The sequence below is a fragment of the Sorex araneus genome, chromosome 4, assembly GCF_027595985.1.
Source record: "Sorex araneus isolate mSorAra2 chromosome 4, mSorAra2.pri, whole genome shotgun sequence".
Classification (NCBI taxonomy): Eukaryota; Metazoa; Chordata; class Mammalia; order Eulipotyphla; family Soricidae; genus Sorex; species Sorex araneus.
This window is the reverse complement of record NC_073305.1, coordinates 41,727,115-41,993,220: the sequence shown is the minus strand read 5'-3', so window position 1 is coordinate 41,993,220 and position 266,106 is coordinate 41,727,115. Positions and strand designations below refer to the sequence as shown.

The following is a 266,106-nucleotide window of genomic DNA, read 5'->3' as shown; positions in this document are numbered from 1 at the left end:
CATTTTGATTTGACTTGTGTGCATGGTGTTAGAAAGAGGTCTGAGTTCATTGTTTTGCATGTGGCTGACCAGTTTTCCCAACACCATTTGTTGAAGAGAATTTCCTTGCTCCCCCTCATTTTTTTTCTCCTTTACCAAAGATGAAGTAACCATATATGTGAGGGTCTCTTTCTGGGTTTTCTATTCTATTCCATTGGTATGAGGGTCCGTTCTTATTCCAGTACCACACTGTTTTAATGTCTAGCACTTTATAATACTCAGGACTATAAAGTACTCATGTATAAAGGACTATAAAGTACTCACTATATAATACTCACGATTGTGCCTCAGGACTTGATTTCCTGAGGTACAATTGTGAACGGGATTTAAAAAATATTTCTATTCTAATTTATTATTTGCATATAGAAAGATCCATGAACTTTTGCTTATTAATTTTGTAGCCTGCTGCTTCACTGTAAAAAATTTATTGTTTTAGGAACTTGTTCATAGAATATTTAGAATTTTCTAAATATAATATTATGGAATCCTTAAATGGTGAAAGCTTGACCTCTTCCTTTCCTATATGGATTCTCTTGATATTTTTACTGACTAATTGCTATGGCAAGCACTTCCAATACTTTAGTGAATGGAAGTAGTGAGAGTGTACCTGATCTTGTCTTGTGCCTGATCTTAAGGGGAATGATTTTTATTTTTCCTCATTGAGTATAATGTTAGCTGTGGGATTGTGGCAAATGGTGTTCACTATGTTGAGGAAAGTTCTTTCAATTCCCATTTTATTGAGAGGCTCTTCTTTTTAATCATGAATAGTGTTGGATCTTGTCAAATGCTTTTTCTGAAACTGCTGATGTGATCGTATGATTTTTGGTTTTCCTTATATTGATTTGGTGTATTACATTGATTGACTTAAATATGTTAAAAACCACCCTTGCATATTTAGAATGAATCCTATTTGGTCATGGTGTGTGATTTCTTTTATGAGTTGTTGGATTCAATTTACTAGTATTTTGTTGAGGATCTTTGCATCTGTGTTCATCAAGGATATTGCTCTGTGATTTTCCTCTTCTGTGCTGTCTCTGTCTACTTCTGGTATCAGCATAGTGTTTGCTCTGGTGTAACTCAGAGTGTTTCTGTTTCTTCAGTTTCCTGAAGGAACCTGCAAAGGATTGGTAGTAGTTCTTATTTCAAGGTTTGGAAGAACTCACTAGTAAATTCATCTGGGCCTGGGCTTTTGTTTTGGGGACGATTTTGATTACCACTTCAACTTCCTTGATAGTGAGTCCTGTTCAGGTGTTCCAAATTATATTGGTTCAGCCTTGAGAGGCTTTAGGAGTCCAAGAAATTTTGCATTTCTTGTAGTCTTGTCATTTTGTGGTATAAAGATTTTCAAAGTGATCTCTAATAATCCTTTGCATTTCTGTGGTATCTGTTGTAATAACCCCCTTCATTTCTGACTCAATTAAGGTTCTCTCTCTCTCTCTGAGTCTTGCTATTAGTTTTATCAGTCTTGTTTATTTTTTTCAAAGGATCAGCTCTTTTGAATTCTTTTTATTCCAAATAATTAATTTATGCTTTAAGTTTTATTTTGTCCTTTATCCTGCCTGCTTTGGGCTTTTTTTCTTGGTCAATTTCCAGTTCCTCAAGCTGTGCTGTTAGGTTCTTTATGTGGGCCCTTTGTTCCATGCTAATGAAAAGTTCATGGCTATAAACAATTGCTCTTAACACTGATTTTGCTCGATTACATTCTGGTAGCCTGTGTCCTCATTATTGTTTCTTTTAGGAATCTTTTGATTTCCTTTGTGACCCACTGATTGCTCAACAGTGAGCAGTTTAATTTCCAGGTGTTTGATTTCTCAGTTTCTGTTTCTACTCACTTTGGCAGCACATATACTAAAATTGAAACTCAGTTTCTGTTTTGTGGTTAACTTTTATATTCAGAGCATTATAGCTTGAGAAAATAGTTGATATCATTTTTCTTTTTCCTTCCTTCCTTCCTTCCTTCCTTCCTTCCTTCCTTCCTTCCTTCCTTCCTTCCTTCTTTCCTTCCTTCCTTCCTTCCTTCCTCTTTCTTTCCTTCTTTCTCTCTTCTTCCTTCCTTCCTTCCTTCCTTCCTTCCTTCCTTCCTTTCTTTCTTCTTTCTTTCTTCTTTCTTTCTCTCTTTCTCTCTTTCTTTCTTTCTTTCTTTCTTTCTTTCTTTCTTTCTTTCTTTCTTTCTTTCTTTCTTTCTTTCTTTCTTTCTTTCTTTCTTTCTTTCTTTCTTTCTCTCTTTCCTTCTTCCTTTCTTCTTTCTTTCTTTCTTTCTTTCTTTCTTTCTTTCTTTCTTTCTTTCTTTCTTCCTTGGCAATGCTCAGGGGTGATTCCTTGCTCTACACCTAGGAATCACTCCTTTCAGTGCTTACGGGACCATATGGGATGCTGGGAATTAACCCAGGTCAGCCGTGTGCAAGGCAAACACCTGACCCGCTGTACTATTGCCTTGGTCCCAGTTGATATTCCAATGCTCTTGACTTTATGGAGGTATTTTTTGTGGTCTATCATATGATCCATCATGGAGCATGTTCTGTGTATTTTTCTTTTGGTTTTTGGGTCACACTCAGCGATGCTCAGGAGTTACTCCTGGCTTTGCACTCAGTAATTACTCCTGGCGGTTCTTGGGAAACCATATGGGATGCCGGGGATTGAACCCGGGTCGGCCGCGTGCAAAGCAAATGCCCTACCCGTTGTGCTATCGCTCCGGCCCCTGTCCTGTGTATTTAAAAATTTTTTTTTAAATTGAATCACCATGAAAAAAGTTACAAAGCTTTCAGGTTTGAGTCTCAGTCATACAATGATCAAACCCCCCATTCCTTCACCAGTGCATATGTTCCACCACCATGAACCCCAGTGTACCTCCCATCCCACCCCAACCCACCTATGTGGCTAATGATCTTCACTTTACTCTCTATATACTTTGATTACATTCAATATTTCAACAGAAAACTCGCTATTATTATTTGGAATTTACTCCCAACAATCAAACCAGCTGAAAAGGCATCAATTGATAATTTGTTTTCCATTGCTGAGAATGAAGAGCATATGAGTTTTTGGATTTCTGGTATTTTAGTAATTAAGTCCAGAGAAATTTCTGCTAGAAGTTGCATCACTGCAAGCACGTACCTCCGGTTAATGGGTTGTATAAGATGGTGGTTGCATTGCGGCCACCGCCGCCGCCACCGCCACCACCTCAGAAAGGAAAAGCTAAGAGAGAAAAACCTTTCCCTTCCTGGGGCGACATGGGGTCACAGCTCAGTTCATAGTCTAGAGGTATTTCTGTAAGAAGCCGCTGGGTGCCGAAATTAGTTAGTAGGCCTTCGGGATCATGGTCTTTTAGGAGCAGAGGAGCCGTTTGTGTGCGGCCGCTCTGGGTGTTGTCTGGTCCCATGTCTTGTGTATTTTGGAGAAAAATATGTAATCTGCTCTGGGGGCTTTAAAAGCCATCTGTCTAGATCTGTTTATCCACCTAAATATCTATACAAAGTCCCTCTCTTCCATTTCTTTCTTCAAGTCCAGCAGTTCCTTGCTGACTTTTAATGGAGTTGGTCTCTCAAGTGGTGATAGAGTGGTGTCCAAATCTCCAGATACTATTGTACTGCTATCAATGGAAATGATAAAATGGCCCTCTCTCTCATAAATTTTTGAATCCTGAAGTTGAGGCTGCTGAGACCTTCCAGTGCTACTTCGTCTCACCTACCAATTCTTTAGTTCTGTCATTTCTGCTTGTAGTTTTCTCATTTCTGCTCTCCTTCCTTGTGTTTCATTGGCTGCCCATTCTACTGTTTCTCTGAGCTAAGGAGCCTGTCCAGTGGAGCGATCTCAGGTCAAGTTTAAAGGATATTTCTCCCCCACACAAAGCAGCACCATCTCTGCTGATAATTGGCCCTGCTCTAACTAAGTGAAAGTCTGCTACTCTAAGCCAGTCAGGGTCCCCACCCCAATCAGATAATGATCCTCTCCTGCATCATATTAGGGTCCCCTCCCCACCCAGGCCAGGGTCCCCTCCTCACCTAAGCCAGGGTCGCATACCCTGAGGCAGCTGTACCCACTCCATATATCCCACATTTAGACTTCAGCCCCATTGTCATCTTCTGATCGCTGGACTCTAAAGATTGAGGAGACCGTCATTCTTTTTGACTATTTTACTGAGAATTATTTAGGTTCTTTTAATTTTTTTTGAATGAAAAACAACCCGAATTGGATGATTACACTTGAATAGATGTGGCTCACTGCCTGCAGTTTCTATTTTTGTCATCTACGCACCAACTTCCAATTACGATGAAGAAGAAATTGAGAGGTTCTACACGGAACTGGAGATGTTCTATAAAGAAGACCACACCTTCTACAAGATAATTGTTGGTGATTTTAATGCCAAGATAGGTCCGAGAAGGTCGCCTGAAGAACTCCACATTGGGACACATGGCCTAGAATGGAATGATCAGGGTGAGAGACTGTCTGAATTCATCATGTCGACCAAGACCATCCATGGAAACTCACAGTTCCAGAAGGCCAAATCTAAATGCTGGTATGGGAGTCTCCCGGTGGACAGTTCCACAATGAAATTGACCATATCATATTCAATCGAAGGTTTTGTCTGACCAATGTTGCTGTTGTCCCAAAATTCCAAATGGGATCGGACCACCGTCTCCTTCGTGCAAAATTCTTCTTCACAGAGCAGGGAGAAAAGCCTACAAAATTTAAGTCTAAGAAGGCAACTCCCAGAATGACCACCAACTGGGAGCTCTTTGGCACTATTGCAGCAACGTGGGAAGATGCCATCCTTGACAACATTGACGAAGAATACGATAGACTGGTTCAGTACCTGCATGACTGTGCAAAGAATGCCGAAAGTGAGAAAGCCACAAACAGATGCCTGTCTTCGGAAACTCTCGAGCTTATTCATCAATGTGGTTTGGCACAAGCCTCAGGCAACCACAAGCTAATGTCCGAGCTCGCAAAGCTGTGCAGAGATGTGATAAAGGAAGACCTCAAAGAGAGAAGAGCAGCAGTGTTGGCCAGTGCAGCAGAAGCCGGGAAAAGTATTCGCAAAGCTTGTCTGTCCTTCGCCAACTACAAGACCAAGATGACTGCCCTCCGACATCCTGATGGATCCATCACAGCTTCCAGAAAGGCAATGGAGAGGATTATTCATGACTTCTACTTGGATCTCTTTGACAGCCATGTCCACCTGCCCACATACCAAATTCCGCAGGATGGATATGTCGTTCCCAAAGTCCTCCCTTCTGAAATCCAACATGCCATTTCGTTGGTTAAGACAAGTACAGCACCTGGTCCGGACAAGGCCAGACCCGAACACCTGAAGAATCTGCCACCAGTAATCATCAATACACTGGCTCGGCTCTTCACACATTACCTGTCTGAATGCAACGTTCCATCTCAGTGGAAAACCGGTAGGACCGCCCTGTTGTACAAGAAGGGAGACATCCATGACATCGGCAACTATCGCCCAATCTGCCTGCTGTCTGTCGTCTACAAGTTGTTCACTCATGTCATCCTGAATAGAATAGGCAAAACACTAGACGAAGCAAGCCAGGTTCCGAAGGGGATTCAGCACGATAGACCATATCCACACAGTGACCAAACTCGTTGAAGTTTCGAGAGAGTTCAAGATGCCGCTCTGTCTAATGTTCATCGACTTAAAGAAGGCCTTCGATTCTGTTGAGACTGAGGTGGTCACTGAAGCCCTGGCCAAACAGGGTGTTCAAACTCAGTATATCAAAATCCTCCTCGAGCTGTATTGTGGATTCACCACCAGGATCTCACCGTTCTACAAGGAAGTGATCATTGATGTAAAGAGAGGGGTGCGGCAGGGTGATATTATTTCACCGAAACTCTTCAGTGCCACCCTCGAGAACATCATGCGATGACTGGAATGGGAAGGAATGGGAGTGAAGATAGACGGTCGGCAATTACACCACCTCCGCTTCACTGATGACATTGTTCTCATAACACCAAACATTAGCCAAGCGGCACAAATGCTGGCCAACTTCGACCACGAATGTGAAAAGGTTGGATTACAGCTGAATCTCAACAAGACAATGTTCATGAAAAACGAACTGATCCCTGAAGCTCCATTTGCTCTCAATGGAACGAACATCTCTGAATGCAGCAGCTATGTGCACCTGGGTCAAGAAATCAACATGAAGAACGACTTGGCGCCAGAACTGTGCAGGAGGAAGAGGGCATCATGGACCGCCTTCAAGAGCATCGAAGAAGTGGTTAAGAGAACAAAGAACCTCTGACTCCGGGCACATCTTTTCGATTCCACCATTCTTCCTGCACTAACATATGTCTCAGAGACCTGGGCCCTATGCAAACAGGATGAAAACACTATTTGGGTATCCCAAAGAGGACTCGAAAGAGCTATGCTAGGAGTATCACTTTTCACTGAAGTGAGAGAAGGAATCCGGAATTCTGACCTCCGTCGATGGTCAAGAATCAGGGACGCTATCTCGTTTGCCAAGGCATCAAAAATCAGATGGGCTGGTCATGTAATGCTATTCAGAGATGACCGCTGGACTAGAGCTGTTACCGACTGGATTCCACGGGATGTCAGAAGACTGTGTGGCCGCCCACCAACTAGATGGTCAGATTTCTTTGTCAAATCCCTGAATGAATGATTTGAGGCTCTTCCTGTTCCTGGAGCAAGCAGATATCATTGGGCTGCACTAGCACGCGACAGGGACAAATGGAGACATTATTGGCGCCCGCTCAAGCAAATCAAAGATCAACGGGATGACAAGTGATACAAGTGATATTTTTTATTTTATAAAGTAGATCACAGTATTTGATAATATTTGATGATACAAGTGATATTTTTTATTTTATAAAGTAGTTCACAGTATTTGATAATATTTGATTGCATTTAATATTTGAACACCTATCCCCCCACCATTACACCTTCCCACCACCATATTTCGGATGTTTCCATCCTGAACCCCAACCCCTGCCCTAAAGCAGAACAGAGATAATTTATTTTCATTGCTATGAAAAACTGCTGAAAGTGTTACAATAAAGTATCCTTAGAGGAAAGAGTTTGAAGGTTGTTAAGGGACCATTAAATCCTTCTATAGATTCTGGTGAGCAACGCGGCCCAGAAAATGCTCCGGACCCAAATTGGGGCCAACAACACCGGGGAGCCGGAAGGTGGAGGTGCAGCCACAACACCTTCTCCAGATGGAGCCCTGGCGACACTGAGCAGCAACTAACATGGCTCCGGGATTCGGGACTGGGACACATCCGAGCCTTTTCTAAAACCTGAAAACATACAATCTTTTAATGGAAAACTAATTATCAAATGCTTCCTTAGTAGGGCTATCTTGTTTGGGGGTATAACTCTCACAACAATAGTGAGTTTTGTGTTGAAATATGGAACGTAATCAAGGTGAAGAGAAAATGAAGTGAAATTCATCAGTTATACAGTTGGGGTGGGGGGCGGGGGGTATACCGGGGATCTTGGTGGTGGAATATGGTCACTGGTTAAGGGATGGTGTTTGAATACGGTATAACTGAGACACAAACCTGAGAACTTTGTAACTTTCCACATGGTGATAAAATAAATAAAATTAAATTAAATTAAAAAATCCTTCTATAATAGGTTGAGTCTTGTGTGCTTTTATATATCTCTATGCATATATATATCAAAAATTATTTCCCTCTAAGATTGGTTGCCTCCTACTTTACACCCCATCAAATGTGGTGCGGTACTCTTGGAGTATGGATGATGTAAGGTATGAGTTGTTGCATGGCTGTGAATGTGGCCATGTAGTTCACTCATGAGTGAGGCTTGGCCCGAGCATGTGGAGAGTGGCTGTGAACGTGGTGGCGATTAAGTTCTGAAGATTTTCAGCTGCTGGGGCTGAGTCCCCTGGGGTAGGGAGGGGGGGTCTCACCCACCCCCCCCTCCTGGGTGCCCCAAATGATACAGCCTGGCATGGGGTCTGGTGGCATGGTTATCTATCCAGGTTCTTGATTCTCTTCAGGGACCCCCCTGCACCTCGAATGGTGAGAAAGTGTCCAGTGAGGGGGAGTTGGGATGCTCTGCATTTTGGGGCCCATGAAGATTCCTGCAGCTCCTCCCAGGGGAACAGCTGGGGCAGGAGGTTCGTGGTTCTTCCTGATGCCCATGAGCTCTGGCAAAGGCCGCCTCTCTAAGAGCTGAACAAACTCCCTCCTTTCCTTGAGTTCTGCCTCCCAGTAACTCCGACCCCAACCCCCAACACAGCAGACAGAACACTTCTTGAGGATTTAACATTATTTAATGGGGGGAGAGTCTGGGATTAGGGTGGGTGTCAGCCTGTTATCTGTGCCTAGATGGGGACAATGGTGCCCAACAGATCTTCTTTAGCTTGGACATACATGGATCCCAGTGAGGGGCAGGGGTGGGAGCACTTCCATGAAAGAGGGAGTTTTGTCCCCTGAAGGATTCACTCTGAGCACTCTAAGGGGTGTGTTATAGACGCAGGGCAGGCAATACCTCAGGGCTCTATACCAGGGCCTCCTGATCCTGCGCCAGAAGCTCACAGTGCTACTTCTCCGGTTGGAACTGTTTACCCGACAAGCCATTGGTGGGGCACAGCTGTTACTCTGGGCAGAATGGATGTGGGTGCTGGAGCGATAGTACAGTGGGTAGGGCGTTTTCCTTGCACGCGGCCGACCCGGGTTCGATTCCCAGCACCCCATATAGTCCCCTGAGCACCGTCAGGAGTAATTCCTAAGTGTAAAGCCAGGAGTGACCTCTGTGCATTGCCGGGTGTGGCCCAAAAAGCAAAAAAAAAAAAAAAAAAAAAAAAAAGAGGATGGATATGTGATCCTAGGACAGAGGAGTCACCCACCCCATTTAAAGTGATTTTCTACAACTCAAATAATCTTTAATACTTTTTTTTCTGCTTTTTTTTGTGGGGGGTCACACCCGGCGATGCACAGGGGTTACTCCTGGCTCATGCACTCAGGAATTACTCCTGGCAGTGCTCAGGGGACCATATGGGATGCTGGGAATTGAACCCGGGTTGGCTGCATGCAAGGCAAATGCCCTACCCACTGTGCTATTGCTCCAGCCCCCCAAATAGTCTTTAATTCTTAATACATTTTTCTTTTTTCCTTTTTGTCTCTTAGTTTATGGGCCACACCCAGTTTGCTCAGGGCAAATTCCCAGCTCTTCGCTCAGGAATCACTCCTGGCAGGTTCAGAGCATCATATGAGGTGCTGGGGAGTGAACTCAGGTTGGCCATGGGCAAGGCAAATGCCCAACCTGCTAACCTATCGCTCTGACTCTTCTTTAATACATTTCTCTCCAAACATCAAGGATGTGCTTTTGTGAACTATTCCTCCCACCCCCTCGCAGTGAAACTCTATCCATTTATAAATTACTGAATAAAAGCGGATAAGTCATGCACAATTTACTCAGCTGAATTTTGTTAACAGGAACAAAACAAAACAAACAAAAAGCCAGGAGGCCCATGGTCTGGGAATGATCATGGGATGAGTGTGTTGGGGTGGAGATGAGGACGGAAGATGATTTTTCTGGAAGAGCAGGGATCCCTTCACATGTTCCACCCTCTTCCCTAGCTGCCCTCACAGTCCAAACTTATGATGTAGATTGTTAGGGCGCGGATCGAGATCTCCCTTTAAAGAAAGAGACTCCAGAGACTGCAAACAGCAAGCAGGGCTTATTGTAAGACTGGCTAGCCAGGGTAGAGCCGCCTACGCGGACATGCAGGTCCAGCAGGTTGGGCAAGACCCTGAGCTTCTCCAAAGGAGATCTTATATAGGCCTTCACCTGCCATTACAACAAAGCCTGTGCATTTCATAGCCAATAGATTTGTGACCACACATACTTTCCTAACCAATCTGTTTAAAAGTACATCACTCCTTAGCCTATAGTTTAAAGGTCAGCATTTGCGTCAGTGTTTAGGAACGTCCTGGTTTTTAGGGCAGTCATAGGTCTTGTGAGAGGCATCTGGTTATCTTGTCTGACCACCACTTTTCTCAGGGCACCTGTATCCGAGTTCCTTGCTCAGGGGTAGAAAAACAAGTTATTTTGCAGTGCGGGTTCCTGTAAAGAGGATCTGAGAAAAAGAGAGTTAACTCCTGTAAGGTGGTAGGGTCCGATCCTCACAAGATCTTGCTAGGTTCACTGAGGGGGTGAGGGGCTAGGATTCTATTCTTCCCTGTGGGGTGAGACCACCCCCCCGGCACACACACACAGTCGAGGCCCAGAGCTCACACACACACACACACACACACACACAAACAGTCGAGGCCCAGAGCTGGCACACCACAGACACACACGGACACACAGACACACAGACACACACACAGATACACACAGACACACACACAGACACAAACACACACAGACACAGACACAGACACAGACACACACACACACACACACACACACACACACACACACACACACACACACACACACACACACATTCGAGGCCCAGAGCTGGCTTGCAAGGGCTCAGTCCTGAACGCCCAGGGGAAAGCCGAGACGTTGGCCCTCCCGGGTTCCTAGAGAGGCCGCCGAGGCTGGGGCGGTGCCGCGCGTGCGCGATGCGCCCGTCGGAGGTTAAGAGCGGGCGGTGGGCGTGAGGCCGGCGCGGCGGCCGTAGGTCCGAGTGTCCGGTGTCCGCGCGAGTCGGTGAGCGGCGCGGCGGGATGCTGGCGGGGCTGGGGGCAGCGGGGCGGCCCAGGGATGCGGAGGGCGCGGGGGCCGGGAGCGCCGGGGCGGCGGCGGCCCGGCCCGGAGGATGCGCCGGGCGCAAGGGGGCAGAGCCGGGGCTCGGGGGGCGGCGGCTGCGGGCGCCGCTGGGACCTGCGGGGCCGCCCGGGGCACCCAGGTGGGGCCCAGGGAACGCGCAGCCGCCTCTGCCTTATCGCCGTCTTTACGCGAACAAAGAGACTAATTAGGGACGATTAGATAGATAGACGCCCCGGGTGAGTGTGAGAAAAAAGTAAAAGTAACTGCAATCGGTGGAGATTTTTGTGTGCGGGATACCTGGCCTTAAAACATATGCAGGATGATTTAGATTCGAATGCTCATTTGATGCAAACCAGGGTTTTCCTGTTTCTTAAACACACACGCACACGCGCACGCACACGCACGCACACGCACACGCACAAACCCCCCTTTTAGGGGTTGGACAGTCCAGCAGGCAGGGCGTATGCCTTGCTTCCTTCTGAACTGGGTGGCCTGGGTTCAGTTCTCAGCACCCCGTATGGTCCTCTGAGTCCGGGCCCATATGGCCCAAACAAAGCAAAAGCCCAAACCTTTTAAAGTACTGGGTTAAAATTACCTGTTTACTACATGACACAAAGCCTTTCCATTTTAATCACTTAAAGGCATAATTTGGTGGTGTTAAGTATATTTATTATTACCTAATTTAATTAATTAATTAATGTGGGTTTTTTTTTTTTGCCTCTTGGGCCACACCCGTTGGTGCCCAGGGCTTACTCCTGACTCCGTGCTTAGGGTTCTTTCCTGGTGGTGCTCAGAGGGCCCATATGGGATGCTGGAGATCAAACCCAGGTCTGTTGCTTGCAAGGCATGCATCCTAACTGCTTAACCTATCTCTCTGGCCTCCGTATTATTACTTTTTGAAGATTTATTGTTAACTTGTGGAATGCCTCTGTCCTCTGAAATCGTTTAGAATTGTTGGGCCAAGAAGGTATAGCTCAGAGGACTGGAATCATGCTTCGCATTGGGGAACCGTGACTTTTATTCCCCATACAGAATGCTTTTTCCTCCCTGAGTCACACCTCCAGCACCTTTACGTCTGGAGCCAGAGCAAAACAAGCCGGAAAAAAAAATTGATGCTAACATTAGAACACTATGCAAGTATGTACTTGACCCCCCCTTGGCCCCTCCCTCCCTTTTACTGTTTTACTTTCCATAGTGTAGTGGTGTAGGCTACATGAAGCTTTATGTGTGTAATGCGTGGTATTTGTGAAGAGAAGGACAAATCTTGTTTTTTCGAGTGGTTGTTTCTGCTTTCAAAATGAAAAGAGTACAAGGAATGGTCTTTGATCATAGGGTTCAGCTCTAATCTTTGAAGTCAATTCTGCTCTCCTTATATAGACCTGAGAAATCAAGAATATTTTTCCTAATCTGAAAGTGATGGCCAGGAAAGAGCATCATCCTGTTTCCATCTGTCTGTAGTTCAAAACTCAAAACTGAAAACCCACCAGTACTGGCTGGTTATTTTGCGAGGAAATGTCAGCTCGGCTGGCTGTTGAGGAGGTGATGATGAGGCTGCTCCTACGTGTTCTGTTAGCGCTGAAGAAAGGCAGACAAATTTGGTTTACTAAAGCAATCACCCTTCACTGCGAGATGAAAGTAGGGGAATGTTTTGAGGCTAACCTTCAGCATGTACTTAAAAGGAAATCTGTCACCATTAAGTTTTCTGTGGCTCCTGGAGCCTGAGAGCATTGCCATGGAAGCGTTCTGTGATGGCAGGGACTTGGCTGAGAGTGAAATCACATACACCTTAACCTGATTTTGCAGTGTTTGTTGGGGAGGATCAGAGATACTTCATGACGATCCTCAAAGGAAAACAAGCTAAGCTTCATTACACGAAAGATGAAGCTGCAAAGAGAAAAGGGGCACAGCATCCCTGAAAATTCTCAGGAAATTTCTGGAACTTCCCTGCTTAATTAAATCCATTTTCATTCTGGAGGGCATCCAGGGTTAAGTAGGAAGTGCTGGGAAAGAACACCGGCCCTCAGCTCAGACTGCTCCCCCGCCCCAGGGACGCACACTTGCGGTGTACTCTTAGTAAGTTGATTAAGTGAAGCTTTTCTTTTGTCCTCTGTTGATTCGGAGCTGGGAAGAGAGGATGGCGTTATAGGCAGTGGTGGTCAGAGGCTACCCTGCTCCTGTGGGGCTAGGCCAGACTGCCATCATTTTGCTCTGGGTGTTTTTTTCTTCAGGAAAATCTGAATAGCTTGGGAGCTTTTTAGCTTTGGCCTTGTAAAGTTTTGCTTCATTTCTTTCTTTCCTCCCCCCTCCCCCATACCCAGCAGTGCTCAGGTGCTCAGGGCTTATTCCTGGCTCTGTACTTAGGGATCGCTCCTGGCAGTGCTCAGAGGGCCAAACTGGTGCTGGGGACCAAACCAGGTTGAGCATGTGTGAGATAAGCACCTTACCCTGCTCTGTTCTCTCTCTCCAGCCCCTAACTTTTCTTTGATTGGAGGTCTTCAGATCCTCTGCAATATTTACAGACGGATGTTCTTAGTCTTCTGTCTGCTCGTTCTTAACAAATACTGCGCTTATCTCTTGGAACATTCATGCAGACGCAGTTCCAGGGAGATCAGCTCAGAGGCTTATTTTTGGTGGTAATTTCACTGTGGGTTTCAGTTTCCTAAGATAGATCAGATGCCCTTTATGTTATGTTTATTTCTTTCTTCCCAATATTTCTGTGTGGCCTGAGTCTATTTTCTTTAGGTTTGGGCTACACCCAGCTGTGCTTTGGGGTTTTTCCTAGCCCTTTGTTGAGGAGGGAGCCCTAACAGTGCTCGGGAGGCCTTCTGTGGTGCTGGGCATTTGGACCGGGGCCATCGGGATGCAAGGTCTTGACTATCTTGTATTATCTCTGGCCCCAAGGTTCTTTTGTGTAACCGCACTGCCAGGCTGTCCTTCACCCTTGCCATCATTCTAATTCTTATACTTCCACTTTCTGTTTCGTTCTTGGTTTGGGGGACACATTCACAGGTCCTGGGGAGGGTGTGTCTCTTCCGGGCTTGGTGCTTGTTACTTGTGGAGAGCCTTGCATGGTGAGTGGGGCTCATTTCCCAGTGGTGCTAGAGGGGGTTGGAGGCGGACTTGTCAGGGCTAATAGGCCCTTTTGCATGCAAAGTGTTTGCTCCAGCCCGTCTGGCAGTCTATCCCACACTTCATTTCCTTTCACTTTTCCAGTCTGTTCTCTAGTTTTTGTTTCTCGGGCCAGGGCTGGTTTAGAGCTGGAGTCTAGAGCTGGGGTCTTTCCTGGCCGTGCTGGAAATGGAACCCAGGGCCCACTTCGTATGTGCAAAGTGAGGGCCCCCCAGTGAGCCTCTGCTTCCAGCTGCCTCCTGAGCATTTGACTCTGCTGCTCATTTGAATTAGCTGCAAGAACCTGGCAAGGCTGGGCCTGCCCCTGGGACCTGTCCCCGTTGGTGTGAAGGCGCCCTTCTCTCTGGGGCCACGTTGTCTCGCCTCGGTTTTCTCTCATTTTCCTTGGTTTCCGGTTTCGTAGGCTACTTCTCCCCCCCCACCCTCTCTTTTTGAAGACCACACCCAGGACTGCTCAGTGGCTCTTCCTGGCTCTGTGCTCAGGAGGGACCCCCTGGATCTGCTCAGGGACCACCTGGGTACTTGGGGTTGAACTGCTGTCAGCCGAATGCCAGACAAGCACCTTGGCTCCTTTCCTGTCTGTTTCCGGCCCCCTTCTCTCCTCCCCTCCCCTCCCCGTCCCTCCCTCCCCATCCCCCCTTCCCCCAGACTCCAGCAGCTTCTTTTCTCTGCTCGGCCTTGCCCTGGGATCAGGAGCCTACTTTTCTCAAGCTGGGTGACAGGTTGAGCCTGTTTCCTGGACAGCCCGGGGAAACGGGGAGCAGGTATTGATTTCTCAAGACCGTGGGAGGCTGTGAGCTCAGTGTTCACGCTTCCTCTCCCCACCCCCCCTTTTGCCTTCTGGCTGGTTTCTGTGGTGGTGCTGGTCCAGGGATCGAGCATGCCTGGTTGTGCTGCCCCCACTCCCGGCCGTGCTCCCTGGGGTCACTCCCTTCATGGGGGTGCTCGCACTCTTCTCTACAGAGCTTCGTAGTGGCTGCTCATTCCCCACCCTTGGTCGCTGTGCACCAGGGGTTGTGTGGTGGTGGCGCTGAAGGGGTCCCACACCCACGTGGCAGAGCCCAAGACAGCGCACATGGGCACATAGGCCGGTGCTGGGGGTGGATCTCGTAGGCTTTGGCTGGAACAGCAGGCACTTTACCACCAGCCCCCATCTGTTGCTCTGTTTTTATTTTTTACTGGGGAGGTCATCCAAGTGATGCTCAGGAGTTCTCGGGGTCCCACTGGTGATTCTTGGCTAACTGGACTGGTAGTTCAGTGGCCTGAGCATGAGGGTCTGAGGATTTGGTGCTGCTTGGGCCCTGCAGTGCCAGGGATACCCAGACCACCCCTTGTTGGTGCCAGGGTCCTTAGGGCCACACCTGGCAGTACTCAGAGACCTTGTGTTGCTGGGAATTGAACCTGTATTGGGTGCATACCAGTGCTCTGACCACTGTACTATCTCCCTATCCCTTTGTCCCCTTTTTTTAAATTGGGGGGTAGGTTGGGTCCCTTTGTCTCTTTTTTTAAATAGGGGGGCGGGGGGGGCTGGAGCGATAGCACAGCAGTTGGGCTTTCGCCTTTCACGTGGCCAACCCGTGTTCGATTCCTCCACCCCTCTCGGAGAGCCCGGCAAGCTACTGAGAGTATGGAGCCTGCACGGCAGAGCCTGGCAAGCTACCCATGGCGTATTGGATATGCCAAAAACAGTAACAATAAGTCTCTCAACGAGGGACGTTACTGGTGCCTGCTCGAACAAATCGATGAGCAACGGGGGGGGGGGGGGGAGGAGGTTGGGCCACACCTGACTGCTCAGGACCTACTCCTGGCTTTTTGCTCAAGAATCAGCTCCTGAAGGGACTTGTGGGACCGTATAGGATGCTAGGGATTGAACCCTGCCATCTTTGTGCAAGGCAGGTGCCCTTCCCTGTTGTACTCTCTTTCCTGCTCCTACTTCTGTTTTTTTAAACACAGAATTATTGATCATTTTGCTGTAATGTGTTTCAAGGAGTATAGATAAAATGGGAAGGAGGAGCACAAGTAGAGGAGATAATGAGTGAAAATACGTAGGAAGACCTTATGAACTTTGCTTGTATGTGTACATTCTTGCTTTAAAATACAACTCTTAAGGCTGGAGTGATGGCACAGCGGGTAGGGCGTTTGCCTTGCATGCGGCTGACCCAGATTCGATTCCCAGCATCCCATATGGTCCCCTGGGCACCGCCAGGAGTAATTCCTGAGTGCAGAGCCAGGAGTAACCCCTATGCATCGCCGGGTATGACCCAAAAAGCGAAAACAACAAAATCTTTTTCATAGCTATAATTCTGCAAATATGGCTGTTTGGGGGAGGGCACACCCAGCAGTGCTCAGGGGACCATGTGGTGCCAGAAGTTGAACTGGGGTTGACCCCATGCAAGGCAAACACTTTATTACTATTCTCCGGTCCCTAATTTTGAAAACATTTTGTTGTGGGGGCTCACCCAATAGTGCTTGAGGGCTGCTCTGGGCTCTGTGCGCTCGAGCTGCTCCCTTCAATGTCCAGGGGACCATGTCATGCTGGTTTTTGAACAGCATGTTTTTTTGAACAGGTCTGTGACAGTGTATGTTCAGCCTTCTGAATTCTCTCTCCGGCCCTTAAGTTTTTTGTTTGCTTCTTTGGGGGAGGCACATTTGATAGTCCTAGGGAGCCACTCATACTACTGGCTCCATACTTGGCGGGTTACTTCTGACGGTGTTTGGGGACCCATGCAGTGCAGCCAGGTTTCTTTCATTTTTTTGGTTTTTGGGCCACACCCAGTGGTGCTCAAGCCCTACTCCTGGCTCTGTGCTCCCTGATGGGACTTTAGTGGGGCTCCACTAAAGGGGTGGAAGGGGCATATGGAGTGCCGGGAATCAAATTTGCGTTGGCTGTATGCAAGGCAAGTGCCCTGCCCATTGTACTATCTCTTTGTCCCTGCAGCCATAGTTTCTGTTGACCAAATGAAGGCATGCAGAGTTTATGTGCAAAGCCTGAGCTCAGCCCATTGTGTTCCCTCTCTCACCTCAAGCTATGTAAATTTACTCTGGGGAATTTGGAAAAGACAAAAAAGCATAAAGAGGGAAGTAACAGTAATTTAAAAACGTAGGTGTTTTTTTTTGCATATTTGCATTAATCATTTTATACATTTTTGCATATTTGCATTAATCATTTTCTACGTGTACTCTAGGAATAAAAAAGAAATAGTTGTATACGTAGTGTTAAAAAAAAAATCCCAGGCCCTGAAAATGGCTTTGGCTTGTAGGACTGGCCTGTCAAAGCACAAGGCCCAGAATTCAGTTCTCGGTCCCACATCTTGGGGGATCCCAACTAGCCAAGGGGCGGAGGGGAAGAATCAAGTCACGATAGCTCATAAAGTGTCATTCCCGACTCTATGCCCACATCTAGAGTTTCTGTTGTCATCGTTACTGCAGAACTCTAAAATGAACAATTAGTTGGCTCCCAGGGAGTTATAGTTTTGGCACAAAGCCCAGGGCAAAGCCAGAGTGGCCTGTGCAGGAGATTTGTACTGGAGTGTGTATTTACTTTCTTGAGAATGTTAACCTGAATTACATATGTTATTACAGCACATTATGAGTAGTTGAAGGTCAGAGTCTTGACAGTTCGCTGGGATTTGTCATATCTTCCCTGTCCCTGAAGAAATCCTTATTTTCAGAGGGTCTGATTCTAAAATTCAGCAGCTTCAGTTTTCAGTTGTCAGCACAGTAGAAAGAGTTCATTGTCAGCACTTTTATCAGTGCATAGTCAGCAAAAAAATTATAGTCTATATAAGGGATGTTCAGTTCACAAATGGCCTCAACATTGCTAAGTGTTTACATTGTGAATCCTTCCTGGCCATTTTTGGGGGGCGGGGGTGTCAAACTGGTCGTGTTCACATCTTACTCCTGCCTCCGTGCTCAGGGATTACTCCTTGCTGGCTCTGGGAACCATATATGGTGCCAGGGATCGAACCTGGGCTGTCTATATGGAAGGCAAAGTCCTTACCCTTTGTACGGTCGCTCTGGCCCCTCTACGCTGCTTTGAATTCCTTTGCAGATGTTTATGGTATATGTCACACATCCAGATACTTATAAAGACATATGATTATAGTTTTTCTGCATTTATACCTTGGGTTTCTTTTTCTTTCTTTTTTTTACAGTATTGAGCCTATGTCCTTGCCATGCAAGGCAGTCACTCTCCTACTGAGCTGTACCCTTGAACTTTTTCCACCTACAGATCAGAGCAGGGCAGCTTTTCCTGTTTTGCAGGGAGACTTAAGACTAACTTTGAAGCAAAAATGTTTCCTTGCGAAGAGATAAAAAGCGCTCCTGCTGGCCCAGAGAACTACTCCTACGGGAGTCCCAGACTCAGTCTCTGGCACTGCCCGGTCCCCCGAGCACTGCTGGAAGTGATTCCAGGTACTGCTAGGTGTGATCCCATCCTACCCCCACCCTTCCCCCCAGAAAGGGCCCTCACAGCTTGTGCCTTAGGTGGGGGACTAGTTTTCACTCCCTCATGCTTAATCTAACTGCCCGTGATCTGCTTAGATGAAAGTTTTTCTTCCTGCTAGTTTTACTTGTTTTGGGGCTACAAAAGCTGTGCTCAGGGCTTCCTCCTGGCTCTGGGCTCAGGGGACCACCTGGGATATTGGGGATGGAACCTGTATTGGCTCTCTGCAAGGCAAACGTCCTACCTGCTGTACTGTCTCTCCAGCCCCAATCGCAGATCTTGGCTGCCAAGCTCAGAAACTTCCGATCGTGTGTTTCCGACCTTGTAAGTGAGGGGGCAGTGCTTCTTACAGTAGCATTGAGTATGATGCTGTTATCCGCATCTCCTGTATCAGATTGTGAAGTGATCACAAGGGTCACCAGTATGTCCCACTGGCAGTCAGCTTCACCATCTTGTGAACAGGGAAGCAATTATGTTGGTGTGCAGGAGTCTAGTGCAGTCTAACTGTTGTGTGGCACTGCATCCTATATGTGCTCTGCTTTTATTTAGCGTTGCTGTTGTGAGTCGGTTATCTCTAATACTGTGGCGTGGTGAACACTGATGTAAAATGTATGCTTTTAAATCTTGCGTTCCTAGAAGTGAAATTCCTGGCACGTAATAAAACTTATTTGCTGCACATGTTCACTTTGCCGTTCCTGATGACTGTATACATTTACCCTTCTGTCAGTGGTCGACTTTGAGTGTTTTAGATAAGAGAGTTTAAATTACATGGTTCATATGTCACTCCATTCCTTTCTTTTCTTTTTCCCATCCCTCCCTCCTTCCCTCCCTTCTTTCCTTTCTTTCTTTGTTTTTGGGCCACATCTAGCAGTGCTCAGGACTTACTCCTGGCTCTCTATGCAGGGGTCATAGAGAGCCAGGGGTTCTGGTGTACCATATGGGGTACTGGAGCTCGAACCCAGGTCTGCCATGTGCAAGGCAAGCGCTCTCCCTGCTGTGCTATATCCCATGATTTGGGGAGGGGTGTTTCAGTTTGTTTTGGGGCCACACTGGGTGGTGGTCAGGGCCTCCTGGCTTTATGCTAGAGGGTTTGAGGACTGTTCCCAGAAGTGCTCAGGGGGACCGTGTGGTGCTGGGGATTGAAAACCAGACTCTCCCCTTTGAGCTCTCTCTAACAGTGAAGTTAATTCTTTATCTTATCTTTTCTTTTTTTTTATCACATTTTTTCTTATCTGTATCAGAACTTGTACAGAACAGTGAGTTCTGGCTTACAGAAGAGAATTGTTTTTGCGCTTGTCTCAGAGTCTGTTCACACGTCAGACAAACACCCACATAGAGGCTGAGAACTAAAATATTTATTTATTTATTTTAGTTTTTTTTTTATAGAATCTGTGAGATAGTTACAAAGCTTTCATGATTGAGTTTCAGTCATACAAGGATTGAACACCCATCCCTCCACCAGTGCACATTTTCCACCACCAGTGTCCCCAGTATTCCTCCCGCCACCCCACCCCACCTACCCCACCCCCTGCCTCTATGGCAGGCAATTGAGAAGTGAAGTCTTTAATGAGAATTCACTTTGCTTGTGAATTTACTTATATTTGCCTCACCAATTGTTCCTTTATGTCCTTGAATTGTGTTCTTTCTTCACTGCCCTGTAATGCTACTTCTGTTACTCTTTTACTGCTAGAATTAGGCATAAATTTGTTCCTTTTATTTGCTAATTGTATATATTCTTGCAATTTTAATTCTCAGGTCTAATACTAATTTTTTAATAATTATATTTCCCAAGAGAAAAAATATTTCCACCCAAAAATTGGTGCTGGGGGGTCAGAGAGATAGTACAGTGAGCTCTCTGGCCCCCAGCCTTGTACTGGCCAAACTGAAGTGCAATCCCCAGCACCCCATATTATCTCCTGGGTACTGCACAGAGGCAGGAGTAAGCCTTGAGCACAGCCAGATGTTTCCCAAAAAACAAAAACCAAAAAACAAATTGTTCTTTTTCTAAACTGTGGAATATGCTTATCAAGTCTGAAAACAACCTTCATTAGGGCTTTGTCGGAGAAGTGATGTCTTTAAAATATCGATCTTTTTTGAGGGGAAGGGGGACATTCAGGGCTTACTCCTGGCTTTGCACTCAGAGATCACTCCTGTCTGTGCTCAGGTAACCCATATAGGGTGCTGGGGAGCAAACCTGGGTTGGCCACATGCAAGGCAAGTACCTTACCCACTGTACTATCACTCCGGGCCTATACTAGTCTTCTTACACTACGGCACATTCAGATGTATTTTGTCTTTTGGTAGTCTTGTGTTTTCCCCCTGAAGTCTTGTACGTGTTAGGGGGAGAGTCCCCAGTGATGTTTGTCCAGTTGCACCATAGTTCAGTGCTGGGGCCTGGATACGGTGCCCCTCTGGCCCAGGGTGCCCTGCACACATGCCACCTGGTCATGTCCAGGGCCTCCAGGACCACACCTGGTGATGCTGGGGTTGCTGGACTGGGGAGGGCTTATACATTTCATTAGCTTTTTTTCTGGACATTTTGTGGTTTGGTACATTGCTGTTGTGTAGAGTTCCTTTGTAGTGGTTGTTGCTTGTGTATTAGAAAGCTAACAATTATATGTTGATTTGTATGTTCATCCTCCTTAATGATCAATCCTGTTGACGTGATTCTTAGATTTTTTTAGATGTTTATCATTTATGCATAATGTTAGCTTTGACCCTTCAAGTTTTCTAATAATTTGGCCTATTATTTTCTTGTTTATTGACTTTGGGGGGGTGGTGCTTGAACACCCAGCATTGCCCAGGGCTGATGACTTGGCTCTGTGCCAAGGGATTACTCCTGGCCGGGCTCAGGGGACCAAATGGGATGTCGCTAATCAAACCCAAGTGTGCAAGGCAGGTGCCCTATCCACCGTGTTCTCTCTAGCCCTGCGTGTGTTTTGGGTAGAATTCATTGCTCTATCAAGTGTAGTAAAGTATTACCACCTGTGTGTTAACCGTTCTTTCATTTCTTTTGAGTTAATCTTTACATATTGCATCATGTAAAATCCGACCTTCTGTTTTGTAGGCCTACATTCTTCCCAGCACTGTGCGTTGAAAGAACTCCCCCACCCCTCTGTAAGTGGTCTTTGCGCCCTTGTCAACAGTAAATCAGCTGCATGAGTTGATCTTCTGTTTCCCCTCCCCCTTCCCCATGTTGCTGCAGGACGGGCTGCACCTTGGATGCCCGGGGCCTACTCTGAAAGCGTTTGCCAGTCACTGAGCTCTCGGGTTCTGCTCTCAGACACTCTTGTGGTGCCAGGGCTCACAGATGCCTCTTGGCACGTGGGGCAGTGCTGGGGATCACTCTCCTTTTAGTGGTTTTTGGGGCAACACCCTGTTAGTGCACTCAGGAATCACTCCTGGCCGTGTTTGGGGGACCACGTGGGATATCAGGGATTGAACCTGGATGGGCCGCGTACAAGGCAAATACTCCTCCACCCTCTGTACTCAGTTGCTTGTGCCCGGATCACTCTTGGCCAGTGGGGTGCTGGTGGGTGTTGAACTCGCAGCCTCAGGCCTGCAGGGCAGGTGCCCACCGTGGTGCTGTCCCCCAGCCCTGCTTTTCAGTCCACGCAGGAAACCCACTGGGATTGTCCTGCCCTCCGTCTTTGGTTTAAATCTTTAGTCTCTTCTTGGTGTTTCATAGTTTTCAGGGTGCAGGTTTTGCTGTTTTAGGTTCATTCCAAAATATTTTATTCTTTTTCATGTGCTTGTCAATAAAATTGTTTTCTTTTAAAAATATATATGTAAAGGTGCTTTTTTAGCAGATTAACTTTTCCCTTCTCTTTGTTGTTGTTGCGTTGACTGGGGGTGACCACTTAGTTGTGGTGCTCCTGGGAGGGGGGGGGGTCACACTCTGAAATGGCAGTACTCTTTGCTGGGGGGGGGAGTGGGGGTGGTCACACACGTAAATCACAGTACTCACCAGGTGTGGCGCATCGCAGAGGAATCACAGGAAGCATCAGGACTGCCCTCCTCTCCTCAGCTCCCCTCCTCTCGGTGCTCTCCTCTCCCCTTTTCTCTCCTCCTCTCTTTTCCTCTTCTCTCCTCCTCTCCCCTTTCCTCTTCTCTTCCCCCTCTTTCCCTCCCCTCCCCTCTCCACTCCTCCCTTTCTCTCTTCCTCTCCTTCCCTCCCCTCCCTTCTCCGCCCCGTCCCTCCTCTCTCCTTGCCTTCCCTCCTCTGTCCTCTCTCCTCCTTTCCCCTCTCCTTCCCTCCCTCTCATCTCCCTTTCTTCCTTCCCCTCCTCTCCTCTCCCCTCTCTTCTGGGTTGACAGTCCCGGGGGTCATATCCAGCACTGTTCTGGAGCCTCCAGGACCACACCTGGCAGTGCTTAGGAGACCACGTGATACCAGGGGTCAGACCCAGCCCTCCCACATGAGATTATGTGCTTTAGCCCGTTGAGCTATCTCCTCAGTCCCCGTGAATAATTTAGTTTAACAGAATTTTATTACTTTACTTGTCCCCTCCCCCCGCTTCCTTCCCCTCTGTTGATGTGACACTTGTCTGGGGTTGCTTCTCTGGTGTGTGCACCTTGGTTGTGTTCATACACACCTGGCTGGGCTGTAAGAGATCACAGATAGCAGATCTCCTCAAGGAGGAAGCGGCCAGGACTGTACTTGGCACCTGTGGTGGCATGAGGCATTGAACTCACCATGCCACCAGGTGCTTGGACATCCCTGCCTCTCCCTCTCCCCTTGGTTCGTTGATGTCTTATGCCAGCCATGCACTTGGTAGATTCTGGGATGTTGTCTTAGTTCACTCCCACACACAGAGATGTAGCGGGGGTCTGCTTGCCCCTCCGTGGAAATGCTCATGTGCTCTCTTCTTTTTTGCTTTTGTTTGTTTTGGGGCCACACCCAGTGATGCTCAGGGGTCACTCTTGGCTCTGCACTCAAGAATCACTCCTGGTGGGCATGGGGGGACCATGTGGGATGCTGGGGAATTGAACCGAGTTCAGCTGCGTGCAAGGCAAGTGTCCTAACTACTGTACCGCCTCTCCAGGCCACTGCGCTTTCTTCCTGCACAAGTGAAGGTGATTCCAGCTGACAGGGTGCAGTTGCTTCACCTCATTCCCTCTGGCCTTCTGAATAGTAAAACTGGCTATTTCAGTCTCTTGCCAGTGACATCGTGTATTCCAGCGAATGGCATTGTCCGTCGAGGCACTAGCCACAGAGCTTCCAAGGGCCCAGCAGTGACACGGCGGATTCAGGCGTGGTGTGCAGCCTGCTGGGTGGGTCACGAGCTGCCACCATGCCTCCGGGCAGGTGGCACGCCGCCCGCCCGGCCCAGGCCCAGGCTCAGGCTCTGCGGGAGCGGGGCCGACTGCAAGTGGTCAAGAAGGAAGACGACGACGACGGCTTCGCGTCCATGCAGGCTGCCAGGCCACAGACGCTCAATCGGCCCGGCCAGGAGCTGTTCCGCCAGCTCTTCCGGCAGCTTCGCTACCACGAGTCCTCCGGGCCCGTGGAGACTCTGAGCCGGCTCCGGGAGCTCTGCCGCTGGTGGCTGCGGCCCGATGTGCTCTCCAAGGCCCAGATCCTGGAGCTGCTGGTGCTGGAGCAGTTCCTGAGCATCCTGCCCGGGGAGCTGCGCACCTGGGTGCAGCTGCATCACCCCGAGAGCGGCGAGGAGGCCGTGGCCCTGCTGGAGGAGCTGCAGAGGGACCTTGATGGGACCCCACTGAGGGTGAGTGCGAGGGGGTGGGTGGGGCGCCCGCTGAACTCTGCCTGCCAGAGAGCCCGTGGGGAGCAGGAGGGAGTGGGCTTCCCTCCGCTTCAGCATTGCAGCATTTCCTTCCTGTGGCCCCTGAGCGGGACTAACCACAGAGCTTTGACAGGAAGCACTTTGCACCTTTCCAGAGAGGATAAGCTCCAGGAGGAAGGCCAGTGGGAAGCCATACTTAACAGTGGTACTTGGGACGCAGTGACTGTCTGCCCTCGCCGCTCTCCAGCTGGCCTGGATACTCGACCTGGGAGGTGGCAGTGGTGGGACATGGTGGGCGGGGAGTGGGGGGGCGCGTGGTGTTCCAGCCAGGCCTGGGGCTTCTGTGTGCATGGCGGGACTTGGGACAGTGGTCTGCGTGCATCCTCTTCCCCGGGAGGCTTTGAGGGTCGGCTCTGTGCTAGGAGCGGGAGGGGGAGGACGCTGAGTGGGCAGAAGTGGGAAGGTTTCCATCCTCTTAGTTTCATAGCGTTGGTTATTTGTGTATATTTCAGAGTCTGCTCATTGGACCGAGCATAACCGAGGCTATTTAGGGACGAGACTTGTGTTCAGGACGTGTTGGGGCGTCTCTTGCCTGTGCCTGGCCCAGGCCAGGCTGTGGGTAGAGCAGAGAAAGTCAGAGTCAGTGTTGCTGTCCCAGCCCAGGGAGGCTTCTCGGTACTTCCTCTGTCTTTGGAGTTTTTCTGTTTTGAGCCACATTTGACAGTGCTCAGGGCTTCTTCCTGCCTTTGCCTAGGGATCACTCCTGGCAGTGCTCAGGGGACCGAGTGGGATACCAGGGACTGAACCCGGGTTATTCACAAGTCTTACTCACTGTATCATACCTCTGACACTCTTTGGAGGTTTTGGGTGTCTTTTGTTGTTGTTGTTCTGATCCTCAGCACTCCTTATGATCCCTTGAACGTTGCCAGGAGTAATTCCTGAGTGCAGAGCCAGGAGTAACCCCTGAGCACTACTGGGTGTGATCCAAGAACCAAAAAATGATAAGTAAAGCATAAAACACAGGCTGGGAGAAAGCCTCCCCAGTTCCAAAAAATAAACAGGAAGCCTCAAGCTGCCTGTAGCTGGCAGTCACCTGCCGTGTAACCAGATACCAGAAACAGAAAACGAGAGAGTTTGCTAAGACTCCTTTGGCTGTGCTTCTGTGTTGTTTTTCATTCTTTTGGGAGAAGCTGGAGGCAGATAACTATGACTGTCGTCTTTTGTCTATGGCTCTGAATGAGACACATTGCAGCCTGGAGTTGGTCTAATATTAATATATCAGTGTCAAGAGTGTGTTGGCCTCAGGACCAGAACAGCTTGAAGTTTATTGGCTGTGACTTCATCATCATCAGAAGCGAGCCTGCTGAAGAGATCTATCTGAAATCCCAGGGAAAGTGCCATTTCTGTCCAGGGCTCTGCTTGGATGAGCACTAGCATTAGTTTTTGTTGTTGTTGTTTGTTTTTTATTGTTTGGTTGTTTGGGGGCACACCCGACAGTGCTCAGGGTTACTCCTGCCTCTGCACTCAGGAATCCCTCCTGGTGGAGCTTAGGGACCCCTAGGGGATTCTGAGGATTGAACCTGGGTTGGCCACCTACCAGGCAGGCACCCTACCCACTGTACTGTCTGCCCAGCCCCATGTTTTGACTGGAGACATTTTCCCCTCTCTTGGTTCCACAGCTGGTCCTCGGGATTAATGCTGCTACCTTGTTTTCCTTTTCTTTTTGAGTCTGCACCGCACGGATGCTGGTGCTGCCGGGATTACTCCTGGGGGCGTTGGGAATTTAACCTAGATGTAGTCTTCCTATGAGCAACGCATATTTGAGCCGTCTGTGTGTCCCTAGCCTGGCTTCTTTAGTTGGATTTCCTGACCAGGAGTTGTTGTGCTGTTCTGACGTCACTTTGTTAACCTAGGGCAGTGCCTAGTAGCCGTTACTCCACTGCATTTCAGCTAGAAACTAGTACAAGTTCCATGTGTAGGGAGAAATATCTCTTGTTGGCAGTTCCAAGTTCCAGGTCCAGGAGTAGATGGGGTGCGCTTTCTTAGCCCAGGCTGGGATGGCTCTGCCTCTCTCCTTTGGGGCCTACCCTGTAGACCAGGGCGGGTTGAGGGGTGAGGAACTCTCCCCGGGTTTTGTCCCCCTCCTTCCCTTCCCGTCTCTCTGTAGCAAGGACCTGGCTAACTTCTTCCTGGACCTTTTCGCTTACATTTGCGCTCGGATTCCCCCGGGGCTCCTCTCATGACATTTCCTTTTTGGCAGGACCCCGCCCCTGCCCAGAGCCCAGATGTGCGTTGGATGGGGACAGGAGCCCTGCAGGCGGCACAGGTCTGGCCCTCTGCCTCACCTCTCAGGAGCAGCTCCGCTCGGGGGGACCACCAGGAGCCTCTCTCTGAAACGGGGATGCACGACTTCCCGGCTGGACCGTCTGGTACTCGTGGCCTGCCTCTAAGACCCCAGCCTTGTGCCTCATGTCTCAGGAGTGGCCCATAATCTGATTTTTTTCCCACCATTTGTCCTGTCTTGTCCCTTTACTCTGTGTCCTTCCCCTTCTTTAGCCTCTGCCTGGCTAGTTTCCCTTTCGTTGCCCATCCCCATGTCCCCCACTCTTTGACTCCCAGCAGACACTGTGAAATGGGGAGGTTAACGGCCATCCAAATCTGTGTGTGGGCCGCCGGGTCCTTCCTGCAGTGGGGAGAGTGGGTTTCTCGGCGGGTTGCCCTGGCTCATGGTGCTTTATTTTCTTTCAGAGCCTCCTGCTGCTCAGGTGCCTGCCCTGTTCCAGATAGAAGGGAGCCCCGAGGAGCAGGTAACCCTTCAGACTTAGGCCTGGTCCTTAGGTCCCTATCCACGGGCATCCCAGCATTGCTGGCTAATAGAGTCGTTCTGGCTTCCCCTCACCCTGGGTCTCTGTCCTGTGCCTGCCCGTCCGTGGACCCGCACTCGAGAGAGGTCATCGTTCTCTTGAGCCTCTGCTAAGTGCTGCTGTTCTCTTCCACCCTTCCTGCATCTGGCCTCTACTGAGCCTGCCAGCCACAGTCTTGTGCCTACCTGAAGCTGGAGCTGGTCGCCAGCCCTAGGGCATAGGAATGTAGAGTTGGTTTTTGTTTTTCAGGTTTTTGTTTTTCTCTTTTTTCAGGAGGCTCTGACATTTAAGGATGTGGCGGTGACCTTCTCCCAGGATGAGTGGGGGTGGCTGAGCCCGGCCCAGAGGAACCTGTACAAGGATGTGATGCTGGAGAATTACAGGAATGTGACTCCTTTGGGTAAGGAATCAGTGTGCTGTTCCTTCAGCCCTCCTTTAAAGTAATCTGTGCCGGGGCTGGAGAGATGGCACAGTAGGTAAGGTGCATGCTTTGCTACTTGCGTTGCGTACAGCTGACCTAGGTTGCATCCCTGCACCCCAGTGTGGTCCCCCGTACCAGTCAGGAGTGATCCAAGTGCAGATTCATGAGCAAGCCCTGAGCATAGCTGAGTATGCACCACCACCCCCCGCCACAAGAAAAAAAGTTAAAGTAATAGATTCCCCAGATTTCCCCAGAGCTGGTCTAACAGATTTATCTCATGGTTCCACCTCCAGAGAATCCTCCTGATCCTTTGGGGCCTGACTTCACTCAGCCTCTCTCCTCTCTGCTCTGGGCGCTTAGACATGGCCCTCTGGGTCTCTGGCTCTAACTTTCTCCACTTGCCTCCTTCCTACATGGACTTCAGGCCTGAGTAGGTCCTAGAGACAAGTTCTGTATGAGTTCTCTGTCTTCCTGTCCCATCTTCTTCCTTCTTTTCCACAGTGGGACCATGCACCAAGCCTGCTCTCATCTCCTGGTTGGAAGCAAGAGAGCCATGGGGCCTGAAAGCCCAGGTTGCTCAGCCGAAGGACAGTCCAGCTGCTTCCTCTGCAGGTGAGGCCCAGAGGTCCTACCAGGTTCCCTGTAAAGTGTGTCATACCAAGTAAGTCACCAGGACCTGATTTCACTGTTGGCTAGAAGACAGTGTTGAGCAGTGTTGCTGACCAGTTCTGTGCCTCTGGGCTTCTCCCTTCTATCCTAGCCTATTAGAGGTACATTTCTGGCCCAGCCCCTTCCCAACAGCTCCCTTTAGTCACTGACTTTGATCCCTTCTGTGCCTTCAGACTGGTAGCTATCTTCTGACCAGTAATTGAAAACCTGCTCAAAACTGGTTTTTGGCCTTTTCACGGGTTACCCTTGTGACCCAGTACTGGCCTGCGGACTAGTAGTTGAAACCGCTGTGCTAGGTAATAGCTCTCCCCGCTGCTGATTCCAGTATCCCTTCCTTCCCTGTTCACCACTGCTCCTCTTCAGCCCTGTGCCGTGCTCCCACCAGTCCCCCGGGTCTCCTGCTTTGTGCTCTCAGCAGACCTTGTCGCACTCTGCCCTCTTCTTTGCAGGGTCCCCCCTCCCTCCCGTGAGGGGCTTGCTCCACACTCTCACCCAGCTCTCCCGGAGCCCTGCTCTCACTCTCGGGAGCCTGCCTCTCAGGCTCAGTGCCCGACTCCTCTCCCCTCTCGCTACCTCGCATCCCCTCTGCATTCTTTTTATGGCTACTCGAAGGGGTTTCTATGTTTGTCTCACTGCTGGCATGCTCCTGCTTTTCTTCCTGGGAGACTCCTTGTGTTTTGTTTCACTGCCCAGTTTCCTGGCTTTTATTTATTTATTTTTTTAAAGTTCCTGCTTTCAGTTTCATGTATGGGAAAAGAACAGAATCTCTTGTGTTTATTTTGTACCAGGTGAGCTTCAGATCGAAGCCAACAAGTCTGTCTTAAAGCATGCACCCGTGGAAGAAGCAGAAACACCAGGGGTGCCCTCAAGATGTCCTGCAGCAGGAGTTTCTGAGGAGAAAGGACTCACAGTGTCTTTTGACCAGAAAAGGAGATTAAAGGAGCCAGTCGAAAACCCCGTTCAGGTGAGCGTCAAGAAAGAAGATGCCGGTTTCAGCCAGGAGACAGGAAAAGAAGCTGAAGAATTAGGAATAAGCAATAATCTTAATCTAAAATATGTTACATACGTGAGAGTTCCCAGGAGAAAGAGATCCCTCAAGCACGGTTTGAGCGGCAGGCACTTCAGAGGGAGTTCATACCACTACGACCACAAGGAGTTTGGGAAGGGGTTTCGACGCGTGATCAGCACTTTCAGCCTACACCCGAGAATCTTTGCTGGCCTGAAAGGGAGTGCAAAGGATGCATGTGGGAAAAACTTCAGCCTCAGTGCTCATCACCAGCTGGGGCAGACACTGCACAGAATGGGGACGTTGTATAAATGCAGTGACTGTGGCAGGACCTTCAGCTGTAGCTCCTACCTTGCTTGCCACCAGCGACTCCACACTCAGGAGAAGCCCTTCAAATGTCGGGTGTGCGGAAAGGCCTTCAGGTGGAGCTCAAACTGTGTGCGGCACGAGAAAATTCACACTGGAGTCAAACCTTATAAATGCAGTTTCTGCGACAAGGCGTTCCAGCGCTTGTCTGCCTACCGCCTGCACCAGGAAACCCATGCTAAGCAGAAATTTCTAGACTGCAATAAGTATGAGGAAGCTCTCACCTATGGTCCCTTGTTCCTTCATCATTTGAGGGACCAGACTGGGGAGAAACTCTTTGACTGTAACCAATGTAGAAAGTCCTTCCACTGTAAGTCCTATGTACTTGAACATCAAAGGATTCACACCCAGGAAAAGCCCTATAAGTGCTCCAAATGTAGAAAAACCTTCCGGTGGAGGTCAAACTTTACGCGTCACATGAGACTACACCACGAAGAAAAGTTCTATCAAGATCAGGAGCCCCACAGAGAAGAAGAGTTGCATCAGGATCAAGAAGAGTATGGGGAAGACTTCAGGCAGCCCTCCAGCTACAGCCAGCCCCAGAATGCCCCCACGGAGGACAAGGCTTTTCTGTGTCAGCAGTGTGGGAAAACTTTTATTCGAAAGAAGTCTCTTATTAATCATCAGAAAACTCACACAGGTGAGAAATCATACCAGTGCAGTGAATGTACAAAGGAGTTCACTCATAGGTCAGCTTTTGTTTTTCACAAGAAGCAGCATGCCATGGAGAGGAAATCCGAGGACGAACCGTCTTTCAGTCAGGACACATCATTCCAAGCTCCCCAGAGCAGTCACACGGCAGAAGAACCCTACAAATGTGGCCAGTGTGGCAAGGCTTTTCGTAACCACTCGTTCCTTCTCATCCATCAGCGAATCCACACCAGAGAGAAGCCATATAAGTGCAGGGAGTGTGGGAAAACTTTCAGATGGAGCTCTAACCTCTCTCGACATCAGAGGATCCACACTTTGAAAAAACAGTACGAGTACCATGAAAGTGAAAACCTCACCAGCATGCAGCCACAAATCACCCCCGATGGAAAACCCTTCTGGTGCCAAGAGTGTGGCAAATCCTTCACCCGGAAGAGGTCTCTTTTAGACCATAAGGGAATACACAGTGGAGAGAAACGCTACAAGTGTAACTTGTGTGGGAAGTCCTATGACAGAAATTACCGCCTCGTTAACCATCAGAGAATCCACACTAAAGAGAGACCATTTAAATGCCAGTGGTGTGGGAAAGATTTCATTGGGAGACATACCCTCAACATCCATCTGAGAAAGCATACGCGAGTGATGCAGGCTGAATGTGACCTGCTCGGGTTGTCGTCCTCGCAGGACACGGGGTTGAGTTTGCAAGGACTCAAGCCGAGTGGGGAGAAGCCCCTCGAAGCTCGTGAGGAGAGTCGTGAGCAGAGCCCCGTACTCCCTGAAATCCAGGGCATGTCCCCCGGGAAGAAGTGCCACAAGTGTAGCACGTGTGGGAAAACGTTTGAGAAGAGCTCACAGCTCACAAGCCACAAGAGATTCCATACTCGTGAGAGGCCCTTCAAATGCAGGGAGTGTGGGAAGACCTTCAGGTGGTCTTCCAATTTGGCACGGCACATGAAGAACCACGTCAGAGATTAGGCTGGAATGGGACTGGGGTGGGGGTCGGGGCGGGCGCCTCACTGCTGTCCCCAGGGAAGCGTGCTGAAAACTCGTCTGAATGTGGAGGATTGAAGAACTCGGGGTGCTGCCTGGCCTGCCCTTTGGGATGGGAGATTCTGGGGCAGGGTCAGAACAGGTCTCCGAGCCCTCACGGTGCCCCCTCTGGAGCCAGGTCTCCTTCAGGAGCTCTGAAGGCAGGGACCGTCGCCTTTTGTGGCAGGACAAAATGTCTGGCTGCTGGGAGGGGCCTGTGGGATCCTGAGTTTCTTTTTGGATGAGGCCTGTGGTGTGTCCATCAGACCGTTCAAGCAGCAGCACTGACCATTCCCGGGGTACCCAGGTGCCTCCTGGGGAGTCCCAGTGGCATGAAGTCTGTCGCCTGCACTGCCAGCTCTGCCTGCCTGCCGCCGGCAGAGATCTGGGTCAAGCAGTGAGTGGGCGAGGGCAGAGTGCTCGGCTCCGTCACCCAGGAACCTCGGAGCTCGGGCCGGATCAGCCCACAGGTACGGTGGCAGCAGTGGTCTGGCGAGTCCCCACAGAATACCTCCTGTGTGCCGGGCACTGTGGCAACAGTGACCGGAGCAGGAAATTTTATATATGTTGTTTTTGGTGTCTTGTATCTTCAGTTATAAACAGATGGACCAATGAGATGTCGGGTATTTGGGGTGGCCCTGTGTATTCCAGATGAAATAATTCAGAGCAGGGGCCTTTCGGGCCAGATGCTGGAGATAGAATCTGGACTGATCGCCTCCGGGGGTGTCAGGTAAGCCTTGCGCCCAGCATGGAACAGAGCCATCTGTGACAGCAGGGCTCCAGGGACCGTGGATGGTGCCACACGGCATTGGGGTCCTCGGTGGGACCGAGCCACCTCCCTCTGTAGGAGAGCTGGAGCTTTGCAGCAGTTTTGACTTGAGGCAGATACGGTGTGAATCTGAGTCGCATTTTCATGGGTGAATCACAGCCCTCAGAACTCGGGGAAATGGCAGACCTGAAATTCCGTGCAGTTACCCTTCTGCCAATTTCCGTGAATGGGGCAACCTTGCTCTAGCCCGAATTTTCCAAGGCCTCGTGTCGGTTGTCAGCTGGGGCATGTCCATTGGGCAGGCCGTTTTTTGACACCCAGAAATGCCCTTTCTGTTTCCGTCCAGTACTGGTACTCACGTTCGCTCTGATGGCTGTGGGCACTGGAAGGTTGGAGCAGCATGTGACATCCCATGGGGTGGCCAGGAGCAAGGCGCCAGGACGGGCATCTCCTGAGGCTCCTCTGGTGCCCGCTCACCTTTGTTCTTGGGACGGTTCTGTCCCCTGGGGTCTGCTACGCCTTTGCCTACGCTTAGCTGTAGCTGCCCACTATCTGCCGTCAGGCACGCTGCCCCCACTGGCACTACAGGTGACAGGATGTGGAGTAGAGCCCCGTGCCCCGGGAGGGGCCTCAGAGGACTCGGATCTGGGTTCGAGGCTCGATCGTGCCCGTTCTCGGCAGGGAGATCTTGGGGATGCTGCCAGCCCTGTGTGTGTGTCCCCGGTGTGAGACAAGGGTGCCCGGCTGTGCTCTGACTCCCAGGGTTAGCGAGTGCAGGTCTGAGCCGAGGCTCTGGGTGGAGGTTCCCACCCGGCACTAGAGCCCTCACGGGCTGCGGCTGTCACAGCGGGCAGGGCTCGACCAAGGGGGTGACATTTTCCTGTCCTTGTGTTTTACCACTCCTCGTGGTGCCTGGTACCTCATAGAGTTTCTGCCTCAGTAGGGGTTTTTTAACTGCCATTTTTATAAAATGAAATATACTTATTTTTAGACATTCCAATCAAAATTTAAGGTGTATGAAAAGTGAAATGAAATTTTCCTTTATATTGAGGTAAACCGTTAGTATTTTGGATTGCGCTGTGCGGTCTGTTCAGTGACTCGAGCTTTTTAATTGTGTAAATAACACATGATTATAGAAACACAGCAAGTCGAGATTAGCTGAAAGGGGAAGTATGGCTGCTGGGAGTTGACCGCTCGCCCTGGGGACGGGTTAGTGATGGATCTGACCTGGTTGCCTCAGGGTTGCCCCTGGCGCTGTCCCTTGGCTGGGAGGCCAGACCGCAGACCGTGCTGGCATGGGGCCTGCCTTTCTCCTCGCAGCCAGTTTTTTGGGGCCACAGCCCTCCTTGGCCCCTCCCCTGGCCCGCTTCTCACAGTCCTGTATTTGCTCCATTAGGTATTACCTGGGTTCTAGACCCTGTGACCACTGCTGCAATCACTTAGGATGAGCACCCCAGGAGTGCTTATCTGAGGTTCCTGCCGGGGCCCTGGAGGGACGTGTTCCCCGGAAACCATCCCCAAGCACTCCTGCTGATTGGGAGCCCGGCTGCCAGTAGGTGGGGGCTCTCTGGCCCCGTGCCTGCCGGTCTGGAGAACACACAGTGGTCCTCGCTGCCCTGCCTCACCCTAACTTACGTTTTTTCGGAGGAGCAGAGGTCAGGGCTGTGGGGTGCCTGGAGGGCCGTGACACCCCCAAAAGGGGAGTAGGAGTTTGGGTCCACTGGCCTGCCTGTGCCTTCAGCCTTCCTTGCTGAGGCCGTAGGCTCGACGGCTGGGACAGCAAATGATCTGGATCATCTCATTCAAGTTGGCAAAGATTTACCATCCCTAGTTGGGGAAGGGTGTGGAGCAGCGGGAAGGAAAGTCGTGACTGCCGGACCATGCAAAGTCTCCAGCCTAAAGCTGTGTGTCCTCTGCCGCCCAGCACTTCCGCTCCTGCATAGACCCCGGAACAGCTTCATGTGAAGAAGGAAATGTCTGTGTCAGTATTGTTGGCATTATTGTTTAGGTAGCAGGGTGGGGGTGGGGGGAGCCTTAAAATTAAAAAAAAAGTTCATCAGTTGAAGAACAGATAGAAGGATTGTTTGGGGGACTTTGGGACATGAACCGGAGAGCCAGGGCTCTGTCTTCAATGTCAGTAAATGCTGTGCTGAGGAAGTTGCAGAAGGCATATACAGTTAGCCACTTATGTAAAGTCAGAAGTCCTGTTTATGTGGGCACATTGTTCAAACTTTGTAGTGTTTCACTTTTTCTATAAAATGAGATTGTATTATTAACTTCACAGGGCGACTGGGGCCGGGATAATGCATGTAAAGTACTTAGACTAGCTTGCCGGCATCGGGCGTCGCTGGCATACATTAAGCAGTGTTGTTTTGCATAATATATTTTCTGTGGACTCAGATTATATGAAGTAAAAGTATAAAACTGTGTATTGTGGTATGTGATGGTCACGCGCTGCCTTCCCAGGGCAGGAGCTGCCGAGGGGCTCGGGGAGGGCACCTGGAGTCCTCAGCTGTCTTCCTTGTTTTTAAAAGTTGGTGAAGATGGGGCCAGCATGTTGATTTGACGGGATTCTGTGGTGGGTTCTTAACTGTTCGCCTAAGATATTTAAATAAACATATTTTAAAGCATGGATCCTGTCAATGTAGGATTTTGTGGACACCCTGATTCCTCCCCCATTATTCAGTCTCTCTCGGCTTCAGGTTCCTCACCAGCAACAATAGGGGGCAGCTGGTGACCATTTGTGAAGAAACTCAAACTGCCGAGTGAGTCCGGAGTGGCACATGCACGGTGACCAAGGAGTGAGGCTGTGCTGGCGCTGATCCGTGCAGCTTCAGTCCTAGGACATTAGACTGTTCTATTTCCTGTTACGCCTTGCCTGAAAATGACTACGTGAAAGCAGGAATTACAGACTCCAAGGTTTAAGAAAATGGAACTCGGGGCTGCTGGTGCTTGGTCAGCCATTCCACTTTAATAGGTAGCTGAAGGGAAATGAGTAGATGCGCTTTTTTGTCTGATTATTTTTTTGTGTTTTGGGGCCACACCAGTGGTGCTCAGTTTATTGCTGACTCTGCACTCAAGGATCATTCCCAGCAGGCATGGGGCTGTATGGGGTGCCGGGGATTGAATCTGGTTGGCCGCATACAAGACATGCACCCCACCCACTGTTCTATTTCCCTGGGTCCACAAGTGTATTATGCCAGCTACAACACCTTTTCAGTAAGTGCTAACCTCACCAAGAACACCAAACGGGTTTTGTACAGAGAAAGTCTTAGGAACCTGAAGCTATGCCAAGTGTTATTCATATATTAAGACATATTAAGCCCAAGTGGTTCTCAGGAGTTCTGGAGGCCCCTCCCAGATACTTGGCAAACTGGGCCAGTGATTCAGTGCCAGGCTTGAGGATGCAGCGCTGCTCACACTCCATGGTGCTGGGGCTCCACCAGGGCGACCCTGGCAGTGCTCTGGAAACCATGTGATGCTGTGGATTGAACCTGGGTCAGACACAAGGCATGCACACGAACCCCTGTAGGAGGCTCCCAGCCCCATAATATTTTAGTTTTTGGGTCACACTCAACAATGCCGGGAGGTTACTCCTGGTTCTGCACTTAGGGGTCACTCTTGGTGCTCAGGGGACCATATAGCGTGCTGGTGATCGAACCAGGGTTGGTGTCATGCAAGGCAAGCACTCTACCCACTCACTGTACAGTCTCTTGGGTCCCACATATTAATTAATGAGAATAACTATAAAGAATTGTTCACGAGATATCTAAGAGGCAAAAAAAGTTGTGCCTCAAGTTTGGGCCAGAGAGATAGTACAGGAGGTTATGTGCTTTCCTCATCACACAGGTTCGAATCCCCAGTACCACGACACTTTCCCCACACACCACCAGGGGTCACTCCTGAGCCTAGCGCCAGGAATAGTATCCTAAAGGACCACCAAGTGTGCCCCTCCACTCCCATGTCAATTGATCATTAAACTAACTGCAAAAAGCATCTGCCACTCCAGGTACTTGGAACTGTGATAGCATCTGACTCCCATTTTGGGGGGATAGGTAGTGGTGGTGGTAGGAGAGGCATAATCAGTGCTTGGGGCTGCGCAGTGCTTGGGACCATGCACTGCCAGGGGTTGAACCGGGACCTCAGACATCTAAAGCATGCGCTCATCCCATCGAGCGCTCTCTGGCCCCTTGATTCTGGTGGGTTTTGGTTTTTAGATCACAGCCTGCTGTGCCCAGGCCTTTCTCCTGGTTTTGTATTCAGGGAAAACACACCTGACACTACTAGAAAGAATCGCCATTGCTAGAGTGAAGAATCCCTGGGAATTTGGGAGCAAGTCTCCAAAACCCACCGTAGGAAGGAGGGTCTGGGAAGGTACGTTCAGTGGTAGAGCACATGCCTGGGATGTGTGTGGAGGCTGGGCTTGATCCCTGGAACTACAGGCCCCCTAGCACTCTGTTAGAAACAGGTCGCGTTTCCATTTCTCAGAAGCAACTAAGTGTGTGTGTGTGTGTGTGTGTGTGTGTGTGTGTGTGTGTGTGTGTGTGTGTGTGTGTGTGTTGGAAGATTCATTACAGGGGCTGGAGGAACTTGTCTTGCAAGTATCGCCTACACCACATATAGTTCCCTGAGTACTGTCAGGGGTCACTAGTCTGAGCACAGGACCCAGGGTGACCCCTGAGCACTGCAGGAGCTCACCCTTCACTGCTAAAGATCCATGATAAGGAATTGGCTGACATGCTTACGAAGGGCGAGGAGTTCGGAACCAGGCAAAATCAACCTTCTGGTTGGAAAGATGCTTGTAGAATTAAGAGCTGATGTTGTAGATGAAATTCAAGGACAGACCATCCCAGAATTCTTGCCTGAAGGAAACCAGTTTTTTTATCCTCTTCAGCTAATTGAATGAGGTCCATGCACTCCGTGGAGAGTAATACCTACCTTACCGAAAATCCAGTAAGTTAAATTGTATTTGATTGTAGGGGGTGGTTGAGCCACACCCAGCAGTGCTCAGGACTCTTTCTGATTCTGAGCTTAGCTAAGGGTCACTCCTGATGATGCACGGTGATGCTGGAAGTGCTGGTGGTGTATAAGTGGTGCTGGGGATCAAATCAGGGTTAGCCACATGAGAAGCAAGTACCTTAACCTCCTGTTCTCTCTCTCTGACCCCCAGAAATTGTTCTTTTAAAACAACTTTATTATTGAACCACCATGATATACACAGTCACAAAGTTGTTCATGATGGAGTTTCAATCATCGAATGTTCCAACACTCGTCCCTTCACTGTACATTTTCTGCCACCATGGGCCAGTCCTCCTGGCCCTCATTCCTATTGTCTTTGGGTATTATTCTCATACTATGTTTTTTTATATCCTGCAAATGAGTGCAATCATCCTAGATCTGCTTCTCTTCCTCTAACTCATTTCATCAGCATGATACTCTCCATGTCCATCCATGAATAAGCAAATTTCGTGACTTATTTTTCCTCATGTCTGCTCATGGATTGGGAGGGTTCACATCATCAAAAATGGCAATAATCCGCAAACCATTGTGTAGATTCACTACAACTCCTGTAAGGATACCCAAGATATTTCCAAAGAAATAGATCACTCCTGAAATTCATATGGAACAAGAAGCCCTCCACTTCATACCCAGATAGTTGAAGCAATCCTTGGGAAAAAGAGGATGGGTGACATCACTTTCCCCAACTTCAAACTATACCACAAAGTGATAGTAATTAAAACAGCGTGGTACTGGTATAAAGACATCCTCAGATCAATGGAATCGAGTTGAATATCAAAAAAAAAAAAAAGAAGAAGAAGAAGAAGCAGCAAAGAAAGTCTCTTTAACCAGTGTTGTTGGGAAAACTGGTCCTCTACATCCACTCACATCTTTGATGTTGTGAAACATGGCAATTTCTTCAGGAATGATACATTACTTTGATTTACTATTTTTGTTGATAAGGGCAGTTCTAGAAACCGATTTCTTGTCTCTTCTATCACAGTAGCTTCTACTTCGTGGGTTAGGAACCTAATGTGGAGATTCTCCAAATTGCTGATTACATGTTTCAATTATGAATTTCATACTGGGAAAAATAAGCATATTATGGGTTCAGAAACTCAAGAGTTCTGTGAGATGGATCTGAGCCCAGATCCCACTGGTCATGACCTCCAGAGGTTGACGTTGCCATAGAAGCATTTTGAATCTTGTAATTAATGTCAGTTCAGAATCAGTCTCTGGAAATTCCAGAAAAATCTGATGACTGAACACTCTGATGAAGGCCCAGGTGCGGTTGGAGGAAACTAGGATGGAAATAATGAGCTATCAAGTGTAGCAGAACTTGCTTCAAAGGGATCTTCTTACCCTTTATTCAAGCAGATACAGATCTAGCTCACGTCTGCGATGAGTTGCAGGTGGTAACTTTGGATAATTCAGGCCAGTTTTCTGGCCATGTACCTGGTATTTTTCCCACTTTATGGCCAGAGAGCTCGTACAAGAGATAGTGTGCTTCCCAAAAAGGAGAGAGAACAAAAGGGAATGTCCTGCTATACAGGCAGGGTGGGGTGGTGGGGGGTGGGGTGGTGGTGGTGGAAGGGATACTGGGAACATTGGTGGAGGAGAATGGGCACTGGTGGAGGGATGGGTGAATGATCACTGTATGACTGAAATGCAAACACAAAAGTTCATAAGCTTGTAACTGTACCTCACGGTGCACTAATAAAAAATTAAAAAAAAAAAGATAGTGTGCTTGCTTTGTTGCCGACCCAGGTTTGCTCCCAGCATCACATATGGTCCCCTGAGCACTTCCAGGGGTGATCCCTGAGTACAGAGCCAGGAATAAGCCCTGAGCACACTGCCAGCTGTGGCCAAAAATTAAAAAAGAAAAGAGACAAAAAGTGAAACCACCTTAGTAGACTGCTTGCCCATTTCTATTGTAGGAACAGTGATCAGCCAGCACCGAAGGTCTCTAGGGGTCTGATCTCACGTATAATTTTTATTTCATGCCCACTGATGCACTAGCCACACCCCCACCTTGGCTTTGGTGACTTTTACCACTTGAGTCCTGGCTGCTCGGGATTCCATCGTCCCTGTTGTGTTTGAGAATCCCAATTCAAGGGTTGCTATCCCCTAATTTCTGCCCCAGGTAGAATTCCTGGGACATGGATATATTTCTCCTAACGTTGATGAAAGAAGTGCCCTTGTCTAGATCCTTCTCAAGGTTGGGTGAGCAGGTCTTAATGATAAGTATACTCAAGTATTTCTGTCTTCCTAGGTATTTGAAAATCTGGCTATGTAACATAGCAAGGAATGCTGGCACTTAAACTCATTTTATGTGAGTTGTGTTGGGTATATATGTCAACCAACAAAGAAACTATTCATAGCCATTCTTTTTTCTTGGGGGGGGGTCATGCCCAGTGATTCTGCCCTCAAGAATTACTCCTGATGGTGCTCAGGGGACCATATGGGATGCTGGGAATCAAACCCGGGTCAGCCGCATGCAAGGCAAACACCCTACCCGCTGTGCTATCACTCCAGCCCTTTCATAGCCATTCTTAACTTCTCAAAACATTGAACTCCAAATCTCTGCTTAAATAATCTCATATCAGCCTGATCTGACTTTATATTTATTGCTACTATGATCCCACAGCTTTTGGGGGGGTGGGTTGCGGATTGGGCGTATAGCTACAGTGCTCAGGGGTACCCGTGGCTGCACTTGAGGATCACTTCAGGCACTAAGGGAGATTGTGAGATGTCAATCCCTTGGAGCATCTTTCAGTCTCTATTCCATACCCTTAACATCTGTTCCTGTGTACGTTCCCCAGATGTCTGTCAATTGGGACTGGAAGGGACCTGAGTGATATAGTACAGCAGGGAGGGCATTTGCCTTGCATGCGGCTGAGCTGGGCTCAATTCCAGGCATCCCATGTGGTCCCCAAGCACCTCCAGGAGTAACCCCTGAGTGTAGAGTCAGGAGTGACCCCTGAGCGTCACTGGGTGTGACTCCAAAAGAGAAAAAAAATGGCCTGTAAAAATTCTGCACGTTTGGGAGGGTATATATCTTGTTAGTCCTACTTTGGCCCTCCACCCTTTGAGTCCAGTTGTAGGTAGAAAAGCAAATATGGCTGGTGGGAGCAGGTTCTGAGGTGCTGGAGGAAAGGTCTCTGGGGGAGCCATTGCAGGTTATTTTAGACTATTTTGGTAAGAGGAGGCTAACTCTCAGGGATGGAAGAGCATAGTGCACTGTAGGGATGTGAGATTTCCCACTTCTTTGGAATTTATCACTCAATCCTCACCCCCCAGAGTCTCATTTCTTCACAATAGCGGCCACAACTCTAACAAGGATCCTGTTCACTGGAAATCCATGTTTAATTCTGCCACTCTCGGGACTCAACATGGATCTTGGTTTTCAGAAATCTCTAGGAGATGCTAGTAATGTCTTTCTTTAGGTATTCAATTTTTTTTTGGTTTTTAAGTTTAAAAAGGGCTGGAGCAATAGCACAACGGGTAGGGTGTTTGCCTTATATGCGGCCGACCTGGGTTCGATTCCTCCGTCCCTCTCGGAGAGCCCTGCAAGCTACCGAGAGTATCTCGCCGCACGGCAGAGCCTGGCAAGCTACCTGTGTGTACTCGATATGCCAATAACAATAACAAGTCTCACAATGGGGACATTACTGGTGCCCACTCCATGAGCAAATCCATGAGCAATGGGATGACAGTGATACAGAAGTTTAAAAAAAAATGAGGGGGAGGGGTTTGGGCCACATTCAGCAGTGCTCAGAGGCTGTTTTTGTCTCTGCACTGAGGATTGACCCCGATGGTGTGTGGGGTATCATATTCAGTGCTGGGATCAAAATGGGTCCACCACATGCAAGGCAACACCTTCACCCTATACTATTCCTCCTGCCCTGCTCTTTAATATAGAGGGAAGTTAGAAGCCTGTTTCCCCTCCTGATCTTGTGTGGGTCTGTGGGGATCCTTTATGACATTCTCACTGAGGGGTACCATGTTTTTGTCCCCACTCTGTTTGACTTCTTCAGAGGAGTAGTTTTAGGGAGATTCAGAAATTTTGAAATTGTTATATGACCAAATGCCAACTCACGTTTTTTAAAAATTATATTTTCTAATTTCTATTAGATATTAGCTTCTGCATTAACAAAAGTTTATTTTTATACATTGGTCTTATGTCTCTGACCATACTGAAACTGCTTGATGAAAATATATATAGTTGCCCTTGGTTTTTTTGTGTAGGTAGTATTATCAACTGTGATTGTGGCTGGTTAGGTTCTTCCCTATCTTTTTGATTTTGTTTCTGAACCACACTTGGCAGTGTTCAGGATTTACTATTGGCTCTGGACTCAAAAATAACTCCTGGCGGGGCTCGGGGGATCCAGGTTGGCCATGTGCCAGGCAAGTGCCCTACCCACTGTGCTATTGCTCTGGCCCCCCAATTTTTTTTATCTTTTACATTTGCTAAGGAAATGTCTCATTTAGTAACTGCAAAGGCCCTTTCTACTGAGAGTTCTACCCAGAAGGAACCTTTCTTATAGGCCGCTGTTGCAGTCAAGCCTTTGTTTTCCAACCAACCCCATGCCCCAGAGCAATTACTCTAGATTTTCTTGACCCTTTTTCTTGTGCCACAGATCCATCAAAGTGTGGTTTGCCCTCCATATTAAATTGAACTTAGTCTGACCAATTTTTTTAAGCCATACATGGTGATGCTCAGAAATTATCTTGGCTCTACACTCAGGACTTAACTCCTGGCAGTGCCCAGAGGAACATATGGGATGCCAGAGATTGAACTTGGGTTGGCTGTGTGCAAGGCAAACCCCTTACCTGCTGTACTATCGCTCTGGCCCCAAATCTGAAAACTTTACTTGAAGCACAAACCTCCAGTCTTATTGAATAATATCCTACAGACAAGCGTTCTCAAATAGAGGACATTTGGCAGTGTCTGAGGATGGTTTTGAAGCCATGATCTAGAGTGGTAGCAGGGAAAAGGGAGGCAGCAAAGCGGGTAGAGGACCCGGGTCCTGCTAACCTCGCTACACTGCACAGCACTGTTCCCCATGAACTGGAATTTTCTAACCCCGGTTCTGAGTGCTGAGTGCTGAGGTGAAAGAACTCTGCCAGGTCCCCGCACGGTTCCCTTTCCTTTAGTCGGGGTCTGATTGTGGTCGTGTGTTTTATGCCAAAGGTCTTCTACTTCCACTGTTCTAAAATAATCCACCGCACACACATCTGAGTGGACTGCTTCTTACTTCCAGAAATGAATACACTAACTACAGTCACTGTTGCATTACCCTTTGGCCATTTTTCTTTACGTGCTTTGAAGATTTAGCTTCAGGGTTTCATGTCACCAAAAGTGCCTATTTCTGAGGATCCTACCAGGGGCTCAGTGGGATCCCTAACTTCAGCTTTGACGATGCCCCAGCCTCCTCTCTGTGATGCCCACTGGGCTTTCCATTTAGACCCTGCATTTCTCATCGTCTCTTCAAATTCCCTAATGCTTTTTTGTTTGGATTCAAGGAAAACGTTACTTTGGCTCTGTTCAGGTCCACTCAATCCTCCTGCTACCTGTCTTTGGTTGAAACTGTCCATTAAGTTCTTATTCCTATTTTTTTAAAAAAATTATCTTTGGGGCTGAAACAGTACTACATCGGGTAAGGCAATTGCCTTACATGCAGTCAACCTGGGTTTAATTCCCAGAACCCCCCACATGATATACCTGAACACCACTAGGAGTGATCCCTGAGTACAGAGCCAGGAGTAAACCCTGAGCACTGCTGGGTGATCCAAAATAAAAAAATTTTTTTTTGATTTTGTGTGCACAGGCACATGTAGGTGCTCAAATACTGCGTATGCATGCGTGTGTGTGCATGCCCATGTGTGCATGCTTTTATGTGCGTGTGTGCGTGTGTGCGTTCATTTGTGTGTGTGTGCATGCATGTATGTGCGGCTCCTCTACAACTGGTCCCTAATGAGTCCTTTTCATTTCTAAAATGCAAAATATGTAAGAGACTTCAGTATAAGAAATAAAACACTAGATTTTTTTTAAGTTTAAAAGAATTAGATATATTGGAAGTTGAGAAAATAAACATCCGGAAAGCCCGAGATTAGATTTTGAGATATTTTACAAGTCAAACCAGATCGACACTGGAGCTGGGCTGAAAGCCTCCAAGGGCCCGGTGCAGGGTCCTGCGGGTCAAGGAGAGGGCATGGAGGACGACTCTCTGGGGATGGAAGGACATCACCTTCGTGGACAAATCATACAGGTAGGAAAGCCCCTGGACCGGGGCGGTGACATGGCGGGAGGCAAAGAGGGAGTTTAGAGGCTGAGGGGGTGATGGCAGGGGACCTCGTGGAGGGGTCAGACCCCAGAGAGGTGACATGCAGTCTGTGCTCGGGCAGCTCCCGTGCCATGGGGCTGCCTCTGTACCCTGTGTCCATGTGGGGACCAGTGGGGGGCTTGGCCAACTGGAGGAGGCCACACACCCCGTCCTATAGCCAGAAGGGGGCCCACAGTTGTGGCTCCCCAGGGAAGCCGAAGGATCCATCTTGAACGTGGGGTAGGTGGTCTGTGCCGTGATTTCATTGATCCACATAACGGTAGGCAGAGGGCTGTTACTTGGTCCCAACTGATTTCTAGACATCTGGAGGAGAGGAGAGGGGCTGGAGTGACAGTACAGCAGCTAGGGTGCTTGTCTGGCACGTGGCTGACCTGGGTTTGAGCCCCGGTGCTCCATATAGCTCCCTGAGCCCACCAGGAGTGATCCCTGAGTGCAGAGGCACGAGTCAGCCCTGAGCACCACCAAGAATGGTCCCCAAACCAATCAGTCAATAAACGAGAGAGCCTGGATGAGGTCCGTGACCATGGCAGCGGAGGGATTCCCATACACACTCCTACTCGTGTCCAGCTTAAGGTCCAAGTAGCCCCATGGTCCTGGGCTCTCATGAGCTGCCCCATGGCCGCAGAGACCCAGCCTTCTCCAGGAGCAGGAGAGCTGTTGTGAGCAGCCAAGCCCACCCCAGGCTCGATGGGGAGAGATGCAGCCACCACGCTTCCCCCTCCTGCCCTGAAGGCCTGAGCCGGGACATGGGAATGACATGGGAATGGATTCTAGACCAAGTGTTGAGAGCCTGTGTTCATTCCCATGAACATTCAGTCTAGTATTTCAGTCCCAGGTCAGCCAATAATCCCCAAGACAGCAGCCGTTTCCTATGGACCTGCAGGTTCTGTTTCTTCTGTCAAGCAGGACTGATGCCCTTTGAGGTGCTGTGAGGAAGCCCTTACCTTGGGCTAGTTCAGGTTCCCAGGTCTGGGCAGTGGGAAGTCCTTGGGGCCTGGGGCAAGAGTGTTATGAGGGGCCCCCAGCCATGCTCAGTGGGTCTGGACAGGTAGACTCCAAAGGACAGAAGATGGAAAACCTCGCACCCACCCACAGGCCTGTGACCCTGCCTTTGTGACCTCAGGGTCTCCTTCCCTCACCTCACCCATTCTCCCTGTCACAATGGATGCTCCCAGCATTCTGAAGGCCTGTCACAGAAGCACCTTCTCTACCACATGGAACAGGCAACTATTTGTTTTTGACAGCCTGGATGCTGGAGTGAGGGCAGTCTCTTTAGACCGAGGAGCTTTACTTTTAATTTTTTTTTTTTTTGCTTTTTGGGTCACACCCGGCGATGCACAGGGGTTACTCCTGGTTCTACACTCAGGAATTACTCCTAGCGGTGCTCAGGGGACCATATGGGATGCTGGGATTTGAACCCGGGTCGGCCGCGTGCAAGGCAAACGCCCTACCCGCTGTGCTATCGCTCCAGCCCCTACTTTTAATTTTTTTAACTTTATTTTTATAAAGTTGTTCATGATGATTTATCACATTCAATATCCCCAAACCAATCCACCACCATTACATACCTTCCCATCACCACTATTTCTAATTTTCCCAACCACCACCCAATAGCAGCCCTAAATTATTTATTTTTGTATTGCTTGTTATGAATAATTCGCTTAAAATGATCAAAAAATATTTCCTTAGAAAAATGTGTGAAGATTGCATCTCACCCTGGAGTCATTAAGCCCTGGTATAAGAGATTACTAGCATAATCTCAACTAACATGTTGCTAAGTTTAAGCCTTGTGTTAATATTTTCTTAATCTATATTGGTTGCCTTTTACTTTACATCCCATCCAATGTGGTGTGCTACTCCTGGTATATCAGTGGTGTAGAGTATGAGATGTCATGCTCCGGGAATTCTAAAATTTTGAATGGGGTGATAAAGATGGAATTAATTTTTAACTGGATAGTGACTCTATATTCCAAAAACGGTAACAATGACAGTCCTCATTCCCCTGATGCTGAAAGAGCCTCCAATACACCACCGGGCTACACTAGCACACGACAGGGACGAATGGAGATGTTACTGGCACCCGCTCGAGCAAATCAGTGAACAACGGGATGACAGCGATACAGTGATAGTGACTTTGGGGTCTGGAAGCATCTCTGCAGCTTGTTGATCTTTTTTTAAGAGTTAATTATGAGATTTATTCATTTTAAGATTTGTTTATTTATTTATGAGTCTTTAGATCATGGCCAGTTAATGAGCTTATATGGTGCCAGAAGCAGTTCATGGGCATCACCGCCAGGTTCCTGGATGAACAGGGAAAAGAGTGAGGTCGCCCATCCCTGACTCCATAAGAGCCTGGAGATTCTGGTCACAAAACCCACACACCTGATTTCCTTCAACAGATTCATTTCTGGATGAGGCTCGTCCCGAACCTGTGGAGTCTAGTAGTGAGCATGAAGGCGATTGGATTATGGAGGTGTTTTGACTGCTGGGGCTCTGTTTGGTGGGCGGGCCCACCAGCTAGTTCCCCTCCAGGGTGCCTCAGATGAGACTCAGCCTGGAGTCTCACATCTCTGCAGCTTGTTGATCTCTTTCAAGATTTATTCATGAGTCAGTCAGAGGAGCTTTAATTTCTTGAAAATTAAATGTAATTTGGAGGAGTGGCCTATTCTGGAAGGACAAATTGTCTTCCATTTAAAAACACAAAACAAGGGGCTGGAGCAATAGCACAGCAGGTAGGGCATTTGCCTTGCACGCGGCTGACCCGGGTTCAATTCCCAGCATCCCATATGGTCCCCTGAGCACTGCCAGGGGTGGTTCCTGAATGCAGAGCCAGGAGTAACCCCTGTGCATTGCTGGGTGTGACCCAAAAAGCAAAAAAAATAAATAAATAAAAATAAAATTAAAAAATACAAAACAAGACCTTGATATCATTAGGAAATACAAAACAGGACATGAACGAAAAAATCACAGATGGGGACTGGAGTGATGATACAGCGGACAGGGCATTTGTCTTGCACATGGCTGACCTGGCTAGATCCTCGGCATCCCATGTAGTCCCCCGAGTCCTGCCAGGAGAGATTCCTGAGTGCAGAGCCAAGAGTAAGCCCTGAGCACCGCTGCGTGTGGCCCCAAGCCCAACCCAAATCAAACCAGATGCACTGAAGAATGCAGTGTGCGTGGAGGGGGAATGAAGCTGTGGACACAATGAGGGCAGTGGAGGGGCAGTGGAGTGAGGACTTCATCGACACCCCACCCCCGAGGGCAGGAAGGCACCAAGTGTTCCGCCGGCTTCTGTTGAGGCAGTCTTGGATGTGGCCAACAGAATTTGGATCATCTAAACTGAGTCCAGAGATGCGGCATGGCCTCCGCAGCAATGGTGCCCCGGAAGCCCCCGCTTGAGGGCCACTGTGTGCGGCTGCAAGGCAGTGATGGGAGATGCGGGTATGTGGGACAAAATGCAGCAGGACTCATGGAGTGTGTGGAGAGAGAGAGACAGAGACAGAGACAGAGAGAGACCTAGAAAGTGGGTTGGGTACACAACCTCATGCTCTGGACAGTCCCACAGTGGTTAAAAAAAAAATTTAAAAAAATTTATTTTTTGTTTGTTTGGGGGCCACACCCGGCAGTGCTCAGGGCTGACTCCTGGTTCTGTGCTCGGGAATCACTCCTGGTGGGGCTCGGGGTCCATATGGGGGTTGGGGATCGACCTGGGTTAGCCACGTGTAAGGCTGATGCCCTCCCCGCTGTGCTCTGTCACCTGGGCGGTGAGATCTGAGTTGGCACGTGCCCATGGAGCAAGGTGGCCGGTGGCAGGTTGCTGGGTGCAGCAGGGCGGGGAAGATGGCGATAAAGGACCCCTGCTTTAGCTGATGTGTAGCTTGGCCTGCCTTGGGTAGGCACAAAGAGGGGGAAAGCCTTGTTGGATGATCAGGGGCCAGTCCAATGACACCGCTGCTCTGCCTCATGTCAACGTGAAGTCAGTGCTGAGACACAGGGCCCAGCTCAGAGGTGGCCGGTAGGGTTCCAGGTGGGCCTGGACAGGAACCAACCTGAACAGAGAGCCACGGGCGGCCCATGCTTGGAGCTGAAGCAGAAGGGTTTGAGGAGGGATAGGTCTGTGAGGAGTCCTGACCCCAGAAGCCCGGGCCACCGTTACCTCAGAAGTGAAGGAATCCCACCAGAGGAGGACCCCGCACCCTGTCAGGAAGCTTATGCTTTAGAAAAGACTCGAACGCACAGTATGTGAGAGGGCTGACAGAGGTGAGGAGCTGGGGAAGGGGAAAGGTTAGTGCCAGGAGTATCACAATCCTGGGCTCTCAGGCAAGATGACAGAGGGGAGGGAGCTGTGTGAGGGTGAGTGATAGAATGTGATAGTGTGTGTGTGTAAGGATGTGAGTGTGTCTGTGTGTGTTAGTACAAGTGTTTGAATGTGAGCATGTGAGTGAATGTATGTGTGTGAGAGTACGTGAGTGTGTGTGAGTGTGAGTGGGTAAGTATGTATATCTGAATATGTTTGTGTGTGAGGGAAAGAGTGCAGTTGTATGTGTATGTGTGTATGTCTGCAAGTGAACGCTATGTGAGTGTCAATGTGTATGAAAGTGAATATGTGTGAGAATGTGTTTGTGAGCAAGTGTCTCAATGTGTATGTGAGTGTGAGTATATGTATTTGAATGTGTGTGTGAGGGAATGAGTGCACTTGTGTGCATGTGTGTGTGAATGTGTGAGAGTATTTGAGTGTGTGTGCCTGTGTGTGAGTGTGAGTGTGTGAGAGTTTGTATATCTGAATTTGTTTGAGTGTGTGAAGGAATGAGTGGTGTGTGTGTGCAGTATGTGTGTGCATGAGTGAATGTGGTGTATTTTAATTGTGTGAGAATGTGTGTGAGCAAGTGTCTCAGTGTGTGTGAATATGTGTATCTGAATGTGTGTGTGAGGGAATGAGTGTAGTCATGTGCATATGTTTGTGTGTGTGAATGTGTGTATGAGTGTGCCTTAATGTGTGTGTGAGCAAGTGTCTGAGTGTGTATGTGGGAGAGTATGTGTATCTGAATGTGGGCATGTGAGGGAACGAGTGCAGTTATATGCATATGTTTGTGAGTGTGTGAGTGAATGTGTGTATGCTGAGTGTGTCTGAATGCGTCTCAATGTGTTTGTATGAGTGTGTGAGTGTTTGTGTGAATGCAAGTGTGTGAGGCATGTGTATCTGAATGTGTGTGTTTGAGGGAATGAGTGTGTGTGTATGTGTGTGTGTGCGCGTGTGCGAGCCCTACAATGGTCTGAATTCACAGGCAGAATCTGAGCTGTCTCAGGAGGGAAACGCATCACACAAAAGAGGTCTAGTTGCTAGGAGCCCCCATTCTTCTAAGGCCCCTCTTCCTCTCTGAAGCGCCTCAAAAGACTCCTCCACCTCAGCGTCTCTTGGTAGGTCTGTCCGAGTCCCGAGACCATTCATTCTGTCCCAACTATTCAGCCCTCTATGCCCACTGCCGTCCTGACCCCGGGACTCTGCGGGACACCATGGCTTCCTGTGACCTTGTGGATCACTGGGTGGGGAACCCGCGGCCTTGTGGCAAATCAGTTTCCAGAAGCGCAGTGTCAGCCCTCGAGCCTCAGGAGCGCTCACTCCACTTCTGAAGGTGGCAAAGCAAGTAGCCCGCTGGACACAAGCTGGAGTGTCTCCAGGCTGCCTGCCAGGCCTGCACAGACGAGGGGCCCAGGGGCCTCTTTCACTCTGGGCCCAGGAAAGGGTTCACCTGTGCAGGCCTTTTCCTTCACTGATGTGAAAAATGACCACACAAGCGGCCAAGCCATGAGTGTCAGGCTTGCTCGCATGTGGCAAGGTTGCCTTGGTGTTCTGCTAAGGGTCTTATAAAATGATGCTGAGGTTTTGTCCACCCTGGCCTGTTCTCTGGGGGCCCTGGTGGGGGGGGGGGTGGGAATACATGTCCAGGTTCATGCACTCGCCTTTTTGTGGACTGCTGCCTTCAAGTCAGCAACGGCAGTGGCACGCCCCACGCCCCACACTCTCTCTCCTCTCCCGGTTTCCCGAGCAGGCTGCCTGCTTCTCAGAAAATACGGGGAACACCCCTGATTTAAGCTCCACACTTTATTTTTTTTAATTAATTAATTAATTAATTTCTGCTTTTTGGGTCACACCCGGCAATGCACAGGGGTTACTCCTGGCTCTGCTCTCAGGAATTACCCCTGGCGGTGCTCAGGGGATCATATGGGATGCTGGGAATCGAACCTGGGTTGGTGGCATGCAAGGCAAATGCCCTACCCGCTTGCTGTGCTGTCGCTCCAGCCCCAAGCTCCGCATTTCAATTCTATCTGTGAAGTCAGTGTGGTGGATTGTCATTACAGGTTCCAGGGACCAGGGCACAGGCATTTGGGTTGTGTGTGTGTGTAGGGTGGGGGCAAACATTCTTCTGACCATATAGGGTCCATGCAAGAGTGATTTTTGGTTGTCTTTTGTAATCACATTTTTTGGTAACTTCTTTCTTCTGATTTGTTTTTCAAATGATGACTAGTCATTCATCATTTTGGCCTTTTTTTTTCTTTTTGGGTTACACCCGGCAATGCACAGGGGTTATTCCTGGCTCTACACTCAGGAATTACTCCTGGTGGTGCTCAGGGGACCAGATGGGATGCTGGGAATCGAACCCTGGTCGGCTGCATGCAAGGCAAACTCCCTACCCGCTGTGCTATTGCTCCAGCCCCTGGCCTTTTTGGTTACAGACATTGAGCGATTATATTCAAATATATTAGAGCTGAGGCTGGAGTGACAGTACAGCAGGGAGAGCGCTTACACTGCACGCCATAGCACCCCGTATGGTCTCCCAAGCCCCGCCAGGAATGCTCCCTGAGCACAGAGCCAGGAGTAAGCCCTGAGCACATATATGAGTAGAATCACAAAGAAAAGCTAAGCTCAAGGGACCATTGCTCATAACAAAGTCAACCCTGGGAAATTGGTCTCCATCTACACTACACACACACACACACCATTTGGTCTCCATCTACATACACACACACACACACACACACACACACATACACCAGGTCAGGATGTAAAGTACACTTATTTGGTATACTTGCTTAAGAATTACAGATTTGAACATAAAATAGGGGAAAAAATTGACTCTAGAGTTCATCTGGAGCATCCTGTGAGGCCCTGGGAGTGGTGTGGAGGTCCTGGGAGCACTGGTCCCGCCTGTCCTAGGGCAGGCCATCCTCTGCTCCTGATTGGCCCCTCTCCTTAGCACCCTCTGTCCTGAGCGCCCCCTCTCCTGGGTGCTCTTGTTCTGAGAGCCCACTGTCCTGGGCGCCTCCTGTCCTGAGATTCCCTGCCCTGTGCGCCCTCTGGCACCTGTCCTGAGTGCCCGCTGGCCTGGGTACCCCCAGTTCTGAGCATCCTCTGGCCTGGACACCCCCAGTCCTGAGGGTCCCCTGCCCTGGGCGCACCCTGCCCTGTCCTGAGTGCTCCCTGGCCTGGGCACCCACTGTCCTGAACTCCCCGACCCAGAACGCCCTCTGCCCTCGGCACCCCCAGTCCTGAGTGCCCCCTGCCCTGGGCCCCACCTCCAGTCCCGTCCTGAGCACCCCCCTGTCCTGAGCTTCCCGGGTCCTGAGCTCCCGTGCCCTGGGCTCCCCCTGGCCCTGAGTGCCCTCTGGCCTGGGCACCCGCTGTCCAGAGCTCCCCTGTCCTGAGCGCCCTGTCCCGGGCGCCCCCTGCCCAGGGCGCCCCTTTCCCAAGTTGCGCACAGCCGCAAAGCCTCACCCCTGCCGTGTGTCTGCTCTCTCGTAGCCATGTCCAGGTGCCACACCGGACACGGGAAGAAAGTCCTCGACGCGTTTTTCTGGCTGAACGAGATCACGGGCGAGATCACCTACCCGGCGCCGGCGCGCGCGGGCGAGCAGGGGCCTCCCGCGGGGGCGCGCAGGGACGCGGGCCCCGGGGACGCGCGCAGCCCGCCGCCGTCCTGGCCGCTGGGCCCCGCCGCGTGCGGCCCGCGCCGCGCGCTCCCCTGCAGGCTGCGGCACGTCCTCACCGGCGGCCACAGCTTTTCCTTCTGAGTCACCGGGGTCTGCCCCAGCCGGCCCGGCCCCCGAGACCCCCCGTGCAGTCCAGCAGGCCCGGGCTGGCCCCCGGGCACCCTCTGAAACGCACGGGCGCCCGGAGAGCCGCGCCAACACGCATTGAACTTCATTGTTGGACACGTAACGTTTTCTAGAACCTTCTTGAGCTCCCAAGCCTTAGTCCCAGAGCCAGGAGGGGACCCCCGCCCCTGTGGGCGGGCTAGGCTCAAGGCCGCCCGCCTAGGGCAACTTTCCTCCCCCTCCTATGAAAGTCGTCTCTCCTTAGGGGCAGGGATGTGTGGTGGTTCGGGGGCCCGAAGAGGGGCCTGGGAGAGGGGGAGGCCAGCCCTGGGCCGAGGGGACTCTGCGGGCACTGCAGGGCAGGCTGGGGTGGCCTCTCACCCCATCCCGCCAGGCACAGGGGAGGCAAGGAACAACTGGGGTGGGCCCATGCCCAGCACCCGGGGGTCCCCTCCCAGCTGACGTGGACACGCAGTCACGGGTGTTCCGGAGCTGACCTTCCCGTCCGCCCTGTGTGCACAGGGCTGAGCCCCATCCCCACCCTGGCCAGAGTCATGCAGGGAAGTGCCCGCTGCGGGCTGATGCGGGGGCCAGGGCCCGAGTCCCAGACTGGGGCTGGAGCAGCGAGACGTGAGCAGCAGCGGGCGTCGGGCTCCTTCCCCCGCAGAGACGCCTCAGCCTGCAGGCTGCCTCCCAGTCTCCCCTATGAGCCCCTCTGCCCCACCTGTGGCCTCATCTTGGAGGAAAACTGTGTCCTCCTCCGTGTCCCCGGGGTAGGGACCCTCATCTGTATGCTACTCTTTCCCCATGACCCAGGGCCACCCCTTGTTGGGGACAGCTGTCTGTACTGTGGTGCCTGGGCCACAAGTGTCCCTTCGGTAGGGGAGACACCACTTCCTGGGTTCGATTCCAGCTGGGTTGGGCGGGACAAGGAGCTGGCATGAAACGTGGCCCCAAGCCACAGGGACCCTGTCTGGGGGCCACAGAGCAGAGGGCGGGTTAGGCTGCCCCGAGCCCAAGAAGGCAGTTGTGCTCCATTTCTGGCTGGACTCGGAACCGAAACACAAGTAGAGCCTGGGCCCTCCCAAGCCCCACCACCCCTGGGGGTTGTGTCCACAAACATGGTGGGGTCTGCCCGGAGCGTCCTTCCCTGCCAGTGGGGTCCTAGGTCATCCCTGCCACCAGACCGCAGGGAGGGTCGGCCACAGAGACCCTCTGCTTGTGGAAGGCTAGTCAGGGCGCTGTGGGGGAAACGTAGCAGTGGGGTGCAGAGATTTTCAACATCGGTAACAGAAGCTGTAACACTATTGTAGGGGCTTGAAGGCATGTGCAGGGCGTGGGGTGTGGGGTACAGAGGAAGCGACGTGACAAGGAAACAGGAGAAGGTGAAGAAACACGGAAGCTGGGAGGTTTGGGCTGGGGAGAGGGGTCAAAGATCTGGAGCTATAAGTGGATCAACATGGAAAGTATCATGTTGAGTGAAATGAGTCAGAAAGAGACAGACACAGAAAGATTGCACTCATATGTGGAATATAAAGTAGCAGAGAGGCACGAGCTAGCAATGATGCAACCTCTGGCAGAAAGCCCTCTGGACTTAGTCACTAAAATACAGAAATCTAGAACCTCTCGGCCGCTACTGTGGCCACACAACCTCATATCTCCTCATTCTCAGCAATGGAAAACAAATTATCAAATGCTTCCTTTCCAGCAGGTCCAACTCTGGGGGGGGGGGGGGGCGCGGAATTCCAAACAATAATAGTGAGTTTGTTTGTATGTAATCAAAGTAAAGAGAAAGTAAAGTGAAATTTATCAGCTACACAGGTGGGGTGGGGGGCTGGAGGGCGGGGGGTTTACTGTGATTCTTGGTAGTGGAATATGTGCACTTGGTGGTGGGGGTGTTCGAGCATTATGTAACTGAGACTTAAGCCTGAAAGCTTTGTAACTTTCCACATGGTGATTCAATAATAAATAAATAAATAAAAATAAATTAATTAAAAAAATCAATTAAAAGATCTGGAGCACAGGGCCTCCCAGATTTGCTCCTGGTACCCTGGACAAGCACCACTGACCTCTGCCAGGTGGTGCCCTGCCCTCTGCACCAAGGGGGAAAATGAACACGGGAAGTCGAATGCAAAGGTTATTAACCAGGTAAGAGAATGGTGGGAAAGGGATTCTGACTCTCCATGGTGCCTAGTGCGGGCAGTGGGGGGGTGAGGGACCCCCACCCTCCTGTAGGAGTGGCCCAGGCGGGCAGTGTGAAGATAACAGTGCCAGCTCTGTGCTGGTCATGCGACTTGGGAGTCAAATCCTGGCCCACCTTCCCTGCCCCATGGCTTCTTGTGGGAAAGAATCTCAGCAGACAGACAGGGAAGCAAAGACATTCCGTTTAGGAAACATGAGGCGGTGGTGTGGGGAGAAGGATGGGAGGTGGGGGACCCTAGAGGGAAAGAAGTTTTGAGGTACCACACACCCCAAGCTGGGATGCAGGCTCCCAGGAATGGGGGACGCCCTGGAGAGAGACAGGGGATGCCCAGAGGGGACCAGTGTGGGCAGCCCAGGCAGAGGGTGCATGCCTCAGACCCCTTCGTTGCTGGTTACAGGGTTTTTCCCAGGCTTCCTGCCTTGGGGCCCCTGACCCCCTGACGGGTCTTGGATGGGCTTCCTTGGACTTGATGAAATTCACCTGAACTTCACTGGTGAGCCCCTATCCCGGCCAGTGAGTGCCTGCCTTAGCAGGGGGGGTTGCAGCCAGGCCTCCCTGGGAAAGCCTGGGAGGGGCACAGTGGAGGGTGGAGGGTTGAATGAGCAGACAGTCCGGCTCCGGGAGCGAGGGTGGGGGAAGGAGGGCTGACCCCATTGTTCTATCTCTGAGGGCATAAACATGCTGCTGTCCGCAGAGCAATCTCTCAGGGAAGTTAGTGCTGCCACCTGCTGGCCTACTTGTGCGGCCTGTCTCTGCTACGCCAGACCCTTGTCGCCACCAGGGGGCAGTACTGGTCCAAGGGTCTCACGGGTAGGGACTCACCTAGACCCACCTACTCTGGCATTGATAAGTACCTACCTGCTCCCAGAGCTTGGAACATCTGAGTGGCAGGGGCATGGAGGCGAGAATCCCACCTCTCATGCCTGCACCAGGCACAAGGCTCTTGGCCGTCTCCCCCTCCCCCCATATACAACACTCAGCTTGTGGTGGTGATGGGGGAAATCCCTAAAATGCTCCCTAATGGGTAAACCCGCACTGGGAAAGGGTTTGAGCAGACAGTAGAACTGGTTTGTGGTAGCAGAGTCACCGGGTGGGGGAAGAGGGTCTCTCCAGGCTCTTAAAATTGCCCCGTTCTCTAGAGGACATGAGGCGGGCTGTGGGCAAGCAGAAGGGGTCAGCCAGCTGCCAGGCCTCACCCCAGTGACCTGTGCCTCCTACAGCCTGGTTCTGGGGGGTCAGCGCCCTGAAACTTCCAGCTCTGAAGCCTGAGGTGGACATGCTGAGACCACGGAGCCCACACCAGTCTCCCACGTCTGCCTGGCCGGCTCCGGGATCGTTGGGTCTGTGGGGGCAGCCTGGGGGAGAGGCTGTTAGTCTAAAGCAGGGCACTGAGATGCAGGGAAGGTGAGCTGGGATCTGCACAGGCCCGGCGAGTCCAGAGTGGAGCTGCCTCAGAGGCGGCCCGATCCGCCAGCTCTCCTCCTCCTCCCCTTTACTAGCTCCTGGAGGCCACGACTTTGGAGAGATGGGCCACGCCAGGCCCGTGGGCCAGCCACTGAGCTCTGGCTGGTTTTCCCTTGGGGGTTCAGCCTGGTCGGGGAGCTCCAGTCTCTCAGCTTTGTCCGTCATGGGACCTGAGGCTGGTTTTCAGAGATGGAACAAAATTTCCCTTTCTACGTTAGATTAGAAGAGAAATCAAACAGGACTCCTCCATTTTCTTGATTTGTTTTTGCATTTTTGTGCCGTACCTGGCAGTGCTCAGGGCTTACTCCTGGCTCTGCACTCAGGAATCTCTCCTGGTGGGCTTGGGGGGATTATACAGGATGCTGGGGATCGAATCCTGATCAGCCGTGTGCAAGATAAGGACACCCTACCTGCTGTGCTATCACTCTGGCCCCGGACACCAATTTCTCATCACGTACTATTGTACTGTAATGGTTGTAAACTGTTAACCACTAACAAGACAAACAGCAATCTGATTATTATATTATTTATTACATAACAAATAGCTCTGAGACAAAGTTCACTTCAAAAAATACTACTAAGAATTCCACATTAGTAGATACAAGAAATGGCATAATCCAATCTTATTTTCCAAGTATATTTTCTTATATGGCCTTTATGGAATTGCTTAAACCCATCATTTGGCTCTGGAAAAATCTTTATAGACAACACCATTTGCTACATTTAAAAAAATGCTTTCAGTACAGTTGTTAGGTAGACATTAAAAGGGATGAAATTCGTAAAGGAGACTTAGAAATTAATACTTTTGAACACGTTTGGAAATTTTAAAGAATCAGTGTTTTAGATCAACTTAAAACATACTTCAAGAAACGTTTTTAACATCTCTTTTCCCGTCGAACGAGCTGTGGGAAAATCTCCTTTCTCATCTTCTGCAGCGTCAAAAAACAGTGTCTCAACCTGGTATTCTCTTTCCCTCCTGAGAAGGGGCAGACGCGGTTTGGTCCAGTGTAGACTATCACCCGAAGGCTCTGTCTGGGGGAGACAGGCCTGTGTCCGGGGGTCTGTGCTGTGGCCATGGGGGCGCCCACAGCTCTGGAGCAGGGGTCGTGCTGAGGCGCTGGCCAGTCCCTGTGGCAGGACAAGGTCTGAGATGAGCCAGAGATCGCACGAGTGCGGACACGGCCAGGGGGCCCTGTTTGCCAAGACCCTTGGATGAATGAATGACCCCATCAAACGACTTCAAAGTCCTGTTTGGATTTCAGTTCAAAAACTCTCTTGGCTTCCTGCTACCAACAGGCTATCTTTACGAGTGGGAAAACTTCGGGGTGTAAGACTACATTCTCTGTTACTGGAGAGGTTGAACAACTGGACTCGGACTGCCAGTGATAATGTCCAGACCAGATACTCAATCGATCCCTATGTTCCTTAGATAGCCTTTCCTTTAGGCAAAATTTGGTCACCTAAATGTTGCTAGTCACCAGCCATCTGTTAGGAACATTAAATCTGTCCTGCCTGGCTGCAAAATACTCACGTGTCCAGATACACCAGATGCAGTGGGAAAGCTGTGTGTGGCCTTGCATGTCAGCTGTGGAGATGAGTCCCGTGGCCTCTGAGGTATACGGGCTGAGACCTGTTTAGTGGCTGTCACTCACTCTATAAAAATAGACAACTCAGCTCTGGAGAACCTCTCATTCACGCTAACATCTGATTTACCTAGTCTTGCCAATCCAGTGTTCCAATCGGGAGCGCACCCTTTTAAAACCACTTTCATAGCAGAAATTAATTAAAAAAAATTGTTAACATCAAAGCAGCAGTTACAAACTGTTCTTGAAACATGTAAAATAATACTGTTATCGCAAATCCTGGACTTAAATAAGCTTAACCGTTCCTTATCTGGTTAAACAATAATACCGATTTCTGGGTTACTTCATGGCTTCTCCGTTCTTCCAATTCCAGGGGATACAGAGGTCTCCGTCCTGCATCACCGAGTAGAAATGCGACACGCAGAGGTGCATCCCTTGTAGGTAAGGCAGTGACTGTTCTAGAAGTCTCTTGCAACAGTCCACCATTTGTTTGCTAGAGACGCTGGGCTCCTTATAGAACTTTTCCAGAGAAAATTTCTTTGTGGAAGCCTGCATCAATTCCTTTTCCATAATCTTTAACCTGTCACATGCAAAACAAACAGGAAATTGCCACGAGCTATAATCAAATGAAGCAACAAACAATGGAAGTCTATTGTTGACCTATTCGGGGCTAAATGTCCTAATCCCCCCCACTGAACATGGGCTCCACAAAGGCCGGACTGCATGCCTAGACACGCATGTGCATGCCAACTGCCCTGTTGTGCCTAGGAGTCATTGCCACAGGCACCTTCACAAGTCTTTGTCAGATCTGTTTGGCTGTGATGAGGTGCCTGTAATTCACTTTAGGGGCTCCCTGTGGTTTTGTTCTGAGCAAATACCCAGTGTTGCTCAGGAGTCACTCCTGATGAGCTGGGGACCACATGGGGTGCCAAGGATCAAATCCAGGCTGGCTGCGTGCAGGCAAGCATCCTACCTCTGTACTATTGATCAGGCCCCTGGGGCTCCTATGGTTTGGGCCTGGGAGTGATGCTTTCTTAAAGATCCCAAATCCATGGGGCCGGAGTGATAGCACAGCGGGTAGGGCATTTGCCTTGCACTTGGCCGACTCGGGTTCGATCCCCGGCATCCCATATGGTCCCCCAAGCACCGCCAGGAGTAATTCCTGAGTGCAAAGCCAGGAGTAACCCCTGAGCATCGCTGGGTGTGACCCAAAAAGAAAAAAAAAAAAGATCCCAAATCCACAAGTACAAGGGTGGAGGGACAGGGCAGTGGTCAGAGCACTTGTCTTGCAAGTACCCGACCCAGGGTCCATCTTCGGTAGCACAAATGATCTCCAAACCCTGTCGGGAGTGATCCCTGGATGCAGAGCCAAGAGTATAGGTCCTGAGTACTGCCAAGAGTGACCCTCCAAAAACAAAACAAAACAAAACAAAACAAAACAAAACCAAACCCAGCACCACCAAAGCAGTAAGTACAGGCTCCAGCAGGCAGGTTCTGCTCACGTGCAATCTCCTGCTCGCTCTGCTGAGGGCTGCCCTGACTGGTTTCACATCCGCTCTGACAGGGTAGAATGTGGTGTCTTCAGTGCTTTTTGCCCACTGGGAGCAAACTTTTGGGAACAGCTATTCTACTAAACAGATCCAATCCCCCAAATTTTGGGGGTCCAAAAAATTTAGAAATTGTTTTTAAAAAATATTTAATTATTTATTTTTTGGGTCACACCCAGCGATGCACAGGGGTTTCTCCTGGCTCATGCACTCAGAAACTACTCCTGGCGGGGCTCGGGGGACCATATGGGATGCTGGGAATCGAACCTGGGTCGGCCGCGTGCAAGGCAAATGCCCTACCCGCTGTGCTATTGCTCCAGCCCCCGAAATGACTTTTATATTAATAAACCCTGTTTCTGAAACTGGGGCACACGGTGGTCATGGTGATCATACATGGTAGAAAACAGTCCCCTTCAATCCCTAGCAGAATATAGTGGAGCACAAATAATATGAGACAGCCAGAAAGCCAAGCTTCTAACTCTAGTGTGGTTTTACATTTTTTTGTTGTGTTTTTGTTTTTGGGTCACACCCCGAGGTGCTCAGAGCTTACAGGTAGTGGCGGGATCAACCCAGGGGGGCTGCGTGCGAGCCAAGCGTCCTACCCACTGCATTATCCTCTGGCTCCAAATTCTAAGACAGTTTGCATGTCCGGTCTGTGAGTTCTGAGTCCCTGTTACACTGAAACGACAGGGGGCTGACAGCACTCACTCTTCTTTTCTTTTCAAGTTCTCTCTTGCCTGTTTGGCTTTGGTGAGAATAAACCACTGGAGGTTTGCCGGGTCACAGAGGGTTGGGATGTTGAAATGCCCAAGTTCATGCAGGCTGGGAGCATATCTGTCGCTGGAATGAAGGAACACATTCAAGGAAGGAAAAAAAAAATCACGGATCCCTCCTCCTTGCCCCTGCTCCTCCTTGCCACCACTGCAGCTCTGAAGAAGCAGGAGTCTGACGAACCGGAAAGGCTTGTCCCGAGAGCTCCCCGAACCCCTGAGAGCACAGCCAGACACTTCACTGCTACCCCAGAGACCCCTGGCCATGACCGTCACGGCCTTCCCAGCCCGGTGACCTCCCTGTCCTGTAAAATGGGTGTGGCCCAGTCCACGCCAAGGGGTTAATGGAACGGTGCACGACGGGCACCACTTTGGACGCGCAGGTCATGCTCTCCACCCACCTCAGGAAGGGCCCTGAGACTGCGAGAGAGTCACAGAACGTGCCACGGGCACGACCCTCGTCCGCCTCGGCTGGCTGTCTGCGTGCGTGTATGAGCGGACGCAGGGACCCCAGTGACGATACAGAGCCGCTGAATGCACCTGGGCACCCTCGAGCCAGCGCATCGCTCTCGTGCTTCAGACCGTACCTGTTAAGGATCATTTGTAAGCCACGCAGACTTTGGGGATGAGAAGTGACTCGGCTCTTCAAGAGCCGACTACAGAACACGTCCAGGAGAGAGTAATACTCCTCCAGCGTCAACACTGGCTGCAGCTCTTCGATATAAACCACCTGGATGCCGCCCAGAAGGTGACTGATCTGGTCTTCCAGCAGCATCAGCCTCCTCTGAAGGTCAAAGTAAGTTGGCAATCTTTCAAAAAGCTAGAGAGAGGGAGAGACAGAGACAGAGACAGAGACAGAGAGAGGAGAGAGAGAAGCAAAATTTACTTCTATGCTATCATCATAGCTAAAATTTAGAATTCTAATATGTGTACTGAGAAATTTTAACAACAACTTGATTTTCCTTGAATGGAAGTTCAAGTACATGATTTGCCAAAGGGCAAAATGAAACGCTAGAAATATTATCACTCAAAACGGATCCCTGTAGATCTCAGGAATTTTCAGGTGGGGAACTAAAGAGACGGCAGAAATTAAGAAGAAAAAAAAAGAAGGTATGTTCCAAAGGGGAAGTAAGTCTTAAACACTAAGGCTTAAATACTCAGGTAAGAATCCTCAGTTACTTTAGAGAGATTAAATGATATAATCTAGAAAGAAGTGCTCCACACACAAAGTGTCTATATTTCAATGCCCAGACTGTCTCTTCAGAACTTACTTTCATTCAACTAAATTCAACTAAACGGAATCCTGCACTGAAGGCCCTACTGTATACTTGAGCACTGCGCTGGGCACCAGGAGTGGACAGGATTTGTCCCTGATCACTGTGGACTCGGTGCAAGGACACACAGCAGAACCCCGAATCCGGCCTTCGAGGGGCGCCTCTGGGTGAGCCAAGGCAGAGGCTGCTGGAACACGGCCTGCAGACTCAGGGGAGGGCTCGGGAACATAAGTGGGGCTCAGAAAGCACAGCCGGCCCGCGGGGCTCAGGGGTGCCGCTCGGCGCGGCACGTGGTGGGAATGGGCAGGGGTGGACAGCCCGAGGCCGGGGCCTGGCTCAGCTGGAGTGTGCTGAGAGGACCGAAGAGTATAAATGATCAGAGCCCGGGGCCAGGGAGGTCGGGCGGGGGCTGAGGCGCCTGCCTAGCATGGGGCGGACCCTGGTCCAATTCCCAGCACCACTACCCCTGAGCACTGCTGAGTGTGACCCCAACACCCCTCAAGCAAGTCAACACTCCCCCCACCTGCCCACCAAAAAAGAAAAAACATTCAGAGCAATTGAAAGGCTTCAAAAACTCTGCTATATACTAAAGGTATAAAAATCTACAAACTCTTATGTTCTAACGCTGTGTAGAACGACTTTACCACTTAACTCTTTTCATGTTTCACTCATTGACTTATTCAGTGTAAACAGCACCAACCCTTGGAAATCTATTTGTCTTTTTGAGGTTCACGTATTCTCACATCTCTTCCAGTTTCCCTGGAGGTGACATTTTTCTTTTTCTTTAGTTTCCTAGGTCACACCCAGCGATGTTCAGGGGTTACTCCTGGCTCTGCACTCAGGAATTACTCCTGGTGGTGCTTGGGGGACCATATGGGATGCTGGGGATTGAACCCAAGTCGGCCACATGCAAGGCAAACTCCCTACCCGCTATACTATGGCTGCGCCCCCTGGGGTAACATCTTGCTAAACACTGCCCTGGAGCCGGGCCCATACCCGCATGCACCAGCAGGTCCTTCCCTCTCACTGGCTCGCCTACCCCTCTGTGTGTGGCCCCACAGCTAACACCGCACACACCGACCACAGCTAACACCGCACACGCCGACCACAGCTAACCACACACATGCCAACCACAGCTATCCCCGAACACACACTGACCATAGCTAACACTGCACATGCCAACCACAGCTAACACAGCACACGCCGACCACAGCTAACACCGCACACGCCGACCACAGCTAACCACACACATGCCAACCACAGCTATCCCCGAACACACACTGACCATAGCTAACACTGCACATGCCAACCACAGCTAACACAGCACACGCCGACCACAGCTAACACCGCACACGCCGACCACAGCTAACCACACACATGCCAACCACAGCTATCCCCGAACACACAATGACCATAGCTAACACCGCACATGCCGACCACAGCTAACACCGCACATGCCGACCACAGCTAACACCGCACATGCTGACCACAGCTATCCCTGCACACACCGACCACAGCTAACACCGCATACGCCAACCACAGCTAACCACACACATGCTGACCACAGCTAACCACACACATGCCAACTACAGCTAATCACAATCTGACCATAGCTATCCCCACACACGCTGACCACAGCTATCCCAGAACATGCTGACCAACAGGAGGGCTTTTATCACGAGGGGAACAGTGAGAATACATATTCAGATATGTCTTCACTGCCCTCGAGGGATGCCCAGGCTAGCAACGGCTGTGCTGTCTGCGGGGGCCTGGACGGCGCTGGAGGAAACTGATGCCCTCTCTCTTTTCTGTTACTGTTCTGTGTCCACTGGGGATGGGCGAGTGACTTCTCTGCATTTCTGCCAGCAGGTGGGGCATGGGCGGGGGGGGGGGCCGGCTGGGAAATCGGTGATTTTCACTCTAGCCACCATGATGGGCGAACAGTCAGGATTTGCAGTTCTCTGGATGGTCAAGGTCAAATGTCTTTTTCTTGTACTTATCTGTCATCTGTATATACTGTTTAGTGACATGCTTTCAGAGCAATCGATAGATTCTGGACACACAGATTTTGCCAGATAAAGTGGCTTATAAATACTGTCCAGTTGATACGAGCAGACACGGTGCCAAGGAGGAGAGTGGCAAACAGCACACGAGAACATGCTCATTAGAGAAATGCAAATGCAAGGGAGACAGCAGCGCCGCACACCCTCTAGGATGCTTCCCGGTAAAGAGGTGGCACAGCCAGTGTTGGCGGTGTCTAAAAGTCAAATGTGCCATTGTAGGATTCAGTCCCCACCCCATTCCCAGGGATTTACCCAAGAGAAAAGAAACTACGTGTACATATTTTTTCATGGGTGATAAAGCATTGCAAGCCCCCAATACAGCCCCAGGCCTATCATCAGGTGAGTGGACAAGCAGGTGCAGCCATACACTGGGCACTGTCTGGTAACACAATGCAATAAACACTTAACGTGATGGATTTTTTTTTTTGGCGGTGGGCGGGGATGATGGGGGGGGCGAGGGAGGGGGGCACAGTTTGGGCTGTACCTGGCAATGCTCAGAGGTTACTCCTGGCTCTGCATTTAGGAATCACTCCTGGAGAGCTCAGAAGACCGTGTGGGGATTGAAGCCGGGCCAGCTGCGTGCAAAGCCTTAGCCCTCTACACTATCTCTCCAGCCCCAGCGTGTGATGAATTCCAAAGAATCATGCTGAGTGAAGGAAATCAGCCTCCCACCTTCCAAAGAGGCATTGTGTACTATGACAGTTAAGGAAGAGAGAGAGGAACTACAAAGTCATCTCTGACGACAGGAAGCAGACCGTGGGGAGCTGAGGAAGAGGTGGTGGCAGGAGAGGCCTCGGCCATGTTCCTGGGTGGTGGGTGTGTCTGCAGTCCTGACTGCGCTCATGGTTTCCTGGGTGTTCATGGGTGTCAGATCCCATCAAACGATGCACACCAAACGCTGTGGGCAATCAGATCTCAAACAATCTCTTCGAAAGAAAAACATTAGGGTGCAGGACCTCTTGGCTGCCCTTCAGAACATCTCCCAACAGAAACGGAAACTTGGCAATCAGTCCGCTGAGTATTTTTAACTATTTGATGTTGAATTTCTAAGCACAGCTGATGCTAATGACTTAAATTCTTATAGCTCTTTGACATCGATAGCACTGAGACACAAAACTAGGGCAATGACAATTCAAAGCTTTTGGAGGGGGGTTTGCTTTAAGCTGTTTCTTACTTTCGTCCAGTGATGATGGACATCCATTGTTCCCAGCATTACATGGCCCACCGCACTCATGCCGGAACGGTCTGTAAATATTATCGTACATCCTGATGATAAAACACAAACCCTTTGGTCACTGTCCAGAGATGCCTCATTCTTTCAGCACTGTTCAAATAGTTACTTCAACGTAGGGCATATATTCAGGACTCAACTCAGTAGAAGCTTGGGGGCTAAGTTTTTATGTCGTGTTTTATTCCAACAAATCAGACAAATTTAATGGAGAGACTATCACATATGTGAAGACGTTCAGCCGCCTTTCTGAGGGAGATGTGACAAGAAAACGGAAATGGTTTACCTTTGGCATTCCTGAGTGCTTCTGAGTTCTGCTGTGCTAAGCGGCCCAAGCTGTGGAGTTGGCTGCAACGGTGGGCAATGCCCCAGCTCCTCTGCCACCTGGTCCAACAGACACACACACACACACAGGCAAGCCGTCAGCCCTGGCACTCCTCAGGAGGCGCACGCCCTCCCCCAACCGACTGACTCCTGGGGAAAGCCAAGGGGTTTCTTTGTGAGGCTGGCACACAACATCTTTCCAAATGCGTCAGATTTCATGAAAATGCCTGGTCCTTCATTTCTCATGATGCAACCCAAATGGGAAAGAAACTGCTTATCAGAGGATGAGAGTCTCACTACTGTCTTCAGCTACCAGATGAGTTTCAACAGGCAAAAGCACTCTGTTGTCTCTATCTTAAAATAAGAGGGGAAAAAATAAAAAACCCAACCCAAACCAAACCAAACCCAAACCCCACAACTTTTTGTTTTTCACCTCATTCAATGATGATGACTTTGTTTTCAATTTCAGACCTGAGGAGAGATTCCTGTAGATTTACCGAATTTTAAAAGAACATCTTAGGGGCTGGAGCAATAGCACAGCGGGTAGGGCGTTTGCCTTGCATGCGGCCAACCTGGGTTGATTCCCAGCATCCCATATGGTCCCCTGAGCACCGCCAGGGGTAATTCCTGAGTGCAGAGCCAGGAGTAACCCCTGTGCATCGCCAGGTCTGACCCAAAAAGCAAAAAAAAAATTAAAAAATTAAAAAAATAAAAGAACATCTTAGTTTAGACAAAATGACTTTTACTACATAATGGAACTGACTCATTTCATAAATGAAGATAAAATCTCAGCAACACAATGGAAAACGATGGTTTCATCGAGTCCCTGAGGCACGATGTGCACTGCTAGCGTGCTGGGGGCAGCATCCACTTCTGAACGCTAATTCTGCAATTTATTAGCCCCGGGGCTTTGGACAGGGTATTTCTAACCTTCCCGGGAGTTCTCTTTCAGAGACGGAAAGTGAGGGCATTGTCTGCTGCGTAGGGAGAATAAATCAAAGTTCCTAATATGTGTAAAGCGTAAGGTACTCAAAAAGGGCCTCATACACTTAAATGCTGATAAATGTCATTTCTGTTATGATGACATGGACTGTAAGTTCTTTTAACATTCAAATAAGAAAAGTGAAGTATAATTTAAAATTAACATTGTCACAAGGCTAGCAAACGCTGTTTTTATTATATAAGAGGTTTATTCAGTTCATATTTAGGTTTTTGGGCCACCCTCGGTGGTGCTCAGGGATCACTCTTGGTGGTGCTCAGGGGACCATACAGAGCGCTGGGGTGAACCCGGATCTGCCATGTGCAAGGTAAGCACCCCACCTCCTGTACAATCCGTCCAGCTTATCCCCTTTTCATGTTTAGTCTTCATTTTTGTATTTCCAGTCTGCTTTGATAGAGTGTTTAAAATACATCACTGTCACTGTCATCCCGTTGCTCACTGATTTGCTCGAGCGGGCACCAGTAACGTCTCCATTGTGAGACTTGTTGCTACTGTTTTTGGCATATCGAATATGCCATGGGTAGGGTAGCTTGCCAGGCTCTGCCGTGCGGGCGGGATACTCTTGGTAGCTTGCTGGGTTCTCCGAGAGGGGCGGAGAACTCGAACCCGGGTCGGACGCGTGCAAAGCAAACATCCTATCTGCTGTGCTATTGCTCCAGTCCATTTAAAATACATACAAGAAAAAATTATTCTTATACACTTCTTACTTTGTAGACATTTAAAAGAACATAATATTTTACTTTCAGCTGGAAAAAAAAATCTGTCACTGGACTATGGAATTAGAAGAAACTCGTACATATCAAAGCATGGGCTAGAGATGATGTGATGATAAAAGGGTTTTATCACGATTCTCAGCATGAGTCCCAGCATCAGACAGACTTCAACTGAAATGTTCTTCTTTTGAACTTTGAATAGTCTTGGACGGATGAGAAGAGAACATATATGTACTATCTGAGCACAGGAAAGTTGTTAACATGACATGGAAATAGTCTTTTGGTCAAAAAAAAAAAAATTTCTCACTGTGAAGACTGAAAACAGTAAAACAGGCTGCAGCAGAAGGTCATGGAAATGTTTAAGACCAGGTGACAATTTTCTAGGGTTCCTATAATGGGGAATTCCATTTCTTAATCACATAACTCCTTCCTTAGTTTTAGCAGCAGTTAAATCCATTTTTATAATAATAAGCTTCAGTGTATATCTTCATTTAGCTATAATATGTGTGTATGGCAAAATATTTATTTCCCCCAGGCTTTTAGGTCACTCCTGGTGGTGCTCAGCGGTCAAACCAAGATCAGCTGCGTGCAAGGCAAGCCTCTATCCCTTACACTCTCTCACTGCCCATGGAAACGTTTAAAAAGCCATGCTAAATACAGAACCAAGAATACAACCCTCATTTTATTTCTCTCTTCCTCTTTCTTGTTGGTTTTGGGGTCGCACATGGGGGTGCTTGGGACCACCTGGTGCTGGAGTTATATCTGGGGCTTCTGCATGTGCTCCAGCCTTCTGAGATATCTCCCTGGCCCCTCCCTCATGACTGTATTGATTTTGATTTGGGGGCCACACACCCGATGATGCTCAGGGGTTAGTCCTGACTATGTGCTCAGGAATGACTTCTGGTGGTACTGAGGGAACCACATGGGGTCCTGGAGATTGAACCTGGGTCAGCCCTGTGCAAAGCAAGAGCCCTTCCTGCTGTACTATCTTCCCAGTCCTCCCATCACAATTTCAAATAAGAAGCAACAGGTTTTTGTTTTTTTTTTATGTTAGATGAACATTTGGTTCCTTTTTCTGTAGGGGGGGGCTCCTAAATGAAGCTCAGTAAGTCTGGTGGCCACCCGTGATTCTCAGCCAACGGGACTGGTGGTTCAATGCAGGGGCCCTCACAACCGAGAAGCTGCTCTGGGTGAGCTGCTGGTACCCAGGGGCCTCTAGCACTGCATCCTGCGGTGCTTGGGGGTACTGCACCAAAGATGCACCCTAACTGCAACAGCATCCCCCAGCACCCGAACTTTTGATTACTTTCACAAAATGACAGTTAAAGAATACCCAGTAGAGTCATATTGTGTCTGTTTGTATATTTTGCTTTTGTGCCACACCTGGCTGTGCTCAGGGCTTGCTCAGAGATCAGTCCTGGTGGTGCTGGGGAACCACATGAGGTGCCAGAGACCAAACCTGTGTTTGCTGTGTGCAAGACAAGTGTCTCACGCGCGGCACCATCTCTCCAGCCCAACTTCTGCAGCCAACACAGCCGACCATGCTCTCGGGCCTGTGGGGTCCCGTGTATGCTGGAGGCACCCAGCAGCCCCCGTGGGAATGTCCATAGCCCGCTGCTTGTAAGGGCCGCCCCAAGGGACCCTGGAGACAGCCTTTGCAGTGGACACTCCTAGCTGCAACAATCTCAGGCACTAGGCAGGTGTGTCTTTCAGAGTCCTGAGGCACGGTGGCCAGGGCTCACAAGTCATCATGGCCTTTGCTCCAGGCTTCCGGACCAGGGGCACAATGGGACTTAGCTCCACAGTGGCTGAGCTCAAGTTCCCCAGCCACCAGGCGTGCCACATGTCCAGTGGGGCTTTACTGAGTTTAATGCGGATGAGTCTGAAGGCATGGTGGCTGAAAAAGGGGCTCATCCCAGGTGGCTGTGGGGTCAGGTACATCCCCACTCATCTCCCCTCTGGTCCAGATGCCTCCACTCGGGGCCCTGGATTCCCAAGAGCCTTGGAGTTATTCTGCCTGACTCCTTCCTGCTCCCTTTGAGCCCCCCACCCCAACCCCCGCCCCACACACAATAAATCCTGCTTCCTAGCCAAAAAAAAAAAGAGACTACTTATTTTTATCTTTGATGGGAAAAAAAGGATGCAAATACTGAGCTGCCGGAAAGCTTTACAGGTAACACAAGTTTAGTTTAATCCCTAAATTACATTCTTCCCTCTTTATTACCTGATGTCTGTGAGTTGTAACTGGTGAGACAGTTCATCCTTTAAACGGTCTAGTTCTTTTCTAAGTGGCAGACTATTCTTCAGCTTTTTAACGGCACTTTTGCCATTGTTATCTAACCACGACCTAAGAAGAAAACAGATATATATATCATATACATACCCATAGATATATGTATACATACATATGCATCTACTTTCTGATGCTAACACTATGAATTACACTGCAAGCATTTCTACTAATAAATGACATATACATTACCTTAAAGCACAGCCACTATGACGTGGAATCTACAACCAAAACTTAACCCAAGTGAACTCCTCTCTGCTCTCACCTCCCTCTCAACCCTGAGCCTCCAGCCCTTTGAGCATCCTCCCAGCCCACGAAGTATTTTAAATGGTAACCCAGTACACATGCCATTCACGTTAGCATACACACACGTTTGTATAGATATAACAAACAAGGATTTTGAGAAACAATTCTTCCTAAAAATTTTCTAAAAATTTGAGTCACACCCGGCAATGCTCAGGGCTTACACCTGGTTCAGTACTCAGGGTTCAGTCCTGGTGGGGGTTTGAGGAACCTTACGGGATACTAGGGATCGGGCCCAGGTCAGCTGTGTAAGGCAAACACCCGACCCACTGTCCTGCTGCTCCAGCTCTGAAAAACAATTATTAAATATACTGATATTTTTCTATTTTTTTAAAGGACAAAGCAAAACTATGTGAAAACAGATTAAATGGAGTCTTTATGACTTGAAAAATTTTCTATTCTTTTTAAAAAGCCAGCTTGAGCTAGGGAGATAGGACAGGGGTCAGAGGTGACTGCCTGACTGCCTGAGGGGCCGCCGGACCCTGGCAGTGCTGCATTCCCAGGCCCAACACTGAAGGGTACAATCTGGTTGGCCAAGCAAATGTCTCTAGGAGTGGCCCCAGACTCCCCAGGTTCTTCTTGGGAGACCCCCAAACTCAACTGCTTTATCCAAGATTAATATATTTGGTTTTGGGGTCACACCTGGCTCTGCACAGGGATCACTCCTCGTTGTGTTCCAGATACCATGCGTGGTGGCAGGGACCAGGTGGGCCGTCTGCAAGGCTAGGGCCTTAAGTTCTGCACTATCCCTTGGGCCCAATTTCTGTCTTATTTCAAAATGGTTAGAAATATCTATAGCTTGAATGTAGCACTGGGAAGGTGGCTCAGAGAGGGAAAACACTTGCTTTGAATGTGAAGCCCTGGATTCAGTTTTCTGATATTACCAGAAAAATAATTAAATCTATATTAAAAACTGTTATTTTGTATTTAAAAAAATTATTTTTTTCTTTTTCCCCTGGGCCATACCTGACGATACTTCAGGACTTACTTGTGACTCTGTGCTCAGGAATTACTCCTGGTGGTACTAGGGGTGGAGATAAGGTGGGGGGTGCCCAGGTTGAACCCAGATCAGTCATGTGCAAGGCAAACACTTTCTACCCACTATACTATTTCTCCAGCCCAATGTATTATCTTTTTAACTCATATCCTAAGTTTTAGAAATATCTTAACGTGCTTTCATGAATAAATTTTGATTAGTTGAAGGCTACTGGTAAGTTCAAGTAAACACAGTTTGATAAGATGTAGCACTGTCGTCCTGTTGTTCATCGATTTGCTCGAGCGGGCACCAGTAACATCTCCATTGTGAGATTTGTTGTTACTGTTTTTGGCATATTGAATACACCACGGGTAGCTTGCCAGGTTCTGGCCGTGGGGGCGGGATACACTCGGTAGCTTGCCGGGCTCTCCGAGAGAGATGGAGGAATCAAACCGGGTCGGCTGTGAACAAGGAAAACGCCCTACCCGCTGTGCTATTGCTCCAGCCCTTGATAAGATGTACTGAATTAAATTTACTATTTCCATGCTCCCACCAGGTATAATCCTTGAGTGCAGAGCCAGGAGTAACCCGAGCATCGCTGGATGTGACCCAAAAAGTAAATAAAAAACCAAAAACAAACAAAAAGACCAAAACCCAAAAACTATCTACTTTTATTACTATATAGTTATACAGATAGAACCGTTTCTCCTGAAAAAGCAGACTTTAATTGTAAATATGAAATAAAAATATAAATGTTACATTGAGTAATATAAAACCTTTTACATACGTGAGGGTGGTTTCCATTCTTGACACATGCTCGAGGTCTTCATCAGGATCCTTGAATCCAGTGAAAGTGTAGTAAGACTTGTCCCACTTGATGGGCCTGTCAGACACCCGCTTCGCCTCTTTGGGGGCTTGGGAGGGCGAGGTGGTGTTCAAACTCTGGATATGTTCAACAGATAAGCTACAGGAGTTGAGAATATATAATACTGTGCTCAGCAGATCTCTGGTGTGCAAAGTAAATTTGACTGCTCGGAATCCTGGAGAATACAAGTGAAGAGAGATGATTATTTACTTTTAAAAATATTTTAGATGCAGTATTTATAGACACTTTGGCTAATCATCTGTAGATGGAGACCAGGCTCCCTTCCCTGAAACTAGACCCTGTCATCTTAATCTTTATCGCTGTATCACTGTCATCCCATTGATCATCCCGTTGATCATCGATTTGCTCAAGAGGGCCCAAAAACATCTCCATTCATCCTAGCCGTGAGATTTTAGCAGCCTCTCTTTACTCGTCCTTCCCAATGGTGCTGCATTAGAGACTCTTCAGAGTCAGGGGAATGAGACCCATCATTGTTACTATATTTGACATATGAATACACCACGGGGAGCTTGCCAGGCTCTTGCAGGCTTTTCCCTGCTGCCCATCATTTGGCTCTCCTGGTCTCAGAGAGCAAAGGCTCTTCATCATGAACAAGTGCAGCCCAAGATGATCCTTGCACTGAGCAGGAGAAGCGAGAGGGAAAAGGCAGAAGCTAAGAGTCAGGAAATGGAAGACAGACAGATGAACTTCGGACCCGAGAAACTTGTTGCAGGGATGGCCCTGGACTTTGCAATAGGTCCTTTCCCCTGGGCTGCTCCGGACGGGGACAGGTGCCGCCCTCCACCTGCCCTCTAGGAGCCCCGGCGGTCACCATTTTCTAGAAGTCAGCGACTAGCTCCAGGTATGAGTAGTGGCAGAAGCCAGGCCACACGGGACAGGGGAGGAGTGAGCCTTTCTCCTTCCCCCGCCCCGATGGGACCCTGAGGTGACGCCACATCCAGCCACTGTCTACTCAAGCTCCCACACAGCCATGATCCGGAGATACACAAACGAACCTTGGACCCGAGCAAGTTGCTGCAGCAATCTCTTCAGACCCTAATTTTAAAATTTTAGAATTCCTAGAGAGCACGGTTGCAAGAGCGGCTGCACAAACATTACACTGTATCCACAACAAGCAATACAAAGCACATTGTCTAGCACAGCCTTTTCGCCAGGTATGAGTGGCGGTGGGACTGGTCTCGAAATATCGAAGGTAATTAAAGTAGAGAAAGAGAGTATTGTGCAAACTGTCTGCCACACAGGCAGGGGGAGGTGTAGAATGGGGGCGGAGGGATACTGGGGATTTTGGTGGGAAACGTGCACTGGTGAAGGCATGGGTAGTTGATGACTGTATGATTAAAGCTCAAACATGAAAGCTTTGTTACTGTACCTCATGGTGAATCAATAGAAAAAAATAAAATAAAAGAGTCAGGAAATGTTGAAAAAGAACAGAAATAAAAGAACTTAGGCTTCATATTAAAAAAAAATCATATGGGGCCAGAGATATAGTATAGCGAGTAGGTTACCCTGAGCACCACTGGATGTGGCCCCCAAATAGAACAAAACAAAACAAAAAAGGAAGAAGTCATAGCTGGAGAGATACAAGGGTGAGGCACTGTCCTGCATGAGGCCAAACCCAGTCTCCTGAGCACCACCAAGAGCGACCCCTAAGCCAGGAGTAAGCCCTGGGCACCACTGGGTGTGGCCCCCCAATCCCAAAAGTAAAAGGTACTTGCCAGAGTGATAGTATAGAGGGTCGGTTGGTTGTCTTGCATGTGGCTGCTCTGGGTTTAATTCCTGGCACCCCATATGGTCCCCAGAGCCTTCCAGGAGTGATCCCTGAATGCAGAGCCAGGAGTAAGCCCTGAGCACTGCTGGCTGTGGCCCAAAAGCCAAATGAAGGGAGGAACTGTCAGGAAAGAAGCCCAGTTTCCATTTTCATTTATCACTCCACTAGTTCTTTCTTTGTTAAGTGTGTTTGTGTGGGGTAAGTTCAGAGCTCACTGCGGGGCCGTGCTCAAGGACCATTCCTTGCAGGGCTCAGGGACCATATGCCAGGGATCAAAGCAAACCCAGATCGGCTGCATGCAAGGCAAGTGCCCTACCTGCTGTACTCTCTCTCTAGCCCCTAATAATAAATTTGATTTTTCATTTTCACAAACCACTAAAAAAGAAGAGTTCTGAAATGACAGACAGGCCTCTTTCATTCCAGAAACGAGAGTCACTAGTAAATAGTTTACCCTATTATCCTAATTTATAATAATAATTTAAAAAAAGCATTACTAATTTCCAAAATTCTAGAAACACTTAAATTAATTCATTATCATTATTGTTTTTGTTGTTATTATTATTTGGGGGGCCAAACCTAGGGGTGCTCCTCTGGACTCTGTTTCTTCTTTTTTTCCCTTCCCCACTTCCCTCCTCCTCTGGACTATGGACTCAGGGCTTGCTCTGATGGAACTTCAGGAGCCATGAGGTGCCAAAGATCACATCCAAGCTTTCTGCACGCTAAGCATGTGCGCAGCCCATTGAGCTCTCCTGCCCAAGACTTGATTTTAAACAATAAGATAACTGATTAAAAAAATTAAATCTTTTTCAAGGTGCCAACCTGCCATAATGGCAAAAATGATTAGCAACAATAAAGGATATATATATATATATATTTGCTTTTTGGGCATAACCAGTGACACACAGGGGTTACTCCTGGCTCTGCACCCAGGAATTACCCCTGGCGTTGCTCAGGGGACCATATGGGATGCTGGGAATCAAACCCGGGTCAGTCGCGTGCAAGGCAAACACCCTACCCGCTGTGCTATCACTCCAGCCCAAGAATATATTAAGAGAATATGGCCTGTAAATCAGAACACTGAACTAGGAATAATGAAGGAGACATTGATTCTAGTATTAGTCCTGTCTCTCAATTTGCTATTTATAAAAAAAAGAGTACATACTAAAAAAATAAGCTTTCCAAATTTCCTTCTGCATCTTCATACTGGGTTTATTTTTTAAAAATCCATAAATTAACCATTGAATAGAAATTCAGTTGATTGTGGGAGCAACAGTTGAAATTGTAGAAATAAGTTTGACTCTCCTAAATATACAAAATCAGTAACAAAACCTGATGTATAATATTTTTATTTTCAAAGCTGAGGCAATGTGGCTTTACAGGTAGATGTGAGGTAACAACTTTATAAATTCTGTCCTGAAAAGGTCATGAAATCCAAGTGGGCCACTAGACATAAGTATGGTTTTTCAGTTCCTCGTCTGATTCTGAACCTGAGTAACAGGAGCATGTGTGTGTTAAGAGCACTTCAGGCAGGAGCAGGAGAGACTAAGGGTTGGCTAAGTGGCCTGTGCTGCGTGAGGCCAGGGCCCCCCGCAACACATTGTCAGGAGCACTACCAGGCACCCAAAAGCCAGAAATAAATAAGGGTACTTCGGCTTTAACGAACTAGAATCACCTATATTTATGGTTCTTTGGTCTTAAGCTAGCAAAGAATGTATTTGTTAATTTATTTTGACTTTTGGGGCCACACCCGGCGATGCTCTGCACTCAGGAAGCACTCCTGGTGATGGGGGTGCCTGGGATTGAACCCTGGGTTGGGCACGTGCAAGGCAAATGCCCTCCCCGCTGTACGATCTCCCCGGTCCTGTAGCAAAGAATGTACCATAGTTGCTTAGGAGACTCTCATGGTTAAGAGTGACTATGATAGTAATTATTTAGCCTTTAAAATAGTTAAACATAGCAATAATAATTATTAATAGTGCTCCTCTGTGGGCTGGAGCAATAGCATAGTGGGTAGGGCGTCTGCCTTGGGCGTTTGCCTTGCATGTGGCCAACCCGGGTTCAATTCCTCTGTCCCTCTCGGAGAGCCCAGCAAGCTACCGAGAGTATTCCACCTGCACGGCAGAACCTGGCAAGCTACATGTGGTATATTCGATATGCCAAAAACAGTAGCAACAAGTCTCATGATGGAGAAGTTATTGGTGCCCACTCGAGCAAATCGATGCGCAACAGATGACAGTGACAGTGACAGTGATCCTCTGTAGACCTATTCCATCAAACAGGGCTAAGACTTCTCCCCTCCCCCATGCTTTATTTAAACATGGTGGTTTCCAACTTTGCTCATGATGATCTATTACCGGCATTCACTATTCTAACCCCAATCCCACCACCGCTGTCACCTTCTCTCCACCACTATCTCCACTGTACCAATCACCCTTCAAGCCTGTCCCCCTAGCAGGCCCAAAAGAATTTATTTTATATTTGCGTGTTACCACTAAATGGCCAATGGAATGATAAAAATACATTTCGGTGAAAGAAAATTTGTGGACATTGTTGTACTCCACCCTGGGGACATTACGTCTTTGAGAATGCCTTGTTTGTAATAAAGAATAGGGTTTGGTTTTAGTAAACTTTAGTAAACCGGAGACAGATAAGGGAACGGCCAACAAAAGGAATTTGAAATCTTCCATGTTCAGTTCACGGCAAATAAATGAAGAAAACATACTATCAAATGCTATATCCTGCTTCAGTACTTTATTTTAGATAAAAGCTCATTATTCCTCACTTTATTTTAGATAAAGATCCTAGCACCCCATAGGGTGCCCTGAGCCCTACCAGGAGTGATCCTGAGTGCAGGGCCAGAATTAAGTCCTGAGGAGCACCGAAAACAAAAAACCTATTCTTAAAAATAAAAACTTTTTTTTGGATGGGTGGATTTGGGTCACAGCCAACTGTGTGCAGACCAGGCTGATCCCTTGCATCTTCCCAGTGAAGAACGGGCAGGGGGAGGTGGAGGAGGCAAAGCACTCTCCTGCATGTGGCTGACCCTGGTTCAATGATCCCCCGGTGCTGCAGATGGTCTCCTGAGCACTCCCAGAGTCCGCTCCTGGGCAGAGTCAGGAACAGCTTCTGCACAAGATAACTGATTAAAAAAATTAAATCTTTTTCAAGGTGCCAACCTGCCATAATGGCAAAAATGATTAGCAACAATAAAGGATATATATATATATATATATATATATATATATATTTTCTTTTTGGGTATAACCAGTGACGCACAGGGGTTACTCCTGGCTCTGCACCCAGGAATCACCTGGTTGTAAGCCCCCCATCTCTCTCCCAACCCCCCCAAAAAAAAGAATAATAAAGTACCGATATTCTTTACTTTTTTGGAGGGGTGGGGGTTGGGAGACACCCAGGTTATACCCAATTGATTCCTGGCTCTGCACTCAGGGATCACTCAAGGCAATGCATAAGAGATGGCAGGGATCAACCCCGGGTCAGCCATGTGCAAGGCAAACACCCTACTTGCTATACTAACTCTCAGGCCCCAAGAACCCATATATATATATATATATATATATATATATATATATATATATATATATATATATATATATATATATATATATATATATAGGCTCTTTGGGTCACACCCAGTGATGCACAGTTTCATGGGTTACATTGCTCTGCACTCAGGAATTACTCCTGGCAGTGCTTGGGGAAACCATATGGGATGCTGGAGATTGAACCCGAGCTGGCTGCGTGTGAGGCAAACGCCTTACCCGCTGTCCTGTCACTCCAGCCCAAGAACCCATATTCTATTTCCAGGATCCAGGGAAAGTAACTGGCCATGTTACAACTATACAAATATTGCCAGAGTACTTGAAGGACTATTGAAAAGAATATAAGCTGTACTTAAATTCATTACTTTTTGTTTGTTTTGGACCACATGCAGCTGTGCTTACTCCTGGCTTACTCCAGGCTTACTCCTGGCTCTGTGCTCAAGTATCACTCATGGTGGACTGGGGTCAGGGGAGAGAACCCAAATCAATAGCATGCAAGGTAAGTGCCCTACCAGCTGTACTATCACGCCAGCTCTAATTTTTGTTTTTTTACTTTGGTATTTAATAATTAAAACAGCACTAAAATAGGAAAGGAGGGGCTGGAGCAATAGCACAGCGGGTAGGGCGTTTGCCTTGCACGCGGCTGACCCGGGTTCGATTCCCAGCATCTCATATGGTCCCCTGAGCACTGCCGGGGTGATTCCTGAGTGTAGAGCCAGGAGTAACCCCTGTGCATTGCCAGGTGTGACCCAAAAACCAAAAAAAATAAAATAGGAAAGGAAAAAATGGTAATGGTTCAGTTTCATATGGACAAAAACACTGAAACACAATAAAAATAGCTTGTTCAAATATACAAAGTCAGAAATATACTAATTTTAGAAAAACTGTTGGTTAAACATTATTGCTATTCTTAGAGGCTTCAATCCAAATGATGGCAATGTCAGAGCAAATGAACACATTTAACATGGAGTTTGCAAGGGGACACTAGAAGTAAGAAAATGTACCGGAAGCACCAAAGGATTCCTGGCCATCCGATGAATTCTGGTCTGTTTCTCTGACATAAAACATGAGCTGAGTTGGTTTCAGAGACTTGATGCCTGGTTTCTGGATATTTTCTAAGTAGACACTTAATCTCTTAAGAGAATTTTCATTGATTTCCTGGAAAACATATTAAGTGATATTTACATATAGCTAGAAGAAAACAAAAGTAATTACATCCTAGTCTTCTAAATATTAGTGAGTATATTAAAAATGCTGGGATTCAAGGCTCTTAACAGAGAGAAAATAAATCCACACCTAACATCCTGTGGCACAATGAGTAACACAGATGAGATGAAGAAAGCATGAATTACAAAGCCTAATGATGACTGGAGATCCCAAAGCAATTATTGGTAGATAAATCCAATTAGATGCAAAAATTTAAATCTTTCAAAAACCCACACAAGCACAGGATGCAGTCTGGAAACAACCGACTGGAGAACTTACGTAAGTCATTTTGCCGCACAGTGCTAATTTCTTTCTATATAAGTGAATCTGAAAATGCCCATCCAGAAAGGGCTGGACTATGCAATATACATTCATTCGGGGCTCGACCTTCAATGCCACACTACACAACCCACACCCAAAACAGGGACATCTTGGAATTACCAGGGAGTGACTTGTAGGACATATTATTTAATATGGGAATGAAGATAGACAGTTGGCAACTACACCACCTGGAAAATATATTAAGTGATATTTACATATAGCTTAATATATTTTTAATTTACAATTTTAATTTATAATTAAAAATATATTAAGTGATATTTACATATAGCTAGAAGAAAATAGTAATTACATCCTAGTCTTCGCTGATGACATCATAGTGTCCCCTTGCAAACTCCATGTTAAATGTGTTCATTTGCTCTGACATTGCCATCGTTCTCATGACACCAAATATCAGCCAAGTGGCACGAATGCTGGCCGACTTCAACCGTGAGTGTTGGAAAGGTTGGACTGCAGCTGAATCTCACGAAGACAATGTTCATGAGAAACAAATTAGTACCTGATGTTCCATTTGCCCTCAATGGAATGAACATCTCTGAATGCAGCAGTTATGTGTACCTAGGTCAAGAATTCAACAGGACAAATGACCTAGCACCTGAACTGCACAAGAGGAAGAGAGCAGCATGGACCGCCTTCAGGAGCATTGAAGAAGTGGTTAAGAGGACAAAGAACCTCCGGCTCCGGGCACATCTTTTTGACTCCACCGTTCTTCCTGCACTAATATACACCTCAGAGACCTGGGCCCTAAGCAAACAGAATGAGAACGCTATTCGGGTCTCCCAAAGAGGAATTCAAAGAGCTACGCTTGGAGTATCACGTTTCACTCAAGTGAGAGAAGGAATCCGGAGTTCCGACCTCCGATTGAGGCTCTTCATGTTCTTGGAGCGAGCAGATGCCATTGGGCTACACTAGCACTCAACAGGGACGAATGGAGACGTTACTGGCGCCTGCTCGAACAAATCGCCGAACAACAGGATGACAAGTGATACAAGTGAAGTGATTGTTAAATTAAAAAAAAAAATGTGTTCTTTATTTTTATTTTTTTGCTTTTTGGGTCACACCCGGCAATGCACAGGGGTTACTCCTGGCTCTGCACTCAGGAATTACCCCTGGCGGTGCTCAGGGGACCATATGGGATGCTGGGAATTGAACCCGGGTCGGCCGCGTGCAAGGCAAACGCCCTACCCGCTGTGCTATCGCTCCAGCCCCGTAAATGTGTTCTTTATTGAGAAACAACTCTAGAGAAAGGTACAAGTCACCACTATTGATCTCTTTCCAGACACAGGGTATAATATGCAATCAGGTATAGTCCATTTATTCTTGCTTTGTTTATCACGGTATGTTTGTTCTTAGCCATGAAAAACCCCTGAGCAGGTAAGGGAGATTTCTTACTAGTGGCAAAACTAATTATTTGTCATTATTGATTAATGATTTTATAAGTATTTACTAGTGACTCTGGATTTGGGGGCCCCCTCTGGCAGTGTTCAGGGGTCATTCCTGGTGGTGCCAGGAGCAAACCTAACTTTCCTATAAGTCAAACATGTGCTCAGCTTATTAAGCAGTCTCTCAAGGACAGTAATTATTTTTTGATATATGTGTTTATCCTTGGCAGAAATAAATACGTAGAACAACCCAGAAACAAATGGAAAGTCATTTAGAGGAAGTTAACAGGACTAGGATAAAGGAAATAGAGACGTGTCTGAGGCTCTGAGTAAACTTTGAATTTAGTTTTGACAAAGGATATCAATTAATGTTCTGCATCAGGTTTTAAAACTAGATTAAAAGCAAGAGAATAGGGCAGGAGAGATAGTATAGTGGGCAGTGCACTTGCCTTGCGTGAGGCTGACCGGAGTTCAATTCCCGGCACCACCTATGGCCCTCTGAGCACCGCCAGGAGTGATCCCTGAGGGCAGAGCCAGAAGCAAGCTCTGGCCACAGCCAAATGTAGCCCTCAAACAATAAGCAAACAGTTTTCGTTAAAAACAACTATGCTTCTCTTTGAGATCCTGGCCTGATGTCACCAGTAGCTGAGGCATTATGTCTGATCCTTAGAAAAGGGCCAGTGTGTGCTGACAAGAGTAAGCTGCCTTTACATATATTTACAAGGCCACATATATTTCAATGGGAGGGAAAAAAATTATACTACTAAATGTGTGAGTTTGGTTTCTGCAAAAAGAGCAGGTAAAGTATGCTCTTTTTGCAGAACAGGGAACAGGTAACAGGGAAGGAGGACGCTGGGGAGGAAGTGGGTGGCCATTGTCCTTCCCTAGCCTGTATATGTGAGGCCTGGGACTGAACCGAGGGCCTCATGTATGCCAGGCAAGTGTTCTCCTGCTGAGCTATTCCCCCACCCCCCGCTGGCCCCGTGGGTAGCAATTTTATGCGAGGTCATCTAGAGAGCCTCACAGAAAAGATGGTGCAACAGTGAGAAAGTCAAGGACAAGCCATAGCTACGTGACTGACTCCCAGTAAGAAACTCTGGGTACCAAGGCTTGGGGAAAAGTTCTTGGGGAGACCTGGGGGGCAGGACGATCTGTGTGGAGGGGGGCCAGAGCAGGTCTGGCACACAGCAGGTGCTCGAACACAGAGTGAACAACTAAAGGGGAGGCAACATTTACCAAAACAACCATGTCGGGCGGGGGGCTCCCGAGGCTGCTCTCAGGCCCATTTGCTACAAGGATTTACAGACCACGGAGAAGCTGCCTGCTCAGTCTGGTTCACTGCAAGGAAGGATGAGGACAGAAACCAGTCAAGGGAAAAGGGAGGTTGGGTGAAGCCCAGGAGACACCAGGAACCGAGTTCCAGGGCCCCCTCTCCTGTGGAGGTGTTTGCGGAGCTTAATTCCCCAGGCAACAGTGTGAGATGACCCGAAGTGTCGCTGACCCCGGGAAACTCACCCACGCAGCCTTGGTGTCCGGCGTTGTTACTGGGTGTCAGGTCCACAGACAGAGAGTGCCCCTGTGCCTGACCTCAGCTACTCAGCACCCAGTACCCGGACATAAAGCAAGGCCTCAGACACAAAAACAGGCATTCGCCTTAGTGATGTGTCATTAGCAGGAAGTCTCTCCTGGCCTGAGGTGTCATGCAAACAAAACAGGTCATCAAACAGGACAGACGACGGGCTGGGGCTCATCTCAAGGCAGGCAGCGGAGGTCTGGTGTACGCAGGCCTGACTCCCCCTAAGCCTGTTTAAATTTCCATTCTCTACTTTTTCCCTTTGCTTTCTGGGCCACACTTGGGTGGTGTTCAGGATTATTTCCAGCCAGTGCTCAGGGGGACCATGTGGTTCCAAGGGATCAAAGCTTTCTCCTGGAGCCCTGCTAAGTTTACACAGAAGTTTTGAGTTTAAAAAATGGATTGGTAGAGGGCCAGAGCTATGGTACAGGGGGTGGGGTGTTTGGCTTGCATGTGGCTGACCCAAATTCAATTCCCTGGCATCCTATATGGCCTGCCAAGCACCGCCAGGAGTAATTCTTGACGCACAGCCAGGAGTAACCCCTGAGCATTGCGAGGTGTGACCCAAAGAGCCAAAAAAAAAAAAAAAGGATTGGCAGAGGAAAAAAAAACTCACCTACTACTAGGCTTAATTTCTCCATATTTAAATTACATATATATATATGCGCGCGCGTGTTTTATTTGGGGAGCCACACCCAGCTGTGTTTGGGGGCAGGCAGGTTGCTTCTGGCTCTGCACTCAGGGGTCATTCCTGGTGGGGCTCAGGGACCTTCTGGGATGCTGGGGATCCAAACAGGGTCAGCCATGTACCTATCCTACCTGCTGTACTATCTCTTTGGCTGGTAATGGATATTTTTCTATTGATCTGATTTACTGATTAATCAGAAAGGCTCAGCTTTGAATAGTCCACATATGTATTAAATGCCATAATCAGAATTTTTTTCTTAGATCAGAGAAAGAAAACTGACTTTCTGCTGCAAGAGGAAGTGTTCTAATGCCTAAGGGTTTTTAATTTCTTTGTTAAGCTCAGTGTCAATAATAACGAAGATGAAAGAAAAAGAAACCAAAGATAGTTCCAAAGCATTTGGCTCTGTAATAGGTTACTTCATATTATATGCACAGGCTTTCCTAAGTTGGTTTTCTTTTTTTTTCACATCCCTTTATGCTCCTTGAGCACACACATAATTGCAGCTGTGAGACTGCAGAGTGCAGCATGCAACATCAGGGCATTAAAAAAAAATCTTTTTATCTCTTTTATAAAAAGGACCAGTCATGGTACAGGGGCCTCAAAATTTCTGCCACACCTTCAGTTTGATTCTAAAAACTGCTACTGGTGAGATAAGTGCAGGAGTAAAGGTGCTCGCTTTACACACAGCTGACCCTGCTTTGATACCTGGAACTGCCAGGAGTGACCCCTGAACACAAACCTCGGAGAAGACCCGGAGCACTGCCAACTGTGGCAAAATAAAAAACAAACAAACAAATAAGCACACACACACATACAGAGGCTATAGAAAATATGTCATAGTAATGAAGGATTTTTATGGTAGGGTTTACTGCCTTCATAAAAGATGACACCGTTAGGGCTAGAGAGATAGTACAGTGGGTAGGGCACTTGCCGTGCATGAGGCTGACTGGGTTCCATAATAGCAACACATATTGTCCCCTAAGCCCTGCCAGGAGTGATCTCTGAGCAAAGAGCCAGGAGTAACCCCCAAGTATCCCCAGGTGAGGCCCTCAAACAATCAACGCAACAGCAGTAACAAAAAAGATGACACACACTCTTCATAAAACAGAGCCACATTTTCAACAATCAGTGTTAATATCTCAAATTAGTTCAAAGCACTGGTTACATCACCACAAGAGAACAATTAAACTTTAGAAAACTCTGTATTATATGATATCAAAGGTAAACTAGAAGGTAATGTACACTAAAGATTAAAGAAAAGTTTACCCTTTCTTTGGGGTGCTGTCCAAAGAAATCTGGATGTACTGCAAAATAGAATGGTCTCAAAGCATTGACTGCCTCAGCTCCCGATAAAGCTCTTGAGTAGAGAAACCAATTTGGAAAGATCTTCTCGAGACATAACCTTAAAAAAAAAGGATGTGCATTTATTGTTCACAGACGCACTGACAAGACACACAAACCCTCAATGCATGACCTGACAGTAATCTAGAAATTAGGATGTATAGAAAGCAGCTATATTATGCTGTAGCACTGTTGTCCCACTGTTCATCGATTTGCTCGAATGGGCACCAGCAACGTCTCCATTGTGAAACTTGTTACTGTTTTTGGCATATTGAATATGCCATGGCTAGCTTGCCAGGCTCTGCCGTGCGGGCGGGATACTCTCAGTAGCTTGCCGGGCTCTCTGAGAGGAACGGAGGAACTGAACCCGGGTAGGCCACGTGCAAGGCAAACACCCTACCCGCTGTATTAGGATGTATAGAAAATACCATAGAAAGAGAGAAACAAAAAATGCAAAATTCTGTTTTTCTGTCATCCACAAAGTTTAACAAGCTTTATGACATTTACTTTTGAATGACAGAATATCTTTCAAAGAAAAAGGAAGACTGGGTACATTGGTGGAAGAAGTGGATGCTAGTGAAGAGTGTTGAAACATGGTACACTTGAAACTGAATCATGAATAACTTTGTAAGGTTGTAATTCAGTGATTCAATAAAAAAATTCCTATCTTTCCATTCCATAATGGCCTTCAGAGACACTAAGAATTGTGCACATTTTGGTCTCGTGTGTTGGGTATACTGAATTGTTGGGAAGTGTTAATATTTATTAACATATACTATATTATGCTATATATAATACTGGAGCAATAGCACAGCAGGTAGGGCATTTGCCTTGCATGTGGCTGACCTGGGTTCAATTCCTCCGTCCTTCTTGGAGAGCCCAGCAAGCTACCGAGAGTATACCGCCTGCATGGCAGAGCCTGGCAAGCTACCCGTGGCGTATTTTATACGCCAAAAACAGTAACAAGTTTCACAATGGAGATGTTGCTGGTGCCTACTTGAGCAAATCGATAAACAACGGGACGACAGTACTACAGTGATACATTATACTATCAAATATTTATATCTATTATACCCACACATTTATATTTTATATATTATTATATACATTATCTATATTTTGACATGTAAATAATATTTATATTAATATTCACATATTTTAGAGTTACTATCTAAAATGGTAGGCATTCTATAATCCAGGAAATTTTAACAATTTGGCAACCACACATATATTTTCAGATACCAACTATCTTGTCTTTTGCATGTATTTATGTCTTTTATAAAGTCAACATATAGGTTATGCATTAAGAGAGATAATAGGGGTTTGAACTGTTATTAACTGAGCAGGAAGCAATAAAGCAGATACCAAGACCTGGATATGTGGTGGCTGTAGCAGCAACTGTTTATTTATTTCCCATCTGTGCTTCAGTTTTGTTGCCAAACATCTGATAGGCACTTAGCTACTCTGGCATGTTACTTGTCTAAAAAAGGTAGCAAAGGTCATTGTTTTATTTCTAAACCCAACCTGGACAGGGTGAGCACAGAGGCAGGAATACCTTCAATCCAGGTCTGTTCATTTCTGCCATTGTGGTTTCCCCAACGTTGATAAAGCACAAAACCTTGGATGTACCTACCACTGCTCAAATTACTGTCCCCATTTGCAATCTCTCTGGTTTTGTTCTCACTTTATCATGACTCCTGAAATTGCTCCTTCCTTTTTTTTTTTTTCCATTTTCTCTATAACCAATCACCACCTCAGAACCGGTCTGCATAGCTTCCTGAGCAGTCCAGTCTTGGGTCTCTCCTCCCGAACCATATTACAGACAGACTGAATTTCCTAAATTTCCCATCACTGCATTCTCTACTACAATACTTTCGGTGGTGTTTCAACTCTGGCAGAATAAAATCTGCTCATTAGGCTGGTATTTGAGGGGCTCCATAATCATTTCCAATCGATTTTTTCCAACTGACCCCTCCCTTTCTTTCTAGAGACCCTCAGTTCTAGTTCCCTGTCACTGTCCTCGTTCTTCTCTTTCTTCTACCCTGTATCTAAGCCCTGATACCTCCCCTTCGCTACCCCCCACCTAGCAAACTGCAGATTCTCACTAACTGATGGCTGTAGACTTACTATGTGCCCACAGGGAATGGACCCATTTTCCCTAGAACTTCCCCTTCTGTGTCTTCAAGAGAGTAGAGTCTTTCTGTCTTTGGAATGCTAAAAGCAGAGGTCAAGCTAGATCAGATGTGTGGGCAAACTACTAGAAAAGAGGGAGGGTTTTCGGACTGTGATTCAGGGCAGATGCTGTGGCAGGAGAGAGGAGGAAGGAGCACTGGGCAGACAGTCCTGGAGGGTGGCACCCTCTGTCCAGGGGATGCCTCTTGTGTCGAAATCACCTGCCAAGGAGGAACAGATGCACTGGAAGGTGGAGACCTATACTACAACTTTGGCAGTGGGTTCAGTGTGGTGTACACATTTTTCAGAAGATTGTACTTCTGAAAAACTCATATTTGTCTTATAGCTGAAATAGGTATTGGACTACTTGTGTATGTATCAATACATAAATAAAAATGAGCAACAACGAAACCAATGCTATCCATCCAAGAAGTCCTGTGTCTTGGTGGAATGAGCCTGACTTAGGATTCCTACTCTGCTCAGTCAGCGAGCCCAAGGATGTAAAGCCTCGGAGCTACATCTCCACGTCTGGAACCAGTATTATTGTTAATATACATTAAATGAATATAGTCTAGGTATATATGAATGGAAAGTTTTAAATGCAGGAGAACTGAACCCAAACCTAAACATCATGTTGCTTTAAATTAAGCAGATTCAGCACAAGCTGGATTTAGAAGGATACATTAGTAAAGGGTTATAGTTTTTTCTTTAAAACAATTCTTTCATTGGGGCTGGAGTGATAGTAGAGTGGGTAGGGCATTTGCCTTGAACATGGCTGAACTGGGTTTGATTCCCTGAACTCCGAATTGATCCCTAAGCCCTGTCAGAAGTGATCCCTGATGGGGCTGGAGCAATAGCACAGTGGGTAGGGCGTTTGCCTTACAAGCAGCCGACCCGGGCTCGAATCCCAGCATCCCATATGGTTTCCTGAGCATAGCCAGGAGTAATTCCTGAGTGCATGAGCCAGGAGTAACCCCTGTGCATTGCCGGGTGTGACCCAAAAAACAAACAAACAAACAAACAAACAAAAAAAAGAAGTGATCCCTGAGCTCAGAGCCCAAGAGTAAGCTCTGAGCTCCTCTGGGTGAGGCCCAATACCAAACAAAATTCTTTTATTTATTCACTTTTTTGGTGTCAAGATTAAACCTAGGACCTCATATATGCAAAACATATTCTACTACTACGTTACATCCATGGTTGAGTATGAGGTTTCTGACAGAATCAGTAGAACAGGGGCCAACAAACTTTATAAAGGATCTGAGAAATTTCAGGCTTTGGCGATCACGTGTGTTTGTGCTATGTCTATATACCTTTGTGTTCTAGCAGGACAGCTACAGGCCTGGGCTGCATGTTAAAGCATGAGTGGGAGTACAATGGAATTCAACTGTAATGAAATCATTAGCAGCACTTGCTGGGACATAAGGGATTCAGACTGACTTGGAAGGAATAACAGAATGTCACCAAGGTCTAGAGTTTAGTTCTATACATACATAATTTGATTTATAACTATCAGTAAAGTATTTGTATTGTAATTACTCAGAAGTTGTGTTTTTCATCAACCAATATGTCATAAAATCAATTTTTTGAGGCATAACATTAATAAAAAGAAGAGGGGCTGGAAAGATAGAACAAAGGTTAAGATGCTTGTCTTGTACACAGTCAACCCTGGTTTGATTCCTGGCACTGCATATGGTCCCCAAGTGCCACCAGGAGTGATCTCTGAGCACAAAGCCAGAAGTAGCCCCTGAACACTGCCAGGTGTGGCCCAAAAATAAACAAAAAAGACATAAAGCAAAAGTATGTCTAGATACTGTATGTGGCAAGGGTAACTACTGTTAGTGTGTGTGTGTGTGTGTGTGTGTGTGTGTGTGTGTGTGTTTAAGTGAGAAAGTTTTCTATAGGGGCTGGGGCACACAGCCAAACCAGGTTCGATCCTCGGCCAAACCAGGTTCGATCCTCGGCATCCCATGTGGTCCCCTAAGTACTGCCAGGAGTTATTCCTGAATGCTGAGCCAGGACTAACCCCTGAGCATTGCCAGATGTAGGTTCAAAAACTCAAAAACAGAAAAAAAAAAAAAAAAAAAAAAGAGCAAGTTTCTACAACCTGGGCTCAAAGAAGCTGGAGAAGTAGGGTTCAATTGTGTAAAAAGCATCCATTCACTGCCTGTCCATGGCATTGAAAAACTCCACACTGGACTACTGGACTGTCTCCACAACTGCAGAAGGTCCTTAGGGCATTGTCTAATACCTCATAGTCTTTTTGTTTCTGTTTCTATCTCTTTTCTTCTAGCTAAGAACTTTATGTCCTAAATTCAATTTAACAAAAAAGCTTCCCCTTGATAATCTTTGTTATAGATGGAGCTGGTGGAGAAAGTCGAAGTTCCCAAGAAATTCCTTTTCACAGTAACTACAAAAAATAGACCAGTGCTATTTTGTTTTAGAAATTTAATACTTCACACATATAACTTATACATAAGGTCAAATTACATTTTGCTTATATGTTTTGATCCAAATGATTTTTTCTCTTTTTTGTCCTTAAAGTGGAAGGATTTAACTCAGGGCCTTATTGGTGAATTCTCAGCCAAATGAACATTTTATTTTCAATTTTTGTCTTGGCTACCAGGAAGTTAGGACTGAATTTGTTTTCTGAATAATAGGTATGCTCTTTATTATAATGATCCTTTTCTATAGGGCTTCTGATCTCTAACATGACAACTGATTTATATTACTTAATTTCTTAAATTCTTTCTTAAAATAGATAGATTTAGATTATTCATATGTAAACGGCAAGTGTGGTAGTCAGATAAGTTAGGTCCTCACTATAGGGTTCAAATATAAAGTAGTTTACCATCCGGTAGCAATAGGCTTAAGTGTATCATGAGAAGAATTATGCTAAGGATAAATTATTTTCTCTGAACTACTCTGAAAGATGTAGTTTTCTAATCACTTTCTTCTTAGAATAGATTCCTAGAGCACCTGAGAGTATATATAAACTTTTACTTTCCTTTTGTTCATCCCCTTCAACAGAAATTTAGAATTAGAAAGGTACTGATACATTAAGATTAGCCAAACCCAAATTGTTCTGCTTTCCCACTGCCACCCACAATATTAATCACAGATCGGACCACAAAACTTACCTTTTCACAGGTCTCAGGTGGCAAAACATTTCTGAATATTTATGTCTGTCAGCTTCCGGGCATCATTGATTGCTTCAAAAGTTAAACAGATAATAGTAATGAGCAAGTAGAATTTAAAATGAAGAATACACTGTCATTTACATTAACATTTCCCAAAGTGAAACATTTAGAAACAAGTAAAATACATATAAGATCTATAAGGAAAACTATAAAATGCCGGTGAAAGAAATCAAAGGAGGTAAACTGAAGAGTCCTGTTCAAGGGCAAGAAGGCTCAGTATTGCCAAGAAGTCAGTGCTCGCCAATTGGAGCCCTAGATTCAGCACAATCTCAGATCAAATCCCAGCGAGTATTTTGTGGCTGTTGACAAAATGATTATAGAATTTATACGGAGGCAAAAAAACTCACCACTGTCTGAGAACACTAGCTAAGTTCGAGACTCACCATAAAACTACTGTCATGTTAGTTTAGTACTGACATGAAAACTGACAGAAAAGACCCACCGAGAGCCCAGAAGAGACCTTTATAAATACAGTCAACTGGTCTTTGACAAGGGAACAAAGGAAATACCATGGAGCAAATACTCAATTTTCCAGATATAGGAAACATGAATGTCTGCATGCAATAAAATGATCAGAGACCTTAAGCCCTTCACAAAAATTAACTCAAAGTAGACTTTAAGGCAAAGACTAAAAGATAAAATATAATAAAGAAGATAAGTAAAATAAAAGACAAAAGATGTCCTAAAAGATAACAACACAGGGCTGGAGCAATAGCATAGCAGGTAGGGCGTTTGCCTTGCACGCGGCCAACCCGGGTTCTAATCCCAGCATCCCATATGGTCCCCTGAGCACTGCCAGTAGTAATTCCTGAGTGCAAAGCCAGGAGTAACCCCTGTGCATCGCCGGGTGTGACCCAAAAAGCAAAAAAAAAAAAAAGATAACAACACAGAAAGAAGTCTAGGTACTTCTTGAAATACTCAAGTGCATTTCCTGACCAATGATGAAAAACTTGTGCCTAGAGACGGACAAAACAGAAAGAAAGGAAGAGAAAAAGAAAGAAAGAAAGAAAGAAAGAAAGAAAGAAAGAAAGAAAGAAAGAAAGAAAGAAAGAAAGAAAGAAAGAAAGAAAGAAAGAAAGAAAGAAAGAAAGAAAGAAAGAGAGAGAGAAAGAGGAAGGAAGAAGGAAGGAAGGAAGGAAGGAAGGAAGGAAGGAAGGAAGGAAGGAAGGAAGGAAGGAAGGAAGGAAGGAAGGAAGGAAGGAAGGAAGAGCTAGTTGTAAAAAACTAAGGCTCGCCGAGGGGCGCACGCACTCACGGGCTCTCCGGGTAGCTCTGTCTCACTGCCCACGTTCAGTGCCGCTGTGTGTGCTGTCGGTCGAGGGCAGGGGACGGAAGGAAGAAGGCCAAACTGGTTGCTCAGTCAGTTTATTTCATTCTCTCTCTCCGCTTCTCTCCCTGCTCTGGATCTCTCTCTGGATCTGTGGATCTGTGCCCCAACCCACTCTTACAGCCTAGTTAAAACTCCCCAGGATGAGGGGGTTGGTGTGTACACATAGGTGTGGTCACCATCAATAGGGTTGAGGTTCCTTTCCCTTAGGGGATGCTTCTCCTAGGACTTAATTCTCTTTCAGCAGGAGGATCCACCCAAGGGCGGAGTCCCATGAGTGTGTTTCTCTTCTCCTCAGCCAGCAAACATATAAGAATTCATAATATTAATCATTTTGTATGGACACAATAAGAGATGCATTAAAGCTTATAGAATTGCTCTCCTGGGGCCATCTCAATCTCAGACTACAGTGCTCAGGCCAGATCAGTCTCAGGGATAGGAAAGACTGATCTGGCCTGAGCACTGTAGTCTGAGATCAAGATGGCCCTAGGAGAGCAATTCTGTAAGCTTTAATTCATTTCTTATTGTGTCCATACAAAATGATTAAACTCATGGGACTCCGCCCTTGGGTGGATCCTCCTGCTGAAAGAGTCAATCCTAGGAGAAGCATCCCCTGAGGGACAGGAACCTTACCCTATTGATTGTGACCACACCTATGTGTATGCCCCAACCCCCTCATGCTGGGGGGATTTAATTAGGCTGTTAAGAGTGGGTTTGGGGGGCCAGATCCAGAGATCCAGAGAGAGATCCAGTGTCAGGTGAGAAGCAGAGGGAGAGAATGAAATAAACTGACTGAGCAACCAGTTTGGCCTTCTTCCTTCCGTCACCTGCCCTTGACCAACCACCACACACAGAGGTCCCAGAGCACTGAACGTGGGCGGTGAGACAGAGCCGCTCAGAGAGCCACACGTCCGTCAGTGTGCTTTAGTTTTTTTTTTTTTTTTTTTTTTGCTTTTTGGGTCACACCCAGCAATGCTCAGTGGTTACTCCTGGCTTTGCACTCAGGAATTACTCCTGGCGGTGCTTGGGGGACCATATGGGATGTCGGGGATCGAACCCGGGTCGGCCGTGTGCAAGGCAAACGCCCTCCCCGCTGTGCTATCACTCCGGCCCCAATGTGCTTTAGTTTTTTACAGGTTTGATCTTTAGTTACCTCACAGTCCACGAAACAAGGTGTAGCCTGTGTGGCTCTGTGCACTGGGAGTTGCCCCTGCAAAAAAAAAAAAAAAAATTAGTCTTTTCCTCTGCAGAAGTTTGTGTTCTCCATTGAACACATATTTCTCTCTTTCTCTCACCTCACATTTCTCTAAGTAAATTTCTTTCAATAAAACTATCTTGTTTCATTAAAAAATTATTTTTTCAAAGAATCTTTAAAACTCAACAATAAGAAAACAATCCAATTAGAAAGTGGGACAAAGATCTTAACAAACAAGATAATATAGATGGTAATTAAGCCCATGAAAAGATGATCTACACAATGTATCACCAGGGAACTGCAAATTAAAACAATCAGATACCAATACACATCTATTAGGATGGTCCAAAAACCCAATCACTAATCAGTAAGTGCTGGTAGGGGTGTGGAGCAAGAGGACTCTCATTTCACTTCATTCTGGTTGGAATACAGAGTGTTTTCACCACTTTGGAAGACACTTGGCAATTTCTAAACAAACATACTTATACTGGAGAGATAGTACAGTGGGTAGGGTGCTTGCCTTGTACACGGCTGACCCAAGTTAAGAACTTGGCATCCCATATGGTCCCCTAGCACTGCCAGAAGTAATTCCTGATTGCAGAGCCAGGAGTAACCTCTGAGCGCTTCTGGGTGTGGCCCAAAACAAAACAAACTAAACATCTCATATGATCTGGCAATCATATCCTTTGATATTTAACTTGCACTATAGCACTGTCATCCCATTGTTCATCGATTTGCTTGAGCGGGCACCAGTAACGTCTCCATTGTGAGACTTGTTACTGTTTTTGGCATATGGAATATGCCACGGGTAGCTTGCCATGCTCTGGCGTGCGGGCGGGATACTCTCAGTAGCTTGCCAGGCTCTCCGAGAGGGACGGAGGAATCAAACACAGGTTAAAGCTACATAGATATCTGCATATAGGTATTTACAATAGCTTTACTCAGAATTACCAAAACTTTTGGAAGCAGATGAGATGCCCTTGAGTAGGTGAATGGATTAATAAACTGGTTTATTTAGACCAGAAGTTCCCAGACTGACTTGAGCTACTGCCCCCTTTTCAGTGTGTGTGTGTGTGTGTGTGTGTGTGTGTGTGTGTGTGTGTATGTTGGGAGGGGGAGAGGAATCACCCAGTGTAATTCTTGGAAATTACCCTGGAAATTTACCTCCTTCACTGCCCCCTGACAGCAACATTTCCAGCACCCTTTACACACACTCCCAGCTGAGTGACCCAAGGCATGCGGCATGGTTCCCACAGTAACGCTTGTTACTGAGTAGCTAAAGGGTCACACTGCCTTTAGCAGATCCGGGAGGCTCTCTGGTTCAACAAAAGGCATCTACATGTGTCAGGATCTATGCAAGTATAAAAACAATGATGACAATTCCAAGTAAGTTCCTCAAACACTTTGATCATTGTGAGATTGTAACCCAAACATGAAAGCTTTTAACTATCTCACAGTGATTCAATAAAATTTAAAAAAAAAATTCCCCGAAAACTCTAAGAGGAAGGAAGAGAAGAAAAAGACAGACAACACAAGCAGATCATTATTTAAAAAATTACCAAAAAACACAAGATAGTAACTGAAATGGTATGGCTCAGTAGAGTGTTACTATGATACATTCCCAGCACTAACCCAAGAACAGCCAAGAACCCAAGGGTAGAGAAAAGGTGGTGTTTCCTCTGGAAGGGCTTTTTTTTAAATTCAAAAAAGAAAACCTTGGGGCTGGAGCGACAGCACAGCGGGTAGGGCGTTTGCCTTGCACGCAGCCAACCCGGGTTCGATTCCCAGCATCCCATATGGTCCCCCAGCACCGCCAAGAATAATTCCTGAGTGTAGAGCCAGGAGTAACCCCTGAGCATCGCCGGGTGTAATCCGAAAAGCAAAAAAAAAAAAAAAAAGAAGAAAAGAAAAAGAAAACCTTTTCTTTCTTTTTTTTTTTGTGCCCTCTCTGGAGACGGGGAAAGGGTATCAGAGGGAGACGAGCACAATTCGGCGTCAGTAATTTATTTCATAGCAATACTGGCTTCTATTTCATAAAAAGAAAAGTTTTATTTTAAACTTCGTAGAATTTCAAATCACTTTTCGTAGAGACAACTAAACTGGAGGAAGTCACATTACCCATAGTTCAAGGAAAAACTATTTTGCTATGCTTTATTTATTTCTGATAGGTAAATAAGAGCCGTGTTTGTCAAGTACAGAACCTAGGACAGATCTTTGGCCTTTTGGCCCACTTTCTATTTGAAAGTAACTTATTTAACAGTGAATATCCCCAGGCTATTCTCCTTTCAACTACCTTCTATTTCTGTAACTATTTTGCAAGGTTTGTAAAAGCAGTTGCTGGCAAATTTTCAGGTTTTTTAGCCAAAAACTTCTAAGGGAAGGGGAAAAGGTAAAAAGAAAGCAAAAAACCAAATATATATGTATGTATATGTACATTTTAAAAAACTTCTTTCCCTTAAATATTTGGCTGTACGATTTGAATCAGAATAATTCCCTATATTAAGTCAATTCTTCAGGGAAACAAGAGTCGGAAAAACAGCAAAACTTACATCATCTTTGGTTTCTCACGTCAAAAAAAAAAAGTGAAAAAAGAGACGCGCGGTGGGTCGTGAGGCCTTGGCACCGCTTGTGTTCACAACTTGGCACGTCCACCCAAGGTGACAGTAGCGCGCTGCCCACTACGATCCCCCGCCCCGTCCCAGCCCCGAGCAGCCAGAGGGTACCACTGGGGCCCGTCCCCTCCCGCTCCTTACAGTGCTGCCAAGGGTCCGCCGAGGGCTTTCTGCAACCAGCTCGCCTCCCACCGGGCACCGGGAGGGGGGTGGTCGCTCTTCCCGCAGGACGGTGCGGGGGCGCATGCGCGCGGGGGGCCCCCTGCGGCCACCGAGCACGCGCCCAGGCCCGGCCGCCGCCGCCTGCCCCGGCCCCCAGCGGCCGGCCGGCTCGGACAGGCTCCCGCCCCCGAAATCCCGGCGGGGCGCGCACGGCTCCACCCGTCCATCGCGCGGGTCGCTCAAGGTGAAGCCCGGCCCGCACCCCGCGCTCCCATTGGCTGCAGCGCGCGGGGCCTTCCTCCCGGTGACGCCAGCGCGCAGGTGGCCCGCCCGCTGTCCCCAGCGTCCCCGGAGCCCGCGCCCAGCCGCCTCCTTACCGCAGGCCTGGGCGGGGCTCTGCGCGCGGTGCCCAGAGCCCGAGGAGGCGCGGGCGGGCGCGCCGAGGTGCCGAGCGGGCGGAGGGAGCCGCGCCGGGTGGAGGCGGCAGGTGGCCGGGGGCCGGGTCCCGGGCTCGGCGGGCAGGGCAGGGCCGGGTGACCCCGCACGCGCCCAAGGAGAGGTGGGGAGGGGGGAGAAAAAAAAAAAAAAGGGAGGCGCGCGCATGCGCCCGGCCGCCTCTGCCCCACGCCCCACCCCCGGTCCCCACTGCCCGGGCGCTCGGCCCGCAGGGTACGGAGCTTAACTGACGCTTTAGGATCGCTCAGCATTCCTGAAGTCTGATCGCACGAGCGTTGCGTCCTCGGGCTTGCCAAGGACGTCACTGTAATTAAAAATAGACATCTCTTCGAGGGTTTGCATTTTCCTTTGGACTTTGACCGCCGTCAGTCCTCTTGCTGTTTTCATAGTCTTTGTTGCACCTTCTCCAATGCATCCTGTCAACAGCATCTCAAACCAGTCCCATATTTCTAATTTCTTGCGTTTGTTGCTCTCTATAGAAAAGACATTGATAATGTTCTCAAGTTGTTCTCAAGTCAGCTTAAACTGATGGTCATCTCCAGATCGAATTTATAAGTTTGGTACTGAATCACATTCTTGCCACCCATTTTGTTCAAACGAGAGAACTGTAGCCCCCTACTGATGTTATTCCACCTCTCCCCATGTCTGGGGTCACACAGTTCTCCAGGGGACTCATTTCTTCAGCACCGTTGTGGTGCTCAGACTCGCCAGGTGTCTGTCGCACACCAGCTGAGATTGCACGCAGCTGGCAGTGCGCTGCTGCCGAGTTGGGGTCTCAGACAGCAATGCAGCAGGGACAGAGTGGGTGTGTGTTGGCAGCTCACCCTTGTAAAGCAGGACTTTAAAACATTTTTTTTACTAATTCAGCATGAGTTACACTCTTTCATGTCTGAGTTACAATCACACAATGATCAAACACCCATCCCTCCACAGGTGCACATTCCTCATCACCAACATCTCCAGTATACCCCCACCTTTCCCACCCTCCCACTACCTCCATGGCAGGCAATATTCCCCATATTCTCTCTCTACTTTTGGGCATTGTGGTTTGCAATGCAGATACTGAGAGGTTATCATGTTTGGTCCTTTATCTACTTTTGGCACACATCTCCCATCCCGACCTATTCCTCCAACCATCATTTTCTTAGTGATCCCTTCTCTATTCCAGCTGTTCTCTTCCCGCCTGATCATGAGGCGGGCTCCCAACTATGGAGCAATCTTCCTGACCCTTCTATCTACTATCCTTGGGTGTTGGTCTAGTGTTAGGTTATTTTATACTCCACAAATGAGTGTAGTCCTCCTATATCTGCCCCTCTCTTTCTGACTAATTTTGATGTGAGCAGGTAGATAGGGAAAGGCCCTTGACAATGAAACTTAGATTAACAAAGTCCTTGGAAGGAGAATCCTGAGACTGACCCACCCTGTGGATACAGAAAACAGACCTGATAAGACCTTCAGCCGACCCTCAGAAGGTTGGACCCCTCCCCATGAAGTTCCTCGAATTCCCTTGACCTCTCCCTTAATCTGATTAAAATGTGATGCAGCCTAAAGAAGACCATCACCACTCCCAGCCTCCCTGGTAACCTCCTTAGCAAGGGACTTTTACCTGGAAAGAAGCCCCCACGTGGGGGCAGGTTGAAGAGACCCTATAAAAGACACCTTGGGGGGCGGAGCGATAGCACAGCGGGTAGGGCGTTTGCCTTGCACGCGGCCGACCCGGGTTCGATCCCCGGCATCCCATATGGTCCCCCAAGCACCGCCAGGAGTAATTCCTGAGTGCAAAGCCAGGAGTAACCCCTGAGCATAGCTGGGTGTGACCCAAAAAGCAAAAAAAAAAAAAAAAAAAGACACCTTGAACAAAGGAAGTGCGCACATATGCTGCCTGAGCCCATGTGCTGCTTGTGCCCACGTGGCCGAGCACATGTGGTGCCCGAGCACATGTGTCGCCCGCATCTCCCCCCTTGAGATGTGTACTTTCATACTTTTGTGTCCAGTGTAGAGCTTCCTCCACCTTTAGAGAAGCCCGAGTTCTTTCTTGAGCGCGTTACTCCTACTGTTATTTCTTTTCCACTCATCCCTTCCTCCTTCCCTCAGAAACCTCTAAATAAAATCTATTTACTTCACTGCTTGTCTACTCCTGAAATTCTTTTCCTCGAGCAAGACAAGAACCCAGTAACCATGGGTCCCAGGTGGTAGAGGCGGCTGGGGAGAAAGTGACCGTCTTTCTCCTCCCCGCTTCACGAAAGTTACCCGTGGGGCCCACTGACATCAATTTCACGTAGCATGATACTCTCCAAGCTGTGATAGCGCAGCAGGTAGGGCGTTCGCCTTGCACACTGTTGACCTGGGTTCGATTCCTCTGCCCCTCTCGGAGAACCTGGCAAGCTACCGAGAGTATCTCGCCCGTAGGGCAGAGCTACCTGTGGCATATTTGATATGCCAAAAACAGTAACAAGTCTCACACTAGAGACGTTATTGGTGCCCACTTAAGCAAATCGATGAGCAGTGGGATGACAGTGACAGTGATGATACCCTCCATATCTACCCACTTATAAGCAAATTTAATTACTTCATCTCTCTTAACAGCTGCATAGTTTTCCATTGTGTAGATGTACCAAAGTTTCTTTAACCAGTTATCTATTCTTGGGCACTTGGGTTGTTTCCAGATTTTGGCTATTGTGAACAGTGCTGCAATGGACATATAGGTACCGATGTCATTTCTACTGTGCTTTTTTTTGCAGCCTCGGGATATATTCCAGAAGTGGTATTGCGGGGTCATTTGGCAGCTCAATTTCTAGTTTTTGAAGGACTGTCCATATTGTCTTCCAAGAAGGCTGGACCAGTTGGCATTTCCACTAACAGTGAAAGAGCATCCCTTTTCCCCCACATCCATGTCAGCACTGGTTGCTTTTGTTCTTTTGAATGTGTGCCAGTCTCTGTGGTGTGAGATGATATCTCATTGTTGTTTTGATTTGCATCTCCCTGATGATTAGCAATGTGGAGCATTTTTTCATGTGCCTTTTGGCCATTTTATTTCTTTTTTGAGGAAGCTTCTGTTCATTTTTTCTCCCCACTTTTTGATGGGGCTGGAGGTTTTTTCTTATATATTTCTACTAGTGTCTTGTATATCCTGGAAATTAATCCCTTATCAGATGGGTATTGGGTAAATATTCTTTCCCATTCTGTGGGCGCTCTCTGTATTTTGGTCACGGTTTCTTTTTTTTTTTAATTTTTATTGAATCTCCATGTGGAAAGTTATAAAGTTCTCAGGTTTATGTCTCAATTATACAATATTCAAACACTCATCCATTCACCAGTGCCCATATTCCACCACCAAAAACCCCAGTATACCCCCCGCCCCCGCCCTCCCACCCCCAACTGTATAACTGATGAATTCTACTTCATTTTCTCTTTACCTTGATTCCATAGGTCATGGTTTCTTTTGAAGTACAGAAGCTTCTTAGTTTGATGTAGTCCCATTTATTTGTTTGTTTCCACTTGCTTGGTCAGTCAGTGGTGTTTCATCCTTAAAGATGCTTTTAGCTTCAATGTCATGGAGGGTTCTGCCTACATTTTTCTCTATGTACTTTTTGGATTCATGTCTGATATTGAGGTCTTTAATCCACTTTGATCTGACTTTTGTGCCTGGCACTAGACAGAGGTCAGAGTTCATTTTTTGCAGGTAGCTATCCAGTTTACCCAGCACCACTTGTTGAAGAGGCTTTCCTTATTCCACTTCACTTTTCTTGCTTCTTTGTCGAAGATTAAGTGGTCATATATTTGGGAGTTTGTGACAGAATATTCAACTCTGTTCCAATGGTCTGTGGTTCTGTTTCTAGCCTAATACCATGCTGTTTTAATTGCTACTGCTTTGTAGTACAGTTTGAAGTTGGGGAAGGTGATGCCACCCATCTTCTTTTTCTCAAGGATTGCTTTAGTTATTCATGGGGGTTTATTGTTCCATATGAATTTCAGGAGTGTTTTGTCTATTTCTTTGAAAAATGTCATGGATATCCTGATAGGAACTGTATTAAATTTGTATAATGCTTTGGGCAATATTGCCATCTTGATAATGTTAATCCTCCCTATCCATAAACAGGGGATGTGTCTCCATTTCCTAGTGTCCTCTTTCATTTCTTGAAGTACTGGTTTGTAATTTTCCTTGAATAGGTCCTTCACCTTTTTGATTAAGCTGATTCCGAGGTACTTGATTTTCTGCGGTACTATTGTGAACGGGTTTGTTTTTTTTTTACTTTTTGGGTCACACCCGGCGATGTACAAGGGTCATTCCTGGCTCTGCACTCAGGAATTACCCCTGGCGGTGCTCAGGGGACCATATGGGATGCTGGGAATCGAACCTGGGTCGGCCACATGCAAGGCAAACGCCCTACATTGTGCTATCACTTCAGCCCCGGGATTTTTTTTTTTAATGACTCTTTCATTGTTTGTATATTAAAAAAGCCATGGGTGTTGATTTTGTAGCCTGCCACTTTACTATACAGAGCTATTGTTTCTAGGAGCTTTTTTGTAGTCTGTAGGGTTTTTTAAGTATAGGATCATATTGTGATATGTGCAAATAGTGATAGCTTGACCTCTTCCTTTCCTATCTGTATGCCCTTGATATCTTTTCCTTGCTTAACTGCTATGGCCAGTACTTCCAGTATTATATTGAATAGGAGTGGCGAAAGTGGGCAACCTTGTCTTGTGCCTGATCTTAGAGGAAAAGCTTTTTAGTTTTTCCCCATTGAGAATGATACTTGCTTTGGGCTTGTGGTAGATGGCTTTGACTATATTGAGGAAAGTTCCTTCGATGCCCATTTTGCTGAGAGTTTTCATCAGAAACAGGTGCTGGATCTTGTCAAATGCTTTCTCTGTGTCTATTGATATGATCACATAGTTCTTATCTTTTCTTTTGTTGTTATGATGGATTATGTTGGTCGAATGTTAAATCATCCTTGCATTCCAGGGATGAATCCTACCCAGTCATGGTGTATGATCTTTTTGATGAGTAGTTGGATTCTATTTGCTAATATTTTGTCGAGATCTTTGTGTCTGTATTCATTAGGGATATCGGTCTGTAATTTCCTTCCTTTGTGGTATCGCTGTCTGGTAAAGCAGGACTTTTAGTGCTCAGCCAGCTTCTAGGCCTCTGGGAGTCTATTTTTGAAGTCTCCCTCTATCTCACTTCCCATATTTCACAGCACTTATCCCCATTTCATCATAGTAAGTCTTTTTTTTTTTCTTTTTGAGTCACACCTGGCATTGCACAGGGGTTACTCCTGGTTCATGCACTCAGGAATTACTTCTGGCGGTGCTCAGGGGACCATATGGGATGCTGGGAATCGAACCCGGGTAGGCTGTGTGCAAAGCAAATGCCCTACCCGCTATACTATCACTCCAGCCCCCTTCATAGTAAGTCTTAAGTAATTCTGAGTAACAGTTGTAGACACAATTATATAATAAATCACAACTAAAATACAATGTTATTACATAAATAAATTTAAAAAGTTTACTTAGTACTAACTTCAGAAGCACTAGAATTTTGTAGTCGTAAGTTTGTACAGTCATAAATTTGCTCCAATAATACTGTCATTACCATATTTTCCTTGTTTTCTGGGGGGGGGGGCATACACAGCTGTGTGCAGAGCTTGTTCCTGGTTCCGTGCCCAGGACTATGTGGTTTGACCATGTGCAAGGGAAACGCACTATGTGATGCACTATCTCTCCAGCCCCTCATTACAATATTTTGGAATTCCTTTATAAAAACACTCTGTTTTTATATAAAAAAAAGTCAGGATTTATTACCTTACTCAAATTTGAGCAGGGTGGGAGGTTGGCTGTACCCAGCAGTGCTCAGGAGTCCCTCCTGGTGGTAATCTGGCCTGGTTGAACCAGGGTGACAGCACACAAGGAAAGCACCTTAAAACTTTATCGGGGGGGGGGGGCGGAGTGATAGCACAGTGGGTAGGGCATTTGCCTTGCACGCGGCCGACCCGGGTTCGATCCCCAGCATCCCATATGGTCCCCCAAGCACCACCAGGAGTAATTCCTGAGTGCAAAGCCAGGAGTAACCCCTGAGCATCGTTGGGTGTGACGCAAAAAAAAAACAAACCACCTTTATTGGGGGCGGGGATGGTCCTACATGGTGTTGCTCAGAGATTATTCCTGCTACTGTGCTTATGGGTCACTCCTCAAAGTGCTCAGGGGACCATATGGGGCATTGGGGACTGAATCCTGCTTGGACATGTGCAAGACAAAAGCCTTATCTACTGTACTATCACTCTGGCCAAGGCAAGAATCTTACCTCCATACTATCTTCCCCTCTGCCTCAAATTTTCTCTAAATTATTTAAAAAATGATTTAAAAAATCAAATCTAATATACCAGATTAAGTGTTGAAGATGATCCCCTGAATGACTGTTACAGATTTCTTTTTTTGAGGGGGTGGGGGGTGGCTTTGGGGCCACGCCCAAAATGATGGGGAATACTCCTGGTGGTGCTCAGGGGATCCTATGGGGTGCTGGGGATTGAACTCAGGCTGGCTACATGCAAGGCACCCTCCCTACCCACTTTATTCCCTCTCTGGCCCCTGCTACAGATTTTTAATGTTACTTCAGCAGGGCAGGAGAGATAGTACAGGGTGCTTGGTGCCTGGCATGCTGCTGGGTCTTGTATAATCCCCAACACAGGGGCATATGGTTCTCTGAGCACAGAATAAAGAGTGAGCCTTGAGTACCATCAGGGGCGTGGCCCACCTCTCCTCCTCTCACAGTGAAGACTACTTCAGCAAATGTAGTATAAAATAAACAATTCCTTGTTTGAATATTTAAATCTGAAGTATTTGGTTGTGATGTAGGCAGGTAGATAGGGAAAGGCCCTTGGCAATGAAAATTGAGATTTAACAGAGTCTCTGGGAAGGAGACTCTTCAGACTTGCAGATACAAGAAAACAAAAGACCTGGAAGAAACCATCAGCAGACCCTGAGGATAATGGACCCCTCCCCAGGAGGTTCCCCAAAGAATGCCCTCACCACTCCCAACCTCCCTGGTAACCTTAGCAATGAACTTTTACCTGGAAAGAAACTCCACGTGGGGGCAGGTTGAAGAAACCGTATAAAAGACACCTTGAACTAAGAAAGCACACGCATATGCTGCCTGAGCCCATGTGCTGCTTGCGCCCGCGTAGCCAAACACATGTCGCCCGCATCTCCCCTCTTGAGATGTGTACTTTCATGCTTTCATACTTTTGTGTCTAAAGCTCGGTTACGTGTAGGGGCTTCTTCCACCCTTGGAGAAGCCCGAGTTCTCTCTTGAGCACATTATTCTTATTCTCTCTCCCACTTATCCCTTCCTCCTTCCCTCAGAAACCTCTATATAAAATCTATTTTATATAGACAAGCAGAGACACTGCTTGTCTACTCCTGAAATTCTTTTCCGAGAGCGAGACAAGAACCTAGTAACTCTGGGTCCCGGGTGGTAGAGGCGGTTGGGGAGAAAGTGACCGTCTTTCTCCTTCCTACTTCATTCAAGTCACCCGTGGGGCCCACCAACATCAGTTGAAATAGGTTGTTTTCCCCCCTCGCCCCATGCTTGAACCTTTAAACACTGATTTACAGTTGTTCAAATAGTTGTTTCAGGTATTTCAATATTCCAACATCAATCTCACCACCAGTGTGACCTTCCCTCTACCAATGTCCCCAGCTCCTCCTCCACCCTTCCCCCTTAGCAGGCACAAAATAATTGACTTGGGGCTGGAGCGATAGCACAGCGGGTAGGGCGTTTGCCTTGCACGCGGCCGACCCAGGTTCGAATCCCAGCATCCCATATGGTCCCCTGAGCACCGCCAGGGGTGATTCCTGAGTGCATGAGCCAGGAGTGACCCCTGTGCATCGCCGGGTGTGACCCAAAAAGCAAAAAAAAAAAACCAAAAAAAAACCCCACCAAAATAATTGACTTTATATTGTCTGTTAAAACATGTATCTCACAATGGTGTTAATAAAGTCATTGTGTGAGGATTTATTGAACTGTTATGTGCTAGTTGAGCCTTTTGTATTGTTTTCTTTAGGATAACATAGCCTCAGGTAGTTTAGGTTTACTGGGTTACTCCCATCACAGTGCTCCCATTCCTGTGTTTATTTGTAACTTCTTTGTGTTCTGCTGACTTGTAAATATTGTTTTTCTTGGGGCTGGAGGAATAGCACAGCGGGTAGGGCATTTGCCTTGCACATGGCCGACCCAGGTTCGAATCCCAGCATCCCATATGGTCCCCTGAGCACCGCCAGGGGTGATTCCTGAATGCAGAGCCAGGAGTAACCCCTGTGCATCGCTGGGTGTGACCTGAAAAGAAAATATATATATATTGTTTTTCTCTTTTCCTTGAGTCCTTTGCATAGTTTATTCAGAGCCATGTCCTTTTGTATGGGCACAGGAAGACAGTAGCATATGCTATGCTTTTGTAACCTGGGAGTCATTTGACGCTACATGATAGTTTCCTCCTGGGCATCTGTTCTCTAGACCTAAGCCTCAGCTGCCTTTACTTCCTAGCACCCCCAAAAGCAGGGTCCCGATGAGGGACGGGATGGACCCAGTGCAAGTGGTGAGTTATGTGCTACCCTGGCATCAAGATGGGCCTGGCCAAAGCGCCTAATGCTTAACTATAAGTAAAGAGCTTGGTCATGGACAAATGCTGTCATGATCCAAAAAGTAACAACTAGATTCGGACCCTGCTAGGGTTAGGAATGATTAATCTGGCCTGAGTGCTGTAGTCTGAATCTGTGGGAAGATGTTGCCAGGAGAGCTGCCCTACAAGTCTCAATGTACCTTTTGCTATGTCCATACAAAAATAACTAGTATTAAGATGTGAACAAGTTCATGGACTAAGGAAAGGAGAAAAACCTTAAAAGGTATTTTTCCTGCTGGCAGTCATTAAGGGCTTTGGAATGCCCGGTCCTCAGGAAGGGCTTTTTTATGTTGATTTTGCTACCTGACTGTGTGTAGCCTAGAGGGCAAGGTGGGAGAGACAAGTAGGAGGAGAGACTAGTGAAGTATGATAGAGCAGCAGATCCAGAGAGGATGGAGCTAGGAGTGCGGGAGACGAGAAGATGGAAGATTGAATAAACAGTAACTGATCAGCAGCCAGCTTGGTCCTTGTTCTTCCTTCACCTTTCCTTGGCGAACAGCCGTCCTGATTCAGCCCATACATGCACAACGGTTCCAGAGCACCAAACACAGGTGGTGAGACAGAGCCGCTGGAGAGCCTGCGAGTGCACATGCCCTTCGGTGTGCATAGTTTTTTAGTTTTCACTCTTTGAGTTTAGTGAGCTTCTATGTGAGTGAGTTTCCCATCTAATTTGCTGTGCTCCTGCTTGGCTGTTAGTATTATGAAACTAGGGTCCCATGGCTGCCTATGTGGCTGTGTGCTCCAAGAGCTGTGGGACTGGGAGGATTCAGCAAGTAAGTGTGTCTTTGAGAACAGTCACGGAGTTGTGAGGCTGGGCCAGAGGAAGCAGCATGGGCTTATCTCCTTCGAACATATATATCCTTGGGTCCCATCTTTGTAGATTTTTCTGAAAGCTCCAGTTAACTACTTGGATCTTACCCTGTTTTGAGTTTCTCTCATTAAACACCGCATAATTCCTTTTACTCACTGTTCCCATTTCATAGTAAATACTTTTTATGAGAATTAAAGATAGACCAAAAAGTAATTAGAAAAATTAGTGTGGATTAAACCCTTATATATCAAAATTTTTGTGTTTGAAAAGTGGTAACCATAAATGAATAAAGAGTAAAAGCTGAATGTAGTGAAAACCGAATTTTTATTGCTTTTCATTTTCTACAATGATTACTTGAGCTTAAAAAAAAAAAAAGCCTTTATTAACTAACGGTTACTGAAAAGCCAAAACTTTCCAGCCCACTTCATATTCCCTTTCAACCATTTCAAGGCAGAACAATGTTCCATACTATAAACCTGTTCCTTATTAACATTGACAGTCATATGCTTAACGAAAAGCTTTGGATCCGATATACGAGCAGCCATAATTAATCTTTCCACTGCAGCTTGATAATCATCCTTGCTTCGAGTTTTGTTTTCTTCACATCTAAAAGTGAACACCTCATAAATTCAGGAACTAAAAGTAGTTATAGATACTTCCAAAGATTCGTTTACATGTACTGGCATTAAGCTGGGACGGTTTTTATTATATTAACAGTGACCTTCAAAAATATTTTTATCATGACACACAAAAGAGAGTACTTATTTTAAACCTCAACAAAATGACTTATCTCTATAATATACTCTACTTGTTTCCATTTTTTTAACCAAATTTACTATTTCCTAAATTGATTTCACAAAACTGTAATTGGCTGTTTGAAAACAAATCTAGTAACTTCTATGTTTGTACAAAGTTGATAACTGCGTAATTATCATTATACTGCATAACTATTTAATTGAAAGATTTTGAAACTCACAGTTTCAAAATATATATATGTATAGATGTGTATATATATACATATACCCTGGTTCGATTCCTCCGTCCCTCTAGGAGAGCCCGGCAAGCTACCGAGAGTTTCCCGCCCGAACGGCAGAGCCTGGCAAGCTACCCGTGGTGTATTCAATAGGCAAAAAAACGGTAACAAGTCTCAAAATGGAGACATTACTGGTGACCGCTCGAGCAAATCGATGAAAAGGACAACAGTGCTACAGTGCTACATACATATATATGTATATATATAGGGAGGCAAACACCAAATGGTGCTCAGGGATTATCCCTGGCTCTCTGTTCAGGGATCACTCCTGGTGGGGATCAGGTGCCAGTAATCAAGCCTGGGTCAGTGTTGTACAAGATAAGTTCCCTGCCTGTTTTACTCTTTCTCTGCCCACCCTATTGTTAACTATTTTAAATTATAAGCATATATGTATGTAGCTAACATGTGGTAACAAATTACAAGCTAAATGCCTTCAATTAATTTCTGGTTACTGTTTTTAGTTCTAGTAACAAGGTACTAATTTACTAAATGCTAGAATTTACTTTAGTCAGGATATAGTTCTGGTAGAGCATCTGCTTTGTATATGTAAATTTACTTCTCTTGTAACGTTTCCTGAGGTCTCCAATTTTAATAAAGTTCATACCTCATGGCTGTTTTCCTACGAGCTAGTGACTGCAGCTCCTAACTACAATAATCCTGCTAAGATGCTCAAACTCCTGATGCTCAAATGGGATATTATTTGCTGCTTTAATTAAAACTTGAGATAACTTATACATAGTAAAAAAAAAAATTGGTATAATACTTAGTTCTGAGGATTTGGTTTATAGTACCCATAAACCAAAACAAAATTTTTTGTCAAGCTCTAAAACCAGAATCTCAAAAGATCCTTACATCATAAGCTTCCTGGATAAAGCTGACATAAAATTGAGTGACAGAATCCTGAATTCTAGGACTTTGAGCAAAATTATTCAGGAGATGGCTATTCGTGTCCAACAGCTACCTTATAATATGTATGCATGGCTTTATTTTCAATAGGGCTGACTGGACCTAACAGCTTTCACTTACTTCCCTTTTAGATTTGAAAAATCTTTTGTGCTAATCATAATGAAATAATTTTTAGGTTCTCATATATAACCTAACCCTGTACATATATCTAATTTAACCTTATATCTAACTATAGAAGAGAAAGATATCCGCAGAGAACTCATCTTCTTCAAACTTGTTAAAGTTTACTGAATTTTGCCTTGTTTGTTTTTAAGTCGCAAAGAGGTTAAATTATTTCTTAATTTGAATATCACCTAGGTTGCAAACATATATAATATATGAATATATATTTTTACATATACACACACATACGGGTATGTGTGTGTGTGTGTATTTGTGTATATGTATGTCTCCAAACCCAGGGCAGTTGTGGGGAGCTATACTGTTTTCAGTATACTCTAATTAGAAGGAACATCACTAACCTTTTCAAAACTATCTGCAGTGTCTGTGTAGAAGGTCCAGGACTCTGAATACTACTAGCATTAGATACCAGGAAGATTTCAATGGCGAAAAGCATTTCAATCTCAGATAAATAAGATGGAAGCATAAGAAGTTTTCGGTAAAAATTTCCCTCCAAAATTGGATAGCAACCCAATAAAACAGCATCTGAAAATCAAATAACAGGTCAGACTTAACTGAAATTTCAATCGGCAAACACTTAAGGACTTCCAAAATATTTATAATAATCACTTACAGAAAAATAAGCAGATTTAGTATATAAATAGCATGGTATACAAATTATGAGTACATTTACAAACATACAATATACATTTAGTATATAAGTTATAATCATATATGAAATTATTCTATATAAGATACTTTTGAAATATTAACTACAAAGTGAGCAATACAGATAAAAACTGGAAAAAATGATTTAGGCTTCACCATGGCAATTGCTACTCAGTTTTCAGTTATTTGTGTGTGAACACAATATAATTTCAGAATAACTAAAAACCAAAATAGGGGCTGGAGCCATAGCACAGCGGGTAGGGCATTTGCCTTGCATGAGGCTGACCCGGGTTCGAATCCCAGCATCCCATATGGTCCCCTGGGCATTGCCAGTAGTAATTCCTGAGTGAAGAGCCAGGAGTAACCCCTGTGCATCGCCAGGTGTGACCCAAAAAGCAAAATAAATAAATAAATAAATAAATAAAAACCAAAACAGTTACTTGGGTTTAGTTTTAAGGGGATGTAATGGCATATATTTGTCTATTTTGAATTATGAATGCAAATGATGGAAGAAAATAAATTTAAAAATTTAACTACCACAGTTGTATGATTTTTTAAAGTGCAGTACTTAAAAAGTGTTATGCATCATTTATGTAATAAATATTGTTCTTTATGTTTGGCACTGAGCTAAGTACTAATATAAAAAACCAAGAATACATTTTAGTTCTGTAAGTGTTACAGCTTTAGTTCAATGTGTTACAGCTATATTTCCCATCTCATATCCTAGAAATTCCTTTTCAAGAAAAAGAAATTTAACTTTTAAGCTGTTGAGTACTTATTATAAGTGAAATATAGGGACAGCTCAAGGGTGTGGATATCCAAATTGCATATAGGCTATATTACATTCTTCTAATTTCTGAAACCAACTGATCTGATGTGAGAATCATTCAAAATGTTTATAGATATTTATTCAAGAAATATATTGGTTTGTTTTTGTTTTGGGGCTGCACCTGGAGATGCTGGGGTGGGTGCTGGGGGTTGTTCTGAGCAGGACTGAGGGACTGTGCAGTGCTGAGGACTGAAGCTGCGCATCCTGCATGCAAAGCACATACTCCAGACCAATGAGCTACCTCTTCAACTCAAATAACCTTTTTAATGTGGATGATGATAACTAATCTTTGAGGTCAACTATGTGCTAGAAACCTGTGCTAAAAAAAAACAGGCTCTGTATGCATTTAACCTGATAATTCACTACCTTTAAAATAATGTGCAACTCCCAGATTATAGAGGAGGAGCTCTGGTGAACACCCTTTTTTTTTTTTTCTTTTTGGGTCACACCTGGCGATGCTCAGGGGTTACTCCTGGCTCATGCACTCAGGAATTACTCCTGGCGGTGCTCAGGGGACCATATGGGATGTTGGGAATCGAACCCGGGTTGGCCGCGTGCAAGGCAAACACCTACCCGCTGTGCTATGGCTCTAGCCCCCCCACCCATTTTTTTTAACAGATATTAAATTCCCAAACAGCAACCCTAAATGACAGTCAAGACCCACAAACTACTCATGAACTCTTACATACATAATTTATATACATTCCTATTCTACTTTTCTGGTAAAAGTATGAAAAATAGCAAATTGAGTCAACATTTACTAACATTACTTTTTTCCTAGAGGGCAGGAGGAAGGTAATGGAACAACACCACTCTTCCATTCCTGACTGAATATTAGCTCTGAGAAAAAAGTGGTTATTTAGGTCTAGAGAGAAATAAATCAGGAACTTTTAGTACGACAACTACTTTATTGTCCTTAGGCAATTTTCTTCTAATTAGTCTGGGAACAAAATCAGAGTCTAGGAAAAAAAAGTGTAAGACAAAATAGAATGAAAAAAGTTGAAATCCATATATCTGACGTGGGAATTGTGTTCAGGTATGTATCATATACTCACAGTCAGAAGTCACTTGATGATGGGGATATGTTCTGAGAAGAGCATTATTAGGTGATTTTTGTCATGCGACTATATAGTGTAATTACAGAAACCTATAAATTTAGCCTATCCACATCTAGGCTACTGGGTACAGCATACGTGGTTCACTATCATTCATTACTGATGGAAACTTCATGAAGTGACACATGACTATATATGTGGGTATTTGCATATACACACATTCTTATGACTCAAAAGCAAAATTTTATTTTTAGTGGAGAGAGAAAAAAATGGACAAGTAAAAGATGGGGCTTCAGAGATAGTATAGCAGGTAGGGCACTTGCCTTGCATGTGGTTTAATTCCTGACACCCCATAAATTCCCCTGAGTTCTGCCAAGAATGATCCTTGAGAGCAGAGTCAGGAGTAAGTCCTCCATATGGTCCCCAAACCAAAACCAAAAGCCAAAACAAACAAAACAAAGAAATTAAAAGATGATTTTCTCTTTTTAGGGAGAAGAGGGCCACACATGTTGATGCTCGGTGAATTCGATACTGAGGGTTGAACATGGGGGTCCTGCATCCAAAGCATGTACTCTAAGCCCTGTTAGCTATCTTCATAGCTGGTAAATCCTCTTAGGAAAATGGTCTGACAATTCCTCAAAACACTAAACAGATTTACCCTATGAGCCAGCAATTTTGCTCTCAAGAGAAAAATATATCTACAAAGAAATTTGCATATGAATGTTTGTGGCAGTGTTATTTTTAATAGCCAAAATATAGCAACTCAGAAGTTCATCAATTAATGGATAAATTTCACACAATGAATTATTATCCAGCAATAAAAAGGAATGAAGTACCAGTGTATACTAGAACCTTAAAAACATGCTATGCTAAGTGCGACAGGTGAATGGATTATGAAGGTGTGGTATGTATACACAATGGAATACGAGGCAGCTGGAAGGAACAAGGAAATCATGCAATTTGCTGCAAGGTAGACGGAACCGAAAGGTAGCAGAAGTAAGCCAGAAGAACAAAGACAGACACAGGATGACCTTACTTATCTGTGGTATACAGAATGCCTGATGAGGAATTGTATTGTAGTAAAAGGGGGATGCCCAGTTCACCCTTGACCCCAGTGTTTAGAAAGGATAAGGAGAGAGAAGAAAAGAAGTCAAGGGGGAAAAAAAAAAGGGAAGTAATGGGTATGAATAAGCATCAAAGCTTCAATTATACCAGTGAGGAGTGAGTGGTATAGCGATGTATCCAAAACACAGACTCAACAAAACTGAAAGCATGAGATCTAAGCTGCAACCAAGGAAACTCTGTAATGTGCCTATAAAATTGACAAGCAGTTGGGGTGGAGGGAAACTGACACTGGTGGTGGGGTTGGTGTTGAAATATTATATGCCTAAAACTCAACCATCAATAACTTTGTAAATCACAGTTCTTTAATTAAAAAAATGAATGTGAAAAAAATATGCTAAGTGTAAGAAGGCATTTAGAAAAAAACTATACATTGAATGAGACCATTGCCCAGACAGGCAAATTCATAGAAACAGATGGGGCTGGATTGGGTGAGATATCTAGAATATGGAAAAGGAATGCTTGATGTGTTTAAGGTTTCTTTTTTTAGAGGTGTTGAAGATTTTTCTAAAATTGGGTTGTGGTATGGCTGTGTGACTCTATGAATATAATAAAAATGCACTGGATATGTCAAGTGGGTGAATTCTGTGGTAAGTGTAATTTTCAAAATCTGTAAAATAATCAAAATCAAGTCCTGTTAGCTGTGATTGTAAGACTTTGGAAGGCTTCTAGTCACTGTTAAACTATATGAAGAGGAATCGAGCTGCAATGATATTTTAAATGTCAACACTGTCAGAAAACCAGACATTCTCAAGAATAATTAGTGACTATAAATTTACTCTTTTTGTTTTGTAATTCAGGTATTCTCAAAGGACAACAAAACACTCTTTATCCTAAAATCTTATTTCCCTAAGTCCCAGAAGAGTTACTGCATATAAAATTAGACAGAAAAATATTTAAAAGCAAAAAAGTGTTAATAAGAAAGATACTACATTATAGCTAGACACTAATTGCTTATTTTGGCATTAAAGGCAATGCCATTTTTTTTTTTTTTTTGCTTTTTGGGTCACACCCAGTGATGCTCAGGAGTTACTCGTGGCTCTGTACTCAGGAATTACTCCTGGCAGTACTGGGGAGACCATATGGGATGCTGGGGATTGAACCCAGGTAGGCTGCATGCAAGGCAAACACCCTACCTACTGTACTATTGCTCCGGCCTCCCCCAATTTTTTAAAATAAATTATGATTAGGCTGAAAAACATTATCTGTAGTGCTGAAAGAACAGGGAATGATGAGAGACTGACTGATATGGAGCTTCTTTTTTGGTGGGATGAAAATTTTGTTTTGTTTTGGTTGGGTTTGTGGCCACACCCAGCAGCGCTTAGGGCTTTCTCCTAGCCCTACTCTCATGTGTCACTGCTGGAGGGCTTAGGGTACCAGAGACTGAACTCATTAATCACTCCTGGGGCCATATGGGAGGCAGTACCTGCTGTACTACTTACTGCTCTGGCTCTGAAAATGTTCTAAATTGTGGTGATAGTTGCACAACTCTGCAAATACACTGAAACCACTGAATTGTACAGTTTAATGGCAAGCTGTATAGTACTTGAATTACAGTATAATAAATCTAAAAAAAACTAAATTATTGAGTTTAGTTACTCTAATGCAAAATTTTACTTTCATCTTAAAAAATTTCATTGAAACCTTACTCAGTTTAAGTTTATATTTTGTTTCTGTAACATAAAATCACCTTCCTCTACAAGAAGTTATGGTATATATACTCAAAGGAATACTATGCTGCTCTAAGAAAGAACAAAATCATGATGATCTCTCTTATATGTGGGACTTAAAGATACAAAGCAAGGTAGCAACAAAGGGCAAAAGGCAACATAACAGGAAAGCTGATCCACAACTGAGTTAGGGGGTCTTGAAAGGGAAGTGGGCATACTGGTGATTGATATTGTGCTGGAATTATATGCATGAGAAACCATCATCAGGAGTATTATAAGTCACAGAACCTCAATCAATAGGAAGAAGTGAAAAAAAATGAACTGAAAAAAATAGCACCATAGAAATGATCATTCTGAATAAGAACTGAATGTTGAAAGTAGGTAAAGGGATGAGAGAGAGAGAGAGAGAGAGAGAGAGAGACAGAGACAGAGAGACAGAGAGAGACAGAGAGAGAAGGAGAGAGACAGAGACAGAGAGACAGAGAGTCTACAGTGTTCAAGCACAATCTAAATTCTTAATTACCATCAATTTTCTCAGATTAAATTCACATGGAAGTAACTCCTTTCCATTCTTGGGGGAGAAAAAATAATAACAGCAGGGGCCAGAGTGATACTACAGTGAATAGGGTGCTAACCTGGCATGTTATATATTCACCTGGCCAGTGAATAGGTGGCCAACCTGGGTTTGATTCCTGGCATCCCTTATGATCGCCTGAGCACTACCAGGAATGATTTTTGTATGCAGAGCCAGAAGTAACCCCTGAGCACTGCTAGATGTGGTCCCCAAACAAAACAAAACAAAAACCTATAAAATCAATCTAATGAAGTAAAAAGAAGCAAAATTTAAAAATAGCCATACAAAAATTAAAAAATTTAAAGTAGAAAAATGAAAACTAAACCAAAGAATTTTCTTGTAGCATTTTACCCAATCTGGAGAATTCTGAAAAAATACCCATCAACATTTATTTAAAAAACTAAAATAGGGGCCGGAGCGATAGCACAGCGGGTAGGGCGTTTGCCTTGCACGCGGCCGACCCGGGTTCGATCCCCGGCATCCCATATGGTCCCCCAAGCACCGCCAGGAGTAATTCCTGAGTGCAGAGCCAGGAGTAACCCCTGAGCATCGCTGGGTGTGACCCAAAAAGAAAAAAAAAAAAAAACCTAAAATAAAATGATACACAATAGTATTCTGTGTGATTTTTTTTCTTTTCTGGGGAGAGGGTATTAGGCAGAGAAATGTGCCCAAGGGGTGCTCAGGAGACCCAGTAGCCACCACCATTAATCCTCAGCCAGCAGTACATTTTAAGGGCCTGAGGACTCAATGCTGTCAGGCTCTGCAGTGCTGGGGATATGTGGACTATCAGGGTGGTGCTGGGGGCCTCCCAGGCCAGAGCTACAGGTACGTGGGGTAGAATGTGGTGCTGGAAACTGAACCTTGGTTTATGGTTTATCTCTTAACCCCTGCACTAGCTCCTAGCCCCTGTATTTATGATTTCTTGCTATGGAAAAAATATTTTTGTAGAGATGTAAGGTGATGAAACATAATCACAAAATTTGAGTAAGTTATTATGAAAAAAATTCTATTCTTTATGTACATTTAATCATCTGTGAAAATTAAATTTCGCTTTAGAATTTTTTATTGTAACCTATAATAAGAAATACATTTATATAATCACTTAATATAAATACATGTATTTTCTGAAGCAAAATGCTATAAAATAGTACTTAACTTCATACCTGTAATGAATACAAATTGGGGAAAAATAGTTACCATCTGTTCAGCTGATCACAGCTGGCAGTGAGAAAAACATTTCCAAGTTCAGAGTTTCTTGTGCTGGCAGTGGTGGCAGGAATGTGTGAATACCTGGCACAATGGTGATACCAAACAGGAACTCAAGTGTTGTTTTTTCTTTCTTGTATACTATCATTATTATTTTTTTTTGAGGGGGGTGGGATTGAGCAGTACTCAAGAATCAATCCTGGAGGTGCTTGGGGGGGCCATATGCATTGCCAGGGACCAAAACAGGGGTGGCTGCATGAAAGGCAAGCACCTTACTCTCTTACTATTTCACCGGGCATCTTTTGTGGTTTTTGAGGTGGTGCTTGAGGGCTGCTCTGACTCTGTGTTGTGGGTAACACAGGGTGGTGGTCAGGGGACTATGATGTACCAGGGATCAAATCTGTGTATTTTTACAAGGAAAGCATGTGCTCAGCCCAGAGCTACTTTTCTAGCCCACAAATGTTCCTTGTATACATAACAGAAATAGAGACTGAAAAAAAATTACTGAACAAATGGAGACATGAACTGTTTTCAACATCTACAAGGAATAACTTTCTAATTAAAATAGCTGCAACATGGCTTGAACTAGAGAAAACATTAATTTTCCTGACTTACTAATTACACAGAAATAGCAAATAGTTTAAGAAAATTCTATTACTAGAAATTTTGTGAAAATTATTATGTATCATACTGAAATCTAATAACAGCCTCTGTACTTCCTATGCAGCCTGCATCTGGAAACAACTGACTTTTCTAAGAACAGATGACTAGGTAAAGAAACTAGGGTACATATATGCAATGGAGTATTACTCTGCCATAAGAACAGATAAAGTCATGCAGTTTGCTGTAACACGGAGGGATGTGGCGAGTACCGTGCTGAGTGAAGTTAGAGGGAGAGAGACTGACACAGAGTGCTCTCTTTCATGTGTGGAGTGTAAGGAAACATAATGAGGGAAAAAATGAATGCCCAAAGACAACAGAACCAAGAACTTGAGACCTGGTAGTCAGCAGAAAACATGCCACTTGAATGGGTTGGGGAATAGGACAGGAAGGGGGCAATATCCATGGTGGAGGAAAGTGTTCAACCAGGAGGAGGAGGGATGCTGAAAGGTGGTCAAGTGTAATGTATGAAACCCTATCAGCAACAGGATTGTACACCACAGTGCAAAAAAATTATTAAAAAAAAAAAAGTGCCTCTCGTATAAGCAGACTGGTGGGTGGGAAGTAAATGGGGATGGGGGGATTAGAGGAGGGTAGTGGACAACGGTGAAGGGATCGATGTTGAAATGTTGCATGCCTGAAACCCAATCATGAATGACTTCTAATTTCATGATGACTAAATTAAAAAATAATCTAAAAAATATCCTGTCATAAAACATTAGGGATATGGCAGGGATAAATAAAATACTTAGGGATCAAGGAGATACCTTAAGAGATTAAACCTTGAGTTTAACCCCAAGCATTCTAGGGTGACCCCCACCAGCACGGCTGGGTGTAGCCCTGGTGGCTCCAGCACTGCAAAATTGAGCAGCAACACGTCCACCAACTGAGAACCTGCCAGGTTTGCAAAACTCAGCCAAGCATCACTGGACATGGTCTCGAGGCCTTAGAACACTGCTGGGACCTCACCCCACTGTGTGTAAATATTCCTTCCTAAACTTCATTCCACTCAATCTTCTTTCTATGTGAAGAAATACCTATGTGTTTAAGTTCTGTGCTCTCCAGTGGGTATACATATGTTTCTCCTCCCCCCTCACAAAGATAAAACTAATCAGAAACGAGAAAACAGGTTTCAGAAAAGCACAAATATTTTTGTATCACAATCTTTAAATGTGTATCAACTGTTCTAAAAAACATTTATATGCATAGTTGTAAATATGAAGGTTCAGGGTTAGAAAATGAAGATAAAATCATTTTAATTTAAGAATTTTAAATATAACTTACTTCTGTAGTGGGCTCTGGCTTTGAGCCATAAGCTACTCCTTCCTAAAGAAGTAATTAATCTTCTAAGAAAGGAAAAATCAATAGGTATGTTCTTTGAAATCATGAATTCTGCTACAGAGGACGACATACCAAGACTGTTGCTTTCTATACAGGCATCTAGAAGTTTATTAAAGAGAAGGCTATACTGGGAGACCACCACTGTTTCTGAAAAAAAAAAAAATTGAAATAATGAAATTGATCTCTCTTAGTCTCTTAAACTTCTTTCTTACCATTTTCCTTTTCCCCTCTGCGTCTTTTAGTATATTTCTGTCCACCACAGGAGTTACAGTCACTCAAACACAATCATCTTTCATATATTCTCTAAGTAGCTAACAAAAAAACCCATTCAACAAAAGCAAAGCCCTTTATTTACTTTGTAGTGACTCTGAAAGGACACTTGACAAGGATTTCAGAAGCTACAAAAAAACACCTCTATGATCCCTACAGTGACAGCATCTACAATACCTCAAAAGAATGAGGATCTGTCTGCATTATAGCAAAGTCCTTTTCCCATGACTAGAAATAAATAATCATTTCAATTAATAACTCTCAAATAAAAATGCCTTTATTAAGTATTTCAGTTCCTTAATTTTTTCTACTTGGAAAAAAGTAATGTTACTTTGGAAACATTCAACTCTTCTACTTCTTATTATAGAGTCACTTCAGCCTAGGACATAGGTTCTAGGCCTTTATCACATGATATTTTTCAGTGATTAAGGCTTTACCAGAAAATCCATCTGCTAACTATCTTTTCCTAAACATTATCACCAAGGAACTTCCCTAAGTTACCAACTCTGACTGATAAAGTAATTAAGGAAGGTATCATCTTTTGTTGTTGCTGTTTTGTCTGTTTTGGTGCCACACCCTTTGGGTGTTAGGAGCTTACTCCTGGCTCTGTGCTCAAGGGTAGGGTTTGGGGGACCAAATGGGGTATGGGGGACTAAACTTGGGTTGGCCACATACAAGGCAAATGCCCTACCCCATGTACCATCTCTCAGTCTCCGAGGGAAGACCAGGATAAAGTGTTAACTCATCATTTGAACCCATCACTAAACTCAATCTTGCTCAAAGTTTTGACTACCATCCCATAAAATGGATTCCCTCCTTCCTGTAATACTGAGTTTTAATATTCTAAAGTACTGCCAATGTATTACTGCCACATTAAGTGCTCTTTCTTTAAACTTTTCATCTGCTTAATTTGCTCCATATATTCCATGCTTATCTATGTTACAAGGTAATGGAAACTAAGTTCTATATTTTTAAGTGACAAAATAAAAAATATGCCTCATAATTCCAATGGAATGAGTTTTTTTTTAAGATACACAGCTAGCTGGAGGCAAGCATATTGCATATTGCTTGTTGAAGTGATAAAGACAGAGAAAGAAAAATCTTGAAAATGTTCCTGTTAGAAACTGCTGATAACTCAAAGATTTGCTTTTTTTTCAAACAATCAAGAAAACATACAATTTTCAGGGGACACATTTTATAGAAAATAACAATAAAAATATGTACTAGAAATAAAACTCAATCAAAACAGGTGAACAGTTTCTTATTAATAGTTAAACTGCAGATGGGTGAAAAATAATTAAGCTACATTTGAAAAAACATACCTTGAGAATTTTGTAAACCTGGTAGATTTTGCAAAACTTCAAATGTCTGTCTGTAAAGGCTCTTGGCTAAGATTTCATGTGCAATTGTACAGAGCAGATTATGACGATTAAGTACATCCAGTCTATCACAAGGCCACAGCGGTGTATTGATTGTCCATTTTGACTCTTCCAAAAGAAAAATGTACTAACACTTTATGCTACTAAAATCACACTCAACAGTATAGTCAAAACTAATGTTTTATATATCTTTTGAAGAAACTGGCAATACTTACATATGTGTACTCAGAAAAGATAACCATGACTCAAATTTATTAGAAATAATTTACATAGTAATCATCATTATCCCAAGTTACTTTAACAATTCTTCAGTTTTCTGAGTACTAATCAGTTATTAATCTTTATGATAAAAATGTTGAGATTATAATATTTTTGTAGTGAAAGATATTTGTGTGGACAAGTTCAACAATTTACACTAAAGAATACCATAAATAATACAATAAAAAGAATTAAATTATATTTGGTGTTATTTGCTCCTTAGCTTCTACCTACCTTAAAAAGATTATAAAGTATTTCTGCAAATACTTTATATTTATACTAATGTAATCTCTAACATATGCAAATTATAAAAGCATGACAATATTAATTCTAAAGTATCTATCACACATCTTAAAGAAATATGATGTTCCTTACTTTCTGCCCTGATTTTCAGATTGAGTAAAACAAAGAGTCTGACTGCATTTATTTGTGGGATATAAAAAAACACAACAGTGTGACACTAATATTCAATGCCAGGGAAAACGGGCCAGGAGGAATGGTCAAGAATTGGTCAATGGGGGCTGGAGTGATAGCACAGCGGGTAGGGCGTTTGCCTTGCACGCGGCCAACCCGGGTTCGAATCCCAGCATCCCATATGGTCCCCTGAGCACTGCCAGGGGTAATTCCTGAGTGCAGAGCCAGGAGTAACCCCTGTGCATCGCCAGGTGTGACCCAAAAAGCAAAAAAAAAAAAAAAAAAAAGAGTTGGTCAATGGTGTTGGGGATGGATGGTAGTTGAGGAGAATCCATTATGACAATACCAGTTGGAAATGATCACTCTGGACAAGAACTGAGTGTTGAAAGCAGGTAAAAGGATATACATGATAATCTTTCAGCATCTGTATCACAAACTATAAAGCCTAAAATGAGAGAGAGAAAGAGAGAGAGAAGAGAGGTGGAGAGGTGCCTGTCATAGAGGCAGGCTAAGTGGGGGGTGGCTTGAAGGAGTGGGAGGGAAACTGGGAACACTGGTGTTGGAAAATTACACTGGTGGAGGGATGGGTGTTGGAACACTGTATGACTGAAATGCAACCATGAACAATTTTGTAACGCTCTACCTCATGGTGATTCAATGTAAAAAAAAAAACCACAAAGGGTCTGAAACTGTTGTAAAGAACACTGGGATCCTAAAATGCTAGAAGTATCAATATTTTAACATTTATCTAATTCACTTAATCATTATATACATAACAAAATATGCTAAATTACACTCAATATCCATGTTCACTCCAACTAAGTGTAGGACTCATACAATCCTTTTGTGGTCCTTTCATCACAGTGAATAATACAGAAAATGTTAAAGATATGATGATTCAAACACATACTCCATAATGTCTTAAGCATTCAGTATAGAACAATGAAACAGGATTTTATTTTTTAATTATTAGACTCTACTTGGTTGATCTGATTTATAACTGTGCTAAACAATGTTTTATCAATTTAGTATTTTATGAATATTTCTTTTACATATCTACATTAGCTTACTTCTAAATTTGCTTAATTTTAAGAGATGGAGAAATTTAAATAAACAATACCTTAAGGACAGCATAAATCATCTGTTAAATACTTCCCATAAAAGAAAAACTAAAATTACAATACTTTAAAAAAATTTAAATTAAAGTAACAAATATAAGAATATTATTGCTTTATTTTTGGGCCACACTCAGCTGTACTCAGGGCTTTCTCCTGGCTCTGTGCTCAAGGACCACCCCTGGCAGGGCTCGAGGGGCTATATGCAGCGGGGGATCAAACCAGGGCCGGCCAAGTGGAAGGCAAACACCCTATCCACTGTAGTATCACTCTAGCCCGAGTAATAACGTTTATGCTTTTGGAATAGAAAGCCCTTATTAAAGGAATTTTACTTTGATGAAAAATTCCAGTTACCTTTTGTTAATCATATATTGGCAAAGACATCACACTAACAGAAAAGACTATGCAGCTTTCTCTCATTAAACAATAAAAAAACCTGCAATAGGGGCAAGGGTCAAAGTACATCAGTGGGTTAAGGCATTACATAGCTGAATATCCAAATCACAGAGTCAACGACACTGAATCATGAGATCCAAACTTTAATAATCAAACTTAAAAAGGTGTCTGTAAAGATGGTAGAGTGGAGGTGAGGGGTGGGGTAGGATACGGAACCTAGAGGGGTGGGAAGCTGACACTGCTGGCAGGACCCATAATGGAACATTGTATGTTTAAAACCCAACTAAGAGTAGCATTGTAAATCATGGAGCTTTAAGAAAAAAAATGTAGGTAAAAAAGTTAATTTAAGAAAAGAAAAAATAAATCCATAAAAGTAAATTTTTGATGATTAATTGCCATATGATTTTAACTTATGTAAAGAAACCCAAATCATTTAATATGATATAATGCCTACTTTCATTTACATAAAAAGTTTTCAACTCTGGCATCTAAAATACACTGCATTTAATTTTATGTTGTACTTGGATCTTACTGTGTTATTTTATTTATTTTTTATTTATTTTTTGCTTTTTAGGTCACACCCAGCGATGCTCAGGGGTTACTCCTGGCTTTGCACTCAGGAATTACTCCTGGCGGTGCTTGGGGGACCATATGGGATGCCGGGGATCGAACCCGGGTCGGCCGTGTGCAAGGCAAACACCCTACCCGCTGTGCTATCGCTCCGGCCCCTTACTGTGTTATTTATCATGTGTTCTCTGTCATAAATAGAACTTCCAAAAAACCTGCAATGTTCTTTACTACTCTTTATCATCTAGATAGAATTACAGTTGCATCTTTTAAAAGAATGCCTACCTGGGGCTAGGAAGACAGCTCAAAGGGCTACAGTGCGTGCTGTGCTAGCCCCCAGTTCTATCCCTAGTGATGTATGAGCCTCCCCACTCTTGACGGCACTGCCAAGGGTGGCTCTGATGGCCCTCCCACACCTCACACTGAGTACTGCTCTGAGCAGCACTGCACTGCCAGCCTGGGGCTGACTGCACAGCTGGACTGAGTAACGCTGGGAGAGGCCCTGCTGTCCTGAGTAACCCCTGGGAGTCCCATCTCCACTTCCACACAAGAATATATATTTTAGGAGATTCGTTCTGAAAAGTAGTTATATTTAAAAATATCTGAATAGTTGGTTATTTTACATAGAAAGGTTAACAGAAACAACTGGGAAGTTCCTTGGAAACCAATACTTGAAACTAATCCAAGAAGTTCTATTAAACTAAATACCCTGATAAACTTAAAATACCTTAAAAATTACTCATTTATATTTGATTTTTTAGGCCACACTGGGGAGAACTGGGGGACCAAAGTAAGTTGGAGCTCTCCCCATGCTAAGCATGTGTGCCAGACTTGTGCCATCTCCTAGCCTCAAATTACTTTTATAAGAACTCTAATAAGAATTTAATTCTCAAGAATAAAAACCAGCTTACTAGAATACTTAATACTAGTTTCACGATAATGTATGCCTTTATTGGATTAATCCTCATGTTCTGCTTTGCAGTTGAAAATATTTTCTACTATCTGAAAATTTCAGAGTCAAAGGCAACTAAATTCTCTATAATAGCCATTCTTTATTTACTTACCTTCCAATATATGCATATTCAGTCATTACTCGTACAAGCTTTTGAATGTAGGCACTGAGAATATAAAGACTATTAGGACAGTCTGTAGGAGATTAATTTCCAGGCTAGTCAGTGAGACTATCAAATAACTAACCTTTACTATGGCGAACACAACTACTGGAATGTCAAGATATCTGCTCTCCCATTAATGTGTACATTTAATGAAAACTCAAATTCCTACACAACTACTAAAACCTAACTAATAATTCTGAAATTCATGCAAAATAATAAATAATTGAGAATGACAAAAATACTTTGGAAAATAAAAGGAGTGGTGTGATCTTATATACACAATTGCATATATAATATGCATACAACACATTCTAAAGGTGCATAACTAAAGAAATAGAGATCATTGGAAGGAGAAAGTACAGAAACTGAGTCAAGCATATACAATATTCTAATATATAATAAAGTACCATTTCAAATAAAAGAGTGAAGGATAGAAATGAGTTGGGACATTGGAGGAAATGAATAAAATTAGGCCCCACCTCACATCAAAATCAAAATAAAATATGAAAAACATGGGTGAATGGTAATTTGGACATGGCTAAGGACTGCCTAAATCAGAATACACAAATTATTAAAGATTTAAGAAGTTTTAAGTAGAAAACCAGTTGGGCGAAAGAAGACATTTTATAAAGTAAAATGAAAAACTACTAACTGCAAATATCCAAAAGTTAAACGCATACTATCTATTTTTTGGGGAGGGGGGCTAGGTTGCGAGATACCTGGAGGTACTCAAGGGTTACTCCTGGCACTTCACACAGGGGTCACTCCTGAAGCGTTTGAGGGACCGTAAGTGGTACTGGGGATTGAACCAACATTGGCTGTGTGCAAGGCAAGCTCCCTACCTGCTGTACTATCACTCTGGCCTTGCCTATTATCTTTAACATATAAAACCATCGTAAAATAAATGGGTCTTACTTATAACATATGTTAACACCATTGATGTTGCCTGAACTCACCTCAGATGCTATTATTTATGGATTATAAAAAACATTAAAATATGAAGTCCATACTGTGATTTCATATACATTATTGCTTAGGATGAGACTATACTGGGTCACTTTATGGGTTTTTATGTTTTTTTTTTGTTTGTTTCTGGACCACACCCAGTGGAGTTTAAGGCTTACTCCTGGTTCTGTGCTCAGGGGTCACCTGGTGCTTGGGAGACCATATGTGGTGCTGGGATCCAATTCTAGGTCAGCAGCATACACAAGGCTAGCAGTTTAACTGCTGTGTTATTTCTTCAGTCCTACACAGAGTCATTTTGAAAATAATGTTTAAAAAATCTTTTTTTCATATTTAGGTCAGAAATCAAATCCAGGGTTTTACACAGTAAGGCATGTGCACTCCACTGAACCACATTCCTGGCCCCTAAAATTGTTTTTATGTTTATGTTAGTATCATAGTGAGTCACTGGTACTTGAGTTAATTTTCATTTACAAGTGTGAAAGCTAATACTTTACTAAAAACAAAAATAAAAAATACTCCAAACACACTTTCTCTCTCTCTCTCTCTCTCTCTCTCTCTCTCTCTCTCTCTCTCTTTTAAAAACTCCAAGGAATTGTTGAAATTTTCAAAGACAAATTAGATATTGTCAGAGGTGAGGTACTCTAAATTTAATTTTAAAAAGCTTTTTTTTTTTAGAGAAGTAGTTAACAAACTGGGGGAGAAAAGTATTATTTAGAAAGACAAATGATATATGAAAAGCCATCATTTGAGAGTGATCCAGGGAAATGCTTCTTAAACATTTTTACTCATAACCCCGTTTGTCTGAGAACTATTCATTTGTGTGTGTGTGTATGTGTCTGTGTATTTGGGGGGGGGGGCTCCAAAGCAGTGCTCAGGAAATGCTGGGGACCTCCTGCCCAGTAGATGAATGCAAGGCCCTAGGATTTCCAGCACCAGTAGTGTTCATGGGCCATGTCAAATGGGGTTCACTGCAAGGGTGATCAAGTGGTGCTGGGGAGCAAATCTGGGTTGGTTGCAGGCCAAGCATGGTCCTTAAGCCCTGAATTCCTTCCGGTCCCTTGATGAAAAATTTTTACGTGACCCCAGGTGTAAATGAATATAAAATAGGTATAACAAATCAGACATTCACTAAAAATAAATCATAAAGGAATTTATTCTAGCACTGCACTGTAGCACTGTCATGCTGTTCATTGGTTTGCTTGAGTGGGCACCACTAACATCTCCATTGTGAGACTTGTTACAAATTTTAAAGTTACATGACCTCATGTAGGGTTGTAGCCCAAGGTCAAAAAGCTAGTTTTAGAGCTAGAAAAATAACTCGAAAGGTTTCATTGCTTGTGGGAGGCCCAGGTTTGATCCTTGGCACTGCATGGTCTTCTGAGCACTGCCGGGAAAAATCCCAATCACAAATCTTGGAGTTGCCTCTGAGCACTACTGGGTGTACCCCTCACCAAATCAAACCAAACTGAACTGAAAGAGCCTGGGTAATAGGGCTGTAGTCTTTCAAAGTGATGCCTTCAGACTAGCTGCATCTGAGAACTTGTGAGAAATTTTCCAGGCCCACCCAGACTTAGTCAGAAAATCTGGGGCAGGACAACCAATTTGAATTTTAATAAGCCTGAATTGTCTAATAATCAAGTTTGAGAATAACTGTCTGAGATTCATAAAAACAAGATCAGAATTACCATTCTGGTTAGGTGGCTAGTAGGCTTTAGATCCTAGCCTATTGGTATGGTTAGTTCTTCCATTTTAGTTTCAATTTTATAAAGCTATTTTAAACGAAAGGCTAGGGAAATAAAGGAAGTGGTGTAATGTTAAGAGGAGGGACTGCAATCTGACAAAATGGGCTGGAACTCCTGTTGCATACTTATTTGCTGTATAATCTTTAAACCTCAGTGTTTTCATTTTGAGATTGTTACTTACCTCATATAGTTGATATAATAAAAAGAAATAACGTGAGTTATTTCTTAATTAACATGTTATCATTTACTTAGCAAATGCTTGGTAAATAGTGAATATCATATTATCATTACATTAATCATGAAGAGAAGTACTAAAACTCCAAAACAGACCAAAAACACGAACCAGTAATTTACAAAAGAGCATTATAAATTTATAAAAAATTTTAAATTTTCTAATAAGCAATCAAATGTCAAATAAAACATGAGCATCACTTTTTTCCTATCAAAGTAGCAAAGGGATAAGGAAAACAAATATACAGAGCTGTATCTTCACATAATAGTATAAGGAATGTAATCAGTACAATCTTCCGATAGGTATGCTTCTGTATTGTATTCACAGAGATAAGACTTGGAAATGCATGTACTGAACAGCCAATGTGGGTTTGCATAGATGCAATACACCAAGTCTTTTTAATAACAAACCCCCACAATACAGGGCTTAAAATCTTCACTATTTATTTGCACCTGTGATCCCTGAAAGGGCAATGTCTTTAAATATGGAAGAAAAGCTTATGCAAACATTTTCTAGGATATTCTCACAAAGGTATGCTTTCTACTAAACTCCAAATAACACGTACAAATTTGATAAGGGAAAATTTGCCAATATCTACCAAAAAGCTTCAAACTGCCCTCACCTTTAAATTTAGCATTTCCAGAGGAACTTCCAAAATGACATAATAAAAATTTAACAGCTATGTTTAGCAGGATTACTTATCAAAGAAATTTGAAAATAAGGTAGCTCAAGAAAAGAGAATTAATAGATATACTGGGATATAGATAGGCATATATTTATTCATGAGAGAAAGCCATTTACTCATTAGTTATATCCTAGGAGAATATTCTTTTCCATAAAAACTTATCAGTAAAAGAATTCCTGGAAAAGAAGTGCAAAGTATCAAAGAGTCTGTATAGTAGCATGAAAGTGGTTAATAGTTGCTAATGGTAAGAAATTTATTTTGGAGAGCTCCCAAGCAGTGTTGGGGCCCAGTAATGCTGAGGGCCCCCCAAGTCACACCCAGCAGTGCTCAGGGAATCACTGTGCAGAGGATTGGTCTCAGGCCTGCACCCCTACCCATCTCTGCATGCCAAGCTTGTATTCTAGTTCTTTGAGCAAAACTTTTATCATCCAGGGCTGGAGAGACAGTACAGTGGGTAAGGCAATTGTCTTGCATGTTTGTTTAATTAGTATTTTATATACATCTATAATTAATCGGTTATTTATTAAATACAATGCAAATTGGTTTCAAATTAAGGAACAATATCTCAATAAATGTCTGAACTCTTTACAAATTCTGTATAGCAGATAGTCTTCAAACCATGATTATAAAATATAGGTTTAAGGGAGAGGTCATCTGCCAGGATTAGTATTAGTATTAGTGCTGAGAAAGTTTTAAATATCAAGTGAAAAGCTGAAATAAAAACTTCTCACCATAAAGTTAGCTACCCACTAAATAAAACATTCCATGGTTCTTAAAACATGATAAATATGCAACAACCTAATAAAAAGTAGGTTGGATAGGAATGTAGCCCAGTGGTAGATCCTACGCCTTGAATGCACAAGCCCTTATTTCGATCTCCATTACTGAAAAATACATAATTAATTCACATTTTTAGGAGGCCTTCTAAGTGGTATTCAGGAGGTCTGGGGACCTTACTGGCAATTCTCAGAGAACCAGGCTGGTAGTTCAGTGCAAAGGTATGTGGATGTGATACCGTTCAAGCCCTGCAGTGTTAGGGGACTCAGAAGACCATGTGGTGCTGGGAATTTAACCTAACTGCTCACTGTATTATTTCCAAACCCCACTTAGAGCACAGTTAAAAGGAAAATATAAAAAAAGAAGTCTTAGTAATTGTTTTTCAGGAGGTCTTGAGCCACAACCAGCTGAGCTGGTTCTGGCTCAGATCACTCCTGACGGTGCTATGGGGATCTTAAGTGTGCCAGGATCTAACCAGGGTCAGCCCAATGCAAGACAAGTGTCTCTAGACACTATCTCCCTAGGCCCTAGTAATTATCATTCTTGTCCCTCACTCAGTTCTTTTATATTACTATAGCTGGCTTTCTTCTATAAGTAGTTAAGGGAATATATGCAAAAATGTATTCCTTTTATGTGGGGGAGGTAGCGGGTGTTGGGACCACATTCAGCAGTACTTTGGGGTGACTCCTGACTCTGGGCTTGGTGGCCCTTATGCAGGGCTGGGGACTGCAGATGTTCTGCCTGGTGTACTACTGCTTTGGCCCCACCACTGAACTATCTTTATGGCTCATCATTTAAAAAATACAAAAGATAGCACATTGTTTGGACTTTTTTGCACATTCCTTTTTTCACTTGGCAACAGATTTTGGAGATTATCCTGAATTAATATCTGTAGGTCTGCTTTATTCTATTTCATCATATGTCTACAATACAGTTTAACAGATACTCCTGAATAAATATTCAAGTTGTTTGAAATCTTTTGTTGATGGCAAAAAAAAAATCTAGGAATCTTATTGTTGCACACTCACATATACAGATATGTCTTTGCAGGGCAAATTCATAGGTAATGGAGTAAAATATGTCAAAGAATTTAATTCATTATTAAATTTTGACATCAATTTTGGGTTTTGGGACACACCTGGAGATGCTCAGAGGCCACATCTGGCCCTGTGCTCAGGGGCCAAGGCTGGATGTGGCAGGATTCAAAATAGGGTTGTGGTAACAATCGCTTTGCTAGGCAAGTGCCTTAACATTTATACTATTTCTCCAGCTATTTTGACAGATTATTTTGTCAAACCCCCCTGAAAGACAAGATCTGCAAATTTCTCTGTATCTTCAAGAAAGCATATCATCCAACTAATCTTTGCTGTTCTGATGGGTGTTTTACTGCATATAACATCTATGTGTATATGTTATATATACACTTACTATACATATTTATATATATATATATATTTCTTACTACAATGAACATTATCCTCACTGTCAGTTATGGAGTCATTTATATTTTCATTCCTGAGAATCTATTAATTGGAGAAAGCTTTCCCTTGCTCACTCATTTGCAGTGCCAGGGATGGAATGCTGGGACTCTCTCTCAGTGAACCACAGACCCTGCCCTGAAAACACCCTCAAAATGGAAAGATTCTATATTTACAGAACTACCTAGCATACTTTGGTGGGTACTTCTTTTGAACAAATAAAGTTTAACTTAGGAAAATAACTTTTTAGAAAAATAATCATTTCCATTAATGGTCACTGGAAAAGGAAATCCTGTGTTTGCACTGACAGAATTTAAAAAGAGACTATCAAAATGGAAGCATCAAAATTGTAAAAATTTTACCCTTACCATACCTCTTTTCTCACAGAATTTGTGAGCTCTGGCCTGCATTTTACTGATTTCTATTATTATTGTTAATTGTGGGCCACTCCGGGAAGTGCTCAGGGCTTACTCCCGGTTGAGCTCAGCAATTACTTCTGGTGGGCCTAGGAGACCTTATGGGATGCCAGAAACTGCAGCTGTATCGACTGTGTACAAGGCAAGTGCTTTACCTACTGTACTATCCCTATGGACTCACTGATTTTGATTTTTGTAATAGTTATCACTTCCCTTCCTAGGGAACCTCACTATGTTAAGTTGAAGAAAACCTTTCTCTAAAAGCTAACTTTCTCTAAAAGTAAATGATTAAGTCCCTTTACAACCTTGGCATAAACTCTTAGAAACTGAATACAATTGTTTTACACATATAATATACACATATGATATTTATATGTATATATACAGATACATATTATAAGAACATGTGTCTGTGTAAAAATTTGTCTGTTGTTTTTATTTGTTCATATAGTCCATCTTCTAACCTAAACCCTGAGATTCTCATTTCTTCATTATTGTGCAACTTTGTCAAACAAAAATCTGCCTAATAGTCGAAACAGCCATATTTATCATTAGATACCATGCTGTGCTACTACTTTGCTCTCTAAATTTTTATTTACCACATAACAAACTAACCTTATTCTGCTGTCTTAATTTCACTGTAATTTCTGCTAGATGGATTGACTTACTCAGAGAAGTTAGCTTTACTTGTCACGGTTTGAAGTCATGTTTGCCTGTACATGCAAAGATAGAGTTTAGGCAAATTGCAGTCAGGATTTCCTGTTAGATAGCAGAAGATGCCTGGGCTCTGAAACTGGACTGACAGGGTTTAAATCTGGCCTCCATTACCTCCATTACATAATTGTTTTATCACTTTGGTAAGCTGAGTAACATCTCTGACAACACTTTGTTATATGTAAAATGGGGATTGAAATAATTCCAAACTGGCAGGGTTTCTATGAAGATTAACTGAAACACTTCAGGTAAATTATTTAATGTAAGGTCTAAGTCAAAGATTTTAGGGGGTGGGGTGTGGCTTAGGTTGTGGAACACCCTGGCACCAAATGCTTTTCCCCACCAGCATTTCTGGGGATGACCGTAGTGGTCCTTGAGCGCTGAACAGCACTAGGAACAGCCCCACAGAGAAACATGAACAAAAAAGAACTAGGTGTTTGGTTTTTTTTTAAAAAAAAAACAAAACACAAAGATTTATATAACCTCTCTTTTAAAGCTTGGTTAACTTTCTCCTTTCATTTTACACAGTAACTACTTTTCTAACCCATATGATCATAGCTTAAACCAAATTATCACCTAGAATTCAGTAGCAATTCAAAACAGTTAATAAATAGACATGGGTTTATAACAAAAGTTATTTGTATTTACATATATAAGAACTTACCCCTTAATACCCAAAGGGCACCATCTAGGCTTCCACTTTTTAGGAAAATTTCTACTGCAATATTCACAATTTGACATCGTGATGCTAACTTCTCAGGCCCTGTAAGTCCTTTCAAACTTGTAAAATGTATTTTTAATTCATAGAGTTTATCTAAGACCTTCCTTCCCTAGAGAAAAAATAATGAACAGTAACTTACTATCATTTAAAGTATTACGAAGATCATCAGTCTAAGCAGATGGGTGTTAAGTTGCTGAAATAACTTAAATTTTGTTCAAAATTTAAAAAAAAATCACATTTTATAGCAAGTCAAAACAAATGGTTAAGTACCTTGGACCACTGCAACACTTTGTGATGGAAGTACAGAGCACTGATTCCAATTCTGCCCAGTAAAGTCTTATCTACCTCACTGTGTTGTGGATCTTTGCTAACTGAAACACAAAATGAAAGTCACTGAAAATGACAGAAAAGTAAAATTAATATGAAATTGCTGATATGACCACAAAGGACAGCGGTTGGAAAATTACGATCCATAGGTCAAATCTAGCCGGTCCTGTTTCATATAGCCTGAGAGTTAAGAATGATCATTCTATTTTAAAGCACTGTTTGGAAAAAAAATTATTTTGTACAGACTTGTGACCTATGCAAAACCTGAAACAATTTTTATCTGATCCTTTACAGAAAGTGTGTTGGCCCCCTGATAGAGAATATAGCATAGAAGTACTCACGAACAAAAAGTCTCAAAGGTATTTAAATTTTGTTAACTTGTAACAGTGAAGATATTAACAACTTTAAGAACTCAAAGATTCAGATGTTTCCTTATAATTTGCTCGTCAACAGCAATACCAATTTGCATGAAAAGAATATGAAACATCAACAAATACCAAAAACCCATCTTGACCTCTAATCAATAATAAACTTAAAATAGTTTAAAAAGTATAACAAGATTAGAAATTATAACATATAAACTTCTAAAAACTACCATGTTAACTTATTCCCAACATGACAACTATTAAAAACTTTGTATTCCTGTTAAAAACATAATCTCATATCAATGCACAAAATTCAGACTGACAAAATGACATTTTACCTGCTTCAGCAAATTCACAGAATGGAACACCTGGTCTCTCTTCATTACAATCTTTTGTCAGTGTTTCAGTCACACAAATACAAAATCTCTGGAAATCTGCAAAGTTTTCACAGCCCATTTTTACATTAATGTATACATTTCCCAATTTGGTCCAGTCTCCTTTTTCTTTACAAATCTATCAGAATTATTAGAAACAAAACAGAAAAAGAAGGCTGTTATTTAGGTAAACATATTATGTAAGTAGTTATGTAAGTCAGTCTCTCAAAATCTTGTAAATGTACTGTCATTTTTCACATTATCATTAGCACACTACTGTATAATTTATTTTTCTGATAATAGCAACACCTCTATCATGTCAAGATGGCAATGGACATCTGTTTTATCTAGTTCCGAGTGTACCTAGTGATGTTACTCCTAAACCTAAGAAAATGTAGATTTTGTTCAGAACAGATGATTAGCAGTATGGTTTAAGCTCTTTCCAGAGCCATGTATCATTTCATTACTTTGGAGATTTTATTTTACTATTATTTGGCCATTTATGATTTGGGGTTATATGAAATTTATCTTTTTAGCCATTATATTTTTCCCTACAAAGGGAGCTACTAATAATAAACTTGAGTAAACTTTCTAATTTCCTATTGTTTTCCATTATAAGCCAAGTAATGGTTTTCTACACGAATAAAAACACTGTTCCAAGGATATAAATACTGATTACAGACTAGAATTACAATTATTAGATCAGTACAGAATGATCTTAAATTAAAAAGTACAGATGATTTACTTTCCTTTAGATGATTTTCAACAAACTGTCAACAACGATTTTACTTTTCTTTAGATGACTTTCAATAAACTTCAACAAAATGTAACAAACTTACATTCTAAGTTTGGAGAGTGCACAGTAATCTTGGTTGTCCATAGTCATTTTATATACTATAAGCATCAACGGATCAGGAAAAGAAACCTAACTTTCATGTGCACTGAGTGACACTACTGCACACAAGAATTAAATGCTAACTTCAACACACACACACACACACACACACACACGACTAGGGTCAACACACAACAAACAGACGACTAGGGTCAGGGAGGTATCTCAAAGGGTTGAACACGGGCTTTGCATACATGAAACCCAGGCTCAATCCCTAGTATCAGCATCTGAACACTGTCTGAAGAGAACCTGGGTACCAAACCGCAAACAGCCCCCTGAGTTATGCCAGGGTGGCTTAACTCCCCACCCCCTGCCAATTAAAGCACTCTAGATTATTATGGCTTAACAATGAATATGATTTGAATAGTTCACAAATCTTGTTCGCATTTTAAAGTAGGAACTTGGTGACGTTAAAAACTAAAACCCAAATTCTCTCCCTTGAGCATTTCTTATCAACATTCACATTTCTAAAACTTTTCCCAAACTAGGGTTTTTAGTCTAAGTTTTTGCTATGAGTTTCCAACATTTTATTTAAATGCTAAAAGTGTCCTACCTCTATTTCATTCAAGGCTGATTCTAAATCACATTTCCAGGTCTTCTTTAATTGCCTCATCTGTAGCCTTTAACAACATAAAAAAGTTAATCATATTTACCCCACAAAAAGTTATTATTCTCCTAATTAATTTGTTTTACAGTTTACACCTAAAATACTGGAGGTAACAAAAAACTCTGTGTGAGGGGCTGGAGCAATAGCACAGCGGGTAGGGCGTTTGCCTTGCATGCAGCCGACCCGGGTTCGATTCCCAGCATCCCATATGGTCCCCCAAGCACCGCCAGGAGTAATTCCTGAGTGCAGAGCCAGGAGTAACCCCTGAGCATTGTTGGATGTGACCCAAAAAGCAAAAAAAGACATAAAACTCCGTGTGAAATTCCACTTGAAATGCCACTTGAAACTAACTCAAAGGCTGAGAATGACAAAGCTTTAAGATAACTGTGAACATGAACAAACACATTAAACCCTCAGGATCTTGCACTGAACCAATGCCTTGTTGTTAAGAATTGCTGGTGGGGCCCCCAGGACTCCTAAGTGACACTTGGGAACTGCCAACACCCCCCCCACCCCCAACACACACACCTGCTTCAAAGAACTCAAAATTCATTAAACAAAGTAGAAAAATGGGGTAAGGACATGAACAATCTACAGTATGGCCCTCAAATATATGAAAAGGAAGTTTTCATATTAAAGAAATACACCATGGAAGCATTATTTGTTACCTAGTAGGAGAAAATTAAAAAGTATGACAACACATTATGTTCATAAAGTTGTACAAAAATAAAGAAGTTTCATATATTTCTGGTTAGAATACAAATGTTACACTATTCTTGAGTAATATTTGTTTATTTTTCATCTGGACTTTATTGATCTAATATAATTACATTAAGAATTGAAATGAATTATACATTATTGTGCTCATGTTTCCCCCATACAAAGTTCGAGAACCCATCCCTTCACCAGTGCCCATCCTCTACCACCAGTAAACCCAGCATCTCTCCCACCCTCCCCAGTCCCTTCTCCCCCCCACCCCACACTGCCACTATGGCAGGGTATTCCATACAAAGTTCGAGAACCCATCCCTTCACCAGTGCCCATCCTCTACCACCAGTAAACCCAGCATCTCTCCCACCCTCCCCAGTCCCATCTCCCCCGCCACCCCACACTGCCACTATGGCAGGGTATTCCCTTTTGTTCTCTCTCTCTCTGATTAGGTGTTGTGGTTTGCAATAAAGGTGTTGAGTGGCCATCGTGTTCAGTCTCTAGTCTACATTCGGCACGCATCACCCTTCCCCCGCATGACTTCCGACCACATTTTACTTGGTGTTCCCTTCTCTGAGTTGCCCAGAATGAAAGACCAGCCTCCAAGCCATGGAGTCAACCTCCTGGTACTTATTTCTACTATTCTTGGGTGTTAGTCTCCTAGTCTACTATTCTATATTCCACAGATGAGTGCAATCTTTCTATGTCTGTCTCTTGAGTAATATTTGGCAATATAACATTTTTTCTTACAATTTCATTATGAAATAATTTTCGATTTTCAGGTATTTTTAAAAACAATACTGACCTTTTACCCAGCTTCTTTCAATGACGATTGGGTTTAGTACAATATCAATCCCAGAAACATACACTGGTAAGGCAGTTATCTACACTGAAGGTCTTACTTCGTTTTTATCACTATTCACTCACATTGTTTGTGCCTGTATTTATCCTATGTATAGATTACTACCATCACCACACAGAAGATACAGTACAGTTTCATGACTATTAAGGAACTTCTTCATGCAATCCCTTTATACTCATCACCCACCCATTGTTCTGTCAGCCACTAATCAGATATTCACTCCTTTAATGATCTCATCTTGAGAATATTACATAAATGGAACTGTGCAGCAGGTGGCTTTTAGGACTGGCTTCTAAAATTCAGCACAGTTCCCTTGATATCAATTCAACTTGTCTCATGTTTTAATCATCTGCTCATTTTTATATGAACAATATAGTTTTTACTTCACTAAAAAAATCCATTTTTTATAGTTATGGCTAAGTAAATCTCTTTTAAATAGAAACATATATACATAACAGAATTTTGCACAAGCAGAATTTCAAGACAGTTGGTTTGTATACATATTGAAGTAAGTTAGAACAGAATTTGTCTAGAAGTTTCTATTGGAGAAACTGAGCCTCCTTTTAAAAGATCAGGGAGGGGTGAAGACAAGAGCCTGGCCAAGAAACATCCCTCCCAACACTCCCCATTCCCCCAGGTGCTGGGATTTGGAGTCGCTTCCTACTCCACTCTGCCCGGATCCACGGCATATATCTGGGGCTTCAAGTAAATGTCAAGGTTTGCTGAGGTCCACTGCTTATAGCAGGGCAAAAAGGAGGAAATGGGAGCCCCACAGGGCACCCTTTGGTTTACAATACCCAGCCCACTGGGCTGGAAGGAAGAAGGATGTGAAGGAACAGGTTCTTAGACCAGGGAAGAAACAGAGACAAGGGAGTTTTCAGGGAATGCTCCTTTCTGGTCAGCAAGATAATGGCTGGGTAACTGTTAGAGGATCTTTATGATGGGTACTTGAGAGGCCTAGAGATCTGGAGCAACTAGGGTCAGACCCCAGCCCTTCTGTTTTCTGTTAGCATGAGCTTTGCAGAGAAATTAGAGGCAACTGACTTCTGCTCAGAAGACAGGAGTAATATCCCTTGGCATGATTCAAGTTCAACTATTATTTCACCTATTGAAGAACATGCTGTTTTTTCTAGTTCTTGACTACTGTAATTAAAGCTGCTATGAATATCTATGCACTAAGTTTAATGCAAATAAAAACTTCTCTAGGAAAAATGGCCAAAAAGTCAAAAGATGCAGTTGGCATTTACACATTCAGTTTTTACTTATTTTTGGCTTCTGGATTATACCAATGTTGGGAGACCACCACCTGGTGCAAGGGATTCAAACTGGAATTGGTGAGACATTGGCAAGCACCTTAAATCATGGACTACCTCTCTGGCCTCATCAGTTTTTTTTTCCAAATTGAATCACCGTGAGATATGAGTTATGAAGCTGTTCATGGCTGGGTTTCATTCAGAGCTCCAACACCCTTCCCTCCACCAGTGTACGTTTCCCACCACCAATGTCCCCAGTTTCCTTCTTGCCACCCTCCTCTGAGACTGTTTCTATGGCAGACATCCCCCCCCCCCCCTGCCTCGGGCATTATGGTTTGCAATACAGATACTGAGAGGTTATACTGTTTTTTCCTTTACCTATTTTCAGCATGTAGTTTTTACCCGGAGTGATCATTTCCAACTATCTTTGTCATAGTGGCCAATTGCCTTTCCCACTCGCTCTTGAAGCAGACTTTCAACCATAGACCAATTGTCCTGGCCCTTGTTCTTTAAGATACACGGAAGATAATGTGGGCAGAACCCTTCATGATATTGAAGATAAAGGAATCTTTGAGGATGAAACACTGCTAACCAAGCAAGTGGAAGCAAAGCTAAACAAATGGGACTACATTAAAATAAGAAGCTTCTGCACCTCAAAAAGAAATGGTGAACAATATACAAAGATAGCTCACAGACTGAAAAAATTTATGCAATACCCATCTGATAAAAAGTTAATATCCAAGATATATAAGGCACTGCCAGAATTTTATGAGAAAAAATCCATCCAACCCCATCAAAAAATGGGGAGAAGAAATGAACAGAAACTTCCTCAGAGAAGAAATACAAATGGCCAAAAAGCACACACACAAAAATGCTCCACATCGCTAATCATCAGGGAGATGCCAATAACAACAACAATGACATATCATTTCACACTACAAAGACTGGCACACACCAAAAGAACAAGAGCAACCAATGCTGGTGTGGATGCGGGAAGAAAGGGACTCCTCTTCACTGTTAGTGGGAATTTCTTTTTGGAAAACAATATGGCCATTCCTCAAAAGGCTAGAAATTGAGCTTCCATACAACCCAGCAATACCACTCCTGGGAATATGCCCCAGGAACTCAAAAACACAGCAGATATGCTATCTATACTTCTTTGTTCACTGCAACACTATTCACACCAGAATCTGGAAACAACCCAAGTGCCTGAGAACAGTTAAAGAAACTAGGTCACATCTATGCTACAATGAAATACTACGCAGCTGTTAGGAAAAATGATGTTATGAAATTCATTTATAAATGGATGGACATGGAGAGTATCATGCTGAGTGAAATGAGTCTGAAAGAGAGGGATAGACAAAGAATGACTGAATTCTTTTGTGGAACATAAAAAACATAAAATGAGACTAATACCCAAGGACAGTAGAAACAATAGCCTCATCAGTTTTTGTTTTTCATTTTGGGGGCCATAACCATCAGGATAATTCCTGTTGGAGCTCAGGGGACCATTTGTGGTCCCTGGGATTAAACTGGAGTCAGCCATGCTCAATGAAAGTGACTTAACCTCTGTACTATCTTTCTAGACACAGATTTGATTAATTAAAAAATTGAAGTTTAGGTAACATGTAACAGTGGTGTTAACTTTCATGGCTTTGGTGTACATTTTGTACCTTTCAATACCATCAAACACCCAAGATCCTTCACTACTGTCTTTACTGTCTCTAATCTGCCTCGTTCCACACCCCTTCCCTGCAAATTTGCTTTGTCTTCATTCTGTACTGTCTATTCCCGTGTTTTGTTTCTCAGATAAGGACATTATCTGGTATCTTCTCCCTAATTTATTGCACTTAACATGATGCCACGTTACTTCCAAATTGCAGCAAACTGCAAGATTTAAGCTTTTGTCACAGCTACATAATATCCTATTGGGTGATGCGTATATACCACAATTTTTTTTTATTCATATCTGTTGGTGACTAGCTGTCTTTCCAGAATCCGGCGATTGTACTTAGTGCTGCAATGAGAACAGGTGTGCATAGATATTTTAAATTCACTATTTTTGTATTCTGGAAAAGACACCAATAAGTGGAATCACTGGGTCATATGAAAGCACTATTCTTATTTTGAGGAATCTCCATATTATTTTCCAGAGGCAGAATCAGATGACATGACCCTAAGCAGTGAAAGGGGGTTCCTTTTGCACCACATACCTGTTTGCTTGCAATCTTCTTGATATACTGTTATTCTCACTGGCATAATTCATTGTTATTTTGATTTGCACTTTTCTGTTAATGTTATGAACACTTTTTCATATGCTTACTACCAAGCATGTGTTCTAAAGAAGTTCTATTCATCACTTCTCCCTATTCTTTGATGGGGATGTTTTTTGGTGAGGGGTTTGCTATTTTATTGTTGAATTTTGTGAGTGCTTTTAATATCTTTGCTATCAGTTATTTATCATGTGCAAGCATTTTTCTGTTGTTCCTGAGTCATGCCTGCCTGTGCACAGAGCTTACTCCTGGCAGTGTTCTGGTGATGTGGAGCTGTGAATTGAATCAGGACCAGCTACTTGCAAGGCAAGCACCTTATTCCCTGTCTTCCAGGTCCTGGTGTGCAAACATTTTTCCCTATTAGTAGGGTGTTTTAGCTTTAGCCTGAGCTTTTTGCCATGCAAAAACTTTTTAGTTTGTCAGAGTACCATTTGTTAATTTTGTTGTTGTTGTTGTTGTTGTCTTTGTCAGAGAAGTGAGACTGTCTAAGGAAAGAGATCAATGAAGACTCTGAGGGCTAGATCCTGGAGAGTTCTACCTATGATTCCCTTGACATATTTTATGGATTGTGGTACAACCTCTAGGTCTTTAGTCCACTCTAACTTTTATGTAGGATGTGATATATAGATCCCATTTCTTTTTTTTTTTTCTTTTTGGGTCACACCCGGTGATGCACAGGGGTTACTCCTGGCTCTTCACTCAGGAATTACTCCTGGCCGTGCTCAGGGGACCATATGGGATGCTGGTATTGGAACCCGGGTCGGCTATAGATCCCATTTCATTTCCTTTCTTTGCGACTACCCAGTTATTCCAAGATCATTTGTGGAAGAGGCTTTCTTATTCTACTTCATGTACCCAGCTTCATTGTCACAGATTAGCTGTCCATGTATGTGAGTGTTTTGTTTTTGGGTCTCAATTCTATTACATTTGTCTGAATCTGTTTATATTCCAGTAACAAACCATTCCATAGCTCTAAAATACAATGTAGCTTTATGGTGATTTAAAATCAGGGATTTCAATATCTCCCATATCCTTTTTTTTCTCAGATGCATATTTAGTTTTTAGAAACTGCCAAACTGTTTCTATTTTATATTATCAACATATAAATAGTTTCATTACTTTCCTACTGGAATGTAATGTCCATTATAATGGAATGTCCACATATCAGAGGGTTTATATCCCTGACGATAAGACAAATTGTCTATATATCAGAGGGCTTACTTTTGTGTTCTAACTTCTAATCCATTTGTCTGAATGTAAATCTTTAATCATCACAATATAAAACTCTCGATTACTACAGTTTCTTGGTATAAATTAAGGTCAAAGAATGCAATACCTCCAATCTTTGAATTGCTTTGGTTATTCTGGGAATTATATGGTTTCATAAAAAATTGTGTAGTATTTGTTCTACCTATATTTCACCATATAATTGTTGCACCATTTTTATTGCAAAAATTAGCTTTATAACTTTTACTGCATAACCATCACGTTATAAGCACCCTGCCCAATATACTATCTCTCCATTCCACTATGCTTTTCTTTAGTATTGTCCAATCTCTTGGTGTATTTGCTCATAGTTGTCTCTTATGATCCTTTGCACAGAATGTATCTCTTAACAGGAACAGCTTCTGAAAATGGGTTAGTATGTGATTTTGTACTTATGTGAATGTCACAGAAAGCATGTCAGTCTCCAAATATCACTTCGCCCTTTTAATGATATAGCAATTCAGGAGGACATCATGGAAAAGGAGTGAATAACAGATAGTCATTTGAGTTCTATGACATAGCTGCTATAGCCCTAATATGGAGTTTTCAGCATATGGCTCTGAGGAAGTATTTGGAAAAAATTAAAGATGCCCCTTACGTATATGTGGATTATATCCCTGACATTAAGACAAACTGTATTTTTCTTATGTAACTATATTTCTGAGGTAGCCCCATTGTATTAAATAATGTCAGTTTTGCATAAACATAATCAGTAATAAAATTTAAAAATCAAAAATTAAAAAATTAAGTAAAAAAATTTAAAAAATATCTCCAATGCTGGCACTTGAAGCGAAGTTATAACAGAGGTACAATTGCCTGTGTGAAATAGCATACAGAATGCTAGAGAAAATTAACATTTGTGGGCTAGTTTTAATAACCAACAGGCTCCACAGTTATTTTATTTTTTCCTGTCTTTTTTTTTCCTTTTTCTTTTTGGGTCACACCTGGCGATGCACAGGGGTTACTCCTGACTTGCACTCAGGAATTACTCCTGGTCGTGCTCAGGGGACCATATGGGATGCTGGGATTAGAACCCGGGTCGGCCGCATGCAAGGCAAATGCCCTACCTGCTGTGCTATCCCCCTATTTGGTTTTTGAGATACACCTAGAGATGCTCAGAATTACTCCCGACTTTGCACTCAGGAATACACTCGACAATACTTAAGGGACCATATGGGGTGCCAGGGTTTGAGCCTGGGTTGGCTGCATGGGAAGCACATGCCCTACCCCACTATACATCACTCTGCCCTCTCCACAGGTTATTTTAAAATTTTTAAAGTATCATCTGTCAGATATAATTAAACCATTACTATTAACTTTGTTCAACCAATCTATAGAATAGATTTTATTTCAAGTTGATCATCAACTCTCAAGCAAAAAAAAATGTGTTACTTCTTTACTAGAAGACAATGAGAAATGAGGCAAAACTAGCTCTGGAAAACAAGTGAGAAAAGGCTAGAATATATGCCTTGCAGGTATAATGTTATAAGTTTTATCCCTAGCACTGGCCCCTTGAGCACTGCCAGGCATAGCTCTGGTGATCCTTTGAACCACTGAGCCTAAGCAGTACCACATCACCAGGTCCATGCACTGAACCATCAGGCATGCATAGCTAGTATAAGTATCACTAGAAGTAGCTCTCAGGTCTCTCGAGAATTGTTCGAGAGGTTCTTCCACTTAAAAAAGGCAGTTGTTGAAATTGGATATCCTTAAGGACTCTGGAGCCTGAAAATACTTGTACTTATAATTTGCATTCTTTTTTCTATGCACTAAACAAAGAAAGTAAAAATATTACAGATTTCCTTTTTCTCAGTCACTGTATCACTGTTGTCCTATTGCTCACCAATTTGTTTGAGTGGGCGCCAGTAATGTCTCATTCATCCCTGTCTCGTTCAGGGTCAAGGGAATGAGGCCCATTTTGTTTTTGTTTTTGGCATATCGAATATGCCACGGGTAGCTTGCCAGGCTCTGCCATGTGAGATTCTGCCTTTTTCTCAATATAAGTATTAAATGGCACCATAATCACTGTTACAGATTTTATGCCTTTATTTTATTTAAATCCTTAAGAAGTTCAGAAAGCTGAGGCAAAGGAGAGAAAAAATCAGGAGGCATTAAAATAGTTTTAAAATAGTTTTAGCCAATATGACAGAGAGTAAAAGAGAAAAACAAGGCAATTTTTATATACAGAAAAGAGTGCAATATAAAATAGAGGACGAGAGATATCTTTAACACTTAATGTTCCAGGTATGCACATAACACTTAATATTCATATGAAATTAGGTTCTAAGAATGAGATGGCAAGGTTCCTGGAATATCAATCAAAGGAAGCTCAACTAATGTCACGTGACCAGGACAAAGCCAAGAGATGGGATGGTGGATGATTAGATATTTGGACATACAGGCTGTGACAAAGTGTTTTGCCTTTATCATTTATGTGTTCCCATGAAAACACATATATTATAGCCTTAATAGTGAATAGTTTTCTTACCTTGATTTTATATCCAAAACTGCAGTTATTTCTTGTTTGGAAGCCTGCACTTGGTATAAAAGCTTAATAATATAATTAAAGTGTTCTGGTTCAAGCACCATCCCAGCCTCTACAAGCTTAGAAGAGAAAATAAAATTAGCTATTCTTATAAAAATGTGAGGGAGCTGAAAACCAATTTGCATGCAACAACTGAGACTAATGGAAGAAATGAAAACATGGAGACAAGTAGAATTAAAAATTCATTTAAAATATTTGAAACCTATTTCTTCAAATATTTGAGAATGACCTATCTCAAAATATAAAGCAAAAATGGAAATAATTTTGAATTAAAAACATTTGGGCTTACAGAAGATAGCACAAATGGCTGAAGCACATGTCTGGCACATGCTAGGTCCCAAATTAGATCCCTGACACCACATGATTCCCCAAGCATTACCAGGGATGTATCCCCTAGTACTGAGCTATGATTGATAATGGACCCAAGGTCTCGTAAGTACGGTCTGGGAGGCTCTTCGAAAAATAAATAAGGCACTGAATACTGTTCTTCAAGTTATCCCACTCATTTCATGATTTGCAATTCCTGTTTGGTAGTTATTATCACTGGTAGACAGCTTATCACTGTCTTTGAACTTTCTAAGAGAGTCAACAGTTTTCAACAACTACTGAAAATGATAAATACTTTCTAAGTAAAAGAATTTCTAGGCAAAGGGCTGCAGAGATAGATTAAGATGCCACACGGGAATCCAAGATTCAATTTTTCATGTTACCTGGACCCTGGGGCACTTCTGGGAGATCCTGAACACCATGCTGGGAGTAATAACTGAATTAATAGGCCTGGCCCTTCAAACAATTTTCTAGGTAAGTAATTTTGTCAAGTTTGGCAATGTGGAACTAGAACCATTCACCAAAATATCTGTTAAATTGCAACAGTGGTTTCAATACGTTTTCCTAAAAATGATGTGGTCCTATCTACTATAAGATCTACTCTGAAATGAATGTCTGGGTTGAGCCAAATACTAGAAAGCAGAAAAATTTAAAGATATATATTTAATGTAATTTAAATTTAATATATTTATAGCCATAAAATTCTTATTTTTTATTATTTAATGCCAAATATTAAATTTATTTATAGCCACCACATTTCTCTGTTTTGGTCATACTTTTCTTGAGATATTTATTTGCATAAGTATTTTTGTTATAAATGCCTAAAATCGTTTTGGAAAAAAGAATATTCTTAATTATCTTTAGGTAACTGAGATGAGGATAATTAACAAATCAATAGTCTTCTGGGAATGCTGGGAACTATTAATTTAAAGCAAAAGCACGGCAGTCATTAAAGTCAACTGATAAATCCTACTTCAGGAAAAAAAAAGAACATTTTTTGTTGTCATTTTTAGGCCATGTTAGGCTGTGCACAGGGATCATGATGCCTGGCAGAGCTAGGGGCACCATATGGAATACCAGGGATTGAACCTGGGATGGATAAATGCAAGGCAAGTGCCCTACCTATGGTACTATCTCTCCAGCCCACCAGATAACATTTCTGAAAAAAATTCTTTGATAAAAAGTGGAGGTCAAGGATGTAGCTAGGTGGTAGAACGCATTCTTTGTATGTTTGAAACCCTAGGTCTGATCTCTAAGATCATAAAGACAAAATAACAACGAGTATAAGTAGAAATAATTATTTTTAAGATATTCATTATTGGGCTGGAGCCATAGCACAGTGGGTAGGGCATTCGCCTTGCACGCAGCCCACCCAGGTTCAATTCTTTTGCCCCTCTTGGAGAGCCCAGCAAACTACTGAGAGTATTTCGCCCGCACGGCAGAGCCTGGCAAGTTACCCGTGGTGTATTTGATATTCCAAAAACAGTATCAAGTCTCACAATGGAGACGTTACTTGTGCCTGCTCGAGCAAATCGATGAGCAATGGGATGACAGTGACAGTGATTACAGTGATGTTCATTATTAAAACAAAAAAACTGCATACCTTGCGAAGTATATCAATTAAAACAGGTACAGTATTTCTTAATTTCATGACTGCCACATGCTCAAATATTTTTAGTAATATATTCAGAGCAGGCTGGATAAAACAAAAAAATTAAACTCATTTTCACGTCTTATTTCAGTACACTTTAAGATTTTCAAATTTGTTTACGCTGAAAAACACAAGTGTTCTCAACAAGTATTCAACAAACAAGCATTCGACACAGGTATTCAACAAATTTCACGTTAAGTTTTTCACTTTAAGAAGGTTTCACTTCAAATTTTTCAAATTTGTTTATGTTGAAAAATACAAGTGTTCTCAACAAGTATTCAACAAACAGAAGCATTCAACACAGGTATTCAACAAATTTCACATTAAGTTTTTCACTTCAAGAAATTTCACTTCAAATTTTTCAAATTTGTTTATGCTGAAAAACACAAGTGTTCTCAACAAGTATTCAACAAGCAGAAATATTCGACACAAGTATCCAATAAGCAGTAATTTTACATCTAAATAATGAGATCAAGATTTAAAAAATTAAAATATACAAAAATATTTTTGGGTTACTTACCATGATTTTAACCATTATGCTGAGATTCACTACCTGAAATACTTCTTTCAATAAACAATGTTTGAGTAAAGAAATAAGAAGGTCATTTAGCACTTGTAAATCAAAGTGTATACTTGGAGGAAATTTTCTGTAATATTCCATAAACATGTTTGCTGAAAGTGAAAAAATATATTAAAATATATTCATTACTTTTACGATAATCTTTCCTATATTTAAAAACAGTAATAAAAAACTTAAAAAACCGAGTAACAAAATCATTTATAAAATTTAGTATTAGAAATATTTAATGAAAACAAATTACAGCAAAGTTTAATAGCAGTAAATTTTAAAGAAATTCTGTCATATTAAGACACTACAACGGGAGATAACTTGTGCTATCCACAAAAAAATAGGTTCAAACTTCATCAATCATAGCCCCAATATAAACTCATGGGGAACTATACTCCCGAGGCAGTGACCAAGTTCTATACAGGAAACTATGTAATGTGTGGGGTGGGGGCAGACTATTTTGACACATACTTTTTCTTATTGAAACCCACTTGGTGATACTTTTCATTTTAATCCTTTTCATTCTGTCTTAATTATGAACATTCTACTAAAAATTAGAAGATTAATTTCCTTTGAGAAAGTAATGTTATTTTGATTTAATTACTTACTTGATTTTATACTACATATTTTCAATTTTTATTCATTAATTTTACTTATACTAAGTAAACCGTTTGGGTAAACAATTACTATTTTTCTACCCAAAATACTGGATTACTTGGTGTTGCTTGCAGAAGTAGCCAATGATAAAATTCAATAGATAATGGAAAAATTAATGTTAAACTTATGACTTTCAACAAATATATCACAGATATCATTATTCACATTTATTCTCAAGATTCCTTATATACCCAGTTGCTTTAACTGGTACAACTCTGGTTCAGTCAAGAAGTTCTGGAATTTTTCTGTGTAGGATTTTGAGTACTCATGAAATATCCCTAATAGTTATAAGTCTGTTAAGATGTTCTCTTTGTCATTTAGTCTTGGTAGGTTTTGTGTTTTCAGGAATTTGTCCAACTCATCTAAGCTGTCCGATTTGTAATTCTATCTAGGCAGAATACTCCCAATCATTTTTTCATTTCTGTAGAAGCATAATCACCACTTTACTTTTTTTTCCAGCAAAGCAAAGTACTTTTTATGGAATGAAATTTTCTTATAAAAATGTAAGGAAAGACAGAGAATAGTGTTTGAGAACACAGGCTCCTCCAGAATGGAAATAGGCAAGCATAGAAACAAACAAGCAAGTGAGACACATGTTCAAGGGAGAATATGGGCTTGAAAAATAAGTACCCACTTGCATTTTTATTTCAGGAATTTGAATCTTTCTTAGACAATCTAGCTAAAGGTTTAATTTTCTCTCCATATTTTAAATTTCAAAAGAACCATGATTTGGGCTTTATCCTGTGTATGAGTGATACAATGATATCTGCTGGCTCCAGGAACAGGAAAAGCCTCAAATCCATTCATTCAGGGTTTTTTTTTTTTTGCTATTTTGGGGTCACACCCAGCGATGCTCAGGGGTTACTCCTGGCTTTGCACTCAGGAATTACTCCTGGCGTGCTCAGGGGACCATATGGGATGCCGGGGATCGAACCCGGGTCGGCCGTGTGCAAGGCAAACGCCCTACCTGCTGTGCTATCACTCCGGCCCCTCATTCGGTAACAGCTCTAGTAAAGCAGTCGTCTCTGAATCGCATTAGGTGTCCGGCCCATCTGATTTTTGATGCGTTGGCAAATGAGACAGTGTCCCTGATTCTTGATCGTCGACAGAGGTCAGAACTCCAGATTCCTTCACTCACTTGAGTGAAACGTGATACTCCAAGCATAGCTCTTTCAGTTTCTCTCTGGGAGACCAGAATAGCATTCTTATCCTGTTTTTGTAGAGCCCAGGTCTCTGAGGCATATGTTACTGCAGGAAGAATGATGGAGTCGAAAGATGTGCCCCGAGCCAGAGGTTCTTTGTCCTCTTAACAACTTCTTCGATGCTCTTGAAAGGGTTCCATGCCACTCTCTTAATCCTGTGCAACTCAGGTGCCAGGTCATTCGTCACGTTGAGTTCTCGACTAGGTACACATAACTGCTGCATTTGGAGACGTTTGTTCCGTTGAGAGCAAATGGAACATCAGAAACTAATCCATTTCTCATGGACATTGTCATCGTAAGATTCAGCTGCAGTCCAACCTTTCCACACTCATGGTCAAAGCTGGCCAGCATTCATGCCGCTTGACTGGTATTTGGTGTTATGAGAACGATGTCATCAGCAAAGCAGAGGTGGTGTAGTTGCTGACTATCTATCTTCACTCCCATTCTTTCCCATTCCAGTTGTCGCATGATGTTCTCGAGGGTGGCACTAAAGAAATGATATCATTTCACCCTGCCGAACCTCTCACTTTATGTTGATGATCACTTCCTTGTAGAATGGTGAGATCCTGGTGATGAATCTGTAATACAGCTCATGGAGGATCCTGATGTACTGAGTTTGAATGACCTGTTTGGCTAGGGCTTCAATGACTGCTTCAGTCTCAACAGAATCAAAGGCCTTTAAATCGATGAACGTTAGACAGAATGGCATCTTGAACTCTTGCAAAACCTCAATCAGCTTGTTCACCATGTGGATATGGTTGATCATGCTGAATCCTTTTCAGAACCCGGCTTGCTTGCATGGTTGTCCTTCATCTAGTGTTCTGCTAATCCTATTCATGATGACTCGAGTGAATAACTTGTAGACAATGAACAACAGGCAGATCGGGCGATAGTTGCCGATGTTGTGGATGTCTTCCTTCTTGTACAACAGAACGGTCCTGCTGGTTTTCCATTGGGACGGAACCTTGCATTCAGACAGGTAGCATGTGAAGAGCCAAGCCAGTGTATTGACAAGTACTGGTGGCATATTCTTCAGGTGTTCGGGTCTGACCTTGTCTGGATCGGGTGCTGTATGCTTCTTTACCAATGAAATGGCGTGTTGGATTTTGGAATGCTGGGAACGACATATCTATCCTGTGGAATTTGGTACGTGGTTCACCAACTCATCGTGGTGAGGGGATGGCAACGGTGCCAACCAGTGAAGAGTGAACCAACAGATGCTGCCCAGAGATGTAGGCAGGTACAGGGTTGGACTCCTTGCATCAACTGTGTCGATCTGGCCAGTACTTTCTGTACGTGAGCAGCACGTCCATGCTCAAGGTGTGTGGCATGTTTGTCATCATGCAGATCGTTACAACATGCCACCTGCATGGTAGAGCCTGGCAAGCTACCCATGGTATATTCAATATGCCAAAAACAGTAACAAAAATGGGCCTCATTCCCCTGACCCTGGAAAAGCCCCCAATACGGCATCGTAGAGAAGGATGAGCAAGGAGAGGCTGCTAAAATCTAAGGGCCAAACTAGACTGCCAAAATGAAGAAGGACTAAAATGACTTTACAGTCTTTCTAAATGCTAACCTTTTTGGGTCACACCTGGCAATGCACAGGGGTTACTCCTGGATCTGTACTCAGGAATTACTCCTGGTGGTGCTCAGGGGACTATATGGAATGCTGGGGATCGAACCCAGGTCAGCCGTGTGCAAGGCAAATGTCCTACTCATTGTACATAGCTCCAGCCCCTAAACACTAAACTTTTATATGTAACATTGGGCTTATTCTGTGATTGTCTGCTTTACAGATCTCTGTTTCTACTTTCACCTCAGTTTTCAGAGATTCTTACTAATTTCTGTATTTATTATGGGTCTTGACTTTTCCACATTTGTTGTTTTAAAACTATATTCAGAGGACCCTCTGCGCCTAAAGACTTTGATTCCAGAGGCCTAACCCATTTTGGCATCCAGAGCAGCTTCTTACAGCAATACACTGGGACTGCAAGCTGGGCCACAACTTTGTGTTGCCTGGGGATGGATCTTTCCTCTCCACCCTGTTTTTCTGCACAGAAAACGGCGGCGGCAGCAATATCCACGTGGCGCCAGCCACCTTCTAAGACTCCTAACCCAGAGGTATACGGTTTTTACACTTTGGGGCTCCTAGGGAATAATGGGAAGTGGGTGTTACGCCATGCCCTCGGCCCAGATAAATCCGGAGCTGCTGAGAGCGAAATGGACCCTCTGTGCCTAAAGAATTTGATTCCAGAGGCCTAACCCATTTTGGCATCCAGAGCAGCTTCTTACAGCAATGCACTGGGACTGTAAGCTGGGCTATGCAATTTCTGGCAGAATTTTCCCTGGACTTTATACAGAAATCCAAAACCGCGTGGCTGCTCCTGCGGCCGCATAACTTAACATCTCTTAATTGTCAGCAATGTGAAATGGTTCCTTTTTAGCAGGTCTGACTTTGGGTGGAAACTCCAAACAATAACTGAGTTTTTTTTGTTGAAATATTGAAGGTAATCAAAGTAGCAGCTATTTCTCTAGACTGTGAACTAAGCAATAGCCCCACGCCAGCCGAGAAAGAGAAAATATTCCTCTTTCCCGGTTGTTTCCCATTTTCGAGGAGAAACGTGGTGTGGCATCCACTATACTATGAGGCTCAGGAAGGGGGAGGAGGAGGAAAAAAAAAGGAAAAGGGAAAAGGAAAAAAAAAAGAGTTATGTACTTGGAGCCGTGGGGCTACATATCTCTTCATTCTAAGCAATGGAAAACTAATTATCAAATGCTTCCTTGGTAGTAGGGCTGTCTTTCTTGGGGGGAAACTCCCACAACAATACTGAGTTTTGTGTTGAAATATGGAATGTAATCAAGGTAAAGAGAAAATGAAGTGAAATTCATCAGTTATACAGTTGGGGGTGGAGGGGGGGCGGGAGGTATACTGGGGTTTTTGGTGGTGGAATATAGGCACTCGTGAAGGGATGGGTGTTTGAATATTGTATAACTGAGACATAAGCCTGAGAACTTTGTAACTTTCCACATGGTGATTCAATAAAAAAAAACAAACTAAATTCAGAGATTTCTCCTGTTATCATATTGAATAATTACACAATCAGAATTACATTTTAGGGACATTCACTGCCTCTCCTGACAGCCTCTTTCTTTCACATTTCATGTAATAAAAAGAATCTTCTGGACAGAAATGCACATCCTTAAATAACCATATTTATTTAGCTTCTCTTCCTTGGCTGTCATAACTACTCAGACAATGCATTTCCCATGTAGGCTCCTATTAGTTCTATCCTACTACTTTCTCCTTCTTATAGTTAGAAAAAGTTCAGTAATTCTCACATATACTTCTTTTAATTCTTGAAGATATATCAAGCAGATGACTATCAATTTATTTATTTTTAAATTTTTAATTGAGTCACCATGTGGAAAGTTACAAAGTTTTCAGGTTTAAATCTCTGTTATACAATGCTCGAATACCCATCCCTTCACCAGTGCTCATATTCCACCACCAAGAATCCCAGTATAGCTTCACCCCGCCCCCCCACACCCCACACCCCTAACCCCCCACCCCCTGGCCCCCCCACCCTTAGCCCCCCCCCGCCTGTGTAACTAATAAATTTCAGTTTACTTTCACTTTGATTGCATACAATATTTCAACAAAACTCACTATTATTGTTTGGAGAGTCTCTCCCCTAAAGTCAGACCTGCTGAAAAGGAAGCATTAGATAATTTGTTTTCCAATGCTGAGGATGAAGAGGTATGAGGTCGAGTGACCACACTTAGCGGCCTCTCAGTTTTGGATTTCTGTAATTTAGTATTTTAGTAACTAAGTCCAGAGAGATATCTGCCAGAAGTTGCATCGTTGCCAACTTGTACTTCTCAGTTACATTATATTCCACATATGAGTGCAATCTTTCTATGTCTGTCTCTTTCTTTCTGACTCATTTCACTCAACATGATACTTTCCATGTTGATCCATTTATATGCAAATTTCATGACTTCATGTTTTCTGACAGTTACATAGTATTCCATTATGTAGATGTACCAGAGTTTCTTTAACCAGTCATCTGTTTTGGGGCACTCTGGTTTTTTCCAGATTCTGGCTATTGGAAACAGTGCTGCAATGAACATATGCCATCTCTACTATACCATTTTGCCTCTCTGGGATATATTCCCAGGAGTGGTATTGCTGGGTCAAATGGAAGCTCAATTTCTAATTTTTTGAGAATCGTCCATATTGTTTTCCAAAAGGGCTGAACCAGTCGGCATTCCCACCAGCAGTGAAGAAGAGTCCCTTTCTCCCCGCATCCACGCCAACACCGGTTGCTTTTGTTTTTTGGGATGTGGGCCAGATGACTATCAATTTAAAGTGCTCTATTACTCTTATATGATGTGCCTTTTGTGGCTAAGTCAGGATGACAAACAAAGCCTGGTTCCTTCCTCAAGCAAAAATGAGGTGGGGTTGTGGACTCAACATTAAAAGAGTAGGGCTGGAGAGAGACTACAGTTTCAAACCCAGGTTCAAATCCCGCCAGTATCCTGTATGATCTCCAGAGAACTGCCAGGAGTGATTCTTGAGTGCAGAGGCAGGAGTAATCCCTGAGCACTGCCAGTTGTTCAATATGGTAACAGGAGAAAACAAAACAAAAAGACAATAGAGGATTCCTATTTTATGACTTGAAAGACCATAGCTTAAAGACCAAAGTTTTTGCTTGAGAAAGGGATGGAAGAAAAGCATTCTGTGTGGAGTGAGCAGTGGTAGTAATGGCAATGAAATTTTTTTAACACAGCCTGGCTTGTTTAAAGGATTGCAGAGAGGGGCTGGAGTGGTAGCACAGCGGGTAGGGTGTTTGCCTTGCATGTGGCCGATCTGGGTTCAATTCCCAGCATCCCATATGGTCCCCTGAGCACCATCAGGAGTAATTCTTGAGTGCAGAGCCAGGAGTAAACCCTGTGCATTGCCAGGTGCAACTGAAAAAGTGAAAAAAAAAAAGGGACTGCAGAGACTCTAAGGAATAAGTGCAAAATGAGAATGAAGTAGAGATGATCCAGTTTCTGAATAACCCTTTCAGAAAGATTTTTAAGCCAATTAAGTATAACCTTATTATGTCTTATACCTATAAAAATTTGTCATGAAAATACTATAAAAAGCTTATAGCGGGGGCTGGAGCGATAGCACAGCGGGTAGGGCGTTTGCCTTGCACGCGGCCGACCCGGGTTCTAATCCCAGCATCCCATATGGTCCCCTGAGCACCGCCAGGGGTAATTCCTGAGTGAAGAGCCAGGAGTAACCCCTGTGCATCGCCAGGTGTGACCCAAAAAACCAAAAAAAAAAAAAAAAAAAAAAAAAAAGCTTATAGCATAAAAAGGCAGACTTCTTTGTTTTTTGGGCCATACCTTATGGTGCTTGGGTGCTCCTGGTTCTGTGCTCAGGGGACTCTCCGGTGGGGCTTGGGGACAATATAATGTGCTGCTGGTGGGCTTTGGGGGAATATATGGGATGCTGGGTATTCAATCTAGGTACGTCTCTTGAAGGCAAATGCCCTATATGCTGGCTTATCTCTTCAGTACCCCTAGAATTCCTTTAATTAACCAAAGTCATACCACTTTTAATATTTTCTAACACTGACAGCCAATCTAAGGCATTTGGTTTTCATACTTAAAAGTACTAAATTTACCTTCAAACCATAAAATAACAGCACACCGTTTCAATTTCATTGTCTCATACCTGCACGTTGTAGCAAACATACTTCATTGATACTTATGTATTTCTTAAATATATCCATACAAATCTGCAAAAATCATGAAATATGGAAAAATTACCTTTTCACATTTTATAAAAAGCTTTAATTCTTGCTTTTTAGAGAACTAAAACAATGGAATAAAATTGATTCTGGGTTAACATTTGCAATGGATATTCAATTAATTACAAAAACCTAGGTTACAGAAGTTCTATCAAAGGAACAATCAAGAAAAATAGCTGAGATATGGAAGGACTTAGGGACAGAAAGAAATTCTTTAACAAAAGATCTTATTTATATTATTCTATTTTGTGTTGTGGGGCTACATAGCAGTGCTCAGGGCTTACTCCTGGCTCTTTGCTCAAGGATCATGCCTGGTGGGCTCAGTGGAGAGTATGTGGTGCTGTGGATTAAACCAGTGTCAGCTGCATAAAAGGAAAGCACCCTCCTCATTGTGTACTATCATCCAAGCTCAGACCTTATTTATATATTAAACAAAATTTACTGGCACAAGGATAAAGAAACTGACCAATGCTTTAAAAAGAGATTAGAGGACTGAAGAGATAACACAAGGCTAAAGCTGCTTGCCTTGCACATGACTTGGATTCAATCCCTGATACAACATATGAGCATCTAAGAGTGAGCATCCGTGAGCACAGAGCCAAGAGTAAGCCCTGAGCACAGCTGGGTGTGTCCCCAAACCAAAAATCAAACAAAAATTAAGAAGATTAGAAATAGACCCACATATATAAAACTGGCTGACTTATGACTTAGTGACACTGTGGTAAAGTGTGGAAATATGTTGTTGTTGTTGTTTTTTAAGTAAATGGTATCATATGAACTAATTCTAGAGTTTTGAATGCACAAGATAAATCATTTAATAAAAAGGTATCTTCTTGATAATCTTTCCATGGATTTCAATTGATATAAAAGTTAACACTATAAGTAAAAATATTTGACAAAACAGACAATATAAAAATTTAGTATTTCTTTTATACAAGACACCATTAAGAGGCTGAATAGGCTATTTGTGAAATAGTATAAAATACATGAAACACACACACACACACACACACCCCGGGAAGTTATCACTGTCACTGTCATCCCGTTGCTCATCGATTTGTTCGAGTGGGCACCAGAAATGTCTCTCATTGAGAGACTTATTGTTACTGTTTTTGGCATATCCAATGTGCACGGGTAGCTTGCCAGGCTCTGCCAGGCGGGCTCGATACTCTCGGTAGCTTGTTGGGCTCTCTGAGAAGGGTGTAGGAATCGAACTCGGATCGGCCGCGTGAAAGGCGAATGCCCAACCGCTGTGCTATCACTCCAGCCCCCCGGGGAACTTATATCCAGAATATATAAAGAATTGTGTGTATGAGTGTGTTTGGGGGACCAGAGCCATAGTACAGCGGGTAGGGTGTTGGCCTTGCACTCGGCTGACCCGGTTTTGATCCCCCACATACCATATGGTCCCCTAAGCACCGCCAGGAGTGATTACTGAGCGCAGAGCCTGGGGTAACCCTGAGCAACACTGGGTGTGACCCAAAAAGCAAACAAAACAAAATGAAACAAAAAAAGGAGTGTGTGTGTGTGTATGTTATGTATTGGGTGAGGACTGAATCTAGTGCCTTACACATGCAAAACAAGTGCTCTGACCCTAAGCCATATTCCCAGACCAATAAAGAATCTTTAAAATGTTAAAAAATTGCATAGACTGTAGGCTTCAATTATAAGAGAAGGATTGCTTTCCAATTATCAGAATAACTTAAAGGATGAGAATACCGATCACTGATAAGGATGTGAAGCAACCAGTGTCTTTCAACATTTCTCATAAATATGTAATTTGCAAAACCGTTGTGAATTGTTTGGCCATATTTACTAAAGAAGAAAAAATGCATATCTTGTGATTCAGCATTTCCAGTCTTAAATATAATCCATCATGGTGTGTACATAAAGTCACCAAAGAAATGCAGAACACTGACAGAATAACTATTGTAACTGTCAAATTCAGAAACCACCCGAATGTCTGTATTATCTTTTATCTACAGAATTTTCATGTAGTCACATAATGGAATATTCACTATAATAGAGCAATAAGAAAATGTCTACAAATAAAAAGGAATCTCAAAAATTTCAAAGAAATGAAAAGCCAGAAATGAAAGAATAAAAATTGTATGACTCCATTTACATACAGCACAAAACTAGGCAAAGTTTATATATGATATTAGAAGTTAAAGCAAATTTAAATTTAAATATATGAATAAGACAATAAGAACAATTTCTCCTTCAAAGATTTTACAAGTTTTACCTTTTCATCCCCTTGCTCAGGCAAATGAGCAAACTTGCATTGTGTTCGCTCACAGCCACGTAATGTATTAAAATGAAATTTGCAGTATCTATGAGGTATCACCAATCCTAGGGGCTTTTGAAACACCTAGAAAATTAGAAATAATAAAATCAAGTGAGAAGATATTTGAAACAATAAAAACACTATAAATAAAAAAATACTACCAAGAAAAACTGCTTGTTCCAATTTATATTTCAAAAATAATTAAAAATCAGGGCCAGAGACACAGTACAACAGGTATGGTGCTTGCCTTGCATGCAGCTGACCTGGGTTGAATCCCCAGCACCACATATGGTCCCCTGAGCCTTGCCAGTAGTGATTCTAGGGTTCAGAGCCAGAGTAACCCCTGAGCACTGCTGGGTGTGGCAAAAAGCAAAACAACACAACATAATAACACAAAAACAAAATAAATAGAAAACTTAAAAGAATAACAAAAAGTTATTTGCTATATTTTGGCAATTTCCTTTAGTGTAAGATATTTCAAAATTACCATCTTCCTCTTTTCTATTTGGTTTGGGATCACAATTGGCAGAGCTCAGGCCTTACTTCTTACTTTATGCTTACGGATTACTCCTGGTGCTGTTCGGGTTACCAGAACAAACCAGGGCTGTCTGCATCCAAGATAAAGTGCTGTACTATTTTGTAGTCTAGAAAATAACCTTTCATTACTTTTCTTTAAACATTTTTTAAAGCTCATATACTCCCTTCTCCTATATCTAATACTTTCAATTTAATAAAAAGGTAATTCTGTTATAATATTCATATTTCACATACATTTACTAATACCAATTTTTTTCCTTAAGTTTTCTGAATAATTTTCAAATGACAGACTCAAACCTTTTTACAACAAACTTTACTGCTTTGTCTTATATTGGCTATTTTTATCTTTTTTTTTCACATGGAACTACTTATCCTATCATTCCTATTTTGAATACCCCCTTCTTCTTTAACTACTTGGGTTTTTTTTTCAAAATCCCCCGAATTACTACTCATCTTCTATCAGTTACCATCAATTACCACTCAAAAATCCATGTAAAACCTCTAGCTCCATAACAATTAGAGTATGCACTTCATAAGTTTTTGTTTTTGCTTTTTTTTTTTTTTTTTTGGGTCACACCCGGCGATGCACAGGGGTTACTCCTGGCTCTGCACTCAGGAATTACCCCTGGCGGTGCTCAGGGGACCATATGGGATGCTGGGAATCGAACCCGGGTCGGCCTCGTGCAGGGCAAACGCCCTACCCGCTGTGCTATTGCTCCAGCCCTGTTTTTGCTTTTTTTTCAAATGGGAAACTTACCCCAGTATTTTTATCCCTTTTAAATATTTCACAAACTTCAGGATTCTGCAGCTTGATGACAGGATGTTTTCCTGGAAATCTGAAATCTAAAAAATGTATAAGGAGAACATGAAACCCAGGATGTCACAACTCACTCATTTTATAACAATCAATCAGTTGACCACTGCAGCTTTTACTTCATTTTGAACTATTCATGCTCAATTGAGAAAGTACATTCCTTTGTGCATGGTGTATTCCCATGAGACAGATGATTTACGCCTTCAGATAAATCACTATAAATATCTGTAGACCTCAATTTAAAATAAGTTCATGATAAGGTAAAGATCTTAAAGTTTTATGTAGCAGCCCTAGGCACTGCATTTAAGTGATTATAAATTAAAAGATGTACATAAATCATTATAAAATCTATCAATAAAAGATAAAACCTATTCATCAATAAATGCTGAAAAGGTATCTGACAACAATTTTACTACTTGATAAAAATTTACAATTCAATAGGGATAGAAGGAAAATATCTCAAATTTATAAAGGTTATTACTGTAGTAGCAAAGATCTTATAATGACCAAACAGACAAGAAGTAAAAGGAATTCAGATGAGAAAATAAGAGAAAGTAACATCATTTGCAGAAGATAATACAGAAAATACTAAACATTCCACTAGAAATGAGTACAACAAAGGGGGCTGGAGCAATAGTATAGATGGATAGTTGCCTTGCATGTGGTTTGATTGCCATTATCCCATTTTGCCCTTTAAGCACCACCAGGAGTGGATGCTGAGTGCAGAGCCAGTAGTAACCTCTGAGCACTGTTAAGTGTGGTCCCCAAAACATACAACAACAACAACAACAACAAAATATGAGTACAGCAAAGTAGTTGGCTACAAATCAATATAAAAGCATATACTTCATTTCTATATGCAAATAATAAGAAAAAATAATTCTATATGAAAGAATCAAATATCTTGGAACATGTTTAGTAAAAGAGATCAAAGACTTGTATAATGAAAACTACAATATACAGTTTAAAGACAAAGTACAAGATTAACAATAATAAATGGGGGGCCCGAGAGATAGCACTGGGGGTATACTATCCCAGGCATTTCATAATGGTCCCTTATGCACCGCCAGGAGAGATTCCTGAGTGTAGTGCCAGAGTAACCTCTGTGTATCACTGGGTATGAACCAAAAAAAAAAAAACTTAAAAGAAAAGAAAAGGAATGGTAAATGGGTGGTTAGAGTGACAGTACCACAGGTAAGGTGCTTGCCTTGCACAAGGCTGACCATTGTTCAATACTTGGCACTGCATATGATCCTCTGATCACCTTTAGGAGTGACCCCTGAGCACAGAGCTAGGATTAATCCGGGAGCACCCCTCCTACATATATGCATGGGGAGAATTAACATAGTAAAAATGTTATTCTATTAAAATTTACCACATTTAAAGCAATTCCACTAAATTTTTTTCAATGACTTCCCCCCCCCCACAGAAATAGGAAAAAAAAGTCCTTACGTAGTGAAAGCAATTCTGAGGAAGAAAAAGAAAAATGGTGGATCACACTGACTTCAAACTATTCTATAAAATGACAGAAATTTAAATTGTATGGTACTAGAATAAAAAAGAGACGTATGGCTCAGTGGAATAGAACTGCAAGTTCAGATATAAATATACATATTCAATTTCAAGGATACTTATGATAAAGGATCTAAGATGATATAATGAAGAATAAGTTTCAACAAACAGTGCAAGAAAAACTAGACAGACACACATAAAGGAAAAAATCCCCGACTACTCTCTAACCCCAACTAAAAGTTAATTCAAAATGGGTTGAAGATGTATGACCTGAAACCATTAATAGAGGATAATATAGGCAAAAAATTCCATGACATTAGTGTAAGCAATGTTTTTGGGTACCTAACCTCAACAGCAACGGAAATGGAAATAAAAAAATACTTTATATTCCATTCTTTTGTTTTTGGGTAACTACTAGTGGTTTTCAGGAATCACTCCTCGTGGTGCTTGGGGACCTTAGGGGGTCTCAGGGCTTGAATGCAGGTTGACCACATAGAAGGCAAGCTCCCTACCTGTTGTACTATCTCTCCAGCCTGGAAAGTAAAAATTTTAAATGTGTACATTAAATTTAAAACCCTTTTTGTCTTGCATTATAGTTTTGGGGGACACACTGTGCTTAGGGTTTAGTCTTGGTTATGAGCTCAGGAACCACTCCTGGTGGGCTCAGGGGGGCATCTGGGGTGGCAGGACAGAAATTGGGTCTACCAAGTGCAAAGCAAGTGCTCTGCTCACTGCACTATTTCTGGCTCCTGAAAAACTTTTGTACAAAATAAAAAATGTACAAAGAATGAAAATAGGCAAATGGGTATGGTATCTGGGCATCAAACATCTTTTTTTTTTTAATTTATTTATTTTTAATTAGAGAATCACCGTGAGGGTACAGTTCCAGATTTATACACTTTTGTGCTTATACTTCCCTCATACAAAGTTTGGGAACCCATCCCTTCACCAGTGCCCATTCTCCACCACCCGTAAACCCAGTGTCCCTCCCACCCTCCCCAATCCCATCTCCCCCCCACCCCACCCTGCCACTGTGGCAAGGCATTCCCTTCTGTTTTCTCTCTCTAATTAGCTGTTGTGGTTTGCAATAAAGGTGTTGAGTGGCCGCTGTGCTCAGTCTCTAGCCCTCATTCAGCCCGCAACTCCCTTCCCCCACATGGCCTTCGACTACAATGTAGTTGGTGATCGCTTCTCTGAGTTGACCTTTCCCCGGAACGTGAGGCCAGCCTCGAAGCCATGGAGTCAACCTCCTGGTACTTATTTCTACAGTTCTTGGGTGTTAGTCTCCCACTCTGTTATTCTATATACCATAGGTGAGTGCAATCTTTCTATGTCTGTCTCTCTCTTTCTGACTCATTTCACTCAGCATGAAACTTTTCATGCCCATCCACTTGACTACAAAATTCTTGACCTCCTTTTTTCTAACAGCTGCATAGTATTCCATTGTATAGATGTACCAAAGTTTCCTCAACCAGTCATCCGTTCTGGGGCATTCGGGTTTTTTCCAGATTCTGGCTATTGTAAACAGTGCTGCGATGAACATACATGTGCAGATGTTGTTTCGATTGTACTTTTTTGCCTCTCTGGGATATATTCCCAGCAGTGGTATTGCTGGGTCAAATGGGAATTCAATATCTAATTTTTTGAGAGTCGTCCAAATTGTTTTCCAGAAGGGCTGAACCAGTCGGCATTCCCACCAGCAGTGAAGAAGGGTCCCTTTCTCCCCACATCCTCTCCAACAGCGGTTGCTTTTGTTCTTTTGGATGTGTGCTAGTCTCTGTGGTGTGAGGTGGTATCTCAAAGTTGTTTTGATCTGCATCTCTCTGATGATTAGTGATGCAGAGCACTTTTTCATGTGCCTTTTGGCCATTCGTATTTCTTCCTTGGTAAAGTTTCTGTTCATTTCTTCGCCCCATTTTTTGATGGGGTTGGATGTTTTCTTCTTGTAGAGTTCAACCAGTGCTTTATATACCATTGATATCAACCCCTTATCTGATGGGTATTGTGTAAATATCCTTTCCCATTCTGTGGATAGTCTTTGGATTCTGGTCACTGTATCTCTTGCGGTGCAGAAGCTTTTTAGTTTAATGTAGTCCCATTTGTTGATCTCTGTTTTTACTAGATTGCTTAGTTCCGTGTCACCTTTGAAGATACCTTTATCTTCAATATCGTGGAGGGTTTCGCCGACCTTGTCTTCAATGTACCTTATGGTTTGTGGTCTAATGTTGAGGTCTTTAATCCATTTTGATCTGACTTTTGTGCATGGTGTCAGGTCAAGGTCTAAACCCATTTTTTTGCATGTGGTTGTCCAGTTGTGGGCATCAAACATCTTAAATAAAGGGCTAATAACATCCAAGACATATAAAGAACTCACACAACCAGGGCCAGGGAGATAGCTCAGAGGTCCGTGCTTTACATACTGAAGCCCTTGCATTAGATCCCTGGTACCAACAGATCCCAAGGACCACAGTGTGTGACCTTGGAGGCCCCCAAGCACTACTGGGTCTGAGCATCACAGAACTTACACAATTAAACAAAAAACCCCAAAAGAGCAGATTTTGTCTTTTGGGTCACATCCTGTTGTGCACAGAGCTTACTCCTGACTCTGTACTCTGGGCTCAGGTGGGACTTAGGGGACCATAATAGGGTACCAGAAATTGAATCTGGCTCAGGTCCATTCAAGGCAAGCAACCTACTTGCTGTACCATCGTTCCAGTCCCCAGAGGAGGCAGATTTTCATAAACACTTCTTCAAAGAAGACATACATATGAAAAATGCTCATCATCATTTATCACTAGGGAAAAGCAAATTAGAACACCTCATGCCTCTGAGAATCTTATCCCAAAGCAGCAATGAAACAAAAGTTGGTGAATGTATGGAGAAAGAGAAACTCTGATGTACTGTTAGTGGGACTGAGAACTGGTGTGACCATTTTAAAAAATGTTATTAAGTTTTCTCAAGAAGCTAAAAGACAGAGCCACCATAAGACACAGCAACCCTACTTTGGTTATCTAGATAATATGAAAATATGAATTCAAAAAGTCACATTTATTCTGGTGGGCCTGAGATAGCTCTGTGACAAGAGTCTGCCTTGAAGCATGAGGCTAGTGAGGTAATGAGTTTAATACATGGCAACAGCTTTTACATGCCTGTGATTCCAGCAACTCCGCTGTTTCGATCCCTGGAACTACAACAAAATATTCAATTTCCAAAACACCATAACTAAGTGTATGTGAGCACCAGAACTGAAGTATGTGACCCACGGGGAGTATATGCAAGCACTGCAAACAAATATGCAACCCATGGTGAGCAACAGGGAGTGTGACTTCTAGTCACTAGAGTAGCAAAAAGAGATGTGGAATACATCAAAAAAATTTGGACATAACTTGTGCTTAGATGGAGATACTCTCCACACAGTGCTTAGGGGCCCTTCCTGGTGGTTTTTGGGGTACTGCTGGGAACCAATGCCTAGGAAGGGCCAGAAACCCATGCCTGGGAACGGCCAGAAACCTATGCCTGGGAACTAATATGTCAGTACAAACTGACCTGTAACTAGGAACAACCACTTCTTGGGAAAGGTTGCAGAACAATGCCCAGGGAAACTGCCATCGGGGCCCAGATCCAGTTTCGTTAAACGTTTGCATTCTTTGCTATTCCCCCATTCTGTCCACTTCCTCATATAATCAATTATAAAAGACTAGCTTAGGAGAAATAAAGTTGGAGCTTTCTCCCATTCTTGTGTCTGTCTGTGTCTGTCTCTTTCTCCTTGCGTCTGTCTCCTTTTCACTCTCGCACCCTCTCCCGGCTACCCACGTTGACCAAGTCCCGAGGGATGGGACAGGGTACCATGCACCCAGGATAGAACCAAGATACCAAGATCTTCCACATGCAAACCAAGTATACAAGCCCTTGGTATCTCCCTGGCCCCAAAATTAAAAAAAAAAAAAGTGACAACTACTCCAACGTTTACTGGGACACTATAATATCTACTGAAGCAACTAAAATCCCTATCTAGGGGTCAGAGAGGCAGGATGTGCCTTAAAGGTGGCTAACCACGTGCAAGGCAAAATACTTGATCCCTGTCACCCCATCTGATTTCCCAAGCACCATCAGGAGTAATCCTTAGTTCTGAGGACGGAGTAAGTCCTGAGCACAGTTGGGTGTGGCTCCCAAACAGACTAAATATACATACATACAGGGTTTGGGACAGTGCTCAACATTCAGGTGTTCATGCAAAATAAGTTTGAATTCTGAAACTACATGGACCCTCGCACCACACATGTAGCTCTAGAGGGCCCTGAGCAACTCCATGGTGGCTTTGACACTGCAGGGCTCAAACAGGTCCACATCCTCAAGGTGACAGCAGCTAGCTTAGTTTGTCAGGTGTCACCTGTGGGCCTCCTGAGGACTACTTAAAAGGCAAAAAAATACATAAAAAATTTAAGATGATGGGGGATACTGGTCTCTGTTTTTAAAGATGAAATCATGCCATTTGCAATGGAAGGAACTTGAAGGAATTTTTTTTTCTTTCTGGGTCATAACCAGCTATGCACAGGGGTTACTCCTGGCTCTGTACTCAGGAATTACCCCTGGCAGTGCTCAGGGGACCATATGGGAAGCTAGGAATTGAACCTGGATTCGTTGAGTGCAAGGCAAACACCCTACCCGCGGTGCTATTGCTCCAGTCCCTTGAAGGAACTAGATGAAGTAAAATAAATGAAAAGGGGGACATGTTGGATGATTTCACCTGTATGTACAATATAAGGATATAAAACTGATGGACGAAACAGACGACTAGTGAATACTAATAACCAAACTGAGGTTACCTGAAGAGAATGAGTTGAAGAAGGAAGATGGGCTTGTAAGTGTGTTTTTTAAAAATACTAATGAAAGGGCTGGTTTAAAAGATCATTTGTCATCCCCTGTTAATATCTCCTATACCAATTCCATGACCACTTTAAGTTCCTATTTCTCCATCTACAAAATAATGGCAGGTAGTACATTGCTAGGTTCTGAACAAGATTAAATTAAATACCAAACCATTATTGGCAGTATTGCACAGTAGTTAAGGATGAAGGTTTTGTGATGAGAGCACATGGGCTTGAATCCCAGCTTCTGGATGCTAGATGACCTTTATTCAAGCTGCTAGCCTATTTGTGAGAATTTTCTTATCTTAAAAAAAAGTAATGTTTATGTCCATGTGATTATTATGAGGGCTAATAAGAGAATATATGTAAGACGGCAAACAAATGCCTGGGATTTTGTTTGTATTTAATGAATACTGACTTTTGGGAATAAAAGTAAGTACAAAGTATATTGATGGTATCTCCTTCACAGGAGGCAATTATGCAATTCTATTTTGTTTTAAAAGAAGAAGCTTGCTTTCTCCCTTTCTCTCCATGCACATGCAGCAAAGAGGTACCATGGAAAGACTTAGTGAGAAGGTAACTGTTTGTCTACCAGGAAGAGCAACAGAATCTGAACCATGCCAGAACTCTGATCCTGAGTTTAAAGCCTTCTGAATATGCAAAATAAGTTTCTGTTGTTTGAGTCACTAAGTCTGGTATTTTGCTATGGCAGCTTAAGCTAACATACTGGGTATATATTCCTTAATTGTTGGTCTTTTCCAATGAGAATTAGGGCACTTAAAACATTTTTATAAAGATAAATTTTTATAAAGTTTTTATGATTTTATAAAAATCACAAAAATTTATAATTTTTTATGATTTTTATAAAAATAAAACAAAAAATGCTTATTGTTTTAAATAATTTCATTTACTGGCCAGGAATATAGATCAGCAGCAGAGATCTTGTTTTGCACATGCAAGGCCCGGGACTCAATCCCCAGCACTACACACAGATGATAATTTTATTATCTTCTTAGCAATATCCAGATATAATTTGGAATAAGTAAAAGCTTTTGTTGCACAGCTTTTCAGTTTTTTTTATTATGAAGCTGCTACATATTTTTAAGATACAAGACATAACTATTATGGGTTTGCGACTATTATATTATAGTCGACAAGAGATAGTAATAGGGCCAGAGTGAGAGTTCATTTGATAGGGTGCTTGTTCTGCACGTGGCAGAGCCTGGTTCAATTCCTTGGCACAACATATGATTCCTGATTCCTGCCAGGAATGATCCTTGAGCACAGAGCTAGGATTAAGCCCTGAGAACCACTGGGTGTGGGCCAAAAAGAAAAAAAAATAGTACAGAGGAGATGGACCAGAGCGATAGCACAGCATGTGGCCAACCCAGGTTTGATTCCTCTGTCCTTCTCGGAGAGCCCGGCAAGCCACCGAGAGTATCCTGCCTGCACGGCAGAGCCTGGCAAGCTACCTGTGGCGTATTCTATATGCCAAAAACAGTAACAACAAGTCTCACAATGAAGACGTTACTGGTGCCTGCTTGAGCAAATTGATGAACAATGGGACGACACTGCTACAGTGCTATAGAGGAGTTAGTTGTGAGCTATACAAAGGAATTTTATTGTTTCTATATTCATTCTTCAATCTATTTTGTTCAAAGCATCCCAAATTACCAAAACAATGAACAGGGCAAAATGTAACTCAAAGCAAGCATATGGACAAGTAGTTCAATCTCCAGCACTACCTGGCACACTAGCTTGGCAGCACTAATGTTTGGGATTCCTGAAGCCACAAAGAAGTGTGATCTGTGGCATATTGCATCCAAGTAAGCCAACACAGCAAAATTTAAGTGTGCAACCCTTTTGTGTACGCAACATAACCAAGGGTGTAAGCCCCCATTCATTACAACAAAAAGGGGAGGATACTAGCAATTCTATTTTTAAAAAGGTATAAAAAATGACAAAATTCTAAAATACATTCTAAAATACTCAAACAAAATTTTTGTGTATACCTATAATTTATATGTACTACCAATATCACTTGCATAGGTATTTCAGAAATTGTTCCATTAAAAACAACAAGGTACATAAACCTAATTTTAACATGTTTAATGCTTGTTTTGATTTACCATTTTTATTTTTAATTAAAACACATATATTTATAAATTTTTAAAAGTCAAACAAATTTTAAGAAAACAATACCGTTCATCCAGGGCTTCAGTAAAGTGTTTTCTTGCTGAGTACTAAGATTCAAAGGTGGTACCGATAATAGGCACAGAGGTTTGGGGGGGCCCACTGCTGCTAATTGATATTCACCAACCACAATCTCTGCATTTCTAGACTCCTTGCTGTATGAGTGAAAAAAAAAAAAGCCAGATTTTAAATTTACTAAAAAAGCATTAAAGGAATTAGAATACAATAGAAAGACTAGGTATGCTAATTATCATACTATGCCTGAAAAACTGTGCTTATTAAATGGCTCCAGTGAAGAAAGAAGGGGGTGGTGGGAATAAAAATTAATTCAATGAATTATTTTTGTTCAAGTCAGATGAGTTTGAGGAGGAAATGGGTTATTAGTATTCTAATCTAGGAGGGATCAGAGTGATAGTACAGTAGGCAGGAGACCTGCCTTACATGCAGCCAACCTGGGTTTCATCCCTGGCACCCCTATATAGGCAGGAGTGATTTTTGAGTGCAGAACCAGGAGAAACCCCTGAGCATTGCTTGGGTGTGACTGAAAAACAATAACAAAACAACAATAACATTTTTTTTAAGGAAAGATCATCCACTTATTCTCCTAAAAGTACAATGGAATGATTTATAAATTATCATCATCATCAGCAGCAGCATCATCATCATCATTTTCATCATTATCATCCCGTTGATCGTCAAATTTCTCTAGCAGTCTCAGTAACGTCTGCATTCGTCCAAGCCCTGAGATCTTAGAAGCCTCTCTCTACTCGTCCTTTCAATGATGCCATACTGGAGGCTCTTTCAGGATCAGGGGAATGAGACCCAGCTTGTTACTGGTTTTGGCATATTAATACACCATGGGGACCTTGTGAGACTCTTCCATGTGGGCAGGAAACTTCCAGTAGTTTGCCAGGTTCTCCCAGAGGGAGAAGAAGGCTATAAGATGTCTTCTTAAAATAAATAATAAGAGGGATAGTGGGAAGCTTTTCAGAGCTTATATAAATTTATTTTTTAGGAGGAAAGATTTCCCCTTACTCAGATAAGCTTTTCAGTTGGGGTTATTTAGGCCGGTAAAAATAGAAAACAGAGGGGCCCACAATTTTAACAGCTAAAATCTAGTACTTATTGGAATTCAAAAAAATCACATAGAAAATACATTTATTGCTTTCTCCAACTTGGGATATCATTGATACCTACAATTAAAAAAAATACACAAACTACAAAAACAGTAACAAAATAGGAACTGTGGAATTTTATAGATCTAAGATTACCTAATAAAATTATTTTTGGTAGGAAGAGTGAAGCGATAGCACAGCAGGTAGGGCGTTTGCTTTGCTTGTGGCCAACCTGGGTTCGATTCCTCTGCCCCTCTCAGAGAGCCCGACAAGCTACCAAGAGTATCTCACCGGCACGGCAGAGCCTGGCAAGCTACCCATGGCTTATTCGATATGCCAAAAACAGTAGCAAGTCTCACAATGGAGATGTTACTGGTGCCTGCTCGAGCAAATCGATGAGCAATAGGATGACAGTGACAGTGACAGGAAGAGTGAAGCCCAAAGTAAGGTAATGACTTGTCCAGTATTACATTATTGGTTATTTTGGCAGACACAGGTGAATAAAACTACATTAATTTGTAAACTAAGTATTTCCACTTAGAAAAGTTAATATTGAATTTCTGGGCATATCTAATTTTTTAAAAAATTTTTAATTTTTGGGTCACACCCAGTGATGCACAGGGGTTACTCCTGGCTCATGCACTCAGGAATTACTCCTGGTGCTGCTCGAGGGACCATATGGGATGCTTGGAATCGAACCCGGGTTGGCTGCGTGCAAGGCAAACGCCCTACCCGCTGTGCTATCACTCCAGCCCCCTGGGCATATCTAATTCTTACCTCAATGTAATGGTTCTTAAACTTGAGCATGTATAAGAACAAACTTATTACCTTGTGAAAACACAGATTGTAGCACCCTATCTCCAGAGGTCTGATTTAGTTAGCTGGGGTGGGTGTGATAACTTATACTATTGCTAAATTTCCATGTGGTGCTGCTGTATCAAGGATTACATTTCTAAGATGAATGTCAAAACATTAAAATACTTTAATATTATTTGTCACCTGAATTGAGTGTGTTGCCTTGCTTCAGTTGTAAATTGGGGGTGGAAGATGATCTGCTTATTTCCAAGGTACTCTTCAACTTCATATTTAGTATTTGTATATGTTTCAGTGCAGTGGTTTTCAACCCTTTCAAACCTGTGGGTTGGCAATGGACTGGTGGTTGAAAATCAGTTCTAGTGAGTGTGCTGTAACTATTAACTATTAATCACTAAAGTCATATGATTTTAGAACCATGAAATCCAGCCACAGCCATGCTCAAGGCCACTCTCCACACTTTCGGCCAAGCCTCAGGCATGAAGGAACCAGCAGAGGAATCCAGATATGCAGGACCCAGGGCCGAGATGGGGATGCTTGGATCGAGACTGGGCCTCTTCCACCCAGATCCCCCATTTTCCAGTAGCTAGGTGGTACACCCACAATCTGCCCCTGGTGCCGTGTAATCCCATCAACGGCCAACATCCAGAGACTATAAAACCAAGCTACTGGAAGCTAATAGCCTTGTTCTCCCTCTTGGAGAACCTGACAAGCTACCAAGAGTCTTTTGCCTGTGGCTTACTCATATCCCAAATACAGTATCATATATATACATACCTCTCCGAGAGCCCAGCAAGCTACCAAGAGTATCCCTCCTGCACACCAGAGCCTAGCAAGCTACCCATGGCGTATTCTGTATGCCAAAAACAGTAACGATAGGTTTCATTCTCCTGACCCTGAAAGAGCCTCCAATTGTTGGGTAAGACGAGTAAGGAGAGGCTGCTAAAATTTCAAGGCTGAGTGTAATAGAGACATTACTGGTGCCCACTCGAGTAAACTGATGAACAACAGGATGGCAGTGATACAGTGAAAGTCATATAAGATATCTACAAATTTCAAAGTTTATCTGATTTTAGTCACTTCTCATAAAAGTCTTATATACAGTTCTTGTAGTTTAATCATTATATTTTTCTCAAAAATAAAAAAAATGACTCAAAAACTGTGTGACAGCTTTAAGATCATTTGTAATCTATTTATATCCAGACACAGATACACCTCATACATTAATATTCATGTATGGCTTAAGGTAGAGAAATCCAAGAATATGTAGACAGAAAGATAAGAATGAAAAATACACTCAACACAAATTTCATAAATACCTATTAAATTATGTTCCAGAGGCCAGAAATGTGGCAGTGGCATAGTGCATGCCCTGCATGTGTGTGAGGTCTGGTATTTGATATCTGGCACTGGATAACCAAATTAACTGTTTTGGGCCTTGGGATGTGGCTCAGCATTAGAGCACCTGCCTTGGAGGTGGGAGGCTCCAAGTTAGATTTTCAGACACTGCTGCAGCAGCACTGCCACACGGATCTCCAGGGCCACACAAGTGTGTATGGTCTCTGGTGCATTCTAGTGTGGATAGGATGCATAGTCATTGCAAACACAACAGAAAGGGAAAATCAAAACAATTAAAAAAATGATGTCACCGACCTTTTGCAATCTTCATAATCATTTTCTTTTTCTTCTTTAACAGTCACCTTGTCTAAAAAGCTAAGCTGTGAAAAGATTTTGGTAAAAAGTAACATGTGAGCATCTCTGTAATTCATATTTAACTAGGAGGTTTACAAAATGACTGTACTGGAGTTAAACAACTAGTCTAGAGTCAACTGGAATACTTGACATTTAAAATACTGACATTAAATAAAACTTTCCACTGGGCTTAAGATAAATTAAAAATATTAATACATTTTTTTCAGACAATGATTAATTACATTTACCTTTAATTACACAAGTCAACATTTCAAATTACTATGGACAACATACATTTTTCCTTTCATTCAGAAAAACAGCTTGACATAAATTTTATTTTAGGGGGTATTTATGAACACTTATTACAATTTTTTATTAGAAATGTTGATGTATATTTAAAATTTTGACTTATTTAAAACATTAAAAAAAGAAAAAATATTTCATCATCAGTGCTTTGGGAATTATGATTTTCTAAATGTAAGAAAGTTACACATGTCCAAGTATTCTAAAAAATGGTGCCTAAAAAAATAAAGCTCAAATCATTCATCATTTAAGCAGTTAGAGGTAACCACTTAATATTGTACTTAATATTTTTATACTATTTTAGACTATCTTTGTACTATTTTTAGATTTTACAGTAATGGAAATGCCATACATATTACAGAAACCCTTAGGTAAACTACAAAAATCAATCAAGAATCAAATTATTAACTGAGGTTAGTATTATCACATTCCTGGATAAGAATATTAAAGGTACAGATAACTCCCCCAAATTAATTTAAATATTAAAAAAAAAGTATGAGCTTAAAGTGCTATTAGAAGACTAAAAATAGATAAACACTTTAGATTTTTGATACATGTGAGTAGCTTTTAAGGCAAACTTTCCTTACTATTTTTATTATTTGATTGACAGTATGGTACTGATACAAGACCTGCGTGAGCAACAAAGCACACACAAAAAAACTGTTACATTTATAAAAAAAAATTGAAAACATCAAACATTTGTGAGGAAATAATTCAATAAATGATAATAGAACAATAGGCAAGTTAAACAGAAAAGAAGCTGGGTGCCAACTCAGCACATACCAAGATACCCTTGGGACCAGAGATAGTACAGCAGGTAGGACAAATGGCTAGAGCCAACTCGGGTTAGATTCTTGGTCCCCTATGCACTTCCTGTTCTGATCTCTGAGTGCAGAGTAAGGAATGACCCAAGCAATACCAGGTGAGGCCCCTAAACAAAACACCCTTTAGGTTTTATAAATATTTAAATATTAAAGTACCAAAAATTTAGCAAATTATAAAGATGGGTATTATAAATTTGGAGGTTGGAAAAAGTCTAAGCATGAAATTAAAGGTAGAAACTAAGAATTATGTTATTTTGTGGGAGGGGTTGGACCGCACTCTGGTGGTCAGGGCTTACTCCTGGCTCTGTGCTCAGGGATCACTCCTGGCAGGCCCAGGGGTCCATATAGGTGCTGTCGACTGAACCTGGGTTGGCCATGTGCAAGATAAACACTCTACCCACTGTACTATCTCTCCAGCCCCCATGTTAATATTTTAAAATACAAACATTTAAGATACTTTCCTATCCTAAAGAATACAAAAGTCACCTGCAAAATGAAAATAAAAGGTTAATTTTCCTACATTCTTTTCCTCTTAGAATTTATATTGATAAAAATTATAAATATAGGGCTGGGAAGATAGCCGCTCTGGTTAGAGACCCTGAGTACTACAGGGCTTGCTTCCTTAGCACCGTAGGATTTGGCTGGCCCCCAAACACTTCTTGGACCTAGCACTGTTGAATCTAAGCACCGCCAGGTATAGCTCCTATAAAATAACTAAATCAAATAACAAAAGATAAGGAGAAAATTTAAAAATCTTTAAATGGGGAAGAGAATATAACTCCAGTATCATAAAAGAAAACTGAAAGGTTCGATAAAATAAAAACAAAATGATCCTTCAATGTAAAAATGTCTTAAAGTCAGAATAATACATGAAAAAGGGGAAAGTATGAAAACATGACAAATATGTTTACTATATCAAAGTTCCTACCACCCAAAAAAATAGACCCACAATCACTGCCATGCTCCTGGGTGAACTTCACTGCTCAAATAAACCTCATCCAGAAATTAATCTGTTGAAATATTCATTTATGTGGGTTTTGTGACTGAAATCTCTAGGCTTTCATGTAGTTGTAGATGGGCTACCTACCCTCATCACCCTGTACTTCTGAAAGCTCTGGGAGTCACTCTCATGCCCTAAAGCTGCCACTCAGTTAAAAATTTAACTCCAGCTGTATCACCCCATGAAAAATTTTGGACTTTCTGGAGTGACATCTCAAACTCTACAACACTGATAAACCAAAAGTAGCTCACTGGATTGGATGGTATGTAATGCAGAAAGCAAACAATCTTGATTGACAAAATATACAAAATATAAACACAGAAAACTTAACATGTAACAACATCTTTGTAATTTCTTACACAAGCAAGAGCTTAATGGCTCCATGATGAGATAAATGAGATAAACAATCTTCACTTTCTTCTAAGAAAGCATTTTTTTTCTTTTTGGGTCACACCCAGCAGTGCTCAAGGGTTGCTCCTGGCTCTGCACTCAAGAATCACTCCTGGTGGTGCTCAGGGGACCATATGGGATGCTGGGAACCGAACTCGGGTCGGCCACGTGCAAGGCAAATGCCCTCCCTACTGTGCTATCGCTCCAGTCCCAGAAAGCATTTTTTTAATGATACTTTTAGTAATTTTTAAATAACAAGCAATATAAAATTAATTACTGAGGTCCTGCTATGGGGGCAGACTTCAAAGGTGGTTGGGAAAATTGGAAATTAGGGTGATGAGAATGTGCAATGGTGGTGGGATTGGTGTTTGAATATTGAATGTCTGTAAAAAAAATGAAAAGGGGGGGGAATCCCAGAAGATGGGCAAAAGACATTAAAATTTTCACAAGAAAAAATGTAACTGCCATTTAAATATACTAAAGATGCTTAATTAGATTCATAAGAGAAAAGCAAATTAAAACTAAACGTCATTTGCAAAAATAGACAGATGGACAAAATTTTTAATAGTGTGTATGGGGAAAAAAACTGGCATTCTATACATGTTGTTGAAAGCATAAATCAAGGGAAACTATGTAGGCCAATCTGATCATTCTACTTCTAAGATTTAATCCAAAAAGTGCTCGCACATATGCAAAATGCCTTATGCTCGAGGATGCATGAGGCAACAATATTTAAATAGAAAAAAAGAGAATAAACTAAGTGTTTATCAATAGTGTGGCTTGGTGTACAGAGTATATTCCTACAGTGGCTAATTATGCAATTATGCAAACAAGGCATCATTACATAGCTTGAAAGGAAAGAATCTCCATAATATTTTAAGTATAGAAAGGATGGTAGAGAAGGGTACCCTGTGAAAAATTGCATCAGTTCCAAACTGCAACAAAACACTTCAGTGATCACAGAATCCCAGTATGGCACAACAGAGGAAGGACATTGAAGAGGTGAGTCTCTGGAAACTTGTAGGACAGATAAGGAGCCCAGGAAGCCCCAGAGTCTGGGAGAGGAACTAAGAGCTTCAGCACCTGAAGCTGCACTTCTGTGGTTCCAGACACAGCAAGGCAATCCCCTCCCCTTTCATACTGATGGCACTATTAGAAGAAGGCTTCCACTGCTCCCACAATGCATCTGAGTGCAGACCCAGAGTCAAAATTTGCTCTGTGGAGTAAGAAAAACTGGTTCTGTTATGCTGGGCTTCCCCAAATTCAGAACTGTGGGGCCAGAGTGAGGCACCAGGAACTGAACGCTTGGGGGCAGCACAGGTCTGCACTGCAAAGATGCAACATTAGACAGCAACACAACCCAAAGGCTGTGTGCAATTGAGAATAGGAACTCTAGATTGCCACTCAAACCAGCACAGAACCAGATCCTTGCCTGCCCCTTCCCTTCATTGAGCAGCTGACATAATGAAATGGAGGAGACCAGATTAATGAAGATCGAACCCTGAGAGGTACTCCTGAGTAGAAGACGGAACATGACTGAAAAAGAAGACATAAAAATGATATGAACGTTCACTAAACTGAAGAAATAAGAAGAGACCTTTAACACAAAAAAGAATATATGAAAATTGCAATCAGGAGTTACAGAAAGAGTAACACTGTGCCTCCCAAAATCAAAAATCTGAGAACAGAGGTAAAAAAATTATTCAAAGAAAACTATAAATCAATAGATGAAGCAATAGATGAAGACATAAGGAAATGGAAACATATTCCTTGTTCATAGTTTGGAAGAATTAACATGGATAAAATGACTATATTACCCAAAACACTACACAGAGTAAATGCCAATTCCCATCAGAATTCCAATGGTACTATGGAACAAACAATTATAAAATTTGTATGAAGTAATAATACTCCCCAATTAGCCAAAGCAATCTTGAGGGAATAAAGGTAGGTCTTTTATTTTTAACTTTAAATTATACTATAAAGCTATGATAATCAAAACTGTGGTACTGGAACAAAAGCACTCTCAGACAACGAAACAGAATTTAGAGTGCTGAGGTAAATCCTCAGGTGTAAGGATAGTTGAATATATGATGAAGGAGGTAGGTATATGGAATGCAGCAAGGAAAGCCTGTAAAGTGGTGTTGGAGAAACTGGTTAGCCTGTATAAAAGAAAAGAAATTCAATCCCTATTTCTTCCTTACACTATACACAAAAATTACTCAAAATGGATCAAAGACCCCAATTCATAAAATGACTCAAAGAAAACATAGCAAAACACTCTCCGTGAAAATGACTTCAGAGGTATCTTCAAGGGTTTGTACCACTGGCTAAGAAAATAGAAGATAAAAGAATAAATAAAAGCACTACAAACTAAAATATTTCCACAGTGCCAAGATAAGATGTTTAAAAAAAAATTCCACTTCACTAAAAAAAGAGAAAATATTCACTCACCATACAATTGACAAAGGCTAATAGCGGATATATAAAGCATTCACAAAAGCAAAACAAAAATAACAAACAACCCCATTAAAATAATTGGGGATGAATAAATGTTTCCTCAAAGACACACAAGAAGACCAAAAGGAATATGAAAAAGTGTTCATCATCACTGATTATTCAGGAAATGCAAATCAAAATGACAATGTGATATCAACTCATGCCAGGGAAAATGACTCACTTCAAAAACTTGAACAGCCAGTGCTATTTCACTGGATGGGAATGCAATGCAGTAGAAAAGGAATCCCCATTCACTGTTAACAGGGCTGTCATCTGGTTCAGCCTTTATGGAAAACAAATGAAGATTGAAAAAAAAAAAAAGAATAGAGCCAACAATTCAACTCCTTGGCATGTATCCCAAGAACACAAAAGTATTAATTTGAAAAGATATCTGCACACCTACATTCACTGAAGCATTATTTACAATAGCAAAGACCCAGAAATAACACAAGTGCTCAACAATAGATGAGTGGTTCAAGAAACTGTGATATATACTACTCAGTTATAAGAAAAGATGAATGCTTGTTGTTTTATGCTGCTTGGAAGGTATTGAAGGGCGTGATGTGGAGGAAAATGAGACAGGAGGAAAAGAACAAATTCAAACAGTCTCACTCATATGTGGAGTATGAGGAAGCATAATAAGAGAATAAACAGTGGTCAATGGTAACATCCTGAGAGTCTTCCTACAGAATCTCCCAAATGGGAAGTGGTGGGGGTGGGGGAGAAGGGATGTAGAATCAGTGGTGAGGAATACTGAGACTCTGGTGGGGGTGTGGTACAGTGACACTGTATTCCTAGACTATTATACTATTATAAATCATGTTATCTAAATAAAAATTTTAAAAAGATACTGAATGGTATATTACAATTCTTGAAGAATTAAAAACAATATACAATAGTTTCATTATAGAAATAATAATGACAGAAATGTCTTGAGCTAATTCTATTGCAAGCAACAACTATAAATCCTAGAAAAAAAAATTAAAGTCTCTATCTTAAAAACACCAGAGATATAAAAAGCAATCTGGAGGAAAGTTTATAGTTGGAAAGATTTAGCAACAGGAAAATTGTCCTGTTTTTCTGAATTTATTTCAAAATGTAGAGTCTAGATAAAATACATAGGAAGGCCCAAAGTTTGCCTACTGAGGACAATTTATGAGAGTCAGACACTGGGCTATTAGTTGGGAATCTGGAAAGGAGAAAATCTAAAAGAGGGCACCTCCAACTCTATGAATTTGATCAAGGTCTCAACCTAATGATGGAACTATATGTTAAAGTAGATTCCAAACGTCCCAGCTAAGACTAAGCATCCTAGCTAAGACTAAGAGAACTGATTGAAGATTTCAACTACCTGTGACTACAGGAGAACCTAAATATACAGAGGCTGAATTAACCAAGTTATAAACCAAGCATGCAATCACCATGTAGCCCAGCAACTGCATAACTAGGCATTTATCACACAGAAATGAAAAATTAAAGGCACATAATAAAAACACAGAAAAACCTATAAAAGAGTATTTACAGTTGTCTAATTCGTAATAGCCAAAACCTGGGGAAAAAAACTAGTTATCTTTCTCAGAGTGAATTACTAATAATAACTCATACCTTGGAGAATTCCTAATAGGAAAGAACTATTTCTGTTTTGTTTTGGTGCTATATCCAGCTGTGCTCAGGGCTTACTCCTGGCTCTGAGCTCAGGGATCACTCCTGGCAACGCTCAGGGGACCATATGGGGTGCTGGGGATTGCACACAGCTGACAACCTGGGTCAGCTGTGTGCAAGGTAAACACCTTGCCCTCAACTATCTCTCTGGTCCCCAAAGAATTATAGATAGGTGCAAAAAAATTGGTAAATATCCAAGACTGTGTGCGGTGAAAACAATCCAATACTATAGGCTACATACTGGAAGGCAACATACTGGGTAATTTAATTTAATAACATTCTTAAAATAAGAATACAGAAATGGAGAAACAGATCCCTGGTTGTTGCTGGCTAAGGCAGAAGTAGGTTTAGCTATAAAGGCCAACATGAGCAATCCATATTATAATGGAAATGATCTGTATCAAGACACTATACAATATTATAGCCAGAATATTAGCTATATTAATGCTAATATTGTACTCATAATATTGTACTACAATTTTATCTGTAGATAATGTGTTATTTCTGGGGGGAAGACTGGATAAAGTATACAGAGATACTGCTACTATTATAACTAAATGTGAATTTACAATTATCTTAAAATTAGAAAAAGAAATGGATGGGGCTGAAGAGGTATCTAAGGAAAAAGTTTTAACAATAAATTTCTTTTAGAAAGTAAGTTTTAAATCAATGACCCCCAGCTGCAACCTTCAGAAACTATAAAAAGGAAAATTTAATACAAACCAAGCAGAATAAAATTAGAGCAGATATCAACAAAATGGAAATTGAAACAAAAGCAAAAATCATTAAACCCTATAGTGAGTTTTTTAAAATAACAACAAAATTAATAATCTGGAAGTTAGTAGATATAATGATATCTGGATTAGAGAGGGAGGTGTGATTAAGGGGTAATAAAAAGAAATTTGTACAAATGGAGTATTAATAAGAATAGTGGCCACAAAAATCTTTTTTTTTTTAACATAGGAGCACTGCTATTTATTCAGCCATTGATTAAGCTGATTGAGTTGGGCATGAACTCCACATTACTTTTCAAAAAATTTTTTAATTTTATGTTAGCTCACAATGTTTAATTACATTCAATATTCAAACACCAATCCCACCATCATTATACCTTACCACCACCAAATTCGAGATGTTTCCATTCCAAGCCCTTATCCCTGTCCCAAAACACAACCAAAATAGTATATTTTATACTGTCTATTATGAAAAACTGCTGAACATGCTTCATGTTCATGTAGGAAAGTGAAGATTGTTCTATTATAACAGGACCCATTAAGATATCCTACAGGATACCACTAACATGTTAAAGTTTGGGTGATGTGAGCTTTGGTATATATATCTGAAAATATGTATATATGCATATGTATATATATTTCCCTTTATAACTTGTTGCCTACCATCTGAACCCCATGAAGTGTGGTGTGGTAATTATGGAGAATGGGTAGGGAGTGTTTTATGATGTGCCACACATGGCTGCAAAAGTAGCCGTGTGGTCCAGAAATATGTTTACTCATATGTGAGGCTCAGCTCGAGTGCATGGGGCCTTGAGCATGGCGGTGGTTGGGTTGTGGGGGTTTTTGGTTGCAGGGGCTGAGATCCTTGGGGCAGTGAGGGCTCTCACCTGCCCCCATCTGGGGTGCCCCATGTGACACAGCCTGGCACGGAGTCCAGTGGTATGGTTATGGGGGCCTCATGTTATGTTCCCTTTCAGGGGAAGCAGCCATGTGATCTGGATGGTGATGGCCTACATGACTTATATTATTTGATTTTAATATATATACTCTCACTGTAATAAACTATTACAGTATTAACATTAAAGTAAGTATTAAACTGTATTTATCACAGTTTTGTTGACCTGTGGGTCTTGTTATAGCAAGACTATTGCTATAACAAGCAATAAGAAGCCAAGTATTTAATGATAGGGGAGGATATTAAGAAATGTTATAAATACACAATGGAATACTACTTGGCTATAAGGAAAGATGAGAGATTCTGCTTTTTGCTACAACATAGGTGGAGTGGAGAGGTAAGCCAAATAAGAGGGGGGAAAAGAAATACTGAAAACATATAAGTGAGATCAAAGAAGAGAAGAGACAGTGCTCAATTGAAAACAAACCCTTAGACTCTGGCCATAAACTTGTTATGGGGGCAGCAGAGACAATGGGCTGAAAAGGTGAAAAGGATTTTACTGAGCTTGGTGGAAGGATAGTGGTATTTTGGCAATGAAGTGGTATGATAACACTATACACAAAAACATTTACAGTCTTCTAAATCAATGTTACCTCAATCAAAAAGTTAATGAGGGATAGTTTTTAATTTTTTTTTATTGAATCACCTTGAGATACAGTTACAAAGCTTTCATGTTTGAGTTCCAGTCCTACAATGATAGAACACCCATCCCTCCAACACATTTTCCACCCCTACTCCCTTCCCAACCCTTCCCCTGCCTCTATGGCAAAGAGGAATAGTTTTTGGTGGGGTGAAGACAAATTTTCTTTAGAATGGGAAGAGAATGGGAGGTGAGAAACTGGAAAATAGTGAATATAGACAGACTTTTGAGAAAAGAATAGCACCTGAAAAAAAATGGGGCAAGTGAGAGTTCTTTCTATTAAAGATGGAAGAAAAGCATACTGATGAAGATGATGAAAATATAAGAACTACTAAAAAATATTTTAAGAGAAGAGATAAAATTCTACCAAGAATGATGGAATGGCCTTTAATAGAAAGCATGCTGAAGTGTGGGGGCATATGCAGGTAAGGTGGATTAATACATTGGTGGGAAATTAGGAAATTCTGTTCTAATTTGTTAAATTTTCTTAATGAAGTAGGAAACTTGCTTGTTACCTATAAGCATGAATGAGGAAAATTAGAGTTATAAGGAGAAGAAAATATAAAATTGTTGCCTAAGAATTAATTAAATTATGCAAATGGTTCAGTCATATACAATACCTGGCAGAGAACAAGAACAAAAAAAAAGATACCAAATTCCATCCCCACCCCATACTCTGTCAGTGGTACGTTCTAGCAACAGGTTAGGTTTAGCTCTGATTCCTACATCTTCTATACCTCTGACTGAAAAAAAGATGATTGCATGTAAAGACCTCCTGTACTATAGTAGTCTTAAATTTCCAAAAATAGTCGAGTGATACTCAGTATTTTGTATTCAACAAGGCAGGAAAATATGTAACAATATGGAAAGACTTAAACTTTTGAGATGACTTTCAAGATACTAAAAAGTTAAATAGGTAACTAAACAACATATCCCATTCTTCTGAACAAGGGGAATTTGCATAAAACTGACTTTTATGCAAATCACCAAGCAATAGGAGTGCTGAGATTCTTTTACTCAATAAAAAAGTTATAGGTGGAGGGAAGTGAGCACTGTGGTAGCAGGTGTGGTACTACAATGATATATGCATGAAAAGTATAATTAAATGTATTGTAAATCCTGGAACCTCAAAAAATGGTAAAATTTAAAATAAGTCTAAAAAAAGTTGTATTTGTCACCTGATGTTAAGATAAATCTCTGTATCACCTCTACATAAACTGAGAAATAAGAAAATAAAAAGATTCCTTAGTACCTTCTCATTCAAGTCTGAACTCTTTATTTGTTCACCAAAATCTCCCAGTTTTTCATTTTTAGAGGTCTCATCTGTAACTTCTCCCAAGTTTTCACCTTTGGAATCATGTTTTATTTCATTTGCTGAAATAAAATATTCATTATAAATTATAAAGTAACCAAGTCATTAAAAGACTTGTAAAATGTTAAAATTTAGAAACTTTTAAAGTTCAATGTGGCAAATATGTATTTTCAGCAAATTATAAATGACTTATTCTTTTTCATTAAAATAATTTTATCATATGATATAAAAAGAATTCACAGTAAGACACTGACAGGCAGCAAAGTAAATTTAAGAATCTTTTTGATCAAGTCCATCTATTTTCAACACTTTAAAAACCTGAAAGTCCAAGTAAAATTTACTTCCAAATTATTTCCCAAGAAGGTTTAAGCTTCTTAAAACTTTAACATATTTATGATTATAATCTATAAGTAAATTGATTACAGTATTTAACATTTCGTTCCAAATTAAAACATTTAAAAAGGAGTCAGATTTAAAATGTGATCATACTTTTTTGTTTTTTCTTTTTGTACTTTTTGCTTTTTAATCTTTGGACTACACCTGACAATGCTCTGAGGTAACCACTGGCTTTGCATTCAGGAACAACTCCTGGCAATAGTTGGGGAATAGTTGGGATTCTGATGATCAAAACTCCTGTCAGCTGCATGCAGGGCAAGTACCCTAACCGGTGTATTATCTCTCCAGTTCTCAAATGTGATCATATTTAAATATATTTTTTAATTTAAAAAAAAATGGGGTTGGGAATAGTACAGTAGTCAGGGCATATGCCTAGCAAGTACTCAATCCAGGATCAATGTCCAGTACCACATAGTCCCCTAAGCATCAGTGGGTTAACTCTGGAGGCCCCTATCACAGCCAGGGTGGCTTGGGTATCCCCAGTACTTCAGGGCCTGAGTAGCATTGCTTCCGAAGGCCCTTGGCATTGAAGAGACAGCCAGGTTGGTCAAGAGTTGTTGGTGGGCTCCTGGGCTTCCTGAACACTGCATGCAAGTATGGGAGTGCTTGCCCACTCACAAAAAAACAAACAAAAGACCACAACCCAACAAAACAAAACAAAAAATGACTAAAAAAAGTCTTAAAAGACAAATTTCTAAGGTCAATTATCTTTAATAAAGTAAAAAAAAGGTATTTAAATAATTGTTAGCCAAAAACAGAAAAATGAAACATTTGATTAACAAGTTTTGAAATAAAAATTGTTTAATAATGTCATTTTGACTATACCTGAATAAAGATACTTAAAATTCTGAAAATGTTAAATGTTACCTGTTAACAAGGGAGCACAAACTTCTGATTTCATCAATTCAAGATCCAGACTAGGAAGTTCTCTATACAAAGCAAACACGGTTGAAACATTATAACATATTCAACACAGAACTAACCACATCTCTAAACATTAGAAAATACTACTAGAGGCTGATAGACACAACATAGTTAAATATACGTCAGGACTTCTCCAAAATCAGTATATATTAGGACTCAGAACTCAACATACACACACACAGAGTCTTCATTTGACTCTTAATCACATGTGCCTTGTTAGGGAGTGCAGTCACTAGAACTTTCCTATTCAAAGAAAACCTAATGACATATATGAAGCATTATAATTTTTAAAAAATATTACATAAATATAGCATAGAGTTTAACTTCTTTGCTAAAACATGTAAATGTACATCTTCCTGCAACTGTAAAAAGTGAGGTGGCTTTATTTTGTTTTGGTAGTCTGAAGAAAACATGACCTCATGGGTAAGTTTATGAAAATCAGAGTTAGAACAAACTGGGTTTAAATTCTGTTCTGTCACTGTATAAACTATAGGAAAATTATTTGAATTTTTTGAGCTTTACCATATCAGGAAAATAAGACCACCTAGCTACAAGACTATTGTGAGGTTTAAATGAGGTAAAATATTCTTAATAGCTTTAAGTTCAACAAATAAAAGAAAGGGACATCTATAAGAGCTTTTCAAATGAAAAAGAGAAAAAATTCCATTTCTTTATACTGAGAAAAGTTTAAAATATATGGAAATATAGTGAATACAATATTCACAATCCTATCATTTATTTAATAGGCTATTTTTAAGAGAAATACCAGTGATGGAATCTAAAGCCTCACACACAGGAGGCATGTGCCATTACCACTGAGCTACATCTGTGGACCCAATAAGTGGGTTTCATCAATGTTTTTATTTTATAGCTTTACAACCACTCATTGGTTCAGGACTACTTCCTAGCTGAGAAAGAGAAAAGTAAATAAAACATTATACATTCATTATACAAAACATTTGTATGTTCTTTGAAATGGTTGGAAAACAAAGTATATTTCCCTAACACGAATCTTAGAGGCCCTGAGCATTGTAAGGTGTGGCCTCCAAAACAAAGAAAACCCAACCACCCCCACCCCACACTCAAACCATACACTTGCAACCCTTCTTCCCTAATTCATACTGCTCTAGAGTCATCTGGAGTATCTCCATTTCAGTGTGGTAATTAAAGTCAATTTGCCTTTTTTGGTAGTCTAAAAGTTCCTTGAGTACAATGTCCAGGTACAGGGAAGACTCAAATGAAGATGATTTTCTTTTCTAGAAACTCCCAGTATAGGAGTATGCTCACTTATAAATATATGTGGTATACTAAAATACCAAAAAAAACTATTGGAGCTACACTGTACAAAACATTTCAGGTATTATTTGAATGATAACTGAATAAGAAAAGAATTTCCAGATAGAAATATGTAGGATAACATTGGGTTTGTCCTTTCAGTCTTGCTGCAGGGAACTTAGGTTTATTGGGTTACACCCATTATTTAGCTCCCCACTCACTCCCATTCCTTTGTTTATCTTGCAAACTCTTCTCTGTGCCCTCCTCCCCAACCAGTTAATCACCTTTTCCCTAATCAGATTCTGTTAGCTTGTGAGATCAACTCCTTCTGAGGACACTGAACTTGTATTATAAGTTATATCTTTTACATAGATTGATTACCTTAAAGCAATGTCCTTTCTGTATGGACACAGGAAGACAGTTAATATGCTTTTGTAACTTGGGAGTTGATTGACTCCAAATAATATTTACTTCCAGGCATCTGCTTTCTTGACTCAGTTACCCTTAGTTCCTAGCACCCCAAAAGCAGGGTCCCAACAAGAGACTGAATAGATCCAGGGAAAGCTGTGAGCTGCCCTGGCATCGAAATGGGCCAGGCTTAAGTGCCACATATTCAACTATAAGTTGAGAGAATGGTCATGGACAAATGCTGTCATGATCCAAAAGTAACGATGAGATTAAGACCCTCTTGGGTTAGGAAGACTACCCTGGCCTGAGGACTGTGGTCTGGAATATATAGTGAGATGTCCTCAGGAAGAACAAAACTTTAAGTTTGATATATCTCTTACTATGCTCATATATATAGTCAAAGACATTTACTACAAACCCACAGCAAATATTACATTCTATGAAGAAAAACTAGCCCAGCCCATTTGCCTTGCCTGCAGCTGACCCAGTTTCGATTCCTCCATCCCTCTCAGAGAGCCAGGCAAGCTACCGAGAGTATCCCGCCTGCACAGCAGAGCCTGGCAAGCTACCTGTGGCGTATTCGAAATGCCAAAAACAGTAACAACAAGTCTCACAATGGAGATGTTACTGGTGACCACTCTAGCAAATCAATGAACAACGGGATGACAGTGCTACAGTGCTATGGAGAAAAACTAAAAGCCTTTCCTCTAAAATCAAGCACAAGAGGTAACAATTAAAACAGCATGGTACTGGAACAAAGGCAGAGCCGCAGACCAATGGAACAGGGTGGAATATCCCTACACACAACCCCAAATGTATGACCATCTAATCTTTGATAAGGGAGCAAGAAATGTGAAGTGGAGCAAGGAAAGCCTCTTTAACAAATGGTGATGGCACAACTGGACAACCACATGCAAAAGAATGGGCTTAGGCCTCGACCTGACACCATGCACAAAAGTCAGATCAAAATGGATTAAAGACCTCAAGATCAGACCACAATCCATAAGGTACACTGAAGACAAGGTTGGCAAAACCCTCTGCGATATTGAAGCTAAAGATATCTTCAAAGATGACACGCAACTGAGAAACCAAGTGGAAACAGAGATAAACAAATGGGACTATATTTAACTAGGAAGCTCTGCACCACAAAAGATACAGTGACCAGAATATAAAGACAATCTACAGAATGGGAAAGGATATTCACCCAATACCCATCTGACAAGGGGTTGATATCAAGGGTATAGAAGGCACTGGTTGAACTACAAGAAGAAAACATCCAACCCCAAAGAAATGGGGCAAAGAAATGAAGAGAAACTTTCTCAAGTAGGAAATACGAATGGCTAAAAGGCATATGAAAAAATGCTCTCCATCATTAATCATCAGGGAGATGCAGATCAAAACAACTATGAGATATCACACCACAGAGACTGGCACACATCCAAAAGAACAAAAGCAACCAGTGTTGGCATGGATGTGGGGAGATAGGGACCCTCCTACACTGCTGGTGGGAATGCCAAGTGGTTCAGCCCTTTTGGAAAACAATATGGTCGCTTCTCAAAAAATTAGAAATTGAGCTCCCATTTGACCCACTTCTGGGAATATATCCCGGAGAGGCAAAAAAGTCTAGTTGAAATGACATCTGCAAATGTATGTTCATTGCAGCACTGTTTACAATAGCCAGAATTTGGAAAAAACCCGAGTCCCGAAAACAGATGACTGGTTAAGGAAACTTTGGTACAACTACACAATGGAATACTATGCAGCTGTCAGAAAAGATGATGTCATGAACTTTGCATATACGTGGATCAACATGGAAAGTATCATGCTAAGTGAAATGAGTCAGAAAGAGGCAGACATAGAAGAACTGCACTCATCTGCGGAATATAAAACAACAGGATGGGAGACTAACACCCAAGAATAGTAGAAATAAGTACCAGGAGGTTTGCTCCATGGCTTGGAAGCCAGCTTCACATGCTGGGGGAAAGATCAGCTCAGATAGAGAAGGGAACTAAAGTGTGGTTGGAGGACCTGCTCGGGATGGGAGAGGTGTGCTGAAACCAGACTATAGATTGAACACGATGACCACCCAATACCTCCATTGCAAACCACAACACCCAAAAGGAGAGAGAGAACAAAAGGGAATGCCCTGCCACAGAGGCGGGGTGGGGTGGGGGGATGGGATGGGGTGGGAGGGATGCTGGGGTCATTGGTGGAGGAGAAGGGGCACTGGTGGAGGAATGGGTACTTGAGCATTGTATGATTGAAACACAAGCACAAAAATATGTAAATCTGTAACTGTACCCTCATGGTGATTCATTAATAAAAATAATGAATTAAAAAAACCCAAAATGTTGAAGTCTAGAAAGAAAACTTCAATGGCACTCAAAAACAAAAAATAAAATCAAGCGCAAGACAAGGTTGCCCACTCTCACCATTTCTATCCAATATAGTACTGGAAATACTTATGATAGCAATTAGGCAAAGAGAAGATATCAAGGACAACCAAATAGGAGAGGAAGAAGTCAAGCTCTCAATATTTGTAGATGACATGATACCATACTTGGAAAATCCTAAGGAGTCTACAAAAAAGCTCCTAGAAACAATGTATTTGTATAGTAAAATGGCAGGTTATAAAATCAATACCCAATAGCCCATGTCTTTCCTACATACAAATAATGAAATAGAAGAAAGAGATATTTAAAAAACAATCCATTTACAATTGTGCCTCAGAAAAATCAAGTACTTTGGAATCAGCTTAACTAAAGAGATAGAAGACCTATACAAAAAAAATTACAAAACACTATTCTAAGAAATAATAGAAGATGTGAGGAAATGGAAACCCCATGTCCTCTGCTCACAATTGGGAGGATTAATATAATCAAAATGGAAATACTCCCCCAAAGCACTGTATAGATTCACTGCAGTCTCTATAAGAATACCCATATAAGTTTAAAAAGAAATAGATCAAACCTGAAATTCACATAGAACAATAAATCACTCCAAGAGCTAAGGCAATCCTTGGGAAAAAGAAGATGGGAGGCATCACTTTCTCCAAGTTCAAACTGTACTACAAAGTGGTAATAATTAAGACAGCTTGATACTGGAAAAGAGACCCTGACATTGATGGAATAGACTTAAACATCCTGAGACAGACCTTCAGGGATACAATCAGTGAATCTTCAATAAAGGAGCAAAAAAAAAAATAAAGGAAGGAAAACCTTTTCAATAACTAATGCTGGAAAAATGGGTTACATGCAAAAAAAAAAAAAACAAAAAAACCTCAGACCTCTTTCTAATGCCATACACAAAAATCAAATAAAAATGAATTAAGGACCTTGATATCAGACCTGAATTCATAAGGTACATAGATGAATGTTGGATTAAAAGGAAAATATGTCTCTAGACACTCTTGGGCTTCAGTATGAGACTGTTGAGTCTTCAAAGATAAACACCCAGGAAAAACTTAGCTCAGGGTACTTCAGATGCATTACAGGGTCTCAAACTGAGGTCACAATGGCAAAGTCCCACCCATGCTGTTGGCAGCATTGGTGCAGCCTTACCTATCATGTCTATTTTATTGATTATAGAATCCTACTTCTGTGGAAAAGACTAGCTAATGCTGAGGGCATGGCCTGTCAAGCTTATTTCAGTTTTTTTGTGTTTTGCAAGCAGGAAAGGGGGAGATGTTGGTTGATAGTTCTAAGCATTTTAGGTTTAATATTGGGTTGTCCTTTCACCCCCCACAGGGAGCTTTGGTTAACTGAATTACACCTACCACAGTGCTCTTGAGGCACACTTAATTGCATCAGGGCACTCCCAATCCTCTGTGTTTATCTTTAACTTGTGCTATCCCTTGTGCTCTTTCCCTCCTGTTAGTCACAAATATCTCCAAATCAGTCACTAACTTACAAAGTCAAAGTTTCTGATTGCTCTGGATTTTGTATATATGTGAAATACTGCTTTTCTCTTTATGCCCTTTGCATAGTTTTATTTTAGAGCAATGTCCTTTTTGTATAGACACAGGAAGACAGTAAATGCTATACTTTTGTAAAATGGAAGTTAACTGAATCCAAATAATATTTACTTTTAGGCATTTATCATATTTACTTGATTTAAGCCTCAGTTGCCCTTAGGATTGACCTTCAACCCTTACCCCCCAAAAGGTGGGTCCTACAGAGGGACTTGGATGGACCCAGGGCAAGCTGACCCACTCTAACTTCAACATGGGACATCTTAAGCACCATAAGAAGTAAAATAAGTTTAAAACATGGTCATAGAACAAACTCTAACATGACCCCAAAAGAAGTAACTAAATAAGGACCTTGTTGGGGTTGGAAAAAACTAACCTGGTCTGAGGGCTATAGTCTGGGAAATATAGCGAGATGTCCCAGGAAAAATTACCTTTAGCATGAGTCCAGAGAGATCATTTAAGCTAATCTAGGCATAGATAAAAGTCTGTATCTTTTGCTATTTATAAAAAATGACTAGAAATATTATTAGGAAGTAAACTTAATATGATTAAGTGGATTACCAGTAAAGGAAAGGAGAAAGCAATATGCCCTTAGATGGTATTCTGCTCTTGGGTGAATCATGTACAAGGAATCTAGAGTGCTGGAGTCCCTAGATGAAATTCAGTCCTTGAGTGGGTCTCCTAGAAGAATTTCCCCTGAAGAGGGGCTTTACATCTGTTCATTGTTTATGTTAATATCCAACCACACCTATGTGTACTTGCTGCCCCCCAATCCTTCACGATTTCTCAATAATAATCCTGATGGATCTGAACTAAGTGCCACTCATTACCTGTCTGTGACCCAATTCCTTTGTCCATTCACCATAGGGATGGTCATCGGCCCGAATGCACCAGGGGAACAGGACAGTGACAATGTCTCTGGTAGTGACAGAATTCTCCATGACATTGAAGCCAATGGCATCTCAAAGGATGAAAGACTACTGATCAAACAAGTGGAAGCAAAAATAAATGAGACTAAACTAAAAAGCTTTGCACTTCAAAGGAAATGATGTCCAGAATACAAAACAGCTCACAGTATGAGAAAAATTATTTATCCCACACTCAACTGATAAGGGATAAATATCCAAGATACATAAAGGCACTAGCAAACTTTATAAGAAAAAAAAGTGATGCAACTCCATCAAAAAATGGGGAGAAGAGAGGAACAGAAACTTCCTCAATGAAGAAATACAAATGGCCAAAAAGTACATGAAAAAGTGGCCTACATTATTGATTATTAGGGAGATGCAAATCAAAACAACATTGAAATATCATCTCACACCAAGGAGACTGGCACACATCAAAAACTACAACCAGTGCTGGTGTGGATGTGGAGGGAAAGGGACTCTCATTCACTGTTGGTGGAAAAGCCAATCAGTCCAGACTTTCTTGAAAATAATATAGACGTTCCTCTAAAAGCTAGTAATTGAGTTTCTATACAACCCAGAAATATTGTTCCTGGGAATATAGGCTAGTGACCAAACACACAATGCAGAAAAGCCATCTACATTCCTATATTCACCACAGCACTATTCAAAATAATCAAAATCTAGAAATAACCCAAGTACCCGAGAACAGATGAGTAAATTAAGAAACTGTAGCACATCCACATGACGGAACACTACACAGCTAAGAAAAAAAAAGTTGTGGAATTTTCTTATACATGTATGGACATGGAGAGTATCATGCTGAGTGAAATGAGTCAGAGGGAGAGGGACTAACATAGAATGATTGCACTCATGTGTGGGGTATAAAAAACAGAAATGTAGAATGTGAATAATACACAAAGATATTAGAAACAAGGACCAAGAGGACTGGTCATAGTGGGAAGCTTGTCACAAAGAAAGAGGGAGAGTGTGGTTAGGATAGACAAGGGAACACTATGACAATGACAGTTGGAAATGATCCCTCTGTATAAAAACTGAGTGCTGAAAGAAGGTAAAGTGATACGCATGATACCCTCCTGGTAACAGTATTGCAAACTACAATGCCTAAAAGGAAAACAAGAGAGAGAGAGAGAGAAGAAAATTGTCATATGGCTGGTGGGAACGCTGAATGGCTCAGCCCTTTTGGAAAATAGTATGGACGCTTCTCAAAAAATTAGAAATTGAGCTCCCATTTGTCCCGCAATACCACTTCTGGGAATATACCCTGGAGATGCAAAAAAAGTATAGTAGAAGTGACATCTGCACTTATGTGTTCATTGCAGCACTGTTTACAATAGACAGAATCTGGAAAAAAAACAGAGTGCCCGAGAACAGATGACTAGTTAAAGAAACTTTGGTACATCTATACAATAGAATACTATGCAGCTGTTAGAAAAGATGAAGTCATGAAATTGGCATATAGGTGGAGAACATGGAAAGTATCATGTTAAGTGACATGAGTCAGAAAGAGAGGGCCAGACATAGAAAGACTGCACTCATTTGTGGAATTAAAGTAACAGGTAACAGAATGGGAGACTAACGCCCAAGAGCAGTAGAGATAAGTACCAGTAGATTACTCCACAGCTTAGAAGCCGGCCTCCATGCTGGGGAAAAAGGCAGCTCAGACAGAGAAGGGATCACCAAGTAAAGGGTGCTAGAAGGGCCCACCAGGGATGGGAGAGGCAGGCTGAAATTAGATTATAGACTGAACATGATGGCCACTTAGTACCTCTACTGCAAACCACAGCACCCAAAAGGAGAGAGAGAGCAAAAGGGAATGCCCTGCCACAGAGGCAGGGCTGTGGTGGGGGGATGGTGGGAGGAATGCTGGGACCACTGGTGGTGGAAAATGGGCATTGGAGGGATGGGTACTTGAACATTGTATGACTGAAACGCAAGCACGAAAGTTTATAAGTCTGTAACTTACCCTGTGGTGATTCACTAATAAAAAAAAAGACTTGAAAAAGAAAAAAAAAGAAAATTGTCATAGAGACTGTAGGGGCAATGTAGGGGCAGAAGAGTGGGGGATGAGTGGGCGGAAACTGGGGACATTGATAGTGGGAAATGTGTACTGGTGAAGGGATGGGTTTTCGAACATTGTATGACAAATTCAATCATAAACAACTTTGCAACTGTATATCTCGTGGCAATTCAATAAAAAAATTCTTTTAATAGGAGTTTAAAACTACTGCCTAAGAAAATTCAGAATCTTGTTTTCTTTTGAGATGTTCACTAGCTTATTGTGATCAATGTTCATTTAATTTCACACTCACATATTCTATTTCTGAATAGGTCTGTTTACAAATCTACTAGAACAATTTATTCTGCAGATAACAATGGCTAAAAAGCAAAGAATTAGTACTCTATTAAATTCACTGGGTCGTTAGTTTCCGAGCCTGATGCCATGCTGTGAAGTGCTGGGTCTCCTGATAATTACAAGTTATTATTCCATCAAGTACAATACTATTGATTCTAGCAAAGACAAGGAATAATCGTTTATGTGGCCCAAGAGAGCAGAAAGGAAAAATGAGACTGCCTCTTCATTCTGCCGCACTCACTACTTTAAATACGAAGAAATGAAAGAAGGGATCCCCAAAAAGTTAATTAGATTAAAACCATAGAGAGAACCAAGATGCAATTATCATGTAGCTTTTGGACGGGAGACAGACTGCAGTAAGATGCTTTGGGTTTAGATCTCAGCTCTGATACTAGTTGTATGTTCTACGGAAAGATAATCCATTTGGATTTTAAGGCTTTAAAATTGTTCTAGTAAGAGAAATAATTTATCCAGCACAAGGTATCAGTTGTAGGAAATAAGCGTAAAATTTTACAGTATAGGCAACATACCCAAAATATAAAGTGAAAAGAAAAAAAAATGCAGTTAAGCTGAGAGTGGGGAAAGAGAGAAATCTGAGAAGAAGGTAGACTTGTTTCCCCCAAAACCTTTTTGTTGTTGTTGTTGTTGTACAATTATAAGCAGTTTTTATAAAGAAAAGGGGGAAAAAAGTACATCCTTCTTTCTTTCCTTCCCTAGGAAGGGAGGGGTTGCCGAGTGATCAATAAATACCTTTGTGGGCTGATCCCCTGAGGCATTCTCCTTTTTATCTACAAACCTAAGCCAAAGGTTTTGAAGTAAGGATTTAACCTGTCCTTATTTTAGGCTTTGGGGAAAGAATAAAGTGAAGACAACAGTCCCTGACCCAGGTCCAGAAGAGTTCCCTGGTTTGAATTTTTTGGGGTTTTGTTTTTGTGCCACACCATCTGTGCTCAGGGTTTATTCCTGGCTCTGTGCTCAGGAATTACTTATTGGCAGGACTGAGGTAATATGATGTGCTGGGATCAAACGAAGGTGAGTTGCATGCAAGAAAAGCACTCCACCCACTGTACTATTTCTTTAGTCCCTGGTTTCTAAAAATTGAATTCAGCTCTTAATTCATTTGGGCCAGTATTAGATCCACTATACATGCTAACTCAACTTCAGCATATTTCAGAATTGCTGAAGAAAGTCTTATGTATTGGTACAGATTGTATAGCACTGATACTGTGCTTTCAGATCATCCTCCTTGAATGAGGCTAATTTAAAAGTTTTACCAGTATCACTCACGACACATTTCCAAATTCATTAGTAGTGTTATCGAATTCTACTGTTAGTAAATTTTAACATGTTCCTAGTTCTTTGGGTTTTAATAATGAACTTTCCTCTCTGTGGAGACTGACAGTATCCCATCATAATTTAAAACTTTACAAATTCTCCCTAATTACATTTGAGGCTACAGCCAAGAATGACAGGGTCATAAGGAGAGCAGGTAGGGTGGGACTCAGGATATGGCCCTAGAGAATAATTCCCTATGGAATGTCACAAGGGTAGCCTAGATGGTGCCTGATAACCTTGACCTAGGCCTTATCTTGATCTGAACACAAAATAATCATTTTAGCATCCTCTCCCTCCTGTTTTAATGAACAATATCCTTGGAACACAATAAAGAAATGTTGTTAAAGGCCCATGAAAGGGGAAATGTTTCTGCCTTTCTCAAATCCTTCTTTAGGAAAGCCCTCCCATAAAAAGGAAGGAGATTTTTCTGCCTTCTTCCCTTTCCTTTAACAAAGTCTTTTCTGAATTCATTTGATCTCTAGTCCCTTGCTTTCAACTTTGACTATTTAAGGACAAAAGAAAATGAGCACCTGATGGGGCCGGAGTGATAGCACAGTGGGTAGGGCATTTGCCTTGCACTGACCTGGGTTCAATCCCGGGCATCCCATATGGTCCCCAAGCACTGCCAGGAGTAATTCCTGAGTGCAGAGCCAGGAGTAACCCCTGAGCAACACTGGGTGTGACCCAAAAAGCAAAAAACAAAAACAAAAAACAACTGGGCACCTGAGCCCCCTATAACACTACCAATCACGATCACAATCACGATAGCCCATTAAACACCGATTTCTTGGGCAGGCCCAGTAACATCTCATTTCGTCCTTTCCCTGAGATCTTAGAAGTCCATCTGGACTTGGCCCTCTCAATGATGTTGCACTGGGGGCTCTTCAGGGTCACAGGAATGAGATCCAGCTTGTTACTGAATTTTGCATATAAATACACCATGGGAAGCTTGCAAGGCTGTCCCATGTGGGCAGGAAACTCTCAGAAGACTGCCAGTTTCTCCCAAAGGGAGAAGCAGGCTAAAGATATCGCGAGGCCGCTTGCGGCCGCGCTTCTGAGAGCTTGCTTTTAAGTCTCTGGATGTTGACCATTGATGGGATTACACACACCTGGGTTCCTCTGCCAGTACCTTCATGCATGAGACCTGTCCAAACGTGTAGAGAGGAGCCTCCAGCATGACTGCAGCTAGGTTCCGGTGGTCTCTGGCCGCCGTGAGCTCTGCTTGGGGTGGGGAGGGAAGCTGGAGCCCATCCCCTCCAAGGGGCCCCGAGTGGCCGCTTCTTGGCCTTTTGGCTAAGATCAAGTGTAGTGTAACACTACCAATGCTATCAATTCAGGTTTATTTACAATAAGAGGCAGTTCTGAGTTTCTAACAATATTTGGGCCTAGCTCTCCTATATTCTTCTTCTATACTTGTACAACCTATAGTAGCCCATTCTTCTAGGCTTCAGCCTCTTAGACTCCTAAAAGTGAAGAAGGAATATAAAAACTGGTCAACTAAAAGTAAAAGAAACTTCCAGAGAAACAATACAGCCCGTTGGGCACTTGGCTTGCATGTGGCTGATTGGGTACTTCCCTAGCACAGCATATAGTCTCCCACCCTACCAAGAGTAATCCCTGAGCTCATAACCAGCAATAACTCCTGAGCACTGCCAAATGTGACCGATAAACTGAAAATAATAATAGTAACAATAATAAAAAATTTAAAAGGAAGAAAATTTCTAATTATCTGAAAACAGAACTTGAGACAGATAAAAATGAAGTAAAAAATGTATAACCAGTATGTCTGAAAATAAAGCTTAAAGACAATTAGAAAGTAGAAAATTTAAAATAAATTTTACAAATCAAAATGGCTCCCCTTGTCAAGGAAAGATGGATATGTAATTAACAAACCCAAAACAAAAAGTATAAATGGGGGAAACAGTAATTTTGATAGGGGCATTCAAAAAGTTTAACCTCAGTCAAAAAGCAGGGAGGAGACTGGGCCGATAATACCGGGGTGCCCCAGATGGAGAAGGTGCAGAGTCCCCGCTTTCTCCAGATGGAATCCTGGCGACACTGAGCTTCTACTAACTAACATGGCTCCGGTATGTGGGGACCAGGACTATTTCTCCAAACCGCACAGCCACTTACGCCACCTTTTCTAATATATAAAAAGACGTTCAGGAGTGGCTACTTCACCCCTGAACAGCCATGATCCCAGAGGCACACAAACCAATCTCAGAATGCAGCGGCTGCTGGTAGAAATGCTCCTGGACTATGAACTAAGCTATGGTTGGTCCCATGCTGCCCCAGGAGGGGGAGGGTTTTTGTTCCTCGGCCTTTTCCCCTTTGCGGCAGCATGGTGACCGCTGTCTTCCAGAGCCAATTGGATAGAGAGGTAAAAGCTTGCAGTGATGGGGCGCTTGGGAAATCTCGCCATGGGGGGGGAGAGCAGAACCAGCCCTGACCCCCGCCCAAACAGGATTCCGAGCAGCCGGCCATGAACGGCTCTTCCGCTCCTGAACAGCCATGATCCCAGAGGCACACAAACCAATATCGGAATGCAGCGGCTGCTGGCAGAAATATTTCTGGACTACTACTAAAATACCAGAATTCTGAAACCACGTGGACACTGTTGCGGCCATGCAACATTATATGCTCTTCATTATCAGCAACAGAAAACAAATGATTTAATGATGCCATTTCGGCAGGTCTGATTGTTGGGGAAATATTCCAAATAATAATAGTGGGTTTTCTGTCAAAAATTGAGTGTAAATAAAGCAAAGAGAGAGTAAAGTGAAAATCATCTGCCACACAAGCAGGGTGGGGAGTGGGGGGGTATACTGGGGTTCTTGGTGATAGAACATGTGCACTGGTGAAGGGATAGGTGTTTGATTATTATATGACTGAGACTTAAACCTGAAAGCTTTGTAACTGTTCTCATGGTGATTCAATTAAGAAAAAAAAAAAAGTTCAAAAAAAAAACCCCAAAAAGCAGGGAGAGACAAGACTATATAGTTGTGAAGAGAAAAACACAGACAAAAGATTTTATATTTTATACTTAACTTGCTCTTAGACAAGTCATTTTTATGTAGCCACATTCTTAGAGAACACAACAATCAAACCCTTTTTCAAAAAATAAAATTGCTCTGAAATCTAGCCAATTAAAAAATGAACCAAATAAGAGGAAAGTAAAGAGAACTAAATCAAACTTAAATACAGAACAGTCTTTAACTTAAAGCGTAAGTTTCAGAAGTGATGATAATGAAACTTAAATGTTTAAGTAATTTTATTGAGAGAAACTTTTAGGAACTAATTTCTTATAGTAAAGAAATATACTGATTGAGCAGTACCCTTATTTTCACTTCAATTCTCCTACTCCCTGTCTAAGGATAATAATTTAATGTTTTAACTAAAATATGGCATGATCTGATTTTTCTAAAATTACATTCATGTATCCATGTAGGAAAATATTTGGAACGGGGCATACAAATTCTTAGCAACTAATTTGTTATTTGTGGTTATGGATTTCCCCTTTTAATGGAATAAACACACCATTTAATGGAATAAACACAGTATTACTCCAAAAAAATAAACTTGCCCAATTCACATTTATGTCTAGCTTTGACGATAGTATACCATCAACTCCTTGTCAGTAAACAAATGTTAGCTCTTGAATTTAGAATTTGCTCTGATTTATCATTGTATTACTCAAAGGAAAAGCATCAGCAACTACCTTCTACTGAGTTCTAGCTACTTATTCTCTCTGTATCATGCTAAATATTCCCCAACAATTCTTAGTTCTTAGATTTAATCCTTACAACCCTCAGACAAGAACATTCTCTCTTTACAGGTAAGAATATGACTTGTAAAAATTGTGCATATTCGGTGGCAATAAGATTTGAAATTTAGGTCAGACTATAAAAGTCTGTTTTGTTTTGTTTTTCTGTTTTTGTTTTGGGGCCACAAGGGCACTCAGCTGTCCAGACCTAGCAGAGCTGGGGGAACCATACTTAGTACAGGACTAGAGTCCATATGCTAGGCAAGTACTATCTCTCTGACTCCCAGACCTAGGTTTAAATCCAGATTATTATTAGCAGTGGAACCTTGGGGAAGTGACAGGAGTCCTCTTCACTTTTTTGTATCTTCAAAATGGACAAATTGCCATCCTACTTTATTAGTTATATTGTTAAATAAAGAAAACTGCAGCTTTTCCCTTGACCACATTGAAAGAATTCTATTTGGTAGGAAGTTATAAATTCTTCTTATCAAGAACATCGGGAATAATATAATAAAACTAAATTTTATAAATATCAGAGAATTTAAATGTCATTAAGTTTGTGAATTATTCCAATATTAAAGTATTATATAAATATTAACTGGAGCTGGAAGAACTACAGAAAATTTGTAAAATATGTAAATAAAATTGGGACGATCAGAATAGACCAAGCTTCTGAGCACAGGATTAATATCTGATTCCATTTATAGCTGTTTTAGGCAAACTTCCCCTATTTGGGAGCCAGAGTAATTGAAAATCATCACCTTAAAATTAAAAGTAAAAACCTCACACACACAAAAATACATGCTGCTTTTCTCTTAAAATTGGTTTTAGATTCTATTCTCAAGATCTAATTACTTCAAATAAACTTTTCCAAGGCTTCTCTGTTCTTTGAAAATATAAGTATATAATGAGAAAGCCATAGAAAATGTGTTAAAATATGTGGCACTGTTTTTAATAACTTGGCTGAAACATAGCTGTATAGTTATAATTAAAAACAAAAATAAATTTGAGTTATAAAAGAAGCAAAGTCATTAACTTAAAAGGACTCCTTATCAACTATTTAAAAATTTGAACATCTTATTTGCTTCATTAATATTCAACACATGTACATCTATACATACTATAAATTGCTAATTTAACTCTAATTTTAGTATGACATGTATAGGTCTTACATGCAATATGCTTTAACATTTAACTAGATTTTTAAAAATGAAGCTTCAATGATCACTAAATTAATCAGTGACACTTAAGAAAGGAAAGTGTTTTTGGTACTCCTGAAATATCTAAACCAAAAAGTTATACTTGAAGATGCATACCTTAAGTCATCACTTGGCTCTTTTTTTCCCGGAAGTTCCATGTGCTTGGAGTTTACGGAGTGATGCTCTTTAGCAACATTGGGTTCCTGGTTTATCATGGGGGACTCTGAAGTAAGTGAGAGTTCCCCTTCGGTAGAGACGCCAAAGAGGTCTGGGTCATCTTGAATAACATCAATTAAGAGGACATCATCTTCATATGCTTTAAGAATATCTGGAAATTCCACTTTAATTTCTGAAAAGTTCTGAGTCAGTTTTCTACCACTAACTTCAGAGGAAACTGGTTGAAATGTTTCTTGTTCATCAGAGCAGAAGGAAGACTGCTTCTCTATACACCCGGGATTATAAGAGAAAGTATTATTTTCAACTGTGAAAGAAACAGCTTCCTTATGAGAAATAATATTGCCTGGTTCAAAGATTTGATTAGAGGAATTATCATCGCCTTGCTTTAAAAAGCTTGGAGAAACACCATAAGAATTCTTACTATAGTATGAGTCAGAACAAACTTGCATTGGAGTTATACTACTTTGTATGCTCAAAGATTTAGATCCTGAAGTTACTGTAGAAACATTTTCTTTATTTCTACTCTTTCTGACCTCTGCTCCGGATAAATTATCAAGAAGCTCTAGGGGACTATATGCTTCTCTCCCTGATGACTTTGCATTTACTTCTTTTCTCTTTTCTGTCTTATTCTTAAGTAGAGGAATTTTAAAATTAGTCAGACGTCCTGTATTCAGTATCTTAACCAAATCTGGAACAAGTGTTTGCTTAGCAACGCACGTTTTTCGATTTATAGTTTTGCCTGTGGAGTTATTAGCTTCCTGGACATCCTGGGAAGTCAAATGAAGTTTTGTTAAATTCACCCTATCTTTTTTTCTGCTTCCTGTTAGGCTCTGAGTCACACTAAACTGATTATCTTCAGTAGTAGGTAGTACCTCTGACCTGCCTCTATTCTGTTCCTCTGAGGTCATCTTTTTATTGTCATTATTTATAGGTTCCTTTATATTAATTAAAGTTGGCTTTACTGCAGAAATTGAAGACAAGGAATTTAAATCAGAATCTAACTTTTCTGTACTCATAGATTCACTGTTTGTTTCGATTATAGAACTTTCTAACGGTGATTTGGATTCAATTACATGACTTTGATTCGTTTGGTGTTTAAGAAAATCATCCTGCCTTAAACTTTCCTGAAAGCAATTTGATTCTGGCAAGGAAGCCTTTTTCCAACAATGGGCGGTTACTCTAGCGCATGAATAACAAGGCCAAATTCTTTTACCAGTCATTGGTATTGTTCTGCGACAGCTTAACTTCAATTCTTCTTCAGCTTCAATTCTCACATCTTCCCGTGCAGATCTCTTTTCACCAGAATGGCAATCACTGGGTAATTTCATTATTGAGCTTTTCATTGACTGAAAATACTCTTCTGGTTCCATGCTTTTACAGTCTTTGGACTCTAAAGCATCCTTTGTGTCTTCTTTCAAAACTGGCCCAAGGGTTTTCTGAAATGTAGCATTTATATGATGTTCAGAAGTTGTTTTGTTTTCTACTGTTTCTGTAAGATTTACTAAATGATCCATTAGAGGGAATGTATTATGGTTTAATTTTCTCAAAACTTTTAAAGGACTTTTTTTATCTTCTGAAATTTTTGCTTCTTTACACTCTACATCTGCTTTATTTTCATGTAATGCCAATTCTGACTTGCTATACACTTTAGGCATGTTCATCTCAGCAACTATTTCATCTCCTTTTTCAGACAGTTTCCTTTTCCTAGATTTACTCCAAACATTGTTCTCCTCTACTGGATATTCGTTTTTTTCACTTTGAAGGCAGGAAAGCAAGCCATTGTTTTTACTTTGATATAAATCAGTTTCTTCAGCCAGTGACTTATGTACTCCTATTAAGTTTTCTTTAATTTTAACAGAGTGAGAAATATTATTTGTGCTACCCTTATCTATGGGACTCCTAAGATTTTCTTCCTTTAACTTCGAGTTTTCTGGTACTTGCATGCATCTATCATCAGGTTTACATGCAAGACTGCTTTCATCATTAGATTCCTTGGATTGGGGAAAACTGTAATCATATAATTCTGAAAAAGAATTATTTTCTATTCCAGGTGACAAGCTGTTACAAGAATATTTTGGTGTATTCTTGCAAAGTTCATCTTGAAATTCAGCCTTAATATTTTGAGTAGTCTTATTTTCCTTCATTTTGAGAGATGGGCTTTCTAAACTTTTAGGTTTTTTTATTCGAATTCTTCTTTTAATACCTTCTACAAAACCTTCCTTACTCAAAGATTGCAAGAAAACCGTACTTTGAAATTCACTGCACTCTACTGTTTGAAAAGATTCCGGACTGGTTAATGATTCCTTTCTTACTAGGTCAATCCCTGGTTGTGGAACATCACTTGAGGCTTCAGCAATTTTTCTTTTTTCCTTGGCTGATCAAAACAACAAAACATACCAGAAAACATTTTATATTGAGGAGAGGAAAAATGCACCTTAAAAAAAAATTGTGAAGCCATCCACTGTTATTTCCCCGAATAGCTGCATGGAAATATGCATTTGTTTTAAAATGAAAGAACTAATTTGTTAAGGAGCTACATATAAACACGTACATATTCTAAAGCGGCTAGATTACCTTTATCAACATCATTTCATACTGGCCAAAATGGATCACTAGTAGGAATTCCTCTTATAGCAATTCTTACCAAGGGGTCCTAACTGGGCCCAGATAATTTTTTGCCTTTGTTCTAAGGTCACACCTTGTGGGTGCTCGGGAATCACCCCTGACTGAGCTTGAGAGACCATATATGGCGCTAGGGATGGAACGTGGGTTGGTAGCTTGTAAGGGAAATGCCCTACCCAGAGTACTGTAGGCCCAGCCCCCGGGCTAAGGAATTTTAAGAGAATTCTCTCGTAAGAGAATTCTTGGGGTTCTTTTTTTTTCTTTTTGGTTTGTTTTCACCCCTTCCCGTCACACCTTATGCACCAGTAAAACAAACCCGCATTACTTCAAACTAAAAGTCCTGAGACTCAGTTGAAAGCAGTGTGAGGTGCAAAGGACTAAGGGGGAGTCTCGCACGAAAGCGCTTTCTTACTGTGTCTTCCGGAACGCAAGGGGATATCCGCCTCCTTCGCTGCTTCCAAGCCCCGCGGGTTGGACGGCTTGGAGGGGCCCGTCAGACGGCCAGGCCCATCCACTCGACACCCTGCCGCCTTCTCGGCGCCAGATGCCTGACCGGACTTCTCACTTTCCTCCTCTTCTTTCCTGGACACCAGGCCCACCATTCTCTTTTGCCTGCCCTCCTTGCGCCCCGCGGCCTCGGGGCCAGTGCCTCCTGCCTGGTCTAGCCCTGACCTGCGGCCCCGTTTCCTCGGGCCTCGTGCTTCACCTTCGCGCCCCAGGGCTGTCGCGGGGCCTGAGAGAAGCGGAGGCGGCCGCATCCGCCCGACGCGTCCTTCCCTACCCGCTGGGGCCGACGCGCCCCCACGCAGGAGTCCACGGGCCGCGCGAAGTCTTCTCCCGCCGCCAGGCATCCACAGTCCTCGTCTGGGCCCGAGCCGCCCACCACTTCAGCCCGAGGCCGGAAGCGGAAGTGGTATTTGAGGGGCAGCGGCAGGGGCGGGGCACCGGGACCAATCCGCCAATGGGCATCCGAGTCTCGAGCCTGCGCGTCAGGCACCCTGAGTGATTTTTTCCGCAGCGTCTGTGGGCAGACGCCCTGAGTGTCTTTCAGCAGCTTCAGTGGTGGCGGCGTTCCACCGCAAGGTTCCTTGTCTTGGGCTGGAACCAATCAGAGCCTCCTCTCCCCAAGGTGTCCTGCTCCTTCCCTAAGTTCTCGCGAAGTCTAGAGTAGCTGTTTCTGCTGCGTGTTTCCTTTGGTACTTTCTGGGCTGCCTTGCCATGTAGGGATGCCAGGGTTTGAAGCCCCATGGACTGTGTGCAAAGCAAGCACCCTATTGGCAGGACTGTCTCTCTGGCCCTAAAGACGGCAATCTTTTTTCTTCTGTGTTTGGATCACACCCGGTGGTACTCAGAGATCACTCCTCCTCGAGGCGACCCTTTAATCCAGGTCGGTGACTTGAGCAAGCACCTTAGTCACTGGACGATCTTCTGGCCTCAGTTTTTGTAAGGTTTTTTTTTTTTCTTTTTGGGTCACACCTAGCGATGCACAGGGGTCACTCCCGGCTCTGCACTCAGGAATTACCCCTGGCGGTGCTCCGGGGACCATATAGGATGCTGGGATTTGAACCCGGGTTGGCCGCGTGCGGTTACTATGTGCTCGTGAATCGCTCCCTCCGCAACTGAGCAAAGGGTGTGTTAGGGGAGGGGCAGGAGGCAGGGCATGTGGAAGAAGGAACCCCAGCTTCACAAGTGTGCTCCAGGGGGGCTGAAGGAGCTATCTTACAGTTAGTAAAACCCTTGCCTTTCTCATGGCTAACCTGGGTTTATCCCTAGAGCTCCACCAGGGGCGATCCCAGAGCAGACGGATGCGCTCTAGTACCTGAGCCACATTTCCTGCCCCGTCGACCTATTTTTGTTTGTGTTACCATGTTCCTTCAGTCAAGTTTTCCCCTGTCGCTAAGTCACATCCCGCCTATATAAGGGGAACATGGCATTTCCCATTTCGATCATTTGCGAGCCTCCTTTACTCAGAGGCACCCTTTTAGACGTCCAAACAATATGGTTTGCAGGATTTGCTACTATTTCTGATGCCACCTTTGATTTTTTTTTTTTTTTTTTGCTTTTTGGGTCACACCTGGCGATGCACAGGGGTTACTCCTGGCTCTGCACTCAGGAATTACCCCTGGCCATGCTCAGGGGACCATATGGGATGCTGGGATTTGAACCCGGGTCGGCCGCGTGCAAGGCAAACGCCCTACCCGCTGTGCTATCTCTCCAGCCCCTGATGCCACCTTTGAAGATTTCATTTTCTCACTAGTTTCTGTAGGGGAAACTAGCATATTCCTAGATCTGTGTTCAGATTTCACTTCTGACAATGCTAAGGGACTGTTGACAGCGCCAGGGATCAAACCAGAGTCTGTTACATACAAGACAAGTGCCTTAGCTCCTATACTGTCTCTCCAGCCTTGCACATCTCTTTTTCAGTTGTGATGCTCACTGGGGGGAGGGAGGTGACATCCTTCAGTTGTAGAGCTCACATACTCTTTACTGTGGTGTGATTAGGCTGGAAATGATTGGCAGTGCCAAGGATCACACATAACAGAGCTGTCAGGGCTGCCAAGAACCAACAGTGGGGGTTGGTGCATGTGGGTGGAACTAGGGATCCAATTTAGAGTTTCATGCTTATGAAGCTTATGAGGCAGGTACTTTAGCTACAGACTTAATTTTTAAAAAAATCTTATGATGAATTTTATCTCTTAATTTGCATTTATTCAAACCTAGAAATTGTTTCTGCCTCAAAGATGAAACACTGTATTAAAATTATGCATTTTCTAGTTTAGTCAGGATGTCTAGTTTAGTCAGGATGTCAGGAACCTTGCACTATCGAAGAGAAATGCCTTGTTATTTAAATATCAACATAAAATTTCCCTCTTGAAAATAAAAAGAAATTTTACATCAATAAATTGCCAATTCCAACTATGTACAGCAGTAATTCATCCCTTTAACCTGTGGACTGGCATCTGTTCTGGCAGACTAGTCAACAGACTGGTAGTTATAATCAAGTAGTGGAGTGTTTTTCAACTTTTTTACACCTGTGGATCACCTCTGGTCCATGGATTTTGCCCTGGGTGGAAGAGGGAGAGGCAACCCTCAGCTTAACTCTGTATAAAGAAAGTTCTTCCTTTCACCAATGCAATGGTGATTTCTTTTTTAAAAAATAAATAGTGCTAGAAGGGGGAAAACCCCACCTCAGTTTTAGAACTAGCCACTGATCCTAAATATTTCACTTCAGAGATTTCACGGAAGCTTTTTAGAAATCAAAATAAACTTTTTTAAAAAAATTTTTTATTGAGTCACCATGTGGAAAGTTACAAAGTTTTCAGGTTTAAATCTCAGTTATACAATGCTCGAATACCCATCCCTTCACCAGTGCTCATATTCCACCACCAAGAATCCCAGTATAGCTCCACCCCGCCCCCCACACCCCTAACTCCCCACGCCCCTAGCCCCCCCACCCTTAGCCCCCCCCCGCCTGTGTAACTAATAAATTTCACTTTACTTTCACTTTGATTGCATACAATATTTCAACAAAACTCACTATTATTGTTTGGAAAGTCTCTCCCCTAAAGTCAGACCTGCTGAAAAGGAAGCATTAGATAATTTGCAAAATAAACTTTTTATCCACCAGAGGGCCCCACTTTTAGGGCAGCTGAGTGATGCACCACTTTTTCCTCAGGCTCTGGGAACTCCATGCTCTTTAATCTTAAGAGCCTTTGATTGTGTCACCCAGTCGAAGAACTCAATTACTCAATGTAATAAGTCCAAAATGAACACAATAGAAATTTATGAGCAGAACAGGACCTTCAAAGTAGTTTAGTCTAACCTCTTTGTTTTACTACTGAGAGGCAGGAGAGGCTAAGTCATTTACAAGTACTGTGAATCAATCATTTCTTAAGTGCTTCCTCTTGGTCGCCGTTTACTTGCCTGCTCTTCCAGATGACCACTCTTCAGGAGAAAAGAAACTCTGACATGAGAGAGAGAGAAACTGAAGCAAGCACAGATAGATTCTTTTGCTTCTGCTGGTGGCCACACACTTGTCCAGATACTTACTGTGCCTATACTCAGGTGCCCATACTCAGACATCTCTATTAGGAATCTTATATTTGTCCAGCCAAATTAGTGTCACCCTTGTTATTTTTTTGTCTCAAGGAGAAAAGAATCTTCATTTCACTATTAAGTGCTGGATAACCTCAGAAAGGAGGGATTTATGCCAGTGATACCATTATATGGATGCTTGCTGAAATGTTTTTATTTGAAGATGATAGGTGTGTCCAAGGGATGCTGTCAGAAGAAGCCAACCCTAATATTAGCTAATATTCTAGCTTCAGATTTTTGAGAAACTGTATTTTAGTTTTACAAGTCACACAGTCTGTGGTGCTTTGTTATAACAATCCTGACAAATGGACACAACCATTTCAGTGACTCACAGATATCTTAGCCAAATCAAAGCAATGAAAGTTCAGGTAAAAATGAGTGTTGTTCAGCGGGTAGGGCGTTTGCCTTGCACGCGGCCGACCCGGGTTCAAATCCCAGCATCCCATATGGTCCCCTGAGCACCGCCAGGGGTGATTCCTGAATGCATGAGCCAGGAGTGACCCCTGTGCATTGCTGGGTGTGACCCAAAAAGAAAAAAAAATGAGTGTTGTTGTGGAGGTTGGTGCATGAATACCTTTAACCTTCTGAGTCCTGTTCCTTTCCTTTTGTGGGAAGTTGTTACAAACTTAGCAAAGGTGGTTCTAGTCTTACCTATACTTCATCCACTTTGAAGTACTAGAACTGAGACCTGACCAATACCATGCAAAGCTAGAATGAACAATGGATGGGGCCTGGTTTCCTTCTACTATTCAGAAAATTTAGAAGAAAGATATGACCCATTGCTTCTATAATGAGGTTAAGAAGACTGGCCAAAATAGTATGACTGCATTTCTAGAATTAATCTGGACAAGAGGAAGGCATATGGTCCACTGCAGATCTGGGCCATATAGGGAAATACTGACACAAGGTTATTTTTTTGCCGTCAGTATGGCCAGCTTGCAGGATGGAGTGACTTTTAACAGGATGAGGTTGGATACTTGGGAACTAAAAATTTCAAGGACTGTGAAATATGGATATATATTGTGAAGAATGAGGGGTAACTGTGGAGTCCATGCGAAACAAGTTTGACTAACAGGGTCATCCTATAGCCCTCTTCTCTGAGACAACTAGTGAGGGAAGAAAAGGAGAAAGAGAGACCATGGTGGCATTCAGTAAGGAAATATTAACAGGTAGAAGGAAGAACTCCTCCTTATGAAGTTTTCCATCTTGAAGTAGAAATGAGCCAAGAGAGGAGACAATATAATGAAATGCCAACCAAGGTCAGACATCACATGCAACTGACAACCAAGGTCAGACATCACATGCAATTTCTGTAATTGAAACTGTCTATGTCCATAAGCAACAGACAGCTCTGGGTATCAGACAGTTCTAAAGTCTGCCCAAGATGTCACTCAGCCTCAGAAAAATATTACTCCTCACTTCAGGGGTCATAGGAAGACAAAAACAAATTTTGATTTTGGTGTCAAACTTAAGTAATGCTTGCTCAATGTACAGGTTTACTTTTGTTTTGAAAATACTGTGACTTGAGTTTTCTCTAATGAAGACATTTACTATCCCCTGCCAGCCCTCCCAGAAAGGGCTTGTTGCTCCTGCAGAATGCACAGATAAGGATGACATTAAGCTAATAGGGGTGTATTTCTCTGTGAGGGCAGAGACTCACACCTGTCCTTTCCAAGTTCCTCAGTTCATGAAGTTTATCACTGACCCAAGAACCCTCTATGAATGTATTCATCTAGTGTTTTTTTTTTTAGGGGGAGTGGAGCTCATTAACTGTGCTCAGGGATCACTCCTGGTGAAGCTCAGGGTACCATTTAGAGTGCTGGTTATTGAATCTGGATTGGCCACATGCTAGACAAACTCCTTACCTGTTGTACTACCTCTCTGACCCTATCTAGTGCTTTCTTTTTTTTTTTAAATTTATTTATTTATTTTTTGTTTTTTTTTCTTTTTAAAGAAATATTTTATTGAACCACCGTGAAAACAAGAAAAAAAAATACAAAGCTTTCAGGTTTAAGTCACAGTCAAATACTGATTAAACCACCATCCCTTCACCAGTGCACCCGTTCCACCACCAAGAACCCCAATACACCCCCCTCCCACCCCCCCATCTAAGTAGCTAATGATATTCCCATTATTCTCTATATATATTGAGTACATTTCATATTTCAACACAGAACTCACTATTATTGATTGGAAATTTTCCCCAACAATCAGGCCTGCCGAATAGGCATCATCTAATAATTTCTCTTCATTGGTAAGAGTGAAGACTTTGAGTCTGCGCGGCCGCTATTGCGGCCGCGCGGTTTTGGGTTTCTAATATTTTAGCTCAGTTCACAGTCAAAATGGATGGCTGCAAGAATCTGCTCTGGTGCCAAAATGGGTTAGGAGACCTCAGGATCACAGTCAATAGGCGCGGAGGCTCTGCTTCTCGTGCCGCGGCTCTCGGTTCATCTCTGGGCGGAAGGCGTGCCGGGAATGCCCCCCCTCCCAGGACCACCTACAGGCTACGTCACTAAAGAAAGTCCTACCTCCTGGTGGAGGGGTCTTAGAGGGTGGCTCTCACCGCGCGGCTGCTGCCGCTGCCGCCATTTTCGCTCAGAAAAATGGGGTGGAGAGGGAGAAAAATCCCTCCCCGGGCTGCACGAGGTTGTAGCTCAGTTCACAGTCAAAATGCATGGCTCAAGCATCCGTTCTGGTGCCAAAATGGGTTAGGAGACCTCAGGATCACAGTCAATAGGCGCGGAGGCTCTGCTTCTCGTGCCTCGGCTCTCGGTTCATCTCTGGGCGGAAGCTCTAGTGCTTTCTGTGGTTAAAGACAATAGCACTGTAGCACTGTCGCCCCGTTGCTCCTCCATTTGCTCGATCGGGCACCAGTAATGCCTCCATTGTGAGATTTGTTACTATTTTTGGCAAATCGAATACGCTACAGGTAGCTTGCCAGGCTCTGCTGTGCAGGCAGATACTCTCAGTAGTTTGCTGGGCTCTCCGAGAGGGATGGAGGAATTGAACCCGGGTTGGCCCCATGCAAGGCAAATGCCCTACCCACTGTACTATGCTTTTGCTCCAGTCCAAAGACAACAGGATGTGTGTAAAAAAATACAAGCACGTGCACGGAAGGGGGTGATGTATGTGTGTTGTGTTGTTTGAGGGCTCCCCTGGCGGTGCTCTCTCTCTCTCTCTCTCTCCACTCACATTCGGTGCTCTTGAGCCGCTGTGTATGGACCTGATCGGGATGGCTCATCCTTGTGCTCTGCTTCTGTGTGTGCCACTGTGCTCTCTTCTGTCTGTCTCTTTATCTCTGTCTTTGTCTCTGTAGTCTCTCCTCTGGTCTCTTCTGACCTCTCTCTGTCTCTCGTCTCTCCTCCGGTCTCTTCTGATCTCTCTCTCCAGGAGCCCTTCTGCTTCTCTCTCTGGAGCCCTTCTCACTCTCACTTCCAACTCTGACTCTTACTTCTGACTCACTTTGTGCTCTTTCTTTCCCCTGCTTCTGGCTCCATTGACTCCCTGATTCTCTTTTGTCTTGTGCTCTGCTTCTGTGTCTTCTCTCCCTACTTCTCTTACAGTCTTAGTTTATATAGCAATCACATAGGGTGGTGACACAAAGGTGGGTTGAACATTAACAAATCAACAAAGAGGGATAAGATCACTTCTGCAGGAGATTAACAAAATCTCATCTAAGGAAATTACTTCAGATTACTAGGAGATCCGCTTAAGGGCAGGATCCCATCCAGGGTGTGTCACTTTCTTCTTTATTCAGCTAGTAATCCACTTAAATAGTTATAGTAAATTTATTTCTAATATTTCTAACAATGTCAATCTGTATGAGCACAGTAAGAGATATGTCAAACTTAAAGTTTGGTTCTTCCTGAGGACATTTCACCATATTTTCTAGACCACAGTCCTCGGGTCAGATTAGTCTTTCTAACCCAAGCAGGGTCCTAGTCTCGTCGTTACTATTGGATCATGACAGAATTTGTCTATGACCATGCTCTCAACTTATAGTTGAGTATTGTGGTGCTTTGGCCTGGCCCATTTTGATGCCAGGGTAGCTCACAGCTTTCCATGGGTTCATTCCGTCCCTCGTCAGGTCCCTGCTTTTGGGGTGCTAGGAACTAAGAGCAACTGAGTTGAGAAAGCAGATGCCCGGGAGTAAATATTACTGGAGTCAATCAGCTCCCGAGTTACAAAGCATAATATCAACTGTCTTCCTGTGTCCATACAGAAAGGACATTGCTTTAAGTTAAACTAAGTTCCCTGCGTCAAAGCTAAAAGGACAAACCCAATGTTATCCTACACATGTGGACATAATTGGACCTCAATCAGTGGATGAACAGCCTCAGTTTCAATAAGGTCAATTATTTCTAGAAAGTAGAAATCTTTGCTCAGGGCTCCTGGCTCTGTGGCCAGGCTTTGGATTCTTGCTCTCTGCTAAAACTTCTCTATTTCTCTAGGATGCATTTATATTATTATCTTGAATTTAGTGGAAAGTTATGCTTAAGAGGTATTCCTGTAGATGAGTCTTTAACAACTGAGAAATGCAACACAGGAAAGTTTTGAGAATACGTGTACTGCTTAAACAAAGATTTAAGCCAATCTTTTCAACTGTCAATCCTTCAGACTGGTGATGGTCCACACAGATTTCCTGCCAGTCTGAAAAAAAGAGAATTGCTACTTAACATACACATATACACATATATACACACATATATAAGATTAATATAAAATGCTATGGCAAATTAAAAAAATTTGCCTTAGTGGCTCTTAAAATATTCTATTTTCACTGGTTCATGGGTGAAAAATCACTTGTTTAGGATCTTCACAAGATCAGAAAGCAAAGTTTCAGCATTCCTAGAAACCTCAAGATATTCCCAAACAACCCTGCCTCTTTGTCAAAAGCTAATGTATTTTATAGCAGTTCTTGCCTTATATATGTAGTGGTTTTTGCTTTTGTTTTGATTTGTTTTGTGGCCACCCCCGGTGAATTTTGGGGATCCCTTCTAGCTTTGCACTCAGGAATTACTCCTGGTGGTATTCAGGGAACCATATGGGATACTGAGGATTGAAGTCAGGGCAACTGTGTGCAAGGCAAGTGCTCTAATCATTGTACTATCTCTCCAGACCCACATATGTAGTTTTAAAATCCGTGACTATGTCTTGAAACCACAGAACATTGCCTGCTTTTAAATTTTATGAAAACCAAGTTGTACTGATGTTTTTTCGGGGGAGGGAGGGTTGGAGGCACACTTGGTAGTGCTCAGGGTTTACTCCTGTCTCAGCACTCAGGAATCATTTCTGGTGGTGCTTGAGGGGAACCATACAGGATGCCAGGTATTGAACCTGGGTTGATTGTATGCAAGGCAAGCACCCTTCCTGCTGTACTATGGGGGGCCCTGCCCATCTACTGATGTATTCTTGTATTTGTGCCATCCAACATTAAGTGCTATATGCATCCCCAGTTCCTTTTCATTGTTCCTTTTCATCGTATGAACATACTGAAGCTACCAATTCATTTATACTTGGGTACTAGGATTAGTTCCTGTTATGAATGATCATACACAAGATTTTGGATGTTTTTCCATATGTGTATATACATAGTTATCTAAGATATCATGGAATTTCTGGTTATTGGGTGGGGTCCTAGAAGTTTATACTCCAGAATTGATTCATGCTAGATTTTTTTTAATTGAATCGCCATGTGGAAAATTACAATGCTTTCAGGCTTTAGTCTCAGTTATACAATGCTGAAACAACCATCCCTTCACCAGTGCACATATTCCACCACCAAAAAAAAAAAAAACCAGTAAACCTCCCCCCAACTCCCCACCCTTCCAGCCCCCCACTCCGCCTGTGTAGCTGATAAATTTCACCTTACTTTCTCTTTACTTTGATTACATTCAATATTTCAACAAAAAACTTGCTGGGGACTGTTCAGGACCCTGAACAAAAGAGGACCCCTCAACCTTTACTCTGGACAAACCGGAAAATTCCATTACCAGTGTTCGCATAACCTGAGGCACAGGTGCCCTTGTGACAAAGGAAATAGCTAACCTCAAGAAGTAAAAGTAGCCCAGGGCAGTTAACTACGAGACCCTAAGGGTCCGTAGAGTAGAATACCTTCCTTTACACTAAAAACCATACTTTAGCTTATGAAACCTTGTACGTTCCTCCTGACAGATGTTCCTGCCAGATAAACCCTTGTCTTCCCCTCCCCACTATTTCTCAACCAACTCTTAGAGAATATTGTAGCCCACCAAAGAACACCCTGAACTTTTCCTTATTTGGTCTGAGAAGACACTTCCCTGATGATTGACAACTCATGTACCAACCCCCTGCTAAGAGAGGTATAAAACCAGTATGACTGGTAATAAACACGCTCTTGATCAGCAAATGTTGTCTTGAGCCTCTTTCTTTCTAACCTCACCAGTTTTATTCTCAGGTCTGGACTGCTCACAGAACCCACTCAATTAGGAGCGCTTTCCACTGTTGTCTCTCCTCGGGCCGTAGAGATTTCAGGGAAACGTGCAAAAACTCACTATTATTGTTTGGAGTTTCCCCTCCCAAAGTCAGACCTGCTGGAAAGGAAGAATTTGATAATTTGTTTTCCATTGCTGAGAATGAAGAGATATGAGATTGTGTGGCCACAATAGTGGCCGAGAGGTTTTGGATTTCTGTATTTTAGTATTTTAGTAATTAAGTCCAGAGAAATTTCTGCCAGAAGTTGCATCATTGCTAGCTCGTATCTCTCTGCTACATTATATTCCACATATGAGTGCAATCTTTCTATGTCTGTCTCTTTCTGACTCATTTCACTCAACATGAAGTTTCCATGTTGATCCACTTATATGCAACTTTCATGACTTTATCTTTTCTAACAGCTGCATAGTATTCCATTGTGTAGATGTACCAAAGTTTCTTTAACCAGTGATCTGTTTTTGGGCACTCCAGTTTTTTCCAGATTGTGGCTATTGTAAACAGTGCTGCAATGAACATAGAAATGCAAATGTCATTTCTACTATACCTTTTTGCCTCTCCGGGATATATTTCCAGGAGTGGTATTGCTGGATCAAATGGGAGCTCAATTTCTAATTTTTGAGAATCGTCCATATTGTTTTCCAAAAGGGCTGAACAAGTCGGCATTCCCACCAGCAGTGAAGAAGAGTCCCTTTTTCCCCACATCTGCACCAATACCGGTTGCTTTTGTTTTTTTGGATGTTGGCCAGTCTCTGTGGTGTGAGATGGTATTTCATTGTTGTTTTGATCTGCATCTCCCTGATGATTAGTGATGTTGAGCATTTTCTCATGTGCCTCTCAACCATTCAGACTTCTTCTTTGGGGAAGTTTCTGTTCATTTCGTCACCCCATTTTTTGATCGGGTCGGCAGTTTTCTTCTTGTGGAGTTCAACCAGTGCCTCGTATATCCTGGATATCGACCCCTTATGGGATGGATATTGGGTAAATATCCTTTCCCATTCTGTAGGCTGTCTTTGTACTTTGGTCACTGTATCTTTTGAGGTGCAGAAACTTCTTAGTTTAAGGTAGTCCCATTTATTTATCTCTGTTTTCACTTGCTTGGTCAGTGGTGTGTCAGCTTTGAAGATACCGTTGGCTACAATATTGTGGAGGGTTTTGCCGACCTTGTCTTCAATGTACCTTAGGGATTCTGGTCTGATGTTGAGGTCTTTAATCCATTTTGATCTGATTTTTGTACATGGTGATAGGTGGAGATCTGAGTCCATTATTTTGCATATAGCCGTCCAGTTTTGCCAGCACAATTTGTTAAACATGCTTTCCTTGCTCCACTTCACATTTCTTGCTCTCTTATCAAAGATTAAATAATCATATATTTAGGGTGGTGTGCCAGAATATTCAACCCTGTTTCATTGGTCTTCATGCTAGATTCTTAAAGTAAAATTTTTAGGCGTTTTATAAGAAAATTTCCAAACCGCTATTAAATATTTCTATAACTAGCAATTAAATACTAAGATATCGCTTCATAATTATTATTTCTGTCTTTGAGGTTACTTCTTACTGCATCTGTCAGGTAGTAATACTATAAAGCGATGTACTACTGGGTATTCTTTTTTTTAAAAAAAAACTAATTTTAATTAAAAGCACCATGATTTACAAAGTTGTTTAATATGCAGTTGTTTTAAACACTTAGTGTTCTTTTTAAATTTTTATTTCATAAAGTAGTTCACAATATTTGATTACATTTAATATTCAAAGACCAATCTCACCACCATTACACCTTCCCACCACCATATTTCAAATGTTTCCATCCCGAACCCCAACCCTGCCCCAAAGCAAAACTGAAAGAATATATTTTGTATGATTTGTTATTAAAAACCACTGAAAATGTTACAAAAAAGTTTCCTTAGAGGAAAGAGTGTGAAGATTGTTGTATTTCACCAAGGAGTCATTAAGCCCTTCTATAAGAGATCACTAACATGTTGGTAAAGGTTGAGTCTTGTGTGCTTATATGTGTGTGTGTGTATCTGTAAAAAATATTTTCCCTCTAAGATTGGTTGCTTTCTACTTTGAACCCCACCAAATGTGGTGCAATACTCTTGGAGTATGGGTAGGGTGTGTGGTATAAAGTGTCATGCAGCCACTTGTGTATAAGTTCACTTGTGGGTGAGGCTCGGCCTGAACGTGTGGAGAGTGGCCGTGAGCACCCATCCCCTCCAGGGCACTCTGAATGAAACAATCTGGCATGGGATCTGGTGGCATGGTTATGACGAATGTCATGTTATGCTCCCTTCTGGAAGGGAAGGATATGCGACTGTGGATGGTGGTCGTTGATGAGATTATCTGATGCCAGCCAGAGGTGGCTTATGGGCGTGACAGCTTAGTTGCCGGAGACAGGGGGATACAGGTGGAGGATCCTTGTTTCCGGTCTCATTGAACCCAGAGTTCACAGTCACAAAGTCTGCATACTTGGGTTTTCTGGGGATTCACTCGTGGGTGGGGCACAGCCCGAGAGCAGCTGTGAGCATGGTGGCTGTTGAGTTCTGGAGGTTTCTGGCTGCTGGGGCTGGGTCCCTTCAGGTGGGGCGAGGTCTCACATTTAGTCTTCTGACACCACCAGTGTAGCCTTCTCTCTGTCAATACCCCAGTTTTCCTCTCAATATTAACTTGCTCTCTTAGGCACATAACAAATTTACTTTATATTGCTTATTCCAACAAAATTTTAGAAAAGACTTATAGAATGATCAGAAAATAAATCAATAAGAACCAATGTGTGATTACTATATGATTTTGACTTATGTAAATACCCACCGAACTATCACTCCAGCCCTCACAATGATTTGTAACAGGCATTCAATATTCCAATACAAATCCCACCACTATTAAACTTTCCCTCCATCATTGTCTCCAACTTCTCCAAAATTGTTCCCAACCACGCTTAGAGCCTGCCCCCATTGCAGGTCCTCAGCAATTTATTTTACACTGCTTGTTATCAATAATTTGCTAATAGAACAATCAAAAATATTTACTTAGGAAAAAATTAGTGTGAATTGTATCTCATCATGGAGATATTAAGTTCTTGTATGAAAATTACTTAAATGTTACAGATTAAGCCTTCTGTGTTTATGAGCATGGCAACAGGTGCCAGAGCAGATAAGGTCTGTCCCTGCATAGAAGATAAGACCTGTCCCTGCATAGAGACCCAGTAGGGCATGTCTGGGCACATTTTACAAGCACCAGCTACCCAGCCTTGAGTCTCACATAACCCCCCAAGAATTGTCACCTACACTTAGCGAATCATTTCTAACTGCAGCATCTAGCCCTAACTGGGATCAGGCCAGTGGTGCAAAGCAGAGTTGGAAAGGTGATAGGGTCAGTAATGCTAAACTTTATGTGATTAGATCATCCTCTTAAGCTGAGACCCTCTATAAAATATGTGTGTATTTGGCTATAAAGTGAACGGCCATCGTCTGTCTCCCAGAGTGGTGTCTCCGAGAGCCCCTCATAATTTGCCCCATGTCTGCCCGGACCCAGTGGGCAATGTGTCTGGGCACATTGGGGAAAGACTGTTCCTCAACATTTACGTTTTATTAATCAAGATTAGTTGCCTTCTGTGTTATATTCCATAGAATCTGGTATGCTACTACTGGTTTATCAGTGTTGTAGAGTTTGATATGTCATCTGCAGTTGCAGCTATGTGCTCCAGGAAACCCAGAGTTTTCTAAAGAGATGGTACAATTGGAGTTAAATTTTTGACGGTGTGGTGGCTTTGGAGTGTGGACATGACTGCCAGGACTTGCAGAAGTACAAGAAAGTGGGGGGGAGGTGGCCCATTCTGACTCGGAGAAAGCCTGAGGATTTTGGTCACAAAATTCACATACCTGAATTTTTCAGATTAATTAATTTCTGGGTGAGGCTTGGTCCTGAGACAGGGAAGTCCATTCATGGGCATGATGGTGATTTTGGAGTGTGGAAGCAGCAGCTGCTGGGGTTCTGTTTGTGTGGGCACTGGGCTGACTCACCCCACCATCCCCCACCTCCAGGGTGCCCTAAAGGTGCCAGCGACACATGGATACCTGGAAAATTTGGGGGGTTTTGTTTGTGATTTGATCATTCTCTTAAGCAGAGATCCTCTATAAAACATGTGTGTATTTGGTAATAAAGTGAATGGCCATCGTCTGTCTCCCAGAGTGGTTTCTTCTTGAACCCATCATCCTTTGCCCCATCTCTTTAAAGATTTATGAGTCTCTGGAGCAAGGCCTGTAGGCCTTACATAGTAGTGCTGGCGGTGGTTGCTGGGTATTCTTTCTTATCTCCATTCAGTGGTGCTACATTAGTAGCTTATATCAGTCATGATATGAGTATTTAAACCATAGAAATCAGTAAACACAACAAATTGGGATATTCCTCTTTGAGAACTAGTTATTACATCTAAATCTTTAACATCTTCCACAGGATGTATGTCTTAAAATATGTCAGGTAATTCCAAACTGTTTTCCAAAGTAGTTACACCAATTTACATTCCCACCAGCAATTTCACAGTTCATGTACATCCTTGCCAACACTTAAATTATATTCTGGTGGGCGTGTAGAAAGATCTAATTGTGGTTTTATTTTGCCTTTACCATCAACACTTGTCTTGCTTGTTGCTTACTTGGATTTTCTTTCTGTGAAGAATTTCTTCAAGTCATCTGCTCATTTTTTCTATGATGGTGACTGTCTTTTATTGTTTGAGATCTTTTCGCTGACAAAGGAATAATCCTACCTGGGTGTGTATTGTAAATAACTTTTGTGTTTTTATTCCTTTCCCAAATTTTGATTGTCAAACAAAACCACATAAGATACTGTTGAAATTATAAAAGAAACATTCTTGTATTCACTATTCATGGTCAATAGATCTTTTTCAATCCCTTTGGCAGCCCGACTGTGTCCTATACAGTCACATCTTCTTCCTAGACTTAGAAAGTCATCATTTCCTTCCTTATTAAATAATTTTAACCCAAAAATTTGCCTCTGCAGTGCAATAATTTAGCTCTCTTAAAAACAAATCACTTTGAAGATCTACAGGTCCCTTCCGTTTCCTTTTTTAATTTGTAGAAATTAAGTTATTTGTCCTCTCATGCTTCCTATAGACTGGATTTTGATGATTGAATTCTTATAATTTGTCATTTTCTTCTAAGTATTCTGAGATTGGATCCTACTCAGATACCTTCCCCCTCAAGATAATTTCATAAATGTGGATATATTTTTACATTGGGAGGCATGTTTCTAGTCACTTCCGTGTTATCACCAGTCTCTGATGCTCAATCACATGCATATAATGGAGTGCAAAATGCTAGCATATGTTGGGTATCTACTACTTTTAAATTTTTTTAAATTATTTATCATTTAGTTTTATTTTCATTTCATAACATATCACTGTATCACTCTATCACTGTCATTCTGTTGTTCATCGATTTGTTCAAGCGGATGCGAGTAACGTCTCCATTTGTCCCTGTTGGATGCTAGTGTAGCCCGATGGCGTACTGGGGTCTCTTTCAGGGTCAGGGGAATGAGGACCATCGTTGTTACTGTTTTTGGCATATCGAGTACACCACGGGTAGCTTGCCAGACTCTGCTATGCGGGTGGGATACTCTCAGTAGCTTGCCAGGCTCTCCGAGAGGGACGGAGGCTTTTGGAGAGGTCTCTAATCACCTTTACTTGTGTTCGAAAATGTGAGCTTTTGCTTGACTGACATGTTGTAACAATCTGCACACTGACAAACGCGAACCTGCCTGCGTTTCTGGGCAGTGCCTGGGACATCTGTGGCCTCAGGTTGATCTCCTTGAGGTTGATGGAGTGTGCCTGGAGGTTGTTGAGCAGCTGACAGAGCAGGACAGGACATTATCTCGGAGGGTCTGTGCCAGGTTGAACACCTGTGCCGAGACCCAGGTCACCTGCTGGTTGGCTGACACACCCCATAGTGGATGAGCCACTGCGTGCACTGCTGCCATGGCTCTATGTCCAACGGTACTGCAACTTGGCCCAGCCTGGACAGGCGGCAACACTGTGGCCGCCACCACAGTTTTTCGTGCCCCGCTGACACCATTTTGCCCGAATCTTGCAAAATAGCCGGTGATGCAAAATAGCAGGAATCACGTGTAGAGTTCAAGCAGGGATCACGTGTAGAGTTTCATGCCTGGCGTACTAAGTTGCATGCTGTCTAAGGCAATATGATGAGCCAGATTCCAGAGAGTGCGAGCGATTCGGGCGATGGTGGCACCATCTTGCCTCCATCTCCTTCTCCTTCATAACGTATATGTCCTTATATTATTGCTTGTTATTAGTTATACAGCAGAATTATATACTTTTTAAAAATGACTAGAGAATGCACCTGCAGTAAAGGGTATCTACTTCTATGTACAGAAACTTCTTATCATATTCATTGGTTAGTTAGTCATTCTGTTTTTCACAGAAAAAATCGGGGAATAATGTGGTTTAATTTACTCCTCCCTTGCTTTTGCCACACCTAATGGTTCTCAAGGTAATTTAATACTTTTTGTTTTGTTTTTTTTTTTTTGTTTTGTTTTTCGGATCATACCTGGCAATGCCTAGGGGTTTCTTCTAGTTTTCCACTCAGAAATTACTCCTGGTGGTGCTCAGGGGACTATATGGGATGCTAGGGATCAAATCCAGGTCAGCTGTGAGCAAGGCAAATGCCCGATTTTTATTTGAGAATTTTTTTTTTTACTTTTGAGCCCTACCTAGCTGTGCTCAGCGCTTACTCCTGGCTCCCTGCTCGGGGATCACTCCTGGTGGAGTTCCAGGACCACATGCCATGCTGGAGATGGAACCAGAATGGTGGCATGCAAGGCAAGTGCCTTCCTTACCCCTTACATTGTCTTTCCAGCTCATATTTAAAATTTTTGCATTAAAATTTTAAAAATCAATTGTGAAATAGTTATAACAGTGTTAATGTTTATGACTTTGATATAGAAGACCAATTTATCATCAAATTGGGTGTTCTATTACCTTTGTGCCTAAGATTGTCTATCACTGTCCTTTTGTCTCCTCTAGTTCCCTTCCTAACCTTTCTGCTCCCCAACTTACTACTTTTAAGTATTTTTGTTTTTGTCACACCTAGCTGTGCTCAGGACTTACTCCTGGCTCTGAGCTCAGGAATAACTCCTGGAGGGCTAAGAGAACCAAATGGGGTTCTGGAGATTTAACCTGGCTTAGCCATATGCAAGGAAAGCACCTTACCTGTTGTGCTCTCTCTCTGGCCTAGAAATTTACTATCTTTAAAAAACCTTTTTCTCTGTCAGACTCCAGAGCTGTTTTTATTTTACCGCTATTTCATAATGTATTTACTGATGACTTACACATTTAAACTTTTTTTTTTCTTTTTGGGTCACACCCGGCAATGCACAGGGGTCATTCCTGGCTCATGCACTCAGGAATTACCCCTGGCGGTGCTCAGGGACCATATGGGATGCTGGGATTCGAACCCGGGTTGGCCGGGTGCAAGGCAAACGCCCTACCCGCTGTACTATCACTCCAGCCCCACACATTTAAACATTTTTGATTACTGCATAAATTCTCTGGTTTATGGAGATTTTATCAAGTCCTTAGAAATGTAGTACTGTTTTTGATGGCTTCCCTTATTTCTAATGTCATAAGATGGTCTAGGTTCATAATGGTATGTTTTCTACCTGTCCCTGAAATCATCCATTTTTCCAGTTTTGAGATCATAGAGTAGGTGCTAGGGGGGCTCATTGCTAACAAATTGGTTATTGTCTCTAGGCCTCTTTGTCAGAATTAGGAAGCTAAATAAAAATACCTTGAGTTCATAGTAATATTTCTACCTCAAATGCATGATTCTTGGATTTTTACTTAATTTCTTTCATCTTATCTTCTCCCATATAGAGAATACTAACTCTCACCCTGGACAGGTGTGTGAGCACGTGCCTGGCCCGTTGGACCCTTTCTGTCACCTGCCTCACAGGCCCAGCACCCCGGTCCCGGACAGGTGTGTGAGAGTGCACCTGGAATCAGCTTAAGTAAGGAAGTAAAGGACCTCTACAAAGAAAACTGTAAAACGCTACTCCACGAAATAAAAGAGGACATGAGGAAATGGAAACATATCCCCTGCTCATGGATAGGGAGAATCAACATTGTCAAAATGGCAATACTCCCCAAAGGATTATATAGATTCAACTCAATTCCTATAAGGATACCTATAAAATTCTTCAAAGAAATGGATCAAGCAATCCTGAAATTCATATGGAACAACAAACGCCCACGGATAGCTAAAACAATTCTTGGGAAAAAAATGATGGGAGGCATCACCCTCCTCAACCTTAAACTTGACTACAAAGTGGTAACAATTAAAACAGCATGGTACTGGAATAAAGGCAGAGCCGCAGACCAATGGAACAGGGTGGAATATCCCTACACACAACCCCAAATGTATGATCATCTAATCTTTGATAAGGGAGCAAGAAATGTGAAGTGGAGCAAGGAAAGCCTCTTTAACAAATGGTGATGGCATAACTGGACAACCACATGCAAAAGAATGGGCTTAGACCTCGACCTAACACCATGCACAAAAGTCAGATCAAAATGGATTAAAGACCTCAACATCAGACCACAATCCATAAGGTACATTGAAGACAAGGTTGGCAAAACCCTCCACGATATTGAAGCTAAAGGTATCTTTAAAGATGACACGCAACTGAGCAACCAAGTGGAAACAGAGATAAACAAATGGGACTATATTAAACTAAGAAGCTTCTGCACCACAAAAGATACAGTGACCAGAATACAAATACAATCTACAGAATGGGAAAGGATATTCACCCAATACCCATCTGATAAGGGGTTTATATCAAGGGTATAGAAGGCACTGGTTGAACTCTACAAGAAGAAAACATCCAATCCCATCAGAAAATGCGGTGAAAAAATGAACAGAAACTTTCTCAAGGAATAGATACAAATGGCCAAAAGGCACATGAAAAAATGCTCTCCATCATTAATCATCAGGGAAATGCAGATCAAAACAACTATGAGATACCATTTCATACCACAGAGACTAGTACACATCCAAAAGAACAAAAGCAACCACTTTTGGCATGGATGTGGGGAGAAATGGACCTTAGGCACTGCTGGTGGGAATGCCAAGTGGCTCAGCCCTTTTGGAAAACAATATGGTTGCTTCTCAAAAAATTAGAAATTGAGCTCCCATTTGACCCAGAAATACCACTTCTGGGAATATATCCTGGAGAAGCAAAAAGTATAGTCGAAATGACATCTGCACTTATATGTTCATTGCAGCACTGTTTACAATAGCCAGAATCTGGAAAAAACCCGAGTGCCTGAAAACAGATGACTGGTTAAAGAAACTTTGGTACATCTATACAATGGAATACTATGCAGCTGTTAGAAAAGATGAAGTCATGAATTTTGCATATAAGTGGACCAACATGGAAAGTATCATGCTAAGTGAAATAAGTCAGAAAGAGAGAGACAGACATAGGAAGATTGCATTCATCTGTGTAATATAAAATAATAGGATGGGAGACTAACACCCAAGAATAGTAGAGATAAGTACTAGGAGGTTTGCCCCATGGCTTGGAAGCCGGCCTCACATGCTGGGGGAAAAGGCAGCTCAGAGAGAGAAGGGAACACCAAGTAAAATGTGGTTGGAGGACCCGCTCGGGAAGGGAGATGCGTGCTGAAGGTAGACTATAGATTGAATACGATGGTCACTGAATACCCCTATTGCAAACCACAACACCCAAAAGGAAAGAGAGAGCAGGAGGGAATGCCCTGCCACAGAGGCAGGGTGGGGCGGGGGGATGAGATTGGGAGTTGGGAGGGATACTGGGTTCATTGGAGGTGGAGAATGGGCACTGGTGGAGGGATGGGTTCTCGAACATTGTATGATGGAAACACAAGCACGAAAATGTGTAAAGCTGTAACTGTACCTTCATGGTGATTCACTAATAAATATATATATATATATATAAATACTAACTCTCAAGGATACAGATTGATTTAAATATTCCATAATTATATGTCTATTCTCTCCCATCACAAGCATTATGCTGTGAGTTATAAAATATGGGGTCAGTATCACCAAATAGAAGACAGCTAACTTTTCCATTTGCTCTTGCCACCATTCTCTCAGTCTCTAAAGGTTTGCTATACTTAAATTGTCAGAGAAAATAGCATAACATCTTGTATTATCTCCATTCTAATGCTAGTTTCCTTAAACAGCAGCTAATGCTTAGGCTTAAATGTCTCAGAATTGCCTGTGAACTATAAATTTTCAGTGTATCTTTATAGATTTAAGGGAGAAAATTTAAAGTTAAAGGCAGAGGAAATACAGTCAACCAAGGTTATGTGTTATATACATCTATTTTTTTTTATCATTCTGAACATTATAGCCCTTCCTTAAATAGCTATCTTGGGTGATGCAGTTAGTTCTAATAATTTCACTGATAACCTGAGAGCACAAACAAAAGTGGAATATTACAGCTGTTTCCAGGTTTTTCAGAGACAATAGATACCCAGACAACTGAGCTTGAAGAATCATAAAAGGACAGATGATGTTTGAAGGAAGAATAGAAACTTCATTCAAAATTATGTTGGAAGGGGATCATGACTTGTTAAACATTCTATCACTATTTAAATATATTTTCAAATAATTATTCAAACTTAGGTCATGAAGGACTCTCAGGGTTGAAATTCCATATTTTCAATTAAAACTTTTCTCTGACTATGTTCCCTTTGATCATAATTTCCACCAGAACTTTCAACATTCTCAAAGTCACTGCAAATAAAGAAAACACAAGCTATCCTTAGAATCATAAAAATGCAACTCAGATGTCTTGATAAATATAGCAGCACTTTCCATAAGTGGAAATTCTCAGTATATTACTGGTTTATTGTAAGTTGTACAATGTGGTCATCAAATGCATGTTCTGCTGCAAAGCAGCAATTTCCCCACAACAATGCACTTGGTGAGGCAGGTGTGAGTGGCAGGAAAACAGGTAATGAGTTTCAGGAAATGAAATCAATTACTCATGCAAAAACCTTTTACTTACTGATGATGTACTCAGCTATGTGGTGCTGACATGTTTACTTCACTCATATCTTGGTCACATCGATTAGACAAAACAAACATCTGCTCAGCAATTCTCATTTATAAATGCTTTTAATAGAGTCTTTGGTACCTGCTTTCCCAAGCCATTTTTCTGAAAAGTCAGCAATTCCAGTTGACAGTTATTAGGAATCTTCTGAGTTCAGGCAGACATAACCTCGACCTTCATCTAATCTATTCACAGTGGGAGATGCTGGGTACCTTAGAGAGCTAGGTCTTAGTTCAAGAGACAGTCCCCTATTCTTTTGAACTCAGTGGCTTCAGACAATGCATCTCGAACTCACAGACACAAACATTTGGGAAGAATCCTCTGTCACTGTTCGTCACTGTGTCACTATTTCAGCTGTTACTACTATCCTTTACCACAGTTTTCTAAGATATCCCCAGATGTTCCTACTGTCTCCTGGGGCACGAAACTGCCCCTGAATGAGAAGTGCTGGCCTCACCTGCTGGTCTCAGTGACCCATCGCTGTCGAGTGCCTGCTGCCGTCTAGTGTGGTGTGGCTCTGTGACCACAAACCGGCCCCTCGCCTGTGTCTGGGGCCCTGGACTCAGCAGACAGGTAAGTGTCCTGCTGAATTAAATGTGGTTTTTGATCCTTAGGTGTCACAGTTTGGATTTGGTGATGGGAGAGGGGGGTCTTTGGACATTTTGCTAATTTTTAATTTAAATTGCCCACCTCTCCCTGAATTTTTGTGGTTGCAGTGACCAGGGTCATATACTTGGTCATGGTGCTATAGAGAAAAGCAACCTTGTTGTGGCACTGGGACTCCCAAAAGGCAATCCCACTGGGGTCACTCAAGTGCGCTTGAAGCCGGGATCACAGCACCTCCCCCACGGTAAGGCAGCTGCTTCTGGGCACACCTGGGCCTCCCACTTCTTTCTAATTGTGGTAAAGTATAGACCAATTGACCATGCTTTTAAAAGTGTATTGTTCAGTGGCACCCCATGCTTTCACCATCACACCAGCCACCCATTTCCAGAACATTTTTTTTAAATCATTTTTTGGACTTGAGCGATAGCACAGCAGGTAGGGCGTTTGCCTTGCACTCAGCTGACCCGAGTTCGATTCCTTCATCCCTCTTGGAGAGCCCGGCAAGCTGCCGAGAGTATCCCACCCATACGGCAGAGCCTGGTAAGCTCCCCGTAGAATATTCGATATGCCAAAAACAGTAATAAGTCTCACAATGGAGACATTACTGGTGCCTGCTCGAGCCAATTGATGAACAGCGGGGATGAGAGTGCTACAGTGACTACTATCCTTTCCCGTGTGTAGTTTTTTAGATGATAAGCACCTAGAAACATCCCTGCGCAACAGCATCACCTTCACCTAGGAACTTCTTAAAAATACAAAACCTAAGTGAGAAACCCTGGGGTGGAGCCCTGCAATCCAAGTTTCAACAAATCTTTCAGGGCAAGCAGGTTTGAGAACCAGTATCTAAGATCTGGTTACGATAAGGCACTTTGTGTGTGCCTAGAGGTAAAATGAGGTAAGATTCTGTATGATGCTTGCCATTAGTATCCTCCTAACACACTCATTTCTGAATAGAATCCAGAGAAAGTTTTGTTTTTAATCTCCTGGTCTATGAGAAACTATGCCCGTAGTTGTGGATCACTGTCACTGTCATCCCGTTGCTCATCGATTTGTTCGAGCGGGCACCAGTAACATCTCTCATTGAGAGACTTATTGTTACTCTTTTTTGGCATATCCAATATGCACAGGTAGCTTGCCAGGCTCTGCCGTCCAAGCTCGATACTCTCGGTAGCTTGCCGGGCTCTCCGAGAGGGGCGGAGGAATCGAACACAGGCTGGCTGTGTGAAAGGTGAAAGCCCAACTGCTGTGCTTATCACTCCAGCCCATAGTTGTGGATATCTTTTATAAAGTTGGCTTAGACCCCTTCCCCAACCCTGGTCCCACCAGTCCCCACCACTGCCTACCCATTAATTCTTTCTTCACCTGGAAGTCAACAGGAGCCACAACCACAGAAAAGCACATTTAGCATATTGGCTGTATTTCTGTGTGGCTCACTTTGTGTGCAGATAGGAGACCTATTTGAAACATTAAGACCTGTTTTTTTTTTTTTTTTTGCTTTTTGGGTCACACCTGGCAATGCACAGGGGTTACTCTTGGCTCTGCACTCAGGAATTACTCCTGGCGGTGCTCAGGGGACCATATGGGATGCTGGGAATTGAACCCGGGTCGGCCGCGTGCAAGGCAAACGCCCTACCCGCTGTGCTATTGCTCCAGCCCCAAGACCTGGTTTTCTCTTTAGTCATATCCTTCAAAAACTCTGTCATCTGCTATCATAAGCCTCTGGCTTCAAGTACTCAGGCAAGGAGCCCTTTAAGTTTAAGGGGACACTGAGCACACTTAATCACTGCCAAAGAGGCAATACAATGGAAAAAGCAACTGAGGGGCACCTGGCCTTACTGCTTTTCAAGGCCCCTTCAGGATCCACATTAGGTGCTGGCCCTGAGCTCCCAGCTGCTGTTCCTTTTCCTTCTAAGCCCCTTCAAGTGGGAAGCAGCTGCAGCAGGAAAGCAACTCCCAAGATTGTCATAAACTGTGTACTTTCCTCCCTTTCTCCTCAGTAGTTATCCAGAAGTTACTTTTGCTGCCCCCTTTATCTTACTAATAAGAGAATGGTAGGAATTTGGGGAGGGAGAGAGGCTTGAATGCATCAGACTTAAAGCACATGCTCCTATAAGGAAACATTTCACTGTCAACGTCCCTGGCTCCCGCCTCTTCTTGCACTTCCTCCTTTACTCCAGTTATCTTCATTAGCACCTCCAGAGGAATGAGGAGTTGAGATTCAGGCTAAAATAATTTGAGGTGTTCGTTTGTTTTCATCCTCTAGAAAGCCTGACAAGGGGTCTCTTCCTTCTTGCCAGATTTTGTACCTTAACTTATTGGAATCCGCTAGGGTTCACTGTGGGGAACAGCTGGCCCCTTAAAGAAGGGGGAAACTAGTCTTGGTTCATTGCCTTCATCTGTCAATCAGCCTTACCTCCCCCAGCAAGCTCCCAACTGCTAGACTTTTAAATCAACTCCAATTCAGCACAACTCAGAGCAGGACATTTCAGGCAGCCCTTTGATTTTTTTTCTTCATGGAAAGCTCCCAAATCAAGATAGACATCTCCTAAGAATTTTCTCCCTCTCAGAAGATGAAAATAGAATTCTGACCTTTGTTTCCTTTAAGTAAGATTTGTGAAGGAAAGGTTTTAAGAAATCGAGTTTGAACTCTAGTTTTCAATATTAGAAGTTGTGATTTTTATGAGCTTTGCAAATGTTGCTTTCAGAAACCAAATGAGATTCTGAAATATCCTTATTGCCTGCCAGGCTCTCCTTACGCTTTCTTTGGCAGGTCTTCCTAAGCAGTTCTCCAATGAGCTTGGGGGTCACTCCTAGCAACACTTGGCCAGCCCAAATGGAAGGTTCATACTCAGTGCTACTCAAGAGGTCATTAGGGCTATTCTGGCAATGCTCAGGGCTCAACAGGCTGATATTCGGCAGTGCTCAAGGGGTCAGGTGGTGCTGGTGACTGAATTCAGGTCCTTGCATTTGCAGTACATGTTCCTTTGACCCCTGGGCTCTTTCTCAACCCCTGTATCACTTAGATAATTACCCCTTCTTTATAGAAGATTAGTACATGAAAGGAGTAAGCACAGGGGAAGATAAATGGGCCACTTTAGTTACTCTTCTACACCAGGGACTGCCTAGAGGACCCTATGAGTAGCTGAAGAGTAATCAACAGGGAGAATCACTAAATAGAGAGCAAGAGTAGAAAGGTGATGACTTGAGCTCAAAGAACACCAGAGATGAGACCCTTGAAAGGATTAGTCCTCACTATTGTTGGTTCTGTTTTCAATACCACCTGAGGGCAGATCTCAAGTACAGCACATATCACCTAGATCGAAATAGAGTTGACCCCTCCCCCCATTTTAACACACACACACACACACACACACACACTCCATTTTCCATTTTCTAGCTTTTTTGATAGACACCCTCTTGGTTTCAAACCATCTTTAGGAATAAGAGAAGTTGCAAAATGCCTCCCAAAGAGAAAGGTTCATCTGAGGAGAAAGCTTCCTCATAGTGTTCCAACACGAATGCAGCCAAGACATGAGCTTTGATTGAATGATTAAGAATTAAAGCATTCATGGGGTTGGAGTGATAGCACAGCGGGTAGGGCGTTTGCCTTACACACAGCCAACCTGAGTTCGATTCCCATATGGTCCCCTGAGCACCACCAGGAGTGATTGCTGAGTACAGAGAGCCAGGAGTAACCCCTGCGCAATGCTGGGTGTGACCCAAAAAGGAAAAAAAAAAAGAATTAAAGGATTCAATACTCAATCACCACTGCCAGCCTCTCCCAAAGCCTCTTTCTGCAGTTAGAATTTTCCTACAATCACTAGATTTCATCTCATACACTAGATCAAAAGTCTTTTGAAAAGTATTAACCCCTTTTCCGTGAAGGTACGGAGTCTCAGCCCTTTTGGACTAGAGCTTAGAGCTTGGAGCTCCGTCCTCCCTCTGCTCAGGCCTTTTAAATAGTTTCCTGGCAGCTCCTCCCACCTTCTTGAGGAAACCTCCAGGCTCTGACTCCTCCTCCCGCTAACAGCACCTTCCAGCTGCTTGGTTTGTTGGGAGGTATGTTCAGCTGAGAGGGAGAGAGCCCGGAGCTTGTTAGAACCTGTGGTTAGGTGAACTGTAAGTTCATCCTCTTTTCTTCTTGCTTCAGTGTTGCTACTCAAAAATGGAATTGAGTTCTATAATTTAATGTGAAAATTCTCATGAAGACAGGGAGCTGATTTCCTTTTGGCATAAACTCTTTCATGTAAACAAAAATATTATCCACAAGTTTAGAACAGAAAAGAAGACCCAATTTGTATTGGAAAAGCTTGTTAAAATGAGGTGTTTGATGGTGAAACATAGCATAGATTAAAATGAATATTTTGATTTGTAATTATAAAGCAAACATCTATGTGACCAGCACTGGGGACAAACAAAAGGAATCCAGACCAGTATATGGTCAGTATCCCAAAGAATTTGGTGCTCAAGGCTTACTCCTGGCTCTGCACTCAGGGATCAAGCCCTGGTGAGGCTTGAGGGATCTTATGGGATCCTGGGGATCAAATCCAGATTGTGCAAGGCAAGTATGTACCCTACTCGCTGAACTATCTCTATCCCCAGACTAGCATATGATGTGAGGCAGTTTATTTCCTGACATCCTATCTTTCTTTGCTCTACTGATAAGCATTTTGTTTTTCTTTTGTATTATTACTCTTTATGCATCTATTCTTAAATAACCTCATAAGGTTCTGGCTCTCTCTGAACTTTGTTGGGGGGTCTTCTGAGAAATCTTCAGAGGTCTCAAAAGCCAAATCCAATAATGATTGGCCAACTGGGTAAGATGTTTAATGCTGGTGCTTAGTGTTGTTGGAGGTGAGTATGTGATGCTGGGGATTCAACTTGAGGCCTTATTCATGCAAGTCATATGCTACTACATCCCTTTCAGGTATCTTCCTGGCCCCTCTTTATTATAAAATTCTTCTGTGTGCATATCTACAACAGTTAATTAAATATTTTATTTACTTTTTGTGGTGCTTGGATGAGCTTCACGCATGAAGGAACCAGCAGAGGAACCCAGGTGTGCAGGACCCTGGGCTGAGATCTCCAAGCCTGCTCCTATCGGGACTGGGCCTCCTCCACCCAGGTCCCTCATTTTCCAATAGCTAGGCAATCACACCCACAAACTGCCCCCGGGCAGCCATGTAATCCCATCAACGGCCAAGATTCAGAGACTATAAAATGGAATATAAGACTACAAAACAGAAGCATGCAGCCTCAAATGCTAGACCTCTTATTGTCTAGTTCTCCCTCTTGAAGAACTCAGCAAGCTACTGAGAGTATCCCACCCAAACTGCAGAAACAAGCTCCCCGTGGCGTATTCAATATGCCAAATACAGTAACAATGATGGGTCTCATTCCCCTGACCCTGAAAGAGCCTCCAAGGTGGCACCATTGCGAAAGACGAGTAAAGAGAGGCTGCTAAAATCTCAGGGCTAGGATGAATGGAGATGTTACTGGCGCCCGCTCGAGCAAATCGATGAACAACAGGATGAGAGTGATACATTAATACAGTGACAGTGCCAGGGAACAACCTAGGGTCTCCTATATTAGAAACAAGCATTCTACTGCCCCTTTAATTGAGGTCCCTTGAATCTTATTTTAAAAGGCTAAACTTTGTGAAGTGTTTCTGTCTTTCTCTCACCTTTTTGGAGAGGGAGTCATTATTCATCCATTTTGTTGTTGCACCAGTTTAGTGGTTTTCATTGCTGCATATTTTATTGCAATAATATACAACCACTGAAAAACAATTTAGCAATTTAACAACAAAAAGGGTTTATTGTTGATGGACAGTTGGGCCTCCCAAGCAGTGCCCAATGGTTCCATGAGCTTCTACTAGTCATACTCAGCGTGGTTGTTCAGGTCTGGCAGTTCAACACTCGGGCTCCATGATGCAGTGGTCCTGGGTTACTCAGTGATCACACGGTGCAGTATTGAGGGTGAGATACATGTGGTGCTAGGGATTGAACTTGGGATTTTTTTTTTTTTATAGAACAACTGTTTTTTTTTTCCATAATTTTTTTTTATATAAAATAAAGTGGGCTAGAGCGATAGCACAGCGGTAGGGTGTTCGCCTTTCAGGCAGCCGACCCGTTTTCGATTCCTCTGCCCCTCTTGGAGAGCCCGGCGAGCTACCGAGAGTGTCATGCCCGCACGGCAGAGCCTGGCAAGCTACCCGTGGCATATTGGGTATGCCAAAAACAGTAATAATAAGTCTTACAATGAAAGATGTTACTGGTGCCCGCTCAAACAAATCGATGAACAATGGGATGCTGGTGACAGTGATAAAATAAAGTAAAATATGAGTAAAGTACAAGCAATTTGGTAAAGAGAATTTTAAGAAAAAAATATTCCAACAACCACTTTGCATTTAACTTTATAACACTAACACGTTTTCTAAAATGATGTTTAATAGGGTCAGAGTGATAGTACAGCAGGTAGTGCACATGCATTGCACACTGCCAAAGTGTGTTAGGTCTCCGGCATCCCATACGGTTCTCCAGAGCTCCACCGGGAGTAATTCCTGAACACAGAGCCCAGGAGTAACCCTTGTGAACTTGGGATCTTGTGTATACCAGGCATGCACTCGGGTCTTTGAGTCATCTCCCTGACCCAGTGAACATTTTTTAGTGTGAATTTCCTGGTGTATATGTTTATAGATTTTTATGATATCAAAAAGGGGAAATCATTGAGTCAGGAATATTATCTTCTACATTATTAGCTGAACTTCCAATAGGTGTGAATGTACAAAGTGGTTTTTCACTTGCACCTGGAGATAAGGAGCATTTCCATCACATATTCAAAAACAATTTGAGCTGTAAGGTATGGGGCTTTCAGTAGAAGCATTAGGCTTTTCTTGCACACTAAGCACAGATAGATCTTTGGATTAAAGGAACTTTCTGCCTGATAGCATGTTTTGAGAATGGGGATGAATTGTTAAGCAAAACAGTGGGACCAGGGGAATAAGACCCAGAGAAAACAGTAAGGCCTTGGATACTTGTGTACAGGCCTAAAGCTTGGCACAGAGCTGGACTTGTTCTGTTTTTCCATAAAAGAGAGTTCCCCAATACTGAAAAGGGCCTGAAGAGAACTGGCATTGCCAGGGTGCTACCAATAAGAGGTGCAAAGAGGTGCTACCACAGCTAGGAGTTGCTCCAGGCAATAGAGGTGAGGTGGAGGGGGTAGAGGAGGTTGCCTCTGCCCTGGCTCCTGAGAGTACAGAGCTATGGCGGAGCCCTGAAAGTCACAGGCTACCCCTACCTGAGAGCAGAGCAGCGAAGTTGCAACTAAGAGAGGGAGCCGTGAGCTGCTGAAGCCACTGCTACCAGACAGAGGCCTGCCCTGGGGAGAGCCCAGAAGAGAGTGCGCAGGGGTGAGTGGTGAGCTCCAGTGCAAAACTTAAGCTTCCTCCACCACAGCTGGTCTTTTCCTTTGCCTGCTGTGACTCCAGCCTCAAGAGACTCCTGAAAAGGATGAGATGCTCCACAAGGAAGAGAGGGCAGAATCCCTAAACCATGACATGGTCCTCACCTCACGGGCTGGTGACCAGAAGCCCATCAATTGACATAGAATTGGCAGGACTGGGAGGAATGAGCTCATGGTGCTGGAAAAAAGGCTTTTGATTTTTGCCAGTCTGGTGGGTAGATAATGTATCTTGTTGGGTTTTATTTCAGATTTCAGTGAGTAACTAATGAGACACCTTTTCCTCTTACTAGGGATTTAGCTATCCTCTTTTGGGTGATGCTGGTTCAAATTTTTGGACATTTAAAAAATTGTCTTGGCTCCTAATGATTTTATTTTTGATTTGGGGGCCACATCTGGTGATACTGAGAGTTTATTCCTAGCTCAGTGCTCAGGGAACCATACGTGGTCCTTGGGATCTAACCCAGATTGGCCGCGTGGAAGGCAAACATTCTATGTGCTATGTTATCTCTCTGACCCTCATAATTTAAGAAAATATTTATTTATTTTTAAAGAGAATTTTTATGTTCACTGCAAGGTTGGGCAGAAGATATAAAGAGTTCCCATGGTGATCTTGCTCCAGTTATAGACCCCAGTGGACACGAGGCCAAGGAAAGATTCAGGCTGTTTGTTATTTGTTGGCTTAGGCCTAGGAGAAGGTGCACGGCAAGTTTCTGGCTGACTTTCTGAACAGAGCCAAGGGCAAGGTTTTAAACATGATGGCCATTTAGTACCTGTATTGCAAACTATAACACCCAAAAGGAGAGAGCCTGCCATAGAGGTAGGGGGTGGGAAGGGGTAGAGGTGGTAGGAGGGATACTAGGAACATAGGTGGTGGAGAATAGGCACTGGTGGAGGGATGGGTATTCGATCATTGTATGACTGAAACGTAAGCACGAAAGTGTGTAAGTCTGTAACTGTGAGTCATTAAAAAAGAAAAAGCCTAGGGGCTGGAGCAATAGCACAGCGGGTAGGGCATTTGCCTTGCATGCAGCTGACCCGGATTCGATTCCCAGCATCCCATATGTTCCCCTGAGCACCGCCAGGGGTGATTCCTGAGTGCAGAGCCAGGAGTAACCCCTGTGCATCGCCAGGTGTGACCCAAAAAGCAAAAAAAAAAAAAAAAAAAGCCTAGGGAAAGGTTTTAAAGGGGAAGAGTTGGGAAAGAAATGATGTCTAAGCATGAAGGTACAGGAAGCATATACAGGAAGTTGGCTGTCCAGCTTCAGTGGACAAGCACTTGTCCACAGCACCCTTGTCTGATAAGCATGTTAAATCTCTACTCCTAGGTGTGATCTCTAGTATCAAAATGAGGGGAAACCTGTGAGGAATTAGCGGTGAGGTCCTTCTTAGCAAAATCTGATTCAGTCTGGTTCTCCCTGTCAAGTTTAATATTCTCCCTATGAGATAGATATGCTGCTCAAGGACATGTAGTTCAGCCTTTCCTTTTGAGATGACAAACAAATCAATAGGCTTTGGGCAACTCTGCATCTAGTAATAGGATCATCAGGAGCCTGAAGTTATTTAATTCCTGCTGCCTGCCCTGGACACTATTGTGAAAGGAGGCTGGACTGAAACTGGCGTATTTCATGAATCTTTGAGAATTTGGTTAGAATCAGAAATTTGAAATGGAGGGGCCAGAGAGATAGACAGCTCCCCAGCAACCCGTATGGTTCCCCAAGGGTACTAGGAGTGATCCCTGACTAGAGAGTCAGAAATAAGCCCTGGACACTGTTGGGTGTGTCCCCCAAAAAATAATAAAAAAGAAAAAACCCCTACAAAGAAAGGTCAGGACCTATGGGATCCACAGGAAGTTCATTGTCTTCCCCATGAGTGGTAGGAATTGAATCATCTGGCAACCCACCAAGTAGATTGAATTTCAGTAATGGCTATGATTAGGCCAGATGGCCAGGTAGGTGCTATTTTAGCTGATAAATTCATAGATTCCTTTCTTCAACAAGTTTTGATGTTGGGCTGGGTTCTGTTTCATAGCTGCTACATTTCTGGGGGATAAGCCAGGAATGAGTCTTGGCAAGTGTGAGCATTTCTAAATACAAGGTATTGCTTCCTTACTCACCTGCTTGGGTCTTCTGGCCATTGTTTCAAGCAATCTTTTTTTAGCCTGGAATGCCTTTCTGCTTGTCCCTGGAGCCTGGAAAACCGCTGCAACCTGCTAATGCAGCCTAATTCTAATGACTTTGCATTTAGCTCAGATTCTGTGCTGCAAGTCATGCAAACGTGGACTGTAGCTTCTCATTTCTTCCACAATAGGTCACTGCTGCTCAGAAGAAAAGCAGCTGTGGTGACTTGGAACCCAGAGTTGCCTTTGTCATTCTTCACCAGTATAGAATTGACTTATGTGGTTGCACCCAGCCCAGGGAAGGTTTCGGTAAATATAAAGCAAAGATCTTCGCTCTCTCACTCTTATCTCCTTAGGATATAGATCAAAAGCCTTTAATGCTGAGTTATATTTTGAAAAGGGGATTAAAAAAAAAGTAGTCTTGAAGTAATCTAATTTCTTTATTGTCTCTTCCCCTTCAGATGGCCAAACTCAGACAGTAAGGTACAGATTGTGGGTGCCTGTGACTTAGAGTCAGTTATGGTCTAGTGTGAGGTAGCTACTCAAGGTGTTGGTTAGAAGGAAGGAAAATGGAAATTCTTTGACATTTGCAAGTCTTTAGAAAATTCTAGGTATACTTGCGAAAAAATTTTAATCTATGATGAATACTGACTAGATAGACTATGTGTGGAAACTAAAGTATGTCTTTGGTACTAGGTGCTTGTTGGATCATATTGGGTGCCAGGGATTGAACCAGGTTGCCACGTTTATGGAGAGCACCTAACCTGCTGTTGTACCATCTTTCTACCCCAACCACTCTTATTTGTAAAGTGGCAAGAATACTCTTTCCTTATATAGACTCTACATTTGGAAGCCAGAGATATTAGAATTTTCTGAACCTAGGTAGGGTGGTATTAAAGGATTAACCTGATACTAATAACTGTTCCATCCTATCTCTTCCCCTTTTGCATGACAGAGTTCTGTGGGAGCTTATCTACTTCTCATCTTCCTTCAGAGGATGATTAGCTTCGACCATAAAAATAGTCCTCTGTCGATCTCATTTCCAGTTCTTCTTGCATGAGCTCTCATGAATGCTCTTTAACAATTAGATTCTTCATATAGTTGGTAGGGGCCCAACTGGCTGACTTACTTCCTCACAGAGTCTCTCTTCTTTGAGATAGTTACTTCCTCTGGCTACTCTCCAGCTGTGACTCTGTCTGTATCTCTTATCTTACATGGCGCAGATTCAGAAATCCCTGAAAGCGTCTCTGTGATCCCAATGACTGTGCTGGTGGAGGAGACCAGTTTGGTCTGCCCTCCATGTTGATTAAATTATCATTGCTTTTGGCAGAACGCTTTCAAGTACATTCTTGGCATTGGTTCCCAAGAGCCAGTTGGCACACTTAAAGCAAGAGTTTTGAGTGGCACCTCCATGGGGAGCTTCAATCTACCTTCATCACCTTTTAATTATAACCTTATGAATTATGCATTCATGAAGATGGCAAGCACTACATATGAGATGTATAATTTTTCCATCTAATTTTTTTAATGTGGAACTGCTAATGAGAGGGTCCTTGCCTTTCCTTTTACTATTGAACTGATTCCTTAGTTTTTATTTTACATATATATGTGTTTGTATATATATATATATGTACATATATATATATAATAGATTCCTGAAGGCTATTCTGAATAATAGAAATAAGAAGATTATAAAAGGCATTTTGTCTGAGAGAGCTCTTGGTTTAATATCAACACTCTGCTGGGACTGTGCTAGACCAAACACATTTTCTATCTTTCTTTTAAATGTAGGCACTGTAATTTATAATATTAATGTTTCAAGAATGCAATTAAATGTTCTCTTTATTCAACCCTTTACTGAGCACATGTTTTGTAGCAAATCCTGGAGTTAAGAAAATTGGGATACTCTTGCTCCTAAGATGCTCGATAGCCTAATAGGTGATGAGTTTGTAACCAAGCACACCCCAAAAGCAGGTTACCTCTTTAGTTTTTTCTGCCTCTGTTCTGTCTCCCTTCTGCCCTGCCCTGTCTTTGCAATAGCACCTCTTTGGCACCACAGTAAACCTCCAAGATAAGTGTGCAGAGTGGAAGTGCTCATACACGAGCCGTCAATGTCTCCCAGAGGAAACAATCAGTGACTCCCAGTGTTGATGTGAGAGGAGGAAGTTACATTCCACCCTCCATGGGGTAGGCTGCTGGGAGGATCCACTAGCCAGCAAGCCACAATGCTATTGGCTCTTTGTCTATGATTCCCTTAAAATTTAATATTGTTATAAAATTTGAGACTAATTGTTTCTGGAATCCAAAAATTACTTAGGAATTTATCAATGAATAAAATTTTGTTTCAACAGTACTGAACTTTTCTTATGTACTTCTGATGCTTGGACCATCTCAATGTTCTTAAGTCCAAATACCAAATACTTCTTCAAAAAATTTTATGTGTTTATGTATTTTCCATAAACTGATGACCAGTTAGGACCTTAATTTCTATAATAAGAGACTGAGCTAAAGAAACACAGATGAGAAGTGCCCCTTGTGCTTTGTCTCTCTCTCTCTCTTTTTCAATTTTATAATATCTCTGGGTTTATGATAGGAGAGCAGAAGTCTTTTATTTTTAGGTTAAATCAGGTTTTCTCCATCTTTGATAAACAATATTATTTGCTGTATAAATCCTTGCTAGGCCTTTGATTCCAGATTTTATTGAATTATTTAGGACAAAGTCTCTAGGAACTAAGCAGATAGCAATGTGGGAAGAAGCTTGCCTTAAGAATAAGTTAGTTGGGGCTGGAGTGATAGCACAGTGGGTAGGGCATTTGCCTTGCACGTGGCAAACCCGGGTTCGATTCCCAGCATCCCATATGGTCCCCCAGCACCGCCAGGAGAAATTCCTGAGTACAGAGCCAGGAGTAACCCCTGTGCACTGCTGGGTGTGACCAAAAAAGCAAAAAAAAAAAAAAAGAATAAGTTAGTGATAATCTCGTTCACAATAGTACCTCAGAAAATCAAGTACCTTGCAATCAGCATAACTAAACAGGTGAAGGACTTATACAAGGAAAATGACAACATACTATTTCAAGAAATACAAGAGTACACTAAGAAATAGAGTTACATCCTCTGCTCATGGATAGGGAGGATTGTGGCACTGTAGCACGGTCGTTCCATTGTTCATTGATTTGCTCAAGCAGGCACCAGTAACATCTCCATTGTGAGACTTGTTACTATTTTTGGCATATTGAATATGCCATGGGTAGCTTGCCAGACTCTGCCGTTCGTGCACGATACTCTCGGTAGCTTGCCAGACTCTCTGAGAGGGACAGAGGAATCGAACCCGGGTCAGCGTGTGCAAGGCAAACACACTACCCACTATGCTATTGCTCCAGTCCAGGGAGGATTAACATTATCAAAATGGCAATACTCCCCAAAGCATTATACAGATTTAATGTAGTCTTTATCAAGATATCCATGACATTTTTCAAAGAAATAGTCAAAACACCCCTGAAATTCATATGGAACAATAAACTCCCACAAATAGCTAAAGCAATCCTTGGGAAAAAGAAGATGGGTGGCATCACCTTCCCCAACTTCAAACTGTACTACAAAGCAGTAGTAACTAAAACAGCATGGTATTGGACTAGAAACAGACCCGTAGACTGATGGAACAGAGTTAATATTCTGTCACAGACTCTCAAATATACGATCACTTAATCTTTGATAAAGGAGCAAGAAATGTGAAGTGGAATAAGGAAAGCCTCTTCAACAAGTGGTACTTGGAAAACTGGGCAGCTACCCACAAAAAAAGAAATGAACTCTGATCTCTAATACCAGGCACAAAAGTCAGATCAAAGTGGATTGAAGACCTCCATATCAGACCTGAATCCATAAGGTAGCACTGTAGCACTGTCGTCCCGTTGTTCATCGATTTGCTCAAATGGGCACCAGTAACATCTCCATTGTGAGACTCGTTATTACTGTTTTTGGCATATTGAGTATGCCATGGGTAGCTTGCCAGGCTCTGCCTTGCGGGCGAGATACTCTTGGTAGCTTGCTGGGCTCTCCAAGAGGGACAGAGGAATTGAACCTGGGTCTGCCATGTGCAAGGCAAACGCCCTGCCCACTGTACTATCGCTCCAGTCCAAATCCATAAGGTACATGGAGGAAAATATAGGCAGAACCATCCATGACATTGAAGCTAAAAGCATCTTTAAGGATGAAACACCACTGACCAAGCAAGTGGAAACAAACATAAACAAATGGGATTACATTAAACTAAGATACTTCTGTACCTCAAAAGAAACAGTGACCCAAATTACAGAGAGAGCCCACAGAATGAGAAAAAATATTTACCCAACACCCATCTGATAAGGGATTAATATCCAGGATATACAAGACACTAGTAGAATTGTATAAGAAAAATCCCCTCCAACCTCTTCAAAAAAATGGGGAAAAGAACAGAAGCTTCCTCATAAAAGAAATACAAATGGTCAAAAGCCACATGAAAAAATATTCTACATTGCTAATCATTAGGGAGATACAAATCAAAACAACAATGAGATATCATCTCATACCACAGATACTGGCACACATTCAAAAGAACAAAAGCAACCAGTATTGGTATGGATGTGAAGAGAAAGGGACTCTCATTCACTGTTGGTGGGAATGCCTACTGGTCCAGCCTCTTTGGAAAAAAATATGGGCTTTCCTTCAAAAACTAGAAATTGAGCTTCCATATGACCTCTCAATACCACTTCTGGGAATATATCTTGAGGGTGCAAAAAAGCACAGTAGAAATGACACCTGCACCTGTATGTTCATTGTAACACTATTCACAGTAGCCAGAATCTGGAAACAACTCGAGTGCCCAAGAACAGATGACTAGTTAAAGAAACTTTGGTATATTTATAAAATGGAATACTATGCAGCTGTTAGAAAAGATGAAGTCATGAAATTTGCTCATAAGTGGATGGTCATGGAGAGTATCATGCTAAATAAAGTAAGCCAGAAAGGACTGCACTCATTTGTGGAATATAAGATAACATAATATGAGACTGATACCCAAGGCCAGTTGACACAAGGGCCAGGAATATTGCTCTATAGTTGAAAGCCACTCTCATAAACTGGGGGAGAAGGCAGATGGAATAGAGAAAGGATCACTAATTCAATGATGGTTGGAAAAATTGTTTGGGATGGGAGATGTGTGCTGAAAGTAGATAAAGGACCAAACATGATAGCCTCTCAGTATCTATATTGCAAATCATAATGCCCCAAAGTAGAGAGTATGGGGAAAATTGTTTGCCACAGAGGCAGGGGGAGGATTGGAAAGGTGGTAGACTTAGGACTTTGGTGGTGAAGAATGTGTACTGGTGGAGGGATAGGTGTTCAATCATTGCATGACTGAAACTCAAACATGAAAGCTTTGTAACTGTATCTCATGGTGATTCAATAAAAAATAATAATAAGTAATAAGTTAGTGAAAGGCCGAAGTGACAGTATAAATGGGTAGGGCACTTGCCTTGCATGTATCTGACCAGTGTTTGATCCCTAACATCCCATATGGTCCCTTGAACCTGCCAGTAGTGATCCCTGGGTTCAGACCCCGGAATAAACTGAACATCACTGGGTGTGGCCAAAAAACAAAATAAAACAACAACAACAAAAGAATAAGTCTTCAAAGGAGTGGGAATCAGCTCAAAGGTCTGGAGTGAATGGCTCATATTCAAGTTACCCCCAGCTCGATCTCAGCACCAAATGGTCCCCAAGTACCATAGGATGTAGTCTGGAAGCCCCTGAGTCTCTCTGGTATCCCCAAGCACCTCTGGGGTCAGCAGCATTACCTCACGTATCAGTATTGAACTTTGCAGTCCAGTTGGATGAATATATTCAGGAGGGCCCCTTGGCCCCTGAGCACTACTTGAGAGCAACCCCTGAAAATGATTTTTACTCAGTTTTGAGTCCAGGTAAACAAAGTGGACTGTTGGTCTCTCAAGAAAAACTCAACCCTGAGGAAAGTAGCAGAAAGGGTGGAGTTTAGATAGACACAAAACAATGCCAACATCCTGTGGAGAAGTGCCTTAGAGGGCAAGCGTGAGGTCGCTGGGGGGTGTTTATGAGAAAAATGTTTCGGGACAGTCACGGACTGTTCCTTCTTTTTTTGGAATGTGGAGCAGCAACCCGGGGCAAGGGAAAGTCAGCTAACATCAGGGCAGCGTAAAGGCAAACTCCCTGCTGATGCAGAGAGCGGAGGAGACCAGGAGAGGCTGACCCGGTCCCCACGGGCAGCTCTGTGTGTGCCTGTCTCTGTCTTGGTCCAGATCCTGCCAACGATGAATTGAAAGGTGGGAGTTGCCTGGTAGAGGGATCAGGGGAGCATTGGTGGGGTCTGGGATTCTTCTTCTGGCATCCCTTAGGCTCAGCAGGCAGGGAAAAAGACTCCCAGTTCTCCTAGGACTTAACAGACATCCTCAAGAAAATCACCTGCACTCTCAATAAGTAGATATTTGAAAGAATTAACATCATATATTTTAAAAAACTCAAACCGCAAATTGGAGTGATAAGAATTCTCTGAAACAAGAACTATTGGAGCAGGACTGAAAAGAGGTATGATCCATAAACTGGCAAGCAGGAACCATGTGAGTAGTATAAAATAAGAACAAGAAATTAAAAATCTGGCAGGAGAGAAAGTACAATGGTGAGGGTGCTTGCCTTGCACTTGGCTAGCCTGACACCACATATGGTTCCCTTAATCCCATCAGGAATGATCCCTGAGCACTGCTGGGTGTGGCCCCAAAACAAAAACAAAAGGAATCGAACAACCAAGGAAAAAAATGAGAAAAGTTACATAATGAAAATAAATAAAAGATAAAAAAAGATGTAGAGAGTAGAATAAATTGATGAGAAATCAAATAAAAGGAACAAAAGAAAGCATACAAGAAAAACTAAAATATCAAAGATGGCCCTGACTTGAAGAATAAGGAAAGGCAGGGACTATGGTTAATTAGGGGTGGCAAGGGCATGGTTACTCAAAGCATTGTCTGATCTGCATATAATTCAGGAAAAGTAAGGCCAAAATCATAGCTTCTTGGGGGGAGTGAAATCAAAAAACTTCCACTTCCACTAAAGACTTGACCTGCTACAAGTGTGCTTGTAGTAAATTTGACATTGGAAAGATAGAATATCAAATGCTTATATTTCCTCAATCAACAAGATAATGTCCCTAAAAATTACCAAATTTGGGGGCCGGAGCGATAGCACAGCAGGTAGGGCATTTGCCTTGTACGCAGCCGACCTGGGTTCGATCCCTGGCATCCCATATGGTCCCCCAAGCACCACCAGGAGTAATTCCTGAGTGCAAAGCCAGGAGTAACCCCTGAGCATCGCTGGGTGTGACCCAAAAAGCAAAAAAAAATTACCAAATTTGCCTTTATAGTTGCCACACCCAGCAGTGCTTGGGGGGCCACTCAGGACCAAGGATCAAACTCTAGGCTTTGAACAAACTAGGTGTGTGTGCTCTACCCCTTGAGCTGTCTCCCTGCTCCTGATGGCTGACTCACTTACAATCAAAGTACGTGCTTAAAATCACAATGAACCATGCGCAATTTTAAATGCAGACAATTTTACTTATTGCAATCTAATAAGAAGCTGCTATGATTGAGAATAATTGACATTAAGGGTGGAGGATGTCTTGAGGTGTCAGTGAAAAGCAGGTCACCCCTACTTAGACCCTTCTTCAGTAGAAACTGTGGTTTCCTGAAGATATAGAGAGCCAGGCCTACTGACAAGCCTGGACAACTGTTTTGTTTTTATTTTTTCATTATTTGAAATTCTAAATCACTTGAATGAGTGTTTAGGCTGCACCTGGCTGAGCCACTCCTGCGTTCACGCCTACCAGGGCTCCAGAGACCATATGTGGTACCCGATTGAACCTAGTTAGCCTCATGCAAAGCTGGCACACTAGCCTCGTACTGATATTAGGGCATTTAAAGGTCTTTTCCCCATATTGTGTAGCTGCCACACTGCTCAAGGGCAGCCCTCCAGTACCTTTCCCTCATTTGGAGAAGAAATTAAGTTGTAGAAAATACCTCAATGTCTATTGCCCCCTTCAGGATCCCTTCCCTTTTCCTGACTGTTAAGTGAAAGGCAGCCCGTTGGCCCCAGAGCAGAGATGAGTGAAGAAATGAGCATGCTCTGGATTCCTCAGTAGCTCTTCTCCCAGTGCCAGAAGCAAGAGATTTGTAAAGAAACTCCCCATTTCACTTGTTTCCATGTAACGCAGCAACCTCTGAATAAAGCAGTGTTAACCCTGAGGTTCAAGGCAATATACTTGGGAATCAGTAAACCTCCCAAAGTAAAATGCAAGATTTTAAGTGTATTTTTCTCGTGAGCCCATGTTTTAAGAGTCCACAGATGTTTGTGGAATAGAAACTTACTAGACCCACAGTGTTGTCCAGAGGTCATAGGAAGAACGGTTTTAAAAATGAGGGAAAGAACAAGCTTTTTTTCCTCATCTACCTTTTGCTCTGGCTTACTGGAAACACTCCTGTTTGACTTACATTTGTGGGTGGTTGTTGGGAAGGCAATCTGACAAACAATGGTACTTTGGTTTATTCATACCCAATATTGAGTTTTTAAACATGTTAGTGCCCTTGAATCTACTTGTTTGTACCAGACATAGTTGTGAGCATGGCGTGTGTGTGTGTGTGTGTGTGTGTGTGTGTGTGGTGTTGGAGGTGGTGGGGAGGTGGGGGTAGCACATCTGGCTGTGCTCAGGGCTTAAACCTAGCTTCTTACTCACAAATCACACCTGGTGATGCTCAAGGGACCATATACAGTGCCAGGGATTGAACCAGGGTCAGCCAGTTACAAGACAAGTGCCCAGTCGGCTGTCCTAGGTCTCTGGCACATGTGCCATTTTTATCTTCACACAAGCATAGCCAAATGACGAAATGTGGCAGGATTTACTAAGCAGGGCAATCCAGCCAAAGGACTCCTCTTCAGGGACCACCTAAAGAGATGAGGTACCTAGGCTGCATAAAAGCCAAGTTTTTTGGAGAGATTTTCAAGGTTTTCCTTATTTCCACTAGGTGGCGCTGTGACAGTTTTAAAAATCGGGATATTAACCACTAAGAAATGCAAATTTTGCACTACAGTATGCCTAATACTTTCTTTGAAGGTTGATTTAAGAGTGAGTCGGACTCTTCTCTACCTCCTTCCCATGCATCCTCTTCCGTGACCTAGAACAAATCAAACAGAATATTTTGTATTTTGACTAAATGGGGTACATCTTAAATCCTTTGGTTTTCAATTGGAGCGCATCAGCATGAGAGGTGAGGACAGTGGCCTGAGCAAGTCATGAATTTCAGTGAGGGAAGGCATTTTATCCTGACTACATCTTTACAAACTTGTTCTTGTGGTGCACAGACCCAAATACATGGAAAGACGCAATAACACAGAGTCTGTGTTGAAACATCCTATTGCCTGAAGTTAGGAACATGAAAAATAACAAAATAATCCCTTACATTTTTTTTTCTGTCATACATTTTACTTCATTAAATAAAATTCTGCTTGGTTATTTCCTTCTCTTATCAGCGGTTTTCAGACACATCCTCAAAATGTGTCTGAAAATGTGTCTGAAAATGTAGGCAAACAATTGAAATGTGTTTTTTTGTATTGCTAAGAACTGGACCTTTCCAAGCTATCTGTGAGGACTACAGTGGGTCCAAAGCAATCTCATTCAATTATGAGTTTTTCTTTAAGTAGTAGTGAAACTTTAATGACTGTTGCTATTTCCATGAAGGCTTAAATGTATTCTTATTGCACCCTTTCCAGCAGCTAGACTTCGAGATGAGTCTCTAGTCTGAAAGTCTCATCTAAAATCATATATAATTCACAGGCTAAATGGCTAAACTGGATGTGTGCCTCTTCTCTCTGAAAGCAATAGGATTATTAAATGGTCAGGTCTATTCCTTTTCATGAAAGACTGATGAAAATGTCCAGCAGTCTTGAGCTATTTGTTTCTAGAAGAGATTTAAAGGCCAAGAATGATGTGGTCCAGTCCTCTTTGCAATTCCTTTACGTACCCATAGCAGAGTTCTTGTTTTAGTGAAATGTAGACTCTCTTCTAACATTTCTATTTTAACAGAACTTAGGTTATCACATTGTCCTCCCTCCCTTCCTTCCTTCCTTCCTTCTTTCTTTCCTTCCTTCCTTCCTTCCTTCCTTCCTTCCTTCCTTCCTTCCTTCCTTCCTTCCTTCCTTCCTTCCTTCCTTCCTTCCTTCCTTCCTTCCTTCCTCCCTCCCCCCTCCCTCCCTCCCTCCCTCCCTTCCTTGCTTCCTTCCTTCCTTCCCTCCTTCCCTCCTTCCCTCCTCCCTTCCTTCCTTCCTCCCTCCCCCCTCCCTCCCTCCCTTCCTTCCTCCCTCCCTCCCTCCCTTCCTTCCTCCCTCCCTCCCTTCCTTCCTTCCTTCCTTCCTTCCTCCCTTCCTTCCTTCCTTCCTTCCTTCCTTCCTTCCTTCCTTCCTTCCTTCCTTCCTCCCTCCCCCCTCCCTCCCTCCCTCCCTCCCTCCCTTCCTTGCTTCCTTCCTTCCTTCCCTCCTTCCCTCCTTCCCTCCTCCCTTCCTTCCTTCCTCCCTCCCCCTCCCTCCCTCCCTTCCTTCCTTCCTCCCTCCCTCCCTCCCTCCCTTCCTCCCTTCCTTCCTTCCTTCCTTCCTTCCTTCCTTCCTTCCTTCCTTCCTTCCTTCCTTCCTTCCTTCCTTCCTTCCTTCCTTCCTTCCCTCCTTCCTTCCCTCCTTCCCTCCTTCCTTCCTTCCTTCCTTCCTTCCTTCCTTCCTTCCTTCCTTCCTTCCTTCCTTCCTTCCTTCCTTCCTTCCTTTTGTTTTTTGGGCCACACCCAGTGATGCTGAGGATTTACTCCTGGCAATACTTGGGGGACCATATGGGATGCTGGGCATCAAACCCAGGTCAACTCTGCGCAAGGCAAACTCCCTACCTGCTGTACTTTTGCTCAGATTGGCCTTCTTTTAAAAAAAAAAAACAAACAACTTTCCCTGTGTGTGAAACTCGTGTATAAGCATTCATACTTTTTTTAAACATCCAGAAAATATATACAATAAAAATTTGCAAATAAGAGAGTGAATATTGAAGTGTTTAGCTAAATATACATTTGCTAATTCTGCAAAGCACTGTTACTAGACTTCCTATTAAAGTTACTAGACTCTTTCATTGTCTAGGTGTACTAACTATACATAACCTAGCATCTACTTTCAAGCTCCAGGTCTTCCAACCCATCGTCTTTGTGTTGTTTTCTTGCAGTCCCTACTCAGTTGAGTATTATTTCATAGCTTCACATTTCCCCCAAACTTATCCATAAACCTCATTCCTATTATCAGTCAGCTTTTCTAACTCATTGCATAGTATGTTCTTATATTTCTACGATTTTAATGTAATATGTAATCTAATTTAAAGGGGTTCCACATTGTTCTCATTTTTTAGTATTTTATTCTTTAAGATATATGCATGGAGGGGCTGAAGCGATAGCACAGCAGGTAGGGCGTTTGCCTTGCATGCAGCCGACCCAGGTTCGATTCCCAGCATCCCATACGGTCCCCTGAGCACTGCCAGGAGTAATTCCTGAGTGCAGAGCCAGGAGTAACCCCTGTGCATCTCCAGGTGTGACCTCAAAAAGCAAAAAAAAGAAAAAAGAAAAAAGAAAAAAGATACATGCATAGCTATGTGAATGTATCTTTATTTATGGCATTAACTGTAGCAGGGTGTCCTAGAGTATTCATCCACACACTTTTGGTGGTGTATTTACAGGCGGAAGTTGGGGCCAGGGAACTACTCTCTGTAGTACTTGGCCTGATGTGCGGGCCACCAGAGCTGCACGGTACATGCAGTGCTAGAGATTGAACTTGGGCTTGTCAAGTGCAAGGCGTACACTCTAGCCCTTTGTGCTAGTTCCTAGAACAACACCGTACATTTCTTACTTGATCCACTGTTAATGGCCACTATATCAGTTAACATAATATTAGCTAATGAATTAAACATGATAATTTTATAAGGAATACCAAAGAGTTACTGGTCAAAAATTTTTTCTCTCCTAAAGCAGTACCCTGGGAACCCATGTATCCCTCTTTTAGCTCTGTCATTTTCAATCCAAGATTTCCCAGGTTTTGGTAATAAGGATAGGAATGATTAAAGATTGCTTCAGGAGTGTTTTCTGGGCTGTGTTTAGAGAGATGCAGACTTCTTCTATCATATTCCACTGATCAAAGCTTGGCCATAGGCCACTCTTAACGCTAGAGAGGTTGGAAAATAAGTATAATGGTGTTGTTGCTTAACACACTCTAAATGATATTTTTAAATTTGATTTTCAATTGGTATATAGATAAACAATTGATTTTCCAATTTTGACCTTGTATCTTGTGATCTTACAAAATTGGCTTGCTAATTTATTTATACATTCTCTAAATCATGTCATCAGTGAATATAGAAAGCTTGCCTTCTCTTTTTCTGATATGATTTCAATTTTTCTTACCTTATTGCAGTAGCTTTTATTACAGTGTTGAATAGAAAAGGTTAGAATTTGTATAACCTTTACTTTGTCATTGACTGAAGGGGAAATCACTCAGTATTTCATCATTTAATATGATTTAACTATAGGTGTTTTGTTGATGATTTATCAGATTAAGGAAATTCCCTTCTATTCCAGTTACACTGAGTGTTTTAAATAATGAATTAGGTATTAAATTTTATCGAATGCTTTTTCTGCATTTATTGAAAGTCATGTTTTTCCCTTATTCTACAATTTTTTAAAGTATACTGATTGTAGTTTGAAATATTTTTGAAATATTAACCAGTGTTATGTTCTGGAAGTAAACCCTATATGTTCACAATGTATTAATTTCAAGTAATATTTTGCTAAGAAATTTTTATATATGTATTCATGAGAAGGATTGGCCTGCAGTATTTTATTGTACTGTCTTTGTCTAGTGTTTGTATAAGGGAAATTCTTTACAAAAGAAATTGAAATGTTTCTTACTCTATTTCCTGAAGGCATTTATATAAGGCTGGTATTTTTTTCTTAAATGTTTGATGGAGTATGCAAATGAAACCATCTGGGCCTGCAGTCTTATTTGTGAAAAACTTGATAATAACCAATTTCTTTAATAGATTCTTATATCAGTTTTAATAAGCTGTATTATTTATACATGTATTTTTTAGCTCAAAAAGTGGTTTATTAAAGCGAGGCATACACTTAACAATTAGAGTGCAAGAGTTATATAGCCTAAAAATATTAACATTGCTTCTAAGTCAGACAAGAACTTTACTAAGAGTATGTATTAGAAAGAGTTACATTTTTTTTAAAGTAAGCTGTTTTAGAGTATATGTTCAGAGTCAGAGAACTGAGTTTTAACCTATTTCTACATAAAATTCTAGATCCTATCTGTGTAGAAACAGTAAATTAATAAGTGAAGGGCTATGCAAGGAATTTCAGAGAAGGAGGAGGTGGAGGTTTAGGGTTGTGATTTCTTAGAGTCAAAGTGCCACCCAGGGGGCTGGAGCACAGCAGGTAGGACGTTTGCCTTGCACGTGGCTGACCTGGGTTCAATTCCCAGCATCCCATATGGTTCCCTGAGCACTGCTAGGAGTAATTCCTGAGTGCAGAGCCAGGAGTAACCCCTGTACATCGCTGGGTGTGACTCAAAAAGCAAAAAAAAAAAAAAAGTGCTACCCAGATTTCAGCTATGTTGGTTATATAAATGGTATTGTGTGTGTGTGTGTGTGTGTGTGTGTGTGTGTGTGTGTGTGTGTGTGTGTGTTGGGTGTGGGGGGGATTGTTGACAGGTTTCAAACCCAGGGCCTCATACATAAGTAGTCTGCTACTGAACTACATTCTTGGCCACTAGGCTGTATTTTTTTTTTATTTTTAAGAATTTTATTTTATTGAATCACCATGTGGAAAATTACAATGCTTTCAGGCTTAAGTCTCAGTTATACAATGCTGAAACAACCATCCCTTCACCAGTGCCCATATCCCACCACCTAAAAAAAAAACAAAAAAAACCCATAGTACACCTCCCATGCCGCCCCCCACCCCACCCCGCCTTGTAACTGATAAATTTCACTTTACTTTCTATTTACTTTGGTTACATTGAATATTTCAACACAAACCTCATCATTATTGTTAGGAGCACCCCACTAGAGTCAGACCTGTTGTGAAGAGTTATGAGGTTGCGCAGCCGCAGTAGCGGCCGCGCGGTTTTGGATTTTTGCACTTTAGCAACTAAGTCCAGGGAGATTTCTTCCAGATATTGGATCATTGCAAGCTTGTAAACCCCATCTGTGGTCGTCATAATATGGCGGTCACCACGCCCTTCACCCCCGGCAAGGAAGAGGCGAGAGAAAGAAATACCTTTCCCCTCCTGGGCGGGCATGGGGCCACGGCTTAGTCCTCAGTCTGAAGACATTCTGCGAGGAGCTTAGGCTGTATTTTTTTTAATAGAATTTGTTCATTTTATCAAAATTGTTAAACTATTATCAAGTCTGCTGATCCTTCAAATATCTTTTGTTCCTTATAGTGGTAATTTGTGTTTTCTTGAAATTAAAAATATTGATATAACTAGAAGTTTATCAATTTTATTAATCTTAATGAACTTTTGATGTTGTTTTCCTACTTTTTATTTAATTAATTTATGTCTTTATTTTAACACTACGTGTTTTGTGTTTTCTTTGTTCTTTTCTTATTTAACACAAAACATTAGTGATTCCCAAAGTGGGTGAAATCACTTTCTGTGAGATGTTAAGTGTTGGGATAATCCAGGGGGTAGTAGTAGCTCAAGTGTAATTAAGGGTCACTTTCAGTTTGTGGGCCTAAAGGAGATAGGTTTCCTATGCTTTTCCCTACACATACATGCCTATAGTAAGTCTAACTTATAAACTAGTCACAACAATAGTAATTTATTCTTGCTTAGGAGTGGTCTCACAGTAACTAATATTAAAATAAACTGTTTACAACAAGCAGTTTCTCTTTCAAAGTGTCTAATTGTTTATGATAATTTTTGACTGAAGTTGGGTAATTGAAACTATGAAAAGCAAAACTGTGGACAAAGTAGGGGCAACTGTGTGATACTTTAGTCTGATCATTGTGTATCCCAGGCCCCACCTCTCCCCATCATATGTCCTTTCCTTTAATATATATTCAAGGCTTCCAACTTCCTTCAAGACCCAAATGTAATCTGTGCACAAAACAGTCTAGATAAAGACTCTGTTCATTGCAACTTCCATCCTTTCCACAAGAGAGGGTACCAGTGGAGCTAATCTCAGAAAAACGGGCAGACTGGGGGACTTGGATATCATCAGGACTCTAGGCTTTGTACAGACCTGCATTTGCATTCTGATCTTGTTCTCTTGTATACCTCCCTGTAAAGAGGGAGCTGGAAGCAGAGATTCATATCACCCAGACTTACATGTCTTATGTCACAGCAACAGGGAGAGAAAAGACCATCTCTCCATCCTCACTAAAAGGAATCTCAGAAAGAAACTCAGATTGGTCTGAATATGGCTGGGACAAGGACCCGTGACAAATCGCTGATCAGTGCAGCCTGTAACTGGCAGGCTGATCAGAACTGACTGGAAGTGGGGGAGCAATCCTCCAAAGGGAGGAAGTGACTACTTGTGACAAAATATTGTGACACACTCATTGTTCCTTCCCTGGCAACTGCCACATCCCCTGTCCTGCCTGTGCTTCCTGATGTTTCTTTTACCTCCTAATTGTTTAGGGACTGGTAGAGTATGGCTGTATTATTGACTTTGACATGAGATAATCTTATTTCCCCAAGTAAATTTTAATTTCCAAGAAAATAAGTTTTTATGTATTGATAATACCAACAATTACTGGTACATTTGTTGGGTTTACTAACATTTACATCAAATCTACAATAAAATGCTAGATCCTTTTTATTGTAGTGTGGCTGTGCAAAGAGATTTTTGGCCAGAGCTATTAGAAGAGATTTCCTGGGCTGAAGTTTTGGGTCACCATAGTGGACAGAGTATGAGTCTAGCACTGGGTTATACTGTTGCCTCCCTGAGTTAGCACCACCGTCAATGAAAGTTCAACTTATGTCAAAACCTCTTTAAAAATCTTTAGATGCAATGTATATGTTACATGAATATTATACTATTATGGCTACTATTTCAAAAATTCTTCAAACATCATGCTATTCTTGGAGAAAAGAGAAGCATTGGAACAGCTCACCTTTATTTCATTTATTTATTTATTATTTTTTATTTTATTTTAATTAGTGAATCACCATGAGGGTACAGATACAGATTCACACATTTTAGAACTTGTTTTTCCCTCATACAATGTTCACAAACACATCCCTCCACCAGTGCCCATTCTCCACCACCAATAAACCCAGTATCCCTCCCCCCCAATCCCATCTCCCCCCCCACCCCACCCTGCCTCTGTGGCAGGGTATTCCCTTTTGACCTCTCTCACTCTCCAATTGGGTGTTGTGGTTTGCAATAGGGGTATTGAGTGGCCATTGTGTTCAGTCTCTAGTCTACTTTCAGCATACATCCCCCTTCCCGAGCGGGATCTCCAACCACATTTCACTTGGTGTTCCCTTCTCTATCTGAGCTGCCTTTTTCCCCAGCAAGTGAGACCAGCTTCCAAGCCATGGAGCCAACCTACTGGTACTTATTTCTACTATTCTTGGATATTAGTCTCCTATTCCGGAACAGCTCACCTTTAATAGGCTTGAGAAAGAAATTTAGTTCATTAAGTAAGGTTTGATTTAGATTTACAGAAATTCTTTACTGATGGTGTTTAGTTGTCTGTGAGAGTTAACTTACTTATAGTATCACTAAGAATAAAGAACAAAGCTAATAAAAAAAACCCTCCACTCATTTTTCTTATAGGCTTAATTTCAGATTTTTCAATCATGATGTATTTCTACATTCTGAATATTACAATATATAAAGGGATAACTATGTAAGTACAGTTAGCATTTCCCCCTCCAGGTCTCCTTTTGCTATTGCTTTATATGCTAGCATTTCTGATAAAAGCTGTTCATTCCCCAGGAGACGATGATGAGGAGGCATGCAAAATATATTTGGAATAACAGAGTAAATAGTTCTGGCATTGGAAAAAAATGAAACATAATGGAGAGTTTCAGATTTTTGGTTGAGTAAATAGATCATGTGTCTCTCCCATATTAATGTCATGCACATTATATGGGCAACTATGCCCTCTAGGGAACTCATTATTTTGACTTTCCTAGAGGGCGCTCTCTATCCCAGGACCACGGATATGGCAGAGCAAGCTGCCACATTAGCTGAGACTGTGACCTAACATTTCCCATCTTACAATTCAGAAGCTGAAAAAGCTGGGCTGGAGCCTGAGGTTCATGCCTGAGTCTTAAGTCCCAAACCCAAATCTCAGACCTGCTCTCTCTGCAGAGCCACCGCACTGCAACATAGGCTAATGCGTGCATATAAAAGCTTGCCAAGTCAGGGCCTCTTCTTTTCTTGCTTTCATGAGTGACGTGGGCCTTGTTCCAGAAATAACATTGAAAATGACCCAGCGTGGTTCACAGAACTGAGTTCACTGAAAAATGATGACGGGAAGGGAGAAGAGTGAATGGGAGGGCCCTAGGGGACACTGGTGGAGAGAAACAGGCACTCTGGAGGTAGATGTGGTGTTAGAAAGAGTCACGCATGAAGCTATAATTAACAGTATTGTAAATCACAGTACCTCAATGAGGAAGGGGAAAAGGAAAGAGAAGGTGACCCAACTTGGGCAGTAATCATTTTTAATAGACATGCAGCTTGGTACTTACTTTTTGAAATGCCTAAGCAACTTTGCTCTGAGAAAACAGCTCTGGGAGATGGGAGTTGTCTAATGTCCCCCACCCCCTCATAAAGATACTCCCTAGCCACTAAGTCTAAACTTGATCAGAACACACAGTTTCCAGACAACTTTTAGCCACATGACACCTGCTGAAGGGGTGAGTGGGATTCCATTTTATACCTCAGTGTGTGTAATGTGGATGGATAGGGATTGGGACCCCAAGGGGGCAACCCTTAGCCAGTGGACAATAGTAGTCTACTATTAATGCCTCTTCCTCCATCCCTTAAATAGGCGGTTCTGGGGGTACAATTAACCTGACCTTCTCAGGAGGATGAATCACAGTGGCAACCAACTCATGGATTGAGATATACTGGGATGATGGATCCTCTTCCTCCCTGCTTCCCATTCCCTTTCTTTCATTGCAGTTCCCTGGAAGATTCTGTCCAGCCCCAATACTTTCAAGCATGCTTTGTCACAGCTCTGCTTCCAGGGAACTGAACCCAGAAAGTTGGGAGAATGGGCAACTACAGTATTCAAAACAGAAGCTTGTCAACGTGAAGGCAAGTAGCTATTTGGTACCATTCTTTAAGTTGTATTGAGGGGCAGTAAAGAGGGTTCCTCCTCCCCTTGTTAACCCAACCACCTCCCCCTCCCACCAGACTAGGTCTGCCTTTTCCAGAGCACTTCCACCAGTAAGGGTGTCACAACTCCAGTAGAAAGATCAACATATCAAAGCTTCCGGTCAGCATAAAAGGAGCGGACCCCAGAGCAGGAAATGGAGCACCAAACAAGTGCATAATTCATTCTGGGGGACACTTCAGTCCTCTCCATGGAGGTAATTTTTCTGCCTTTGTTGGCTCTTTTGGATGTGGTTGAAAGTCAGGCTTTTGGTAGCAAGCTTTATCTCTCGCTGACTTAAGCAGAACCAAACAGGAATTTGCAAGAAAGACTCCATGCCAGATGTGGAAACTCCACGACCAGGAAAAATGACCCCCAACTGATATCACAGAATTGATTTCCTGAAGGACAAGGTATATAACCACAATTCCAGATCCTATATTTTGTAGCCACTTAGACTGCCAGCATGCTGCCATGTCGGCACTGGGCTTAATGTTAGAATTTCACCAGATGCCTCAGCTGGGCCCCATGGCACTGCTTGCTTTCCCCGAGCTTGGGCCCCTTATATTTAGTTATTATCTTACAAAACTTAAACCTCAGTGGGCAGCAAAGCAGAAGGGTCCATTTGGCCATGTTCAAAGATACCAATTAATACTACGACATGGTTTCTTTCTTTAATTTTGTCTGATGGAACCCTGGGTGCCAAGTCCCCTCTCTCACCAGCTTTATACATTGAGATTCTTTACTCGTTATAATTCATGCAGCAGAGTTTTAAGTTCAGGAGTATGAGTGTAATTACCTGTGATTGAGTCAGTGCTTTCTGAGTCTGGCTCTGTAACTACAATGTTCTTTTAAAAAATTTCTTTTAAAGACCTTATTCTTGGGGCTTGAGCAATAGCACAGCGGGTAGGGCATTTGCTTTGCACGCAGCCGACCCGGGTTTGAATCCCAGCATCCCATATGGTCCCCTGAGCACCATCAGGGGTAATTCCTGAGTGCAAAGCCAGGAGTAACCCCTGTGCACCACCAGGTGTGACCCAAAAAGCAAAAATAAATAAATAAATAAATAAATACCTTATTCTTTCTCCCCCTCCCTCCTATACCTGCCTTTTCCTTAGGTAACCTTAGTTCGCTCATTATTAACCACTGGTTTGGTTTCTCAGTTTCACCTTGTCTGTTCATCAGTTTATATTGTTATATCGTGCATATAGATGATATAATCTAATGCTTGTGTTTTCCTTCCTGCCTTTTTTGCTTTGTATATTTTCCTCAAGGACTTTCAATTTTGGGGCAAATAGTAAATTTTCATCTTTTAAAATAACTAGCTGAATAATATTTCATTGTATAAATGAAGCCCCATCTTTTGTCCAGTCATTCAATGACAGGCACTGGGTTGTTCCATATTTTAGCTACTGTAAATAACACTGCAGTAAGCATTGGGTGGATGTAACTGCTGGTGTTAATGGATTAAAATTGTTTTCTTGGATTGATAGTAAAGAGGATTGTTGGATCATATGGTAGCTCTATCTTCAGTGTCTTAAGGAAACTTTACAGCACTTAAAAAGTAACAGAAACAAGTTATGTTTATAGGGACTGGAGTGATAGTACAGCTGGTAAGGTACTTGCCTTGCATGCAGCCACTGGGTTCAATCCCTGATATCCCATATGGACCCTGAGGACTATTAGAAGTGATTCATGGGTGCAGGCAGAGCCAGGAGTAACCCGTGAGCCCCTCCAGGGGTGATCCTCCCTTCACCTAACAAAACAAATAAAACCCCAAACAATTTGTATTTATACACAAAGGTGTTTGGGTTCTTGTCTCTAGACGATTTTAGAAATCCTTGTTCTGTGGATATGAGCAACTTTAAGTGTCTAGAAGCCTTGGAATGAATAGATATAGCTGGATTCTTTTTTATTTTTTGTTTTTTGGGGCCACGAATGTGATACTCAGGGGTCACTCCTGGCTCTGAATTCAGGAATAGTTTGGGCAGGCTTGAGAAACCATATGGAATTCTGGGGATCGAACCCACATCAGTTGTATGCAAGGCAAGCACCTTACCCACTGTACTATCACTCTGGCCCTTGTCTATAGTTGGGTATCAAAATGTTTTTACAGAAGAGTGGTCTGATCGTGATGTGGGGAGACCCCCTATGAAGAACCCCGATATATTATTACTGAGGTAAAACTTGAGACAGCCTGTGGCCTTTGATGACAGCATGGCTAAACCACATACTGGCCAAGAGCCCTTTCACTTTTGAATGTGCCCATGGAAACGTAAAAGAAATAGGTTGCAGATGCCACCTCAGCAGATTGAAGAAAACAGTGTTGTAGGAAAGACAACTTGCAAAGCTTTATGCCCCTAGGCTTACTCTATTGACATGAAGTGTTTTATTTTTATTTTTTTATATCTTCACACACAAGACAAATTCACTTTTAAAAAGATCTTTGCAATGATTCTAGTTCTGAGGGTTCTGACAGGGCCAATATGTACAAGTCACAGATTGGATTCTATGGGAAGCAGATGGAGTTAGGAATGCAAATGGTGTCAGGAATTCCCCTTCCTTGACGAGATGAGAACAGTGCTCTATTCTGCTGAAAATGACCTTCTCGAACAGCTGTGTCTCATTCATTCCAGCTTTTGGGCCCAGAAGCAGCTCTGCCTGTGTGCAGAAAGTAGCAATTTCCCCACAAACTCCTCTCATTGGCCTTTATGTTCTTATCCATAGATTTTCAATTTCACCCAAGGGATTGAGAGAACTGTCTTCCCATCACCCCAAGCTTCTGATGCAAACAACTCTCGCTCCACTCTTCCCTGTCCCAACCTCATCTTATCCTAAAATTAGGAAACAAAAGCCTCTCCATTTCAGTAGCTATACAAAGACTGAAGGTAGCAGAAGGCTTGCTTTCAGCCCAGTTCAGTGCACCCAAACACCCAGTGCTAAAGGACACTGGTCATTCTCCCTGACCTTTCTCGAACACTCAACAGAGGCTGCTTATGAGTTACCCTTTCTCGGAAACCACAACCCACAGTAAGTACTTCTCTACTTCTTAGCTTCGGACATGAATTTAAAATCAAACTCAGTCCTTTCTGGACGAATGCCTTGTCACACAGAATGAGGATCATCAGGGCAAAGGTGATAATGATTGTGCCTTCTTGAGAGGAAGCTCTGTGCTAATTTAGAGCAATTCTTTGAAGTCTCAGAATCTAAGGGGATTTTGCCTAGACTGTAAGCTTCCCTCATGGAAACAGCCGTGGTGGAATTGCCCATAACCCACACTTCAGAAAAGCTGCCAGCAGCATTCTAGAAGCAGCCTCTTGGGAGAATGTCTCCAAAGACAAAAGAGCACCTGTGGGAAAACACTAGAAAGACCTGGGAAATCTCTACAGAGAGTTGGGGACCAGGCTTCCTCATCTCTCATGGATCCTGGGGTTTCTAGATTGTGCCCACTAATGTGATAGACACCCCCGGCCCTCAAAGAACCCTAACAGGCACCTCAGGAGATAGTGTTAGGTAAGGTTAACTCTTCAGTGCCCCAGTTTATAACCAATCCTAGCTTGCTGGCACAGCAAGCGTGGAGCTCAATGATGAATGGCTACTTTGCAAATCAGCAAGTGCCACAATACTCAATTCCCAAATGACAAGGGGGCAGATGCTAAGGCTCTAGGCACTAGAAAAACAGCAAATGTTCCCCTTCTGTGTAAAAAAAAAATGAGTGGGAGGAAGAGAAGTGACTTGCAAAGATTTGCTGCTCTTGAAAATCAGTTGTTACCTTAAATCACCCAAAGCGAGTTCCTGTGCTGACTGTCCCCCCACCCCCACCCACCATGCTGGAACTTTGGCTCGACGTTGCCAGAACATCTGGGTACTCTTGGTTCTCAGCTGATGGAAGCCTGGCTAGTGAACTTCATTCTGCTAGCAGTTTCTGTGCAAGATTTGTTCTGTAATACCTGGAGAGGTTGAGTCCAGAGTGACTCAGTAGCCAGACCTGACAGTCCCTCTGACTCTTCTCTCTTACATCAGCTCAAGGTCATGATTCATCTGACTGTTTAGCTCACCCATTTCTCTATCCTGAATCTGTTTCTCTGGTAGAAGATGTACGAAAAAGGATAGCACTTTTGTATGTTATTGGCTCATCATCTAATTCCTGACATGCTAATTTTAGCATGCATGTTACTGGTTCAAGTGGGGGAGTATTAGTTACCTATTGCTGTGTGCCAGATTACCCCCAAACTTAACAGCAGACACCACCACATTCTTAGTGGCTCTAGAGCCAGGAATCTCAATGGCATTATTAGGAGATTCTGGTTCAGTTTTTCATGAGGTTGCAGTCAGGCTACCCCTTGGGACTGTTGTCACCTCTAGTCCTAAAATTAAGTTGAAGAATCAAGTTTCAAACTCCCTCGGATGGTTATTAAGGGGTTTCAGAGAGTATTAGGCTGTTGTCTAGAGACTTTAATTCTTTTCCATTTGAGCTTCTCCTATAACATTTTACAACAGGCATGGCAGCTTGCATCTTTCAGAGAGTGGTCAGAGAGAATGACTGAATCCAAAGATAGAAGCTTCAGTTTTTTATAACTCTGTCTTGGAAGTGATAGGCCATCATTGATGTACATTATCAGTCAAATTCAGACGGCACAGCATAAAAGCAGAATCTACAAGGACATAAATAGCAAAGGGTGAGGATCATTTGAACCATTTGGAGACTACTTATCACTGGGACCATATAACCAAGGCACCTCAAACTTGTGTTCAGATATTGCTGGTAAGCTTCCTAACCTCATTTAAATTTTTTTAAAATTTATTATTTTTTTTTATTAGTGAATCACAGTGAGGGTACAGTTATAGATTCACATAATTTAGTGCTTGTGTTTCAGTCATACAATGCTCGTACCCATCCCTCCACCAGTGCCCATTCTCCACCACTGAGGATCCCAGTACCCCATCCCCGCTGCACCCCGCCTCTGTGGCAGGGCATTCCCTTTTGTTCTCTCTCTCCTTTTGGGTGTTGTGGTTTGCAACAGAGGTATTGAGTGACCATCGTGTTCAATTTATAGTCTACTTTCAGCATGCATCTCCCATCCTGAGCCGGTCCTCCAACCATACTTTACTTGGTGTTCCCTTCTCTATCTGAGCTGCTTTTTCCCCCAGAATGTGAGGCCGGCTTCCATGCTGTGGAGCAAGCCTCCTGGTACTTATTTATACTATTCTTGGGTGTTAGTCTTTCATCCTATTATTTTATATTCCATAGATGAGTGCAATCTTTCTATGTCTGTCTCTCTCTTTCTGACACATTTCACTTAGCATGATACTTTCCATGTTGATCCACTTATATGCAAAGTTCATGACTTCATCTTTTCTAATAGCTGCATAGTATTCCATTGTGTAGATGTACCAAAGTTTCTTTAACCAGTCATCTGTTCTCGGGCACTTGGGCTTTTTACAGATTCTGGCTATTGTAAACAGTGCTGCAATGAACATACAAGTGCAGATGTCATTTTGACTATACTTTTTTGCTTCTCTGGGATATATTCCCAGAAGTGGTATTGCTGGGTCAAATGGGAGCTCAATTTCTAATTTTTTGAGAATCATCCATATTGTTTTCAATAAGGGCTGAACCAGTTGGCATTCCCACCAGCACTGTAGGAGGGTCCCTTTCTCCCCACATTCACACCAACACCGGATGCTTTTGTTCTTTTGGATGTGTACCAGTCTCTGTGGTGTGAGGTCCTAACCTCATTTTTGACTCCCTTATAAGGAAACAGTTTGCTTTTCAATAAGGACCATTCCTGGCAGAGTTTACTCTGGCAAAGACCGCAGTGCTTGGGGTCCACCAGGGCAATATCTAGTGATGCTTAGGGGTTCATACAGAGCTAAGAATCAAACTCCGGGCCTTGTACATGCATCTTCTGGGTCTAGGAAGTCAGTTTGAATCTTAATCCACAAAGCCAGATATACAAATAAAACAACTTTTACTTCAAATATCCATTTTCTTGGGCTCTAGAACACTGTTCTACCTTGGGAAAGCTATGATATTGGGAGACATCTTGATTATAAAGCATTTATCTATTTAGATTACAATATCTGTTTTATTAGGAACTCTCATTGAAATATATCTGCCATGTAGAACTTCATCTGCCTGGATGTATCACACCCTTTTCCTTTCTGGGGGCCTGGGTGCTTTCTGGGTGGTTCTTCTTGGAACTTGGCGGGTAGGTTGACTCACTTATAGGATCACCAATCTGCTTTGCTGGTTTTGACTTCATACTCAGGAAAAGATCTTTCTAGAACATTCTCTTCACTCTATTACCAGAATATCTTTGAGAATTCTACTCTATAGTCAGGGGTTCAAACTTTGTAAACAAATTCTAGTGAGTCACAGGTTGCTAGAGACATCTGTCCTGAGGCTGTGAGCATATACTGGAAAGAGGGAAACCCAGAAAAAAAGAGGGAAGATTAATATATGGCTGCACCAACTTGCTCCCTGCACTTCAGTTGGCTAAACTCCCTATTGTTCACTCCATCGCCACACCTCTGCCATTCTTCAGGCAGTATCCTACGACTTGTCTATTTAATGATGCCTTTCCTCACCACAAGTTTGGGTCATGCATTTTAAAGAACTCCCATTCCTTATTTGCTGTGTCAATTCAGAGACCACAAACCAACATTCTGCTTGCCAAATGATGTTCTTCCTCCCTCCCCTCCACCTCCCCCCCCTCCCCGCTACATTTTGTTTTTTCTTTGGTCAAGTTTCCATTATTTAAAAACAGGAATTTCATGAGCCTGGTGGTATAATTGTGATTGAACTCTGTCTTGCATGTATAAGACTTATTTCCATCCCTAGTATTGTTTTATATAACTGATTGTGATCCTTCAAACCACCCTAGCGTGTGACCTCCACCCCAGCACTTCACAACTAAGTGTGTTTGAGCACTGCAATGAAGTGTGTGAACCCTGAACATCATGACAATGACAAAAACAAAGGGAAGGAAAGGTGTGGGTGGGGCGGGGGAAGCCCAAGGGTTTCATGTAAACTTTGGTTTTTGATTTTTACGGAAACATTCTATGTGGTGCAGGAAAGTTGCATTTCCAGTGGAACAGTAATTGGCCAGTACCAAGCAGCAGCTCCCCTTTCAGATGCGTCCCTCCCTCTCCAGCCTGCCATTGCCTGCACCTGCTCACTTCACCTGCTTCATATCTGTATGGGTCATTGCTCTGGATTCTGGGTAGCTCTTCCCCCCACAGGCTAATGGTCCTTATTTTCTGTTCAATAATTGCCCAACAAGTTGGGCTGACCTGGATAAAAGTAGAAGTGAAAATCCTGCCATCTTCATATTAAAAACCAAATTACTGTGGTTATCATTTCCAAAGCTTTGTAGGTCAAATCAATCATGTGTTCTATCTTAATCGTATTGTGTTGTATGTCAATTATATCTCAATCAAATTGAGAAAACACTTTTTAATCCCTAAAAATTAACTTCGAGAGATCAAAAATATAAATCAGTGTGGCCATACTGAACATTAGGCTGTGAGCTAGTTTCACCGAGTCCAAGGACTGAGAAACAGGTGGTTAGACAACTGCCAGTTCATAGCAACTTCCTTTGATAATTTTTATTCCTCTTGCATATAAATTAAAGAATTTTTTGTTATTTTTAAAAAATTGATGTAGCATTGCATTGTAGCACAAGTTTCAGATGTGGATTATTACAAACCATTGTATCAATGTATCACTGTCCCGTTGTTCGTCGATTTACTCAAGCGGGCACCAGTAGTGTCTCTATTATACTCAGCCCTGAGATTTTAACAGCCTCTCCTTACTTGTATTTCCAAATGATTGGAGGCTCTTTCGGGGTCAGGTGAATGAGACCTATCATTACTGTTTTTGGCATATTGAATATGCAATGGGTAACTTGCCAGGCTCTGCCATGCGGGTGGGATACTCTCAGTAGCTTGCCAGGCTCTCGGAAAGGTATGTATATATCTGCTACTGTATTTGGGATATGAATATACCACAGGGAGCTTGTCAGGGTCTCCTGAGCAGGCAATAGACTCTCAGTAGCTTGTCAGGATCTCCAAGAGAGAGAACTACGCTATTACCTTCCGGGAGCTTGGTTTTATAGTCTCTGGATGTTGGCCATTGATGGGATTACACAGCATGGGGGCAGTTTCAGGGTGTGACTGCCTAGCTACTGAAAAATGGGGGATCTGGGTGGAAGAGGTCCAGTCCCAATCCAAGCAGCCTTGGAGATCTTGGCCCCTGGTTTTGCACACCTGGGTTCCTCTGCCGGTTCCTTCAGGTGTGAGGCTCATCTGAACATGTGGAGAGGAGCCTTGAGCATGGCTGTGGCTGGGTTTCAGAGGTCTTCAATTGTCAAGGCTCTGCTCAGGGCAGGGAGGGAAATACAACCTATCCCCTCTGAGGGCCCCAGTGATGACAGCCGGGTGCGTGGGGGCGGGGGGGGGGCAAGAGACTGCGTTGCTTTCTTCCAGGAACTTGGTTTTATAGTATCTGGATGTTGGCCATTTATGGGATTACACAGCACTGAGGGCAGTTTTTGGGTGTGACTACCTAGCTACTGGAAAATGGTGGATCTGGGTGGAAGAGGTCAAGTCCCAATCTGAGCAGCCTTGGAGATCCCAGCCCCAAGTCCTGCACACCTGGGTTTCTCTGCTGGTTCCTTCATGCATGAGGCTCATCTGAATGAGTTACAAACCAATGTCTATATATATATATATATATATATATATATATATATATATATATAATATTGTTTACCACTAAAGTATAATTCTTTTCTTCAAAGTACAGTTTATTTATCTTCCTTGATTTACTCATTTCCTTTCCTCCTCACCTTTTGGTGAATACTACTTGGCTATAAAGACCTAGAAGTTTATTTTTGTTGCATTTAGTGTACTTGTTTGATTTCTCTATAAACAACATAAGAATGAAGTCATGTATTCTTCTCTGACTTGTTTCACTAAATACAATACTCTCTAGGTATATCTATGTTGCTACAAGTGGCAGAATTGTATGATCATTTTTCCTATAGTGAAGTAATACTTGATTATCTGTATATATATGATTTTTTTTTGCTTTTTGGGTCACATCCGGCGATGCACAGGGGTTATTCCTGGCTCTGCACTCAGGAATTACCCCTGGCAGTGCTCAGGGGACCATATGGGATGCTGGGAATCGAACCCGGGTCAGCCGCGTGCAAAGCAAACGCCCTACCCGCTGTGCTATCACTCCAGCCCCTATATGACATCTATTTATTCTTCTCCCTATCAATGGACACTTGTATCCATTGGCTTTTGTAAATACCACTATAGTAAGTACAGAGTGCATGCATGCCTTTAGATAAGTGCTTTTGTAGCTTTGAGGTAAATTCTCTGTTGTGACATCACTACCACTATCACTATCACTATCATTATCATCCGGTTGATCCTCATTTGCTCGAGCAGGCCTAATAATGTCTCCATTTGTCCTAGCTCTGAGATGTTAGCAGCCTCTCTTTACTCGTCCTTCCCAAGAGTGCCACATTAGAGGCTCTTTTAGGGTTAGGAGAATGAGAGCCATCATTGATACTGTATTTGACATATGAATACGCCATGGGGAGCTTGCCAGGCACTCCAGTGTGGGCAGGAAAACTCTCATCCTCAGTAGCTTGCCAGTTTCTCTGAGCGGGAGAACTAGGCTTCTGGGAGCTTGGTTTTATAGTCTCTGGATGTTAGCCATTGATGGGATTACACGGCACAGGGGCAGTTTCTGGGTGTGACCACCTAGCTACTGGAAAATAAGGGATCTGGGCAGAAGAGGCCCAGTCCCGATCCGAGCAGGCCTGGAGATCTCAGCCCTGGGTCCTGCACACCTGGGTTCCTCTGCCGGTTCCTTCATGCATGAGGCTTGTCCGAACATGTGGAGAGCGGCCTTGAGCATGGCTGTGGTTGGGTTCCGGAGATCTTTGGCTACTAGGGCTCTGCTCAGGGTGGGGAGGAAAACTCAACCCACCCCCTCCGAGAGACCCCCGGTAAAGACAGCCAGGTGAGGAAATTCTCATTTTTTTTTCTTTTTGGGTCACACCTGGCGATGCACAGGGGTTACTCCTGGCTCTGCACTCAGGAATTACCCCTGGCGGTGCTCAGGGGACCATATGGGATGCTGGGATTTGAACCCGGGTCGGCCGCGTGCAAGGCAGACGCCCTACCCGCTGTGCTATCTCTCCAGCCCCGGCAATTCTCATTTTTAACTTTTTTTAAATGACTTATAAATTTCTTTGTTAAAATTTTTTAATTGAAGTACTGTGAATTACAAAGTTATTTGTAACTCTATTATGAAAAAAATTATTCATAGTAGAGTTTCAGGCATATGATGTTCTTTTTGCTTTTTGGGTCACATCCGGCAATGTACAGGGGTTACTCCTGGCTCTGCACTCAGGAATCACCCCTGGCGGTGCTCAGAGGACCATATGAGATGCTGGGAATCGAACCCAGGTCGGCCATGTGCAAGGCAAATGCCGTACCCACTGTACTATTGCTCCAGCCCCCATATGATGTTCTAATACCAATCCCTTCACCAGTGTTCACTTCCCTCTACAAATATTCCCAATTTCCCTCTTTCCATTGCAAGCACTTCCCTACACTGCACCTCCAGCCCCATCTTCCCTCCCCCCTCCCCCCCTTACTGGCCACTTAGGCACTGTGGTTTACAATATTGTTGCTGGTAGGGTATAACGCATATCACTTTACCTCCTTTCAGCCTTTCAGCACACAGTCCTTGTCCAGAGTGACCACTTCCTTCTATCATTGTCATAGTGGTCCTTTTCCTGATCTATCTCCCTCAATCCCCCACAGTGGCCTATTTTTAACGTTTGGAGGAATCTCCATACTGTTTTTCTTAGGGACTGCACCAACTACCATTCCCACCAGCAGTATGCTAGGGCTCCTATCTCTTTAAATCTTCTACATTGATCATTTCTTGTGCTTTGTATGTCAGTTCTCCTAACAGGTGTATGGTGATCTCTTGTTGATTGATGCTTGCTTGCTTGCTTTCTTTCTTTCTTTCTTTCTTTCTTTCTTTCTTTCTTTCTTTCTTTCTTTCTTTCTTTCTTTCTTTCTTTCTTTCTTTCTTTCTTTCTTTTTCTCTCTTTCTTTCTTCCTTCCTTCCTTTCTTTCTTCCTTCCTTCCTTCCTTCCTTCCTTTCTTTCTTTCTTTCTTTCTTTCTTTCTTTCTTTCTTTCTTTCTTTCTTTCTTTCTTTCTTTCTTTCTTTCTTTCTTTCTTTTTTATTCCATTCCCCCCCAGCCAAAGAAACTTGGCTCTTTATTCTGTTTATTTATTTATTTATTTATCTATTTGTTTATTTATTTTTGCTTTTTGGGTCACACCTGGTGATGCACAGGGGTTACTCCTGGCTCTGCACTCAGGAATTACCTCTGGCGGTGCTCAGGGGACCATATGGGATGCTGGGAATCGAACCCGGGTTGGCCAAGTGCAAGGCAAACACTCTACCCATTGTCCTATTGCTCCAGCCCTTGATTGAGGCTTTTTTTTTTCTTTTTGGGTCACACCTGGTGATGCACAGGAGTTACTCCTGGCTCTGCACTCAGGAATTATTCCTGGCGGTGTTCAGGGGACCATATGGGATGCTGGGAATCGAACCCAGGTTGACCGCGTGCAAGGCAAACGCCCTACCCACTGTGTTATCTCCCTAGCCCCGAGGCTTTCTTAATTAGAAACTAAGAACATATTTTTGTGTGCTTATTGGCTTTTGTATGTCTTCTTTGGAGCAGTGTCCTTAGAGGTCCTATTTTTTAAAACCTTTTTTTCTAACTTTTTTTTATTGAATCACTGTGAGATAAACCATTACAAAGCTGTTCATGATTGGACTTCAGTCATACAGTATTCTGACACCCATCCCTCCACCAGTGTACATTTCCTAGCACTAGTGTCCCCAGGTTCCCTGCCATCACCCTTCATCCCCCACCTACTGCCTGCCTCTATAGCAGGTACACCTCTCTCCTCTCTCTCTCTCTCTCTCTCTCTCTCTCTCTCTCTCTCTCTCTCTCTCTCTCTCTCTCTCTTCTCCCCTTTTGGGCACTATGGAAAAAATGTTTTTTTTTTATTGATTGAAATTCTGTGATTTACAATACCGTTGATGATGGTTCCTCATGTAGACAATTCCAACACCACACTCATCACCAGTGTACTCTCCTCCCTGCCCCCAAGAACCCCAATGCCCCTACGTTTCAGTTGTGAGGGTGAATAGTGTGCATTAGTTTTCTAACTGTGTTTCCTTTGACTCTTTGTTGTTACCTTGCTGTGTATCAACAAGTCCTATATATTAGAGAAATCATTCTATACCTATCTATTTCTTTCTGATTCACTTTACTCAGCATATCTTCTAGTTCCATCCATGTTGTTGTTTCATTTTCTTCTTTCTTACATCTGCATAATGTATATATACCACATTAAATATGTATATATACATATGTATCAGTTGTGTGTACCACAACCTTTTGTTCTATTTATACATTGCTGGGCATTGGGCATTTGGGTTCCTCTAACCATTTTCCAATTAGCTGGTTTAATATCTTATTTTTTATTGACCCTTCTGAGTTCTCATATATTTTGAATATTAACCCTTTTTTGACGTATGATGTGCAAATTTATTCCCCATTTAATTGTCTTTCATTTTGATGTGAATTTATTCCACTGTGTAGAAGTTTTTGTTTGATGTTGTCCCATTTGTTTATTTTTGCTTTTGTTTTTCTTGTGATTGGAGCTGAGTTCTCAAACCGCCTCTAAGGCTCATATCAAGGAGTGTCTTGCTTATGTTTTCCTCCATATAGTCTATGGTTTCAGACCTTCTATCCAATTCTTTAATCCATTTGGAATCAATTTAATTCTTTTTATTTTAGTTTTATGGAGTGCAATCGACATACAGCACTGGATAAGTTTAAAGTGTATGGCATAATGACTTACATATGCTGTGAAATGATTAGCACAGTAAGTTTAGTTAGCATCCACCATCCCCATATAGATATAAAAAAAAAAAGTGACTTTCCTTGAAATGAGAACTTTCAGGATTTATTCTTAGCAACTTTCAAATATACCATACAGCAATGGCATGCTAGTTTGTCTTTATATATTCATCTTGTAATGCTTGCAGTAGGGGCTGAAGAGATTCTTATTAGTTGAAAATCCATATTATTGTAATGGGAATTCAATTAATTCTCCAATATGGATCTGATGGTTTTGGGAAGTCAGCACAAAGTCCCTGAAGAAAGAGTGTGTGTGGAGGACAAAGCAGAGAGTGCAAATGGTAGGAGATGACGGAACAAGAGGCAGGAGATCAGGTAGAGAGAGCAGGAGACTGTAAGACCATAATAGCAAAAGATCAGATTATGAGTTTGTCACAGGATTGCTATTTGCTTTGGCTCAATCTAAATGACCCTGACTTCCCCCCAGCCTATTCCGCACAGTAGAACTGCATAAGGCTCAAAGCTCATCTTTTAGAATCTTTGATCCTCAGTAGAGCCTCTGATGGGAGGCCACAGGAAGCTCAGCAGTAGTTCAAGGTCATAGCCAGCAGCAGCCAGCTCTGGACCTTGACCTCCAAGGCACAGAACTCCATCTCAACTCTCTAGGGATGACCTTTGCCTCATTGACTGTCAAACTTCCTAGAGAAGGCCAGAGCCTCCAGAATGGAGGGGGCTTTCCCCCTGGCCCTTGCTGGCTTTATCAAAGCAAGCCGGCACTTAACAACCTATTTTCTTGATTCTTAAACCCTAAGCTTCCTTCTGCTTGGGTTTCTGTGCCTTCTGGCTTCTGCTCACGACTTCCCTCTCTGTCTAGAATGGCTTTAGCGCAGAGCCAGTTTGACTTTGGGAGCTGTTTTGCAGAATTAAGAGCCTGCTTTGACATGCCGTCAAGGAACACCCCACGAGCCTCAGAGCCAGCAGTCGCTTCATTCAATCCCGGGATACAACAAATGCTCCAAATTGAGCCGGGCACACGCCTAGCATGGCAGCCCTTCCTCACAGCCACGCAGCAAGTGGCCATTTAATCTCAATTGCTCCCCACTGTGTGGGCCAATTAAAGAGGGAGCCAGCAGGGCAGGGATCACTGGTGAATCTTTTGAGGGAAGGAGACCCAGGACTGCCGTGCCAGAGGCTCTCCCCTTGCATTCACACTCTGTGCAAGAATGCAAATCGTGGGGCTGCCCCAGAAACCCGAGCTGCTGGGACTCGTACAGATGGCAGTGAGAGTGGCAGCGACACAGAATAGTATCCCCAGGGCTCAAAACTTCCAAAATGAGATTTACAGTCCTGGCCCGCCCTCTTTCGGGAGGAAACACCTGCTCCAGCAGCTCTGGGAAGGGCCTCTTATTATCAACTTCTGTTCGGGGATCAGATTTCTGCAGCTAACTAGCGCCTGGTGTGAAAGAAAAGCTATTTTGAGGTGGGAGGAGTTCTCAACCTTTTCCTCTCTGCATTTTTGTTTCCCCGATTAATTTCTTTCACCCTTTATTTTCAAGTCTCCTTTCTTCCATCATTCTTCCTTCTCTAGCTTCCTCTCTTTCTTTCCCTCTCAGTTTTCACAACCCTTGCTTGGAAACCGTACCAGCTTGTCAGGGGTTCTCAGCTTTCTCTTTGCCCATCAGAGTCACCTGGAACCCCAAAATAGAGTCGCCTGGGCCACTTTCCAGGCCATTTAAACCAGAATCTCTTGGATGTATAGAAATATAAATTCCCCAGCTGATTCAAGCATACGGCTAAGGTTGCTGGCCTTACAAAAGGTGCTAAGAAATGAGGCAGATTTGATCTTGTCCTCTTCTGCCCATATGTGAGTCCTTAGAAACATGATTTAGTTCCCCAAATGAGCTTTAATGAATCATTATATTTTTCATGGCTCTTCTAGTATACAGTTTTAGTAAAGAAAATTTAGAAATTAGAGATCAAATAGCTACAATACTCAGACCACCATTATTATTTTTACATACCTGAGTGTATATTTCTTTCAATGTACATGTGCAGATAACTTATTGAATAAAAATGGACTACACTCTTGAATAAAAATGTAGCTTCATACTTCTACTATTAATAAACTCTTTCCATGTCAGCAACTACATTATAGAAGAAAAATTTAATCAATGACATTGTATTGTTTACAGCAAATACATTATAGAAGAAAAATTTAATCAATGGCATCATATTATTTAGTAAATCTATTAATAGATTTCAGGATACTTTGGAAGGGGGTATTGGAACCACACCCAACAGTGCTTAGGGCTTACTCCTGGCTAGGAGCTCAGGGACCACTCCTGGTGGTGCTAGAGGATCACTCAATCACTCAAACCAGGGCCAACCATGGTCAAAGCAAGTTCTTTGACTTTGTACTATCTCACTGGCCCCCCCCTTTTTTTTTTTTACTTAAAACACCATAATGTTAATTCTTGTAACCAAGTCTTTGCCCATATTTGTGGTATTTTTTCCATATTCATTCATTCATTGTGGGTCTTATCTATGCATATACCTTTTATTTTTTTATTTTTTAAAAAATTTTTATTATATCACCATGTGGAAAGTTACAAAGTTTTCAGGTTTATGTCTCAGTTATACAATATTCAAACACCATCCCTTCACCAGTGCCCATATTCCACCACCAAAATCCCCAGTATACCCCCCGCCACTGCCCCCCCCAACTGTATGACTGATGAATTTCACTTCATTTTCTCTCTACCTTGATTACATTCCATATTGCAAAACAAAACTCATTATTGTTGTTGGAGTTTCCCCCCAGGAAGACAGCCCTACTAAGGAAGCATTTGATAATTGGTTTGTCATTAAAAGATTGTATATTTTCAGTTTTTAGAAAAGGTCGCGCGGCCGCATTAGCGGCTGTGCGGCTCGGATGTGTTCCAGTCCCGCAACCCGGAGCCGTGTTAGTTGCTGCTCAGTGTCGCCAGGGTTCCATCCGGAGAAGGTGTACCAGCTGTACCTCCTCCGTCTGGATCCCTGGTGTTGTTGGCCCGGATTCGGGTCCGGAGCATTTCTCCCGCCGCGTTGCTCACCAGACTGCCTCTATGCATATACCTTTTAATGATGCCCCAATACTAATACTCCTAAACTTGCATGCATTTCAAGCCAGTTTTTTTTTTTTAGGAGCTCTTATAATACTGCTCTGGTTGCCCATACCTCATATCCTATCCCCCCACCTCTTGGATGATTTTTCTTCAAGCCAAATCACTCTCTGTGTTTCCTTTACTACAGGCATAGAGCCATTCCCTCCAATCCATATGCAAGACTTGGTTCAAATCCATGCTGTCTTGAATCTACCTACATCTTTCTATCTTCCTTTTGCCTTCTAATCAATCTGTCTTCACCTCTCATTTGAACTAAACTTTTCACTCTTGGCTTCATTTCTTTTTCTTTCCACAGTGTAGTCAGGGCAATTTTCAGGTATAAAGCATATTTATAGCATTTCCTGTCTTCAAGAATGAAACACAGACCTTCTTATTATGGTCTACAAACCCTGCAAATCTGACCTCTGTTTACCTTGCTAATCGCTTCAATAAGCTTCTTCTCTCCAGCCATACTGGTTTCTTCTTACTTTTACATATGCAAATGCATTTCCCGTACTGAGAGTTTGATCTGGTAGCGCAGCATCCACCTGGTGTATGGGGGGTGGGGGCGTGGGGGGGGGCATGCAATCCAGGAACTTTTGTTTCTTGTTACTCCTCTATTAATGAACCTTTTGATCTAAGAGTCTTGTGCTTTACAGGCTATTTCTTTTGTTAAGCTTACAAATTAGGACAAAATCTCAGACCTTTCACAATGACTTGCATTTTACCATTATAATATTCTTGGGACAAAAATCAACCTCAAGAGAGATCAAGGGCTGGAGTGATAGTACAGCGGGTAGGGCGTTTGCCTTGCATGCAGCTGACTCAGGTTTGATTCCCAGCATCCCATATGGTCCCCCGAGTACCGCCAGGAGTAATTCCTGAGTGCAAAGCCAGGAGTAACCCCTGTGCATCACCAGGTGTGACCCAAAAAGAAAAAAAAAAGAGATCAAATGTGCTTGGTCACTTATTAGACACATTGCAATTAGAGTGGGCAGACCTGGCCATTCACTTCCCATACTTTCCATTCCCACTGCCCACTATATACATATTAAACTGAATACTAAAGGGCACTGCATCATGGGAAGTCATTAGGAAATTTCAGCTTTAATAACTGGAAGAGAGGGAGTGATCATCTCTCTGTCAGAAATAGTCCTTTTTGGGCTGAGAAGTAAAGCAAGAAACTCCAGGAGAATAAACATTAACTATCATGGCTATTAACCGAGGTGGACACAGTGAAACCCACCCAGGGAGACCCCATATTTTATTTTATTTTAATTTTTTATTAGTGAATCACCATGGGGTACAGCTATATACTTACAAACTTTCATGCTTGCATTTCAGTCATACAATGACCGAGTACCCATCTTCTACCAGTGCCCATTCTCCACCACCAATGGTCCCAGTATCCCTCCCCCCAACACCTCCCCTCCACCTCACCCCGCCTCTGTGGCAGGACATTCCCTTTTATTTTCTCTTTCTTTTTGGGTGCTGTAGTTTGCACTGGAGGCATTGAGTGGCCACTGTGTTCAATCTATAGTCTACCTTAGGCTCGCATCTCTCAGCCTGAGTTGGTGCTCCAAATACCCTTTACTTCATGTTCCCTTCTCTCTCTGAGCTGCCTTTTCCCCCAGCATTTGAGGCCAGCTTCCACGCCGTGGAGTAGACCTCCTGGTGCTTATCTCTACTATTCTTGGGCAATTTAGTTAGTCTCCCATTCTGATGCTTTATGTTCCACAGATGAGTGCAATCTTTCTATGTCTCTTCCTTTCTTTCTGATTCATTTCAGTTAACATGATACTTTCCATGTTGATCCATTTACATGCAAATTTTATGACCTCATCTTTTCTAACAGCTGCATAGTATTCCATTGTATAGGTGTACCAAAGTTTCTTTAACCAGTCATCTATTCTTGGGCACTCGGGTTTTTTCCAGATTTTGGCTACTGTAAACAGTGCAGCAATGAACATACAAGTACAGATGTCATTTCTACTATACTCTTTTGCCTCTACAGGATATATTCCCAAAAGTGGTATAGTTGGAGACCCCATATTATAAACATTTGACAGACTTAGCTAATAATTTTTCATTTCTATATGAATTTTGGTTCATTTTCTTATGGGAGGGATGATGAAGGTATTCGCTCTCTCAAGAGTGTTCATTATATATGCTCACAGTCTGGTGAAAAGGGACTTGGATGAAATAACCATAAAAAGTGACTTGTTTTTCATATCATTGATATTAGGATAGTTTCCTTTTCAGAAGAAGCAGCCAGAGATTAGAGAACTCCAACAATGGCTAATTCACCTGATTAAAGTGTAGGGCCCAAGAAGGACAGAGATGTAGTAGAGTGGGCAGGGCTCTTGCCTTTGCATACAACCAGCCTGGGTTCTATCTCCTGTACTTCATAAGGTACACCAAACACTTCCAGGAATGATCCAAAGTACAGAGCCAGGAATAAGCCCTGAGCACCATTGAATATGATCCCCAAACAAAAAACAAAACAAACCAAAAACTGCATGGTTTGATCAGTCCAGTTCTTGGGAATAACTTTGATCAAGCCTATGGATTCAGGATACAGTGATTGTCTTGGAATTTGTGCTTTAGTTCCATACAGGTGGCAAGGATTGAGTAGTGACCAAAATTCATGTCTGTACTAGGACTGCCTGTCAATGGTGCACAGTTAGTTGCTGATTGTTTTATTTTTCTTTGTTTTTTAATTGCAGGAGAGGCATCATGATTTTATTTTATTATTTTATTTTATTTTATTTTATTTTTTTAATAATTTTTATTATATCACCATGTGGAAAATTACAAAGTTTTCAGGTTTATGTCTCAGTTATACAATATTCAAACACCATCCCTTCACCAGTGCCCATATTCCACCTCCAAAATCCCCAGTATACCCCCCGCCACAGCCCCCCCAACTGTATAACTGATGAATTTCACTTCATTTTCTCTCTACCTTTCTTACATTCCATATTGCAAAACAAAACTCACGATTGTTGTTGGAGTTTCCCCCCAATGAAGACAGCCCTACTAAGGAAGCATTTGATAATTGGTTTGTCATTAAAAGATTGTATGTTTTTAGTTTTTAGAAAAGGTCGCACGGCCGCGTCAGCGGCCGCGCGGCTCGGATGTGTTCCAGTCCCGCAACCCGGAGCCGTGTTAGTTGCTTCTCAGTGTCGCCAGGGCTCCATCCAGAGAAGGTGTGCCTGTTGTACCTCCTCCGTCTGGATCCCTGGTGTTGTTGGCCCGGATTCGGGTCCGGAGCATTTCTCCGGCCGCGTTGCTCACCAGACTGCCTGGCCTCTTCTCTGTTGAAGGTGGGAAGATCGAGGCATCATGATTTTAATAGTGTTTATATTCACACTTGTGGTGTACAAAATTACTGCCTCTCCATACCTCAGAGTGCCCAGAATTCCTTACTTATGTTCTGGTGTCACTTCTAAGTCTACTCTTCCCCCACTCTCCCCCTCACCCCTGCTCTAAATCCTCACCCACACAAACTTTGGAAACCTCAGTTCTGTATTCTAAGTCTAGGGAGTTACTGCCATTAGATACTGCCCATTCCTTTCCTGTGTTTTTTTGTATACCACATTTAAGTGAGATCATCCACATTTGACTTTTCTCTGACTAATTTTGATTAATGTGACGTGCTTTAGTTTTATCCAAGTTTTAGCAAAGGCAAGATTCCATCTTTTCTTATCGCTGAGTAGAATTCCATTGGGTATGTGTGCCACAACTTACTTATTCACTCATCTGTCCCTCAGCACTTGGGTTGTTTCCAGATCTTGGCTATTGTTAATAGCCCAACAATGAACATAGGTGTACACATATCTTTTTGAATCAATGTTTTTTGTCTTGGAATAAAAGCTAAAGGTTGGGACTGATAGATCATGTGAAATTCCTATTTTTAATTTTTTGAGAAGTCTCCATAGAGGCTTTACCAGTTCACATTCCCACCACCAGTGAATGAGGGTTTCCTTTTCATTTTACTCCTGCCAACACTGGTTATTTCTAGCCTTTATTATATAGGCCAGTCACACTGTTGTGAGCTGTTTATCTAATTTGCATTTCCCTGATAATAAACCACAATGAGCTGTTTTTATATGTCTATTGAAAATAAGAAAATTCCTGGAGCTGGAGTGATAGCACAGCGGGTAGGGCATTTGCCTTGCACGCGGCTGACCTGGGTTCAAATCCCAGCATCCCATATGGTCCCCTGAGCACTGCCAGGGGTGATTCCTGAGTGCATTAGCCAGGAGTGACTCCTGTGCATTGCAGGGTGTGACCCAAAAAGCAAAAAAAAAAAGTTCCTTAAATGTGTATGAAGGTTGCTTTTGGTTTTCTGTTTTGTTTTGGGGCCACACTCATCAGTGGTCGGGGCTAATTCCTGGCTGTGCACTCAGGGATCATTCCTGGCAGGTTTTCAGAGGACCATGTTGGGTGCTGAGGATTGAACTCAAGTCAGTCACATGCAACTTGAAGTTCCATACCCTCTGTACTAGTTTTTTTGGCCCCATATGAAGGAGATTTTAATAAGCTTCAAGATGTGAATTATAAGCAAGGAGTTAGGGTTTTGTTTTCTCTAGCATCATGGATATCTTAGGATTTGGCTCTTGGTTTTTCCTCTTTGTAACATAATTTTTGGTTTGATTTTAGGGCCACACCTGGTGGTGATTAGGGGTTACTCCTGGCTCTGCACTCAGGAATTACTCCTGGTGGTGCTCAGGGGAGCCATATGGGACCCTGGGGATTGAGCATCGGTTGACTACATGCAAGGCAACTGCCTTACCCACTGTATTATCTCTCCTGTCCTTAACATATTTTTTTAATATTGGGATCAGATGCTACTGATTAAACAGCAGTCAGTTGAGAATTATATAAAGGTACTAAATCTTATAAACATATTATTGAAACTGGTTATCGAGTAATGAGTAACTGACATTGGTGAGATGCAGTTGCTTTGAAGAATGAGGGGATTATTTGCATATCTTCAAGGTTACTTGGCTAACTGGCATAGTGTTGAAGGATACTTAGAGATGTTGAATTTCTGGGTCAGAGGTCAGCTGCCAATGGTGTGTCTCTTTTGACAACATATATGCCAAAGGAAGAATGATGGTGCCCAGGAGTAACAGCACTGCTCTGCATGCTAGGATATTGCATGCTATCTAGTAAACATTGTGCTAAGTGGATTCTCTTGTGTCTTATAAATCTATTGTCTATTTGAACCTGAGCCCACAGTGGTTAGTAGAACATACTAGTCAATTACCTTAACCACTGTATATTTTATTATTTTTAAAACTAATTTATTTTTGATCATTACATATTTGAAATTGCTTTTTTAAGTCATAGTGTTTAATTTATAGCCATAATGAACATTTGATGGAAGGTAGAAAATCTGAAGAATTTTGATACTGAAATATACATCTAAGAAAACAAATTCCTCAAATATGCCTCAAAATGTTCTGTAACTTAAAAGATCCATGTCACATTTATCTGATTGAGATCTTTATATAGCAGATCAATAATGTCTCTCTTAAGCAGTTCTAAGGACTGGAGCGATAGCACAGCAGTAGGGCATTTACTTTGCAT

General features: G+C 42.8%; 3 protein-coding genes and 2 non-coding genes across 8 annotated transcripts; 2 read left to right on the top strand and 3 right to left on the bottom strand.

Moving 5' to 3' along the window:
- The first annotated feature begins 10,588 nt into the window (after positions 1 to 10,588).
- ZNF445 (zinc finger protein 445) lies at positions 10,589 to 34,483 on the top strand. 2 transcript variants are annotated; one of them, XM_055135214.1, is made up of 7 exons: positions 10,589 to 10,699; positions 23,486 to 24,061; positions 26,340 to 26,508; positions 26,828 to 26,886; positions 27,217 to 27,343; positions 27,866 to 27,976; positions 28,822 to 34,483. In XM_055135214.1, the coding sequence occupies exons 2-7, from the start codon at positions 23,627 to 23,629 to the stop codon at positions 31,026 to 31,028; spliced, it is 3,108 nt and encodes a 1,035-aa protein (XP_054991189.1). In that variant the 5' UTR covers positions 10,589 to 10,699; positions 23,486 to 23,626; the 3' UTR covers positions 31,029 to 34,483. The 2 variants fall into 2 exon arrangements, with proteins under 2 accessions (XP_054991189.1, XP_054991190.1); XM_055135215.1 differs by having other exon boundaries at positions 10,622 to 10,699; positions 23,378 to 24,061.
- On the bottom strand, positions 19,550 to 19,673 carry LOC129404716 (small nucleolar RNA SNORA40). The gene has a single exon (XR_008630075.1). It is a non-coding gene; the product is annotated as a small nucleolar RNA SNORA40 (small nucleolar RNA).
- Positions 34,484 to 55,475: 20,992 nt separating the features above from the next.
- On the bottom strand, positions 55,476 to 92,999 carry TCAIM (T cell activation inhibitor, mitochondrial). 3 transcript variants are annotated; one of them, XM_055135128.1, is made up of 12 exons: positions 92,817 to 92,999; positions 89,624 to 89,680; positions 87,084 to 87,155; positions 81,700 to 81,835; positions 76,250 to 76,403; positions 69,816 to 70,068; positions 67,684 to 67,806; positions 63,709 to 63,806; positions 63,369 to 63,460; positions 59,445 to 59,677; positions 58,796 to 58,927; positions 55,476 to 57,120 (listed from the first exon to the last, which is right to left on the bottom strand). In XM_055135128.1, exons 3-12 carry the CDS (start codon positions 87,110 to 87,112, stop codon positions 56,880 to 56,882), a joined length of 1,491 nt encoding a protein of 496 aa, XP_054991103.1. In that variant the 5' UTR covers positions 87,113 to 87,155; positions 89,624 to 89,680; positions 92,817 to 92,999; the 3' UTR covers positions 55,476 to 56,879. The 3 variants fall into 3 exon arrangements, with proteins under 3 accessions (XP_054991103.1, XP_054991102.1, XP_054991104.1); XM_055135127.1 differs by lacking the exon at positions 92,817 to 92,999 and adding an exon at positions 92,419 to 92,692; XM_055135129.1 differs by lacking the exon at positions 92,817 to 92,999 and adding an exon at positions 92,215 to 92,337.
- LOC129404647 (small nucleolar RNA SNORA70) lies at positions 66,980 to 67,113 on the top strand. Its single transcript, XR_008630021.1, has one exon. It is a non-coding gene; the product is annotated as a small nucleolar RNA SNORA70 (small nucleolar RNA).
- Positions 93,000 to 93,129: 130 nt separating the features above from the next.
- On the bottom strand, positions 93,130 to 194,799 carry TOPAZ1 (testis and ovary specific TOPAZ 1). Its single transcript, XM_004614602.2, has 21 exons — positions 194,454 to 194,799; positions 191,360 to 193,793; positions 175,954 to 176,015; positions 174,631 to 174,752; positions 164,333 to 164,397; positions 160,761 to 160,906; positions 152,122 to 152,207; positions 150,786 to 150,911; positions 148,465 to 148,528; positions 140,827 to 140,978; positions 140,259 to 140,351; positions 138,272 to 138,387; positions 129,368 to 129,434; positions 127,884 to 128,058; positions 127,124 to 127,224; positions 126,797 to 126,962; positions 115,201 to 115,365; positions 113,552 to 113,755; positions 104,845 to 105,028; positions 102,776 to 102,990; positions 93,130 to 93,368 (listed from the first exon to the last, which is right to left on the bottom strand). The coding sequence occupies exons 1-21, from the start codon at positions 194,797 to 194,799 to the stop codon at positions 93,130 to 93,132; spliced, it is 5,328 nt and encodes a 1,775-aa protein (XP_004614659.2).
- Between the last annotated feature and the right edge of the window lie 71,307 nt (positions 194,800 to 266,106).

Excerpts from the sequence above, each read along its gene's own strand:
- ZNF445 (XM_055135214.1), top strand. The coding sequence starts at position 23,627 with ATGCCTCCGGGCAGGTGGCACGCCGCCCGCCCGGCCCAGGCCCAGGCT. Across the intron at positions 24,062-26,339 it reads TTGATGGGACCCCACTGAGG|GACCCCGCCCCTGCCCAGAG; the intron begins GTGAGTGCGAGG and ends CCTTTTTGGCAG. Across the intron at positions 26,887-27,216 it reads AAGGGAGCCCCGAGGAGCAG|GAGGCTCTGACATTTAAGGA; the intron begins GTAACCCTTCAG and ends CTCTTTTTTCAG.
- TCAIM (XM_055135128.1), bottom strand. The coding sequence starts at position 87,112 with ATGTTTTGCCACCTGAGACCTGTGAAAAG. Across the intron at positions 70,069-76,249 it reads GGAATCCTTTGGTGCTTCCG|GATTCCGAGCAGTCAAATTT; the intron begins GTACATTTTCTT and ends TGTATTCTCCAG. Across the intron at positions 67,807-69,815 it reads AGAATGGAAACCACCCTCAC|GTCGTGGTTAGATAACAATG; the intron begins GTATGTAAAAGG and ends TTTTCTTCTTAG.
- TOPAZ1 (XM_004614602.2), bottom strand. The coding sequence starts at position 194,799 with ATGCGGCCGCCTCCGCTTCTCTCAGGCCCCGCGACAGCCCTGGGGCGC. Across the intron at positions 174,753-175,953 it reads TTGTGCTCCCTTGTTAACAG|CAAATGAAATAAAACATGAT; the intron begins GTAACATTTAAC and ends ATTTTATTTCAG. Across the intron at positions 126,963-127,123 it reads AAGTGTTGCAGTGGTCCAAG|GGAAGGAAGGTCTTAGATAA; the intron begins GTACTTAACCAT and ends TTTTTTCTCTAG.